Raw genomic sequence first — 247090 nt, forward strand, 5'->3', positions numbered from 1 at the left:
TTTAAATTATGTATGTTGCTTAAATAAAGCTGTTTGACATTTTTTTAAAAAAAAGGACAGAGTGGTAAAGATTTCTCTCCCAAACAAAATAGAGTCCTCAGAGTGAGGACAAGAACACTTCAGATCATTTAGGTGTTTAATTTGCCAGACAGGAGAGCAGAGAGAGAAAGATCTAGTGATCTGAGATTATGCTTGTGAATGTGTTTTGTAAATTTCAGAATGCTCTACAAGTGCAAGAAGTCGTATCAGTCCTTGCATAGCCGGGCTGCAGCAGGAAGACCCAGGATGGGGGGGGGGGGGGCCCGAGTGGGGGCACTCAGACCTGCCTCTGCCCCCATTACAGGGTCTTTGGCTTCATGACTGTAAGATTATAATGATCACCCCTCCATGGACACTTCTGGTTCCCAGTATCCACCCTTCTGTCAGACAACGCGCCATGATCTATGGATGTGAAAATGTGGTCCTTCCATGGCATGCCCAGCAAGTGCCCTTCCGTGAGCAGGTCTGTTTGAGCAGCTGCTGTAGGTGTGAAACCTGGAGTGTGCCTGTTTGCCATGAGGCATAAAGGTACCCCCATCGGCTGCTCCTGTCCTCCCACCCCAGCCTCAGGTGATGGGAGAAATGTTGGGCCCGGGACCTGGCCCCAGGTGCGGTCCTTGGAGCAAAGGCAAAGTCCAGCCTTCCACGGATGGCCAGGGCAGTGAGAGATAAGGGTCATACTTTGGACTCCACGCCAGAAAGCCCCACGAGGGCCCCAGGATCCCTGAGCCCCTACATCCCTTGTGCTGGCTGTGCCGCTCCCCTGCCTGGTTAAAAAAGGAAGACGAGGCAGGGGGAGGAAGGGATAGCCGGTCACTCACTGCACCAGAAAGCGAGGTGGCACCTGCCGCGGATCACTCGCCGCCTCCTCCACGCGCTCAGCCCCGCACTTAATAAGCCTCATCACTTGCGAGCCTCCGAGCCTCCGGGGGTCCGGGGGTTCGGGGTCCGGGGGTCCGGCCGAGAGGGGAGCGAGCGCCTGAAGGTGGCGCGCGGCTCCAGCCCTTCCGCTCCCGCCGGGTGGGTGGTGAGCTCGGGTGCAAAGGAAAGAGGGAAATGGGAACCCTGCGAAGCGAGCTCTTCTTCCCGGGAGGGTGGTGGCTGCGTCCCGGGCAGGGGCTCCTCGGTCCCCAAGGCCCCCTGGGCGTCCTCACTGCGCCGTCGGTCCGGCGCCCACGGGGAGAGGGCGGTGCCTGCCCGCGTCCCCGCCCCTGTCCTGCCACCTTCCCTCCTCCCGGCCCTGCGCTGCGCTGCCCGGGTCCTGCGGGCCGCTCGGTCCCAGACCCAGGCCCGGCTGCGGGGCTGGCATCGCTGGGGGAGCTGTCCGCTAGCGGGAGCCCCGCGGGCGGGGGCCGGCAGCGCGACCCGCTGGCGCGGGGACACCTGCAAGCACAGGTGAGCGAATGGGGGCGGCGCGGGCCAGGGGCGCGGGGCGAGAGGCGCAGGGAAGCCGGGTAGGAAGACAGCCAGAGGGAGACAGAGCCCTTGGAGGGAGAACTGCTGGGAGGGGCCTGGGAGACAGTGACCGCTTTTCTTCCCGACTCATAAATCAGGGGAAAGGTAAGGAGAGGGGGCCCAGGCCCACCCGGAGAGGGGCCAGCAGCTGCTAAAGAGGCCTCTTCTATGCAAGTTCTGCCTACTCAGAGGGTGGGTCCTCTACCCAGGTGGGGGGGGGGGGGGGGGCGGATGAAGCCCCACACCTGGCCCCCTGCTCCATAGAGGTGTCCATAGAAACTGGGGAAGACCCAATGTATCCCGAGACCAGAGAGACCTTGCTTCTGCTCTGCTCATCTCTAAGGCCAAGGGCTTGATAGCCGCCCCTCCCTCACTCCGTGTCTGTAGCCAGGAGCGTCCAGGTAAGGGGTGGGCAAACTCGTCAGCAAAGGGCCAGATGGTAAATATTTTAGATTTCGAAGTCTACTAGTATACGATCTCTATCGAAACTAGCTGGAAAGCAGTCAGGGATCATCCGTAAACGAGTAAATGTGGCTGTGTCCCAATAAAACTTTCATTGTGGACACTGAAATGTGAATTTTATATACGTTTTCTCTGTAATGAAATCGTATTTTTAATTTTTTTCCCACCTATTTAAACATGTAAAAAGCATTCTTCGCTGGCAGGTTGTACAAAAACAGGTGACAGGTCCAGGCAGTCTCCTGTCCCCTCTCACATGACCTCCCTGCAGGCTGCGTATGGGGAAAGGGAAGCTGTGACTGGGTGCCAGGGGAATCCCCCCACCTGGGGGCATCCAGGAAACTGGGGACTTGTCTGTCGCCCTTGCGCCCAACTCCTCTCAGAACTACAGCCTCATCTGAGGCCAGGGTGGGACCTTAGACGCCAAACGTGCGCACATGCGGAGGAAGTATGGTTCCCAGGGGCTTTCTAACCAGCAAGTGGGGCATCCCCCACCCCCACCAAGTCAGAGGTGAGGCAGCCATGCTCTCCCAACAAGTGACCAAGCCCTTGGCCCTCCATCCTCCTCCCCTCCCCACCTCCATCACCTTGGTCTCAGGTCTAGTGCCACCCACTGATCAAGGCTGGCCCTTCCGTTCACTTTCTCTTTGCAGACGCAGGGGACCCCTTTCTCCTGGACCTTGGAACGATGAACCTTTGGCGGTGACCTGGGAGAGAAGGGATGCAATCTTTTGGTCCCCCAGATGAGCGTCCCCTCCGAGGACTTGTGGAGTCCCGCATTGAGACGTATGGGGGCCAGCATCGGGCTTCTGCCCAGAGTACTGGCAGCAACCTCTATGCCCGAAGAGGCCTCATGCTGGTGAGGCCAGGTCGTGCCCCAAAGGTGACCTGGGTGGGGCAGATGGGAGGATGCCCAGGCTTTCAGGCCTCTGCCTTTTACCGGTTCGTGGGCTGCTCTCTTCCTATCCCTCACCCTACCTTCTCTCCTGGGTTGGGAAAGATTGAGGGAGGCAGCGCTGGGCCAGGCTCCCAGGACTCTACGCCCATCCCAGACAGATGGGGCACTCGAGGCAGAGAGCCAGGGGTGCCAGGCCCTCAGAGGAGGTGCTGTTAGACAGGTCCCAGTCAGGGAGCTGGGGAACTTCGCCAAGCCCTGGGGATGGCACCTCCCAGACTCCCACTTCTCCTGGGAGGAGCCTGTGGGCTGAGTCAGGGCTGGAGGAAGAGCAAAGGTTCAGAGTGCCCCTACTCTGAAGGTGGGGAGGGGTGTGGGGGCTCCCTAGCTCCACCCCGGCTCCACCCTCCTGGCCTGCCTCCAGTGCTGACCAAGGAAAGGGGTGTGGAGGCCAGCGGTCTTTCCCTCCGCCTCCACGGTTCCCTCCACCTTGAGAGCAGTTCTGCTTCCCGTTGGGGGTATCCCCAGCCTTACTGGAGGAAGATGTGTCCCTAGGAGACAGGGAGGACAGCTGGGAGTTCTCCCAGGCTGAGGGCGGAAAGGCAGAATAGGAAGTCTGTGGAGTAAATCCAACCACAGGCCAATCAAGGAATGTGACCAGGCCTGTCCAGGAGGAGATTTGTGGCCACGGCCTCAGCCTCTCACACGGAAGGGCAGCTGCCCCCACGGGATGGGACCCAAGCTGCATGCCCCTGGGGAGGAGCCACACATGTGTGTGCCCTCATCCCCACGTGTCAGGGAGGCTGTTCCCAAACCAGAGAAGCTGAGAGGGACCCAGATGTAGTGTGCACCGTGCATTGTGCATGCAAGCCTAAGGTGCGGGGAGCGCACACGTGAGTGGGCAGACATGGGGAGGACACACACCAGGGCCCAGGCGTGTGCGCACCTGTGTGCTGCTCTGCAGGAGGCCCTGCTTCTGCCCTGGGCTCACTCAAGGAGCCAGCTTGGCATGTCCCTGCCCAACCCACTTGGCCTCCCTGGCAGCAGCCACTGTGACTCAGGGCAGGAGCGGCTCACACCAAACTGGTTTGAGGGGAGAAGTGAGTCAGTTCAGCTTGCACAGGTGAGGGCCTGGCCCCCACTCCCTCCCTAGGACTTCTGGGGGAAGGGAGACACCCCCTGACCTTTCCTTGCTCTTCCCCCAGGATCCCAATCGCCTACGCCTCCAGGACTATGTTCCCTTTGCCAAGGGCTCTGGCCAGACCCGAATCCTGTCTCCCATGAGGTTTCGAGAACCAGAGTCTGAGAAAAGGCTTGGAAGCCCCTTTGGGGCTGGCCCACCTCACTCCCCCAAACTCAAGGTAAGGGGTCCCTCTCTCCCCATCGCCACGCTCACAACCCGAGCTGTGATGTCCTCCAGAGATATTAGAGCCGAGAGCTCAGGGAGCCCCTCCAATAAGCCACTGGCCCTGTATGGAGTCCTTCCCAGGGATACAGCTCTAAGCTATGCTGCCTCATAAAAATGTCCACATTATGGGCAAACGTCAAAATGCTGCCTGAGACCTCTGGTTTCCTAAGTCCTGTTCTGGTCCCCCCCTGAAGGTCCCGCTAAAGGGTTCTGTCTCAAGAGACCCCTGGAAGGCACCTTTCTGGTCAGGGAGCCCAGGTCAGACCCCTCTGTCCAGGGACCTTTCTGCAATCCAAAGTGCCTCTCCATCCATGTGCCAGTGCACCCTTGCCCCTGTAAGCCTAGCAGGGGTTGATCCCTGTCCCTTAGGCTTCCATACACACACACACACACACACACACACACACACACACACACACACAGCCCTCCCTGGGCTGTTGGGCTGTGGCCACAACTAATCCCTTTTTCAAATCCACCAGGAAGTCAACAAAGCCCATGAGCTGGAGAGGAGGCTGTATACCTTCAGCATGTTTGGGATGCCTCGCCTGCCCCCTGAGGACCGGCAGCACTGGGAGATAGGAAAGGGCAGCGACAGTGACCTGACCATTGAGAAGTCCTGGAAGGAGCTGGTGCCTGGGCACAAGGTGGGCCTGTAACATAACGTCTGTCCCCATGGGGTTACAGACACAAGGACACACATCTCACCTCTGTCTCTTCCCAAGGGAAAGGCCTCGGGTCATGTGGGGAAAGTGTTTGGAGAGATCTTACTCTAGGTCAGCGGTTCCCAATGTGGGACACACGCCCCACAGGGGGACAATTTTATTTTTAAGGGGGGCAATTTGAGAATGAGTTATTAACAGTGAATTTTTTGCATTTCTTGTGGTTCTAGGGGCTTCGTCTACAGTATATAAGTATATAGTGAGCCCAACTGGCATGGCTCAGTGGTTGAGCATCAACCTATGAACCAGGAGGTCATGGTTCGATTCCCAGTCAGGGCACATGCCCAGGTTGTGGGCTCGATCCCAGTGTGGGGCGTGCAGGAGGCAGCCAATCAATGATTCTCTCTCATCATTGATGTTTCTATCTCTCTTTCCCTCTCCCTTCCTCTCTGAAATAAGTAAAAATATATTTTTTAAAAATTAAAAAATAACTATATAGTGACATATTTATGCATTTCAGTTCTCTATTATATATTTTGAAACTTTATTTGCTATTTTTCCATAACACTACATATTATTTTTTAAAACTATTTCTTAGTGATTTCTTCCTCCATATTTCAACTGTCCTTTTGTTCTTTTATTTTTCTCTTTCGTGGATGCCATGTTCTTTGGAAGCTTGTTTAGACCAAGATAATGGCCTTTTAGGTTTCCTCCACGTAAATAGAAATTCACTTTTTGAATAATAGGAATTATATGTCATGGGGGGTGTTGGAATCAGGATTTTAGAGATGGTTAGGTGGGGCATGGCCAAAAAAAGGTTGGGAATCACTGCTCTAGGTTCAAATCCAAACTCTGTCACTTACTTGTGAGACCGTGGTCATGACAGCAAACCGCACTGAGCCTTAGTCGCCTCATCTGTAAAATGGGGATGACACCTATACACTGGAGGTTTGGTTTAAAGATTAAAAGGTCATCTATAAGCCCTGACTGGTGGAATCAGTGGTTAGAGCATAGACCCATGCACTGAAGGGTCTTGGGTTCAATTCCCAGTCAAGGGCATGTACCTGGGTTGCAGCTTCAATTCCTGGCTCCAGTCAGGCTGTGTGCAGGAGGCAACCAATATCTCTCACATTGATGTTTCTCTCTCTCTTTCTCTCTCCCCTTCCTCCTTCCTTCCCTTCCACTCTCTCTAAAATTCAGTGGGGAAAAATATACTCAGGTGAGGATTAACAACAACAAAAAATGTCATCTGTGAAGTAGATCCAGTAGCATAACAAATAGTAGCTGCTGTTCTGTTCTTTTCACTGTTCCCCAACTGAACCAGCCCCACTCCCATCCCAGGAGATGAGCCGGGAGCTTTGCCACCAACAGGAAGCACTCTGGGAGCTACTGACCACAGAACTGATCTACATACGAAAGCTCAAGATCATGACCGATGTGAGCCTCCCTCAGTCCCATCCCTGGCCCCATCCTCAGCCATATACCCATCTCCCTTACATTTTCTCTGATCCTCCCAAGACCAGAGGAGCAGGGTTGCTGGGGGGAGGAGGGGCAGGATACCAAGAGATCCCCCTGATTTGAGACCTTCCCAGGACCCTGGGAGAGAGGTTGGCAGTACTGAAGTTGGGGGGTGGGGATGCATTAAAGGGCTAGGCTGGGGTCCGGAGAGGAAGAAGCCAGGTGCTGAGACCCTCATCTCTCCCTTCATCTAGCTCCTAGCCGCTGGTTTGCTGAACTTGCAGCGAGTAGGACTGCTGACAGAAGTAAGTGGGAGCTCAGGAGGGGAGTCTGGTACATCCAAAGCTCTGAGCCCGAGGAGTGGGGAGTAGGGTTGGAGGGGTCACAGAGAGCCCTCTAGACTGCCCAGTCTGAATTTCTACTTTCTAGGACACCACCTGCCCTCCCTACTCCCCTTCTTGGTCTAGACCCCAAGCAGGCCACAGGTCCCATCCCACTCCCCACCATCCAAGCTTAGCAGTTCTTGCTTGTCCATGGCCAATGTTGCCTGTCGGTGACCTGCCAAGGCATGCTGCTAAATCCTGCTCCCTCTTCCAGGTGTCAGCTGAGGCCCTATTCGGAAATGTCCCCAGCCTGATTCGAGCCCACCGGAACTTTTGGGAAGAGGTGCTGGGGCCTACCCTGGGGAAGACTCGAGCCTCTGGCCAGCCTCTGGACCCTGTCAGCCTGCAGGACGGCTTCCTGGCGGTGAGGCATGGTGAAGGGTTGGATGAAGCGGGACTGGGGGAGCCCAGGGGTCCTGTCTGCAGGGCATGTCTACACAACTGGAATCCTTCCATGACTTGAGGGTGTCCTAGGGCACAGCCCCTTCCCCAAAAATATCACTTCACCCCCTCCCCTTCACTTGACAAGTATGACCTCTGTCCCAGAGGTTCTTTGGGCTTCTGGAGACCCTTAAGTATGACGTGAAAATGCAACTGTCTCAGGAAAGAGTTACACCTAAGCTCTTATCAACTATAACATCTTACTTCTTAGACAGAGATCCACTGACAAACAGCTGGGAGCAAGAATGGGGCCTGGGTGAGGGGTGTAAAAGGCCACCAGGGTACCTGGAGCATGAAGAAGTATGACATGAGAAAGAAAGAGGCCCAGGATTAGACTTTCCCAGTTTTCTCCAACCAGGAAGATGTGGGCCTTGCAGAGTTGGAAGGAATGGGGTAGTGAGTTGGGGAGACAATCTCCTGGGAGCCATAGGTGGCCCCCTTCCACAGGACAAGGCTTCTAGGCCAGCCTCAGATCACCACCCCCCTGCCGGGTGAAATGGGATCTGCATGTCCTGAAAACGTTCCGGATGAATTATTGATGCAGGAGTGAATTCAGAGCAGCAGGGCAGGCAGGGGCTGTGGACAGGAGCTCAGAGAGCAGCAGTAGGTCAGCCTCTCAGGTCCTCAACTCCTCCTTGGAATCCAGAGAGAAGGGCTGGCAGTCATGGGAGGTAGGGATTGGCAGGAGCTGGACTACGGGTCTATGAGAGGCTTTCTCCACCCCCCACGCTCCCCTGTACGCCCTGATCCCCATGCTCTGCAGCCAAAGCCTGTATCTCATGACCTTCTTTCCCTGCCTGCTCACTCCCCTCCCCCGTCCCTCTAGATCAGCCAGAGGTTCCAGCCCTATGTCCAGTACTGCCTGAGAGTGAAGCAGACCATGGCTTACGCCCGGGAGCAGCAAGACAATAACCCTCTCTTCCGTACCTTCGTGCAGGTGGGAGAGGGGGGTGGCAGGAAGGGAGATGGGCGGACCCTAGACAACTGGATTCCCCTCTACCCACCACCCCCGATCTCCAGCTGGGCCCAAGGCTGAGTCCATCAACTAGGATGGGGCAGACTGCTGACCCCCTGCCCACCTTCCCTGGCAGTGGTGTGAGAAGCACAAGCGCTCAGGGAGGCAGATGCTGGGTGACTTACTCATCAAGCCCCACCAGCGCATCACCAAGTACCCACTGCTGCTACAGGCCGTGCTCAAGAGGACCCCTGAGGCACAAGCCCGCCAGGCTTTGAAGGACATGGTAGGTGGCCTGGCAGGGTCAGTACCCCGGGAGTTGGAGGCTGGTGTGGGGGAGCTGCCTTCCAGGAATTCTTGAGGGTCTCTTTTCTTTTTCTTTTTTTTTTTTTAATATATTTTTATTGATTTCAGAGGGGAAGGGAGAAGGAGAGAGAGATAGAAACATCAATAATGAGAGAGACTCATTGATCAGCTGCCTTCTGCACATCCCCTACTGGGGATCGAGCCCACAACCCAGGCATGTGCCCTTGACTGGAATCAAACCTGGGACCCTTCAGTCCACAGGCTGACGCTCTATCCACTGAGCCAAACCAGCTAGGGCAAGGGTCTCTTTTCTTGAATGTACGTGACAGTGTGGCACTGACCGGCCAGACTGTAAGGGCTGTGGTTGCCATTGTTGGGTGGGATGTACAGGGTCTGGAGCTGAGCTGCTCCTCTTGCCACACCCCTCCCTCACCTAGATAACAGCTGTGGAATCGTTCCTGCGACACATCAATAAGCAGGTCCGCCAGGGCGAAGATCAGGAGAGCTTGGTGGCGGCAGCCCAGCGCATTGGGCCCTACGAGGTGCTGGAGCCATCCAGTGAGGAGATGGAGAAGGTGAGAGAGGGAAGGAGGCTCAGAGAAAGCAAGGTCCCCAGGAAAGTGGATGCAGTGAAGGCCTGGGAGGGGAAGGAGTGGAGGTGCCACAGAGGGGTGTGCCCATGATTCCTTCCTGGTGGTGAGGGTCCCAGGGGCAGAGATCAAAAGAGTAGAAAAAAGGCCCTGAAATACTTTCCTCTCCCTCCAAGCGGAGGATGGAGGACAGATGGAAAGAGCCAGTGCTGGTGACAGAACAAAGACCCATCTTGGCCAGGAGGTACACAGGAGTCCTATCTAGTCCCCTGACCCTCTCCTCTCTGTGTCCCTCAGAACCTGCGTCCTTTCTCCAACCTGGACCTGATGTCCCCCATGCTGGGGGTTGCTCCTGAGCACACCAGGCAGCTGCTGCTGGAGGGGCCTGCGAGAGTGAAGGAGGGGCGAGAAGGGAAGGTGAGGGAGCATGGGTGGGAGCAGAGAAGATGAGAGATGGATTGAAGAGAAAGGAGAGATGATGGGAGGTAGGATAAGAGTCATATAAGATGGAAATGGGAGAGGGATGTGGGTGTGTGTGCGTGTGTGTGTGCGTGCGTGTATGTGTGTGTGTGTGTGTGTGTGTATGTGTGTGTCTATGTGTGTGTGACTGGGTCACTTCTGTGTGTGTATGGGTAAGAGGACATGTTTCTGGCTACAGCTCTGATTGTTTGTATGACCCCGAATCAGCCACTTTCCCTGGCTGTAAAGTGAGAGAAGGGGCCAAGCTGACACCCCCTCCAGCCCTAGCATTCCACAATGTACACTTGTCCTTGTGTATGTGCGCACCCACATGTGCACACTCATGCATGAGCACCCACAGGTGCACATTCATGCATGAGTCCAGTCCCTGTCCCGCCCTTTCCCCTGCTCCAGCTGACCTGGCCTCTTTCTCCTACACACGCCCCCAGTTGGATGTGTACCTGTTCCTCTTCTCTGATGTGCTCCTGGTGACCAAGCCTCAACGCAGGGCAGACAAAGCCAAGGTTATCCGCCCCCCCTTCATGCTGGAGAAGCTTGTGTGCCAACCACTCCGGGACCCTAGTATGTCTCCCCTTCGGGGACTTTGTCCCTCCCCTTTCCTCTTGGCTGGGGGAAAGAGGAGTCAGGATGGGGTTCCAAAACAGTCCAGCCCTTGAAGCAGGCCTTCTCCCCCACCCAGACAGCTTCCTGGTGATCCACCTCACTGACTTCCAGTGCGTCTCCAATGCCCTCATCGTGCACTGTCCCAGCGCTGCAGACCGTGCCCAGTGGCTGGAGAAGACCCAACAGGCCCAGGTATGTGAGAGCCAGGATGGGGCCCCTGGAGCTCAGAAACTGGAGCACAGAGGGGAGGAGGAAGAGAGAGAGAGGCTGGAGTTGATGGAGACTCAGACTGTCCTCAGGAGGGAGACACAGCCTTGACTATCCTTGACCATCATGAGAGAAGGGAAGAGCCCCTTGAGCCACCTGCTATGCCAGTCCCCCGGAGAGCCAAAGATGGCATCCCCTAGAAGTTTCTACACCTTGAAACAATTTACTTCTGAACTTCAGCCTCCAATCAACAGACATGAATTGGGCCCTTGCTGGCTGCAGGCACCAGCAACGTGCTGGGCAATCAGAAAGCAGTAAAACACTGTTTCTGCCCTCAAGGAGTGTGCATGGCAGCCTAGCTAGACAAGTTAGTGTATGACTATGGAAACATGCATACGTAATGGAACTCAGCCCAGAAGGGAATAATTCGTTCTGCCTGGTGGGTTGGCTAGGAAGGGGACAGATGAGGGGGAGGGTGCGCTGAGAAGCCTTCACAGAGGAACCCTTATCTGAGCTCTGTTTGGGAAAATATCTAGGAATATCTAGGAGTGTTCAGGGAAACAGGGTGGGAAGGAAAGGTATTTCAAATGGAGACACGGAATGTGCAAAGGTCGGAGATATGAAACAGCTGTGTGTGTGTTGAGAGACGCACCAGCCTGGGAGTTCGTATCACCAGGACATAAAGCACAGGCAGGCACAGCGGCAGAGAGGCTGGGAGGCAGGCCCCGCCAGCTTGCCCATCTCCCATGCCACGTAAGGAACTTGAACTTTGTCCTTCAGATGACAGGGAACCAGTGAAGGTGCTGAAAGTGACGTGGGCAGATGTAGGTGATTAAAGCTAGAAGGGTTCAGAAGGCAGAGCCAAATGGAGCTGTACTGGCATCACAAACGGGGCAGCTTAAGATGGCAGAAACGTGTTCTTTCCCAGTTCTGGAGGCCAGAAGTTGGAAACCAAGGGGCCACACTTTCTCTCCAAGGTTCTAGGGGACAACCCTTCCTTGCTCCTTCCAGCTTCCAGCTGTTCCTTGGCTTCTCTATTCTCTGCCTCTGTCCAAATTTCCCTCTCATGTCTCTCATGAAGACACCAGCCATTACATTTAGAGCCCACCCTAAATCCAGGATGGTCCTTAACTTAGGATCTTTGCACACTCTTTGCAAATAAGGTCACATTCGCAGGACCTAGACAAATCTAGGCTGCCGTTCAACCCACTGCAGGAGCAGAATGACCAATGTAGTGTGAGGAGTGGAGCCAGACTTAAAGGACAGGGAAGATCGTGAGCAGAAGAATCAAGGGAGCACTTGGGTGGGATTTGTTTGGGGGCATTGACTTGTGTGTCTGAGTCTGGAGCAAAGGGTTTATGTGAGCTGGTGATTGAGAGGCCACGCTCTATAGGACCCCCAAGAGCTACAGAAGAGGGTGGACTGGACGAGATTGAACTGAATTGGGTTGATGAGAGAGAACCACCATAGATTCTTGAGCCAGGAATGCCATGGTGAAATCAGTGTGTTTTGTCTTTGTCTTGAATTGTAAGGTGCCAGTGACAGGTGGGCTGGTGGAGGGGAAGATTGGCGGCAGGAGATTTACTTTGCTAGTTTGGGTGTGAAATATTGAGGTTTATTTAATGCCATGGTCTTTGGGACACGTTGCCAAAAAAAAAAAAAAAAAAAAAAAGATGGGAAGAGAGGAAGAAAGGAGCTAAAGAAGAAACAGGTGAGCCTTAGGGAAACTGGTTAAAAGCCTACACTGAATGCATGAACATCTAGGCTCAAACACCAGTTCTACCTCTCACCAACTGGGTCATCTTGGGTGAGCTTCCATTTCTTTGACTGCAAATGGATATACTGTTATTACTTATGGCAGTTCTTGCTTCACAGAGAAGATTCCAAGGTCATTCCGATTAAGCAAATGCATGGTCACAGCTCTGTAACCCTTCCACAGAGACCAAGGATGGTTGCTCCCCGAGGTTCCTGTATGGAAGACTACTTTGGCTATGGTGCCCTGACAGAAATGAATCCTTAGAAAGGGAAACCGGTTTGTTTAGTTGTTGTTTCCTGGGAGTTGTTTCCTAGGGTAGCAATATTCAGTTTTAAACAGAAGCACTTTGGAAATACATCAGTGGGAGACAGCCAAGGGAAGGCATCTTGGAGGCTTGTGGAAACATGGAAACACAGACCTGAGTTCAGGTGAGACATGAGGGTGAACTATGAAAGTTGCTAAGAGAGTAAATCTTAAAAGTTCTTATCACAAGAAATTTTTTCTAACCATGTATGGTGATGGATGTTAACTGGACTTAGTGTGGTGATCATTTCATTATATACGAGTGGCCCGGTGCACGAAATTTGTGCACGGGAGGGGTGTCCCTCAGCCCGGCCTGCACCCTCTCCAATCTGGGACCCCTCAAGGAATGTCCAACTGCCAGATCGGGCCTAAACCGGCAGTCAGACATCCCTCTCGCAATCCAGGACTGCTGGCTCCTAACCGCTCACCTGCCTGCCTGCCTGATTTCCCCTAACCACTCTGCCTGCTGGCCTGCTCGCCCCCAACTCCCCCCCTCCAGCATGATCACCCCCAACTGCCCCCCCCTGCAGGCCTGCTCGCCCCCACCTGCCCTGCCCACTGGCCTGATCACCCCCAACTGACCCCCACTGACAGCCTGCTTGCCCCCAACTGCCTGCCCCTGCTGGCCTGCTCACCCCCAACTACCCCCCCCCACCAGCCTAATCACCCACAACTGCCCTCCCCTCTTGGCCCCTAACCGCCTCTACCTCGGCCCCGCCACCATGGCTTTGTCCAGAAGAATGTCTGGAAGGTCTCCTGGAAGGTCTCCCACTCTAATTAGCATATTACCCTTTTATTAGTATAGACTAGAGGCCCGGTGCACGAAATTCGTGCACGGAGGGGGGTTGTCTCTCAGCCCAGCCTGTACCCTCTCCAATCTGGGACCCCTCGAGGGATGTCCGACTGTCCGTTTAGGCCCGATCCGGCCTAAACGGGCAGTCGGACATCCCTCTCACAATCCAGGACTGCTGGCTCCCAACTGCTTGCCTGCCTGCCTTCCTGATTGCCCCTAACTGCTTCTGCCTGCCAGCCTGATCACCCCCTAACCACTCTGCTGTCAGCCTGTTTGCCCCCAACTTCCCTCCTCTGCCAGCCTGGTCACCCCTAACTGCCCTCTCCTGCAGGGTTGATCACCTCCAACTGCCCTCCCTTGCAGGCCGGCTGCCTCCCAACTGCCCTCTCCTGCTGGCCATCTTGTGGTGGCCATCTTGTGTCCACATGGGGGCAGGATCTTTGACCACATGTGGGCAGCTATATTGTGTGTTGCAGTGATGATCAATCTGCATATTACTCTTTTATTAGACAGGATAGAGGCCTGGTACAGGGGTGGGGGCCAGCTGGTTTGCCCTGAAGGGCGTCCCGGATCAGGTGGGGGTTCCCTTGGGGTGTGGGGCGGCCTGAGCGAGGGGCCTATGGTGGTTTGCAGGCCGGCCACACCCCCTGGCAACCCAAGCTGAGGCCCTGGTATCTGGAATTTATTTTCCTTCTACAATTGAAACTTTGTAACCTGGAGCGGAGCCAAGCCTGGGGCTCCCTCTGAGGCCGGCAGCCATTTGTGTTGGGGTTATAATTGAAACTTTGTTGCCTTAAGCGGGTGGGCCTTGCCAGCGTGTGCAGAAAGCTTTGCTTCCCCTGTTGCCAGCGGCAACCCTGGCCTGCTCTCTCAAGCTCCATTCTGCCGCCATTTGTTTGAATTTGTTTACCTTCTATAATTGAAACTTTGTAGCTTGAGTGGAGGCTTAGGCCTGGCAAGGGCAGGCGGAAAGCTTGGCTTCCTCTGTTACCTAGAAAACCTTGCTCTCTGTGGCTGTAGCCATCTTGGTTTGGGTTAATTTGCATACTCGCTCTGATTGGATGGTGGGCGTGGCTTGTGCATGTGTTGGGGGTATGGTCAATTTGCATATTTGTCTATTATTAGATAGGATAGAGGCCTGGTACATGGAAGGGGGCCGGCTGGTTTACCCTGAAGGGTGTCGCAGATCAGGGTGGGGGTTCCCTTGGGGGGCAGGGCAGCCTGGGCAAGTGGCCTGTGGTGGTTTGCAGGCCAGCCACGCCCCCATTGGGGTGGGGGACCCCACTGGGAATGGTGCTGGCCTGGGCAAGGGGCTGGGGCAGTTTGCAGGCCAGCCATGCCCCCTTCAGGGTGGGGGTCCCCACTGGGGTGCCTGGCCAGTCTTGGTGAGGGGCTGATGGCTGTTTGCAGGCTGGCCACGCCCCCCAGCGGGGACCCTCACCCCATGGGGGTGTGGCCAGCCTGGGTAAGGGGCTGAGGGCCATTTACAGGTTCCTCACTCAACAGTCAGCCCGGGCGACAGCAACCCAAGCCTCCCACGTGCCCAGGCTGGCTCCATGTCCACTACCCACAGGCCGCTCCTTCGGCGGCCAGCCTGGGCGGGCAGGAAGTTTGGTTTCCTTCGTTGCCAGGAGCAACCCAAGCCTCCCACTCGCTCTGGCTGGTCTGTGGCCGACATCATCTTTGTCCTGCTAATTTGCATACTCACTCCTGATTGGCTGATGGGTGTTGCGAAGTGATGGTCAATTTGCATGTTTCTCTTTCATTAGTGTAGATCCTATATAAAAGCCTAATATGCTAAGTGTCCGGTCGTCCAGTCAGCTGTTCAAACAATCAAAGCATAATATGCTAAGGCCGCTCAACCGCTCCCTATGATGTGCACTGACCACTGGGGGCAGATGCTCTGATGGGTAGGTTAGCTCGCTGCTGGGGTCCAGCTGATTGGGACTGAGCGTGATGGGCCAGACATGCCCTGGAGCCTTCCCACAGTCCCTCCCTTGCTGGCCAACCTCTTGCGTCCCACCCTGGCCCCGATCCTGCTCCAGTAGGGTCCCTCGGCTGGGCCTGTGCCCTCTCGCAATCTGGGCTGAGGGAACCCCCCCCACTCCAGTGCACAAATTTCATGTACCAGGCCTCTAGTTTATATATAAATACATATTTATATATATTAAGTCATTACCTTGTACACCTGACATTAATATCATGTTATATGTCAATTATACTTCAATTTTAAAAACAGAAGAGTCATTTTGAACAAGGAAAGAAATCTTATTGTAGATTATTTCTAAAGAATGCAACTTCATTATTTTTAAGGTGTTTAAGTCAAATTAGTGTTCCTCATAGAGCTTGCTGTAATGAATAGATAACAATGATTTGTCATTAGCACATCAGGCAGTTAGGGCTTCTGAAACTTCTGAGAAAATGTGAAGAGTCTGTTCTTTAAATAATTTTAAGCATTCTTTCTGCAATCTTATCTATGATATCGTATCATAATATGGAGAGATTATTTGAGGAAAGAAAAACCAGAGCTTAGTCTCTGTTTAAGTACCGTATTAAATATTCTGAATTGGGAGAGTAAAAAATAAATATGGGTTTTTTTTGCCATTAAAAAAAGAAGAAGAAGAATGAATTAAGGGTGAAAGGAGGAACCTCAAGACATTGTGTCCTCCAGCCCTGTGGGCTGCCACTTCCTTAAATACCTAACAAGATCGTGACAGTCCCCAGGAAGGCAGAGGTAGGGGACAGAGTTGGGTGTGGGGTGGGGGGTGGGTGTGGGGTGGGACAGAGTTGGGTGTGGGGTGGGGGACAGTTGGGTGTGGGGTTTTAGTGGTGACTGGTCTCCGGCTGCCCTGATTCAGGCCCCCTCATACTTCCCTCTCTCTGTGTGACAGGGTCCTTCTCTCTATCCCACTCTCCCCAGCACAAACACAGTGTCCACATGGCTGGACTGGCCGACACGGCACCACTCCAGTAGAGTTGTACTGAAGGCTGGATAGGAGTGGAGCTGAGGACAAAACTGGAGACAAGCCCAGCCTGTCAGGACCGCAGGTGGGGCCCTTACCTGCAGGCAGCCTCCCTTCTTTACCAGCCCCACCAGCAGGATCTTCCCCTTTTCCTTTGGTTCCTAGTCCCAGGACAATACTACCACCCCTTCTCCTTTTAGAACCCCCAAGGGACCACCAAAAAGTGCTGACATTTTATTATCAAAATAATTTAGCCCCCTGGTAGTCTCACTAATGACTAATAGAGGAAAGGAGGTCACTTCTGATGCCTAAAACTCCGGCCTCCCTTTGCAAAACAAAGACCGGAAGCTTTGAAATTAATTTGTCCTGCTGTTATCTCACAGCAGATTCTCAGAGAACCCCCCTCCCCCCGCTCTCTATCCCCATCAGTCACTGTAAACTGCAGAGGGCAGTAGAGTATCTACAGCCGTGGTCGGCAAACTGCAGCTCGCGAGCCACGTGCGGCTCTTTGGCCCCTTGAGTGTGGCTCTTCCACAAAATACCACGGCCTGGGCAAGTCTATTTTGAAGAAGTGGCGTTAGAAGAAGTTTAAGTTTAAAAAATTTGGCTCCCAAAAGAAATTTCAGTCGTTGTTCTGTTGATATTTGGCTCTGTTGACTAATGAGTTTGCCGACCGCTGATCTACAGCAACCCCCAGGGGTCAGATTTTTTTCTCCCCCTCACAGAAATGCAGATGGAGATTTATTCCTGGGGAGTCTACCCACAGTGGCTTAAGCTTTTAGAGAAAAGGAGCTTCTCAAGGGAAGACAGACTGAATCTTGGGAAATGCCCATATTTAGGGGATGAGAAGAGGAAAAGACACCAGTGACAGGAACAGAAAGAGATGAAGGCCAAGAAATGAGAGGAGGGGCGGAGCCCAGCTCGGGTTATCTGTGTTCTCACAGGAGTCGTTTCGTTTCTCTGGGGAACTGCCGTGACAATGGGAACTGCCATGCAGGAGAGACAGAGAATTATGTTTGTAAACTGGCCCGAATCCCAGCCCGAAATGGGCGCTCCATTAATGCTTGTTATTGTCATCATGAGATGAGTGGTCAGTGGTGCTGGGGACTCATGCTGGCTGGGGAGCTGCCTCAACATCTGGGGCCTTTGGAAGGAGCGTGGGTGGATCTGAGAGCCGCCCTGGAGCAGCGGGACAGGAGGCATTTCCTCTCAAGGCGTCAGGTCCCCACCCAGGCGAGGGAAGAAGAGTGTGCTGAGCGAGCCCCCCCATCCTGTTCCCGGCTGCTGGGGTGTCACAGTCTGGCTCAAGCACCAATTTCCTCTTCCTTTCCCACCCTGCCCCCAGCATGTCTTTCCTGTTATCCCTGATAAGAAAACCTCTGGGTTACGGGAGAGGCTTTGGGGTGGCTGGGGGCCCTTCAAACAGCCCCAGCCCCTGCCCCTGGTGTCTGAGGTCCCTGCCTCCCTGCTTCTTCCTGGGGCAGGGCCAGGGGCAAGGTTAGTGGAGATGCTGGTATTGGATGTTCCTTACAGACACCCCCACCCCCATTTCCAGTTCTTTTCTTCCACACACTATCCCTATCCTGAACGTCCCAAACACAACATTGAACTTGGGTCTTGTAGTGTAAAAGGGCTTGGCATCTAAGCAGGACAAGCCGGCTGTCCCAGCCGCTCCCAGGCCCCAGAATGGCCCCTCCCACACTCCACACAGCTAGGGACAGGGAGAGGTCCCAGGCCCTGGCCTGGTGTGCTGGGTTCCTGCTCCCAGGCACCATCATCCCTTGCTCTGGCCAACAGACCAAGTCTTATGAGACCGCTTAGAATCCTCGCAATGCTTTCTCCCTCTGGAGACTGTGACTGGAGAGCCAGGGCAAGGAGAATTGGAAATAGAAGCTCATGTCGCTGCTGTCATTTTCCTATTCCTGTTCACCATTCTCCAATATGCCTCTTGTACTGATCTCCCTAACCACTGTGTTCCTGAGAAGCTTTAGGGAGGTCCAGGCACCCAATAGTTGCTGGTTCATATACCTGATATACCTGAAGTGGGGAGGTATTCAAATGCTTAGATCAACCAGAATGGCATGGGCACCAACCAATCAGAGTGGAGCATTGGGAAGAGGGCGGGTCTTAGAGGTCCTCTGCAGTGCGGGATGCTAACTGTCCCCTGCAGTTGCTGGATTTTGGGGGGCAGGGTAGTCCTAGGGAAGGGAGACTGAAGGCTCAGACAGCACCCCTTGGCTCACCAGCATGGAAGTACTTGAGTATTTTTACAACGATGGGCCATCCGGTGAGTACTGACATCAGCGCTGCCCCCAGCACCCGCCAGTCCCTTTCACCAAGCCTCCTCCTTCCGCCTTTCCTCGGTTCTTCGGCCTTCCCTCCTCCTCCCCCAGCAGATGTTATCCTTTCACAACTCTGAACCCTTTCTGCTGCCCGTGATTACTGACTGCCCTAGGACTTAGGGAAAGGCCCAGTCCCAGTGCTGTTTCTCTCTACTGTGCGACCTTGAGCAATCCCTTCATCTCTCGAAGTCTTGTTTTCTCATCTGTAAAATGGGCTAATATCCATGCTTTTCCACCCTGAAGGGTGATGGTGTGTCTCACAGGACTGTGTGCATGTGGAGGTGCTCTGTAAACCACTTCTCAGATGTCACTATTTTATTCTGATGACGACTCTATAAAAACGTTGAGGCAGGAAGACAGAAAACATAATGTATCCTCTTTCCAAACCTCTGAGACAGTCTTGTTTTCATCTCTGAAGAACAGTAGAGTCCTCAGCCCAGGACAAAGCCTGCCCCTACCCATCCTGGTGGCAGGAGGAACAGTAACATGAGGACCTAGGACTTATACCACCATCACCACCATTCAGGGAGGGCTTCCTGAAGGAGGAGGCAGATCAGAGAGAGAGAGAGCTTGCCAAGGGGCATGAGAAACAGGAAGAATTGTATATGGAAGAAAGGGGGGTCTTCTGCTCGAGAGTCCAAATCCTAGTTCTATCCCACTTCCTTACTTCCTGATCTTGGCAGTCACTAACCTCAGTCTCTATTTCTCAGTAGCAAAGTAGGAGTAAAAAAGTAATACCTGCCTCATCCAGTTGTTGTGAACACTAAATGAGAAGAATGTATGTAAAGCACTTATCCCAGTGCCTGGCATACAGCAAATGCTCAATAATCGAGGATTTTTTTTTTTTAGAATTTTAAATATATTTTTTAAATTTATTAGAGAGAGAGACATCGATTTGTTGTTCCACTAATTTATACACTCATTGGTTGATTCTTGTGTGTGCCCTGATGGAGGATCGAACCTGCAAGCTTGGCATATCGGGACAACACTCTAACCAACAATAATCAGGGATCTTAATGGAAGTATTCCCATCCCAGGTCACCCTGCAAAAGCTGAAGGCAGAGGAATATGTCCAACAGAAGAGGGAACTCCTGGCCCTCTACAGGGACCGGGACCAGGAGTCTCTGAGCACCAGGCCCTCCACGCCTTCCCCAGAGGGCTCTCAGAGCAGCGTGGAGGGGAGGTAAGACCCACAGGGACCATAAGCTCTCCCACAGCAAGGAGGCTGCAGGTAAAGAGGGAGAGACAAGGAAAGGCTGAAAAATGATATGACAGCGCTCGGGGGAATTAGGAATAGACTGGGGAACCCAGGCTACAGGTTGGAGAACAGGTTGGCATCAGCCATGTGAAGAGTCTCCTGGGGCAGCCTAGGAGGATAGCCAGCCTAGGGTTGGCGCAGACTGAAAGAAATAAACACAAGGAGCGCAAACTGCCTGAGAGGAGCAGGCTCCCCAGGCTGGGGGTGGAGAGTGAAGGCCGGTAGGGATTTGCAGAAAGTCGAAGCTGTAGGGACCAGCTTAGTCCAAATTCCCAGAGTGTGAAAGGTTCATCCTTAAAAACAGCTGTTCAGCAGCATGGTTGGAGAAAAAAGAGCCATCACGGGGGTAACCTCAGATCTCAGGAACCCCCTCCCCCCCCCAGAAAATACCTGAGCACCTACTTGACACAAGGACCTGGACCAAGTGTTGTGAGCTTACAGTCCAACTAGAGATGATAAAACAGTGCAAAGGCGATACCAAATTAAATTTGGAGGAGGCACCATTTCTGAATGGAGTGGTCAAGGGATACTTCCTGGATTTGAACCTGACCCCTTAGCATCTGACTCCGACCGTTCATTAATTTGCAGGAATTCTGAGTTCTGCACCATCATCCCCCACCTGGTGGTGACGGACGACACGGATGAAGACATTCCCTCGGTACCAGATGACACCTCAGACTCTGGCTACAGCACTCTGATCCCAGTCTCCCCCAAGGAGTCCCACTCCCCACTGAGCCGGCTGCGCCCGTGGGCCCTTCGGCGGCACCCTGGCTTCACCCTCTCCGCCCTGGACCTCCGGGATGTTACCTTGCGCCCTCAGCCTCCTGACCCCCAAGCTCCCCAGCGCCGAAGCACCCCTGAACTGCCAGGGGAAGTTATCCGAAGAGGAAACAGTCTTCCCAGGGGAGAAACGCCCACCTGGTCCGAGGAAGACGATGGGACCTCGGTGGGAGGGAACGTGGTAGTGGAGACCTTGCATAGGGCCCAGCTTCGGGGGCAGCTCCCACACTCCCCGACCCACGCTGACTCTGCTGGGGAAAGCCCCTGGGCGTCCTCTGAGGACGAGGAAGAAGAGGGGCCCCTCTTCCGAAGACCTCGCTGTACCCCTTCCCCTGGCCCCCTCAGTGCTGAGGACATGCTCAGAGAGATCCGGGAGGAGCTGGCCAGCCAAAGGATCGAGGGCGTCCCGGAGCCTGGGGACAGCGGGCCTCGGAAGCTGACTCGGGTCCAATTGCAGAGGATGCGTGGGCCCCACATCATACGGCTGGACACCCCCCTGTCCACATCGTAAGTGCTGAAGGGAAGGTGGCCTGGGAGGGAGCAGAGGGGAAGGAAGGCCAGGATGGAGTTGCGGGGGGGGGGGGGGGGGTGTCAGGGTAGGAGGTCGGTGGGGAGGGGTCGGTATAGAAGGGCAGACCCAGAGCAGGGGCCATGGCAGGGCCGGGCCCTGAGCCTCACTCTTCATCCCCTGTCTTTTCAGAGAGGTGTGAGGAACACGCGGGACCTTTGGTTTGGCATTGCTCCCCGAGGAAATCTCTCCCCAAGAGTGCTGGTCACCCCCCCCCACCCCCCCCCACCCCCAGGACTGCACGTCAAGGTCCACACTCCCCATGGAGAAGCCTGGCCCGGGACACCGGGGCTTCCTGCTCTAAGAACTCTGGGGACCGCGCTGTACATTGTGTACCATAGACACCGGAGCCCCACATAAAGTTGTGCATAAAATTGCCTGCCGGGTCAGCGCTGAGGGAGGGAAGAACCCGAGGGGGCAGCGGTGCACACAGGCTGCTCCTCTGGGGGCGGGCATGGCGGCGGCGGGGTACCTGGCCCGCGGGGACTGGTCACCATCCCACCCAGCAGGACCCATGTCCTGCCCCGGGCTCCCACCACCACTCAGAGAGAGCACCCCCTCCAGGAGCAGAGCTTTAATTCTCCAGTTTTAGTGTATTTACAAAAGTCCACAGCTCCAGCGGGAGGCTCCACGGTGTGTGCTTGTCCCTGCCCGGGACAGCTCAGCTTACTCGGTGCTTGTCCGGGCAGGGGACCGAGGGGTGCCAGGTTTCCATTAGCATGACATCATCGATACGGATTGCTTATGTATGTGGAAAAGGCCCGGGACCAACCAGGCCTGCTAAAGGGCCTTGATGGGTCCTCCAGACCGGAAACAGGGACGAGGCCCTGGCGCCTGCGGTCCCCACAACCACCCGCTTGGGCTCGGAGCACACTCAGACTCTCACAACCGCACACAACACATCGACCCATCTACATTCTCTCCTTCCCTCTCTCTCTCACACACACACACACACACACACACACACATACACGCACGTGCACACGCACAGCTGACCCTCCGGCAGTGCTCAGACAGCTGAGAGAGCTCTGAACACTGAGGGAGTAGCACCAAGTGAGTGGCTGCCAGCTCGTGCCTGCCCCTCCAAGACCTTCCCTCTGCAGAAAAAAGGAGGTCCCGAGGGTCTCTTGCGATGTCCTCCCGAGGTCCTGGGGCAGGAAACGGCCGCGCTCCGGGCAGGCCCCTCCCCAGGGGCGTGGCCTCATCGGGGTAGGTGGGGCTGCAGGGAGAGGGAGGCGGGGCTGCGCAGAGCCGCCTCGATGTCCTCCAGGCAGCCCAGCAGGTCCATGTCGCGGAGCACGAGGCCCAGCAGCTCCAGCGTGGCCTCGCGCCGGGGCGTGCGCTGCCGCCAGGCCGCCAGCATGCTGTAGTGCGCCTCGCGCAGGCAGCGGCCGTTCTGCAGCTCCAGCCGCTCGATCTCGTGCTCACTCAGCCCCAGGCGCCGCATGAACTCCTTCCAGCGCGACGGGGGCACGCCGTCCACCACCGCGTACAGCGTCGCAGGGTCCGCTGCAGGGAAGCGGGGGTGAGCCTGGAGGCTGCGGCTCCCAGGCCCGCCCGGGGCCGGCTCCCGGCTCGTGCACGTGCTCTCTTGGAGCCCCGCCCGCCTGCACCCCCAACCGGATTCCTGGCCGGGTGCTCACCATCGGGGCGCTGCGCGTAGGTGCTGCCCTCCCACTTCTGAAGAAGGGTGGCGCTGGGGGTGGAGGCTGGAGCCGCGGTGAGGAGAGGGCCGGCCCCCTGGTGGGATGGGGCCATCTCTCTGGGCGGTGGTGCAGCTCTGAAGTCGGACCAGTCACCAGGGGTAAAGGTGGGACTTGGCATGGAGTTGGGGATGGGGCTGAAGCCTGTGGTGGGGCTGAAGCCTGGGGCGGAGGCCAGGAGCTCCGGCACCCCCTGAAAGAGACGAGGTACGGCATTCGTGGGGGAGAGTAAAAACAGCCCGGCCCTCTCTATTCTGGATGGGGTTGGGACTAGAGGGAGTTAGGGGATCCTGAGGGGCAGGGGCGACAAAACCTGATTTGGTTCTTACAAGAGTACAATGGAGAGTCAGGGAAGTTGGGGGGAGAGGGGGTCCCTGGTTTCATCTTACCTCCTTTACAGGTGTCGATTTCCTACAAACTGAGGAAAAAAAGAAACAATATGTCACAAATTTCACTTCCTCGCTCAGCCCTGGCGCCCGCACTGGGGCTGGCCCCGGGGACTTGTGGTGGCATGCTTCAGGGCCCATGTGGTCCCAGGGATGAGAGCTACTGATGCAGTGTGACCTCTTACCACCATCCAGGGCCGCCTCCCACCAAGGGAGCCGTCCGCAGCGAACTGGGGGGATGCTCACTCCCCTCCCCGCCTGTGCGTCTTACCACCCGGCCTCCTCTCAGTCCCCACTGGCACCCTCCCCCCCCCCCCCCGCAGCGGCCCCACTCACCGATGGACTGGAGCTTGGGCTTCCACCGTTGGACGTGGCATGTTAAGCCCATCAAGAGGAGGCAGAGAAGGCAGAAACCAAAGAAGACCACCAGGAACAACAGCACTGGAGACAAAGCAGATTGTGATCAGGGCGGGCTGCAGGAGGAAGCAGGGCTGATGGGTGGGTGCGGGGGCGAGGTTAGGACGGGGCAGGTGAGCATGGGCACCGGGTCATTTCTCCTCACCTGTGTCCGGAGGGCTCCCAATAACTTCACCTGTGAATGGGCACAACTTCGTGCACTCCGTGTTTTTCTCACAACTAAAAGAAGAAATTGCACAGGTGAGTAGGGACCCTACCATAAAAATACAGGTTAAAAAAAAAGAAAAGAAAAGAAAAAAACGCATCTGCTTTACAAGTATTTTAACTATCTCTTTTAAAAAATGAAAATTAAAACTAGCTTGGGAACTGATGCAAAGGAATGAAACAAATGAACACAAAATCATCTAATTTAGCCCAAGCTGGTTTGGCTCAGTGGATAGAGCGTCAGCCTGCAGACTGAAGGGTCCTGGGTTCGATTACGGTCAAGGGCACATGTCTGGGTTGTGCGCTCAGTTGTGCAGGAGGCAGCCAATCCGTGATTCTCTCTCATCATTGATGTTCTACTCTCTCTCCCTCTCTGAAATCAATCAAAAATATTTTGTAAGTAACTTAGTTTAAATCAATCAAAAATATTTTGTAAGTAACTTAGTTGATCTTGAAGAGGCCGTGTAGGAAAACAGTTAAAAGCAGTCAGGGTTGGGGTTTAAATTCCAGCCCAATCATTGGCTAGCAGTGTGACTCCAAGGAAGTCAGGTAACCCGTAAGTCTCTGTTTCCTCACCAGGAAAACAGGGATCCTACCCACCTAACAGGATTGAGGACTGAGTGAGAAAATCCTGCCTGCCATATAGTAAGTGTTCAACAAATGGTAGCTGTCATTGGATTGTTACTTTATCATTGTTCTGCTGAAGAGACTCCTGTGGCAAAGAGAGGTTAAAGAGCTTTTTCTCAAGATGGCACTGCTATAGACAATACCTGACTTTGAGGGAGGGGTCAAACATGCATGTGAAAATTTTAAAAATACACATAGCTGGCCGGCACCGGAGAGCACTCTAGGACAAGCACATCTTCCCATGTTGGGAGCGGTCACTGGGCAGCGTGGAGTGATGAGAACTACATGGGAGGCCTAGAAGGATCTTGAGAAGGTGAGTTCTCACCAGAAATCTGAAAGCAGGAAGATTCAGATTCACAAGCTCATGATGAGAACCATATGGGATGGGTGTAAAGCTCTTTCAAGCAGAGACAAAACTTAGCGCAGTGATGGGCAACCTTTTGAGCTCGGTGTTTCAAACTTCGCCAAAAAACTGAGCATAACTCGGGTAGTGTGTCCCTTTGAGGAAAAAACATTATTTCGCGATATTTATAGTTTAAATAACATAAATGTTTCATCCTCGGCATGCGGCCGCCTCAGCGGCCGCGTGTCATCAGAAATGGCACTGACACGCGTGTCAGAGGTTCACCATCACTGATTAGCGGGAAAAAAGAAAAGAGTTTCTTATCAGACATTTCGTAGCCATAGATCGTGGTTCTTACAACTTCGCCAAGTGGATGTCATGACCCATGACCCTTACTTTATTTTTTGTAACATATTTTATTGATTTTTAGAGAGAGGAGGGTAGAGGGAGAGGGAGAGGGAGAGAGAGAGAGAGAGAGAGAGAGAAACATCAATGATGAGAGAGAATCATTAATCAGCTGCCTCTGCACACCCCCTACTGGGGATGGAGCCTGCAAGCCGGCATGTGCCCTGACCAGGAATGGAATCGTGACCTCCTGGTTCATGGGCCAATGCTCAGTCACTGAGCCACACCTGCCAGGCATTACCCATACTTTAAAGGTAAAAAAAACCCAACAACTAAGACTCAGAGATGTTACATCCCTTGCCCAAAGGTGCACAGCCAATAAATGGCTAGGTTGAGATTTAAACCCAGGTCAGTTCAACTTTAGAGCCCTCAGAGTTTCTTCTTTGCAAGCAAGTATGCAAGAACAGCCTCTGTAGAGCCAGGAGTGCGGAGGCCTGGTCAAAGGGACTGGGGAGGAAATACCATATTGCATGAAACCTACAATACCATCAACACTAGGAGGCACCATTATTTGCATAAAACACTCATACAGAGCTACCAATTAAACCATGCTACATCATCCATTGTTGTAAGATGCAGTGTGATTTCCGAGATGTGAATTAATTATAGACCCTGTCACCCAAGAATTTCAATGTCAGAAAAAGAAGAATCTGAAAGCCTGAGTTAGAAGAACTACAAGTCCCTGGTGTCTGAGCCTCTGTCCCCAAAGACGTCTTAAGATTTGACCAATAAGTTGGGGGAAAGGAGAAGGTCTACCTGCTGTCTTGACATGAAGTGTCTCCCATTTAACCAACCAATGGGAGCCAGAGCACCCTGGGGTGTCTCCCTTGTCCTGCTGGTGGCTCTCACCACAGCCACCCAGTGCCCAGCAGCTGGGAGATACTCACTTATCACAGGGGATGCACTTGTTGTCTTTTAGGAAGAACCCTGCGTGGCAGTTGCACACGGTGTTCTGCTTCTCACTGCCTGTGGGGAGAGGGCAACACAGTTAGAGAAGGGCTGGCCTGTAGCCTGAGGAGCAGAGGGGGAGCTGGGAGGGGCCCGGCTAGATGGCCCGAGTGGAGGTGTCCCCACAGACTGCAGGAGTGGGAAGGATGGAAAAGTGCTGCTTCTTGGGGAAGGGGTGCAGAAAGGGGGAGACCCTCCCCCTAAGACAGGGCCCACCCCTGCAATGAGGATGGGGCTGGGGTCAGAAGGGCCATGCTCACAGGAGATTTGCACCGTGCCATTGAGGCAGGGGCTGCAGTTCCGGCACCGGAAAAGATTTCTACCCAAAGACTCCTGGTACTGGTTCTTCCCGCAGCCACACACTGTGTTCTGGTCCACCATGCAAGGAGAAATCTCCACCTGGTCCATTTCTGGTGAGGGGAAGAGTTGGGGTAAGAGCCTTTCTCTGTGGCACACACTCTCACCCACCCACACACTCTATCACACAGGCACACGCACTTCTGCCCACACCCAGCAGCACAGACTTGCACACCCTCACAGGTGGATAGGCACGCACACCCCTCTCAATGCCCACCTGGCCCATCCTACTTAGAGCCCTTGCCCTCTCCGGAGACTCACCTTTCCGGCATTTGGAGCAGCTGAGGCATTGTCTGAGGAAGTTCTCAAAAGCAGTATAGGTGCCGTTTTCACACTCCCTGCAGTCTGTGTCCCGCCCTGGAGCTGGGCAGTCATTGTACAGGTAGGTCCCTGTGATTGGGAGGGTCTGGGTTAGGCTGTAGCCGAGGCCACTCTCCAGAGAGGAAAGGAGGGAGAAAAATCTCAGCCAAAGAGAAGCAGCTAAGTTAGGAGACTGGGGGACAAAAGGAAAGAAAGTAGCAGGGCCCACAACGAGGAGATTCACGCTTACCACTCCCTCCTACCTTTATGGCACTTCGTACAGCAAATGGAGCTATTTTGAGGGTGGTTGTATTTTCCCTGGGGACACTGGCTGTCTCTCTTCTCCCGGTTCCTGGAGCGAGGGACCAGTCCAATGACCCCTGAGGGGAATATTTCCACCAACAGTGCCAGGAGCACCTGGGGAAGAATCAGCAGAGGAGATCCCATCAGGATCTGAGCTTGAACAGTTGGCCCCGTGCAATCTAGTGCGTAATTGCCCTCTAGTTGTCCTGTGTAGTAATGTCCTGTGTCCCTTCAACTCAAGCCTGGGAGACCCCAGGCCCAGCTGTATCTTATCCTATTTCCGCATAGCCGCTAACAGGGTTGGGCACAGGGCAGATGTTCAAGAATGTGTTGTTGTTGTTGTTTTTAATTGGTAACTGACAGGTTACCTCAATTCTGTCCCTTCCTTCCCAAGAAGCAGTCCCAACGATTGAGGTTGTTTCTCTGAGTGCTGTGTTACCACAAAGGGAACGTTCGCAGAGGTGGCCAATGGGATCACTGTTCCTATATCATGTTATACCAGCAACACGGTTCTTAGTCAGATCCCAGTGGAATGGAGGTAAGTGCTGTCCCTGTGGGCACCCTTCCTGGGCAGGAGCATGAGTTTCTTGATAAATTTGTATCAAAAACCCACTCAGAATCCCACCCTCAGACTCCAGGCCACACCCCTCCCACCACCTAATCTGCACAAATACTCCAGGTCAGCCAGGGCCAGTGGGAGGGGAGTCAAAGGGAAAGTTCATGGTCAAGGATGGGTCAGGGGGGGTGACAAAATTCCCATGGAGACAGGAGTAGGCAAAGGCATGTAGTGGCCAGAGGCTGGGGATCCAGCTCAAGTTTCAGTCAAGTCAGGAGCGAAGCGGGGGCCAGGGAGTCCCGAAGCTCTTTGCACACCCAGCCCATGGCAGCCGACTCACTGGCCCATTTCTGGCTTAGGTGCCTGGACGGCAAAGCCAGGGTCAGTGCTGAGCTCCATCCAACCCAGACTTTGCTCCTCGCTCAGCCTCTTGCTGGCTTTTCCTAGTTCTCGGTTTTTGTTTCTCTGCTGTAAGAGCTGTTTATGTCAAGAAAAGAGGATGTCCTCAAAGTACATTAAATAATGGGGAGCCACCACTCATCAGATCACGGAAACCTCGGCCCGGACAGGAGGGCCTAGCAGCCCGCAGCCCCAGTGGCCCGGCATATCAACAGGCAGGTAGGCAGCTCACGCACCTCAGTCGCCCCCTGGGAGACACTGCAGCAACCCCAACGCCCGGGCCTCGGGCACCCACAGAGGAAGCCACACTCAGAAACACAGCAGCAAACCCGAGCAGCTCCCAAAGACGCATGCCCCCCTCCTCAGAGGGCAGCGGCCCTTCCTGGCCCACTCCGGGGTTTTGGGAGGGGGGGGGGTGGCGGCGGGCGCCTGCACCATTTCCCTTGAGCAGGACTGGGGCTTCCAGGGCAACAGGAAGAGTGTGAGAAGTTAATGAGAAGAACTTCCCGATCCCGAAAGAAGAGCTTTTCCCGAAGGAGAGCTCACAGCACCTAAGGTCGTGGGCACTTGGCATTCCATCCAGGAAGGCTGGGAGCTAAGCCATCCGGCAAAGGCAGAGCCAGGATGAACTGGGGGGGTGGGGGGGAGGAGACGCGGGGGGGGGGGACGTGAGGGCTTCCAGTTCCAGGACAGCTTTGGGGGGAGCTTTTCAGGGACCTCTAGCCTGTGAGGAATAAACTTCCCAGGAAGGCGGGAGGGAGGGAAGCTTTCTCGGCCAATTGTCCCCTCCTTCGGCAGCACTTTGGGGGTTAAGTCAAATCCGGGAAAGGGAAATCTTTTCCCAGAAGCACCGCCCAGTGACTCAGGCCAGAGGGAGGGAGAGGACCTGGGGGAGGGGAGAGGGAACCAGCAGTTCCCCAGCTCCTCAGGGTTCATGAGTCAGCAGAAAGACTAAGGGGCCAGCCAGCAGATGGTAGCACCGGATCTCTTCCTCCTGTGCGCCCCCTTTCCGCCCCCCCCCCCCACCTCCTTCTCAAAAGAGTCAGGCAACGGACCCCTGTCCCACTGGGGCCCCATATTTCGGGAAGGGGCTCCCTCTCCCATTCCATCCCAAAGGGAAGTCTCCCTCGACCCCTGGCTTCCTCCCATCAAGTCACTACCCACCCCTCCCTGAGAGCCACTCAATCCCTTCCCCAATTCCTTCCCACCCCTCAGCATCCTTCCTTTAGACGAGGCCCCATCCTGGCTCCTCCTCCCAGTTCAACCAGTCCCTACAGATAAGCCCCATCCCCGGGTTCTCTCCCAGGCCCCAGTTCCAGAAGGAAGCCAACTAAGGCTGCCCCCCTCCCACCAGATTTGCTGCATTCCCACAGCCTAGCTGGTTCTGGCCAGTTAGGTTGTGTCTGGGGACTTCTCTGGGGTCCCAGACAATCCTTAGGAAATAAGGCCAGTTCTGCCCCCTCAGCCCCTCCCCAAACACACTGGCAGCACAGGAAAAGCTCTGGAGCCCTGGATACCCACTTCCAGGAGAGAGCAAACAAGAAGGGGCGCCAGACAGTCAGTACCATCGCCCAGGTCTCTTGTGGCCCCCAGCAGCAGCGCCCTTTGTTAGCACTGGCTGGCTCCAGTGAGCACCATCCTTAGCAGCTGCATCTTGCAGCAAAACAGCAGAAGCAGGTGAGCTCAGAGCACCCAGACCCCAGCTTGTGTAACTGTTACTTGGAGCAGGGGAAGGGCAGGAAGCCGGGGGTGCCTGTGGAGAGACAGCTGAGGGGGTGGCCCAGCACCCCTCCAACTCCCCCACAACTTCCGTCTGGGCAGGCTTTAAAGTGTGACTTCCTGTGCTGGGGCTGCAGCAGCGGGTGGAAAGCGACCCTGTGGTCTACTCTGACCCAGCTACCTCACCAGACTGCTCAGCGGTTCCCTTCCCCCGTAAGAATTTTTAAAAGACTTTCATTGGTTTTTAGAAAAAGAAGAAAAGAGAGAAATATCAGAGGAAAACATGGATCAGCTGCCTCCTGCACATCCCCTACCAGGGATCGAGCCCGCAATCCAGGCATGTGCCCGGACCAGGAACTGAACCAGCAACCGTTCGGTGCACAGGATGATGCCCAACCAGCTGAGCCACATGGGCTAGAGTTTGTCCGTCACAGTGTGTTTGTTCACTTAATGTCAGAACCTTTGAGGAGCTCATGAAGCTTCTCTAAAGCCCCGTTGCAATCCCACCTCCCTGCCCTGAAGCTCTCCGTTAATGAGGCTTCCCTTACCCAAGCTCATTAGATGCTCAGCCCCCTGTGAACTTTAATAACACGAATTAACTTTATGTATTCTTGGCGCTTATCGTAATAGAATTATCTTGGGTGAGTAGATATGATCTTCCCACTAGACCATAAACTCTCTAAGAGACCAGAGAGAGTATCTTGGTCAGAGATAGTGACCTATCTTCTTGGGTATCTTCTCAGCACCCAGAACTGGGGGGCCAGGGGCGGGGGCAAAAAAACACACAAGGTTGACCTAATGGCTGATCTGTCCTCCACTCGAGGTGAAGCCAATGATTTCCAAAGAGAGGAGTAGGGAGTCAGTGTCCCCCTCCCCTTAGGAATATATTTATCTCCAGGGGAGAGTTCTTAAAGTGCCCGCCTCCATCCCACACATGCACACCCTCACTGGAGATTGTGATAAGTGTTCCCTCCCTCTCCCTTTGAGAGTCACTGGTGAGTAAAAGCAGCACCTACGAGTGATACAAAGGTGGATAAGAGTTTGAGAACCTCCGCTCTGGCTTGTTAAGACACGTACTTCACTTGGCTATTCCCCGGACCCTTAGCATGCCCCAAATTAAATCCATCATCTCCCGCCCTAGAGAAATGTCGCACCACCAACTTCTCGGCACCAATGCTGAGACCTCTGCCACCTTTCTCTCCTCAGGGCCCTCCCCACCCCTGCTGCCATCCAGTCTGTCACTCCTCTTGCCAGTCCCTCCTCTGTGATCTCGGGGCCCTCTCCATGTCCATGGTTGCCTCACACCTGGATTCCTGCAACTGTCATCCAGCAGACTGCCCAGCCCCTTTCCTGCTCCAACCCATCCCACAGACTTCCTTATCTGCACTCATGCTTTAACTTGCACCCACATGTGTGGGAATCTTCCTCTCCAGAGCCTGACCTCGACATCGTTTCCACAGGTCACTGCTATCCTGAGAATAGCAGAGGTGTCTCACTACTATTCTGAACACGTTCCTGGACAGTGGGCCCTCAGAGCACCCTTTCTGAATGAATGAGTGAATGAATGAATGAATGAATGAATTCGTTCATTCATTCTTGTAGCTGGGACCACGGTTCAAGATTCTCTTTTCATCCCCTCTCATACTCCCTCCAATTTTCTTATTTATTTCTTTATTTTTCTTTTTTTTTAATCCTCACCTGAGGCTATTTTTCCATTGATTTTTAGAGAGAGTGGAAGAGAGAGGGAAAGACAGAGAGAAATATCAAGGTGAGAGAAACACATTGATCGGTTGACTCCCGCTTGAGCACTGACCAGGGACCCGGCCGGGGGAGGAGCCTGCTACCAAGGTACGTGCTCTTGACTGGAATCAAACCCGGGACCCTTCGCTCTGTAGGCCAATGCTCTATCCACTGAGCCAAACCCACTAGGACTCATTTCTTTCTTTCTTTTTAATTTTTAATGTTTTTTTTATTTTATTATTGATTTTAGAGAGGAAGGAAGGGAGAAAGAGAGAGAGAAACATCATTGAGAAAACCATTGATTGGGGGATTGAGCCTGCAATCCAGGCATGTGCCCTGGCTGGGAATCTAATTGGTGACCTCTCGGTGCATGGGACAACACTCAACCAACTGAGCCATATCAGCCAAGATTTATTCTCATTTATTGTTCCTCAACATCAGTGGTTCTCAACCTTTCTAATGCCACGACCCTTTAATACAGTTCCTCATGTTGTGGTGACCCCCAACCATAAAATTATTTTCGTTGCTATTGTTAATGAATCATAATGTAAATATCTGTGTTTTCCGATGGTCTGATGCGACCCTGCTAGCCATTCAGGTTGAGAACTGCTGCTGTAGAGCCTAAGACCATCAGAAAACACAGATATTTACATTACAATTCATAACAGTAGCAAAATTACAGTTATGAAGTAACAACGAAAATAATTTTATGGTTGGGGGTCACCACAACATGAGGAACTGTATTAAAGGGTCGTGGCATTAGGAAGGTTGAGAACCACTGCTCAACATGGTCTTCCACTCCAGCCAAGGTGTTCAGCTTCCTGCCACCACCACCCAACACAAAAACCCCTCTCTCCCTTTCTCTAATTTTCCTCAACCAGTCTCCCTTCTTTCTAGCCACCCTGCCAGTCAGTGACTTCGAATCTCAGCTCTAAATCCACTTTTCCTTTCTCTTTTTTCTCCTCACCCCAGGATATATGTTCATTGATTTTTAGAGAGAGAGGAAGGATGAGAAAGAGAGAAACATGGATCTCCCATATGCACCCCACACCCCGACGGCACCCCATGCCCTGACCAGGATGGAACTGCAACCTTAGGGATGTGCCCTGACCGAGAATCAAACCTGAAACCTTTTGGTGTATGGGATGACACTCCAACCAACTCAGCCATCCAGCCAGGGCAAATCCACTTTTCTACAAGTTTCTCCCTACCTCATCCCATCTAACCAATCTTTTGTTCCTTTATTCATTCAACAAATAGTTAAGGAGCAATCAATCTATGCACCAGGGCCCTGGCCGGTGTGGCTCAGATGGTTGAGCATCGACCTGTCCCAGGCACCAAAAGGTCCCCAGTTCGATTCCTGGTCAGGGCACATACCCAGGGTGTGGGCTCGATCCCTGGTCAGAGGCAACTGATCAGTGTTTCTTTCTCGCCCCCTCTCCCTTCCTCTCTCTCTAAAAAAAAATCAATAAAAACATATATTTTTTCAAAATCTATGCGCTAGGGAGGCAGAGATGAAACAACACCGCTCATGCTCTCGTGCATTCTCCATGGGTTGCAGACAGCCACTGGAGGCTCTGCGGTCTGTGCAAGGTGTGCTCCAGGAGCACGGACACTAGAGCTGAGATCTGCGACCCAAGAAAAGGCAGGTGGACAACGCTCGATTGGTGTCCCAGGGCACCGCGTCACGATGCTTTTGTGAAGATGGCCCTCCAGACTGTTCCGAAATCGTATTTTTGCTGAAAGCTGTCTTGGCTCCTAGACTGTAAGCTCTTTGAGAGTAGCAACATCCTGTTTGCTGACCACACTCTCTCCTGTATTCTTTCCCACTCCCTCCCCAACACACACACACACACACACACACACACACACACACACACACACGCACTGTGTGCTCCGAATTGCCCATTGAGTGGTGAGCAGCTGGAAAGTTCATGGACAGCCTTATCCAGACCTTGCATACCCCCCCGTTTCTCCTCCAACTCCAGGCTGAGCTGGTGTCAGACGCTCACCTGGGCTGGATCAGATCAGCCCCAGCCCCAGCCCCCAGACACTTTCCTTTATCTGTTTGGGCTACTGTCACCTGTTTTCCAAATGCAGTAGCCATCAAGGAATAACTACTGTACTTTACTATGTATTCCTAACACTAACAACTGAGCACTTTCTATTTGCTCCACCCTATCCCTCTTCTAGAATGTAGACTCTATGAGGGCAGTGATTTTGTGTATTCTGTAGTCCCAACACCTAAAACAGTGTCTCTAGCACAGAGCAGACACTTAATAAATTGAATATTTAAAATATACCAATCTATTTAATCTTCCAAAGAACATTATGAGGTAGTAACTATTAGGTTCATGTTAGAGATAAGGAAACCATGGCATGGAGGGGTTACATAACCTGCTCAAGTTTAGGCAACTAGCATGTGAGGGAGTCAGAACTGAATCTACTGCCAAAAAAGCGAAGAGAAGATAGCAGAGCAGCTGGATGGGGTGACCTGGGAGGTCCACCGTGAAAGAAGGGAAGAGATGGGGCTGGGAGACAGGAGGTGGGAGAACCCAAAGATTAGGGTAGAGAGAGGTTGTGTGGGACACTGAGGTCTAGAAATATGGAAAAGAGAGGGAGAGGGAGGGAACTCAGGAGAAAGCGTTTCCAAAAGGAGACTCTGAGAAGTCTGAGGAGATTTCTGGAAGAGAAAGTTAACACCCTGAGGAAGGAGAGGAAGGAGCCATGGGTGGGAGGGACTCAGAAGAAACTGGGCATCACAGGTGGGAAATGCACCCAGCCAGGTGGGGGGTGAGGGGTGGGGGGGGACTCGGGGCATCTGCACAGGGTGACTCCAGACACGGAGAGCGATAAGGGATACCTTCACATAAGACCAAGGCAAGAGAAAGGGACATTTTCCAGTGACGAAAACAACTTTCTTCCAACTTCCTCAATCTGATTATAGAAGAAACCAAGGGATTGTTGTCCAGGGCTGTGGGGAGGGGCTGGCGGGCGGGCAGAGGGACAGTGTCCAGGTGGATCTGGTACTAGTACCTAGAGAGGGGCAGTCCAGCGGAGGACACCTGCCTGGAAACTGAGGTGGAGGCAGAGGTTGAAGAATGCCCCCATTGTTACCAGATTTACCATTGTACGTGTGGCACCTCAAAACAAACAAACAAACAAACCAACAAGAATGTCCCCAGTGGGAGGCCTCGGCCTGGGGGGAGCACGGGACATGCTCTCCACGGGCGGCCCATGCCGGTTCCCACTCCATTCCCACATAGCTCCCACCATATGGCACCCCAAACTTACCACACCCACCTGCCCCCTCTCCCCGACTCTGTTTCCCCACTTCACTATCGCCCAACTCCTGCCCTCGAGCAGGGTTTGCTCTCCCACTGGCAGCCGCACCTTCACACCCCAACACACTCCTGGGCCGGCCAGCTGGCCCTCTCACACCCCAACACACTCCTGGGCCGGCCAGCTGACCAGAGGGCCGGGCCAGAGTTCTGAATCATCTGGAATCTGAGAGACTGACTTCTTCCCCCACTCCTTTCCTTTCCCTACCAAATCTGCCCCACCCTCGGCCATTACCTGTCCCTACATTTTCAAACACCCCTTAACCCCAGTGAAATCCTTGGCTGTCAGGGGCCAGAGCTCTCTTTCATTCCCCACCTTTCAAACTTCTCCCCTGCCCCTGATTCAGGGAAACCTGGGCTTCTGGCTGAGGTCAGGCCACGGGCCCTCTCCCTGGCGAGGGCTCCTTCCAGCCCACCAGCGACACCCTGCGCCCACCAGCCCACCCACCAGCCCACTCCGCCCTGGTCCCTGGTCTCACCAGTGGCAGCAGCAGGCCAGGCACGGTGGGGAGGCCCATGTCCGGCCAGCTGTGGGCTCTCACTCCCCCATCAGGGCTCAGGCAGCGGAGGCAGCAGTGGTGGCGGCAGGCAAAGTGGCAGCGACAGAGTCCCGGAGTCCCGGGATGAGCGGGTCAGGACATCCCAAGTGGAGCCCTGGCCTTAGGTAGGGGAGGTGGGGGGTTGAGCTTGGGATGAAGATCAGGCTCCAGTCCCAGGGGCCTCAAACCCCGAAGGCCAGAACCCAAGCCTGAGTCCGAACTACGAGAACATTAAAGCAAAGAGGAGGTGGGAGGGGACGGGAGAGAGGCTGATGGGTGTTGCAACAGCAAGACAGGAAGGACTTGGGGGAGGAGGCTGGAGGAGGCGGGAAGAGGCGGGAGGAGGGGGCAAAGGTTTTTTAACTCTTTGTAGCACAGTGAGAGGCTCCACAGTCCTGGATCCACCAATCTGATCCTCCAACCAAACACCCACGGGCAGTAAGCCCCCTCCCTCCTCAACCCCCATCCCCTGGCTTCTCCCAATAGAATAGCAATAGAAAGACCCAGGGCTTTGGGTTCAAATTCCCTGGGGTACAGTTCAGAGTCCTCTGCTTTTTAGCTGGGTGGTCTTGGACAAACTATCTAAACTTCCTGAGCCTGCTTTCCAACGTGCCAAATGGTGAGACCCCATTTCATGTGGTTGCTGTAAGGACTGATTGAAACGGCAGATCTGTGTCTGATACATGACAAGGGTTTGGTGTTCCCCAGTAACTCTTCCCTTTCTCCCAGAGTTCTCCAAGGACACCCTCATCTCCCACTTTCTTGGGAATTTACCCCTCCAATCTAAACCTCCGAGTAAATCCTAACCCCAGTTTTCTGCCCTGGCTTGGGGCCTTCACACCCTCCCCCGCAATCTGGTTCTCATCCAGCCTGTGCTTGGCTGTGTCTCACAGCCGCTGAGCCTGGCTCTGTCACTAAACATTGGTGGGACCTCACACAGCACCTCCACTGGGTCTTGGCTCCTCGTTACTAAGTGAGAGGAACAATGCCTATCCCACCAACACAGGAAAGCGGGGTCATGAACATTAATGAGATCATACCTGTGAAAACGCTTTGGGAATTCCAGATATCTCAATCAGATATTACTAGTACGTTCCCAGCGCCCTTTTCCCAAATATTATTCTGTATTTCAGTCCAAAGTGACCTCAGAGATAATCTACTGCACCTTCTTGTTTTATAGATGAGAAAACTGAGGGCCGGAGACACACAGAGCATGTTCCCTAAGACCCTGAAACCCAAGGGCCCATTTTGCTACATTAGACACATGGCCACTTTTCTGTCTGTCCCTATGATTCAGACCCCACTCCCTGACTCTGGGTATTTTATGTCACCCCACTTCGTGCAGGACATCTCCAAAAGGAATCACACAAGGGTACAATGTTCACTCAAATGTCCTCTGAGCAAAATGACCTTCCCTCTACCCAGCCCAGGCCCGTGGTCCCCTGGCGTCTGAGTTTGCTAGAAATGCAGGAAGACCAGAGGAGTGAGGTCCAAGGGCTTTGTGACTTGGAATCAGAGCTCCTGGTTCCTTCTCCCCTTGATCCAGCAGCTCAGCCCCCTACCCCAGAGTCCACCCTGCCTGGCTTTTCCTGGCCTCCCCTCTCTGATCCTAAGGGCAGAGCATCCATAGGTGAGAATGGAGCTTGGATGTCCCCCACCTTGGGCTGACTTCACTCCACCCCACCCCCCAGCCTCTGAAGAACTGGAGAGTTGAAGCTGGACTCAGAGGAGCTCACCTCTACCAACACACAGGGAGCCTCCAAGGACAGTACAGTGGACCGGAAGCAGGGCTCTCAAAGCAGAGTCATTGGAATCAAGTGCAAGAGTCCGAAGGCCCAGTTTCCACTGTGAAGAAGCAAGGAGGGCCACAGGCTCCTCATCTACAAAACGGGGAACACCCAGTACCCCCACGTCATAGGCACTAATGAGTAAATGCATGTAAAGTGTTTGCTGGGGACCAAGGATTCAATAAGAGGTAGCAATATTAACCGTTTGTGTTAATAATTAATAATGACTTCAATGTCCTAGTTTTAATGTTACAAGGAATTTTAATAGTATGTGCCAACTGTTTACGCCATTACACATAGCCTAGTAGAAAAAGAGAATCTCTATCATTGTTCAGAATAAATGCTAATTTATTCAATAAGTTTAAAGTTTTGAGAAATGTGGTATTAAATTGTTCAATTAAATTGTTTTTATTTTATAATTTTATTATATATATATTTTTTAATCCTCGCTCTAGAGCAGTGGTTCTCAACCTTTCTAATGCTGCGACCCTTTAATACAGTTCCGCATGTTGTGGTGACCCCCAACCATAAAATTATTTTCGTTGCTACTTCATAACTGTAATTTTGCTACTGTTGATGAATTGTAATATAAATATCTGTGTTTTCCGATGGTCTTAGTGAAAGAGAGGGAGGGATGCCCTAACCGGTTTGGCTCAGTGGAGAGAGTGTCGGCCTGCGGACTGAAGGGTCCTGGGTTCGATTCCCGTCAAGGGCATGTACCTTGGTTGTGGGCACATCCCCAGTGGGGCGTGTGCAGGAGGCAGCTGATGGACGTTTCTCTCTCATGGATGTTTCTGGCTCTCTATCCCTCTCCCTTCCTGTCTGTAAAAAATCAATAAAATTTATTTTTTTTTAAAAGAGAGAGGGAGGGAGGGAGGGAGGGAGGGAGGGAGGGAGGGAGGGAGGAAGGGAGGGAGAGAAACATCAATGTGAGAGAGACACATTAATTGGTTGCTTCCTGCATCCGCCCCAACCAGGGCTGGGGATCAACCTGCAACCCAGGTATGTGCCCTTGACCCAGAATTTAACCGATGACCCTTTGGTCTGAGGGCTGATGCTCTAACCACCAAGCAAAACCGGCCAGGGCTCAATAAAATTGTTTTTAAAAAGATGGTGAGAAGTAGATAGACCTAGGAATATGAAAAGCTAACTTGTTTCATGGAGAAATTTCTTCCAGGGAAAGAAGGAATAATGGTGAGAGAGAGAATGGGATAGATGGGGAAACAGAAGAGGAGCAAATTAGGGGATGACAGAATTGGTTGTTAGGGACTATGGAGCAAAGGATAGAGAAGAGAGCTTCAGATGGCAGAGTCCTCCCGCCCCCATCACCTCTCTCTCTCTCTCTCTCTCTCTCTCTCTCTCTCTCTCTCTCTTTCACACACACACACACACACACACACACACACACACACACACACACACATGCACACACTCCACAGCAGTACAGAGTGATCCAAAGGGCACTGGACTCCAGGTGAGGATGACGTGGGTTGCAGCCGAAGCCCTGCCATTCTGACTCTGTGGGTCATAGAAGGAGACCCAGGTTCCAGGCTGGTTCTGTAAGAATCATGAACTTGAGTAAGTCATGTCACCTGCTAAGGAAAAGAAGGCAACTTAACTGGATTTTCCCTAACACTCAGATTCTAACCCCTAACCCTAAGGTCCAGGGGCAGCATATAGATATGGGACAGAGAGAAGGAAACCCCACAGAGTGGAAACTCCGCAGGCCAAGACAACTCCAGGTGGGGAGGAGCTGATTACCATTATCTGTAGCAGGTCAGCTGTCCAACAGGCCTGCCCACCTCAGCCAGAGGACAGGCCGCTGGGGACAGGGCGGGCAAGGCTGGGCTGTGGCAGAGAGCACACAAGGGCGGGCTGAACCTGAGGGCTCTGACGGAAGAGACTGTTGTAACACCACCATTTCCCTCTCATCAGCTTGAGTCTAGGAAAGGGAAGTCGGAAAGCACCGCATCAGTTCCTGGTCACAACCTTATCCATCTCTCCACTCCCTTCACCATCTCTTCCTTTTTCCCCAAGATTCACTTGGCTCCTCAGGACAGGGAGACTGTAATTGAGGGGTATAAGACCAGGGCAGTAAGGAAAACGTACGCAAAGTGACAAGGAAGGGTAACTTCTAGGTTCCAAGTGTCATGCTGCAGTGGGGGGAGGAACCAGAGGTTCGAAAACCGGGGCTCCACTCAGACATCCCTTTCTCTCCTCTATTAAAACCTGGGAGGGCCTGGCTGGTGTGATTCAGTGGTTGATCATTGACCCATGAACTAGGAGGTCCCGGTTTGATTCCCAGTCAGGGCACATGCCCAGGTTGTGGGCTTGATCCCCATTTGGGGGCATGCAGGAGGCAGTTGATCAATGATTCTCTCTCATCATTGATGTTTCTATCTCCCTCTCCCTTCCTCTCTCTGAAATCAATTAAAAAAAAACATAGTTTTAAGAAATAACCTGGGAGGATTCCCACTGCTCTCACTCTAGGATGATGCAAGAATGAGAATACACAGGCTTTGAGGGTCCAGAAGAATGTGGCCTGAGTCTCATCCTCCTCCAACACAACTGTGCAGTTGATGGGGAGGGAGCAGATGAGGACGTTATGTTGGATGGTGAGCGGTGGGTCTCAGCAAATGGAGTGAAAGATTATTGATGATGGTTGATAGATCCTCCCTTCCCCCAACTGATGGACGGAGTATGACGTAAACTCCACCTGCAGCCGGACATTCCTGAACACCTTATATGGACTGTACATTGAACCACCAATCAGCACCTGCCATATACCCTAAGCCCCCAATTCCTAAATCCCTAGGCCCCTAACCATGTACCTTACATGAAACCACCAATCAGCGTGGGCTGAGTGCCCTAAGCCCCGTCCCCTTCTTTCCTCCCCTTAAAAGGCACTCTCACCCCAGCAAGCTCTCTCAATCTCCCTCTCTCTCTCTCTCTCTCTCTCTCTCTCTCTCTCTCTCTCTCTCTCTCCCCTTTCCCCCTCTGGAAGGCGGCTGGCAGGGTGATCTCCAATAAAGCCTGTGTACTGGTATCCCATGGTCTCCGGCCCTCTGTTTCCTCTTTCAATGGTAACTAAAGTTGGGAGGAAAAGGACGTTCAGACAATGGACGGGTGAAGGAGAATGGGGGTGGGGGAGGTGGGGGAGGTGGGAGAGTAAGGGAGGTGGGAGAGGTGGGGTAGTATGGAGGTGGGGGAAGTGGAGGAGGTGGGGGAGTATGGAGGTGGGGAAGGTGGGGGAGTATGGGGGTGGGGAAGGTGGGGGAGTATGGGGGAAGGGGTGTTGGGGGAGGTGGGGGAGTATGGGAGTGAGGAAGGTGGGGGAGGTAGGGGAGTTATCCCAAGCACTGCCTAGTAGGTCTGAGGGGAATGCTCACGTCTTCGCCCTCCCACCCTGACATGGTGATGGGCACATAACAGATGCACATGTTCATGGAGGAACTAACAGGATAGTTTGTCTCTCCCGAGGTCCCCAAAGAATGGTCATTTCCATAGTGAAGCTGAGGGGTAGGAGTCTTATCTCCCTCACCCCCACCCCAGGACCTCCTAGGAGCTTGAGCAGAGACCCAGGGACTCAGATCCACTCCCTACCCCCTCAGGGCACCCCATTCAACTCTCCAGACATTTTTTTGCAACAAATATTTATTGAGTGCCTGCCTACTTGCTCCAAGTCGGACACTGGGCTAGACCCTGAGGTTACATAAATGAACAACAGTCCCTGACCACAAGGAGCTCACAGTCTAGTTGGGGAGGCAGACACAAATGAACAGGAAAGTAAAATGCAAAATCAGCATTGCAAACCAACGTTCTGGTGCACAACGGGAGTCCAGGGAAGAGGGGAGTGATCAATTCTGGGGAAGACAAGATGGGGCAGAAGCCTTCACATAAGTAGTTGTGTCTGCGTAGGGTTCTAAGGGATGCATAGGAGTTCTCCAGCCAATGGTGGGGAAAGCTTCCAGGTTTAGGGAATAGTTTGAGACGACTTGCAGACGTGTGAAGGATACAGGCAGAGTGCTAGGATGGGGTGTTGGAGCAGGGAGGGGAGGGGCGTAGATGAGGCTGGAAGAGTCCTGGGTCCAACTGGAAATGCCAAGCCTTTACTACACTGGTCTGCTCCAGCCCCTACTCTGGGGAGTCATGGAGGGGGCTTGCCCAAGAACTAACTAAGGGGGCTTTGGGGTGGGGTTCCCCACTCAACTTCAAGAAGAGGAGCAAACGTCCGTGTCACTGGAAAGCAGTGTGGCCGGGCCAGTCCAGAGCTGGCTTCAATCACCCTTGGGTAGGAAACCTGGGCACGCCTTTGTGTGCCCTTGTTTGTTTTGTTCTGGTCATTTGTTTCCTAGGAACGTTCCTTGTCAAAGCTCCAAGTCTGACTTGGTTGATCCAAGGGAAAAGGAGATTTCTCTCCACTTGCATGAGGAAGCCAGAGTGTTCTAGAGGCAGGACCAGGGGGTACTGGGCAGGAGCCAGGGGCAATTCTGGGCAGCTTCTGTGGCCCCTGTTTTCCAAGCAATTTCTGTAGCCCCTTATTCATGCTGCTTTCCTCCTCCACACCAAAGGCAGTTGGGGCAGCTGAGAACAAGCCCAAAACATTCTTTAATCCTGCCAAGGTCTGTCCCCACCCACCAAGGGAAGCTGCTTGCCTTGGGGGCTGACACTCTCCTTTCTTCTCAGGTTTCTTCTCAGGGCTCCTCCAGAGTGAAGACAGAGGAGCTGGCCCCTGCCAAGCTGGATGGCGCTGGGCAGGGGCCCAGGGTGGCATAGGCTGGTGGAGGGGCAGTCAAGGTTGGAGAAGTATCAGGGCTTGCCAGGGATGAGGCCGAGGAGGGGAGCTGGGGGCAAACACTGGAAGGGAGGGAGGAAGCTGGAGTGGAGGCCACCTCCTGGGCACCTCTGCCCCCTCGGCCTGGAGACCAGTATCGGCTTCTGAACCTCCGGAGCAGCATGAGGAATGTAATGACCATGAGGTCAAAGATGAGCTCCGCCATCTCCACCACAGACAGCACCGAGGAGCCGAACCACAGGCTCCACTGGCTGCCCAGGTTGGACAGGAGGGTGACCATCTGTGAGAGCGAAAGGCACACTGACCACCGGGGCAGAGGGCCCAGGGTGGGCTCCAGCAGAGGAGCCCCATCCCTCCTTACCTGAGGTCCTCAGCCACCCCTCTCAGCCTCTCGGTGGCCCCTGACCCCCTTCTGTTCAAGTCAAACTCACCTGGCACATCCTTCCCTCCCACTACCCCAAGAGGCTTCATTCCCCAGCCAAGTTCCCCTTCTTCCAACCCTCTCAACCTCACCCTCACCCTCACCACTCACTCCTCTCCTTGGTCCCCTACCTTCAAGGCCCAGACACTCTGGCCCAACAAAGGCAACCCCTTGTTTTCCCTGACTCCCCAGAAAATCACAGGCTCAGGGAAGCAGGACATACCGTGACGGAGGGAGACTCAGAATTGGTTTTGTAGTTCAGCTCCTTGAAGAAGACATTGAGTTTGGCAACTCCGTTTCTTTGGAGTAGGGGAGAGGATGGGAAGAAATGGCAGAGGATTAACTTCTCAGAACCTCACAAACACCCTCCTCCAATCAACTGTATCAATCCTTCTTTCCAGATTTGATTTCCCTCCCAAGGATTCCTTTCTTGGGGCTGGGACCAGGGGAGGACTGACCTTTTGTTTTTGATGGTGTAATTATTCTGTAGGGATAACATCCGGAAGACCCAGTCCTGGGAAAGAATTGGAGTGTCAAGGGGGCCACCTGTACTCTTCAGGCTTCAGAGTTGGGGTGGGGCCAAACACACCCACATACATATACCCAGAGAAGACCACAGTGTCATACACACGTCCCCTGTCTTTCCCCTTCCCCACTTTACCTGGGATGTCACTGAGGGCCATCGCGAGTAACCTGCAGAGAGCTTGTAACTGGTCACACTGGGAATGGAGAGAGGCACTCAGTAATGGGAGTGGGGCTCTCCCAATCAAAGGCTTAGCTGAATACCTGTATTCCACCCAGCCAAGCAGCCCGCTGCCCAACCTGTGCCCAGGCGAAGGGGACACTCACCTGCATGGCTTCAGGCACTTGGTGAAACAGCCCAGGCGATCTGAGGCGAAGGCACCCTGGAGCTTATAGTAGCAGTAGCCTGTGGGTGCAAAGCGGACACCTCAACCTTCTCTGCCCCACACCCAAGAGGCCTCTAAAGATCCCGGGGCACCCCCTTCACAAGAGTATCAGATTACAATGATGTCTCCTGAGTGGCTGCACCAAAAACAGTTTAAGAAATTAAGCTAACTTGTGTTTGGGGGGGGGGGGAGGGGTGCGCTACACGTATGTAAAGATGTGTAGGATTTGAACAAAAATTAGAAAGTCAGAAAGAAGAATGGGAACAATTGTGTAAGATAATGAGATTAAACCACAATGAGATATCACTTCATACCCACTAGAATGGCTATAATTAAACAAAAGACCAATGTCACCCCAATAAATTCAATTAACAAAAGACAACAGCGAGTGTTGCTGTAGAGAAACTGGAACCTCCTACATTGCTGTTGAGCATGTAAAATGGTGTGGCCACTTTGGAAAACAGTCTGGCAGTTCCTGAGAATTTTAAACATACAGTTAGGATCTGACTCAGAAATTCCACTCCTAGGTATATACCCAAGAGATACAAAACGTATGTTCACACAAAAACTTGTACACAGATGTTCACCATCACAATAGTAAAAAAAAAAAAAAAAAGTATAAAAAACCCAAATGTCCATAAACTGATGAATGAATAAATAAATGTGGTCTGTCCATACAATGGAACATTATTCAGCCGTAAAGAGGAACGAAGTTCTTGCACATGCTACAAGGTGGATGAATCTTGAAAATATCCCAGTCACAAAGGACCATATGTTATATGATCCTACATATATGAAATGTACAGAAGAGGCACGTCTAGAGACAGAAAGCGGACTAGTGCTTGCCAAGGGTGGGGGCGGGGAGGGAGAAGGGCACAGGGAATGGGGAACTGGAAGAGAGCTAATGGGTACAAAGTTTCTTTCTGGCGTGATAAAAATGGCTGTGGCCATTGTTGCACAACTCTATGACTATACTAAAACCTAAAACTATCTTAAAATTGAATTGTACACTTTAAATGGGTTGAATTATCTCAAAAAGCTGTTACCAAAGAAAGAAAGAAAGAAAGAGAGAGAGAGAGAGAGAGAGAGAGAGAGAGAGAGGGAGAGAGAGAGAGAAAGAAAGAAAGAAAGAAAGAAAGAAAGAAAGAAAGAAAGAAAGAAAGAAAGAAAGAAAGAAAGAACAGTAAGTCTATAGATTCCCCTTCTCCCCCATTTGCCGAAGTCTAAGTAAGGTTATGTTGTCCTTCTTGCTACTTTTAGTCCCCCAGTCTGGAAGTCCTCCTTCCTTTCTGACCCAAATTTCTCAGTCTGCCAGGACTGGGGATCTTTAATTAGAACGACTGGGAAACAGCAGGGCCCTTTTCTCTGGGGAGTGAGCAGTCCTTAGGAAACGCAACAGACTGAATTTTTAACCTAGTGCCTTTCCCTCATCCTCACAGCTTCTCAGCAATCGGTATTGTTATTTTTCTCCCACAGATCTTCTTCAAACTCACAAACACTTAGAATTCACTGTTTGGGGGCCGAGGGGAGCAGTGGGCAGGGAGCCATGTCTCCCCTCGGGGTCTCAGCTTGCTTATCTGAGAAAGAAGAAGGTGAGGCCAGGAGGATACACCCCCCGCTCGGATGCACTATGATTTTCTAAGGTCAGAGACACGGGAAGTGAGGCCACCACTACAAAGTCCAGCAGGGGAGAGAGCTGGGTGGAGCAGACCCAGGGAAGGAAAGAGCCCAAAGATCACCCAGACAGAGCCGAGACAGGCAGACACGGAACTCCAGGGTCTGCAGGGCCCCTGCCTGGTCCTGAGAGGTGTGAAGGTGTGTGTCCTCCAACAATGGCCAGCCACCCACCTACAGGGGGAGAGCTGGTCCCAGGGGAACTGGGGAGAAGGAGACCCTGGAGGACCAGTCAGCTGGGACAGATAAGAGCATGTGCACCAGGAAAGCCAACCCTCTGTTTCCATGGTTTCCTGTTTGGGGTTTTCTCTCTCTCAGCTTCCCAGTACACGGCTTCCCTGCTGAGTAGCCCAGCTGTGTGAAAAGAAAAGGGGATCTGTCTACTCCCAGACCAGGATAAGGAGGAGACACCAGGGCTCTCCAAACTTCTTTGATTGTGCCCTCCTGTAGGTAAAAACTTCTTAAATAAGCAACTCCAGTATATGCATTTGGCTTATAAAGCACATACCTGGTACTATTGAACTGATACATTATGTACATTATAAAACATACATAAAATGGAATGTGTAAGAAAATGATAGAGATACATTTAACTTCTGGTATTTACTCCCGGCACCCAGTGAGTTATCCCAGTGCCTGGCCCGGAGCCTTGAGTGAGACGAGGAAGCTATAGGCAGAGCGTGCACGGAAACCTCAGCAGGCCCCGGAGGGAACGGGGAGATTTTCTCACACGCTCTTCCTACCTTACGCTGCAAGTTATTTTTAAATAGAGCCATCCTATGTAATAAAGAGCTAACATGCTAATTAGACCAGGCAGCGGAACAACCTTCCGGGACGACCTTCAGGAACGACCTTCCAGAATGACCAGTGGGAGGGGGGTGGGGCTGCGAGGCAGCCAGGGCTGCTGCGAGGGCCAAGCCCCTTGCACGAATTTCGTGCATTGGGCCTCTAGTTCCTTTATAAACACACAGAAGCCCAAACAGAAGGGGAGAAACTGTGAGGGAGGGCCAGAGATAGTGCGTAGAAGACTGAGAGAGGCCAGCCTAAGGACTGGAAAACAAGAGAGAGGGAGAATTCATCAGGGACGGTGAGAGGCAGAAGCAGCCCCGCAGACAGAGGGTGCTGAGAGGAGAGGGCTCCCAGGAAAGGCCTGGTCAGTGGGCAGCAGGGGCTCCCTCCTGGACTCTCACCCCAGGAATCATGCTTCCTGTAGTCACAGTACTCCACATGCTCGGGCCGTGGATAGAAGATGTAGGCACAGCCACACTCCTTGACCATGCTCTCCTGGAAGCAAGAGTGAATACACACCTACAGGGAGGAGAGTGAGGGGGGAGGAGGTCAGGCCTGCTCTCACCCACAAACAGCCCAGAAGAGACAGAGAAGGGAAGGACAAACCATCCTCTGTGCTGCACATCCATCCCTCTTTCCACTGTTCACACACACACACACACACACACACACACACACCCCTTTCCATTTTGACTGACCAACAGGGCAGGCCTGGGAGATGGTTGCCATAGGAACAGACTGGCCTCACCTGCTGTGTGTACTTGGAATGGTAAAGGTTCTTGACAGGGACGTCACTGCCATTATAGGTACAGTCTCCATAGTTGCCCCCAAGTCTGTCCAGGGCTTCCTGTGAGTACACACACACCAAGATGTCAGAGATCACAGAGCAGAGCAAGTGGCCCAGGCCTCCTCCTGAACCCTCTGTCTTCCCTCAGTCTCAGGTTGCATCTCCTATCCCGCCAGCCTCTCCTGTCTGCCTCCCCATTTCAAAACATGCTCCCAGTGGCCCCAACGTCCACCTCAGTGCCACTTTCAAGGACACCAGGCCCACAGCATCCCCTGGAATCCTAAGCATGTTCTGAATCTCTTCTCAGCACTCTCATCCAAGGCCCACTCCTCTGGTTCCTTCTTCCTGGTGTCCACTCTTCCAGCCTCTCGGCCCTGGTTTCTGCTCCTGTAGACCTCCACGTGCTCAAGGCCCAGCCTGCATGATCCCCCTCCTCAGCCTCTGGCTCTCAAGTCCACCTCCAATGCCCTCTCCCTTGCCCCTCGCCCATCTAGGGTTCTCCTCCCAGGCTTCCCAGACAGCATCCTTGCCTTCCTCATGCTGATGGAGGTCTCCACACCAGGCCGCAAGTTAAAGCCACCATCATCCATAAAGGCAGGCTCATCCTGCCCATGCACCGTTACCCTGGCCCCGGTCACTGTGGACAGCAGCGGGATGAAGTCATTCTGCTCTGTGCGCAGTGTCAGGGATAGACCTGGGGTGTGTAGAGGGAGCAGAGTTGGGGGAAAGTCTTGGAAAAGCATTAGGGGTGGAAAACACCCTCCCACCCTGCCCAGTTCCTAATGCTCCAAGGAGAGCAAAGCAGGAAGACCTACAAATGGATGTGGCAACCCCTGAGCTGGATTCTGGGGGCGGGCTGGAAGTACTGGGACAGGGTTATCACACCTGGAATGGACAACATGGTACCAATAGTGGAGAAAGAACAGTGAGGACTCCTTCCAGGACTGAGATAGGCACATTATGGCGATGCCCAGAGGCTCACGGCATCTCTAGGATGGAGCTCAAGGTGGGTAAACATGGGTGGGCAGGGCAGCAGCAAGGGCTGAGGCAGAGGTCAGGGACTGAGAGTATGGGGTATTGCTCACCATTGTTGACCCCAGGCATAGAAGACATCCAGAGGTTGGAGTTGTTCTCGCCATTGAAAGTGTAGCAGTTTCCATATATCGGGTGGTGGAAGTGAGAGTAATTCCTATTCAGGAGGGACAAAGAGAAGGGTCACAGAGAAAAGGGACCAGGGAGGGAGGACTTTCAGCACCTTTTGTTCCCTGGTCATCTACTATGTGCCAACAGCCTGCGACGGCATCATCTCCACAGCACAAAAGAGGAAGATGGGGCACAAACAGTGATGACAAACTTGGGACTCAAACCAGGTCATTTACCTTCTAGCCCGGGTTTCTCCCAGCAGGCCACCTGACCTGCCTGGCCTTGTGACCTCTCTTGTGGTCACTGTGTTGCATTTGGAGACTCTTGCAGTATCCCTAGCTTCTCGCATGTCTAAATCATAGTTCACCATTTGGATTCTGATCTCCTTAAGGACTGGAGCCAGATCCCAATCATTTCTGTATCATCTCTGGGTTAATTGCATAGTTCTTGGCATATAGGAGATCGTTAGTAAATAATAAATGAATGAATGAAATGGAAGGGAACAGCAGAGAGTAAGGCCAGTGGTGAGCATGGAGCTGAGAAGAGGAAGATCAGATCCCAAGGCAAAAATGAGTAGGGTTCTGGTTGCATGGCTCTGAGCAGGTCATTTTTTCTAATCTTATTCTTCTCATCTATAATAATAAAAGTGTAATATGCTAATTAGACCGGACAGCCGAACGACCTTCTGGACGTCATTCTGGACGAATCCATGGCGGCGGGGGCCAAGGCAGAGGAGGTTAGGGGCGATCAGGCAGGCAGGCAAAGGTGGTTAGGGGCGATCAGGCAGGCAGGCAGAGTGGTTAGGGGTGATCAGGCAGGCAGGCAGGCAGTTAGGAGCCAGTGGTCCCAGATTGTGAGAGGGATGTCCCCCAAGGGGTCCCAGATTACAAGAGGGTGCAGGCTGGGCTGAGGGACACCTTCCCCCCCCCCACCCCTGTTCAAGAATTTCATGCACCAGGCCTCTAGTCTATAATAATAAAAGCATAATATGCTAATTAGACCAGACGTCCTTCCTGATGAAGCTGGGGCTACGAGGGATGCCCAGGTCCCGGGTGCCAGAGTGAAGCCGGTGCCGGCAGCCAGGGGAAGGAAGGCCTACTCTTGCACGAATTTCATGCATCGGGCCTCTAGTTGTAAAATAAGGAGATTGGAACAAGGTGATCTGGAATATCCCATTGGCCTTGAAGAACGAAATATTGGTGCACATTCTGGGAAGCACTAGAAAGTCAACATTTCCAGAGCAAAGAGTGGATTCAGGGAGGGACGGAAGAGGAAACTATGAAAGAGAGCAGAGGCCAGGGCTGAAGGGCCTGTGAGCCCTGCTCAGTGGTAGATGGGGACAGGTGCCATGTGGTGGATGCACACTAGGGACTCTATGCAGCAGGTAACAAAGCAGATGGAGCAACATGGATGGATCTTAAAATGAGAGCTTAGTAAAAAAAGAAAAATAGTAAGAGGTGAAATGAGATAACAACACACCATTTATATTACATACACATTGTGCAAAAACAGATACAAAGAGATACACACTAAGTACATTGTAAGAATATATGAGAAGCAGTATAACATGAAGAGCACAGACTCCAGAACTAAATGACTTATATTTGAATCATAGCTCTAACAAGTATTAGCTGTGGGACCAACAAAATCACTTTATCTCTCTGTTTCTTATCTGTAAAATGGGATACTACTTACCTCATAGGGGTGTTATGAGGATTAAATTACTCTCAGAACAGTGCTTAGCACTTAGGAAGAGCTATATAAGTTTACTATTAACATTATAGGGATTTATTAAGATGGCGAAAGTCAGCTCTGGCCAGGTAACTCAGTTGGTTAGATTATCATTTGATCCCCAGTCAGGGCATATACAAGAATCAACAAGTGCCTTCATAATAAGTGGAACAACAAATACCTCTCTCTCCCTCTCCCTCTCCCCCTTTCCCTTCCTCTCTTTCAAATCAAATTTTTTTAAAAAGATGGCTAAAGTAAAAATGACAGACAATAACAAATGGAGGATGTGAAGAATTTAGAACTCTCATATATTGCTGGTGGGAATGTAAAATGGCACCACCACTTGGACAACAGTCTGGCAGTTCCTCAAAATGTTAAACATAGAATTACCATATGACTCAGCAATCCCACTCCTAGGTATATACCTAAAAGAAATAAAAACATATCCATACAAAAACTTATACAGGAATGTTCATAGCAGCATTATTTATAATAGCCACAAAGTGGGGGTGAAAAACAAAAAGTCCATCAGTTAAGGAATAGATAAACAAAATGTGGTATATCCATACAATGGAATATTATTCAGCCACAGAAAGGAATGAAGTACTGATACATGCTGCAACATGGATGAACCTTGAAGACTTTGGGCTAAGTGAAAGAAGCCAGATACAAAAGAACACATGTATGATACATTTATATGACAGATCTACAGTAGGAAAATCTATAGACACAGAAAGTAGATTAATGGTTTCCAGGGCTTAGAGGAGAGGAGGGAATAGGGAATGACTGCTAATAAGTACAGGGTTTCTTTTTGGGGTGAAGATGTTCTAAAATTAGTGGTAATGGCCCTGGCCGGTTTGGCTCAGTGGATAGAGCGTCAGCCTGCGGAGTGAAGGGTCTCAGGGTTTGATTCCGATCAAGGACACATGCCTGGGTTGCGGGCTCAATCCCCAGTGTGGGGTGTGCAGGAGGCAGCTCATCGATGTTTCTCTCTTATTGATGTTTCTAACTCTCTATCCCTCTCCCTTCCTCTCTGTAAAAAAATCAATAAAATGTATTTAAATAAATAAATTAAATTAAATTAAATTAGTGGTAATGGTTGCAAAAGTCTTTGAACATACCAAAAAAACAACATCAACAACACTGAATGGTATATGTTAAAAGGTTGGTTTTAATGGTATGTGAATTATATCTCAATAAATTTGTTTTTAAAGAAAAAAAAAATGTTGAGCCTTAGCTGGTTTGGTTCCGTGGATAGAGCGTCGGCCTGCAGACTGAAGGGTCCCAGGTTTGAGTCCAGTCAAGGGCACATGCCTGGGTTTCAGGCTCGATCCTCAGTAGGGGGTGTGCAGGAGACAGCGATCGATGTTTCTCTCTCATCATTGATGTTTCTATCTCTCTCTCCGTCTCCCTTCCTCTCTGAAATCAATAAAAAATATATATAAAGAAAAAAATATTGAGAGAAGGGGAAAGGGTGCCTGACATCGGGGAAAAGAGTTGGGTGAGAATGACATGATAAAGAGCTTCAATTGATTCTGAAGGCCATGAGAGATGTTGAAGGATATCAAACAGCACTAACTGGTACATTTAAGTACAGTGAATTGAAGTAAGAACAGTGATGTATAAAGCTTCCGGTTATTACAGAATGAAGAGAGGATATAGAGGCAGAAAGACAAATTGGGAGGGGGTGGTGATGGTGGTAATAATAACCTAGGTGAGAAGTAATGAGGCTCTGAGCTAAGGAAGTGACCTAAGCATCAAGACTGAGATGAACTTTGGTCTTTCCATTGATAGGGAGGTAGGAGCATAGGACAGGCAGAGTGAAAGGATCAGTGGGAAGGTGACAGACAGAGAGACTGGGTGGCAGTTGTGAGCTGACCCAGGCTCAGGTGCTGCTTCTGTCTCACTTCCCAGCTGGTAGCTCCTGTCCTCAAACAAACACAAGACTAGAGGCAGGAACAAAATCGTGTGCTGGGCAGAGTGTGTGTGCCAGGTGAGGGGTGGAGGCAGAAGCAGGTGACACCTGGCCCTGCTGCCATTCAGCAGCGACATGGGAGAGAAGGGCTCCCTGTAGAGTGGAGAGGCTGCCTCAACACCCTTCCTCAGCCAGGCAGAGGCAAGGAGATGGCACCTGAAAATTAAGGATCCGAATCAGGGAGGGAAAGGTGGGGGTAGGAGGAGACAGAGACTACAGAAGGAAACTTCCCTTACTCCTAGCCTCTCCCAGCCCTCAGAGAGCTAGCAGCTGCCATGACCTCTTTACAAGGTCATTATGACAGGAATCTTAACAGAAAGAATCCCTGGGCTGGCCTGGTGGCCTAGGGCAAGTCACTTCTCCTGCTTGAGTACAGAGTAATAAGACCCAACATTCATTGTAGTTTACTAAGTGCCCTAGAATTTGACATCTCATGCACTTGGAGATGTATGTTATCACCATCTTCATCACTGGAGTAAACATGCCAAAAGGGCAAGGATTATATATATTTTCTTCTTTGATGCATCCCAAATGCCTAGACCACTGACTGACACATAGCCTAGACAGTCAAAACTATTTGTTGCATGAACATTGAATAAATCTAATTTTCAGCCCATTTTACAAACAAAGAAACAAGTTCTGAAGAGTGATTTGAAATGCCCAGAGTCACCTGGTTAGGAAGTAACACAGCCAAAGCAGGAACTAAGGTTTAACCCCTCACTCAATCCATGCTATGTCCACCACACTACTGCCCATCTCATCTGAGAAAGTGGGGGATGGAACCAGACACCCTTCTGGGCACTTTTGAGTTTGATGCTAGTGAGAAAGAGGCCTTAGATAGACAGGGAACCATGCTTCCAGCCCTTGGTTTCTCAAAGCTGGATCTCAACCCAACCTTCCCAGGGCAGCTATCTGAGGCTACCTCACTCAGACCCAGCCCTGCAGGGAGCAGCAGAAGTCCTACAGAATGATCTGGGGACAGAGGTTTGGACCTGAAATCAATGCATCCCCTCCTCTTTACAGGCATTTATTTAGTCAACAAGCATTTCCTGGTGCCACTCATGCTGGGCCTCAGACTGGCTCTGGGAGGGAGACACCGTGGGTGGGGAGCACAGAGGCAGGCAAGACAGACTCACGCCTGGCTGCAGGAGGCCTGGTTGAAGCGACAGCTGAAGATGAAGTTGCCCAGCTTGTCCTCCTCCAGGGCTGTAAAGGAGTCTGGCAGTCTCGACAGAATGTTGATGTAGTGGAAGCGGTACCACTCCCTCACCGCATCCACCCCTGATGAGTATGTCTGGTAGAAGCAGTCGGATTTGTTCTGGTTACACTGGAAACAGAGACCAGAGCGTCAGAGGGCCAGCAGCAGGAGTCAGGCAGCAGAGTAGGGCCAAGATCAAGGACTGAATGGTCTGGGATCCTGAGGACTGACAGACAGGAGTGGGGAACCAGGAGTAGACCAGAACAGAAGGCAGAGAGGAGCAGAAACCGGGAGAAGAGTGGACCAGAGGGCAGGGGATTAAGAGAGTGGGAGGCTGAGGAGACCAGGAGCGATCATTTATACAGTCTCTGCCAGAGAGTGGAGCAAGGATTCTTCTCCCCATTTCACTGATGGGAAGGCTGAGGGATCAACAGGTTTGTCCCAGCAACAGAGCTAGGACTAGCTAGCTATGATTAAAGGAAGCTTCTCTTTCTTCTTCCCCCTGCTGCTCTCCCACTTCCTCTTCCTTTTTTTTTCTCTCTCTCTCTTCTTTTCTTTTCTTTTTTAGAGAAAGAGATGGGGCGCATTCAGGGTGATATGGCCTTTCTCTATTTTTAAAAAATTTTTATTAAAACAAATCTTAAGTCTGCGTTTTCACAGTCTTCTTATTCTCTGCCTGAGACCTGCAAAACCCCGGTTCCCTATCACACTGGAGGTACCCAAGTAAGTCCCACCAGTGGGACCTGTATTTCAGAAAGGGGCATTTTCCATAGCAGATTTGACTTCCGGCCACCTAAACGCTCCCACAGAAGCCCCCGGAGAGGAGAGACCCCACAAGCTGGCGCTCAGAGAGATGTTATTTCGTTTTATTTTTCAAATGTGTTCATTTTGACAGCAAGCTGACGAATCGCTACCTCATCACTAGCCAACAGAGGCGGGGTTGGGAAAGGGCCCGGGGTCCAGGGCGTGGACGGAACCGGAAGGGCCTGGGCTGCGCACGTCGGGCCGTGGGGCGGGGCCTGAGGGGCGGGGCCTGAGGGGGCGGGGCCTGAGGGGCGGGGCCTGAGGGGCGGGGCCTGAGGGGCGGGGCCTGAGGGGCGGTGGGCGGGGCCTGCGGTGGCCGGGGGCGGGGCCTTACCAGTTTGAAGCCGATCTTCCAGTCCTTCCAGTTCACCTGGGGGTTGTTATCCCGCAAGCTGGAGGCCGCGCTGCGGGCTCTGCGGGCCACGGGGGGCGAGGCCGGGTCCCACAGGAGCTGCAGGGGGTGCGGCAGGGTCTCCCGGAGGCCGCGGCGGCCGCGGGGATGGCCCCCGAGGGTGTTAAAGGAGTTGTATTTGTACAAGTCGAAGAGCGTCTTCTCTGTGATGCGGTCCAGCTCTTCCAGCTCCCCTTTAATTTGCGTGTACCTGCAGGGGCGATGGGGAAAGGGTCGGACTAGGGGGCAGCCTCGCGCGAATGCCTGGCCTTTGGGCCTCAGTTTCCTCGTCTGAAACTGGCGAGGCGGGGGAGGGGGGATGGAGAGGTGTGTCCGCCAGGGTTAGCGGAGGCGACTGTGAGCCCCAGCGGTGACGGCATTTATTGTGGCCAGTGTCCTGTTTATTGAAAGGGAGAGGCAGGCGGCGCCTGCCGATGAGGCGCTGTCCTCCCACTCACCGCGGCCTAGAAGGGAACCCGGAACTGTGTACCCTTTCCCAAGACAGAAGAGAGGGTGGCCTTGACCTGGGCCCATCACTCATCCCACCCGGATCCCCTTCAGGGGAGGGTGGCCTTTGGGCCTGTCTGCCACCCCGCACCTTCTAAACCAGGGGCTCTCAATTGCACTTCTACCGAGGAACTTCAAAAAATACCAACGCTGCACACTAACTGCCCCTCCCCACCAGGATTAGATTTTAATGAGTTTTGGGTGGGGCCCAAACTCCCTAAGTTAAACACTGTGCAGTATAAATAATCACATTCCTTCCTAATACTGGTCCTCTTTCCATCTCTATCATGAAAGTACAGAGTAGCACGGTTTTAGGGATAGAACCTTCCAAAACAAAACACACACACATGCACACGCACACGCACACGCACACACAACTAGAACTAATAGATTAATTAAACAAGGTTGCAGGATCAACATCGATACACAAAAATTGATCCTATTTCTACATACTAGCAACAAAAAACTGGGAAATGAAATCATAAAAGCACCATATTAAATAGCATAAATAACATTAAATACTAAAAATAAATTTAATGAAAGATGTGCAAGACCAACCTCTACACTACAAATCCTGCTGAGAGCAAAGACCAAAAAATGGAGTTATATATGTTTATGGATCAGAAACTCAATGGAGTTAAGATGTCTCCCAAATATATCTTTAGATTCAACACAATCCCTATAAAAACATCAGCAAATATTTTTTAAATAAATTGACAGGCTGGTCCTAAGACTTACATGAAAATGGAAAGAATTCAGAAAGCCAAAACAATTTTAGAAAAGAAGAGCAGAGTAGGAGTACTTACTCTTCCTGACTCTAAGACTTACTATAAAACCACAATAATCAAAATGGTGTAGTGCTTATGTAAGGACAGACAGTAGATCAATAGAACAGAATAAAGTCCAGAAATTAATTCACACATATATGGTCAACTGATTTTTCCCTAAAGCACTGTATAGGGGAAATGATGAACATTTCAAACAATTAGACTGGACTAGACACAGATGCTCACAGTCCAATTCAATGGGGAAAATGTGTGTGCGTGTGTGTGTGTGTGTGTGTGTGTGTGTTTATTGATTTTAGAGAGAGAGGAAGGGAGACGGAGAGGGAGAGAGCGAAACATCAATGCAATAGATAAGTTGCCTCCTGCACGCACACCGACCTGGGATGGAACCCAAAACCTAGGTATGTGCCCTGCCCGGGAATTGAACCAGTGACCTTTTGGTGAATGGGATGATGCTCAACCAACTGAGCCACACCAGATGAGGCAGTAAAATAAATTTTTTTAAACATTTGGTGCTGGAACAATTTGTATACTGTACTGGGGGGGGGGGGGGGGAATGAACTTCAACCTCTACCTCAGTTCATACACAAAAATTAAGGCATAGACCTAAGCATAAAATTCAGAACCATAAAGACTCTAGAAGAGAGAGAGGAAATATATATATAAAAAATCTTCATGACCTTGGGATAGGCAGACAGACATTTGGGGAATAAATATCTAAGGAAGAACTCTTCCTGAAATATAAAGACCTCTGGCAGCTCCAGCTGCAGCCACATCCCCTAATAGGAGAAAATGAAGCTCAGGTTAAAGGTGTGTGTTTGATATTCTGAGAGATTTTTTGTTACTGGTAATTAAAAGAATAGCTGTAATAGCTAGTACTTATTGAGCTAGGCACTGTGGTATTCGAATGTACATCATTTAATGTAATCTTCAGAGTAATTCAGCATACTATTAACCACTGTTAGCTAATACTATTGCCATTCCCTTTTACAGATGAAAAACCTGAGGCAGGGGACTTGTTCAAGGTCACACAATGCGGAAGTGGGTCAGAAAGCTCTCTAACCATCACACTGCCCTTCACTGTGTCCCTACTAGCTCTGGCTATTTTAGGAAGGTGTAAAGGTGCCCCAGAAAGAAGACCAGAGTTAGTCAGCTGGATGTGGGTCCTGGTGTCCCAGTCGCACTTTCTAACTGTGTGATGTTGGTAAGGACACTTTGTGAATCCAACCTATTTCCTCATCTGTAAAATGGGCCTAACACTAAATCTGCCTACATATGAAGCTTTCAGAGGTTAAATGAGAAAATAGTGACACAAAGTGAAGAGGCCATCAAATATCAGCAAGACCCAGACCGGACCCAGAAGCCCAAATGTCTTCCTTGTAGTCACATTGCAAGAATCCAGGTGCCCCAACTTAGCTGGAGTTATTTCCACAACATGAGCCGTCACATCCCTGCCTGGGCCCCCATCCCAACTTGTCTCAAGTCCCTCTGTGCCCCTCTTCTGCTTCCTGCACCTCCCCATTCTCATCACCACCAAGCTGTCTATCACTTCTCCAGCCACATCTCTCTTCTCCATTGAGCCCATGCTCGGCCTATGCCAGGCTCACCCTTCAGTGGTCCTCCTCATATTCATCTCCCTCCTGCCTCTTCCAAAGAGGCCTTTGTTGACCAGCCCCTCGACTCCCACCTGTGACAAGGCCCCCAGTCTCAGTACAGAATGCCATCACTCCCCAACGTCTACTTCTCTCTCCTTATTTAGCTTGAGGCAGCAAGAAGTATTCAAATATCACCCTTCAATAAAGAAACGCTCCCTCCCTTTCAGTTAACACCTAGCACTAAAAATCTGCCCACTGAGCAAAAACCACTGATTACATCAGATCATGTCCTGCAAGAAGAAGGACCCAGGAGAGAAGTAACCAGGGCTGAGGGGGGTAGAATGCAGACAAGAGGGCTTCAGCAAGGCAGCCCAGCCCTTCTAACCTTGACCTCCTACCCAGGTCATGGTCACCACCCTCATTCTCATCTGCTCTAGCAGCCCTACACTGGGGAGGGGAGTGTAAACCATTGCACAATTCGATCAGGCAGGCATTACTATCTCCATTTTACACTTGAGGGGCCTGAGGCCCATCAACCAGGCAACTTCCCCCAAGGTCACTCAGCTAGGACGTACAGGGAGTAATATAAGAACCCAGCCTTTTTGGAATCCATGGCCCCAGCTGTTTTTACTACTCGGCCTTGGGGCTTGGAAGCACTTCAGACTGGGCAGCAAAATCTTTCCTGGCAGCTGGCCATCTCCCCTCCAGCCCTTCTTCTCCACCCAGGACAGACTGGCAGGGTCAGGGACACTGGGAGACTTGGAGTCGATACCCTGTTCTCTTCCTATCTGTGTCTCCTCTTCCCTCCCTTTTTCCCCTGGGTGATCTCCTCTCACATGATCCTCATGCTCAACAGACAACCTGGGGATTAGCCCAAACACTCATCCCACACACCCACCCACCAGGCAGCCCCTAGTTGAACACTCTCAGTCAGCATTCTGGAAGTACGAGACAGGACTGGGCACCGGAAACTCACCAGCTTCCTCCCCTGCCATGTGCATCTGGGGACCTAGCCCACTCCCTCCTTCCTCCAGGGATCACCTGGAAGTCTTCACTTCCCTTTCTTTGGCCCCTTCCCCAGCTCCATTCTCCTCCACATCTCAGCACCTCCAACCTGTCTCCCAGGTTGGGAGACACGCTCCCTCCACCATGGCCCCTACATGAACCTGGCCTGCACCACTACATTCACAGTATCTCCTCACCTGTGAGCCCCCTGGGGACAGTCCGCCCCTCCAGAGTTGGTTCTGAGCTCTCAGATCACATGTGGAAGCAGCCCTGGCTGTGACATTTTAAGAGTAATAGATGCTCACAAACCAATGATTATTCAGAGGATAGACGACTAGGGTAGTGAGAGCTCTAGAAACCATTCCATCCAGGAAAAAGACACAGGAACCACAGTGGCTGACCCTTTACGTTCTAACCAGGCTCATAGCCTTGCCATGTTAGACAGTTAGCCTTGGAGAAGTTACTTATCCTCTGTGCCTCTGTTTCACCATCTATACAATGGGAGTATTGATAGGACCTGCTGCATGGAGTTGCCATGAGGATGAAATGAGCTAACTCATGAAGAGTACAGCTCAAAACACCTGGCCGAGTAGGTACGGTACAACTACTGCTGTTGTTTTTATTATCATTACTGTTACTATTGCTGTGATTGAGAAGAAAACGCTAAGGAAGCACAGGAGCACTGCCTGCCAGTCATGTGACTCTGGTCTTAACAAAAGTGGAGCCTAAGACCAGATTCCAATTCTGACCCCTCCACTTAACAGTTAGGTGATCTCAGAGCCTCCATTTTCTCATCTGACTTGAGGGTGATATTTCCCTCCTCAACTAACAAGCTGGTTACGAGGATCAGAAAGCAATAGTGGACTTTGCAAGCTGCAACACAGTTTCTGCTCTCCTAGGGGCACTGGAGCTGATGACCGCTGGGAAAAGAAGGAGGCGATGTCTTTAGGGTTGCTTCAAAGAGACAGAACCGAGACCAGAGGGTAGATACTATCATGAGGTCAGCTGCAGCTTTAACTGAGGAAGAACTTTCTTACAGCAGCTTCCCAGAGGTAGTGAGGTTCCTGCGCCCATCACTGAGGGGACAGTGGGAGGAGTCGGCTTTAAGGGTCTGGGTTTCTGTCCCTGCTAGGCCTGCCACCCCAGACCCTGGTTTCTGGATCCTGCAGAAAGTGCAGGTCTCCCCACCAGGTAGGGACAGGAAGACCTAGCTCAGATCCCTGCCCGCCCTCCCTGCAGCTTCACCCTTTGGGGAACTGTCCCCCTCCTCACCCTATTCCTGCTGCCCTGCCTCCTGCTCTGCCATCTCCGGAGATTCCATGACCTCCTTCGTTGTTAAGAACCTCAAGTCCTTCCATAGCTCAAGCCTAAATCCTTCTAAGAATTGGATGAAAAATGATGTTCTCTGTTTTCCATTGATTGGAAGACTGGACCTCTCTCTTGGGTGAACAAAACCCTCTCCTGTGTTGGCCGGAAAGAACGGAACCACAGTGGCTGACCCTTTCCCTTGGACGCTTAGAACATCCTTGCTTAGAGTGGTAAGTCTTTAGCCTTTATCCCCTTTCCTGGAAGTTACGAAGCAGCACAGAATCCTGCACCTCCTCCTCCTTCCTCCCTCTCTGCTGGCCCTGCCCAGCTGCCAAGTGGGCATCCCTGGTCTGATTTTGCCTCATTCAGTTACCTTGTCTACTGATTTCCACCTCCTCCCTTCTTCCCCTGTAGGAGCCATTCATCTCACCTCTGCCTCCTGCACCTGCCACCAGCATGATTCACACTTGGGTCACTACCTACCAGGCTGCATTAACTTATCCACCCACCCCTGCCTCTCTCCTTGAACAGAAGCCAACAGCCCTAGACCCCTCCCTCCTGTACTCCTGACTTGTACCCCTCCTCTTACTGCTGCTGTTCCCCAGGGACCCTCACCAGCCGCCCATCCTCCTTCACACACACCCCTCCCCAACACTGGATGCCCCTACCTGGCCCCTCCTTAAAGTGCAATGGAAGAAAGAGCTTTGAAATCAAACTGGTTTGTTACTCAGCTGCTAACCTGGGAGGCACTCGCTTCTGGGGATGGGGCGGGGGGATTGTTTTTTAATCCCAGGTTTACTGCCTGCTTCCTGTGTTAACTTGGGCGAGTTAAATAACTTGGGCGAGTTAAATAACCTCAGTTTCCTCTTCTATAAAATGAGAGTAATACTAGTACCTACTTCAGAGGTCTGTGGTGAGGATTAAATAATGAATGTAGAATTTAATTTGTCTGGCACATATTAAGTCTATATAAGTTTTAGCTCTTGTTGTTGCTTTATTTGCTGTGTGACCTTGCTCAATTGTTTCGCCTCCGTTTCCTCATTTGCAAAGTGGAAATAATAATAATGCCTGCCTCCATGGGCTTGTCAGGATTAACTGAGACAGTGCTTGTAAAGCCTCCAGTATCAGGTCGAGCACATGGTAGGTATTCAATAACCTTCCCCTGCACTGAGGAGCTTCCCCTGACTCTCCTCCCTTCCTGGGTGCTCTCTCCACTAGGCCCTGCAGCAGCCCAGACCACCATGCACGAAGGATTCTTTCTTTTTTTATTTTCTTTCTTTTTTTAAAATTGATTTCAGAGAGGAAGGGTGAGGGAGAGAGAGATAGAAACATCAATGATGAAAGAGAATCACTGATGGGCTGCCTTTAGTATGACCCCTACTGGGGATCAAGCCTGCATCCTGGGCATGTGCCCTAACCGGGAATTGAACTGTGACCTCTTGGTTCATAGGTCAGTGCTCAACCACTGAGCCACACCGGCTGGGCACAAGGGATTCATTCTGTGTGGGTGCCTGTCTCCCAGCCTTCAGGCACATGGCGGCAGAGGATCTGGTTTTCATTCTCTGAGGCTTTTTCCTGGACTGTCCAGGGCCTGCACCCAACAGAACCTTAGAAAATATGCAGGCCTCAACAGATTCACCCCTGCCCTCTCCATTTCTCACCTACATCTTTCAACCACAATATCTGTTGAGCACCTACTACTCTGCCTGTTGTCCCTCCTGCTTGCTAGCCCTTTCCTCCCTGCTGGCTCAGAGCAGTCCAGTATCCCTCCTCTCCACCAAGGCCAGAGGCGATGAGGGGTGGGGAAAATGGGGGAAGGGTTAGGACAGGAGAGCGACAGAGGGCCAAGAAGAAGAGGAGCACAGCCAGTGGCTACCCAGGGACGAGAAACAAGGCTGGGGGAGGAATAATAAAGACCTGGGAAATGACATGTAAACATCTCAGGAAACTTCATTTATTCTACATCCCGAGTCTTGGGTCTTGAGAAGAGGTAGGGGTTTGTGATTAGGCAAACAGAGGGTCAGTCCCAGCTCAGTTACTATCTCTGTGGCCCTGTGAGTTGTCTCCTTTTGCCTCTGTTTCCTCAAGTGTACAGTGGGGTATTAATTGTACCTGTCTTGGAGGATTGTTGGGAGAATTAAAGGAAGGGCCTGCGGAGGACTCAGTAGTAAAAGCAGCTTCGTAGTAAATGGCCCCTTACCCTGGACACTCTACAAAACAGCCCAGCAGTTTTTTCCCTGCAGGACAGAACGTCCCAACCTTTATTAGCCCAAGACACACCTTTGGATACAACAGAATATATGGGGACCTTCACCGCCAACATGTGACCAAACCCAATCCTCCATTGCACGCATACCCAACGTGTTTGCTCACCCACATACACACACTCACACAATTGCAAACACACGCACCCATAAATCTTCCACTCCTTGAAGGTAGAGACTAGACTTCACACAATTTTTACTATAATTAGCACAGTGCGCTGCCGGCATTTGTCTATATGCCTAGCGCTGCCATTTTCTCTTTCCCAGTACCCAGCAAATTACCTGGCCTTCCATGGAAATTGTACGAGTTATTGAGAAGCCCGTTTGCCAGGTGCCTAGCACTGTGTCTGGCTGGCTGCAGGAGTTCCCACCGTGCTGCATGACTGAGTGACCACAAACACAAGGTGTAGACAAACACCCAGCCTCACCCTCCTTTCTTCTCCACACTTTACCACCCCCTCTGGCTTCCAGACCAAACGTTGGCAAAAAGCACTGGTGAAACCCAAAACTTGAGGACACACCCAGGTTCCTGGGCAGGGGTCACCTCCCCGTTTTCGCCTGGGTCTTTGGGCGACCAGCTGGACAAGGGAACAGGGGAACAGCTATCCTATCCCATTCTCCTACTGGCTCCCTAACTCCCCACCCCCAATCTCAAGGCTCACCGTTGCTTTGCCGCCATCCCTCACTTTGCTTTCTCCAACACCAACTCCCCGTCTGACCCAAGACAGATGTAGCAGGGTCTAGCCCCTGCCCGCTCCCACCACCCACGCCATAGCACCTGAGACAGGTTCTTCTCTGGAGGAGGAGGCCCTGGTCTTTGCTCTCCTCTCCCTCCCAGGAAAGAATGGGGATGACCTTCACCCTGCCCTTTGGGAAGTTACCAGCATCTTGACCTCACCCGCACCCCGTACTGCTTGCGGGAGGAAGGGAGAAGGAAGGCACTGGTGGTCCAACAACCACACTTTGAATACGCCGTGGGCACTAGGAAAGCTCCACCGGAATGAACCGCCAGCCCAGCAAGTGGGGAGCTCCCAATCTTGCCCCAAGGGAGGCCTGCCTGGGGACAGTTTTGGCTTCTACCCCTGGGCCTGAGGGTCTGCCTGCCCAGTGGGCACCTCGGTACCCTCTGCACTACCCTGGCAGGCACCAGGAAGTGCTGGGGGGGACCAACTGACCTGTAGGGATTGAGGGTGCAGACGGTAACAGCCGGGAAGACAAGCTTGTCGGAGTTGAGGTTGATGTTGAGGCTGACAGGGTAGCTAAAGTACTCTTCGAACAGCAGGGCGAACTGCCAGTACATCATGCCAAAGGTGCAGAGCCAGAGCACGGCCCAGAAGGCCGTCTTCATGCGGTTGTGCTGGGAGCACACCAGGCGGATGGCGCCGTGGATGGTGGTGTTGTTGCAGAAGAACTGGAACAGGTCTCGGTAGGAGCGGTGGAACTCGATCAGGGCCTCCTCCTCCTCCGTGGGCTGCAGGGGGGCCGCGGACTTGGGGTCCGGCCCCGGCTCCTCACACTTGTCTCCCTTCATGAGCCCTTGGGTGAGTTGTGGAGGGTCAGGGTCAGGGTCAGGGTCAGGGCAGAGTTCTGGGCTCCAAGTGCCCTTCCCATCATCAGCCTGACCCCAGAGAGAGGCTGCTCCAGGCCATGCCCGCATCCCACTCCTCCCTCCCCCCACCTGCCCAGGAGCCAGCTGACCTGCTGGAGCCAGGGTCAGAGCTGGATCTGGGCTTCGCTGGAGTGGCCTCTCCTCTGCTTCCCTGATAAGGTCGCCTTTTGGTTTCAGTCCCAGAACCTCCCTTTTCGTCTCCTCAGCCATCAGCCTCTGCTTAGTAGTCAGTCCCGTTCTTGGTCTCTCTCTCTCTCTCCCCCCCCCCCCCCCCCTTCTCTTGGGTTTCTTTTCCTACTCTCTCCTTCCTCGCCCGGCTCCTCTGTGTGCCAGGCTCTCTGATCCTGCCTCTCTTCCTCTTCCTCCCCCTCTCCCCTCTCAGTCCAGTCTCTCTCCTCCAGTCTCCCGTCCTGCTCCTGGGCTGTGTCCTGACTCGCTGTGTCCTGACTCCCTCTGTCCCAGGTCCCAAGGATGGCAGGACTCCAGGAGTCCTGGCTGCCACCTGCTCCCCACTCCCAAGTGTGACTGGACTGGGACTGGTTCCTTTCTAGCTGAATCTGGCAGCCGAGAGCCTCTCCTCCCCCTCACCTGACAGGTGCAGAGACCGGCCTGGGAGCCCGCCTGCCGGCCGGGGTGGAAGCAACAGAAGCCTCATTAGCATCTCAATTAAAGGTGAGCAGGGCAGGGTGGTGGGGGGGGGGGCGGTCAGAGGAGGAGTCTGACCTGCGAGAACCAGAAGGAGGAGGACTCCCGAGGGCTGACCTGGGAGTAGGGACAGAGAAGCAGAGTCAGCCTGGGGAGTGATAGGAAGCTGACAGGCAAGAAACAGAACGGCAAGGGAGAGTCAGAAATCTTGACCGGGGAGAAGGATCCAGAACACAAAGCTAGGAGGGCAGAAAAGAGGAAAAAGGACAAGCCAGGACAGTGAGACTAAGGGAGAGAGACCAGGAGAGCAGGGAAGGCAGAAAAAGGGAGACAGACGCAGGACAGAATGAAGGAATGGGAGGGGGCATGGAGGAGAGGAAGGTGAAGAGGAGGGAGCCAGCCCCAAAGGGACTTTCCCCTCCCCTGCAGGAGAGCAATGGAGGGAGCCCCAAGTGGGCTTTCAGGAGCTAGTCCCCTCCCTGGGGAGTCCCTCCCAGGGCACCCACAGGTTAGCCTCACCCCCCAGGGGGTGGAGAGGGTTCTAGTGGGAGTACCTCCTGGCACTCAGCACGAAGCTCCCCTCTGCCTCTCCCTCCTGGTTTATCCTCTTCCCTCCTGACTCCCCACCATCACCCCCTACCTTGTCCAGGCCAGGGAGGGGCCCAGGTGAAGCTGGGGGCTAGGCGGGGCCCTGGGACATTCTGTTCTTTTTTACACCATTGGCTGCCAGACCAGGAATGTGTAATGTCCCCTGTCGTGGTCACGGGGTTGCAGGAATGTGGGCACTGAGAGGCAGGTAGGGGACAGGCAGGGGCACTTAGGCACAGACCCGGAGCCCAGGGACAGCAGGCACTGAGGGGGCAGGGAGGGATGTGGGGAGCATTGGGCGTCTGGGAGGAAGAGGGCAGGCATGGCCAAGTCTACAGCAGCCCTGGAAGGAAGGAAGTGCTCATTGTAGGGGCTTTTCCTCCCAAGTCTCTTCCCAAACTTAATCCAGCAAGAGCATAAACAGTAAAATACCAAGCAGAGAGGGAAGGGTCAGAGAATCAGGCCCAATAAGAGGGTCCAGACAGGCACAGGACGCCCATCCGCACAGCCCAGGCCCCTTGTGACAGCGAGAGGTTGACCCCTTGTGGACCCTCAGCAGGCAGCCCCGAGTGGGCTCCCTGGCTTCTCCTTCCTCCTTGCTTCCTCAGAGGAGCAGGCATGGGCATCCCTCCGATGTGCCCAGCACAGGCACTGATACAGGTGGGAGAAGACAGGCCTGCAATATAGTAAGACGAGGATTCTAGTGGCAGAGATAAAAGCCCTGGGCTTAGTGAGCCTGGGGAGGGAGGGAGAGACTCTAGCCTGGAGAGAGTCAGGAAGACTTCCTGGAGAAGGTGGCATCTCAGCTGGATGTCGTAAGGAACAACAGGGAGCAGGCAAAGAAGAGGGAAGCAGGGAACTCTAGGCTCAGGGTACAACCGGGGTGCTTTCGGTCTGGGCAGTCTCTGTGGCCTCTTAAAGCGAGAGCTACTGTCAACCAGGATTCCAAACCCAGTCCCATTTTTCCCTTTGATGCCTGCTCGGGACACCCAGCTGAGAAGGGAAAGGCTGGCTTTTTCTTCATTTTCCAGATGAATAAACTGACACTTCACAGAGATAAGCCAGTTGTGTGAGGACACAAAACAATATAGCAACTGGGGGAAAACAGAATCAGAATTCTCCTCCTCCGGGGTTGTCTACTTAGGGCTTTTGCCATTTACTTCCCGAAACGGACCAGCCACAGACTCCGGGGGAATGGGGCTACCCTGGCCCTGGTTTTGAAAGCCAGGAAGGTTCCCACACTCACACAGAGTCCATGGATTCATCAGCAGTCTGGTCCTAGATCACCTGCCTGGCCCTGTATAAAGCTCTCTAGCTTGTCCCCACCTTCCCATGACACCCCTAGAACCTCCATTGTCCCTTGATCCAGGTCCTTAACTTAGGGACAATCCCGTCTACCAATGGGATGGCTGTGCCCTGCCTGTTTGATCTCAAAGGTTCTGAGAGACACCCCCTGCCTTTTCCATTTGCTGCCTGAAACCCCGCCGCTGGCTTACAAAGCACAAGCAAATAGTTTTCATCTCAAGGGCTCTGGGAGGAGAACTGCAAGGGCCGGGTCTGGGCTGAGCGGGAGTGCGGTGTCCCTGCAGCTGCCTGCCAGGGACAGGGTGGCAGCTCAGAGACCGCAGCAGCCTGGATCTGGAACTGGCCAGAGCAAGCTTGTTGTTAGGAGGAAAACAGAAATCTGAAACCTGAACTTTTGTCATAGCTCCACTTTAATTATTATCTTTCAAAGTGCAGAAATACCCAGATACATTTTTTGTGGCAATACAATTTTCCAATAATACATAAGTGGACAGAACAATGAAAGCTTTTCTTTGGCCCATTCCTTTCCCACCCCTCAGCCAAGAGGAGCCAATGTAATTGATGTATCCATCTCTATCTTTTTGTGCCTGTATAGACTTACATGTATTTTTTAAAACTTATCTTTATTGTTGAAAGTATTACAGATGCCCCACTTTTCCCCCCATTGGCCCCCTCTACCATGCACTCATATATTCTGAGTTCCATTTTTTGCCTTTAAACTCTGTGTGTGGTCCCAGCTGGTTTGGCTCAGCAGATAGAGTGTTGGCCATGTGGACTGAAGGGTCCCGGGTTCGATTCCCAGTCAGGGCACATGCCTGGGTTGTGGGCTCAATCCCCAGTAGAGGCTGTGCAGGAGGCAGCTGATCCATGATTCTCTCATCATTGATGTTTCTCTCTTTCTCCCTCTGCCTTCCTCTCTGAAATCAATATTGTGTGTGTGTGTGTGTTTGTGTGTGCACGTGTACTTTGTATGTGACTTTGAAAATGACACTTGACCTCTCTGAAAAATAAAATGGCAGGAGCGGATGGATAAGGCAGCCCAGACGGTTGCAAAGGCCCTTCCCAGCTGACTCTGCAACTAGCTGCTTGCTTCACACATGAGGGAACTGAAAAGCCCAGAGAAGCAAAGCAACTTGCCCACAGTCACCCAGGGGTTTCAGTGGGGCCAGATTGAGAGCTGAGCCTCCCCTCTCCAAGCTCAGTGCCGCTCCCCTAACTTCCAGAGAAGCCGAGTCCTGTTCTGTGGGGACCTGGGGCCTTGCAGACTTTGTCTTGGAAGCTACCCCAGCCTCTCTCGAGCTCCAGCCCTTCCCTTCCTGCAGGGCTGCCTCCCCCCACCCAACACCAGCCATACTCTAACCCTGTGGTGTGGCCATAAAATGTGCACAGGCTACAGGGAGAGAAGTGAAACAAGAGGGTCTATAGTGGGATGAGGGTTATGAGTTCAAAGGGTCTTCCTGCCTCTTGCTCTCTGGGGAACAGGAGACTATAGAGGTAACCACTTTCTCCACCACACTTCCAGACAGAGCCTTCTTTAAAACACGATCACAGCACTTACATCCGCATACTGTTATCATCCTGGTGTGTGCGTTTGTGCATCTACATTTGCGTGGGTCCTATGATGAGTTCTCTGGAGTCAGGCACCAGGCGTATTCATCTTGGTGGCCCTACTTGCTGACCCATTGTGCAAAAGACACCAGAATTAGCATCTGGGGTAAGGCCCCAGGTTCATTTTTAACCGAGAGTGACATATATGACAAAGCATCCCCACGACATCTTAATTTCCTTTGGTAACCCATTCATTTGTGGTCTATTAATTTATCTACACTTTATTCACTTTTTCCATTTCAGCCTGTATCCTTTCTAGGGTAAAAGTGTGTCATTCGTTGAAATGCAACTCTTTAGTTTTAAAACTTAGAGGTAATTAGCCTCTACAACAGTGGCCACCCCAGTGTGGGGAAAAGTGGTCCTTTTATCTGCACTTATATAGCGTGAATTTCTCTTTAATCTAAAATGATGCCCCAGAAGATCCCTTCCAGCCACTCCTAGTCCAGTTGCCTGGAAGGATGCGTAGAAGTTCACCATTACAAGTTTATTCCTTTGGGTGAAGGCAGGAATTTTCAACCTTGGCTCTATTGACATTTAGACAATTCATTATCGTGGGAAGTACTGTCCTGTGCACTATAGGATGCTTAGCAGCATCCCTGGCCTCTACCTACTAGATGCCATAGTACCCCCTGGATTGTGACAATCAACCCCTCCAGATGTTGCCAGATGTCTTCTGGGGGGCAAAGTCACCCTAGTTGAGTCGACTGGGCTAAGGGATTGTCCCCAGTGTAAATGGAAATGCTCTAGAGAAGGACAACGCTCATCAATTACACATTTCTCAGTGTTTATCAGACCCTTTCCAGGGGTCTGAATTAATTCTCGCCAGCCCCATTTTGGATTCTTCATGGGCCTGTGGGAAGAAGATTCACTCAGCAATCTCCTCCAAAGAAGGCTTGGGAGAAGTGCCCCACCCACCCACCCACATTCTGAGGGTCTATGGGGCACTTAGTCTGAGGCTGGTGTTGCCCAGTGGAAACCAGTCACACTTCAAGGAAACTGGTGAAGAGCATGAAAGAGAAGAAGCAGAGACAATGCCCTGGTCACAACGAATCCATGGATTCCTCGCTCCTGTGAGTCTCCCTTCATCCTCTTGAAGAAGGTTCGGTAGGCATAAAAACCATGTATTGATAAGATTTGTCAATCATGGTCTAGCCGGGGAAACAGGAAACATTCTAATCTTTCAAACAAAGGAAATTTAACACAGGGAACTGGTACATGGCTGATGGAGGAGCCAACAGGAGACAGTGAGGCAACCTAGAAAACAGCAAAGCAGGAAGCAGCTATCATCTCTAGGGCTGGAAAGACAACAGGGTAATGTCACATTATAGACCCAGAAGACTCCAGAGCTATTTGCCAGGAACTAAATAGTAGGGGCTGCCTGGTAGGACATGGGATTATGGAAGAAGAGAAGGAAGAAACACAGCCAACTGCAGGCGATGTTAGAAAGCATATGTGGGGTGAGGTGGTGGAGAAACAGCCTGGCTTCTTCTCTCTTCCCACCCACCTGTCCTCCACCTACCTGTTTTCCTATTGGCTGACCCTATCCCCAGCCAGGGGGAAAAGGAGTCTGGGAAATGTAGTTCCAAGTAGTGATACAGCTCAGAACAGGGCAAGGGTGGAGAACAGATTTGCAAGGAAACCAGCCATTGACTAGCACAAATAAAAGAGCCTCAGAGAGGTGAAGTGAAGAGGCCAGGATTAAAGCTCATCTCTTAGGGCTCTTTCTTTAGGATGCAGAGAGTTATTGCAGGCTGAAGTGAGAGCATGAGATTGGCAGCAGAAAGAAGGATGAAGTTCAGCCAGCTGGGCTTGAAAAGCATCTAAGATAGTGCCTCCTGTGAAGCAGGGAGCTTTGACTAGAAAGGGCATGCAGGAAACATTCTGGGGAGATATGTTAGCGCGGCCGGCTAAGGGGATATAGAAAAGTGTAGGTCTTTGATCTGCATACATAAGAAAAAGAATTGCTGTCTTTTAGAGTAAAATCCTGAAGTAATTTCAAACAAAATGACACCTATGTCTGGGATTTGCATCAAAATAATTAAGGGGAGATTAGATGAGTGGGGGAGAATTATATGGAAGAATAAGACTGGCCCTGAGTTGAAGCTGGGAGTTCACAATGCTATTTTTCTCTCCTTTTGTATATGTATATTTATGTGTGAATTCCCACAATAAAAAGTAAAATGAAAAAAAGAATCTAAGGCCACTACACACATACACTTTTGCACACTTAAGAGCACAGTGATAAGCCTGGTCCAGGCCCTCAATTCCCTTGACCTGGAAATAACTGCACCCTAAGCAGTGCATGCTGTTCTGGCATTTCTTCCCTCTCCAGGAGGCCTTGCACTATTGTACAAATGCAGCAGAGTGCGGGCCCTAGGCCTGCGCCAGGAGAGGAGAGTGAAGTGTCTAAGTTCAGGCAAACCCTTCATCCTGTGAGTCCTCCTCCCCCGGCCCCCTCACCCTGTGTGAACCCTCCTCCCCAGGCGCACTCCTGCACCAGGACTTCTCAGGTCCATCCCCTAGAGCAGTGGTTCTCAACCTTTCTAATGCCGCGACCCTTTAATACCGTTCCTCGTGTTGTGGTGACTCCCAACCATAAAATTATTTTCGTTGCTACTTCATAACTGTAATTTTGCTACTGTTATGAATCGTAATGTAAATATCTGTGTTTTCCGATGGTCTTAGGCGACCCTGCTAGCGGTTCTCAACCTGTGGGTCACGACGAAAATAATTTTATGGTTGGGGGTCACCACAACATGAGGAACTGTATTAAAGGGTCGCGGCATTAGAAAGGTTGAGAACCACTGCCCTAGAGCCTATCCAGCCAGTCAGACCAACCAGGGTAAGGATGAGCCCTGAACTGGGCTCTCCAGGGTGGAGGGCGGGGACAGTGCCCAGGTGACCTATCTCAAGAAGGAAGTCAGCCCCTCACAGGAAGGGCGGCAGTCTGCGTCACAAGGAGGCGGTGTGGTTGCTAGAATGAGCTGGGACCCAGAAATCGGTAGTCCTGGACTCTAGGACTGGCTATGTGACATGGGCAAGGCATCATTCCCTTACCGTAAATATGTACTGGACCCGTGGGATGTCAGACTAAACACTGGGAACCCAGATGTAAAGATCCCGTCCAGGCCATTGCAGGGCTCGCAGTAAGCCCGTAAGCGGTAAGCCAGGTCACAGCGAGCAGCCTGCGTGGAGCTGTGCAGCTTGGAGTGGGCATGCTGCCCAGAGCCCGGGGAACCTCAAGGATAGGTGGGACTTAGCCAGGAGCACAGAAGCTCGGAGACCAGAAAGCCTGACATAGGGGGAGGGGGACAGGCTACTGCAAGTCACTCCAGGGGCACTGTTCATGGTGAGAAAGAAAAGGGACAGCACCGGACTAAGCCCTGCCGGAGTCCTGGTCTCTTCCACATGAGCCTCAGTCTCTTCATCCTTTAGGTGAGGGGGCTGGGCTGGGGGCGCCCTCAGCTCCTTCCCGTTCAAAGGGATTCAGAGGCTCCTGCGCTGCCCTGCTCCTGAGGATCTGTCTCCTGTCCTCTCCCTCCTCTGAGGACAGGGGAGATGGGGCTGCACCCCCTGCAGTGTCTTGTAGGTGACCTGTGCCCATCAATGTGGGGACTGGCTGGATCAGGGGAGGGGAGGACTGGCTAGTTTGTTATTCCTTTGTCATTTATCTTAAAAAGCCACACAACAGGGCAGGAACCCAGGAGTCCAGACAGTCTGCATCCAGGACTTCTGGTTCCCAGATGCTGCGTGTCTGGCTGGCTGTGCAGCGGGCGGTCCCGGGGGCCCTGCACCCTCCGTGTCTGCCAGTCCCAGGCACTCCATTTTTCAGATCTGGCACCCGGAACTCCATCTCTTCTGGTCAGCTCTGCCCCAGCCAGCCTCTTGAGGCCCATCTGAGGACTGTCCGCTGGCTCTGCTGCCCCGCTCCCTCCAGCTGGGCCTGCCCCTGCAGCCAGTCTCCCAGCCGGGCTTCCGAAGAAGGGAGGAGGTCGGTTCCGGCCCCGGCTGCCCTCACGTGCTTTCCCGGCTGCCCCCTCCCGCCCTGCAGCAGGGCAGCCAAGCCTGTTCCTCTTCCCGATTGCGACAGAGGCCTCAGCTCCCAGCGCTCCCTGTCCCCGCCCCGTGGCCGGCTAGCTCCACTCCCACTTCCTGAGCCTGGCGCTGGAGCCCTGGAGGCCAGGCCAGCCCGGCCGCTCTGGCCCCCCGGGGCAGTTCGGCCTGAGTCCTGTCCCAGCCCCGGGCTCCGGAGGCTGCTGTCACCACTGCCCCGAGGGCCAGGCCTCTCACCTTACCCCCAGGCCTCCACCCGGCTGGACTGGCGGCCATGCGCCCGCTCTGGGCCTCCCCCTGCGGCCTGGCCTGGGGGCCACTCGTACTAGGCCTCTGCGGTCTCCTGACAGCATCCCAGCCCCGACTGGTGAGGGAGGGGCCATGCAGGTGGGTGGGTGCTGGCGTGGATACCGGCAGCTCCTTCTCTGGTCTCTCTGCCCTCCCCAGCTGACCCCTGAGTAATTCTTCCCCCATATCCATCTCCCCTTGAAGTTGTCCCCATACCACACGGAGAACCAAACCTGCCGGGACCAGGAAAAGGAATACTACGAACCCAAGCATCAGGCCTGCTGCTCCCGCTGCCCCCCAGGTGAGAGGCACCGGCCAGAGGAAGCCTGGGACAGGGAGGCGGGTTCCAGGGGACTCCTGTCCACCTCGCTGCCTCCGAAGGCAGGGAGACACCATCTCCCAGGAAAACGAGCTGGAGCTGGCAGAGACAGTGAGAGACACTGGCCATCCCTCACAGGCGGGCACCGAGAGGGACAGGCCCAGGGTCACACAGCGGGCGGCAGAAGTAAGGGTGGAACCCTGGTCCCCTGACACTCCTACTGCCCCACTCACATTCCAGGCACTCACGTCTCCGCTGAATGTAGCCGGGACCAGGACACAGTTTGTGCCACGTGCCCTGAAAACTCCTACAACGAGCACTGGAACCATCTGTCCATCTGCCAGCTGTGCCGCCCCTGTGACCAGAGTGAGTGAGGTGTGCCTGGGGGAGGGCCGGGGTCCCCTGGAGAGCAGCCCCTCCACCGAGCTGTCTTGTCTCCCCACAAGTCCTGGGCTTCCAGGAGACTGCACCTTGCACTAGCAAACAGAAAACCCAGTGCCACTGCCAGCCAGGAATGTTCTGCGTCCGTTGGGACCATGAGTGTATACACTGCGAGCCACTCTCCGACTGCCCACCGGGCACTGAAGCTGAGCGCAAAGGTCAGAGGTCACTAAGGGCAGAAGGCAGGGAGGAGGCTGGGTGCTGGTGATCTTGAATGGGGGCAGGAAGCACGGTACCGTGTGCATGGTGAGCCTCCAGGTAGTTCTCTTTGGCATAAAAAGCCTCTGCCTGCAGAGAAATGGAACTGGGACAGGCGCAGGGATCGGGGGCGGGGGTGGGGGGGGGCGTCCCCTCAGCACTGGGGAAACTCGGCAAGGGTGAGATCAGGAAAGGTACCAGCTACAGAATGGGGTGGGTGGGCAGGGAGGGGCCATCCAGTGGGCGTGAAGGAAGTTTGCAGCTCTTGCCCACTCATCCTAGCTGGCCTTGCCTCTCTCTTGCCAGGTGAGGCTGGGGAGGCTAATCACCACTGTGTGCCCTGTAAGGCAGGGCACTTCCAGAACACCTCCTCCCCGGATGCCCGCTGCCTGCCCCACACCAGGTGAGTGTGCCCCTGTTCCTCCCACCCTCCCAGAAGCCCCAGCTGCTGACAACCCCACCGCCGTGCTCAACTCTGTAGGACCCTCCTTGCCACTTGCAGCCGCGTGCCCTCTTGAATCGGGCCTTTCTTTCCTCCACAGGTGTGAGGACCAGGGCCTGGTAGAAGCAGCGCCAGGCACTGCCCAGTCTGACACCAGCTGCAGAAATCCACCAGAAACCCCCGAGATGCCAGGTGAGGGGCCAGGGGTGGGGATATCTGGGAAAATACCTTAATTCCTCCCATCTGAAAAAAAAACAGGGAAAAGGTGAACCCTTCTCTCTCTGGATGGGGTCAAGACAAAAAGCTCCTTAAAGAGAAATTGGAGTGTCCCCAAGCCAGCTTACTTACACACACGCTCATACACACGCACGCGCACGCACACACACTTTTTAAGTTACATATTATACATATAATATTAGGCTAAGGCGATGTCACTGTAACTGACATCGCTGTCACCATTTTGTACTTGCCACCATCATATAATCCATTTACGAGATGGAGTGCCTCTTTATTAGATTGCACACTTTCACTGTTAGAGAGGTAATTCCACATTTGACTCTTTTGGGGTTTTTTTTGGTGGAGTTATTGGTGTCCTAGCCTCATAGACAATTACAGGATGTTTCTAATGGCTGGAATCATTATTCATTGGGAAAGAGTTTATTTTATTAGCTTTTTAAAATTAGCAAATATTTATAATCTTAGCTTCCGTTTGCTCAGAGCAAGGGTGTCAGGCACTCTTCAAAGACTTAACATTCACTAATCATTTTAATCCTCTCATTGATCCTATCAAGTAGTTCTATTATCCTCCTCTCTGACAGGAGGCTCAGATGTTGTGTGACTTGCCCAAGATCACCCATGTGGTAACTGGTGTTATGAAGATCTGTACTCGGGTCATTACTTTTTGATGCATGCACACTATAAAAAATTATAAAATTCAGACACATAGAAATTAATCATCACCTACAGAACCATCACCTAGAATATCCACTGTTTAACATTTTTTATATGTCTTCCCAAACAATTTTCTATGTATGTCTACACTTACAATTTTTTTCCTAAAAGTGGAGTCACTTGAATATTTTGTAACCTGGCTTTTCATTCAACTATATCATAAATATTTTCCATGTCCTCTTATTAACTTTTAACTGTGTCTCAAATATGATTGGCATTTTAGAGAGTCTAATCCCCTTATTTTATACTAGAGGCCTGGTGCATGAAAATTCATGCACTGGAGCGGGGGTCCCTCATCCCGGCCTGCCCCCTCTCACAGTCCAGGAGCCCTCAGGGGCGGGAGGTGACCCAACGATCAGGGGAAGGCAACACCCCATCACACCTCTGCTGCTGCCACTGCTGGCAGCACAGGCCTCTGCCGGCCCTGGTTACCTGAGCCTCAGGTGGCCCTGGGTGGCTGGGGGGCTGAGGAGACTGGGGGACTCCAGAGGCAGGCGCATGGCAGGGCTGAGGGGACTGGGCGACCACCATCTTGTGGCTGTGTGCACCACCATCTTTGAGGGCATGACAGTCAGTTAGCATATTCCCTCCTTATTGGCTGTGAGTGCCGTCATCTTTTGTGATGGCATGAGGGTCAATTAGCATATTCCCTCTTTATTAGATAGGATGTGAAAAAAATTGATGCTCAGAGAGGTGAACTGACTTAAAAAGTCACACAGCTGGGAAGCCCAATATTCAAGACTCCAGGTCCCGTTTCTTCCCATGCCTCCCTCCTGTACTCCCTTCAGCCACAGATCCAGGTGGACTGGAGAGAGCCACCGCCCAGGTGCAAATGTCCAAGTCTTCCTGACCCTCCCCAGGTGTAGTTGATGGGCACCACAGACTCCAGGCTGTGGATGGCAGCACTGAGGCCCATAGAAAGACAGAAGCTATCCACTGCCCACATCGGGTCCTGGGGAACTGAACACCCAGCCTCCTGTTCCCATTCCCTCCTGGAACCTGCAAGCGGGTGGAGACCTTGCAACCCCTAGGCTCCCAGGCAACCACAGGCAGAATTCAGAAGTGAGGCTCCCTGACTCTCCCACCTCTGTGAACACCCCACAGGTACAGAGGGGACTCTCAGTTCCTGCGGTGGCCTCTCTGTAAGACGGTCAAGTCCACAGAAACGTGTCTCAGCCCTGTGGCCTGAGTCTGCTTATAGCCCTAAGCCCTGCCCTCCCTGTACTGCCTCTCACCACCACTTCCAGCCCTTGAAAATCAACTGCCTCAGGCCGCTGGGACTGCACCACCCCAAACATCTCCATCTCCGACACTTTCTCCTGGCTATCAGGAGGTCCTCCCAAGTCCAACTGAGTTCCCTTTCTCTGCCGCCCAGGGAAGTGTCTGACTCTAATTCGGCCTTTAGGAACTTATTTTTGGTCTGGGTTGCCCAGAGAATTGAAAAGCTATTCATGAACTTCCTTCCCCTCTGCCCTTCTCCCCGCATCACGCTGCCTGCTGTCTGCTGTCCTGGCAGGAACTGTGCTGATGCTGGCCATCCTGCTGCCCCTGGTCTCCCTGCTGTTCCTCTCCACCATCCTCGCCTGCACCTGGAAGAGCCACCCGTCTCTCTGCAGAAAGCTGGGTAGGAAGGGCTGGGTGCAGGCTGCGATGTGGTTGTCAGTCCCCACCTGGATGCAGGAGGGGGTGGGAGGGGATTTCCATCTTCCCCAGTACAACCCTTCCACAGGCTCAAGACTCCCCATGCCTGCTCCCAACATAAGTAGACATCATCTCCCTCTAGCCCCTCCCCCGCCCCATTCTGGGCCGAGAGAGAAGGGTCATGATAGCCTGCTCCTTCAGGGACCCCAGGGTGGGCAGTAACCCATCGTGGTGGGGTGTGGAGGGTGAAAGCCTGGGAGTCTGAGGTCTGCCAGAGGCCCTACATCCATTTCATTTTCATTGCAGGATCCCTGCTCAAGAGCCGTCCAGAGGTAATGAGGGAAGCTGAGAAGGCAGCAAGGAGGGGCAGGAAGTGAGAGGGAACAATGTGGGGGTAGGCAGGAAAAGAGTGTGCAGGCCTCAACATTCATTCATTCAACGAATAACTTTTGAGCATGCCATGTGCCCAGCACTGTTCTAGGCACGTGGATATCGCAGTGAGTGAACAAAGTAACTCTCCTCCTGGAGTAACATACCAGTGGAGCAAGAATCAATAAGTATCAGGTCCTGATAACTAACAAATGAAGCAGGATAGGGGAACAGTGAATGACAGTGGTAGAGGATGGGGGTGTATTACCTTAGACAGTAGACAGAGAGCCTCGCTGATGAGCCAATCTTTGAGCAGCGATCTGAAGAAATGAAGGCATCAGGATGCCTGGGGAAATGCTCCAGAAGCAAGAATGTCAAGTGCAAAGGCCTGTGGCAGGGAGCTTGAGGAGGAGCAGAGAAGGGCCCTGGGCTGCCTAAGCTGGGGTGGGATGTGGGAATTAAAGAAAGATGGGGTCTGAAGCCCACATCATTGGTTGATTCTCTGCTTCTCTCCTGCAGGGAGAAGAATCCAATATTGCTGATGGAAACTGGCAGCCTCCAAGCATCAACCCACATATCCCTGACCTGGTAAAGCCACTTCTGCCCATCCCTGGAGACTTGCCCCTGGCCTCAGCCTGGCCCCCACCACCCCCAGTTGTGGAGCAAGAGGTGCTACAACAGCAGAGTCCTCTGAGCCAGGCCCGGGAGCTGGAAGCTGAGCTCCCAGAGCAAGGCCAGGTGGCCCACGGTGAGCAGGCTGCAGGGAGGGGAGTGTGGGAGTGGGGAAGTGCGGTGGGAAGAATGGTGGGCAGGGAGAGAAAGTGCGAGGCAAGACCGAGACTGAGAGCCAGCCAGAATGTCCCAACTAGAGAGAAAGGAAGAGACTGAAAAACCCAGAAACAGAAATGAATGCAGAGCTCAAGAAACCAATGGCAAATGGGAGTGGGACCAGAGAGGAAATGGAGAAGGCAGAAGAGTGAGGGCATTCAGGATGTAGGGGCACCAATGCAGGGGGTACACAGGCCTTCCTTCCCCCACAGTGCCCCTCAGCCCCTCTCACTCTGCTTCCCTTCCCACAGGTACCAATGGCTTTCATGTCACCGGCGGGTCTGTGACTGTCACTGGCAATATCTACATCTACAATGGACCAGTACTGGGGGGAGCACGAGGCCCTGGAGACCCCCCTGCGCCCCCGGAGCCTCCATACCCCATTCCTGAAGAGGGTGCCCCTGGTCCTCCCGGGCTCTCTACACCCTACCAGGAAGATGGCAAAGCTTGGCACCTGGCCGAGACAGAGACACTGGGATGCCAAGACCTCTGACAGGACCAAGGACCCAATCTGTCACCCATGCCTCATGGTGTCTGGAAGAAGCCAGGAGAAGGGAGGCACAAGAGCACCTTCTCCCCGAGGCTGCCCTGCCCACACAGGATTGACAGGGGGCCTGGGTAGGGCCCCTGAGAGGCGAGCCCGAAGGGGCCAGGCCTCAGACACCTCCGAGAGCAGGGCCGGACACTGGCTGGGTACGGTGCCCGCCACAGGACTCTCACTACTGCCTGAACAGGCCTGAGACTTCATTGCAGATCCCCTGGCCACTGGAGCTGCACCAGCTCAGCTTCAGGCAGACAGAGCACATGATGCCTGCTGCTGCCCACCATGGCACTCTGCACCCAAAGCATGGCACAGAAGGAAGCCAGCTCCTGTCACTTGCAAGGACATCACTGGGACCTCTGACAGATCCGTGGCACTCATCCCAAGCTCCAGAGGCCCCTTGAGGACCTGCACTTCACATGGACTGAGGTAGACCCTATATGAAGATGGGGTTACATGGAGCACCACCCCTCTCCTCTGGAGAAGAAAGGGAGTCATTAAAAACTGGGGGGTTGGGTAGGGTTGCTAGGTAAAAGGAGAGTTTCGGAGGGGAAGTAAAATGGCAAGTGTATTTATAAATTGTAACCACATGCAAATAAAGTGGAGATTGAGACCTAGATCATTTATTTTCTGGGGAGTCATATAGAAACACTATTCCCCTGGGCAATGTCAAAGGCAAAGGTCATTAAGACATAATTAAAATATAATCCCACAGAGGTATGTCTATAAGGGACTGGTATATGTAATTCTGTTAATAACAGTATTAGCCAGTGACCACTGACAATGTGCCAGGCAGTGTGGAAATGCTTTGCAGTAATAATTTATGTAATCCTCACAACATCCCCATGAGTTGGATACTACTACTATTCCCACTTACTGCCTGAGGACACCGAGGCACAGAGGGGTTAAGTCACTTGCCCAATTCAACTGCAAATGGCAAAGCTGGGATTTGCACCCAGTTAGCCTGGTTCTAGGGGCCTGGAGTAAAAACTCCACGTACCACACCCTTCCAGAATTGCTTTGCAGGGGTAAAATGGGCTGGTTTTCTCAGGGAACCAGACCTCCTGCATGTTCCACGGGCATGAAGCCTCACCGCCACAATGCAGAGTGAAAACATGGTCTGCAGGGTTGACTGAAGGGGGAAATAGGACTTGAGACATAAAATGTGAGAGGCCAGGTTCACATTCTGTTGGTGTCGAGATCTAGGCTGACCTCCTGTCAGTCAGAAGGAGCACTCGTGATTTTTATTTTGTTTGTTTCTTTTCGTCTTATTTTATTTTTTTTGCCCGAAAGAAGTCGAAATCTTCTCAAGCCCTCTTAGTAAATGTTTGGGCCCCCAGAATTTATTTACCGTGCTGCCCGGTAGAGACATCTTAGCTTGAAGGATTGTAAAGGGAACGGTTGCCAGCTGACTGCTCCTTCCATAAAAGGCCACCATCTGGGTCTCATGTTAAGAACTCTGTGGCTGGGGTTCATCAAGATTGGGTGGCTCTAAAACACATACTCCAGGAGCCGTCTGATCCAAGTGAGGGGATGGGTTATTTAAGGTTGACCTCATGAAAGTATTCCATCCATCTTCCTTGGTTGAGAAGTCAACAACGGTGAGCTGTATGGTTAGATAGTTAAATCCTCCTGCTTTACAGTACGCTATAGCCAGACAACATGAATCCTTAATCATTGTTCCCATGTGTTCAGATAAAAAACAAATCTTATACATTGTCAACAATATAAAAGGAAAAACATTTTTAGAAAGTGGTGCGAAGACAGAGTCCTATGTGACACCATTCAAATTTAAGATTATGCCTTCCTATCTTGATCTGCTAGGATTGCTATGACAAAGTGCCACAGATTGGGAGGCTTAAACAACAGAAAATGATTTTCTCACAGTTCTGGAGGCCAGAAGTCCAAGATCAAGGTGTCGGCAGAGTTGGTTTCTTCTGAGGCTTCTCTGCTTGGCTGGCTGATGGCCGTCTTCTCCGTGTGTCTTCACAAGGTCTTCCCTCTGTGTGTGCCTGTGTCCTAATCTCCTCCTCTTATAAGGAAACCAGTCATACTGGATTAGGGCCCACACTAATGACCTCACTTAAATTTAATTCTCTCTTTAAAAACCCTATCTCCAAATACAGTCACAGTCTGAGGCCCTGAAGGTTAGGCCTTTCACGTGCGAATTGTGGGAGACACGACTCAGCCCATCACGCTGCCCATGCTTGCCTTGCCAGTGTCGAGTCCACACAGACCCCAGGAGCACGCTTTAGACTGAGGAGCTCCTGTCTAGAATGAAAGCTGAAGACCGCCTCTTGACAGATGCCTTAGAAAGATGGGACCCGATACAACAGTAGTTAATAATGGGATAATTAAGCCTGAATCTAGGTAGCCTCTCATATATTAATTTTGAGAACCCCACTCCGATATCACAGGGAGGAAAAGGCCAATACTGAATCCAAGCAATGTGAACATGGGTACGGGGAGACCAGTGAGGAGGCCAAGCCAGCAGTCCAGGAGAGAGATGGATGTAATTGTGTCAAGTGGCAGCAGTGGGGCAGACAGGCCTGGGGTAACTAAGAATTTCTTCTTCAGAAGATGGAGTGGTTCACATTGGCAGCTGTAATGGACATTGGCAGCTGTAATGGAGTCTTTCTGCAACCTACCCAGCAGACTTTCACACCTTCCCTAGCAACAGAACCCCTTTTCTGTACCAATACAGACATTCCATGATGTCAGGAGGGGATGCCCTTCCCCTCGTCCCAGGAGCCAGTAAAAAAGCATTCCCCTTTGCCAGGAATTGGTTAAGGATGGGGCCTAGGATCCATTTCGGGCCAATGACAGGACAGAAAAGTCTCATTCTTAGGACAAAAAGCATCACTAGGGAAAAGTTTTTGGTTTTCCTTGTCCTTTCTTTCTTGTTTGGGGGAAACAGCCATGGAGATAAAAAGCCAATCCTCTGAGGATGGCGGTCCTGGAAGAAAAGAAAGAACGAGGCATCTTTGAGCAGCTGAACAAGTCAGTTTGGGCTTCTTTTTATGAGAGAAAAGCAAACCCTCATTTGTGTAAATCACAGTCAGTCAACTTCCCCTCACCCTTTTTAGGTTTAATCTTATCTGTTTCCCTTTTTTTAAAATATATATATTTTATTGATTTCAGAGAGGAAAGGAGAGGGGGAGATAGAAACATCAATGATGAGAGAGAATCATTGATCAGCTGCCTCCTGCACGCCCCCTAATGCGGATCGAGCCCATAACCCAGGCATGTGCCCTTGACCTGACCAGAATCAAACCCAGGACCCTTCAGTCTGCAGGCCGCCACTCTATCCACTGAGCCAAACCAGCTAGGGCTGTTTTCTTTTTTTGGCCAAGTAATTTATTGACATGGTTCAAAATCCAAAAAGCATCCAAGAGTAAACAGTGGAATGTCTCTTCAATCTTGTCCCTCAACTACCATAATCCTCTCCTTTGAAGCAACCAATGTGACTGTTTCTGATGCTTTTCTGGAGGTAACTTATGCACATTCCAGAATATATATACATATATATTTCGTTCCTCTCCACCCGTCCCTCCCCACCACAAATGGTAGCACGTTCTCTGTATTTTCTTCCCCTTGACTTTTTCATTTATCAAAATAGCTTGGCCAGCCCTAGCTGGTTTTTGGCTCAGTGGATAGAGCCTCAGCCTGTGGACTAAAGGGTCCCAGGTTTGATTCTGGTCAAGGACACATGCCAAGGTTGTGGGCTCGATCCCCAGTGGTGGGCGTGCAGAAGGCAGCCAATCAATGAATCATTGATGTTTCTATCTCTTCCTCTCCCTTCCTCTATGAAATCAATAAAAATATATTTTTTCAAAAATAGCTTGGCCATAATTCCATATCACTATCACAAAACTTCTAAATTTTTATGTCAGCATAGTATCTCATTTATCATTTAATTAGATCCCTTTGAGGATTTTAAATTCATTTCCAAACTATTACATTCTATACTAATAAACTATGTAGTTTTGCACATGTAGGAGTATTGCTATCAAAATTTTGCTAGAGCCCTAACCGGTTTGGCTCAGTGGATAGAGCGTCGGCCTGCGGACTGAAGGGTCCCAGGTTCGATTCAGGTCAAGGGCATGTACCTTGGTTGCGGGCACATCCCAGTAGTGGGTGTGCAGGATGCAGCTGATCAATGTTTTTTTCTCATTGATGTTTCTAACTCTCTATCCCTCCCCTTTCCTCTCTGTAAAAAAAAATCAATAAAATATTTTAAAAATCTATAAAAATTTTTGCTAGAAATGAAATTGTGGGTCCAGGGGACATATATTTTATTTTGATAAATATTACCAAATTGTCCTCCATATAAACACCAACATTTCTGTGTTATCTAACATTTTGATCTTTGTCAATCTGTAAGGTGAAAAATATTCTCTCAGTGTAATCTTTATTTGCATTTCTTATTTTGAGGGAAGTATTTTATTTCCCTGTGAGTGAACATTTTCATGTTAAAGAGTCATTTGTAATTTATTTTCCACTAACTACTCATACCTCTTACTATTTTTTACTGGACAATTTCCTAATGTAATCTTATCCCAAATCATTTATTAAACAATATTTTTTTTCACTCATTTGAAATGCTACCATTATAAATCAAACTTGTGTATGAATTTGAATTTACTTCTGGATTTTCCATTCTCTTCCCTCTGTTTTTTTAATTTGTTAGCACCACAGTTTGGCTTTATATTTTAATATCTATTTGAGCTCCTTTTAATCTTCTTTTTCAAAATTTTCCTAACTATATTTTCTTATTTCTTATTCCACGTGAACTTTAAGATCAGCTTAACTAGTACCCCCACTTCCAAAGAACTCCTATTGGCATTTGTATTGAGATTGCATTACACTTCTAGATTACTTAGAAAGAATTGACATCTTCCTAGTGTAGTCTTCCTTTTAAGAACATAGTTTTCTTTTCTATTTGTTGATTCCTTTTGTGTCCCTCAATAGTATTTTAATTTTTAAAAATATGGATCTTGAGTATTTCTTGTTAAGTTCATTCATTCATAGGTGCTGTATCTCTGTGTTATAGAATGGGATCTTTTCTATCTTTTAATTTTTTCTACTTAGCCATCTACTAAATTCTCTTATTAAGTACTAGAGGCCTGGTGCACGAAATTCACAGTCAGGGACCCTCTCACAGTCTGTGAACCTCTTGCAGTCTGGGACCCCTCGCGGGATGTCCAACTACCCAGGGGGATTGGGCCTAAGCCAGCAGCCAAACATCCCTCTCGCAGTCCAGGGCTTTCATAGTCCAGAACCCCTCACTCCTTACAGCCCACCTGCAGCGGAGGCAGGAGAGGCTCCTGCCACTGCCACTGCCACTGTGCTTGCCAGCTGTGAGACCAGCTTCTGGCTGAGTGGCGCTCCCCCTGTGGGAGCGCACTGACCACCAGGGGGCAGCTCCTGCATTGAGTATCTGCCACCTGGTGGTCAGTGCACATCATAGTGACCAGTCATTCTGCCATTCAGTCGATTTGCATATTTGGGTTTTATTATATAGGATAATAGTTTTGTAATGATTATCTTAGAGTATCACCTATAAATAATGTGAAACTTATCTCTAACTTTTATATTTGTAATTTTTTTATTGTCTAAAGTTTTACATATGTCTCCTTTCTAATATTTTTTAAAAGCATTTTTTTAAATAAACTTTTAAAAATATATATTTTTTTTATTTCAGAGAGGAGGGGAGAGATAGAAATGTCAATGATGAGTGAGAATCATTGATCAGCTGCCTCCTGCATGCCCCACACTGGGGACCGAGCCCACAACCCAGGCACGTGCCCTGACTGGGATTGGAACCGTGACCTCCTGGTTCATAGGTTGATGCTCAACCACTGAGCCATGCTGGCCAGGCTATGATTGCTTTTTTAATATTGGCCTTGTATCTTACAACTTTACTAAACTCACTTATCAGTTCTAAGAAACTTTTTGTAGATTCCTTGGTGTTTTTACATAGACAATCATGTTATCTTTAAACAAAGACAGTTTTATTTCTTCCTTTCCATTGTGTATGCTTTTTATTTATTCTCATCCCTCATTACGATACTGGCTAGGACTTCCAACATGATACTGAATAGGAATTCTGGTTATAAACTCCTTACAGCCAAATGATCATTTCTGTAAGAGCATTTACACTTAGTGTAGCATTTATAGACTAGCTATAGCAATTGTATAAACACTAATATGCTTAACATTTGGAGAAGCCAGTGTGGAGTAGGAATAGACAAAAAGAAACAACTAATATGTTCTATAAATCCATTCCATACATTTTTATATTCTTGTACTAATTTGATTACTCTTTTCCCACCTTGAGCTACTGCTATTTGTACCTTATAATAAACCTGTGCAGAAATATTTAGTACAGAAATCAGCTGATGGTTAGATAGATCCAGTTCTTGCACAGGTCAGTCATTTTCCATAGATATTACATCCTGAGGAGACTTTAATTCAACTCCCAATACATTTGATCATCAATATCAGTATTATCATAAGACAGTTTCATGAGGTAGTCAAATCTTACCAACAACACCAGTATTACACCTTATTGCAGTATGATATCCTATGTAACAGATGTAGTCTGAAAATTAGGAGTTAAAAGATACTGGCATAGCTCCAGTCAGCCAGCGTGGCTCAGTGGTTGAGTGACGACCTATGAACCAGGAGGTCACAGTTGGATTCCTGGTCAGGGCACATGCCCAGGTTAAGGGCTGGATCTCCAGTGTGGGGCATGCAGGAGGCAGCCAATCAATGATTCTTTCTTATCATTGATGTTTCTCTCTCCCTCTCTCTTCCTCTCTGAAATCAATAAAAAAAATTTTTTAAAGATAGTAAAAATGATGTGGGAAAAGGAGCTGAAGATGGATTTTCAGGGAACAGCTCTTACAGATAAGCCCTGTTAATGTGGGAATAAAGAAAGTCAGATTGGGGGTGAGGGTGGGGGAGAGATACTGGCATATTACTGGAGTTCCACTTAGTCATTTTCAGGTGGTGTAATTCACCATCATATCTTATGAGCAGGATGTCTCCTAGAGCAATGTCCACTCAGGCTGTTATGGGAGCCTTTTCAGGTTACAAAAGCAGGGGTTGTCTCAGCAAACATAGCTTTACCCTTTCTAGGCATCTGGTATAATTATCTAAGAGATAAAATTATTCTCTTGCTCTGAGTATTTCTAATACTATATGTTGGATTTCCCTCATTGCATAACCCACTTATTCCTTTTCCCTCAGCTATTATTTCTCTTTTTCACCATTTATTCCCCGCCCCCCCTCCTGCCCCAACATTTCCACCTTTGGAAAGTACATTAGTTCAGCCACTGTGCTGGTCCAGATTGCTGGCAGCAGTACTAGTTTAGCAAGTCCCTCCCTGACGGTCAACTCCCAATCATAAAGGGATGGAAACTAGTAGGCTGACCCAACCACTAACCAACACAGCAGAATTCACTGTTAACCCTGACTTTGACAGATCACAGTCCACCCTATCAGGTCCTCAGGAATTCTGGCATGAAGGTTTAAAGGTATGATTACAGTTGCTTGCTTAGGAAGCCTCCCTGCTTCCAGCACCTACAGTTGCACCCTTGATCCTGGGACCACTGCATCAGGTAGGAAAAACGAAAAGTTGAAATGATGTGGGGAAGGCCTGTATAGTTACACCAGCATTCTCCCTAACCCCCTCTTTCCCATATCCTCCAGAAAATTGGAGGAATCTATCCAGGAGGAACCCACTTAGCCACCCCCCCTCGTGTTGAGTGGGAGCACACACTCGGAAAAGCATAAAAGCTAGTCTCTCTTGCTTTTATCTTCCCCATTTTAATTTTTTATTGATTTATGAGAGAGAGAGAGAGAGAGAGAGAGAGAGAGAGAGAGAGATTTGTAGTTCCACTTATTTATGCATTCATTGGTTGATTCTTATATATGCCCTGACCAGAGATCAAACCCATAACCGCAGCGTATTGGGACAATACTTTAACCAACTGAAATACCAGGCCAGGACTATCTCTCCCCATTTTAGACAGCAATTGTTTCAAGTGCCCATTCCAATTCTCTGTTAGACCATTGCTCTGAGGATGATATGCAACATGATTTGTCCATTTGATATATCTCTTTGCCTACTGTTGGGCACTATGGGTTATAAATAGTATGCATCCCTTGATCTAAAGAAACATTAACTCAGAGGCCCAATTTGGTACAGTATCTTCTACTAATATACCAATCCTTTTGTATTATTTTGAGCATTTGTGTTGTTAAAAAACAAAAATTCAACCAAGTAAATTTAAGATCTAATTGGCTTTATATAATGATTCATGAAGCAGGCAGCATCCCATCTAGTAAACTGAAAGGTGTTCTCAGGAGCTGCACAGAGTGGAAAGTTTCTATAGGCTGAAACAGGGTAGGACAAGGAAGTTAAAACAGTGGATGGTTTCAAGCAAAGTCATCTTCCCTTAGGAGAAGGCAAGGGGTCTTATCAGACAGGTTACCTCACTAGTGCTGATCAGAAAATTCTAGACTGACTGGTTTAAAATTCCACTCCTGGGAGAGGCTGAAACTGCAATTAAGTTAGGCTTACCACAGTGACTCCATTTTGGGTATGTTGTTTATTTTTAACTGTGTCTATCACCAGGTATGGAAAGTCCAGAATGTCTATCCCTGTCAGGAACCTGGGGCTACCGGCATCGGTCCAATGTAATCCACTTGCCAGCTAGCAGGGCCTCCTCCACCCCCGCACCCAGTGGAATCTTCCCAAGAGCCAGTCTCTGTCTCTCTTATTGAAAGAACAGTTCTTGTTGGCATTTTTGAGCTTCACAGGGTGCAAGAGGAGCATATCTATATTCAGCCCATTTCTGCATTACTGCAGCACCCACATATCCACTCATTTCATGGGTCCAAGTGGCCATCTCAAGGGAGTGCACCATAAGGTCCACTTGACAATTTCAATCACCTTCTGAATCTGGAAGAAGGTTCTTCTGATGAGCATCAACATGTCCTACTTTAACAGACCCCTTAAATTCCCAGAGTGAATTCTACAGGGCCATGCCCCATACAGGCATCCCCTTAATAGTCCAGTTTTCCATCACCCATATACCTTAACCATATGGCTAGGCCATTGGCTATTGCCCACGCGTCTGTAAAAACCCAAACATAGGATTTTGAGGTGGTTTGTTGTTATTGTTGTTTTACCATTGTTTAATTCTTTCATCACTGCTAAAAAACAGCATGCAATTCAGCCCATTGAGAGATGGCCTGTTTCAATCAGTCTTCCATCTAACAGTCTTACTGCAGCAGCTTTCCATACAGGATGCTGTCCATTCGTCTTGGAACTACCATCAATTTTCATCCAAACTTTCACCTTAATTCCATCAACCATTGCATCTGCATATTCTCCTAATCGAATGTAACCCCACCCCCATTAAGAGTTCACCAGCAGGTTTGGGAATCACCATGCATTGGGCTCTTGTGTCAAGGAGTCCCAGAAAAGTCTCTCCCCACCCACACCCCCAGCCATTTTATCCACACATGTGCATATGGTCGTGGATCCCCAGCTGGAGTTCAGGCCAAGAGGATCCTAACCTCTCAAATCTGTGTTTGGTCAAGCATTAAGGTCTGACCCAGCACTCTCTTTGATTCCTATATTGGATATGTAAGTAAATGAAAAATGAAAGGAAGCAGGCTAAACATACAGATGCTTGGTTGTTGTTGTTATCGGTAATATGAAAGTAAAAGAGAGTCCCAAAATGAAAATAAAAGAGAGTTATGGGGGGGAGGGGGAACATCTGTAATAATCTGATTAATAAAGATTTATTTAAAATAATTAATTAATAAGGGGGGAAGAAAACAATAGAGAGAACTTATAGTTTCCAGTAATAACAGACTAGGTTTTTTTCAGTCCAAACCTCTGGCTGAAAGTAACTAAAAATAATGGATACTTTTTAAAAATCATGCAAAAGGCACCAGAGATGACAAGATACTAAGGAATTACCCAGAAAACAAAATCTGAGAGACAGTGAGTATCCAGACATACAGGTGGCAAAAGCTAAACTCTCACTTTGCCAAAAAGGAAATCCAAATGGCCAATAAACACATAAAAAGTGCTCACCCTCAACAGACATCAGAGAAATACAAATAAAACCACATCCACCAGATTGGCAACCGATCAAAACTCTGAGAGTACACAATACTAAATGTTGATATATGTGTGGAGCAACCAGGAGTCTCACATAATGCCCAGGAAGTGTAAATTGGTTCAATTGCCTTGGAAACCAGTTTCCACTATCTGACAATACTCTATGGTCCAGCCAGTCTACCCCTAGGTACATACTTAGAAAAATGCATGCATACAATTACCAGGACACATGTAAAATAGGGTCAATAAAAGGGGTGCTCATAATATTGGTTCCCAAAACTGGAAATAAATCGAATATTCATCATCATGAATAATGGTATAGTCACATCATCCTATATAATAAAAGCCTAATATGCAAATCGTCTCCTCCACTGGGAGTTCAACCAGGAGCTTGACCAGGGGATGGGGACGGAGGTGGCGGTAGCAGGCAGCTGGCAGAAGGGAGGCCCCCCAGCCAGCAGTGACAGTAGGCAGCCAGGGGAAGGGAGACGCCCCGGCCGGCAGCCGGCAGCCACTAGGGACCCTACCCGTGCATGAATTTCATGCACTGGGCCTCTAGTTGCTATATAATAGTGAAAGTGGGTGAACTATAGTGAGACTTGGCAATAAGCATGAATCTCAAAATCATTTTGTTGAGAAAGAGACAGAAAATAAAACATACAGTGTGCCCTGGCCAGGTAGCTCAGTTGATTAGAGCATTGTCCTGATACACCAAGGTTGCAGGTTCGCTCTCTGGTCAGGACACATACAAGCCTCAACCAATGAATGCATGAGTAAGTGGAACAACAAATCAATGTTTCTCTCTCTCTCTCTCTCTCTCTCTCTCTCTCTCTCTCACCCCTTCATCTCTCTAAACTTTTTCAAAAGAAAACAGTGTGATTCATAAAGTTTAAAAAACTAAACTACACTGTTTAGAGATGCATACATAAGAGTTGAAACTAATATAACAAAAAGCAAAGAAATGATTATCACCAAAGAACATGTACTCATTGCTCTAGGAAGGAGGAATTTTATTATGATCAGAGAAGGGCACATGAATAACTTCTGAGCATCCAATAATGCTCCATCTCTTGATGTAAGTGGTAATTACATAGTAATTTCACTTTATAATTATTCATTAAATATACACACACTTATGCAATTTTCTGCTAGAATGTATATTTCACACATAAAGTAAAATAAAAGGGAACAGATTTGGTTTAAGTGTGGCAAAGGATCTTAAGGATTCAGTTTTGAGCATTTTGAGCATGAGGTACCTGTGAGACAATCAAATGTTGATGCCAAATAGATTGGAGACAAATTTGGGAGTCCTAGATACATAGATGATAAGTTAAGCATAAGAATAGATAAGATTGATCACCTAATAAGCGTGTGTGAGGGTGATATGAGAAGAGGGCCTAAGACAAGACCCGTGGAACTCCACGTTTAATGGTCAGGTAGAGGAAGAAGAGCTGGTAAAGGAGACTGAAAAGCAATAGTCAAAGAAATAGGAAAAAAACAAGGAAATATGGTGTCGGGGGGGGGGGAAAAACATGTTAAGAAGGGAGTGCTTGCCATAGCAGGTTTGGCTCAGTGGAGTGAGTGTCGGCCTGTGGACTGAAGGGTCCCAGGTTCGATTTTAGTCAAGGACATGTACCTCGGTTGCAGGCTCCTCCCCAGCTCGAGGCCTGGTCGGGGCGCGTGCAGGAGGCAACCAATCAATGTGTTTCTCTCATCAATATTTCTCTCTGTCTTTCCCCTCTCTTCCACTCTCTCTAAAAATCAATGGAAAAATATCCTCAGGTGAGGATTTTTTTAAAAAGAGAGAAAGAGAACAAAGTTGGAGGGATCTCAATACCAGATATCAAGCTATACTACAAAGCCATTGTTCTCAAAACTGCTTGTACTGGCACAAGGACAGACATATAGACCAATGGAACAAAACAAAGAACCCAAAAATTGACCCAAGCCATTATGCTTAATTAATATTTGACAAGGGATGTAAGAGCATACCATGGAATTAAGACAGTCTCTTCAATAAATGGTGTTGGGAAAATTGGACAGATACATGCAAAAAAAATGAAACTAGACCACCAACTTACACCATATACAAAAATAAACTCAAATGGATAAAGGACTTAAACGTAAGATGGGAAACCATAAAAATCTTAGAAGAATCCATAGGCAGCAAAATATTATACATATGTCACAGCAATATCTTTACTGATACAGCACCTAGGACAATGGAAACTAAGGAGAAAATAAACAAATGGGACTACATCAAAATAAAAAGCTTCTGCACAGCAAAAGAAACCATCAACAAAACAACAAGAGAGCCCACTGCATGGGAGAACATATTTGCCAATGTTATCTCCATTAAGAGTTTAATCTTCAGCCGAAACCGGTTTGGCTCAGTGGATAGAGCATCGGCCTGCGGACTGAAGGGTCCCAGGTTCGATTCCGGTCAAGGGCATGTACATTGGTTGCGGGCACATCCCCAGTGGGGGATGTGCAGGAGGCAGCTGGTCGATGTTTCTCTCTCATCGACGGTTCTAACTCTCTATCCCTCTCCCTTCCTCTCTGTAAAAAATCAATAAAATATATTTTTTAAAAAAAGAGTTTAATCTTCAAAATTTATAGGGAACTCACATAACTTAACAAAAGGGAGATAAACAATCCAAACAAAAAATGGACAAAGGACCTAAATAGACACTTTTCGAAAGAGGACATGCAGAAGGCCAAGAGACATATGAAAACATGCTCAAAGTCACTAATCATCTGAGAGATGCAAATCAAAACAACAAGGTACCATCTCACACCTGTCAGAATGGCTATCATTAACAAATCAACAAACAACAAGTGCTGGCGAGGATGCGGAGAAAAAGGAACCCTCCTTCACTGCTGGTGGGAATGCAGACTGGTGCAGCCACTGTGGAGAACAGTATGGAATTTCCTCAAAAAATTAAAAATGGAACTCCCATTTGACCCAGTAATCCCACTTTTAGGAATATATCCCAAGAAATCAGAAACACCAATCAGAAAGGACATATGCACCCCTATGTTCATAGCAGCACAATTTACAACAGCTAAGATTTGGAAACAGCCTAAATGCCCATCAGCAGATGAGTGGATTAAAAAACTGTGGTACAGGTACACAATGGAATACTACTCTGCTATAAAAAAGAAGGAACTCTTACTATTTACAGTGCTAAGCGAAATAAGCCAGTCGGAGAAAGATAAATATCACATGATCTCACTCATTTGTGGAATATAATGAACAACATAAACTGATGAACAAAAATAGATCCAAAGACATAGAAGCATCTAACAGATGGTCAAACCTCAGAGGAGGGACAGGAGAGGGGGGGTAAGAGATCAACCAAAGGACTTGTATGAGTGCATATAAGCATAACCCATGGACATAGACAGTAGAGGGTGAGGGCATGTGCTGGGGGGTGGGAACGGCAGGAGAAAGGTCAACGGGGGAAAAGGAGACATATGTAATACTTTAAACAATAAAGAATTTTTTTATATAAAAGTAAAAAAAGGGGGGGGAGAGAAAGAAAGAAAGAAAAATATCCTCGGATGAAGATTTAAAAAAGAAAGAAGGAAGTGGTCAACTATGTTAAATGCTGCTGAGAGGTCAAATAAGATGAAGACTGAAAATTGTCCATTGGATTTATTAAAATGGAGTCATTGACCTTAGCAAGAGTAGGTCCAATGAAGAGATGGGGACTGAGGGAGATGAAGGTTCCATTGGAGATCAGCAGGGCTACCACATGGCACAACTCCAGAAGGCGCCCTTCCGAGGATGCCCCAGGAGGCACCATTTTCACAGATGACAGGATAGTATGCCCAGAGAGCTATGTAATGTTGAGACTCCAGTGAGAAAATGGAGCTCTTGGGTAGAGTGACTTAAGAGCTCTGCCTCCAGTCCAGCAGCCTGTCCCCAAGCACTGCTGCCACGGCTTACTAACAATGTGACGTTGGCCAAGGTACTCAAACTTTGCACATTTTAGGGTCCAAATCTATTTTAATAAATAATATCAATGCAATAGGACTGTTGTAAGGAGTAAAGACAACAATTTGCATGAAGTGTTTAGCACATAGTAAGCATTCAATACATGTAAACTATTATTTTCAGTATTACTTAGACAACCCAAGAAGGAAGCTTGGCACCATGACAGGAGGAGAGGAATGAAAATAGCTAGAAGGGGACATGGAATTGAGGAAACGTGATCTTGTTTTGTTTTGCTTTAATTAATAGACTTTATTTCTCAGAGCTTAGGTTTACAGAAAATTACACAGAAAGTACAGAAAGTTTCCATATACTTTTTTTTTAAATAAATAACAGTCCCCCACTACCACAAATTATGCAGTCAAGTTTCCCACCTTTGGGGAAATCGCAGGGGTCAGCACATCCGGAGTGCAATGGATAAGCCTCGCCCTGGGAAAACCACCTTCGTGATCATGGTATCTCCCCTGCCAGGTAAGTATTCCATATACTTTTTATCCCACTCCACACACACAGTTTTCCTTACAATTAATGAACCAATATTGATACATTATTACTAAATTAAAGCCCAGAGTTTATATTATTCATTCTCTGTGTTGTCCAGTTCTATAGGTTTTGACTAACGTATAATGCCATATATCCACCATTATGGTATCATACGGAGTAGTTTCAACTGCCCTAAAAATCCCCTGTGTTTTACTTATTCATCCCTCTCTCTCCCTAAGCTCCTGGCAACCAGTGATCTTTTTACTGTCTCTATGGTTTTGCTTTTCCCAGAATGTCATATAGTTCAAATCATATGATATGTAGCCTTTTCATACTAGCTTTTTTAACTTAACAATATGCATTTAAGGTTCCTTCATGTTATTTTGTAGCTTGATAGCTTACTTGTTTTTATTGCAGAATAATGTTTCACTGTATGGATATACCACAGTTTATTCATTCACCTATAGAAGGATATCTTGGCTAGTTCCAATTTGGGGGCAATTGTGAATAAAGTTGCTAAACCTTAAGTATGCAGGTTTTTGTGGGGACATCAGTTTTCAACTCATTTGAAAGGTATGCAATTGCTGGATCAGATGGTAGGACTATGTTTAGCCTTGTAAAAAAATTGCCAAGCTATCTTCCAAAGTGGTTATACCATTTTGCATTTTCACTAGCAATGAATGACAGTTCCTGTTGCAACTAACCTTTGATGGTAAAAATTGGAACAATGGTTGTATTTGGTGATGTGGGGCAGATAGATTGCAAAGGGGCATAAGGGGACTTCATGGGGTGAAGGAAATATTCCATAACTTGATTGGAATAGTGGTTATATGGGTAAATACAATTGTCAAAATTAATCCAACTGTACATGTAAGACCTGTGTGTTTTACTGTTATGTAAAGTACACTTCAAAACAAATATCAGTTTCTTTAAAAAAAATAATAAAGCTCTTTGCAGGTCCTTCAGCATCCTGCCACATTGCAATTACTGGAAAATGTTATCAGAAATGAAGAATGCACCATCATTTATCTTTGGGGTATTGAGATTTAGGGATCCTGCTTTAATATATCTATTAAACAGCCCAAAGTGGCTTAATTTAGCTAGTTTGGGCTAAGATGTTGTGGAGCCATTCAATAGCTCATACGGGAGATAATTTTGGAAGAGCAAGATAACAGAGATCAGAGAGCATCACTACTGATTACAGACTTGAGAAGTGATGGTAAGACTGAAGAAGGCCTGGCTTTGGAAGGAGAAACCCCAGCTGGGTAAGATCTTGGAGTGGTACAAAGGGTCAGAGTGATCTTTTTTGGTGGGCAAGATTGTCACTGGAATAGACTCGAGAGAGGAGCAGGATTCTCAGTTGGTATGTGCTCAGATTTGAAATATGGACAAAGGGAAGAGTGACTGAGCCTTCCTGGGAAGAGTAGACTTTGTGAGGCTCTCTGAGGGGGTCCCAGCCTCTGCAGCCCTTTTCCCACTCCCAGGCCTTCAGACCAAGGCTGCCCTGACCCGAAGCAAAGTCACTTTCAGAACTCCAACCCAGCACCAAGGCCAGGACCTGGACTGATAACTGACTCTCTACTTCATTTTCTAATCTCTAACTCTGCCTCCCATTCAAATGTTGCTGCTGAAGCAAAGCCTTTTCCATTGGAAACCAGAATTATAGCCCCAGCCTGTCCCTTTCCTGGTTTCAAGCTTTGGCCCTGAACCACAGCCAGTAATAGTAACGTGGTGAAAGTCATGGTGTGGGAGTAGAGCTGTTGTTGCAATAGGACTAGTAATTAGAGTAGTGGCAGTTGTTATTAAAGTAGCATCAGTAGCTTATATTTAATGACACTTAACTATTTTCAGGCCCTGAACTGAATGTTTAAATGCTTTATTATTTTTTTATATTGATTTCAGAGAGGAAGGGAGGAGAGAGAGAAACATCAATGATGAGAATCATTGATCGGCTGCCTCCTGCACGCCTCCTACTGGGGATCGAGCATGCAACCTGGGCATGTGCCCTGACCAGGAATCGAACCATGACCTCCTGATTCACAGGTTGACGCTCAACCACTCAGCCACCCCGGCCAGGCTACCTTATATTATTTAATTCTAAGTTCCCCCATCTTACAGAGGAGGAAATAGAAACTCTTTGTAAATACTCTGTTATGACTTTGTTGTTGCAAAAGTAAGACCTATTCATTATAGGAAAAAATTGGAAGATTCAGGTTAGCAAAAAATATAAAAGTTATCCATCATTACATCTCTTTAAGTTAACTACTACTATGCCCTACCAGGTATAAATTCTTCAATACATTTATAAAAACAGAACTATGCAGTATGTGGTTTAATTTGCTTATTTCATCCAATAAGATGTCTAACTTTTTTCCATTAATAAATATACTTAAAAATCATTTTAATAGCTATTTTATATTCCATCTTTTATAATACAATACACCTATCCAATCTCTTTTGTTGGACATTTAGATTGTTTCCTTTTTTAAAAAAAAGTGCTGTTGTAAAAAATTTTTCATAGACCATCTTTATAGCTAAGTATTTGCATATATCTTCATTTATTTCTCTAGGATAGATTCCTAGAAGTAGACTTGTTTAATTAGAGAGTGTAGGCATTTTTAGGGCTTTTGAAGTCAGATCCCCTGACCTTGAATCCTGGCTTAGAGCATGTGGCCTGAGGCAAATCACATCTGCAATGTCCAAAACCACCTTCCAAGGTGGCTATACCACTTTGGGTGCTCGGTTCGTGCTCTGTGCTCCTTCTTCTCCCTGTTTGCTACTTATCACATTTTCCTATTATTACTCTTTGTCCGTAGGTGGCGCACTCTTCCTTGATTGTAAACTCAGGGCACTGCCTGTGCATATTCTTTGTGTCCCCACCAGGACCCAGCACACAGCTCAGTATCTAGTTAGAGGCAATTTGGTGCTGAAGAACGAGTAACAGTCTGGAAGGAAGACACCAAGGTTCCATTCCCAACATCACCACTACTAACATTATGGTCATAGACAGAGCCCTTCAGGACCTGGCCTCACTGTCCCTTCTCATCACCTCACTCTGTGCTTTTACACTGGGAATTCTGAGATAATGGTTGTCAGAACAAATAGTTTTCAGAACACACTTTGCTCTTGGACATTCCTATGCCTTTGCCCACATTCAGGATGGTAGCCTATACTGTGCCTTCAGACAAATTAGGAAAAGATGGCCCTGGTCAGGTAGCTCAGTTGGTGAGAGCGTTTGATCCAAGGTTGCTGGTTTGATCTCCATGAGGGTACATACAAGTATCAACCAATGAATGCATAAATAAGTGGAACAACAAATCAATCTTTCTCTCTCTCCCTTCTTCTCTCTCTCTCTCTCTCTCTCTCTCTCTCTCTCAAATGAGTAAATAAAAAAATTAATAATTTTAAAAAGATGCCTCTTCCACCCTGTGGAGTGCAGCTAAATTTCTAGCCCCACTCATCCCTTGGCCTAACACCATATTGCATTGACCAGCCTGCATACCATTTCCAAAACCTGGAACAAATTCAGCTAGCCCACCTAACAAAACCCCTTGTCATGCATCATGTCACAACTCAAATGCTACCTCCTCTGTTAAATCATCTTGCTCTAGCTGATGTATTTGGCTACCCTGCTAAGCTTCCCCTATTTTTTGAATAGCCTCCATTAAAGCAATTATCTTTATTGAATTACGGTTGTTTGCCGACATACCTCTCTACCCTATTAGGTTATTTTCATCAATGTTTTTCTTCTTTTATTTCTCATACAAAGCCCAGTTCCTGACACATGGGAAGTGACTGATAAGCTTGAATGAATGGATGAATGAATGAGTGACATTTTACCTCTCTGGTCCTCGTGTTGCCTGTCTGAGAATAAAGGAATCAAATTAAGAGATGCCTGAAATTCCTGCCAACTCTAAAATTCTCTTTCCCAATATACATTTAGTAAACATTTCATGAACAAACAAAGCGCACCCAACCAAAAGAAAGATCCCTTTAAAGATGTGTCTTAAAGGGACATGAGTCCATTTGTTTAAGTTTTCTCCTAGAAGCAAGGCAGTATGCGTTTTTTTTATTCTCCTATATTTTGCCTTGCCTCTGGAAACTTCTGACACAGAGTTTAAGAAGAGTTGCTTTAGGAAAGCCTTCCAGAGAATGGCTCACCTTTCACCTCATTATGTGGATGACCTGGTTCTGTCATTTGTCTTTCTTAGCTATTTTCCCAAAAGAGATGACTGTTTTCAACACAAGGAAGCTTTTTAGGTTCGAAGAGGCTAAAGTTACTTCTCTTGTGAGAAGAAATTTTACCCTGTGTTCTTCCTCCCCCTCCAGAGATCTTGTACCTAAGAGGACATTGTCGGTGTCCTCTGAAGGGCAGCAAATGTACTCAAGGGCAACAAGTGTCTGAGACCAATGGAAGTAGTGACCTAGAGCGGGGGCTTTTACAAACTATATGGGGTCCCTGGATCCCCAAAGAGTTCGTTATTTCCCTGGAATTCCATACACAATATTGTGTGCATGTGTATTTTCTAAAGGAAGATCAACAACTTTCTTCAGCGTCTCAAAGGAGCCCCTTGACTCCAAAAAAGCTAAGAAAGAACCAGTGGTGTAGAGTCTGGGCTAAAATAGCCTGAAAATTACAGGGGCTTTTACTAATAAGATCAGATAATGCTCTGCTGTATTATTTGGGTTATACTAAAGAAGGGTTCCTCAACAGCCACAGAAGGCACAGAAGGGAGTCCTTGGGACTGAGTCCCTTTGCCCATACAATGGTCCTCCCTGAGGACTTCCCCAAATCCCTTGGACTTGCTGAAATCCAGCCTGCTCTGCAGATATAGGAAAATTTTTTGGGGGGGAGCGGGGTGTCGGAGGTGTGACATCTCTACCCTTATGTTTCAATAGTAGTAATGGCCTTGGAGAGACTGAAGATTGGGTTCCTGAGAGGGCACAGACCCTCTGAAAACAAGAATCACGTCTGCCACAAGGGGGCACCCAAAGCCCAGACAGATGGGACACCAAGCATCCTGCCTCCACTCAAATCAAGCCTGTGACTGGAGACCAGAGAAGTTCCTCCGCAGGGACCCAACGCTAGAAGCTCCTGGTATTACAGTCGGCCCCAAAGCCCTCTAGCCACACCCAGTGTCCTCTAAGGGTCCTCAACGTTCCTTTTAGTGCAAAGTTTGAGTATGGTTCTTGCTGGCTTCAGTACTCTCCCTAGGGGTGACCCGAACCCCACATTTCTCCCTAGAGTCTGCTGCCCTGGGTATGTAATTTGAATGGCCAAGATCCTGATTCTGGGTGAATGTAGCGCACACACTTCTGGTCTCCACTCCTGGAGTTACCCCTGGGCCCTCAGGGTCCACACCCAGTGTGCAGAGCCATTAGCATGATTTCAGGGTTGAGAGCAGAGCCCTGCAGAGGTATGCAGGGGATGTCATAAAGTATCTCCAGAGTTGTGATCCACTCAGACAAGAAGAATAAGGAAAGGATCCAGTGTTCACTTAGACCGAGTTACTAAGAGTAGCTGTATCTTGGTTAGGGATCCAGACTGCACTGTACTCTAGTGAGGGTGCAACTTAGATCCAGAAGTCAGTATGCAAATCTATAAACCCATCAGAAGGATATGGACTTAGACAAAATCAAAAACAGCAAATGCTTAGAGTTCAAAACATTTATGGGAACTTTAGTGTACTCAATCAAGAAGACTTACCTACATGTGTGTGGACCCCAGGTCTGGCATTCCCATCATCAAATCTCTGGCAAATAGACAACTTCAATATTCTTAAGGTGATAATTACAGATCATGGTCATACACTGTGCAGTGGAGTTAGTAAAACTGTTCCCTTAGTGGACAGGTATACTTTTAACTCCAGGAAAGTTTGGAATTAACAGGGTGACTTTTTACTATGTCATCTTAGCTAAGATGAAACTACATTTCTTGGAATTCCCTCCCAGTATGGTTCCAGGGTAGGGTTGGCCACAAGAGAAATGTGTATGAGATTTGAAAGGTAAAAAGCCAGAACTGAAGCAGCAGCAAGGCCTGTGTGCATCTCCATCACAAAAGGAAGATGTGGAGAAAGTCAAGAATACAATGTGTGAACAAAATGGAAATATCAGTAAAGAAATAGAAAACCTAGCCCTAGCCGGTTTGGCTCAGTGGATAGAGCGTCGGCCTGCGGACTGAAAGGTCCCAGGTTCGATTCCAGTCAAGGGCATGTACCTTGGTTGCGGGCACATCCCCTGTGGGAGGTGTGCAGGAGACAGCTGATCAATGTTTCTCTCTCATCGATGTTTCTAACTCTCTATCCCTCTCCCTTTCTCTCTGTAAAAAATCAATAAAATATATATTTTTAAAAAAGAAATACCTAAAAAGAAACAACAACAAAATTCTAGAGCTGAAAATCACAATAACTGAAATGAAAATTTCACTAGAGAAATTCAGAGGCACTTTTGAGCATCCAGAAGAAAGAATCAGCGAACTTGAAATAGGACAAATATGATCCCAACAATATGAATATTTAATACCACTGAACTGAATATAATGTTTAAGATGGTTAGGTTTATGTGTACTTCACCATAATAAAAAATGTCACCCAAAAAGTAAAGATTATTTTATTTGTTTTACTGTAAGTAGTCAAACAAAATCTATAGGTTGAAATTAAAAAAAAAAAAGTAATATTTTCACATTTTTATTAGATTCAAAATAGAATGACAATTTATAATTTGAACTTAAAAACATAAGGAAAACTAGATTTTGACATTGATTATTTTAATAATCTATTATCTAAAATTTAAATACCGTAGCTATGCATAGACTTTTTTTCTGTGCCCTCAAATATCAAAACACATAAACTTGCAATAGCCTGCTTGCAATAGCTGTTCCATTCCTTTGGCGTGAAAATGTTATGGGGTCCCCTCAGCTCCAGAGCCACCACACTGCCCATCTGAATTGCTAACTCTGAGCTCTAGTAAAGGTGATATTTGTCCCATATGTCTCCCATATACCTCCTCCTGGTGGATTTTCCCACTCTTTCCATTCCATTATGAACTCTATGCCATTTCAGCAATCCTGAACTCTCAACACTGCCCAAACCCCAAGAAGGAAAGGAGCTTAATGATCAACTCATACTCCCAGGAACATTAACTGGCACCTTCTGGGTCAAGCCCTGTACAGGGTGTTCCCCTGTACATGTTACTGCTCACATCTACCCTGTGAGCTAAGTTCCCTCATCCCCATGTTACGGTGGAAAATCGCAGCTTGAGCAACTGGCCCTGCTAACAAGGGATCAAGCAGAGAGATGGCCTCGGACATGGTCCAGGCAGTACATATTTACCTTGAATGGTCCTCCACTTCTCTGATTTTTACCATATGGTTGATCCTTATACTCCATCCCGACTCCTCTAACTCCACCAGCCTCCAGGACCCTGCCTGAACCTGTCACTCTCAATATTCCTCTGTGGCAGTGGTTTTCAACTTTTTCATCTCGTGGCACATAAACTAATTAGTAAAATTCTGTGGCACACCAAGAAATATATTTTTTGCCTACCTGACAAAAAAAAAAAAATAGGTATATCCCTGGACGGGTAGTTCAGTTGGTTAGAGCATCATCCTGATACAGCAAGGTTGTGGATTCAATCCCCAGTCATGGCACACACTTGCATAAATAAGAACAACAACAAATCAATGTTTCTCTCTCTCTCTCTCTCTCTCTCTCTCTCTCTCTCTCTCTCTCTCTCTCTCTCTCCGCCCCCAACCTTCCTCTCGCTCTAAAATCAATAAAATAAAAATGTTCAAAAATATAGGTATAATTTTGATTCATTCACACAGACTGCTATTGTTATGTTGGCTGTTGTCAATTTTTTATTTGACAATCTAAGGGAAAACAGGTCAATTCTCCTAACCAAATAGTCAGGTATCACATGTTTAAAAATTCTTGTGGCACACCAGTGTGCCATTGCACACCGTTTGAAAATTGCTCTCTGTGGGCATGACGTCCATCAAAAGAGGGAGGGTTCTGGCCCAACTTGCAAGTAAGGGAAGATTGCCACAGCCCTGCCTTCAGGAATGCCTTTAGAGGTGCCCCCAGAACCCTGAAGAATGGAGGGATCGAGGGATGCAGCTGTGAGAGGAGGCCCCTGACACCAACCCACTCTCTTCCTCCCCCAGTGAGGGAGCCATCAGAAGTAAAGTGAGCGTGGGAAAGATGAGTCAGACATGTTTCCCTTTGTGCCATAGAATCAAACTCTACATCTGTGACTTCAGATAAGCCACAGGTAAGCTTAAGCAATGGCCCACAGGATGTAATAGCAACACACCTACACCCCAAGGCATCACCTTCCAACTCTGTGGAGTAAACAACTGCCTCCTTCAAAAACCAACGTGTTAGATGAACAATGAACACTTCGGAAGTGAAACTAAGAAAACAATTCCATTTACAACACCATCAAAAAGAATAAAATGCAGCCTGGCCCACATGGCTCAGTGGTTGAGCATCGACCTATGAACCAGGAGGTCACGCTTCAATTCCTAGTCAGGGCACATTCCCAGGTTGCAGGCTCAATCCCCAGTGTGGGGCGTGCAGGAGGCAGCTGATCAATGATTCTCTCTCATCATTGATGTTTCTCTCTCCCCCTCTCCCTTCCTCTCTCTAAAATCAACAAAAACATTTTTTTTTAAAATAGTGTAGTATGTCCTGGCCAGTGTGGCTCAGTTGGTTGAGCATAGTCTCATGCACCAAAGGGTCACAGGTTTTGATTCCCCAGTCCGGGTTCTGGTCAGGGAGTGTGCAGGAGGCAACCAATTGATATTTCTCTCTCATATCGATGTTCCTCTCTCTCCCTCTCCCTTCATCTTTCTCTAAAAATCAATAAAATGTATACTTTAAAAAAATACTGTGGTACTGGTATAATGATATTAGACCCCGACTCAAATTATATAAAAAAGTAACTCAAAATAAATCTAAGAGCTAACACTATAAAATTGTTAGAAAAGAACAGGTGTAAATCTGTGTAACCTTGGATTAAGCAACAATTTCTTATTATGACATCAAAATCACAAGCAACAAAAAATATTTAAAAATTAGATTTTATTAAAATTTAAAACTTTTGTATATCGAAGGACATTATCAAGAAAATGAAAAGGCTGCCCTAGCCGGTTTGGCTCGGTGGATAGTGTCGACCTGCGGACTGAAGGGTCCCTGGTTCGATTCCCATCAAGGTCACATGCCCAAGTTGCGGATCGATCCCTAGTAGGGGGTGTGCAGGAGGCAGCTGATCAATGATTCTCTCTTATCATTGATGTCTCTATCCCTCTTCCCTCTTCCTTCCTCTCTGAAAATCAATAAAAAATTAAAATAAAATAAAAACTAGCCCTAGCCGGTTTAACTCAGTGAATAGAGTGTCGGCCTGCGGACTGAAGGGAGCTGGGTTCGATTCCGGTCAAGGACACAAATCTCAGTTGTAGGTTTCTGGCCCTGGCTGGGGTGTGTGCAGGAGGCAACCAATCGATGTGTCTCTCTTACATGAATGTTTCTCTCTGTCTGTCCCTCCCCCTTCCATTCTCTAAAAATCAATGGAAAAATATCCTTAGCTGAGGATTAACCAAAAGATAAAAAAATAAAATGAAAAAACAGCCCATAGAATAGGGAAATGTTTGCAAGTCATGTTTTTGATAAGAATTTATTATCCAGAATATATAAAGAACTCTTACAATTGAAAAAAAGGGGGGGGGGCAAATAATCCCATTTAAATATGGGCAAGTGATTTGAACAGACATTTCTCAAAGAAGATATATAAATGGCCACTACATACTTGGAAAGATAGATGCTCAGATCCTGGGCAGGTGGTAGCTTAGTTGGTTGGAGCATCGTCCCAATATGTCAGGGTGTGGGTTCGATCACCAGTCAGGGCACATACAAGAATCTACCAATGAATGCATAAATAAGTGGAACAAATCGATGTTTCTTTCTTTCTCTCAAATATCAATTTTAAATAAAGATAGATGCTCAGCACCATTCGTCTTTGGGAAATGCAAATCAAAACCACAAGGAAATACCACTTCATACCAACTTGGCTGGCTATAATTTTTTATAAAAATTAATGTGTGTTGGTTAAGCACACAGACAAACTAGAACCTTCATGTACCTTTGATGGCAAAATGATTCAGTTGTGGAAAACAGTTTGTCAGTTCCTCAAGAAGTTAAACACATAGTTTTCATATGACCCAGCAATTCCACTGGTTGGCACATACTGAAGAGAATTCTAAACATATGTTCACACAAAACTTGTACATGAATGTTAATAGCAGCATTATTCATAATAGCCGAAAAGTGGAAACAACCCAAACATCTATCAGTTGATAAACAGATAACCAAATGTGGTATATCCATACAATGGAATATTATTCAGCCACAAAAAGGATTGAAATACTGATAATACATGCTACAATATTGATAAACCTTAAAAATACTATGCTGAATTGAAAGAAGCCAGACGAAAATAATCACACATTATATGACTCCATTTATATGAAATGCCAAGAATAGGCCAATTTATAGAGACAGAAAATAGATTAGTGGGGTTGGGGGATAACTTTTAGGTATGAGGTTTCTTTTAGGGAAGATCATAATGTTCTGGAATTAGATGGTGGCTGATATTTGCACAATTTTGTGAAAATACGAAAAGCCACTGAATTGTACATTATAAAGTGGCTAAAATGTTGAATCTTATCTCAATTTAAAAAGTCCACAGGCACCACGGAGCCCTTCAGTCTGGGCTGGAGGCCAGTGTAGTCCTGAGGCATTCAGTGCTGAAGCAGAGGAGTCTAGGGGTCACTCAAGTCCCAAATGCCACCTCACAATGAGGTGAGGGACAGGTCTGAGGTCTTCTGAGTCTGCAAAAAGGCGACAGGAATACCTCCCCTGCCACAGGAGGCTTTCCCCAGTCCCTGGAGCCGATGGCCACAGGCTGGGACCCACAGGCTGGGCAGAGGCCCTGCAGGCTGGGTCACAAGACAGAGGATTTTCGTAGAGAAGAGCCAAGAGTGGACTTTAGATCACTGGTGGTGACACAAGGGTAAAAAGACATTTGTCACAAAGGAGAAAATACAAACCACCAGTGATCATGGCAAGAAGCTCGGCCTCACTGGTCATCAGAGGAATGTACCTTGAAACACTGAGGTAGCATTTTTCTTCATTTAGCTTGTCAAAAATGGTTAGCTAATATGAGTGGTTGGCAGGATGTAAGAAAATACGTGCTCTTGTTCCACTGCTCTGTCAAGTGTAGAGCCACTTTGGAGGGCAACTTGCCAGCATCTAATAAAACAAAAAATGTGCATACTCTATGACTCAGCGATCCCAATGCCTAGTATTTACTCTAAAGCGACACTCCCACATGCACAGGGAAATGTAAGTTATGTATGTGACACTGTTTGTAATAATGAAACGTTGGGGAAAACCTAATTATTCATGAATTCATGAATAGGAGAATGGCTAAAAAGCCTATGTTCATTCATTCTCTATTTAACAAAATGAGTAGTTCTATCTGTATAACATAAAATAATCTCCAAAGATATATTATTGGATTTAAAAAGCAAATTCTAGAAGGATATACTAATATACTATATATACGTATATCATTTATGAAAAAAAAGCCAAAATACAAATGTGCTGGGGCCCGTGGAGAATTCTGCCTGCCAGATTGAGATGCTAGGCCAATAGAAAAGATGGATTTTAAAAAGCAGTGAAAGAAAATCATGCAGCAGAGCCCTGGCCAGATAGCTCAGTTGGTTAGAACATTGTCCAGGTATACTAAGATTGCAGGTTTGATCCCAGGTTAGGGCACATACAAGAATCAACTAATGAATGCATAAATAAGTGGAATAACAAATCTCTCTTGGTCAAATCAAGAAAAAAAATTAAATTAAAGGGGAAAAAACATGGAATTGCCATTTGCAAAAGATAATTTTTTTTTCATCCTCACCCAAGGATATTTTTCCATTAATTTTTAAAGAGAATGGAAGAGAGAGGGAAAGACAGAGAGAAATATCGGTATGAGAGAAACACATAGATTGGTTTCCTCCTGCACGTGCCCCAATCAGGGCCGGGTCAGGAAGGAGCCTGCAACTGAGGTACATGCCCTTGACCTGAATCGACCCAGGACCCTTCGGTCCATAGGCCGACACTACATGCACTGAGTCAAACCGGCTAGGGCCAAAAGCTAATTTTTTAACAAGCAGAGAGAGCCAATGCATGATTTGTTCCCTAGGCTTTACTTCTTGCTTTGTGTTAGACCACTGCAGACCTGTGTAATATTTCCTTTGGAGAACATAAGCAACCTACCATGGCCCAAATAAGAAAGGGAAAGTTAAGTTAAATATCCTTGCTGTCAATCATCTTAGGTATAAAAGAGGTGGGTAAGCCCAACGGGTGTGGCTCAGTGGTTGAGTGTCCACCTATGAAGCAGGAGGTCATGATTCCATTCCCCGTCAGGGCATATGCCCAGGTTGCAGGCTCCATCTCCAGTGTGGGGCGTGCAGGAGGCAGCCAATCAATGATTCTCTCTCATCATTGATGTTTCTCTCTCCTCCCTTCCTCTCTGAAATCAATAAATTTTTTTAAAAAAGTAAGAGAGTTAGAGTTCAAATGACACCCTCGGAGGCCAGAAGGGGAAATAAAGGCAAGTTACTCATAGGAGTCACAGTGCTTTAGACTCAGTGTAAGTTTGGTGAAATCACAGAGTTGCCTCCCCCCTGCAGGGAATGTCCCTGTATACAGTCTTTACTAATTTGGGTGGGCAAAAGGAATCACTCAGGAAAAGAGCAAGTAGGAAATGCTAGGGCCCAGGAGTCCACTGTAAGAGAAAACATCCCGTACCCCTTGCAAAAATCACTTTTCTGCATTTTGAAGAATGCTCTGACTATGGATAGCACATGAAGCAGACATAGTGCACATGCACAGCTTGCTCCGTCTAGCAAGTTGTTCTGTCTCTTTCATGCTCTTTGGCTTATTTTCCAGGTGAATAGACTGTGTGTTCCTTCAACCCCATTTCTTGGAACTTGCAGCCTCAAACACCAAGAAAGGAAAGGCAGAAATGAACATTTATTGATTATCCAAATGAGGCAAGCCATTTTATTTACCTTGTTACCCATAATTCTCCCAACATGCTGCATAGTACGTGACACTATCCCCAAGTAGACACAGACTCAGTTCAGAGAGGTTTTAGGACTCGTCCGAGAAGGTCTGGGTAATAACTGGAGGAGATGCCTGTGGACCACCAATCTGCGTGATTCTGAAAGCCATGCTCTGTCCACCTACCCCAGGCTCCTCGTGTCTCAGTGGGTTTGGGACCCAGGACCCTCATTGTTTCTCCCCTTGCCCTGGTGTCTTGGAGAATTTCCCTTTCCTGGTTTTGTCCTTCACGGGCTACATGACTGACAGAAAACCTCAGCAGTCAAACCATCCATGGGTCTATTTATATAATATCTGACTTCAGAAATTAGCTTTACCTTAAACCAGAATTACTTCTTGAAACCACCTACCACATAAAATCAGGATTCTCGACAAGCTCTAAATAAGAAAGAGTGCTTAGGAAGAAGGTCACAGAGCACCCTATGAAATGGGACTTCTAACCTCTGCCACGAAGGTCTTGAAATGCTACATAACATTCTTTTACGTGAAGAGTTAAACTCTCTGGAAGGACCTGGAGAGCATTATGCTAAGTGAAATAAGCCAATCAGAGAAAGACAAGTATCACATGATCTCACTCATATGTGGATTCTAATGAACAAAATAAACTGATGAACAAAATAGATCCAGAGACATAGAAGCATGGAACAGAATGCGGAATTTCAGAGGGAAGGTGGGGGAGGGTGGGTGGGTGGGAAGTGATCAACCAAAGAACTTGTATGCATATAGATGCATAACCCATGGACACAGACAATAGGGTGATGAAGGCCTAGAAGGGGTCAATGGGGGACAAAAGAGGACATATATAATATTTTAAGCAATAAAGATATTTTTTAAAAGAGAGAGAGAGAGGCTCTCAACAAAGAAAGGGAAATCCCAGGTGCCAGAGAAGAATGCAGAACTGGGCATTACTGGGATAAGTGCATAAACAGCCACTGAGGGGCTTTGGTCACCTAGGGGCTGAGGGTTTTTTTTTGTTTGTTTGTTTTTTTAATATTTTATTGATTTTTTACAGAGAGGAAGGGAGAGGGATAGAGAGCTAGAAACATCGATGAGAGAGAAACATCGACCAGCTGCCTCCTGCACACCCCCTACCGGGTCTGTGCCCGCAACCCATGTACATGCCCTTGACCGGAATCGAACCTGGGACCTTTCAGTCCACAGACCGACGCTCTATCCACTGAGCCAAACCGGTTTCGGCGGGGCTGAGGTTTTAACTCCACATCGGTCCAAAGAGGAAAACCTGGGGCCCCATCAGCCAGGAAATTAGAAAGGACACCCTCCCACGTAAGCTGGAAACATGTAAGAGAAATTTAAAAATAAATAAATAAATAAATAAAACATTTTGATGCCCTGGCCAGGTAGCTCAGTTGATTAGAGCATTGTCCTAATATGCCAAGGTTGTGGATTTGATCCCCGGTCAGGGCACATACAAGAATCAACCAATGAATAAATGCATAAATGATGGCACAACAAATCAATGTTCTTCTCTCTCTCCCACCACCCCACCCCTCACCCCCCGCCGCCCTCCTTTCCACTCTCTCTTAAAAAATTAATGGAAAAAAATATCCTTGGGTGAGGATTAACAAAGAAACCAAAAAAAAAAAAAAGAGTATTTGCCCTGGCCGGTGTGGCTCAATTGGTTGAGCATTGTCCCATGTAACCAGAGGTCTCCGGTTTGATTCCTGGTCATGCGTACATGCCTGGGTTGCAGACTCAATCCCCAGGAGGGGGTATGCAGGAGATAGTTGATTGATGTTTCTCTTTCTCTCTCCCTCTCCCTTCCTCTCTCTTTCAAATGAATAAAAACATTTTTTTCATTTTTTATTAAGGTATTATAATTGTACATATCTTACCATTGCCCCCCCCACCCCACTCCCATACATGCCCTCACCCCCTAGTGTTTTGCGTCCATTGGTTATGCTTATATGCATGCAAAAAAGTCCTTCGGTTGATCGCTTATCTCCCCCACCTCTCCCTAACCTTCCCGCTCTAATTTGACAGTCTGTTTGATGCTTTACTGCCTCTGTATCTATCTTTTTGTTCATCAGTTTATAATGTTCTTTATTATCCATAAATGAGTGAGATCATGTGGTATTTTTCTTCAATTGACTGGCTTATTTCACTTAGCATAATGTTCTCCAATTCCATCCAGGTTGCTGCAAATGGTAAGAATTCCTTCTTTTTTATGGCAGCATAGTATTCCTAGGAATATATCCTAAAAAACTAGAAACACCAATCAGAAAGGATATATGCACCCCTATGTTCATAGCAGCACAATTTATAATAGCTAGGATTTGGAAACAGCCTAGGTGCCCGTCAGCAGATGACTGAATCAGAAAACTGTGGTACATCTACACAATGGAATACTATGCTGCCATAAAAAAGAAGGAATTCTTACCATTTGCAGCAACCTGGATGGAACTGGAGAACATTATGCTAAGTGAAATAAGCCAGTCAATGAAAGAAAAATACCATATGATCTCACTCATTTGTGGATAATAAAGAACAGTATAAAATGATGCACAAAAAGATAGATACAGAGGCAGTAAAGCATCAAACAGACTGTCAAATTACAGCAGGAAGGTTAGGGAGAGGTGGGGGAGATAAAAGATCAACCGAAGGACTTGTATGCATGCATATAAGCATAACCAATAGACGCAAAACACTGGGGGGGTGAGTGCATATATGGGAGTGGGGGGGGCAATGGTAAGATATGTACACATATAATACCTTAACCTTTTGCACTCAGATGTCGAGTGTGACTCGACACGGTTAGCATCGGTAGCAGCTTGTATGTCGAGCCACACTCGACACATAGTTTCACCGTGGCGGGGGGGAAGGGGGATTTTTGTCTATTTTTCCAGTATCTTTCCTGTTTTCATTAGCATGAAAGGACAAGTAAAATGTAAATGCCGTCTCAACTGATGCCACCACCTAAGCTTATCGTTTGCATAGGCAGCAATCTTGAATAGGAGGGTCCAAGGCATGAGTCCTTGCATCATGCCTTTTTGAGCTTGCATCATCTTCCCTTGGTAAAGAACCTTCCTTATCTTTTCGTCTCCTAGGTTTGTTTAGGTTTCTATTATCATATCACAGATGTTGTCATGACACAGGGTTTAGTTGGATGATTGGTTTGCCCCCTAGCAGTCGCACGTTCTGAGTGAATTTCCCCTCCTCAGGATGGATAAGTTTTCCAAAGACATAGAAAGCAGCGATGATGAATTTTACTTCGAAAACGAGGGAAAAAGTGAAAAATGTAATAGTGACGAAAGTGAGTTCTCCGAGGATGCGAGTGGCGATGATGAACAAATCGCTGGTCCTAGTGGAACTACAGAAAGGAAAAAGTCCCTTGCTTTGCCCAAAGATCTGGCTGAAAGTACTGACAGTGACAGTGACATTGAATTCATAAAGGCAAAACGGAGACGCACAATTGTTTATTCGAATGAGAGTGATGGAGATATAGGTGATATCATTGAGAAATCGGGTATAAGACCCAGTGAAAGTTACGTTTCTAGGGGAAAACAGGAAAAAGAAAAGTGGACATCTACATCTGTGAATGACAAAGAGCCGAGCAGAATCCCTTTCTCCACTGGTCAGTTACATGTTGGACCTCAAGTTCCTTCTGGATGTGCCACACCAATAGACTTTTTTCAGTTGTTTTTTACTGAGACGTTGATAAAAAATATAACGGGTGAGACAAATGAGTATGCTAGGCATAAAATTAGCCAGAAAGAACTATCCCAGCAATCCACTTGGAATAATTGGAAAGATGTGACGATAGAGGAAATGAAGGCTTTTCTTGGTGTAATACTAAATATGGGTGTATTGAATCACCCCAACTTGCAGAGTTATTGGTCCATGGATTTTGAGTCTCATATACCATTTTTTCTATCTGTTTTCAAAAGAGAAAGGTTCTTGCAAATATTTTGGATGTTACACTTGAAAAACGACCAAAAGTCAAGTAAAGATTTGAGAACAAGAACCGAGAAGGTAAACTGCTTCTTGTCATACCTTGAAATGAAATTTAGGGAGAGATTCTGTCCTGGAAGAGAGATTGCTGTTGATGAGGCTGTTGTTGGTTTCAAGGGAAAGATACACTTCATCACATATAATCCTAAAAAGCCAACAAAATGGGGTATTCGTTTATATGTCCTCTCAGATTCAAAATGTGGTTACGTACATTCATTTGTCCCTTATTATGGAGGAACTAGAAGCCCAGTGCACGAAATTTGTGCACGGCGGGGGGTTGTCCCTCAGCCCAGCCTGTACCCTCTCCAATCTGGGACTCCTGGAGGGATGTCCGACTGCCCGTTTAGGCCCGATCCTGGTGGAATCGGGCCTAAATGGGCAGTCAGACATCCCTCTCACAATCCAGGACTGCTGGCTCCCAACTGCTCACCTGCCTGCCTTCCTGATTGCCCCTAACTGCTTTTGCCTGCCAGCCTGATCACCCCCTAACCACTCCGCTGCCAGCCTGGTTGATGCTTAACTGCTCCCCTGCCAGCCTGTTTGCCCCCAACTTCCCTCCTCTGCCAGCCTGGTCACCCCTAACTGCCCTCTCCTGCAGGGTTGATCACCTCCAAGTGCCCTCCCTTGCAGGCCTGGTCCCTCCCAACTGCCCTCCCTTGCAGGCCGGGTGCCTCCCAACTGCCCTCTCCTGCTGGCCATCTTGTAGTGGCCATCTTGTGTCCACATGGGGGCAGGATCTTTGACCACATGGGGGGAAGCTATATTGTGTGTTGCAGTGATGATCAATCTGCTTATTACTCTTTTATTAGATAGGATAGAGGCCTGGTGCATGGGTGGGGGCCAGCTGGTTTGCCCTGAAGGGTGTCCCGGATCAGGGTGGGGTTCCCTTGGGGCGTGGGGTGGCCTGAGCGAGGGGCCTGTGGTGGTTTGCAGGCCGGCCATGCCCCCTGGCAACCTAAGCGGAGGCCCTGGTATCTGGAATTTATTTTCCTTCTACAATTGAAACTTTGTAGCCTGGATCGGAGCCAAGCCTGCTGCTCCCTCCGGGCGGCAGCCATTTCTGTGGCAGTTAATTCACCTTCTACAATTGAAACTTTGTAGCCTTAAGCAGGTGAGCCTGGCCAGGGTGTGCGGAAAGCTTTGCTTCCCCTGTTGCCAGCGGCAACCCTGGCCTGCTCTCTCAAGCTCCATTCTGCCGCCATTTGTTTGAATTTGTTTACCTTCTATAATTGAAACTTTGTAGCTTGAGTGGAGGCTTAGGCCTGCAACGGCTATGGAAAGCTTGGCTTGCTCTGTTACCTGGGAAACCTTGCTCTCTGTGGCTGTAGCCATCTTGGATAGGGTTAATTTGCATACTCACCCTGATTGGCTGGTGGGCGTGGCTTGGCTGGTGGGCGTGGCTTATGTAGCGGAGTGATGGTTAATTTGCATATTACCATTTTATTAGAGAGGATAACATCTGAAACGTTGGTGAGACCTGATCTCCCTTTTACTAGCAGAATAGTTTTAGAGCTTCATGAAAGATTGAAGAACTCAGTACCTGGTTCTCAAGGTTATCATTTCTTCACTGACAGGTATTACACTAGTGTCACTCTTGCAAAGGAATTGTTCAAGGAAAAAACACACTTGACAGGGACAATAATGCCCAATAGGAAAGATAATCCACCTGTTATCAAACATCCAAAGCTAATGAAAGGAGAGATAGTGGCTTTCAGGGATGAAAATGTAATGTTTCTTGCATGGAAAGACAAGAGGATAGTCACAATGTTCAGTACATGGGACACTTCAGAGACTGAGTCTGTGGAAAGGAGAGTGCGTGGTGGTGGGAAGGAAATAGTTCTCAAACCCAAGGTCGTGACCAACTATACAAAGTTTATGGGGGGTGTTGATATAGCTGATCACTACACAGGCACATACTGTTTTATGAGGAAGACTCTAAAATGGTGGCGTAAACTGTTTTTCTGGGGGCTTGAGGTCAGTGTTGTAAATTCCTATATATTATACAAAGAATGCCAAAAATGAAAAACCGATAACGCATGTGAAATTTATTAGGAAACTAGTACATGTTCTTGTTGGAGAATTCAGAGATGGTACACTAACTTCCAGGGATAGATTATTACCCACTAACTTAGAGCAATGTTTAGATCAGTGATGGGCAACCTTTTGAGCTTGGTATGTCACACTTCGCCAAAAAACTGAGCATAACACGGGTAGTGTGTCACTTTGAGGAAAAAACATTATTTCGCGATATTTATCGTTTAAATAACATAAATGTATAATTGTTATATATAATTGTATTTAATAAACCAGCGGCCGCGTGTCATCAGAAATGGCTACTGACACGCGTGTCATAGGTTCGCCATCACTGGTTTAGATGGAAAGCTCCATATAATCACACCTCACCCTAACAAAAAACACAAAGATTGTGTTGTTTGTTCTAACAGAAAAATCAAAGGAGGAAGAAGAGAGACGATTTATATTTGCGAAACATGTGAATGTAAACCAGGTCTTCATGTGGGTGAATGTTTCAAAAAATATCACACCATGAAAAATTATAGAGATTAAAATTACTCTTTGAATGTATCAATAATTTGAAATATAAAAAAATCCAAATAAATAAGTTTGTATGAAAAGAAACTCCAGTTTTTTATTCTACTGCCGTGCTTTGTAAAATCTGGGGTATTTAAAAAATTAAATCCCAAGTAGAATAAAGGAATCGAGAAAAAAGCAGGCGAGTGCAAAGGGTTAATAAAAATAAATAAATAAAAAATAAACCCGAAGCCCCGGGTCCAGGGGGGGCCGTGGGCCCCTGGATCCGGGTGAGCCTGGGTCCCGGGTCCGGGTGAGGCCGTGGGCCCCTGGATCCGGGTGAGCCTGGGTCCCGGGTTCGGGTGAGGCCGTGGGCCCCTGGATCCGGGTGAGCCTGGGTCCCGGGTCCGGGTGAGGCCGTGGGCCCCTGGATCCGGGTGAGCCTGGGTCCCGGGTCCGGGTGAGGCCGTGGGCCCCTGGATCCGGGTGAGCCTGTCCCCGGGTCTGGGTGAGACCGTGGGCCCCTGGATCCGGGTGAGCCTGGGTCCCGGGTCAGGGTGAGGCCGCGGGCCCCTGGATCCGGGTGAGCCTGGGTCCCGGGTCAGGGTGAGGCCGCGGGCCCCTGGATCCGGGTGGGCCTGGCCCCGGGTCCGGGTGGGGCCGCGGGCCCCTGGATCCGGGTGGGCCTGGCCCCGGGTCCGGGTGAGGCCGCGGGCCCCTGGATCCGGGTGGGCCTGGCCCCGGGTCCGGGTGAGGCCGCGGGCCCCTGGATCCGGGTGAGCCTGGCCCCGGGTCCGGGGGGGGCCGCGGGCCCCTGGATCCGGGTGGGCCTGGCCCCGGGTCCAGGGGGGGCCGTGGGCCCCTGGATCCGGGTGAGCCTGGCCCCGGGTCCGGGTGAGGCCGTGGGCCCCTGGATCCGGGTGAGCCTGGCCCCGGGTCCGGGTGAGGCCGTGGGCCCCTGGATCCGGGTGAGCCTGGCCCCGGGTCCGGGTGAGGCCGTGGGCCCCTGGATCCGGGTGAGCCTGGCCCCGGGTCCGGGTGAGGCCGTGGGCCCCTGGATCCGGGTAAATCAGTGCCCCTGGGTCCGGCCGAGACCAAACCAGAGGGAGTCGGACCTGCATTACCACCATTTGTCCACCATCCAGAGCTGAGGGGTCAGTGCCGACATGTGCTCATAGGGAACTGGTGGACATTGATATTGGGTCTCAAAAGAACTGTTGGTCCAGAAAGAAACTCACTACAGACTGATTCATTTGCCTGTCAGCATAACTATTATTGCTCGTCGCACATTCAATTCTTATAAGTATATCTCTAGTGACACATGATTTCGCTCATCTAGGGGAAATGATGAACAACATAGACTGATGAACAAGAACAGAACCAGAAACAAGGAGGCATCGATCGGACTATCGGGCCTCAGAGGGAGGATAGGGGAGGGTGGGGGAAGGGTGAAGAGATCAACCAAAGGTCTTGTGTGCATGCATATGAGCCTAACCAATGCTTAAGTTCAACAGAGGGTTGGGGCATCCAAGGGGAGGGGTGTGGGATGGGAATGGGGGGATGAGGACAAATATGTGACACCTTAATCAATAAAGAAATTTAAAAAAAAAATAAAAAAAAAAAAAATAAAAAAAAAATAAACCCGAAGAGGCCCACACCAAGACACAACATAATTAAAATGCCAAAAGTTAAAGACAAAGAGAGAATCTTAAAAGCAGCAAGAGAAAAGCAGTTAGTTATCCCATAAGACTGTCAGCTGATTTCTCAACAGAAACTTTGCAGACCAGAAGGGACTGGGAAGACATATTCAAAATGATGAAAATCAAGGAACCAAGATTACTTTAGCCAGCAAAGCTATCATTTGGAATTGAAGGGCAGATAAAGAGCTTCCCAGACAAGAAAAAGCTAAAGGAATTCATCACCATGAAATGTTAAAGGGTAAGAAGGAGGAGGAGGAGGAGAGAAATATGAACAAAATGGCAATAAATACATATCTATTAACAATTGAATCTAAAAAATAAAATGAACAAGCAGAACAGAAACGGACTCATAGATACAAAAAACATTTTGTGGTTGCCAGATGGGAAAGGGTTGGGGGGTTGGATGAAAAAGGTGAAGGGATTAAGAAGTACAAATTGATTGTCACAGAAGAGTCATTGGGATGTAAAGTATAGCATAGGGAATATAGTCAATAATAGTCTAATAACTATGTATGGTGCCAGATGAGTGCGAGATTTATTGGGATGATCATTTAGTAAGTTATGTAATGTCTAATCACTGGGGTGTACACCTGAAACTAATATAATAATGTATGTCAACTGTAATTTTTTAAAAATCTAAAAAAAAAAGAACAGTAATATGCAAAATACTATTTTAAGTGGTATCCTTATGATATATAAAACTTCTGTAAAAATTTTGCCACACCTAACAACCTTCTGTTTACAGCTGGTTTGTAGGAAAATTCCAGAAAGGACTGTGTCCCAAATTTGGGGCCTGTGGTAGGGCAAAGGTTAAGGAAACAGCGGACTGAGGGTTTGGTCAGGACCTCTCAAAAGTAATGAAAGTCATCAAAAGAGAGGCTTCGGTGGGTCTGTCTCTGAAGATGTAAGAAAAGGAGGAGTTGTTGAAAAACACCACATATCTGTGCCAGACAACTGTGGGGAGCTGAACCCCAAAGAAGAAGAGGTGATGGAAGATTTTGAGGGAGAGGTCAGCAGGTTGTACTGTCAGAGCCTGTAGACAAGAGGAAGGGACTGTCCAGGAAGCCAGCCTAGGACAGGCCAATGTTCACCAAAAGTTGATGCAACTTTTGCTTCACGGAAGGCAGGAGAATAGTAAGGTCTAGAAAAGTGGCTCTCCTCCTGACCAGGGGTCCTCCAGGAGAGCCAGGCAGACCCTTCTCTTGCCCTCTCCCCCATGGAGACGTGATGAGTAGAAGAGGAGACATAGGCCTTCGCACAGAGAACACAGGCTTCACATGGGTGAGCAGCTCAGGGTCTAGTCAAGGTTGTTAGTCTTCTATGTCCTCCAATTCCCCCTTCACCAAGTTTCTCCTTAAAAGTCCCCAACTCATCATTCCTCTAGGGTCACGTCCATCCCCACAGGATCCCACCTCTCCATGGCCTCCTTGATGTTTAAGAGTAACAGTGGAGATATTGACCATTATCTGAGAATGGGGCAGGACTGCTGGTGACAGCAAAATCCTCAGATCCCAATGCTAACATTCTGAGATGGGAATTCAGGCACCCTGCCCAACAGTGAAAACTATTTGCATAAGTAGCTATTCAAATCACACCCATATATGGCTTCCTAGCAGACAGGACCCACCTGAAGACTAAAGGGGGTCGGGGAAGGGCGCGAGGATGGAAAAAATGAAGAGAAAGGAAATGAAAGAGTAAGACAGAGAACCGATATGGCAAGTGAGATCACAGGGGTGTGACATTTTATGAGCCCTGTGGAAACAAGTGCAAAGCCCCTGAATGAAAAATAGCCTAAAGAAATTAGCCACCACACCTCATTCCTCAGGGAAAAAGGAGGGGACAGCCGTCTGACCCATATGTTCCTAGAACTCAGAGGGGAAAGTCCAGCTATTTCCAATATTCCCCCAAACCACAGAAGTAGGGAAGAGATGGCACACAGGCATCGACCTTTAACCCCAGTGCCCAAGGCTTATGGGGGAGAGGCCCTGGGGGCTCCAGGACATCAGTGACTGACACAGCCAGAGGCGGGAAGGGGAAGATGAAGGTGCTAGTGGGGTGAGGAGGGAAGGACAGATGGGCAGTGGGTGACACCCAGTATCACAGACTGGCAGGAAGACTAACTGGGGGTCATGTGTGGTCTCCTAGCACAGACTGTGTCAGAGGTTTGAGTCCCTTGGATGCCATTTTAACGCTTCCATCCCAAACTGTTTTGGCCATAAAACCAAGGCTGGTTATAGTCATTATTCACCCCACTTAGCATAAACATTCAACCGTTTTGCTGCAGAAATGCTGCCCTTGATTGCGATTGCTACCCCGGCCCCGTGAAGGTGTCTCGTGGTGCTAGTTCCTTCCCAAAATCTGAAAACTTCTGAATTCTAAAATTCACCTGACCCCGTTTCAGATCCTCAGTTCCTGTTCCCCTTCCTTCTCTAATTTGCTTATCTCTGTGAAGAAAAAAAAATAAACTTATCCTCTGCGGAGAGGGGAGAAGGGACGTGCCAGTTAGCTTGTACGCTGTGGACAGGGCCGTAATGGGGGCACCTTTGAGTACACGTATGTGGATGAGAGGTGGGTGACTGCACGTTCAACGCTTTAGAAAAGAGGCAGGCATACGTGGGTTACATTCTTCATGAGCACCAACCAGAGACGGAAACGGAGAAGCTGCAAGTTGGTGGTGGGGGTTGGGGGGATGAGGGGGATGACTTTAAAGAGCAGCAGATCTTCTGACAGAGTTTGCCCTTTAACCACTCTCCCCAGCACTCAGCTCGCAAAAAGGGTGGAGGGATAAGAGGCTGCTGCTGTAAAAAAAAAACACACACACACACAACAGTCACAGTAGAGCTTCAACTGCCATCAAAGGTTAGCTCGCCACCTGAAGCAGGACTACGCAGAGACCTGCAGCCGCTGCCCAGGAGGTGCAAAGAGGAGGAAGCGGCGGCGCAGCCAGTGCAGAGGCCAGCTGTTAGCTTCCCCGGCAGGAGCCATGGCCTGGCCACCTTCCTGCTGGCTGTGGGTTCTGGGGACTCTGGCAGGGCTCTCGGCTACCCCAGCCCCCAAGAGCTGCCCAGAGAAGCACTACTGGGCTCAGGAGAAGCTGTGCTGCCAGATGTGTGAGCCAGGTAAGAGGACGCCTAGCCAGGGGCAGGCTGAGTGCGGGAGAGGACTGGGATTGGGGGGAGGGAGGGAAGCAGAACGTGAGTCTGCGCTCCAGCAGGGAGAGGAATCCTGCAGCGCCCGAGGCACCCCCTTGCAGAGGGCAGAGAAGCAGCCTTGACCCTGGACCTCTGCTCACAGGAACGTTCCTCAAGAAGCACTGCGACGGGCAGAGAAAGGCCGCTCAGTGTGAACCGTGTGTCCCAGGGATCTCCTTCTCACCAGACCACAACACCCGGCCCCACTGCGAGAACTGCCGGCACTGTCACTCTGGTGAGATGGGCAAGCATCCAGGGAGCAAGGGGGCACAGCTGGGTGTGGAGGAGCAAAGAAGGGGTAGAGTCGGAGCTTTGGTTGCTTCAAGGCTAAGGCAAGGGAGCCAATGCTGCGAAATGGGGCACCCGGGGGGTGGGGAGCGGGAATGCTGATGTGATGAGAACACTAGTGTTTAGGGAAAGAGTAAGCGAAATCAGAGGGACTGCTGAGAACGGGTCTATGGTTGGCATCAAGACACTAAAAAGGAGGAAGTGGCTCTAGGACCCCCGATTTCAGCCACACACACAAATGAAAATTTGTAATTTCATTTTCTTTTTAAAGTAAGAAGTGTAATATCTGTGGCTGTTAGGAATCCTTTTGTTATTCCTCCATGGTAGCTAGGATTTCAGGAATGAGGTGCCAGGGCACATGGAGTGGCAGGTTTTAACGTGGACCCTTTGAACAAATGCCCTGCGGCACGACACTTGTGAGGACGGACTGCTTAGCTGCGCTATTCCACGACTTGCCTGAAAAATATGTTTGGTCTCACTGGGCTTTTAACACTGTGTTCTTTAAAAAAAATTAACTAAATAAAAAGGGTTTTGCCATTGCAAATCAAACAGCAACATCTTGCATACACAAGAAGCATTTATTCCTCAGTCCACGTAACTTAAAAATGTGACTGTTAACACGTTTTTCTCTTCTTGACAGCAACCCCAGCAGGGCCGGACTTTTAAAATTCAAAACCTGCCCGTCCCTCTGCAGGCCCCACCAGAAAGCCTTCTCCCAGCCCTGAGCCAGCCTGTGCTCCCTTCGCTATGTCCCAGCCCAGCCCAGCCCAATCCATGATCCTTCTCTCTGAGACACAGCCCAAAGGTTCCTCAAAGCACTCAGGCAGCACCTGGCTGCTGGACGGAGGCGCGGGGGGGGGGGGGGGGGGGGGGGGGGCTGAACGAGTTTGGTCCTCTTCGACCTCAGTATTCCCATCTGTAAGACAGAGAAGTACCAGATAGTCTAGAATTTTGTGCACATGTTACACATGGTGAAAACAACCTCCAGATGTATGGATACTCATCACTGAAAACAATGGCATTTCATCCATTTTTACCCAATCCCAGCCCCTTCTTTTCTTTTTTTAATATACATTTTTATTGATTTCAGAGAGGAAAGGAGAGAGAGAGAAACATCAATGATGAGAATCATTGATTGGCCGCCTCCTGCACACCCTCTACTGGGGATCGAGCCCACAACCCGGGTATGTGCCCTCTCAGGGAATTGAACTGTGATCTCCTGGTTCATAGGTGGATGTTCAGCTGCTTAGCCTTAGCCGGGCCAGCAGGCCCAGTCCCTTCTTTAGCCCTTCCCTTCTTTTTGGCAAACACCTTCATGATCACCCCCTACTGGTCATCTTCTGTTTAACCTGCTGCTGGTTATACCTGTGAGTCCAACTGGTACCAAACTTCTCAAGCTTTACACTTGCGATGTGTATACTTCTCTATATTATAATTCAATTGTAAAAATCTCAGACTGTTCCTACTTTTCATAGTGTCTCTTTCTGAACTATGAATTTTCTAGAAGTTCCAGGTTTTTTCCTTAATAACAATAATACTAGTGGCAAAGGGACTGGGTGGTGGTGAGAGAGAAGCCGGCCTCTGTGTGGGTGGGGTGGGGCTGGGAGAGAGGATTAAGCAAGTGGGGCTTGCAGGTCTCTGAGGCCTGAGTGTCTTGTATTCCTCCCGCCTCCTCTGTCCCCAGGTCATCTCATCCGAAACTGCACCCCCACCGCCAATGCCGTGTGTACCTGCCCCACGGGCTGGGAGTGCACGGACAAGGAGTGTACCGAGTGCTATCGTGCTAGAAACCCCACGCTGACCCCTCATCGATCATCGGCCCCAGGCCCACAACCCACCCACTTACCTTACACCCAAAGTAAGTTCCAGGGAACTCTTTGTCCAGTTTGGGGTAAGGGTCACTCTCAAGTAGCACCCCTTCTGAGCCCCCCCCCCCCAACATGAGTTGCCTGGTTGGCTTGTCTCTGCCTTTCCATCTCATCCAACTCTTCCCAGGCCTCTAGGCCTTCAGCCTGGGCTTTCCCTGTAGGCTCCCTGCTGTTGCTCACCCTACGTCTGTTTTTCCAGAGTTGCTGGAGGCCAGGACAGCCAGGCACATGCAGACTCCGGCTGACCTCAGGCTGCCTGCCCCAGCTCTCTCGACTCAACGGCCAGGTGAGTTTTCTCCACACTCTCCACTCCAAGAGAGAATATATATGGGAGAGTCCAAGAGACAAGCCAGCTCCTAGGAGTGTGAAGAAGAAGAGGAGGAAGAGCAAAGTCTAGGGATGAGGAAAGGACTTGGTCCAATGATGGGGGAGGAGAGGAAAGCTGGGAGGAGAGCGGCAAAGATGAGGGGAGGGCTGGGGTGAGAGGAGTCTATGGCTGGGCCCTCCCCCCAAACCCTTGTGTGGCCCCTGCCTGTCACAGCCCAGAGGTTCCTGTGCAGCTCAGAATGCATCAGAATCTTCGTGATCCTGTCTGGAATGTTTCTTGTTTTCACCGTGGTCGGAGCCCTGTTCCTCCATCAACAAAGAAAAAATGGACTAAGTAAGAGACAAAATACAGGTCTCCAGTCCTGTTTCTGACCCCACCCCCACCTTCTCAGCCCTGCCACCCCTGCCTGGGACCTGGTGGAAGCCTCCCTCGCTCCATCTGGATCAACCCTGGCTCCTGCCTGGTCTTCCTGTCCTCTTAGCTGAGGTCCTCCTGACAGCCCTCCCTCCAGCTGACCTCCTTTGCCTGTCTCCTCTTCCTTTGCCTCCTCCCCTGACCCCTGGCCAAGATGCATCTGTTTCTGCTTCTGCAGACAAAGGAGAAAGTCCCGCGGCGCCTGCCGAGCCTTGTCCCTACAGCTGTCCCAGGGAGGAGGAAGGCGAAGCCATCCCCGTCCAGGAGGATTACCGAAAGCCTGAGCCTGCTTCCTACCTCTGAGCCGGCACCCCAGAGGGGGTCATCACTGCAGACAAGGCCTGGCCTCCACCTCGGCCCACTGCCCAGCCAGGGGCAATGAAACCCAGCAAGCGCAAATTAGTACCAGGCCCTCGGCAGGCCCTCTCCGGTGTGCAGACTTGAGAAAGTACCTTTTGAGACTGGCGTGACAAGGACACGTGGGAGGTGGAGGGTGGGAAGCGGGCTGTGTCCTGGCCCAGCCAGCTTCACCTCGGTGCTGGAGGAGGGCCGGGGTTCCAGCTGTAAAATAACACCTAAGCCTAGGAAAGCCCCACGTGCTGTATTTAGAAACAGCAAAATAAAGTGACAGGTTGCCACATGCCGCCTCTCTGAAATTCCACTCACAACGCAGGCCACTCCCAGCCTCCTCTCTATCAGGGATCTGAGGGAGGAGCCTTCTCCCCTGCGGTCTGGTGTTGGAGCCTGGCCAGCAGGGGAGGGCGGAGGTGTGGTACCAACAGAAAATGAGAAAAGGTTCCCAGACCCAGGGGGTTCCAGCGTCTAGCTTCGGCCTCTCCCTTCCTCCTCCCACCTCCCTTTCCCTACATCTCCACTTTCTTGGGGCTGGTGGGGAGCAGAAGGGGGCACGCAGTGAAGTCAGGTCTTGAAATCGCCAGGGGGTGCGTGGGGATGGGCAGCGGGGTTGGAAAGGAGAACAGAGAACAGGACTCTGGCACCAGCAAGAAATGGCTTCACCCAGAGGCGAAGGCAGCCGCAGTGGCACCTCCTCAAAGTGAAAGTGAAAGAGAAGTAGGCGGAGGACGGGAGAGAAACTCTCAAGCCGTTGGCCGCCAAGGAGTGTTGAAAGGAGAATTCAGAGAGACCCCTCTTCTCCAGCTGGGACCGTGCAGGCCGGGAGCCGGCGGAGGAGGGCGGCGGCGGCGGGCCTGAGAGCAGCCCCCATGGGCACAGAGGGGTGGTGCCTGCTGCTCTGCTTGGCTCTGTCCGGAGCTGCGGACACTGGTGAGTGGGAGCAGGCTGGAGGGAAGAGAGGCTAGGGGAGCTCCGGATAGCCACGCTCACCCCACCCCCCGGGTTACACGAGGGGAAAGGAGCCAATCGCTTCTAAGCCCAAGGGGAGAACGGCTCAGTGGCTGACAATGGAACCCGTTGTGTTGGGGAGAGAAGCTGAGACCCAGGGGGAAAAGCCAAATGAGAAAGAGGGGCCTTCACGGTGAATGTGGTGGGAGCGCTGTCCTTGGGAGAGGGGACACCTTCGGGAGAGAAAGGTTCCCCAGCTAGGAAACCACCAGGAAGGTGCTCGGGAGGCGGGAGAGGGGAAGGCCACATGTTGCGGCAGAAAAAAGCAGAGCAGACCTGTTGCTGGCTGGGAAACGGAGAAGATGGCTGCCAACACCCTGCACTGCACCACGGCCTGTCGTCTCTCCCAGTGGCAAATCTGCTTTTATTCGCCTTTGCTGAGAACTCCTTTGCCTGAAAATAGCTTTCATTCGATGGTTGGAAATAAAAGCAAAAGCATAAACCCGTCGGAGCAAGGCAAATCCAGGACTTTGAATCACTGGCATCAAGAAGTTCCCGGGAAGGCAGGTGCTTCCCGGAAAGCCAGCCTGGGGATGAGGAGACAGGGACAGAGATAGCTGGGCCCCTGGAACACAGCGTTCAGCCCTAATGACTGCACAGTTGGGGCAGGGAGCGGGCACAGCAATAACTGTCTGGGCGGGAGGGTGCGGCTGCAGCCCAGTCTGTTCCCCGCAGCAGAGAGGCAGTGGCGGGCAGTGGACGTGGTCTTGGACTGCTTCTTGGTGGAGGAAGGCAAGCACCGTGGAGGCTTTGCCAGCGATAAGAACATGGTGAAGGCCCTGCTGGTGCTGAGGCAGGTGCCAGTGCTGGATGATGGCTCCCTGGAAGGCTTCACCGACTTCCAAGTGAGCTCACTGGTCAAAGACAACCCACCTGTTACCTTTGATGCCTCAGGTAAGAGCGCCCGCCCCGTGTCCCAGTCCTGTGGGGCTCCCTCCACTGGGACCGCCCAGTTCCCAGTGCGCCCACCTGCATCTGCTCCCCCTGTCCTCAATCCAGTCCACCCTGTGCCGCCCGCCCTTCTCCCCCAGTGAGTCCGGTGCAGATTCCCCACGCAGAGGCCTTGCTCCATGCTGACTGCAGCGAGAAGGAGGTGACCTGTGAGATCTCCCGCTATTTTCTCCAGGCCAGACAAGAGGCTGCTGTTGAGACAGCAGCTTGGTTCATCACCAACTTGCAGGTCTCTGGAGGGGGACCCAGTGTCTCCATACTGATGAAGACTCTCGGGGATGCTGAGAACAGGGCTCTCATGCACCCCACGATGAACCTACCCCTAGGCCCCCAGGGGACTGTGCTGACTACAGGTAAGAAAATGAAAAGTAGCAGAAAGTTTCCTTTTAATATATTTTTATTGAGTTCAGAGAGGGAGATAGAAACATCAATGATGAGAATCATTGATCAGCTGCCTCCTGCAGGCCCCACACTGGGGATCAAGCCCGCAACCCAGGCATGTGCCCCGACTGGGAATCAAACTGTGACCTCCCCGTTCATAGGTCAACACTCAACCACTGAGCCATACTGGCTGGGCAAGAAATAGAAGGAAGGGAACAAGTCCACCTCCATCCACATCAGTCATCTCAAGGTGTCCCCTCGACCTTGTCCTTTCTTTCGAAAGGCCCAAAATGGGGCTAATTTTCTCCTCACTGTTCTGCCTGAGGAAATGACATGCTCTATTCATGTATGCTGTTCACAATAGGCTCCCTGGGCCAAGCACCAGTTTTCTCCCAGTGAAAAGCCATCCTGGTCTGGTGTTTGATGAGAGCAAAGCACAGTGGTTCAGAATTTGTTCGTTACCCCTTATTAATTTTATTAGTAAAACCCAGTTCTTGCCTTCTCCAGCACATTCCAGAGGGCACAGGGAGTTGAGAACATGAGGATATGTTTCTCCAGAGGTCATTAAATCTATTACCTCCAAAAAGAGACAACCAAGTCCAAAGATTAGGGAGCTACCCACCTATTCTTAGAAAGTCCCAGAACATTCGACCTTCCTGTGGTCTAACCTAAGTGTATCCTGCTACAGCAGAAAAGAGGAGTCCTCATAGTCCTGGTATAGCTAGATATTCCCTTTTTATTTTGGGATATTTTAAGCCTACAAAAGGTGAAAGAATAATGTAATGAACACCTGTATGTTATACACCTAGGTCCCACCAATTGTTAGCATTCTCTTAATAGATATTCCTGAACAAATTGAAAGCTTCAGTAATCCCAATACTTCACTCCAAATTACTGCCATGTATAGCATGTGGTTTATAGCATTTGGTTTATAACCAAAGACAGGGATATTCTCCATCATCACAGAACCATCACCTCAGCAAACCAAGGTGGGGTGGTCTACCGTGGTGCAGACAGTAAGGGGGTACAGTGTGTCAAGAATTTAAGAACACATTTGCCAGGGCAGTCCCACTTGCTACACCACTGAGCATCATGCTTAAGGTCAATATTTAAAAACTGATACAATAATACTGTCAAGTATGAAGTCCAAATTCAAACTTCTCCAATTACCCCACTAATGTTCTTTGTAGCTCTCCGGTTCTTGTAGAGTCCAGGATTCGAGCAAGGACCACACACGCATTTAGCCGTCTTGTGCCTTTAGGCTCCTGTACTCCAGAACGGTCTTTCATAGCCCTGACATCTTTGAAGAGCCTAGGCCCTTGTCTGGTAGCATATCCCACTGCCTGACTGTTTTCCTCATTAGATTTAGGTTTAGCATGTCTGAGTGCTTTTTATTTTATTTTTTAATCCTCATGCTTAGAGAAGGGAGCAAGAGAGAAACAGCGATGTGAGAGAGGAACATCGATCGGTTACCTTCCGTACATGCCCCGACCAGGGATTGAACCCACAACCCAGATATGTGCCCCCACCAGGAATCGAACCGGCAACCATGTACAGGACGATTCCCAACCAACTGAGCCACAGCGGCTGGGCGTACAGTGTGCTTTTTAAACTCTTACTCCTACTTAGACTTCACAGCAGCCTTGCCTTTTTGGCAGGCAGGTGAGCTTGGCAACACTAAGTGACTTGTCCAAGGTCACAGAGCGACCACATGGAAGAACCAGGGTTCCAAAATGTTCTATGCTACTCCAGTGGTTCTTACCCAAGAGTCAACAGTAACCCACAATTCTGCATGTGCATCTTCCTGGTGAGAGGTCAACAGCTTTCATCAGATTATCCAGGGGTGACTCCAAAACAGTGAAGATCACCTTGTGTATCACACTGCCTTTCCAGAGCCCCATTTCTTTGTTTGCTGTTGTTTGTTTTGTTTTTTAATTAAATTTTACTGGAGTGACATCAGTCAACATGAACATATAGGTTTCATGTGTGGGATACTAAATTACAAAATCTGTATCTAGCACCATGTGCCCACCATCCAAAGTCAAATCTTCTCCTGTCACCTCATATTAGGACCCCTTTTTCTCCCCCACCCCCTTCCCTCTGGCAACCACCACACTGCTGTTTGTGCTCCTAAGTTTCAGTTTTATATTCCACGTGAGTGAAATCATATGGTTCAAGAGCCCCATTTCTTTGTGGTTCCACCTGTTTGAGAAATGAGCCCAACTGCCCTCCCTGTCCAAGAAAGGAGGCAGGGGCAGATGTATAACCCACATGCCCACAGCGCAGGTCAGGTGGTCTCAAGAGGAAGCTGAACACATCACCCTCTTTCTCTCACCACAGTGGAGTTCCAGGTGACGACACATACCCCATCCCTGAGTTTGCAGCGGGGGTCCTCAGCCTCCCTGCACTGCGGCTTCTCCGTGGCACCAGGCTTGGACCTCGCCAGAGTGGAGTGGCGGCTGCAGCATAAAGGCAGTGGCCAGCTGGTGTACAGCTGGACCCCAGGGCAGGGCCAAGCCAAGCGAGAGGGCGCTACCCTGGAGCCTGAGCAGCTCCTCATGGCCGGGGACGCCTCCCTCAAGCTACCCAGCCTCACTCTGAAGGACGAGGGGGCCTACATTTGCCAGATCACCACCTCTCTGTACCAAGCTCAACAAATCATCCAGCTCCATGTCCAAGGTGAGGCCAGAACTCGCTTCTCTCGGGGAGAGGGAAAGGGATATGCTTATTGGGAGTGTTTTCCATAGTGGAGTCCAAATACAAGGGCATTTCCTGAGAGGCAGACTGCATTCCCACAATCTAAATGCCATCTCCACCCTAGAGGTGCAGATGGCATCAGATTGTCTTCTGTCACACTTCGGGTAAGTCCATCGAGAAACTTCCCAGACCAGGATCCGGTTGCCCTGCCCTGGCTTGCTGCCTCCAATCACATATCCTAAAGGAGCAACAGCAAACCTAGGAGGCGCAGTGGTCCTGATCGAGAAGAGGGTTTCATCACTGATACCCTTTGAAGTCACTGCTCATAGTGATGAGAAGAAGCAAGCCCGTCGTTAGTTGGTTTTACTACTGTCTTTCAATTACCTGTGGAAGATGTACCCCTTTATGGCCTGCATCCAGGGTGGACTCCTCACCGCCCCTTGGCACTCCACTGAGGATGAAGCTTCAGCCTCCACATCCTAGCTCAATCTCAGCAGGAAGAGAAGGCTTTAGGCTTCTCTGTTGTCCCATTGACCCATCTGGAATCTTATTCTTTCTTCCAGCTTCTCCCAAAGTACGACTGGGCTTGGCAAATGAAGCTCTGCCACCCACTCTCATCTGCAACATCGCTGGCTATTACCCTGTGGACGTGACTGTGACGTGGACCCGAGAGGAACTGGGTGGAGCCCCAGTCCCAGTCTCTGACGCCTCCTTCTCCAGCCTCCGGCAAAGCCCAGAGGGCACCTACAGCATCTCCTCCTCCCTGACGGCAGAACCTGGCTCTGCTGGTGCCACTTACACCTGTCAGGTCGCCCACATCTCCCTGGATGAGCCCATTGTGACCAGCGCCTGGGCTGCCCCACCAGGTACTGGGGTGCCCTCCTCTCCCACCTCTACCCTGGGCTTGTGGCTCTCCTGCCTCCAGCTCATCTTTGGTCTTGTTCTGCTTCCCACCACGCTATGTTCATTCACAGTCTCAGCTTCTTTCCAGGGCAGCAGCCTCCATAGCTGCCAGCACACATCCTGAGACCAGTACGCCAGGTGCCAGGGCACCAGGCGGTGTGCTGGAGATGAAGGCTGGATCACTCCTGATCCTGCCCTTAAGGAGCTTAGTCCACTTGGAGGGACCGACTAGGCAGGCAGGGAAGGTGACCTGGGAAGGGGGAGGGCATGAAAACCAAGTTAGCTAGCTCGAGGGGCAAGGAAACACCAAGACAGAAAGAATGGCATGTAAAAAGGCCAAGTATGAAGCCGCCTAAAGAGGACTCGGGAACTGCACAGCTAGAGCCAAGAGAGGGTGGGGAAACCGGGAAGTGGCTTAAAGCTTGAGAAGTAATTGTATTTACTGAGCATTTACATGAATTGAGCACTATACTAAGCACTTAGATGTATGATCACATGTCTTAGCATGACTCCCATTGTATTAATGAGTGAACTGGCACTCACAGATGTTAAGTAATTTGCCCGAGGTCACCTACCTAGTAAATGGTAAAGGGTGAGATGCGGAAAAACAGGCAGCCTGATTACGCCAGAACCTCAAACCCTCCACTACTATTAGTGGGCTGACACTTTTCTGTTTTCCTCACCTGAGGAGTGAAGATACTTTTTCCATTGACTTGTAGAGAGTGGAAAGGAGGGGTGAGAGCAAGGAGGAGAGAAGAGAGATTGGATTTGCCTCCCACCCCCAACTGGAGCTGGGGAACAACCCTGCAACCCAGGTATGTGCCCTTGACAGGGAATCGAACCCCTGACCCTCCGGTGTGCAGGCCAATGCTCTAACCACTGAGCGCGCTAACCAGGGCTAGTGGGCTGATACTGATGGGCCTTCAAGATGGAACTTCATCCTGAAGCTGCAGAATATTATTTAAAATTTTTAAACAGGAAAGAATCAGTACCTAGAATGCAAACATCCAGGAGCATTGGGCATTATTATTTGAGACTGGGGTTTTGTCTCAGCTCACATCATTCTCCAGCTATTTATAAAATCCTAGTTTAACTGCCAACAGCTATTAACTTAAATTTCTCTTGCAAAGCAAAAAAAAAAAAAAAAAAAAGATGTCCTGAGGTGGGAAACGGTGGGAATTCTGTGTGGAGAAACACACAAACATCCAACAACCTTGAGCAAGTACAAATGCTACTGTGTGCCCAGTTCCTGGGGGAGAGCAGAACTCTTGGCGTGAGCTCTCCACACAGGGACTCACACACTCCTTTGTCCTGCTGGCGCGGGCTGAGCTGGTTCCTGCCCACTGATTCCTGCCTGCACTCTTCTCACCTACAGAGCAGAGAATTGTGGCCTTTGGAGTCCTTTTTGCCAGCAGCCTCTTCCTCCTTGCACTGCTGTACCTGGGACTTCAGAGATGGCAAGGTAAGAGTCCGCTGCCCTCAGCTTTGCCCGACCCACCTCACTTGCAACCAGCCTCTGCTAACCACCTCCTCACACCATCTCCCCACCCAAGACCAGAGATGAAGCCCAAGCATCCCAGGTTCCAGCCAGCACCCCTCCCCCCATCCACAGCCCACAGCTTTGGGGGTACCACAGCTGAAACCAACCTCACTCCCTCTTGTTCTCTCCTAGCTACCTCATCCAAGGTCTGCCAAGACTCCGAGGCCCTCTGGGTAGACACTCTCCTGCCTCCGAATAAAAAGAAAGAGTAGTCACGTTCTCCCAGAAGGACTCTAAGCCAAGCCCCAAAGCTCAAAAATACCCCAAGAAAAGCATGAAGAAAGCACAGATCACAGGGGCACTGGCTCTGAACATGTGCAGGACTCTGCCTTCCTTCTGCGCCAGGGAGGAGATGCTGTAGGTACCTTCTGGGCTTTGCCTGGGGTAAACAGAACAGAGGCCATCAGGAAGGTCTGGGTGGAAGTTAAAACAAGAACCCGATTTGAGGTACAGTGGTAGGAACAGAAAATGGGAAGAAATTAAGAAAGGAGCAAGTGAGGGGCAGTGGGACAAAGGGGTAGAGGTTGGGCCACCACACGCAAATATTGAACTCTGTCCAAATAAAAGCGTCTTGGTCCTTGGAGGCAAAGCTTTCCCACTTTCCTACCTTTCCCTATGTTGGACCCAACTGAGCTGTGTCCCAGGCCTTGCTGCAAAGTGTTCAAGTTGTGAAATAAAGGCCCTCGAAGGCAGCCCCGGGGCCCATCTCGGGTGCTCTGTGTAACCTCGAGCTGTAATTAGGTTCTGCTCCTTAGATAGTTGCTGGGTACTCCAGGATACCTACAACTCCTCATCCCTACTACTCCTCACACGACTCAGCTGCCAGGGAGAGATTTCTTTTATTTATTTCTAAAATCTGCTAGTCAATACAGTGGAACTCGGCACAAAGGAAGGAGGTAGATAGGTGATGTCTGAGAAAACCTGCCGTTGTTTGTCAGCGTGAGATCCTCACTCAACTTCCTGTTGTCACTTCCTCTCACTGGCACCAGAAGAGTTGGGCTGCTTCAGGCATGAATGCTGAGAGCAGAGACCACTTCCTTTGCCAACACAGAGCTTTAATCTCCGAAGACCATCTGACACACATTAGCCAGCCTTTCCGGCCTAAAGCAACATCAGACTACTAGAAAGAAGCAACACTCCCCTCCCCCCCTCTCTCCTACTCCAACCCAAACAACAACCAAGTCAGTGTAGTTAGGAATTTATATTTTTTGCGCCTTTGTTTAGAATACATGAAATTGGTAAACAAGCCACATGCCTTTGGTGAAGTACAGTTATTATTCTATACAAGTATGAGACTGAGGTTAGGAAAAAAGACAAAGAGGTGATGACAGACACACAGTGGAAACCCCACATCGTCTCATGGCAAACTGAAGGGGATGTGGGAAGCTCGGCTTCATTTGACTGCAAAGTCCCAGGGTTTAGTTGCATATTTGCTCATGCACATGGGTGGTAGGAGGGAAAGGGGACAGCAAAGACGCAAAAGAGGGTACACAGTGGGATGAGAAAGAAAGTAGAAGGGCTGAAATCTCCAAAAGAACAAAGCCAACTATATCTGGTGAGCCTCGGAGGGACAGAAACCCAGGAAATAATTCCTGTGACACGGGTGGGTGGGCTAAGAGGGCGAATTTGCTCCAGGCTTGGGACACATCGAGGACAGTGGTGGTTCTTCTCCAGCGGTGACCCCCTGCATTAGGCAAGGAGGAGCCCAGAGGAGAGTGGAGACCTTCGGGGGGAACCGTTGGGAGGGTACACTGACTGCTTTCTTCCAGCTCTTCAGTCCCACCCTGGGGCAGGACAAAGGGAATGTGGGGAACAGGGGCAAAGGGGGAGGAAGGGTGGTTTTGTGCAATGAAATGCTGCTGCATGGAAAGTGAGCATCCAGACCCAGCCCAGCCTCTTCCTGCTTGTGGACCAGAGGACAGAAGGAACACAAGAGCATGGGCGTTTCCCCTGTTCCCAGCCTGCCGGCCTCCCCTCACAACTGGGTCTACCCCACCCAATACCCTATCCTGAAGCCCAGCAGTGGCCCCCGCACAGGCTGAGTAGCTCCCATCCTTAGATTCCACTGTCTGTACCCACAAGCCATGCAAAGAGAAAAGGAAAGGAGGCAAAGTGGAATTCAGATGGGTACACGTGGTTTAGAAGGGGAGTACAATGCAGGAAGAACAGACAGGTGGCTCTAGGTGAAAGGGCCCCATGATAGCACAAACTGTCTACATTGTCCGCCTCCTACCCCAAGACTGAGTCGGTGGGTATACTGGGCTTCTCTAAATATTCAGAATCGGCCAGGCCTTCGGAAGGCCATCTTGCCTCATCCCTGTCTTTGGCAAGTACACAGGAGTGGTGTAGAGGAAGTCCCTGAAAGTCCAAGGACCCCTCACACTCCTTAATCAACAGGAAGGGAGGAACAGGACCCTCCTTAACGAGAGGGCAAGAAGTGGCTTCCTCTGAGCTTGTTATTTTCAAATTAGGCCCTTTATTCACTGTTTCTCTCTAACTAATACGCACTCTCTCTATGCCAACAATGAAAACTAATCAAGAGTCCCAAACTTGCCGAAACCGGTTTGGCTCAGTGGATAGAGCATCGGCCTGCGGACTGAAAGGTCCCAGGTTCGGTTCCGGTCAAGGGCATGTACCTTGGTTGCGGGCACATCCCCAGTAGGGGGTGTGCAGGAGGCAGCTGATCGATGTTTCTCTCTCATCGATGTTTCTAACTCTCTATCTATCTCTCTTCCTCTCTGTAAAAAATCAATAAAATATATTTTTAAAAAAAGAGTTCCAAACTTTGGCTATATGACATTACTTGGTACTCTCATGAACAGTACAGAATGCTGCAGAAAATGTGGACAAGGGTCAGCCCCTTCCAGTTACGAGCTTGTGGGACTGCTTCTAGGATGGCAATGAGAATTCTGGTATTTTCACAATTAATATGCGTTCTCCAGGTCGCTGGAGAACAAAGTAAAAGGCTGTAAGATCCCTGAAGACATAGAAAATCTTGGACTAACAGATTAGAAATAACTGCAAAAAACAGGTTTCGCTATCTAAGAGGGTATTGCACCAGGACCGAGTTGGACTTTGTGCCCACCCAGGATCCTCTTCAGGCCTGGCATAGGAGAAGAGCTCCAAGGGACCAGGGCAGCCCTGAGTGAGCCACCATTTTCGCAGGTGTTCCCGGCCTCCTCCTGCCAGCGGCCTGGCTTTCCTGGAGGCACCATGGGCACGGATACCCTTCTCCTCCCCGAATCCTGACACTTTGGTGGGCATGTCCCTACAGCTTCGCCCGTCCCCTTCCCTTGGCCTCCAGCTCTTTTTGGCTTTGGAGGAATTTGCGATTTTATAAGAAGCAGGTAGGGAGGAGGTGCCGGCTGTTGCTCTTCAGATAGTTGCTTCAAATTGCGCCAGGAGCAGCATTTCGAGTGTTGAGGGACATAGTGCAAGTGAAAGCAACAGAAAAGGAGGAATGAGCGATGGAGAAACCTGGGCTGGGGTGGAGGAAGGTAGATGGGGAAGCTGGTTGGGAGAGCAAACAAGGAGAGGAACATGAGTTTGGATGGCAATGGAGAACAGGGAAGGGGTGGCACATTCTCAAGTAAAAAAGTAGACTGGACACAGGAATCGGGAAGTCCAAGATGGAAAAGAGAGAGAGAGACAGGAGAAAACAAGAGGACAAATTACATCAGGTTACTAGGCATTCGGGTCTTGCAGTTGTAGGTGTCCCATCCCCATGTCTCCCTCTGACCCAAGACAGTGACAAACAGCAGAGGGAAGCCTTGTCCAGCAAGGGAGTCCTCTGTCTTTGCCCTTCCTCCCTCCTGAGCCAGGTGACGATTCCACAACAGTGATCTCCATACCTCAGTCGGAGCAGCCCCACTCCTCAGGCAGGGAGGCAGGCAGGCAGGGCTGGGAGAAGACTCCAGGACCTTCCCACCTCTTCACCCCACCAGCAACCTCCTCAGGAATACTTACTTGCAATAACTACCACGATGATGGCACAGATAACCCCCAGCATGATCATCATCTGAGGAGAAATTGACACACACACAAAAATCGGTCCTTGGACTTGGGAAAGGAAGAAAGGAGCCAGGAAGAGAACTTTTTCTGTCTTTGGGACAATGCAAGAAACACACAGCACCCAGGAGATCTGCAGGCCTCGGGGCGAGGGCCCAACCCCCATGCTCTCCATCAGAAACATCAGAGCTTTTGTAGCTTGCTTCTTTTTCCTGTTGTGTTGAAAAGAACTGCAATGGATCTGTAGTCAAGTGGTTCCTTTTTCATTGTGAAGTGTTCAGCTCCTTCCTAAAAGCTGCACGTATTTAAATACATTTATCTACTCCAGTCATTGTGTCGATGTTGGGTGTTTAAGGAAGGGCCAGGCGAAACATTTTCCAGGGGTCCTTTTGGCAAAAGCAGCTTGACTAACCATTTGCAAACACCTCAGGGTAGCCCCCGTTAGTGGGTCTGAATACTCTAGCCTACCCTGGCGGCCAATTCTGGGTAATGCAGCTCAAGGAGGCTTTTAAGACTTCCTCCCAAGAAGAGTTCTGCAGGGCAAAGATCCTGCACCACTAAAGGGAAGGAATGTAGAACCTGAGGGTTTTCTGGCCTTCTGTGAGTTGTGGCCCAGGAAAAAGAAGGGAAAAGGACAAGAAAATTCACCTTGCAGTTTTTCCACCAATACTTCCTCTTTAGCTTGGCAGCACTGCTCTCAAATTGTGACGCTCCCATCTGCAAGGCGTCAGCTCGGTCATCTAGCTCTGACAGTATCTCGTCCCTCTTCAGGACCTTGTCCACATTTACACGCATGATGTCCACCACCTGAGGGGGGCCCAGAAACAAAGCTGCTAAGCTCTCCACCAGAGACACGGGAAAGAACAACCACCACGGGATCGGCGTAACTCTAACAGATGCCTTGCCTCCCAAAGCCTTTAGCTATCTCTCTATAAGAAAGAAAAATTCTAAACTCCTATGATTTGGAAACCCTCAGGGAAAAACGCTCCACCTACCTCCTCTACTTGTGCCTGGGTTTGCTGTAGTCGTCTGTTGCTGGTCGTATTAGGAGGAGGGCCAGGGGGACCCCCACCTGGGGCAGTCCCTTCTGCCCCTTCAGTGGGCGGCTGAGCTGGATCGGACCTGTAGAGAAAAGTGGACGACTTGTAGGCATATATGTATAACCCATGGATGGACACAGACAATGGGGTGCTGAGGGCCTGGGGGGTGGGGGGGGGTTAGTGGGGGGAAGGGGAGGATGGGAGCGGGCTGGAAGAGGTTAATGGGGGAAAAGGAGGGCCTGAATAATACTTTCAACAATAAAGTTTTTTCTGGATCCGGGTGAGGCTGGGTCCCGGGTCTGGGTGAGGCCACGCGCCCCTGAGTCCGGGTGAAGCCGTGCCCCTGGGTCCGGGCGAGACCAAACCAGAGGGAGTCGGACCTGCATTACCACCATTTGTCCACCATCCAGAGCTGAAAAGTCAGTGCCGACATGTACACATAAGGAACTAGTGGACATTGAAATTGGGTCTCAAAAGAACTGTTGGTCCAGAAAGAAACTCACTACAGACTGATTCATTTGCCTGTCAGCATAACTATTATTGCTCGTCTCACATTCAGTTCTTATAAGTGTATTTCTAGTAACACATGATCTCACTCATCTAGGGGAAATGATGAACAACATAGACTGATGAACAAGAACAGACCCAGAAACAAGGAGGCATCGATTGGACTGTCGGGCCTCAGAGGGAGGGTAGGGGAGGGTGGGGGTAGGGGGGAGAGATCAACCAAAGGACTTGTGTGCATGCATACAAGCCTAACCAATGGTTAAGGACAACAGGGGGGTGGGGGCATCCGTGGGGAGGGGTGGGGGATGGGAATGGGGGGATGAGGACAAATATGTGACACCTTAATCAATAAAGAAATTAAAAAAAAAAAAAAGACCAGAAGGAAAAAGACTAAAAAAATAAAATAAAATAAAAATAAAGTTTTTTTTAAAGAAAAAATAATAAAAAGAAAGAAAAGTGGACAGAGTACACAAAGTACCCAAAACAAGAAAGAAATCATGTGCATTCTCACCCCACACCATCAAATTCATGGCAATTAGGTTACTATATGTAATTAGAAGGGGTTCTAGCTCCTTGGCCATACCAAGGAGGGAGATACAGCACAGTAACAAGAAGCAAAAGATAAAAGATCCTGTAACAACATTTAGAGGGGGTCGGGGACATCCAGGGTAGTATCAAGAGATCTTATTTAGGCCATCTTCTGACCCAAACTCACACACATCCTCTGACACAATGGTTACAGGGACTAATGTGCTACCTTTGGCCTCAATGGCATTGCCCTGGCTGTCAGAGCCTTTCACATAAAGTCAAACTGGAAATTTCCAATCCAGGTTAGAAGAAATTTGTACAAAAGACTAAACCCCAAGGATAAGCCTATGGACTAAACAGCTCTTTTTCCCAAAGCCTAAATCTAAAAAGAGCAAGCTGACAGATTCTGCTTAAGGGGATCCACTTACTGGTTATGTTTCATTCAACAATTAGTATACTGGGGCTGTCGTAAGGGCAACTTGGAGAATCACCAAAGGCATAGCCTCTGTAGGTGGAGTGAGTCAGAACAGTTTGCTTGCTTTGTTTTTGGCAGAGGAGATGGTAATTTCATTTAGATAGAGCTGGGGCCTAAAACAATTACATTACTTATGAAACTGTTCCAAGCGCATAGACAGGAGGCAAAATTAAGAGAAATGGGCCTCAATCTTTGACATTCTGTCCATTCTTTTTCTAGATTTGGCAACAAATCTCAGGAAACTACCCTATGTCCCAAAGAGACATATCTTCCTTATGCCCCAAAGAGAAATTTTGGTTTACACTACTACGCACAGTGATTGTCCTCATTCCCTTAGCCTTAGAAGGGATTGACCTAGTATGAAATGTTCAAGTAAACTCTTTTTCATGACGTATAACCTACGGCATGAGATTTTCTCTCCCAAGGAAGAACCTACCAGCAGGAGGGAGGTCTCTCAAATTTGATGGAGAATAGAAATTACAATAAGAACTCCTCAAACAGAAGCTGAATCTCACAAAACATACCTCCTAGGAGCAGTCTAAGAATAAATGATATAGGGACTAAACCATAACAAAGTCACCACACAGGAAATGCCTTGACTACTCGCAATAGAACTAATACCCAGAAGTCCCTCCTCCCTAAATGAATTTCTTTCAAGTCTAAAAAGATAGAGAATAACACCTCAGAAAGGAGATGCTAGCAGATTACATCTGACTTATCCCCATTTACTTATCACTTTCTCACTTCTAAGATGTAAAGGTGGCAAAGGGAAGATCCAAAGCCAGGGAAGCTACGAGACTCTTGTGCTACCACTGAACTAAGCAGCAATCTAGTTCTCTGAAGATGGAAAATCCAGTGAGTGGGTAGAAGCCACTGTTTGGTCTTGGAAGCAGTCCAGGGTGGCGGCAGCAATGACAAGATTAAGGTCTGAGACCTTGTGATGCCCTGCTAGTCACCACACTTTCTCTACCTCCTTCGGTGCATCCCACATGGGTGCTACTGGGAACCAGTCAGCCGAGAAGGATCCTCCTTCCCCACATGAAAACAAATGGGATCCTAGGCCTTGGCCAAAACGCATAGAATGTCACAGAGTAAAAGCTGCAGAAATCAAACTGAGAAAATGTGACATGGTTATAAAGCATTTGAAGGGACCACTCCACTGACTATTTGTTGGGAGTTGGGAACACTCAGCAATAAAATATCCAGAACAGTTATAACCTTTATGTAGGATAAGTAAATCTTTTCCCGTTTTGTTTTTGTTTTTGTTTTTGTTTTTTGTCACTAAGAGAAGCAACACAAATATGTCTAGGACCAGGCCAGGACTCCAGGCAATGACAAGAAAGAAAAATCTCTACCAAGCAGACAGTGGTCTTGACAGGGGAGTGCTTCACTCCTCTAGCCATGGTTTTCCCTCGGGATCTTAGGATGGGGGTGATGTTGAAGATGGTCAGAGACTAAATGTAATGCGTCGGGGAAGACGGGGATCCTCAGCTCTATTTCTCTTCCAAACACTTGGCTGAGACTCAATGAAGGGAAACACCTCAGGGTGGCCTTGGGAGGAATGGCTGTTTGGAATCATATGGCACTGCCCCCTGAGTTCTCCTGAGCGGCTCGCTCGGCGCCAGAGAACTGGCAGACAAGTTTCTGGAGCTTTGCTCATTGCGAAGGTGGGAGGCAACACGTAACAGTTGGGGTGAGGGACATACACAAATGACTAACTAGCAGATGCACCTCTGACTGTCTTTCCAGAGGAACCAAGTACAGACTCGTTCAGACCCCTACCCGATAACTCCATGCCCCACCTTCGCCCTCTCCCCGGCTCCGCTAGACCGAGACCTGCATGAGGCGCTCCTTCGGCGAGAATGGGTGCAATGAATGTGGGACCCCTGCGCCCCTGCCCCGCCCGTGAGGTGCCGGCTGTGGCTGGTGCAAGAGTGGGGTACTGCCCTCCTCCCTGGGGGTGGTCAGGTCTGGGGGCTGCGCGCGGTGGTAGTTCCCCGCGTCGCTGCAGCTGCTGCAATGCGCCATTTTCCATCCCGCAGAGTCTGACGCTGGCGATGAGAGTTGGCAAGGAGGGTCGAGCCCCCCGACACACCAGAGTCAACTCACATTTCTCTGAGAAGTGAGGATCAGTCTCCTCTCTGGAGGCTGCGGCGAGACACCCGGCGAGGGGAACGCTGCGGCTGAAGTCCACGGAACTGCCGAGCTGCACGTCTAGTTCACCATCCGGAGCTCTAGCTGCGGTGGAACTTACTGCAGCTGCTGGTCGGGTCCGGTCTTTATTAGTGCCGGCCACGCCTCCCCCAATAAGATTGACAATCCCGCGGCCCAATCCACGCCCGAGCCAGGCGCTGTCCACATGGGAAGCCCGAGCAAATTGGCCAATCAAAGCTCTCCTCTCACGGAAAGGAGTGGTTTTCTCATTCACTGACAAATATAACTATAGTTGGCTAATCTGTAACTAAGCGACAGGGGCGTTGTGGAAACGCCTCTGCATGGGGCAACTCCAACATTTTGAGTTAAGTCTTTTTTTTTTTTTTTGGTCCCTCCCAGCCAATCGCTGAACAGCTTCTGAAGCCTGGCCCCGCCCAAGGCCCGCCGGCAGCTCCAGCCAATCGCGCCTCTTTCGCCGACAGCGGCCCGAGAGTCCCGGCCACTAGTGTCCCGGCTCTCAGTGGCCGGGACTCTGGAGTCCCGGGAAGTCGGTGGTTTGTCAGCCGACGCACAGCCCTGACGCCCAGATCTGCCCGGCGTTCCACCCACCTGCCCGCCTCTGACCAGCAACTCCGAGGAGGCAGTCTATCGAGACAGAACGGCAGGCTCTCGGGCCCAAGTACCGGGCGCGGGGTTCCGTCCCACCAAAGCAGATACGGAGGCTTCGTTCATCCGTTTCCTTCCACCCTGCCGACAAGCTCCTCACGCAGTGTATCCTCCATTGAACTTCCCGCCAAACCCGCTCCTCCCATGCCTTCCAGGTACCTTATCCGCTAGGCGGCCCCAAACGGAAACCATCCTGGAAGTCCTCCCCGGTCATCTTTACCCCTCCTCTAATAATTCAACAAGTTGAGTCGATTTCTCCTTGTTAGTATTTCAAGAATTCTCTCCCCTTGTCTCACTGTTCTTATCTGTTGTAAAACGCAACATTATTTTTGCTCCCGCTAGGAAAAAAAAAAGGTAGCCAATAAACTGACACGATGCTTTCTAATCAGTCAGAACTAATTTTATATTTATTGAAAGTATAGGTTTATGTAGAGATTTTTATCATATTTCACTCTGGTGCATATGTACTAGTAAAAAACTAAAATACAAATTGATAACAGTATTCCTAAAACGTCATATTCAGAGGCTCTTATGATTCATTTTTTTGACTCAGTCTTAGATGTTCATAATTTTCCACACAATGTAGTCAGTCATCAAGAACTTTGGTGAGACAGCATTTCTTCAAAGTGTTCCTCTTCTGTCTCTGAATTTTCTTCCAAGCCTCAGACACTCATTAGGCTAACAGTTATACTGAAACATCCTAATTTAGATGTTAAAATGAAAAAAAAAAAAGTGTACTTTAGAATCAATGAAATACAATTATCTTTCTGTTTCTGGTCTTGCCCTCCCTCATATCCATCCTTAAAGGAACCACCAGAATGCTCTAACCCAGTGGTCAGCAAACTCATTAGTCAACAGAGCAAAATATCAACAGTATAACGATTGAAATTTCTTTTGAGAGCCAAATTTTTTAACTTAAACTTCTAATGCCACTTCTTCAAAATAGACTCGCCCACTATTTTGTGGAAGAGGCACACTCAAGGGGCCAAAGAGCCGCATGTGGCTCACGAGCCGCAGTTTGCCAACCACTGATCTATGCAAATGTCACAACCCTGCTTAAAACTATTAAACAATTGCTCTTAGAAACATAATGTATTGATCATGTGTTTATCCCATCTACCTCCTATAACCACACCAAAATGACAACTTGTAGGAACTGAAAACAAATTATAAACCCTCAAAGACAAAATTAAGGGGAGGAATTATTTTTGGCAGCATGAACACCTAAGTATCCCCACCAACTTTCCCCTGATAAAAACTAAGTCACTGAATTATTTTTTAATTGAAAAAGTTTTAAACTTAAGAAAATAATACAGGCCGAAACCGGTTTGGCTCAGTGGATAGAGCGTTAGCCTGTGGACTGAAGGGTCCTGGGTTCGATTCCGGTCAAGGGCATGTACCTTGGTTGCGGGCACATCCCCAGTGGCGGGTGTGCAGGAGGCAGCTGGTCGATGTTTCTCTCTCATCGATGTTTCTAACTTTCTATCCCTCTTCCTTCCTCTCTGTAAAAAATCAATAAAATATATATATAAAAAGAAAATAATACAGGGAGGTTCCCCTATAGCCCTTCATCTATAATATTACAACCAGGAAATTGACATTGGTACAATCAACAGAGCTTATTCAGATTTTGCCATTTTTATACGCATTCCTGTGTATGTGTGTGTGCGCCTGCATGTATATATAGTTTTATGCAATATGTGTAGACTCCTTTTACCACCACCACAATCAGAGTACAGAACTATTACACTAGCACAAAACTCCCTGGAGCTCTCTCTTTATAGCCACACCCACCCCATCCCTAACCCTTAGCAACCGCTAAATTTTTGTAACACTGACTGGGACCTTTAGTACTAAGTTATAATGCAGCAGTAATAGTGGGCATCCTTGTCTTGTTCCTGATTTTTAAAGAGAATACATGTCCATAAATCTATGTTGTTGATCTCCAGCATATAGTCTTTATCAAATTAATGAAATTTCCCCTGTTACTAGTCTAACAGGTTTTATTTTAATCATAAAAAGGAGCCCAGCCAGCGTGGCTCAACGGTTGAGTATCGACCTATGAAACAGGAGGTCACAGTTTAATTCCTGGTCAGAGCACATAGTTAGGTTGCAGGTTTGATCCCTGGTTGGGATGTCTATGGGAGGCAACCAATCGATGTTTCTCTTCCTCTAAAATCAATATTTTTTTAAAAAGCCCATATACAAAGATATCTAATATGCCAGATATTCAACTACTGCAGCAATCAAATATGTACAAGACAGTGCCTACCTTCAGAGGGAATGAGACTTAACTAATGAGGAAGACGGACACAGACACATTAAACCAAGCAAAATCAAAAAGCAAAAATACTATGAGTTCAAAGACTCAACCAAATCAAAGTAAAGGAACCCTAAAAAGCATTCCCTTGCCTTCTTCCATTTTCCAAAGCAGTGGTACTCAACCCTAATTTAGAACCTCTTGGGAGCTTTTAAAAATATGAATGCTTGGAACCCAGTCTCAGATTGATTTCATTGGTTAGGATGGGTCTGAGTCTTCTTTTTTGTTGTTGTTTGTTTTTTGTTAAAGCCACTGAGAAGTTTCTAACATGTAACCAGGATAGAACAGCTCTGGTCTACAGGGTTAAAAAAAAACTAAGGCCATCATCCTGGCTAGACTCCTGGTCATTTGGCGCTATTTTTCCTATCTAAAACTTATTTCCTGTTATTAGAAAAATATTACTGATATGTTAATGATGATTAACTTAATCCTATGGACCTGTGTCAGTAGTTCCCACCTATGCTCACATGTCTATGTTCCCATGCCAAGGCTAGCCCCATTCCCTTACCCACCTGAATTATTTCTTACTCATCAAAGCTCCTGCCCATAGATGTTACTGTTCATATTTAACATTGATTTCCCATGTCCTTAAGATGAAATTTTCCAAGACTTAGCTCAAATGTCATCTTTTCTTTTCTTTCTTTTTTTTTTTTTTTTTTTTGCTTTCTGTATCATTCATTACTTTCTGCTTTGTCTTTTTCTTTTATTATTAAGGTATTATATGTGTACATATCTTACCATTGGCCCCCTCCACCCCACTCCCATACATGCCCTCACCCCCCAGTGTTTTGCGTCCATTGGTTATGCTTATATGCATGCATACAAGTCCTTCGGTTGATCTCTTATCTCCCCCAAATGTCATCTTTTCAACAAATACTTTTTCTGACTACCCTCCCTCCTGCCCCAGCCAAGGAAAAACTCTTAGAAGTCTCTAATTTTCCTATACAATTACCATATTTAAATTCATATTGTTTACATATATATCTCTTAAGTAGAATGAAAGCTACTGAGAGTTAGGAATCAATCCTGACAGTGATTTATGTCCCTACAAATAACCTTGTACATATGGTTCAGTGTTTATTGAATGAAAATGTTACATACTATTTCAGTTTCACACCTAAAACAAGATTGTTCTGTCCTTGAAAACAAGACCTTTTGTATTTTCACAGCAGGAAACATCTTATAAATGCTCACTGAACTGAACTATCAATTTCCTCTTCACTAATAATCACATGTTCTACTAAAATATCCTAATAAAAGGCTAATATGCAAATCGACCGAACGGAAGAACCAGTCACTATGACGTGCACTGACCAACAGGGGGCAGATGCTCAATGCAGGAGCTGCCCCCAGGTGGTCAGTGCACTTCCACAGGTGCGGTACCACTCAGCCAGAAGCCAGGCTCACAGCTGGTGAGTGCAGCAGTGGTGGCAGGAGCCTCTCTGGCTTCCGCAGCAGCACTAAGGATGTCCGACTGCCGGCTTAGGCCCACTCCCCATCTGAAAAGTTTAGGGTTTCAGAGAAATGGATATGGGTATGTGTGAATATAAATTACAATCCTGGGTCTTATGGAAATGTATATATTATGTGTCGGGGCTCATAATATGGGAGTTTTCAAAGTGATGGCTGAAGAAGAGCTGGATATAAGAATGGAGAGGTGGGTATGAAATATGAGTGGCTCAAACCTTACATGATTTGGTGGGACTTGGAAACAATCGAATATTTGAGACTGCTAAGTGCAAGCTGTTCAGAATAAATATACACTAGAGGCTGGTGCACGAAATCCGTGCACTCCGGTGGAGGTCCTCAGCCCCGCCTGCACCCTCTCTCAGTCCAGGAGCCCTCGAAGATGTCCTACCAAGGCTTAGGCCCACTCCCCTAAGCCACAGTAGGACATCCTTAGCTCCTGCATTGAGCATCTGCCCCCTGGTGGTCAGTGCATGTCATTCCGCCGTTCAGCCGATTTGTATATTACCCTTTTATTATATAGATTATATAGGATAGGATAAACTATCTCTAACTAGAAAAGCATATGCAGAGAGTGGGTGAAGGATATATTACACATTTTTGTTTCTCCTACAATTCTCTGCTCAGAAAAGGTAACCAATAGTTTTTATAAGAATAGTACAGAAATATAATTCCACTTTTCCATTGCATTTCACTCTGGTGTGGATTTTTTTTTTAATATATTTTTATTTATTTCAGAGAGGAAGGGAGAGGGAGAGAGAGAGAAAAATCAATGATGAGAATCATTGATTGATTGCCTTCTTCCCACCCCCAACTGTGGACCAAGCCCGAAACCTGGGCTCCTGGTTTATAGGTTGATGCTCAACCACTGAGCCACACCAGCCAGGTCCACTGTGGATTTTTTAAAATATATTTAACATTTAACATTAAGGGGCAATTAAAAATTACCACTTTCAATACATGAAACCTAAATGTCAAAAAGTGCCAACAATAATTTTTCTTTTTTAAAGGCAATAGACATGGCTAAACTGCAAAAGGCAAGTGGTAAAGTCCAAATCTAAGACACTAAGACTTAGGAATGAGTCAGACTTCATAGTCTATGTAAGTAAAAGTAGCATCTAGAGGAAAATAAAGTGTATGGATAACAGATTCTAAAGAAGCCTCATTTTATTATGGAGAGCATACAAATTCCTTTCCCCATAGAGAAAAAAGTCCTATTTCCCTTCACCTGGATGTTAGATATGCCTTTTCCACAGTCCCCAGCTTACTCTTCTACCGGTACTTTCCACGTCGGTTAAAATGTTTGTAAAGATAGCTGATGCGTTTGTTAAGGTTGTGTAGGTCATCACTGAACATCCGATTTCCAACCATTCTCTTCTTTCGGATACAACGCTGCAATTCATTCCCCTTCCAGCCTCGAAGCCATTTGGGGCCCTTGATTAGTTCTTTGGGGTGCTTTTCAAAATTTCCTGTATAATGTGAGAGAACATGTTAGTTCCAAGACAACACAGCCTCGACCAGCTGCTAAGCCTTCAGCACACAAGTTGCACCGTTCAGAGCAGCACCTACAGACAAGACACATTATACTACAGTATCAAGAGCACAGACTTTGGAGCCAGACTGTTTGGGGTTCAAATACTGGCACTGCCATTTGCTAGTTTTGAAAAAATTACTTAGCCTCTTTATGCCTCAGTTTCCTCACCTGTAAAGTGAAAACGTTCTTATGCGGATTAAATGAGTTAATACATGTAGGACACTCAGAACAATGCCCAATATAACGTAAATAACCACATAAGTGTTTGCTCTTTGCTATTGAGCACGGTACCATTCCTACACAGGTGGGGGGGAAAGGCCGTTGTTACATCATTGCCATTCTTAAATTCTGTACAAGGGAGTCGAATCTTACCCAGGATCCCGATGTTATCATACACCCCAAACATGGCCCTCTTCTCGTTCCAACGATCAACCACTTTGGGGGGCGGGACGGTGTGCCTAACAAAATACAAGTCAGGAACACCTAGGGATGGAGAAGAAAGAGACTGAATCCTGGCCGCTTACTGAAAAGCAGTTCTCCGAGCGTCTCTCTACATCCGCCACTTACCCAGAGAGAAACTTCTGCAGGCCTGGGGCACCCAGCTCCACAGGCGCCTTCCTGCATCCGCAGCGAGGCACCCTGCCATTGTTCTCGTCTCTCCCCTACAACAGCATACAGCTATAGCAGAGTGCTAGCCAGGCGTGACCTTCAAGGAGATGACAGGAACCGCTCGTGCTGCCCTCACACGGGTATTAGGTGAAAGCAGCCATCTTGGGCCTTACCCAGGTAGCTCTGGGCGCAGGGAGCTCCTAAGCTCCTCCTTCCCCAGCCACAAGCCCCGCCTTCCGGGTTCGGGCGCGTAGAGGCCCGGGGTGTCACTCAGACCCTGCCCCGCCTAGGCGCTTCCGTTCTGCGAGCCGGAAGTCTTGGAGCGGTGGAAGAGGTGAGGGATTCTCTTCCTCGAGTGTACCAAAACTGGATTTCAAGAAAATGCATTCTTTTGTTTCCTTGGCCGTCCCTCAACTGCGAGGGAGATGGTCCAGACCCTGGAACCCAGAGCTTCCTTTTTCTATGCCTCACAGCAGTTTTGCGCTGTCGCTTTTTCTTTTTTTTTTTTTTTACTATCCCTATTGTACAGGGGAGGAAATCGGGCTCCTGAGTGAAGTGACTTGCTGGACGTCACGTAGCAGAGGAAATGGCGGAACCCGGACTAGATCCTAAACCTTCTAAATCCCGGCCTGGACTTGCCTCCAGTCCTGGATCTGACTGAGTGGGTCACCACTCCAGGGGCTCTATCACTGCCCAGCGAGGCACGCGGCATCTCTGGCAGACACTGCCGGGGCCTCCTCCCCACCGACTGAGGGCGAAGGACCGAGTAAGGAAGGCAGCCGCCGCAAGACTAGGGGGCTGGAGTCCAGATTCTGCAACTAGGCCCCGCCCCTTTCTAGGCGCGGCCCGGCTTTCCGGATCCTGCGCTGTGATTGGTCGGTCTCTGCAGCGAGCGTCGCGGTTGGTCCCCTGGCGGCCGTTGGGATTTGAACTCCATATTTCTGGCTTTGCCCGCGCGTCGCCTGGCTCAGAGGCAGGTTTTTGCCTCCGCCTGCTGGGGATTGGCCGGGTTCTCTGCCCGCTTGAGTGCTGCCTCGCTGATTGGTGCGTGTTATGCACGCCCGGTTTTCTCCATTTTCAGCTCCACTGCCCGAGTCCCAGGAACGACCGGTGAGGTTCTCGGGGAAGATGTGGTGTTAATGGAGGGCGGATAATGGAAAGACTGGGAAAATAGGGTACGGGGGGTACGGGTGTTAGAACGCGGTGTTAGGCGGCATACGAGAGGCAGGGAGGTCCAGTGGGCATATCCTTGGGGTACGATGTGGTAGAAACAGTCTGATAGGTCTGCGGCAGAATTTTGCGTCTCTTGCCTTAAGCTTTCTTAGCCTCATTTTCATCATCTGTAAATTGGGCTGTGTTATGTATTCCATGAGAGCGGGATCTGAAGAATTAAATCAGGTATCCATTCAAATAGCCTAATAGGACCTGGCATACAGTAAACATGTGATAAATATTAATGCTCTCCCATTCTGGAGCCAGGAAACCATTGTTCTGATCTCAGGGGAGACATTCTACTTAATAAGCTTTGTCCATAAAAACAATAATGCAAACACAAGGCATTGACATGCCGATTTACAGTTCTTTACACACTTTAATACCGCTTGACTCATTAGGTCCTCAGAGCACCTATTAAAGTAATCAGAAACTAGGAACCCCGTTTTACAGATGAGGTTCGTGACATGACCAAGTGGCAGAGTCATGAGTGAAATGAGATTTTATTCCTGGGTTGATCTCATATCCTCTAAGATAATGTTATCTGCATGATGTAAGACTAAAAATCATTATATATTGGGAGGGAGAGGAGAACTAGAAGAAAAGACGGGGCTTAGATATTTTCTGTTTGGTTTCCAGCCCTGTGAGCCAGTGGAAGAAGGATGTCTCCCCAACTGTGTGAGTTCCATCTGCCCTTAACCCCAGAGGAATTGTTGAAAAGTGGAGGGGTGAATCAGTATGTTGTGCAAGAGGTACTGTCCATCAGAAATCTTCCATCACAGCTTAAAGGTAAGACTCCATAGCTGGCACTGTGCCTAGGACTTCAAAACAACCGTCCCACGTGTAATCAAATTGTCTGTCTGTTCCACTACACCACTAAGCTCCATAAGGGCAAGGGAACTCTTTCGTATTCCCTAATATTTTCTCCTTAGCATTGCTTGGGATGCATTACAGGAAGAATGCACTCATTGACCACCCCTTATCTCAGTTATTCAATAAACATTCTTAGTGTAATGGGGGGGAGGGAATTATTTCAGGTCTTTTCCTCTTTCCATATGCCGAAATAAAGTCCTAGTGAATTTAAGGGTTACAGGAGAAGATAGCTTTCTCAGAGTGTCTGGGACTTTACCTGACCTGTTTCAAGTAAAACTTTTTTAGAGTCTAGAACTCCTGTTTCCAAGAGTGTGCAATAATGGGGGGGAAAAACATAATATGTATGTACAGCTGCAACACTGTACAATATATGTGCAATGCAATTACCCATGGAAACCTATAGATGACCGAGAACAATTTATGTATTATCAAGCAAGACCCATCGTGTGTCACTGTGCTTACTGGAAGTGGTCGTGCACCAGTTAGATTGCTTTGGAGAGGTTCACAAAGTGGAGATTAAGACTCTGGAGCCAAGTTGCCTGAATTTGAATCCTGGCTCTACCACTCTGACCTTGGACAAGTTACTTGGTCTCTCCGTGCATCAGTTTTTTCCATGTGAAAAGATAAAAATAATAACCTACTTCACTTTCTTCTTCAACAGGAGGGTCAGTTAATGCAGCGTCTTGCTAATCTGATAAACTCCAGCTTATCTCCTCTTAGCCATCCCATCATAGTTGCCAGATGGCAGCTCCTTCTTCTGACCAGAAATAGAAAAGGGAATTTTCCATCTTGTGCTTTTTCTTTCTCTTTAAAAATTTTTACCAGAAACTTCCCAACAGATTTAGCCATAATTGGATCATGTGCTAATTTCCATAACTAGTTACTAGTAAGAGAAATGGAATTACTAAAATTGTTTAAACTAATCAAGATTATTACCTAGGAGTCTCCCTAAACTTGAACATATCACCATTTGGTAAACAAGGAGTAAGTCCGAGTATGGAGGTTGACTGACTGATTGGTGGCCAATCAATAGTGTCATTGCGTGGATATATGTATCACCAATTGCACATGTTGCACACTATAGCAAACTGTTCTTCAGTTATTATAATGCATTATTTTTTTAAGTGGATGGTCACTCTCTTTAAGAGTCTTTAAATAACACTTGCATTGCTTATGGTGTTTAGAATCCTGAATATCCTATCTAATAACGAGGGAATATGCTAATTGACTGCCCCACCCTCAGAGATGGCTGAGCCCTGTCCCCTCAGCCCTACCAGGGCTGCAGCCGTGCAGCTCAGCCAGGCCAACCCCCAGGCGGGTCCGGCCACTCCGTGCGCCTGACTCCAGAGTTCCCCAGTCCCCTCAGCCCCCCAGCAGCCCAGGGCCTGCCCAAGGCACAGGCAAGCCTTGGATGGCGGCTTCCCAGCCTCCCAGGGCCACCCAAGGCTTGTGCTGCTGGCAATGGCAGCAGCAAAGGTGTGATAGGGGCATCGCCTTCCCCTGATCGCTGGGTCGCCCATGAGAGCTTCCATACTGTGAGAAGGGGGCAGGCCAGGCTGAGGGACCCCCCCTCCAGTGCATGAATTTTCATACACTGGGCCTCTAGTAAGTTCTATAAAATCCAAAATCAGATCATTTGATTTGTTCAACAGGTATATACTAAGGACATGCTATGTGCCAGGCACTGTTCGAGGCAACACAATAGTAGATAAGATGACAGTTTTCTCAAGGCTCTCAACAAGTAATAAGTAAATATGGAGTATGTCAGGTGGTTGTAAATGCCAACAAGAAAAATAAAGCAAATTAAAGATAGGTTGTGCATTGGCAGGGACTGGCATTTTGATCGGAGAAAGCTTGCTGATAGGTGCCATTTGAGCAGAGAGGGAGTGATCTATGCAGATCTCAAGGCAGGGCCTTCCAAGTAGACAGAAAGCCAATGGATAACATACCAGCCTGAGGACTGAAGAGTCACGGATTCCATTTCCAGTCAAGGGCACTTAGCTCAGTTGCACCTGCTCTGGTTAGTGAGCTTGTGGGAGGCAACCAATTGTGTCTCTCTCACATTGATGTTTCTCTCTGTCTCTCTTCCCTTCCATTCTCTATAAAAATCAATGGGAAAATATCCTTGGGTGAGAATTAAAACAAAAATTTAAAGGACTACTCTGTTGAACAGAGACTCTAAAGGGCAAGGGAAGAAGCAGGGAAAGTAGTAGGCTATTACAGTAATATCAGGTAGCTTGCCTGGGGTGATAGCAGTGGAGGGGATCATAAAGGGTTAGATTCTGAATATTTTTTGTGTGTGTTTTTTTAATTGATTTTAGAAATAGAGAGGAAGGGAGAGAAACACTGATTTGTTGTTCCGCTCATTTATGCATTCATTGGTTGGTTCTTACAATGTGCCCTGACAGGATCGAACCCAAAACTTTAGCATAAGAGGATGACACTAACCAACTGAGCTACCTGATCAGGGCATGTGTATATTTTGAAAGTAGGGTCAATAGGATTATTGTTGGATCAGATTGGATTTTGGGGGCTAGAAAAAAAGAATCAAGGGATTGAAAGGCTTTTGACTTGAGCAACTAGAAGAATGGAGTTGTCATTTATTGAGACCAGGACGTGAGAGGAGCAGATTTAGACTGGAATTCAGGGGAGAGGTCCAAACTAAAGATATTTGAGATTTGATTTTCAGCATATAGAGAGCATTTAAAGTCATGAGATTGGAGTGAAAGTAGATGGAGAAGAAAAACAATTTGAAGTCATAAGACCAAAGACAAGTCCAACATTTAAAGGCTGCAGAACCTGGCCATCATGGCTCAGTAATTGAGCATTGACCTATGAACCAGAGGATCACAGTTCAATTCCCTGTGAGGGCACATACATGGGTTGCAGGCTTGATCCCCAATAGGGAGCGTGCAGGAGGCAGCCGATCAATGAATGATTCTGTATCATCATTGATGTTTTTATCCCCCTCTCCTTTCCTCTCTGAAATCAATAAAAACATATTTAAAGGCTAGAGAGATGAGAAAGGACCTATAGAAGAAACTAAGGACCAATTATTGAAGCAGAAAGTGAATGAAGGCGCTAAATGGGAGCTACATTAAGAGAATATTTCAAAAAGGAAAGAAGAGATCAACTGCAAATTGAGATTACTGGATTTAGCAATTTGGCAATTGCTGACAACCATGATAAAAGCTGTTTCAGAGAAGTAGTGGTACAGGCTTATGAGAAATGGGAGGAGAGAGATTAGAGATGGTGGTAAGTTTAGATAACTTTGTTTTGCTTTAAGGGGTATCAGAGAAATGGGGTGGTAGCTAGAAGGGGAGGTAGAGTCAATGGGGGATATTTTTGGTAAGATGGGTAGCATTACATGTGTCTGTGTTGAATGGGAATGATCAGAGGGAAAAGCTAATGATGCAAAAGGGATAGGAAACAATTATTAGAACAATATCTTTAGTAGGTAAGAGTATGTGATCTGGTACATGGTGGGGGGGGGGGGATGGTTTTATTAGAGCATGGACAATTTATGTGCAGTAGCAAAAGAGAAGGCAATCTATGAGCACAGTTGCAGGTAGTGCAGGTAAATACAGAGCTTGGGGCATCTAGAAGTTCTCTTCTGTCCCGATTCTGTTTTCTCCGTAACATAGGAAGTGATGCCTTTATTATTATTATTAATATATGTTTTTATTGATTTCAGAGAGGAAGGAAGAGGGAGAGAGAATAGAAACATCCATGATGAGAGAAGAATGTTAATTTCTTGGCTTAGATTTTTATACTATGTGACCATTATCTGGGAGGAAAGTACAGGAACTCTGTGCTGGTTTTGCCGCTTTTATAATTTCTAAATTAAAATTAGTTCACTACTGCCCTAGCTGGTTTGGCTCAGTGGATAGAGCGTCGGCCTGCAGACTGAAGGGTCCCAGGTTCGATTCCGGTCAAGGGCATATACCTTGGTTGTGGGCACATCTCCAATAGGGGGTGTGCAGGAGGCAGCTGATCGATGTTTCTCTCTCATTGATGTTTCTAACTCTCTATCCCTCTCCCTTCCTCTCTGTAAAAAAAAAAAAATCAATAAAATATAAAATTAGTTCACTACTAACTACTGTAAGCTGGACAGGTCACATAACTCCTTTTTGACCATTTCTTTTTCCATAAAATAGACATAATACTGTCTGCTTTGTCTAGCTCAGAAATATGATGAAACTCAAGTAAGGCTTTACTTGTAAAACAGGACAAAATGTAAGATCTACACTAATAAAAGAGAATATGTAAATTGACCATATCTTCGTGACGCCCAGCAGCCAATCAGTAGGGGATATGCAAATTAGCAGGACAAAGATGGAGGCAGCTGATCCAGGCGCTGAGCGGCTGGGTGGGACAGAACCCCTGCTATGAGGAGGAGGGCAGGGGGCGGAGGGAGCTATAGGAGCGGCACTCCAGCTGGAGCGAAGGGCAGGGCGGTGGCCAGAGTGAAGGTCTGGGTCCCGGGTGCCTGAGGGAAACCAGTGCTGGCAGCCAGGTGAAGGAAGGCCTATTGCACGAATCTTCGTGCAATGGGCCTCTAGTATTATTATAATAGGTTACATTGAAATGAACTATTTTGTGATTTTGCCAATAAAAGCAATTAACTCAATTTTCTGCCATGAATAGAATTTACCAAAATCGCCTCTCCCCTCTACTGATCAGATTCTTTCATCTTTATAGCTTTTCAGGCTGCCTTTCGAACTCAAGGGCCCCTGGCCATGCTGGAGCACTTTGATACTGTGTACAGCATTCTACAGTAAGTAAAGTACTCACTGGTGTTTTTAAAAGAACTGGTGGCTGTTTGAACTAACTTTGCATGTTAGTCCTGAAATTCTAAATTATGTTCATTGATAAATTGTTCTGGGTGCATCCTAGCTGGTTTGGCTCAGTGGATAGAGCATCCACCTGTGGATGGAAAGGTCTCAGGTTCGACTCGGTCAAGGGCACATGCCTGGGTTGAGGGCTCGATCCCCATTGTGGGGTGTGCAGGAGGCAGCCGATCAATGATTCTCTCTCATCATTGATGTTTCTATCTCCCTTCCTCTCTGAAATGAATAAAAATATATTTTTTTAAAAAATTGTTCTGGGTGCTGATATCTCTACTGATGAGCATTTATACCAACTTGCCACCATATTTTTTCAGTTGAGCAATTTCACATGTATTTTTAGCCACTGGGTTCTTCAAGTTAGATCTAATCTGTTAGAATGGGCTCTGCAGGTTCCTGTCTCAACCCTTGCACTTTTTTTCCTTCATAGTCACTTTCGAAGTATAGATCCTGGCCTCAAGGAAGATGCCCTGGAATTCCTGATAAAAGGTGTGTATGGGGGCAGGGGGCAAGTATGGGATAGAAGGTGTTGTTTACTACATTTTACCAGCCACATGATGATATCAAGGCTATGGTGATTCAGTTGGTTTGGCTAAGCCCAGGGACCTTTGACCTATTAGGTCTGTAATCTTGGTGGGCAATACAGAGTTATGTGTGTTCACTGTAAGGGCAGACCAACAAGAAATTCTTCCTGCTTTTGAACTATCTCTCATGGAGATAATTTCTTCCCAGTTGCCAGGAAGAAATTGTGGTAACTGGAGTGAGTAGGGAGGGACAAGGCATGTTCATGGTATCAAGGTCAAGGGTCCCAAAGGACTTAGCTTGTGTTGTGGCCACTGAGAAATGAAACACAGATCTTTGGTAATCTGATGGCTGCGAGTGCAGGGTGTTTAGAAGTTGGGGTACTATGAGGAAAGGGAATGAAACTGTCTCCGATTCTGACCCTCACAGTGGTATCCCGCCACGCGCAGGAACTTCCAGCTATCCTTGATGATGCAACTTTGAGTGTATCAGATAGAAGTGCCCACCTAAATGCCCTCAAAATGAACTGCTATGCTCTAGTACGCCTCTTGGAATCCTTTGAGACTATGACCACCCAGACAAATCTCGTGGACCTGGACCTTGGTGGGAAGGTAACTTGGAGTTCCTGGCTCATTTAATAGGAAGGATGGTGAATTGATAGAAAAGAAGGGAATCCAATGATTCTGAAACTCCTTCCTGTTCTTACTTAGGGTTTATGCTCAAAAGTATCACAACATACCTCTTCTGTATTGCCTTCTATCTTGTCTCAATACTGGTTAGCTTAGGCACTCAGACTAGCAGATCTTGACTTTTTTCCTTACTTTTTTTCTAAATGTATACGTGATCTTTTTTTAGGGCAAGAAAGCCAGGGCCAAGTCAGCCCATGGCTTTGACTGGGAAGAGGAGAGGCAACCAATTCTTCAGCTTTTAACACAGCTGCTCCAGTTGGACATTCGTCACCTATGGAACCACTCAATAATTGAAGAGGAATTTGTCAGGTAGGCAGTTAAAATGACTACAGATAATACTGAGCTATGTGGAATGAGGGCTCTTTTGCTGGACCTACCTTTTAAATACTTTACTTCATGCCTCAATTGTATCTGTAATATAGAAATATACTCAAAACTCAGTTATTAGGAAGTAGATAATGAATGTTAGAAACTGCTGTGAATTTCTCATCTTGTTTTTTTAATTTCTCATCTTTAATACCCATGTATTCGTTCATGCAACATCATTTACTGAGAATCTCCTAGGTGCATAGTTGGTATCATTATAGGCACCAGAAACAAAAGTCTGCCCTCAGTTTGTTTTATAGAGTAGAAGCCAATTTTTAAAATAAGAAGAATATATATTATGTTTTATTACTATGGAGAAAAATGGAGGAGAGGGGGCATTTAATGGAAGAAGGTTGTGATTTTAATTCAGTCGTTCTGGCAAGATCTCTTTGACTCAGTGACATTTGAGCAAAGACCTGGAGGAGGTCATCAGAGCCATGAGACTATCTGGAGGAAGAGTAAGGGCAAAGACCCTGAGGAGGGAGGTGTCCATATGTACAAGGACTAGCAATGAGGCCAGAGAGAGGGTTAGGTTAATAGGTTATAGGTCTGTGGCGGGCGGGGGGGGGGGGGGGGGGGGCGGGCAGTGGGAGCCAAACTGTGCAGATGCTTGTAGGCCATCATGGTAATGGGCATTTTCTCAGAGTGAGATGGGATCCCTCAAGGGTTCTGAGCAGGACAACAGGTGTTCTTACTTGGTCTTTAGCAGGGCTGTGTTGAAACAGAATATGGAGGGAAAGGAGAAAAGTGGATGACCAGTTAGGAGTCTATTGCAATAACTTGGGCAAGAGATAATGATAATTTAGACCAGAGAGTGTTAATGGAGATGAAGAGAAGTGGTTGTAGTTATACTTTTTTCTTAAAAGGTAGAGCTTACAAGATGAGGTGACAGATGTGTGTGAGGTTTGAGGGAGGATGACGAAATCGAAGCATTTGGAAGAATGGAATTGTCTGTAACTGAAATATGGGGAAGTCTATGGGGGTGTGTTTTAGGGAAGACCATTAGAAGTTATGTTTTAGACATACAATATTTTAGGTGCTTATTACATATCCAGATGTCAGATTCAGATGTAGAATGTACAAATCTGGTGTACAGGAGAGATGTGTGGCCTAGAGGTACACATTTGGGAATATATATTTTTATACCCATAAGACTGAATGAGATTACTAAATCAGTAAGTAGTCACAATAGAGCAGAAATCCAAAGACTATATCCTGGGACACTTCAGCATTAAGAAGGTGAGGTGATGAGAAGAGACCAGACAAAGAAACTGAGAGGAGTGTCTGGCATTCAGGAAGTCATATGAAGCATGTTTCTTTTGGAGAAGGGAGCTGAGAGGTCAGTTAAGCTGAGGACTGAATTGACTTATATTTAACAATGAGAAGTCACTGGTGAGTTTGTCCTATCTTTTATCATATATAGGGGTGGGCAAAATAGGTGTATAGTTGTTTGTATGGTAAATAGTGCAATAATCCTATAAAATGAAGATGTAATATGCAAATTGACCATCACTCCAACACACAAAATGGCTGCCCCCATGTGGACAAAGATGGCTATCCCCATGTGCACACAAGAAGGCCGCCATAAGATGGCCAGCAGGGGAGGGCAGTTGGGGGGACCAGGCTGGCAGGGGAGGGCAGTTGCAGGGGACCAGGCCGGCAGGGGAGGGCAGTTGCAGGGGACCAGGCCGGCAGGGGAGGGCAGTTAGGGGCAATCAGGCCGGCAGGGGAGCACTTAGGCATCGATCAGGCTGGCAGGCAAATGAGCGGTTGGGAGTCAGCAGTCCTGGATTGTGAGAGGGATGTCCAAATGCCCGTTTAGGGCCTAAATGGGCAGTCGGACATCCCTCGAGGGGTTCCAGATTGGACAGGGTGCAGGTTGGGCTAAGGGACACCCCCATCCCCACTCCCACCCCAGCACAAATTTTGTTCACCAGGCCTCTAGTTAATAAATAATACACGAATAAACTCTTTCACATACAACTGTAAACCGGACTTTTTTTCTTTTTTAATTTAATAAATCTTTATTGTTCAAATTATTACAATTGTTTCTTCTTTTTCCCCCCATAGCTCCCCTCCACTCGGTTCCCTTCCCACCCTCTGCCCTTACCTCCCCCACACTGTCCTCATCCATAGGTATATGATTTTTGTCCAGTCTCTTCCCACACCCCCCATACCCCTTTCCCCCTGAGAATTATCAGTCCATTCCCTTTCTATGCCCCTGATTCTATTATATTCACCAGTTTATTCTGTTCCTCGGATTTTTAATTCACTTGATTTTTAGGTTCACTTGTTAATAAATATGTATTTGTTGTTCATAATTTTTATCTTTACTTTTTTCTTCTTCCTCTTCTTAAAGAATACCTTTCAGCATTTCATATAATCCTGGTTTGGTGGTGATGAACTCCTTTAGCTTTTTCTTATCTGTGAAGCTCTTTATCTGACCTTCAATTCTGAATGATAACTTTGCTGGGTAGAGTAATTTGATTGTAGGTTCTTGCTGTTCATCACTTTGAATATTTCTTGCTACTCCCGTCTGGCCTGCATAGTTTCTGTTGAGAAATCAGCTGACAATTGTATGGGTGCTCCCTTGTAGGTAATTAACTGTTTTTCTCTTGCTGCTTTTAATATTCTCTCTTTGTCTTTTGCTGTTGGCATTTTAATTATGATGTGTCTTGGTGTGGTCCTCTTTGGATTCCTTTTGTTTGGGGTTCTGTGCGCTTCCTGGACTTGTAAGTCTATTTCTTTCACCAGGTGGGGAAGTTTTCGGTCATTATTTCTTCAAATAGGTTTTCAGTGTCTTGCTCTCTCTTCTTCTGGCACCCCCATTAATCTGATGTTGGTACGCTTAAAGTTGTTCCAGAGGCTTCTTACACTATCTTCAAATTTTTGGATTCTATTTTCTTTTTGCTTTTCCGGTTGAGTGGTTTTTGCTTCTTTGTATTTCAAATCTTTGACTTGATTCTTGCGTTCCTCTAGTCTGCTGTTGGGTCTCTGTATATTTTTTATTTCAGTCAGTGTATGCTTAAGTTCTAGTTGGTCCTTTTTCATATCCTCGAGGGTCTTGCTAAATTTATCGGCCTTTTCTAGGAAATACTTGAAAAACCTTATAACTGGTTTTGAACTCTATATCCAGTCGTTTGCTTTCCTCCATTTCTTTTGTTTGTGATCTGTTTCTTTGTCTCCACATTTTCGCTGCTTCCCTGAGTTAGTAGGGTAGCTTTGTGTGGTAGGTGTCCTATATGGCCCAGTGGGTCGGCCTCCCCAGTTACCTAAGGTGGACACTCTTGGTGCACCCCTTTGTGGACTGTGTGTACAGCCTTGTTGTTGTTAAGTCTTGATTGTTGTTGGTATCACTAGGAGGAATTGACCTCCAGACCAATTGGCTGTATCAGCTGTGTCTATGCCACGAGAACTTCTGTGCTGGAGACAGCCTTATGGGACCAGACTTGCAAAATTACAAAAGCCTCTGTGCTCAGCTTGGATGGGGAAGAGTCTCAGGGCTGAGCAGACAGTCTTGGCTTCCCATCAGCCCTGCCCTATGAGGTCCCTGGGTCTCAGTGTCCCTTGGTAATCACTGCAAGCACCTCTGAGAGAAAGCCGCCCTTGAGTTTCGCCCTCTGCCAGACAGACCAGTTTCTCCCCCAATGAATCTGGATTCCCAGATTCTCGCCCAGAACTGGAGTTCAGAGCAGTCGGGAGCTTCCGTTTCCCTCCAGCTAGAGAAAGCCTGCGGCACACTCAGCAGGCAGTCCTTTCTGCGCGTGCGTGCCTCCAGACCTCTGCCTTTCACGGCTCCCCTAAGTTTCCTCCTGACAGTCCAGATTCCCCCCGTAAGAGCGTGGGTCCCCAGGGGCTCACCTGGAACTGGGGTTCAGTGCAGTCAGGAGCTTCCGACTCCTTCCCGCTAGGGAAAGCCTGCGGCAACCTCAGCAGTCAGTCTTCTCTGTGCACACTCACATGTGCATGCGCTTCCAGACCCCTGCCCCCACGGCTCCCCCGAGTCTCTGAGTCTCTGTGTGCCTTTCTCTCTACCTGACAGTCCAGACTCCCCCCATATGAGCCTGGGTCCACACAGGGTTTCACCCGGAACTGGGGTTCAGTGCAGTTGGGAGCTTCCTTCTCCCTCCCACCAGAGAAAGCCAGCCAGGCACTCAGCTGCCCTTCCTCTATGCGCACCTGTCTCTGTACCTCAGCCCTTTGCACCTCCTCTGATTCTCCGTGAGCTTTTCTCTTTCCTTCTAGATGTAGAATTTCCACTCAGCCAGCTTTCCTGTGGTTCTGGATGATGTCCATTCTGTCTTTTAGTTGTAGTTTTGAAATTGTTGTGCCAGGCAGCAGTTTAGGTGCTTACCTATGCCGCCATCTTGGTTTCTCTGTAAACCAGACTTGCGCACCCGTGTATTCAGGTTCTGTACGGGCATCCTAACTGGTAGAAGGTTGGTAATCTCAAAGGACCAAGTACCTATCTGAGGTAATCAATGCAACTTGGTATGGAAGGTGGTAGATAAATGAAGAAAACTAGAAAGAAGACCCTGACTTCAGTGGCAATAGAAATCGAATGAATGAGGCAGACCCCCAATATAATTGAGTCCAGACGACTGATTTCATCATCTCACTTTGTTTCTTTCTCAGTTTGGTTACTGGTTGCTGTTACCGCCTTCTGGAGAACCCCACCATTGGTCACCAGAAGAACCGCTCTACCCGGGAAGCCATAACACACCTGCTTGGTGTAGCCTTGACACATTACAACCATATGCTCAGTAAGTTAGCCCTTCACCTTGCCCCTACCCTTTTCACTTTGCCCATAATTCCTCATATTTAGTACTTCCACAGGTGCCACAGTGAAAATCATCCAGATGCTGCAGCACTTTGAACACCTGGCACCTGTACTGGTGGCGGCTGTGAGTCTTTGGGCAACTGATTATGGAATGAAGAGCATAGTGGGAGAGATTGTAAGGTAACTCTTCGCTCCTAAGTTTCTAATTCTCGTTTCTCTCTGGGAGAAGATAAAGAAAGATTAGAAATACAGTATATTCTCTGTATAATACTAGATTCCTTCAGCTATTAGATACCAGTCTTACCTCCTCTTACTGGGAATTGAATTATCTTACTGTGTCTGTGTTTTCTTCCCTGCGTAGAGAGATTGGACAGAAGTGTCCCCAGGAGCTGAGTCGGGACCCCACAGGGGCAAAGGGCTTTGCAGCCTTCTTGACAGAACTAGCAGAACGTATCCCAGCCATCCTGATGTCCAGCATGTGTATTTTGCTAGATCATCTGGATGGAGAGGTAGGTGGTATCCTGGGGGTCTCAGGTTTTCTGGGGATTTATGTATGTTTTTTTACCAAGGAGGTAGCTTTCACATGAAGTCGAGTTGTCTGGTCTTATCACTGTGGCACATCCTTCCTGTAGAGAAGCAGATAAAGTTTATTGAATAAAGAGCCTATTTCAATGTCACATTGGTGTTCTCCAGGTCTGGTAGGGGAAGTGACAGTTCCACAGCTTAAGTTCAGAGAGAGTGACAGCTGTGATTCTGAATCCCATCCGTTTTTTCAGGATGAAGCCTCTTCCTACCATCTGGCTTGCCTTTCTTCCTCAATACAGTAAACTTTCTCAAATCAACCCATGTCATCTCTCTCAATTCTCTCTTTTTAGAAATACATATATAATATGTTTGTTTGTTTTTAATTTATTTCAGAGGGGGCGGGGGATAAAAAACATCAATGGTAAGAGAGAATTGTTGATTGGCTGCCTCCTGTACTAGGGGGTCGAGCCCAAAACCAGGAATCAAATCGTGACCTTCTGGTTCATAGGTCGACATTCAACCACTGAGCCATACTTGCCTGGCTCAATTCTTTTTTGTCCCTGAATGCCAACCTGGCCATTTCCCAAACTAATGCAGGACACTCAGGTGAACATCAAGGACAAAGACGGTCCACTTGTTCATCTAATTTATTTTAACTTCTTGTGCAAGACCCCTTCTCTGGCTCTTGGCCTAGAAAATAACCCTAAACCCTCTTTACTAGATTCTGTAATAGACTTGCTGGCACTGTAGGACTGATTTCTATTTCTCTGTGTTTCCTTTTCTGTCAGTAAAATAGGGGAGTGGGAGGGAAGGGCATATTCATTGGTAAGGATCAAAGGTGGTGAGAACTTAGGTGATAGGTAGTCATTAATACTTTTCAAATGTACCAGTATATTGGTGGATAGATTCAATTTCATATTTGGCTACCACCATGATTACCTGAATGAACCTTAGGGGGGGAATGGTTTTTGGCTCTTGTTTATTTTGTCTCTTGAGCAAATAAAACCCCTCTGGGATTCAGCTTTTTCCAGGGAAAGTTATAACTAAGACAAGCAAGGTTAACCTTGACTAAAGGCCTTGCCCCTTCTTAGTGCCTGGACAGGCATAAGAATTAGGAAAGGGAAAGTGAATAGTGGAGTGCAGAAGCTTATACCAACTTCATTTCTCTCTCAGAATTACATGATGCGCAATGCTGTGCTCGCAGCCATGGCAGAGATGATACTGCAGGTTCTGAATGGTGATCAGCTGGAGGAAGCAGCCCGAGACACCAGAGACCAGTTCTTGGACACCCTGCAAGCCCATGGCCATGATGTCAATTCCTTTGTACGAAGCCGTGTTTTGCAACTCTTCACCCGAATCGTCCAGCAGAAGGTGAACAGCCTTCTACCTAATAAAGATATATGGTACCACTCTGTGTGTAGGCCAGAGAAAAGAGGAATCCGTATCAAAAAAAAAAAAAAAATCTGTCCCAAACAAGAGTCTAGAATTCAGGTGGTTACTACCAGTAATAAAGGTCTTCGTCTACCAAAGGGCAAGGATGTCTGGCTCCATTCAAAGACTGTACTGTGTCTTAACTGCAAAGAGTGCTCCTTAATTATTTTATATCGCACAGAAAAGTTTCTTTGGAATGAATAGGTAGCTCATCTAGAGCAGAAAGGATGATGTGGGATGTGAGCTGATCCTTTTTGTATCCCACATAGGCTCTCCCCCTGACACGCTTCCAGGCAGTGGTGGCCTTGGCAGTGGGCCGTCTGGCAGACAAGTCGGTGCTGGTATGTAAAAACGCTATCCAGCTGCTGGCCAGTTTTCTCACCAATAATCCCTTTTCCTGCAAGGTAAGTAGACTTGGGCCATCCAAAAGTGAAGGGATTAAAGGAAACAAGGGATGAAATTCTGTGACTTGGTGACCCTGATGCTCATTTTACCTTGATAGCTTAGTGATACTGACCTTGCTGGACCGCTGCAGAAGGAAACCCAGAAATTACAAGAGATGAGGGCCCAGAGACAAACTGCAATTGCTTGTGAGTAGTTAATGCATAGGAATCCCACCCCAGACAGTCCTCCCTGCAGCAGAAACACCAGTGAAAGAGTCTAAGTGATACTTTCTCATTCAGCCACAGTACTGGACCCAGAGGAGGAGTGGGAAGCCATGCTGCCAGAGTTGAAGTCTACCTTACAACAGCTGCTCACACTTCCCCAGGAAGAAGAGGAGATTCCTGAAAAAATTGCTACTACAGAGACCACAGAAGAGGTGAAAGGACGCATCCATCAGTTACTTGCCAAAGCTAGTTACAAGTATGTGAAAGAATGAGATATTCTCTAATAGCCTGTTTAGGTTTAGTGTTTAACCCTCGAGAAACAATGTTTCTTTAAAATGAACTGTATTTAGAGTATGCTGCCACCTGGTGATGTTACGTGTTTTCACTGTAGTAGTGCTCTGAACATCAGATTTATGCCAAAGGCATAGTTCACAATTAAGCATGCTTTTTGACTTTTTTTTTTTTTTTAATCCTCACCGAGGATATTTTCCACTGATTTTTAGGGAGAGTGGAAGAGAGGGAAAGACAGACAGAAATATCAATGTGAGAGAAAGACATCCATTGGTTGCCTCCTGCACAGGCCCTCCAAGGCCTGGGCCAGGGAGGAGCCTGCAACTGAGCTATGTGCCCTTGACCTGAATCGAACCAGGACCCTTGGGTCCGCAGGCTGATGCTCTATGCAGTGAGCCAAACTGACTAGGGCTGCTGTTCGACTTTTGCAAATGCTTAAGAGAAACTACTAAAATAACTGAATATAAATAGCATTATATTAAGATAACAAAAGTCCCTCTTTGAAGAGAAAACCTGTAAATATAAGTATGTGCCCTGACCAAGAGGGAAACATCCATCTGCTGCTTCCAGCAGAGACCACAACCTGGGCATGTGCCCTGAGCATCGACCCAGTTACCCTTTGGTGCATGGGACAGTGCTCAAACCAGCTGAGCCACACTGGCCAAGGCAATCCTACCTTAATCTTTAAATCAACCTAGTGTGAATCCTCATCTTAAAGAAAAGGTTTCACCCAGAGTTTTTGTGTTTCAAGAACTTGGAGCAGCTTGGCAAAAATAGACCTTAGAGATGTCATCAGGTATTCTTAAACCTTGGTCACGGTTATTTATTTATTTATTTCTTACCTAATTAGGCTGTTCAGAAAGGGCTAAATATGAATAGAATGTGGCTATATATAATCCCATTATATTGAAAGTTTATTTTTTCCAAATTTTCTCTTGGCAAAATTTTTAAGCAGATGTTTGGTATAGAGTTGTGATTTTTTTAAAAATTTAAGGGACTTACTTGAGTGTTTTGAAGACTAGTTAAGCCTTATCACTTCAGAAATAAGTGTTTGAGCTCCACCCCTTCTTAGGTGCTTAAGTGTGAGAAATGTTCCTTTTCCTTGGGACAGTAGGTCTAGGTGCTTGATGGGATTATCAGGTAGGCTTCCTTAGTCTACAGTGACACTCTTGTATGTCAATTATACTTTTTTTTTTCTCCAAAAGGCTGCAGTGATGCCTTTATGGGTGCTGAGTTGGTGACAGGTTGATGTTCTTTTAGGCAGGCCATCATTCTCACTCGGGAAGCCCTGGGCCACTTCCCGGAGTCTGAACCCTTCAGTCATATGGACCCAGAAGACTCAGAGGAGACCAGATTTCTTAATCTCTTAGGAACTATTTTTAAAGGTAATTCCCTTTCTTCCATTAAACAAACAGAACATTTCAACTAGTATTCATGAACCATTTACTTTTTTTTTTAATAAATCTTTATTGTTCAGATTATTATAGATGTTCCTCTTTTTTCCCCCATAGCTCCCCTCCATCTGATTCCGCCCCCCCAACCCTTACCACCTGCCACTGTCCTCATCCATAGGTGTAAGATTTTTGTCCAATCACTTCCCGCACCCCTCACGCCCCCTCCCCCCCGAGAATTGTCAGTCCACTCCCTTTCTATGCCCCTGATTCTATTATATTCACCAGTTTATTCTGTTCATCAGATTTTTTATTAACTTGATTTTTAGATTCACTTGTTGATAGATATGTATTTGTTTTCATAATTTTTATCTTTACCTTTTTCTTCTTCCTCTTCTTAAAGAATACCCTTCAGCATTTCATATAATCCTGGTTTGGTGGTGATGAACTCCTTTAGCTTTTTCTTATCTGTGAAGCTCTTTATCTGACCTTCAATTCTGAATGATAACTTTGCTGGGTAGAGTAATTTGATTGTAGGTTCTTGCTGTTCATCACTTTGAATATTTCTTGCCACTCCTTCTGGCCTGCATAGTTTCTGTTGAGAAATCAGCTGACAGTCGTATGGGTACTCCCTTGTAGGTAACTAACTGTTTTTCTCTTGCTGCTTTTAATATTCTCTCTTTGTCTTTTGCTGTTGGCATTTTAATTATGATGTGTCTTGGTGTGGTCCTCTTTGGATTCCTTTTGTTTGGGGTTCTGTGCGCTTCCTGGACTTGTAAGTCTATTTCTTTCACCAGGTAGGGAAAGTTTTCTGTCGTTATTTCTTCTAATAGGTTTTCAATATTTTGTGCTCTCTCTTCTTCTGGCACCCCCATAATTCGGATGTTGGTACGCTTGAAGTTGTTCCAGAGACTCCTTACACTATCTTCATATTTTTGGATTCTTTTTTCTTTTTGTTTTTCTGATTGGGTATTTTTTGCTTCCTCATATTTCAAATCTTTGGTTTGATTCTTGGGGTCCTCTAGTCTACTGTTGGATTTCTGTATATTATTCTTTATTTCATACAGTGCTTAATTTCTGACTGGTCCTTTTCTATTTTTTTTGGCATTCTCATTAAGATACCTGAAGGTCTCACTAAGTTCCTTGGAGGTCTCACTAAGTTTCTCAGCGGTTTCTAGAAGATTCTTGAGTAATCTTATAACTGTGGTTTTGAACTCTATATTCTGTAGTTTGCTTTCCTCCATTTCTTTCATTCGTGACATGTTTTTTTGTCTCCGCACTTTGGCTGCTTCCCTGTGTTGATGGAGTGGCTTTGTGTGGTAGATGACCTATAGGGCCCAGTGGCTCAGCCTCCCCAATCACCTGAGGTGGACACTCTTGGTGCACCCCTTTGAGGGATGGGTGCACAGTCTTGTTATAGTTAAGCCTTGATTGCTGTTGGTACACTGGGAGGAATTGACCTCTAGGCCAATTGGCTGTGAGGATCAGCTGTGTCTATAATGGAAGAACTGCTGTGCTGGAGACACCCTTATGGGGCAGGATTTGCTTCAGTGGGGCTTTGGTGCTCACTGAGTCTGCCTCTTGAGTGTGTCACTTATGTATGTGAGGAGTTGAAATCTGGTGTCGTCTCACAATGACCACTAGGTACACTGGCTCCTGGATCTCCAAGGAGGTGCAAGTCAGCTACTGTCTGAGGCCACCCAGCAGGAGCTACAGCGAGGTGTGCAGATTTCTCCTCTGTGTTTGGGGTTTGGAAGTTTTGGAGCTCTCTGACCTAACTGCAATTTGTTAGGTTAAGCTGCGAAAGGGCAGGCCATTTATATGCAAAAGCCACTGCGCACAACTTGGGTGGGTTTGTAAATTGGGCAGGGCGGGGTCTCAGGGAATCATTGGGGCATACCAGTCAGCTGTCTCTGTGTCTCCACGTTTCCCCGTCTCATTTCTGTGTCCCGCGTCCCTCGCCCCAGTGCAGTAAACAATGATTCCTGCAAGCACCTCTGTGAGAAAGCCACCCTCACTTTCTGACCTGATGCCAGACAGTCTCATAGGACTTTGGGTCCCCAGAGTCTCGCCAGAAACTGGAGTTCAGAGCAGTCGGAGGTTTGTATCTCCCTTCCAATTGGAAAAAACAGCGCACCCAGCTGCCAGACCCATTCGCGTGCCTCCATATCTCTGCTTTTCCGCGCCTCTGAACCTCCTACCCGGTCTCAATGTGCTTTTTTCTTTCTTTCTAGTTGTAGAACTTCTACTCAGCCAGCTTTCCCGTGGTTCTGGGTGATAGTCATTTTGTCTTTTAGTTGTAGTTTTGGTGTGGTTGTGAGAGGCAGCACGTACAGGTGTTTACCTTATGCCACCATCTTAGTTTCTCCCTCCATGGACCATTTACTTTATGCCAGACATGGGCCTACCTAACAGAACCTGATGCTAAGAGAGGCCCACGGGGAGTTGGCACTGCTTCTGCTCTGGAATGGAAGCAGCCCAAGGGCCAAGATTGGTAGTCACAGGCTGTGAAAGGGTATTTCCAAACCACTGAGAACTCCAGGAATCTTTTGAGAAATGAACTGTTATTTTAGAATAGGTTCTAAACTTGTACCTTTTTTGTGAAAAGAAATATCCAGGATGTTATAGATGTTGGATTTCCTCATCTTGAACATTCTCTAACTCCTAGGTGCATCAGCTTCCACACAGGAGAAGAGTCCCCCGGCGTCTGCAGAGAACATGGGCCCAGGACAGACTGACTATAAAGACAATCCCAGTGTGTCAGAGCCTGAGAAATCCAAGGGAAAGGATGAACTGGTGAAGCAAGAGATGCTAGTGCAGTATCTGCAGGATGCCTATAACTTCTCTCTGAAGATTACAGAGGCCATTGGCATCATCAGCAAGATGATGTATGAAAACACAACCACAGGTGTGGTATGCCAAGTTCCTTTCTGTAAGACAGGTCTTGAGTTTGGAAAAATCAGTCTTGTCCATATATTATTGTTACCTAGCAGCTCCTTTAAAAGAAAGGAATCCTTGCCTGGCCTGTGTGGCTCAGTGATTGAGCGTTGACCTATGAACCAGGAGGTCACAGTTCATTCCGGTTGGGGCACATTGCCAGAGTTGTGGGCTCAATCCCCTTTTGCAGGGTTTGCAGGAGGCAGCTGATTGATAATTATCTCTCATCATTTATGTTTTTATCCCTCCATTCCCTTCCCCTCTCTCTGAAATCAATAAAAACATATTTAAAATAAACAAATAAAAGGAAGGAAGGAATTCTTGCCCTGGCCAGTGTGGTTTAGTTGGTTGGGCATCATCCTATACACCAAAAGGTTGCCGGTTGGATTCCGGGTGGGCATATGCCCAGGTTTCAGGCTCAATCCCAGGTAGGGCATGTGCAGGATGCAGCTGATCAGTGCTTCACCCTTACATCGATGTTTCTTTATCTCCCTCTTTCTTCCTCTCTCTCAAAATCAATTTTTTTAAAAAAACAAATTCATTTTTTTTATATTTGTTTGCTATATATTTTTTTGTTTGCTTTGTATAGCCCCATGGAGTTTACCTTTTTTAATGCATATAGTATTTCATCATAAGGCATTCTAGGAGACCAGTCTCAGGGAACATGAGGAAGGCCTCCTTGTGTGTTGCTACATCAAGAAAGTTATGTCTTGATTTTGGAGGACAGTTTTGCCAAGCACATGGGTGACATTTGTGTGTTCTCTCAGTGGTACAGGAGGTGATTGAATTCTTTGTGATGGCATTCCAATTTGGGGTACCTCAGGCCCTGTTTGGGGTACGCCGCATGCTGCCTCTCATCTGGTCTAAGGAGCCTGGTATCCGGGAAGCTGTGCTTAATGCCTACCGCCAACTTTACCTCAACCCCAAAGGGGACTCTGCCAGGTATATGGGGTACTTTTGCCTTTGCTGACTTTTCTAAGATCAGCTTCTCATTATTTCTAGTCTCCTAAGAATTGGGTGGCATCCTTCTAGAGGAGTTCTGAATGTGTAAACAGTAGGTCTATAAGGCAGCCCAGGGTGGGGCTGACCTTTCAGTGACACCCATCCTAAGCAGTATTGGCCCGGGGAAGGGGGGTAATAACCCTCATCACCTGTTTACGGGGTTCAGTGTATCAATCTTCTAATGACCCCTAATCTTTGTTCTTCCCACAGAGCCAAGGCCCATGTTTTGATTCAGAATCTCTCTTTGCTGCTAGTGGATGCCTCAGTTGGGACAATTCAATGTCTTGAGGAAATTGTAAGTCTCCTCACTTCCTCTTTCTTTATTCATTCAACGAATATTAGTGATTACTGTGTGTTCAGCAATTTATTCAGCCCCACAAAGGATGAGACTATTTGCTTCCAAGTTTCCAACTTAAAAGGAACCAACAAACAACAGTCTAGTTGGTAGCCAAAATACATAAACCTACTTGTCGAACAATGCAGCCGAGGCAATGGTTATAGTAGCAATTCTATATAATAAAAGGCCAGGACCATAAGCGGAATGATCAGAACGACCACTCGACCAGTTGCCACGAGGCGCATTGACCACCTCTCTGTCCCTCCCCACCACCCCCGTCCCACAGGCTCTGATCACAGCATGGCAGATGGGGAACCACAGCGAATGGGGGTTGGGAGTTGGCGACGGAGCAGGGCTGGGGACTTTTGAGCAGCAGTGATTATCGTGGGGCAACTGTGGAGAGCGCCACAGAGCTTCACGGGACTGCAGCGGGGAGTGTCACAGGGCAGCGGAAGCGAGCATTGCAGGGTGTGGACATGGCCCTGATCACAAGCTAGGCCTAGGGACCCTACTTGCACACGATTTCTTGTGCTGGGCCTCTAGTCTTACATAATAAAAAGGTAATATTTAAATTACCATCACTCTGCTACGCCCATGATTGGGCCAGCGGGTGACACAGGGTGGTGATTGGGCCGGCAGGACGCTGAGCTCGCGTTGCCAGCGGCAACGCGAGCTCAGCGTCTGCGCCATGGCTGTGCTGCGGCACAGACAGGCCTCTGGGGCAGCGAGCCAAGCCGGCGTTTTGGAGGTTTGGAGGCGGCGGGCAGTGGGGGGGCGGGCAGTGGGCGGGCGGCACGGCTCCCCGGGGAGGAGTCTGGCGGCAGTTGGGCCGCAGGAGCACGTGGCGGCGGCCCCAGCCTTCCTGGGCGGGAGGCAAAGGCAAGACCCCAGCCTGGGCTCCGGCCGCAGGAGGACCACGCCCCCGCCCCACCTCGCCCTAGGGGCCCAGGGACTTCGGAGCTGCCGACCAGCAGACAGACAGCTTACACGTGCATGATTAAATCATGCACTGGGCTTCTAGTAGTAATATAATAAGACTGTATATTCTCAGCACTATTAGCACTTTACTCATATTAACATGTTTTATCCTCACAGCAATCCTGTGTGGTAATTCTGTTATCTATATTTTACAATGAGAAATCTGAGGCACAAAGAAATTAAAGAACTTGGCTATATGTAGCTGATTAGTGGCAAAGTTTGAGACTTGAACTCAGGCAGAAGAGCTCCAGAAAACACACTTGTAACCTATATGTTACACTGATGAATGCAGAGTGGGACAGAGCAGTGTGAGGTGGAATGGGCAAGGAAAGCTTCCTGAAGGTGGTAGGACTCAAGTTGGGTCTTGATAAGTAGGATTTAGAGAAAGGAGGGAAGCATTCCAGACAGAAAGCCAAGAAAGGGCACAGTCTATGTTATAAAATGAGGAAGATTATTTTCCAGCTCAAAATGGTTATCTGGAAAGACGATAAAGCTGGGAATGTGAGTTGGAACAAAACTGTCCCTGGATCCATCCAAACTAAAGTCCCTGGATGCCTTTCCAGAGTCCAGGACTTCAATCTTGTTAGCCAGGCACCCCCAGCATTTTAGACAAATCTGCCTGAAGCATTTGGGTTATGGACCACCAGCTTCCACTGGCAGGAGCACTGCTGCCAGCCACGTTTGTCTCCCTGCAGGACGAGGAAAAGAGCCTGTGGTGGCGACTGGCCCGAGAGCCCATGTTCTAGCTTGGTCCGAGCCCCTGAAGTAGGCAAAGGAGAGAGGTTTCTAATTGACAGCCATGGTGTGGCATTAGGAAGTGAGTGTCTGGGAGACTGGTCCAACAGTAGCATACAAGTTGGTTGGAGCAGAGACTAGGAACAGGAAGGTCCCTGGAGGCTGCTTTGGTGTACAGTGACAGGGTAGGGCTAGGCCCTGGGAATGGGAGGGAAAACTATAGAATTGAACTTTGGAAGACAAATGTTAAAGCAAAAATAGGTAGGACTAAGTGACTGATTAATAAAAAATTAGGTAACTGCCCTGGCTGGTTTTGGCTCAGTGGATAGAGCATCAGCCTGCGGACTGAAGGGTCCCAGGTTCGATTCCCAGTCAAGGGCACATGCCTGGGTTGTGGGCTCAGTCCGCAGTGAGGGGCGTGCAGGAGGCAGCCGATCAATGATTCTCATCATTGATGTTTCTATCTCTCTCCCTCTCCCTTCCCCTCTGAAATCAATAAAAAATAAATTTTAAAAAATGAGGTAACTGAAATTTTAAGCATATGGGACTAAGAGAGTATTGGTACCAATCACTGGCAAAATTAAAAGGCTTCCATTTTAGACATGTTGGGTTTGTAGTAACAGCTAGAAAGTAGTCAGAAATATAGAGCCACATGGAGCTCAACAAGGTCAGCTTCAGTATATCATCTTAATGAGCGTAGTTTTGATGACATGAGAGTGGAAAAGTAGCAACTGGAAGTACCTCCCCAAACTCCTACTTTACATTTTGAGCCTCCTTCCTTTTCCATTCCTGAGTATTGCTTTTACCCACTTCAGGTTCTCCATATTCTCTGCAGAGAAGTGGACCAAGGACCAGGGCAATTGTTATCTTTTAGCCTCAGCCCTTTTCTTTTTTCTTCAGCTCTGTGAGTTTGTGCAGAAGGATGAATTGAAACCAGCAGTGACCCAGCTGCTGTGGGAGCGGGCAACTGAGAAGGTCCCCTGCTCCCCTCTGGAGCGCTGTTCCTCAGTCATGCTTCTTGGAATGATGGCACGGTAAGGCTCAGATCCAGACGGGCAGTCGGGTGAGAGAGGGAAGGGAGGTTCTGAGAAGGCGCCCTATCCTTCAGTAATTGTAGTCAAGCCCCGCCTGAGCCCTGTTTGAGCTGGCTACCTACATGGGAAATAAGATAGTGAAAGTCCCAGCACCCCCTGCCTGGAGAAATAGTGGCATCGGTAGAGAAAGAGGGGTTCTGAGGGGCGGCCTGGGTCAGAGCCTCTGCAGTGTTGCAAGGCTCCGGAAGCCCTGTGTGGGGCATAGGTACCTACCTACACCGGCTTTGTCCCACACAGAGTCCTGTGCATGACTAGCTGTAACTCTATGGTTTCCTTCCCCTAGAGGAAAACCAGAAATTGTGGGTAGCAACTTAGACACACTGGTGAGCATAGGGCTGGAAGAGAAGTTTCCACAGGACTACAGGCTGGCCCAACAAGTGTGCCTTGCCATTGCCAACATCTCTGACAGGAGAAAGGTATGTAGGGTGGCTACATCCAAACTAAGGAGGTGGGGGGGTCCTTTTATCCACCTCCACACACCCACATGCTGTCTTTCTGTTCCCAACAGCCTTCCCTGGGCAAACGTCAGCCTCCCTTCCGGCTGCCGCAGGAACATAGGTTATTTGAGCGACTACAGGAGTTGGTCACAAAAGGTGAGCTATCATGAAGGGCCTTGGGCAGAAGTGAGTCCTTTGTCTGTGGTGAGCAACTTCTCTCTTCTCCTGTGCAGGCTTTGTCCACCCAGACCCACTCTGGATCCCCTTCAAAGAGGTGGCTGTGACTCTCATTTACCAGCTGGCAGAGGGCCCCGAGGTGCTCTGTGCCCAGGTATTGCAGAGATGTGCAAAGCAGGCCCTGGAGAAGCTCGTGGAGAAGAGCACCCCCCAGGATGACCCGAGTAAGTGGGCAAGAGGGTCGATGGGCCCAGCGGCCAGAAGCCACTGCCCCCACCACTTCCTACAACTCCTGACCCCTCAGCCCACACTCGCTTTTTTGTCACTCACGTTGGACCAGTCCTCACCACTATTCCCCGCCTCATCTCTTGCTTCACTAGTTTGTGTAGTGAATGAGCAAGAAAAAGATGGGTGAAAACAGGAGGCAGAGGCCTGTGAGACTTGATTATGTCTTTTTCTCCTGCCTTTCCTCCCCCCCAGAGGAGACCCCCATGCTCTCCACTTTCCTGCTGATGAACCTGCTGTCCCTGGCTGGGGATGTGGCTCTGCAGCAGCTGGTACATTTGGAACAGGCCGTCAGTGGAGAGCTTTGTCGTCGCCGAGTTCTTCGGGAAGAACGGGAAAATAAAACTAAAGAGCCGAAGGAGAAGGTGAGGGAACGCCTGGGCATTTGGGTTCATGTCCCAAGCATTTCCCAGACTTGTTTCATGACCTCAGGTCATTCACATTTCCTTCTGGGAACTCTGCTTCTTCCCTACTAATAAATGAAATGAAGACAACACTGCCTCCTTGCTGCTGCTACTCTGAGATTAGTGAGAACAAAGGTGGAACAATCTGTCCATGATCACCCAAGAAAGTTCTGTGTAAATACAGAGCACTTAGTTAGATGCTCAGCATAAAGTGGAGGCTCTGTTTGTTAGAACATGCACACACCCAGCAGCGTTCGTGACTGGGCCTGCCCCCTGACGGGGACCTTGTATTCTCTCCACTAGAGGCAGTGATGTCTTCCAGACATACAAACCACAACCTTGCAGCAGTGGAGTAAGGTCTGACCTTCTCTATGACCTTGAACCATTGTCTGGCGTGATCCATCTATTTACCATTTACAGGAAATCAGTTACCTCTATAAGGATGAGTTAAGAGATGTAGGAATATGCTTTGGCAATTTAAAAACATATATAGGGGACCTAGTTCTTCTCTTTAATTCGGGCGTCCTTCCTCTAAGACAATTCTATGAATGGTTTTACAGAATTCGCCTTTCCCCAGATTTATTTATGCAAAATGAAGGTTAGGCTGGAATAAAAACTGTTGTCTCTGATCACCCATGATCTCTGGCTTCTTTCCCATTAGAATACAAGCACTGAGACCACCATGGAGGAGGAGATGGGACTGGTTGGGGCCACTGCTGATGACACAGAGGCAGAACTAATCCGCAATATCTGTGAGATGGAACTGTTAGGCGGTAAGAAGAATTGCTGAGTGACCTTCTCCCCAACTGAGATAACCTATCCCAAACCTAGAATTCTTCTCCCAATAGGCGAACAGATGTTGGCTGCCTTTGTTCCACTTCTGCTTAAAGTCTGCAACAACCCTGGCCTCTATAGCAATCCAGAGCTCTGTGCAGCTGCGGCGCTTACCCTTGGCAAGTTCTGCATGATCAGGTAGACCCTGGTGTTGGTACCGCCTTCTCAAGGATGGAGATGGTAATGAGCTCCCTGATGATCCTCTCCTTGCCCCTAGTGCCACTTTCTGTGACTCCCAGCTTCGTCTTCTGTTCACCATGCTAGAAAAGTCCTCGCTCCCCATTCTCCGGTCTAACATCATGATTGCTACTGGGGATCTGGCCATCCGCTTCCCCAACCTGGTGGACCCCTGGACACCTCATCTGTATGCTCGGTAAGAGATCCCTCACAATGTGTGAGCAGTCCTGCCAGCTCGGGGAGGGTCTAGTTAAGTCAGTGTGAGAATCAGTGAAGCTGTATTTCCCTAGTCTTTAGGATTCCCGGAACATCTGCTTAGTACTTGACCTGTACAGGCCCTGGCTATGTATGACCTCAAAGGGACTGACAAACTGTCTAAAGCCTTGGCTAAAGCTTGACCTCTTTCCTCAATTCCACCTTTCAACTCTAGACAGCTTTCTAACTTCTTCTAGAATCATTAAGAAAGAGTACTATTTCCTGCTGAGGGCTTTCCTACTAGTGTCAGGGTGTAGCCCATGGTATTGGTCCCAGTGACGAGGTTTTATTCCTAGCCTCCGGGACCCAGCTCAGCAAGTGCGGAAAACAGCAGGGCTGGTGATGACCCACCTGATCCTCAAGGACATGGTGAAGGTGAAAGGACAGGTTAGCGAGATGGCTGTGCTGCTCATTGACCCTGTGCCTCAGATCGCTGCCCTGGCCAAGAACTTCTTCAATGAGCTTTCCCACAAGGTGAGAGGCAGGGAGGAGGCTTGGGGTTTGCTGCCGAGGAAACATGTAGGTCACCTTTTGTCTTTAACGTGATTCTCTCTTACAGGGCAATGCAATCTATAACCTGCTTCCAGATATCATCAGCCGCCTGTCAGACCCTGAGGGAGGGGTGAAGGAAGAGCCTTTTCACACCATCATGAAGTATGGTTCCCTGGGCCTTGGGGCACATTTTTCCACCTAGCACAGGCCTAGCAATCAAACAGACCTGCACGGTCATGTGTCACCTAACAGGAATTCTGGCAGAGAAATGCATTGTTAGGCAGTTTCGTCATTGTGTGAAATGAACATCAGAGTCACTTACAGAAACCTAGATGGTATAGTCTCTGCACACCTAGGCTACCAGCATATGAGATAGCCCATTGCTCCTAGGCTACATGCCTGTACAGCATGTTCCTGTGCAAAACCACGTGAGGGTAAATCAAGCACAAGAGAGAATGGTGCAACCAAGTACATGGTAAACACAAGAGGTATGAGGCTGCTGCCAGGGAACAGCCTTCTGTTTTACAGCAAACTTTTTTTGACAAATAGAGTATACGTTAAAATAATGATTAGCCCTAGCTGGTTTGGCTCAGTGGATAGAGTGTCAGCCTGTGGACTGAAGGGTCCCGGGTTCGATTCCGGTCAAGGGTGCATGCCCAGGTTAGGTTGTTGGCTTGATCCCCAGTGGGGAGCGTGCAGGAGGCAACCGATCGATGATTCTCATCATTGATGTTTCTATCTCTCCCTTTCTCTCTGACATCAACTAAATATATTTAGTAAATAAATAATGATTAAAAGTATAATACACTAAATACATAAGCCAATGACAGATCATTATCACGCATATGTACTGTACATAATTGTACAGTACAGTACATATGGTATACACCTGGCAGAGTAGTGAGTTTGTTTACACCAGCATCACCACAGGCACACGAGTGATGTGTTGTGCTTCGACGTTACGACAGCTGTGATAGGTGGTAGGGACTTTTCAGCTCCGTTAAAATCTTATGGAACCACCACCATACATGCGGTGGTTCTCGAGAAGATTCGGTAAGATAAGTTTCTGGCATGGTAGTAGGCATGTAGTATTAACTAGATGGCAGTGAAAATTCCTTAGGAGAGTGGGATGGACTTCTGGGGTCTGGGAGAAGGCAGGAGGAATAGTGAGGTAGGTGTGGGCCACAGCAGAGAAGATTCCACTAAGGCAAGAGATTGACAGGGGCCAGTGCTAGGGGAGGGGCGGGCTGGTGGTGGTGGTGGGTGTAGAGCTGCCCCTGCGATAGCACATCGGCATCCCACCTCCCTGCAGGCAGCTGCTCTCCTACATCACCAAGGACAAGCAGACGGAGAGCCTGGTGGAGAAGCTGTGTCAGCGGTTCCGCACGGCCCGGTATGCCGCCCTCCTGAGGCTTCTTGGTGCTGAGGAGGGGCCCTGCAGTGGAAAGCATCCTGGGGCTGAGGGAGGGGGCGGGTGCGCCTTTCCTTCCTCTGTCTCGATGCTCCTCACAAGGCCTTTCCCGTCTGCAGAACCGAGCGGCAGTACCGGGACCTGGCCTACTGTGTGTCACAGCTGCCCCTCACAGAGCGAGGCCTCCGCAAGATGCTGGACAACTTTGAATGCTTTGGAGATAAACTGTCAGATGAGTCCGTCTTCAGTGCTTTTTTGTCAGTTGTGGGCAAGCTGCGGCGAGGAGCCAAGCCCGAGGGCAAGGTGAGCCGCTCCGCTGCGTTCAGCACTAGTTCGTGCAGCCTGGCGTTCTGAGGCTCTTCCCCCACAGTGCTGCCTTCCTCAGCCCCGGCCTGATTGCAGCCCAGCAACCAGGGTGACCTGAGACCAGATCTTTCTGCCTCCAATTCCTGTTTGTTTCTTTTTCTTTAGTGTGGTTTTAAGTTCATAGCAAACTTGAGTAGAAAGTATAGAGTTCTCCCATATGCCCTCTGCCCCCACACATGCACACAGCCTCCCCCTTTATCAACATCCCCACCAGAGTGACACATTTGTTACAATTGATGAACTTCCATGGACACATCACTGTCCTCCAAAGTCCATAGTTTACATCAGGTTCACTATTGCTGCTTGTACATCTATAGTTTGGGACAAATGTATAATGGCCTGTGTCTGCCATTACAGTATCATCCAGAATAGTTTCACTGCCCTAAAAACCCTCTGTGCTCCCCATGCACCCCTTTCCTCTCTCCAACCCCCAGCAGCAACCACTGATCTTCTTATGTTTCCAGTTTTAAGCTTTCACTATGTCTTCGTGGCCTTGTTTCTTTTTAATCATAGAAATAACTATTTCCAAGCCTGATCTCAATCTCTCTTCCCCTCCAGGCTATAATAGATGAATTTGAGCAGAAGCTTCGGGCCTGTCACACACGAGGGTTGGATGCGATAGAGGAACTTGAAATTGGCCAAGGGGATAGCCAGAAAACCCCAGCAGCCAAGAAACAGTCCTCCGGTATGTGAGACAGCTGCATGGGTGGAGAAACCAGCCCAGCCCTCCTCTCAGAGGTTCTTCTTTTTTTTTCTTTTACGCTCATGCTTCTGCCTTTTCTAGTCTCCAGGCACCAGCATCTAGCTTCTGCAGCCTCAGACAATGACTTTGTCACACCTGAGCCCCGCCGCACTGCCCGTCGGCAGCCAAACACCCAGCAGCGAGTTAGGAAGAAGAAACCCAAAATTGTCTTCTCGAGTGATGAGTCCAGCGAGGAAGGTATGGCGGGCCTAGGTGGGGCACAGCCTGGGGGATGGGGGCCGGTTTCCATGGGGCCCTGCTGTGTAGATTCTCCACCCACTACCCCCACCCCCAGCCGTCTTCCTCCCTGTACAGTTTGGGCTTTTTTCTGTAATGTGGCTGGGCCTGTCCCATTTGTTCTCTGAGATCTATTGCTCACCATCTTTGTGACTCAGCTTTTTCTCGTTCCTCCAATTATTGGAATAGAGCTTTCAGCAGAGATGACGGAAGATGAGACACCGAAGAAAACTACCCCCATCCACCGAGCATCTACTCGCAGGCACAGGTCCTAGAGATCGGCTTGCCTGTTCCCATCCCTGCTGTGTAGGGTCTCTTGTGGGGTGACCTTGAATTCCGTTCCTCTTGTAAAATACTTGTTTGTCTGTCTCTGGACTTTTAATACATAAATCATTTTTATAATGGAAGGCATTTCTCTTAAGCCAGCCTAACTGAAGTGAGTTGAGCTGCTTTCACTAGAATATGTTCGTCAGTCTCCTTGTTTTGTAATGAATAAATGTTTTTATACTTTTAGACATTTTTCCTAAGCGTGTCTTTGTTTCATCTTTCACATTAGCCCAGATGCAGGCAGCAGGTAGTGTTACTGATCCAGAAAGAGAGATGAGCCCAGGGGTACTGGGGCCCATCTCATGCTCCTCAGTGCCTCATCTTTCCCTTCTCAACCTCCCTACCCTGCACAAGTGACAGCATTGCTCCACCGTGGAGAAGGCGCAGGGTCCAGTCTCCAGCTCTGTGCTTCTTAACCTGAGGGTGATTTTTTGCCCTCTAGCAGGCATCTGGCAATGTGTGGAGACCTTTCTTGTTATCACCACCTAGAGGGGAGTGGTGCTATCAGCATCTAGTGGGCAGAGGCCAGGGGTGATGCTAAATACCCTACAATGTACGTCACAACAAAGAAGTGTTCGCTCCCAAATGTCAATCAATAGTGCTGAGCTTGAAAATCCCTACTCGAGGCCAAAGGTGGCTTCCTCTGTGTCCTGGCCCCACCCCCACTTGTGCTCCCTAGTCCTGTCTAGAGACAGGTGCCTGGCCTGGCTGATGGAAGGTCAGGTCACGATCCCCTCCAGCTGTAGACAATCTCTGGAAACAGTGTCTGTGGACCTGGGACTCCTCCCCAGGTTACGGGGTCGGCAGGAAGTAGGCCCCTAAGGTGCAGGTGCAGCTAGTGTAGCCACCTGAAGCCTGTCATCCCTTCCACCTCCCCAGTTCCCCGCTGAGTCACCTGGAAATGGAGGCTGAGCTAGCTGTCATGAGGACACTGGTGTCTTTGCTGTCATGACAACAGATTGCGCCCGTGGGCACTGAGGCACTGAGCTCCCTTGGTGTGTTTTTTAACAGGGGACAGTACTAGAAAATGGAGGCAGAGGAAGCCAGTACCTCGGACACAGGCTTTGGGTAGTGCAGGAGCTTGGAGGGCCTCAAGTCCCTGTCGGGACGGGTTGATGGTCGCGGCAGAGCAGTAGCAGCTGCGTCTCCACAGCCCCAGCCCACTCTGCAGTGTGGGGCTTCCCACCTCCTCTCAACATTAGGTGCCCTCTGGCCCTGATCTGTTCACGAAAAGCCTGGGCCCCACCCATGCTGATGGCTGCCTGGACACAGCCTTGGCTTGCCTGGGGGGCAGGCAATCCCAGAAAGGGAAGGGACTGGGGCTGGAGTCGGGGTGCAGGACAGCGTGCTCTGCCTTTTAAGCAAAGGTTATCACCAGCTAAACTTAGCTCCAGGCTTTTAGTTAGAAAAGGGGGCTGGTGTCAGGTTATGCTGGGCCAGCAAAGAGGCTCCAGATCCGTCCCCCCCACACCTGTTGATGGGCAATGTCCATTTTACCCCACCCCCTTCTAAACCCTCCTTCCTCTCAAGTGCTCAGAACCAGCCCTCCGTCTTCAGCCCAAACCTGGCACAGCTGGGCTACTGACCCACTGGGCTCCCTTCCCCTACCTATTCCCACCAGGTGCCCAGGACCTCGCAATCTTCCCCTCTTCCAGACTCCTCACCCTGCCCCCAACATCTCCCGGGCACAGCCAGTGAAGGAGAGCCCCTGGCTCCGGGCTGGTCAGCACGTCCCAGGATGGGGAGAGACTTCCGCCCTCACGTCCTGCTCTCTGCCCTGGGCTGGAGTGGGTGAAAGGGGCATTGTCTCCGGGGCGGCACAGCCCATGAGTTTCCCAGGAGCGACTTTGTGGGTGGCCCCTAGCAGTGATCCATCCGCCCTCGGCCCGGCCCGGGCCGGGCCAGGGGGGAGAGCCGCTGGTGCATCCAGGGCCGGGTGTGTCTGCCCCAATGATCAGGTCTCCGGCTGCCCGAGCTGCAGGACAGCGTGACCTTCAGCGCAGATGCCTCCCCCTCAACCTCCTTCCCTTCCGGCCCCGCAGCTCAGTGCCCAGCCCAGGCCCCCGGCCCAGAGAGGCCCGGAGCCAGGGGACGGGGAGGAGGAGGGGGGCTGGAAGAGGGCCCGCAGCGGGCGCAGGGGCCCCTCCCGGCCTTTTCCTCGGCTGTTCCTGTGTCACTACCGAAGAGCCTCGAGAAGCTCCTCAGCCTTCCCGCCCTCGCCTTTGAAAGAAAGGGGTCGGGGTGGCCGCGTGCAGCCAGCTGCCGCCCCGGGCCCCAACTCCAGGTCCCCATCCCACCTGCTCCCAGTCCTGCCGTTCCATCCGCCCTGCAGCAAGAACGCCCTAGCTCCTGAGTGGACTCGGGTCTCACCAGGGCCCCCGCCCCCGAGGCCACCGTCTCGGCATGCCCACAGGCACGTCCTCGGTGCCATCACCATCGCCTCCGCCCTGGGGCCACTCTCAGTCCCCTCCCCCTCCGTCCCCAGCCCACACGCGCCAGGCGGGCACATGCGAAGAACCAGGCGGGTCCCAAAGAAAAAGAGGGGCCCGGCTACTCGAGATTTTACGGGCGCACGTAGCTCAGGCCTCAGCGCCCTTGGGCTGAGACTGGGCGAGCGGCCGGGAGGGGGAGGCGGCTCGCGTCACCCCCGCCCCCGCCACGCCTGGTTTCTATAAATTGCGGCTGCAGCCTCCCCCAAGCGCTCTCTGCTCCTCCTGTTCGTCAGACAGCCTCTCCTCCCGCGCTGTGCCAGGTAAAGAGCAGGCGGGCGCCGCCAGGAGCTGGGGACATTCCAAAGGGGCCGCGCGCGGGCCGGGGTGCAGCGGCGGGGTGCGGGCGGCTCGGGGTGCGCGCCACAGTGCGATGGCGGAGGGGGACGTGCGGAGGCGCAGGGAGAGGATGGTGGCTCGGGGAGGGGGAGGGGGAGACGGGAGGAGGGAACCGCTCTCGCCCGCGCCCTGATGCTCACCCTCCTTCCAGCAGCCACAACCCTGAGACACGATGGTGAAGGTCGGAGTGAACGGGTGAGTTAGGGGTCAGCAGGTCTTGCCCTGCCTGAGCCTCTGCAAGCGCTGGGGGCCGTGGGGGATGGTCGGGCCCCCCCACCCCCAAGGAGAACTCAAGGTCAGGGCTCGGACCTCAGAGGGCCTCTGTCCCCCACTTCCATGGGTTGCACCTCCGCCCCTGCGGGGACAAACCGCCCGGAGCCTTCGCCCCAGATGAGCAGGAGAGCCCTCAGTTCTAGGCTTTGGACCATTCCCCGTAGCGGGGGTTTCTTTCTCTTCTTTCGCGCCCTGTGGGGTCACGTGCTGGGAGGAAGCCCCCTCCCCCCTCCTTGGCCCCACCTGGCCGCACGGCGGGGATGCAGGAGGCACTCGCAGCTGGGCGGGCTCCTCTGCGGTAACCTCGCCGCCATGTTGCAACCGGGAAGGAAATGAATGAATCGCCGTTAGGAAACCTCCCTTACCTCCAGTCTTCCTCCTTCCCTGACTATGACTAACCCTCCTGCCTCAGTGGGGTGGAGCCGCCTTTATCCGGTAAACCTGATGAGGCCAGGCTTTCCCGTGCTGCTCTCCAAAGAGCTGGACCTCGGAACTCGGACCACATTCACCCTTAACCTGCCCGCAGAAGTCCCCTGGGAGAGGATGCTTTGCCTGGCTCATTCTCTGACGAGTCAGAAACGTGGTTTGGGGGCCTTTTGTGTCCCTTTTCCTCATTTTCGGGGGAGGTGTGGTAGCTGTGGCCTAGAGCCATGCTAGGGCAGCTGAGTCATGGTAGTTAGAAATTTTCCACCATAAAATGGCTCCTTGTGAGCAGCAGCCCCTCTCCACACCAGCTCCCCTCCAAACTCCCTTCACCCGTGCCTGGAGCGCACACAACCCTCAAGACCAGGCTGTAAAGGTCACTGGGAGGATTGGGTGTCTTGAGAGCCTTGGGAACCCTGCCCTTCTCCCCATTCCATCTTCCGGAAACCAGATCCTGACTACCCCAATCTGGGGTTAAATATAGCACCTGACCTTTCTGCAGCTGGGGGCCTGGCTGCTGCTGTCCCACCTCCTTCCCCGCATGTACACATCTGTTGCCCCTACTGCCTGATTTCGGCAAGAGCTAGGAAGGATAGGTAGTTTAGCAACTAGAACCTGGTTCTTAGGAATTGGAAACAGCTCATCCCTTTTGTAGGAGGAGCTTAGAGAAGAGGTGGGCCTCCCCCCATCCAGTTAACTTCCGACCTTTACTCTTGCCCTTTGAGCTTGGTGATGCTGAGTGTACAGGTCTTTGCTCCGTAGGGGTGTGGCCTGAAGCTGGACAAGATAGGAGCGAGCATTGCCAGGGCAGAGAGTGGGGGTGATGAATGCCACGTGCCAGACTGCGGGTGGCAGTAGGAGTGCCCTGCACTGTTGCTTGCAACATTTCATTGCCGGGGGAGGGGGGGTCAATGGGGGAGGACATTTGTAATACTTTAAACAATAAAGAGAAAGAGAAATTAAAGATACTCTGAACATTCTAAAAAATTTATTTCAGAGGACTAGGGGTTGGGCTAGTTCTGTGGCCTAATCACCTCTTGGACAAGATAGAAGCCTTTACTTTGTGGCCATGCTGCTGAGTCAGGGTGGCTGGAGGAAGATAAATTGGACCTATTGGGGCTTTCTGGTGGCAGGAAAGGACTCACTATCTTGCTTTTGAAATAGCGTAGGTGGGCCACGGGCTACTACTTACACACAGGAGAATTCTCAACTCCCTCCTTGCCTTCTCACCTCTTCTATCCCTCAGATTTGGCCGCATTGGGCGCCTGGTCACCAGGGCTGCTTTTAACTCTGGCAAAGTGGATATTGTCGCCATCAATGACCCCTTCATTGACCTCAACTACATGGTGAGTGTTGTCTGTACACGGCTGGTGTGGGAAGCAGAGGCTGATGGCTGTGCAGCCCCTTGAAGCCTTGGCTTGCCCCTCCAGGTCTACATGTTCCAGTATGATTCTACTCATGGCAAGTTCAAGGGCACCGTCAAGGCTGAGAACGGGAAGCTTGTCATCAACGGAAAGTCCATCTCCATCTTCCAGGAGTAAGTGTGGAAGAACAGGAATAAATTTGCTTTGGGGGAGGTGCTAGGATGGGGTGACCACCTTGGGTACCTGGTACGCATGTCCCTGAACTTTGTCCTGTCTGCCCTTGTAGGCGAGATCCCGCCAACATCAAATGGGGTGATGCTGGTGCTGAGTACGTTGTGGAGTCCACCGGTGTCTTCACCACCATGGAGAAGGCTGGGGTGAGTGGCAGGGAGGCTACAGGTGGAGTTGATATACTAAGAAGATGGGGGTTGGGGGGAAGCTGCCTTAGACTGAGAAAGGTAAAGCGTGGGGTCTGTAACGCCGCCTCTGCTGCAGGCTCACTTGAAGGGCGGAGCCAAGCGGGTCATCATCTCTGCCCCTTCTGCGGATGCCCCCATGTTTGTGATGGGGGTGAACCATGACAAGTATGACAACTCCCTCAAGATTGTCAGCAATGCCTCCTGCACCACCAACTGCTTGGCCCCCCTGGCCAAGGTCATCCATGACAACTTTGGCATCGTGGAGGGACTCATGGTAAGATGGGGGAAGGGACTTCGGCACATTCATTTCTCACCCAGGATTGGTTCCTTCTTCCTCCTACAACGTAGCCTGGGCTGCTGGGAGGGGAGGGGCGGGGCTGAGGAGAATTGGGGTGCCTGAGCGTTAGCTGGGGTGGCTGTATCCCTTTATTTCTCCTAAAGTTGAGGAGGGAGGCTGGAGGGTGGGTGGGGAGCACCATGCAGGGCCCTCACGCTGTCCTCCATGTTTGCAGACCACAGTCCATGCCATCACCGCCACCCAGAAGACCGTGGACGGCCCCTCTGGGAAGCTGTGGCGTGACGGCCGCGGGGCTGCCCAGAACATCATCCCTGCTTCTACCGGCGCTGCCAAGGCTGTGGGCAAGGTCATCCCTGAGCTGAATGGGTGAGGCTTTTTGCTGCTTTTCTGGACTTGGAGTCTGGGGGAACCAGGAGCCGGTACTGACCCCACTTCCCTGTGTCTACAGGAAGCTCACTGGCATGGCCTTCCGTGTGCCCACCCCCAACGTGTCGGTTGTGGACCTGACCTGCCGCCTGGAGAAAGCTGTGAGTGGGGGTGGGGCAGCGTTGGGCTGGTTTCAGTTAGAATGGTGGCAGTGCTGGAACCTGAATAACTACCGTTTTTTACCTTGTTTAGGCCAAATACGACGATATCAAGAAGGTGGTGAAGCAGGCGGCAGAGGGCCCCCTCAAGGGCATCCTGGGCTACACTGAGGACCAGGTACTGAGAGGGCAGGGAGCTTGGTGTCCGCAGCCCTGCTGACCAAGACCGGGTTCCCATACTTGCCCTTCTTTCCTCAGGTTGTCTCCTGCGACTTTAACAGCGACACCCACTCCTCCACGTTTGATGCTGGGGCTGGCATTGCCCTCAATGACCACTTTGTCAAGCTCGTTTCCTGGTATGTGGCTGGGGTTGGGAGGATTATGGGTCTGGCGCCCTCTAGTGGCTGGCTCAGAAAAATAACACCTCACCCTCATCCCTTCCAGGTATGACAATGAATTTGGCTACAGCAACAGGGTGGTGGACCTCATGGTCCACATGGCCTCCAAGGAGTAAGAGCCCCCTGGACCAGCAGCCCCAGCAAGAGGAAGAGAGGCCCTCCGCTGCTGGGGAGTCCTTGCCCCAGATCAGTCCCCCGACACACTGAGAATCTCCTGACCACCGTTTCCATCCCAGACCCCCTGAAGAAGGGGAGGGGCGTAGGGAGCCCTACTTTGTCGTGCACCATCAATAAAGTTCACTGTACCCAGCCAACTCTTGCACATTTATCTTATTTCAGGGTCTGGGGTAAAGGGGAAGGAAACTGGGCTGGTACCAAGGTGAAACAGCTCTTGTTGAGAGTAACAAAGGGCCTTGCTCACCCCAACCAGGCATAGCCTCTGTGTAGATTGAGAGCCGGCATGACCGGAAGCATCCCTTACCGTGTGTGCCCAGGTGACACTGGGAAAGGCATCTGTTCTCTGGCTGTTTCCCCTCCAAGGCTCCAGCACCGCCACTGCAGAGGACCAGACTTTTCCTCGCCACACTCTAGCCCCATCAGGGCTGTATAAGTTAGAACCTCACCTGATACACAGTAAGGACCCTTGACTAAATCTAGGAAGTGAGGGGGAGTATGGGTGAGGCACAGTGCCTGCACCTGGGTGGAGACCCTGGTTTTGCCACGTGAGGCTTACTTAGGGCAAGTTACTTAGAACTTAATAGCCATCAGGTGCCTCTCTGCACCTGTTGAGGAAATGGAGATGAAACAAGCACAGTGGTCGGCAAACCGCGGCTCACGAGCCACATGCGGCTCTTTGGCCCCTTGAGTGTGGCTCTTCCACAAAATATCACTTGCGGGCGTGGACATACAGTGCGACTGAAACTTCGTGGCCCATGCGCAGAAGTCGGTTTTCAGCTCTCAAAAGAAATTTCAATCGTCGTACTGTTGATATTTGGCTCTGTTGACTGAGTTTGCCGACCACTGAACCAGCACATCACATACCTCGCAGGATTGTGCAGCTACCGCCGAAAAGGGATTCAATCAGTGACACAAGGCATCCAATAAATACTCTCCAGTTTCATTCTTAAAGATTCCATTCACATGTCAGCTCACACAGCTCCCCGGCAGTTATGCTAAGGTCTCAATCCCGTATCCCAATTTCTCCAAGGTTTTCCAAGTTCAGACGTCTCCCTCGGCCTGCTGGTCTCTGTGTGACAGACACGGAGGAGGCACATCTTGCGCTGATCCTTGACACCGAGACCCTGAGCACATGCACACACCTGTGCGCACACACGTATAGCTTCGCCTTTTTGTCACTCAGTGACGGAGACAAGAGCTTCCAATCTCCGCGATACCGCGCCCAGTCAGACCCAGAAGGGGCACAGAGACCCCTTCAATATGGCATTGCCATGAGGGAGGGGTCATGCCACATCCCTACTGTCCACAGGCAGGGGACCGGAGCACTTGGACAACAGCCCCACTTCCTCACCTGCCACACGGAGAGACCCCTCTCCCACTGCCAGTGTTGCACATGCCGGGGCGTCCAGCCTGACCCACTCGTACCGGTGCCTGGGCCAGTGAGCACCAGGACAGAATCAGACGTGAGCTGGCGCTGGGCCGCGGGGTAGGGGGATCTATCACATTCCTTATTCAGTGGAGAAGTTGCGGGGCCACAGTCGCACTGGCAGCATTTTAAAGATGGGGAGGAGCAGACACCTACGCATGAGGTCAGGAGGGCGCCCGCTGTGGCAGGAGTCGCCTGGGAAGGGCAGGCCAAGCCTTGCTCCAGACACCCTAGAACCTGGAGAGGCCGCGGACCAAGGGAGGAAGCCCGAGGGAGGGGCGGCCCTGTCCGGGGCCAGGCTTGGTGCAGCGGGACAAATGCAGTTCCCCTCTGCGAACCCCGACTCTGCGAGGAGGTGCGAGGTGCCTTCCCATCAGGGTGGGACCAGAGGCAGGTCCCTATCTCAGGGAGCTATCAGATGAGACCTCTCGATCGGAGTCCTCAGTCTCGCTAGGCGGTGGCGGCGGGTCGCTAGGCGGGACCGCAGTGAAAGCAGGAGACTTTCTAGAAAAAAAACACCAGTTGTCACCTTGGGGCAGGCAGGACCCTCCCCCCACCCCCACCCCGGCCTCTTTCTAGGGCCAGGGCAGGAGGACCACGGAGAGAGGGAGAAAGGGTGGGGGCCGGGCAAGGGAGTGGGGAGACCGATGGGGGAGCCGCCCCTTCTTTATCTTGAGGACTTGGGGAGGCTCGGGGTTCAGGAATGTTTGAAGTAAGAGATGCCGCCTGGGCCGAGTACACTGACTGGGTGGCCTCTGCTTCCTGTTTGTAGAACTTTTGTGACTTTTTTTTTCTTTTTTGTTGCGATGTTACTTACATGGCCAAAGCACAAATGATGGCCTTGACTCTTGGTCAACATCTACCTCACACCCCTTCTGTTCCTGGTCAGTTTTTAGCTGCCTCTCACCAGGGAACCATCAGAGTGGGTGGCACTGGGAGGCCTCAGCTGCCCGGCCACGAATGGACATCCCACTGTGACCTCCGCTGAGAGCCCACAGCCGGAGGTGACCGTCACTGCGGAGGGGCTTCAGGGCTTGCCTGCCAAGTGGCTCTGGTCCACCGCGTCCTCCCTGCATGCGCCCTTGGAGGAAGCGTGAAGGAAGGTGGGCAGCGCCCTCCGCTCCGGGGGAGGCCCTTACCGGTCCCCAGACTGGGTGATGAGCCGGCGGCAGGTCTCCATCTGCACGTCCAGGCCCCGCTTCATGCTGCACATCTCCATGTACTCGTGCAGGTGCCGGTTCATGTCGTTCTTGGCCGTGGCGAGCTCCAGCTGTGGCAGGGGCAGGGCAGGGCCGTCAGGTCAGCAGTGACCCTGCTCCCAACCCCCAGGAGGCAAATGCGCCAAGAGCACCAGGGGGCAGGGGGTCCAGGATAAATCAGCCCTGGCCGGTTTGGCTCAGTGGATAAAGCGTAGGCCTGCAAACTGAAAGGTCCCAGGTTCGATTCCGGTCAAGGGCACATGCCCGGGTTTGTGGGCTCGATCCCCAGTAGGGGACTTGAGGGAGACAGCAGATCAATGATTCTCTCTCATCACTGATGATTCTATCTCTCTCTCCCTCTTCCTTCCTCTCTGAAATCAATAAAAATATTTTTAAAAATAAAATAAATCAGGCCCAGCCAGCATGGCTCAGTGGTTGAGCACTGACCTATGAACCAGGAGGTCACGGTTCCATTCCCGGTCAGGGCACATGCCCGGGTTGCGGGCTCAATCCCTGGTGGGGGGCGTGCAAGAGGCAGCCGATCAATGATTCTTCCTCATCACTGATGATTCTCTCTCTCTCTCTCTCTCTCTCTCTCTCTCTCTCTCTCTCTCTCCCCCCCGTCTCTGAAATCAATATATTTTTTAAAAATAAAATGAAAATAAATTTGAACAAGGCGGAAGGCACTCAATATGCTGTCATTCCTTCTAGTTTTCCAGGCAGTCTTTGCCTACAGAGGAATGCAAAGGCATCTGCCCAGGCCTGCAGTCTTTCCAGACTGGCGGGAGCCATGAGGAAAGGAATGTTCACCCAGCAGGAGGGAGAGGAGGGGAGTTGGGGGGGGGGGGGGGGACTCTCTGTGGATGGCCTTACTCTCTGCCTGGGGCTCCTGCATGGCCTGGCTCATCCTCACTCCCCACAACCTGTGTGTGCCCCTCACTAAATCGGGAACTCCTGTAAGGGCCGGCCACAGGCCTTACTCAGCTCCACAGGTGCACGGCCGGGACCTGGATGGGAAATGAATTAACTGTGACGTAGCTACAAGACTCATGCATAGAGGAGGACACCTGTGCGCACTGGTGAAAAGGGTTCAATTCTCTTACCATCCATTTTCTCATTATTTTCTATTTATTTTTATCCTCACCTGATATTTTTATTTTATTTTACTTATTGATCTGAGAGAGAGAGAGAGAGAGAGAGATCCAGTTGTTTTCTTATTTATGCATTCATTGGTTGATTCCTGTATGTGCCCTGACCAGGGATCAAACCTGCAACCTTGGGGTATTGGGACATGGCTCTAACCAACTGAGCCACCAGCCAGGGCCATTTTTACACTATTTTCTCACTTGTAAGCCATTTCAGAGACTAACAGCAAGACCTGCTGCCAATACTGAATGTCCTACTGGTATAAAATGTATCCCAATGTCAGAAATGTTACATGTGGAAAAAACATGGGGCCCCCAGTCCAGGAAATACGGCCTCCCTCCCAGAGCCCGATTCTGCGCCAGGAGAGGTGGTGCAGAGGCGTGAGAGATCTGGGCCAGGGACAATCAGCTGCCTCTCTTTGTTTGGGGTACGAAGGGCAGGGCCAGAAGCAAGGCAGAAAGAAACTGCCTGGAGGTCACTTGCTTGACTGCCTGAGAGCAAAGGGAAAGGGAAGGAAAGCAGCCTGAATGATCTGAACTGGGCAGAGGAAACCACCCCTAACTAATCTGAGCGGCACGGAGGACGGGAACTCGAGGAAGAAGTAAGCGGGTCACAGGGCAGACGCAACAGATGGTCAGGACAGGGACCTGGATGAGAGGGTGGCCTGGGTGGGTGTGGCTGGTTCCAGAGCTGGGGTTCCGGCTGGGGTCCCGCAACAGCGAGCCAGAGGAGCAGGCCGTGCTGACTGCGCCAGCCAGGGAGGGATCTGGTCCACCCGCTCCTTTCAGGGTGCGGGCGAAAGCAGGTTTACAGACGTTCGTACGGAAGGAACACAGTAAGTAAATAACCACACAAGACTAAACTGTTTCTCGTGCTCACAACTGTAGACCTACTTTGGCCCACCTGTATATTCTATCACCAACATAGATTCTATCACAATACAAGGCCAGGACTGCCACCTGTTGTCTCTACATGTTTGTCTGCTCCCCCCCCCCCCCCCCGCCCTGGATTCACACAATTCAAGCAGAGATGCGCACAGTTTAGGAGGAATCCACAACAGCCCACGCTGAGACTCCTGGGTAAGCGGAGGGGTGGGCTAAGGCTGAGAGCACATGGAGAGAAGAAAGGAGGTGAGGGAGCAAGAATTCTTTCCCACCCTCCACCCTGGGCCTCGGCTTGACCATCCAATAATGGGACATGCCTCCATCTCACTGGCCCTGAGAGATCAAAGGTCACAAAGATAAAGGGACCCGGGGTGGCCCAGAGGGATCACCAGGAGCCACACTGCAAACAAAGCCACCGAGTGGGCTCTGCTGACATCCCTGAGGGCACCCCACTGGGAGAGCGGAGGAATCGAGGAATCGGTGACTCGAGAACATCTTCAAAAGCATGTTTCCACTTAGGATTTTCTTTTCTTTCTTTTCACATCAGGCTGTAAACTAAGCCCCTCCGGTCCAGGGGGAGGAGCAGGCAGGATGCAGCCCGGACCACTGCTCCGAGGCCCCTGCTGGTGCAGGTGCAGTGAGAGGGAGGAAGGAGCAGGGGAGGGAGTCGGGCCGAGGAGGAGGAGGAGGCAGTGAGCGGTGTGAATGGGAACGTGAAGGGCAGTCCTCCCCCTCCTCCCTCAGCTGGCAGCATGAACCCAGCTGTGCCTGTGGCACGGAGCACTGCCCGGCGGGCTCAGGTGGCTGTAGTGCCGTTCTGTGCACCCGGGGCCGCGGGTCTAATCCCAGTCAGAGCACAGACCCAGGGTGTGAATTAGAACGCTGGTCAGGATGCATACGAGGGGCAACCGATCGATGTCTCTCTCTCACATCCATGTGGGTCTCTCTCCCCCCTTCTCTCTCTCAAGTCATCACGTGAGGCTTAAAAAGAAACCACGAACACTTAGCACTTGTCTGCCTGGGCAAAAAACAAAAGAGGTTTCGCTTAGAGGAGCAGGACCACTGGCGTGAGGTCATAAGAGCATAAACATGCCACACGGGCTCGAGGAGGCGGAGAATTACGGAGTCTGCGGCCTCCTCCCCAAGTCAGAGTCCTCAGGAAAGGACCCCTCGGCCAGGGCAGGAGGGCTCACCGGCATCACCTCAGCCTCCACTCCCCGCCACCCCCTCCATCCGGGAGCCCCAAATTCTTCCTGGGGCCCCTCCACCTGCCACCTCTAGAAGGTTCCTCAAGGCCGGGGAGGACGAACAGAGCTCCCTCCATTAGCTCACAGGCTGAGCTGAAGATGCGGCCAAGTCAAGGCCACCTGAGTGGGTTCCACTGACTGATCCTAACTCCACAGGCATGCTTACTAGCTGACAGACACTGCCCTCACTCCACAGCATTCCATCTTCAAGCAACCCTCTGAGGGGGTATTATTAAGATTCCTATTTTACAAATAAAGAAACAGGCTTAGAGAGACTAAGGAGCCTGTTGCAAGTTAGAGTAGTAGCAAGTGAGAGAGCTGAGACTTGAACCCATCTGTCTGCCTCCCTCCTGAGGTCTTAACCCACCAGAGGTACAACAGCTGGGCGCTCACACCTCTCCCCAAAGGAAAGGGAGGCCTGGCGTCTGGGGTTCGCAGGATGGGACCACACGACCTGCAGCCCCGCCCACACCCACGAGGACCCTCCACTCGCATCCTCACCTCTATCTGGTCAATGGTTTCCTGATACTCTTTCTCCCGGGTCTTGAACAGGGACTCGGTATCTTTAATCACCTTCTCCAAACTGTCTTCCTGTTGCTGGAGTAGAAAGGGAAGCAAGGGTGGGGGAGGGGCCAAGGGAAGGGATGGGAGGGGGGGTGGTTCATTTCACAGGGCCAAGGAGGGGGAGAGAGAAAAGCAGGTTAAAGGAAACCGACCGTCGTCAAAAAAGAAGGGTGAAGAAGAAGGGGAGAAGCAGGTGAAGGATGATGGCCACAGAGGGAAAGCAGAGCGAGGGGAGGAGGAAGGCAGGGCGGGAGGGGAGATGGCAGTGAGCTGGAGGGGCGGAAGTGGGGGCCCCAGGGCCGGGAGGGGCGTTACCTCTCCCTGGGCCTCTGCCGCTGCCATGGCATAGCCTGAGAAATCCTCCCAGAGCAGCAGGGTCTCCTCAGTCTCCTCCCAAGTCAGGCTGTCACAGTCGTCCTCAAAATCATACTCCCTCCTAGAGACAGGGAGCCCGTGTCAGGGGGGGCCCCGGCCTCGGGCCGCGGGGCGGGGGGCCTGCGGGACTCACAGCTGGTTGAGCATGCGCTGCATCTCCTCGTTGATGCTGAGGGCTGTGCTCTCCTCCTCATCCCCATCGGGCTGGCGGGGACCGTCACTCTCCGACAGGGAGGGGTCCTCCTCGGTGGCAGCCTTGCGCTCCCGCTTCCGCCCCCCCATGGATGGGACCTTAATGGGAGACAAGTGCAGAGACTACAGAGCCGAGGCCGGGTGCGTGAGGAGAAAGGGCGGCGGGAGGAGAAGCGGGAACCAGCGGGGGGGGGGGGGGGGGGACAGAGAGAGAAGACACAGTTACAATGACAGGAACACAACACCAGTCACCAAGGGACAGGCACACAGACAGACGGACACAGGGCTGCAGACCGAGGGAGAAACAGAAGAAACAGGGAAACAGCGGTGAGGTGAGGGAGACATGGCTTGTTGTGACCACGTTAGGATGTGCACAATGGCTAATGAGGATTTTTTTTCCTAAAAAAAAAAAAAGGTCTTTCTAATGAAATGGCTGAACAAAAAAAGCAAGTTTCAGGTTGCAAGGAGGAGGATACAGTGTTCACAAAGGAGGACCTAAGCCGCATATCCAGATCTGGAAGCCGGAAGAAGGGAGAGAGAGAAAGGAAGCGGAGAGGAAGAGAGAAAAGGGGGAGAGAGCAAGGAAACTGGACGGGGGAGGAGTCTGCGCTGAAGAGCCCAGCAGGTCAGGACCGATGGCCAAGGCCTGGGTGGTTTAGAAACAGGGACTGGGACATTAATAAGCTGCGTGAGAGCAAAACTAACCAGTTTCTTCTGTGGAGAGAGCCAGAGAAGATGAGAGGAAGAGAGAGGAGAGGAAGCAGACAGAGGAGAGAGGGGGAGAGATGGGTTAGAGACAGCGTCCAAACCTCCCTTCAGAGGCTGCTCCTGGCCGCCCAGCTAGTCCCCGGGGGCCCCTGGGTGCCAGGGTGCGGCCCCCCAGAAGGAGGATGGGCAGCCAGGAGGGAAGGCTCTTCGCCTGCCCAACCCTCCCCGAGGCCCTCAGGTGGGCACGGAGGGGTGGGCGGGGCCCTCACCTGGAACATCTGGATCATGTCCTCGCAGTTGCGCTGCTGAGCCACGTCGCAGAGCTTGGCGGTGATGTCGATGCGGCGGCAGATGTCCATGTCCACCTTCATGGCCTTCTCCTGGATCTTCGTGTCCAGCTCCGTCAGGTTCTGTGCGGGGGACACGGGGAACAGTGAGGAGGCAACCCGCCCGCCACACAAGGGCCAAAGGGCCCTGGCAAGATCCTCCTCGTCCTTCTGGTCACACGTCACCACCGCCTCCCCCACGAAGCCGTCGCCAACACCTCCAGCAGCTCGCGTCCCTCTGGGTGCCCTCCGCACAGCACTCGGCCCAGGCGCTGACTTCTCGAGCGACTGGCTCCCTGCCAGATGGGGAGCCCCTGGAGGGCGTGGCCCAGAGCCTGGGACACGTGGGGGGTCCCCCTTGGCACTTACGTTCCGAGAGAAGGGGAGACTACTGGGCGCTAGGAGAGTGGAGAGCCAGTGCAATAAGGCTAACAACCGCTAACACTCATTTAGCGCCAAGTATGTGCTAGCCCAGTGGTCGGCAAACTCCTTAGCCAACAGAGCCAAATCTCAACAGTACAACGATTGAAATTGCTTTTGAGAGCCAAGTTTTTTAAACTTAAACTTCCTCTAACGCCACTTCTTCAAAATAGACTCGCCCAGGCCGCGGTATTTTGTGGAAGAGCCACACTCAAGGGGCCAAAGAGCCGCATGTGGCTCCCGAGCCGCAGTTTGCTGACCACGGTGCTAGCCCCTTCCTCAGCGTTATGATCCTCATCCTCATCCGGCCAAGTACCCGCCTTTGTCTCCCCTCCCCGTGAGGAGGGAGGCAGGGCGGCCACACCGCTGGCGAGGGGCAGGGCTGGGGCCGTGCCCTTAACTTCCTGCTGAACGAGCTCTGGTGATGGAGGCGTGCTGCCTCCCCAACACGGGGGCTGTGTTCCTTCTTTTCCCCCCGCAGCACTGGGTGGCAAAGGAAAAAACGGAAGCAGAGCAAATTGGGGGAGAGGGGGGTGCGGGGGGGGGGGGTGTGGACCGGAAATCAACAGGCCACACCTAGCAGGGCTGCTGGCCTGGTTGGACAGCCTGGTGATAAGCCCATCGGGGAAGAGTGTGAGGGGGGCGCTGGCTGCACTCACGTTGCTCATAAGCCCTTTGAAGACCACTAGCTCAGCCTTCAACTGCTGCACCTTCATCGCCAGCTCCTCCTGGCAGGCGTCAGCCTCCTGGGCTTCCTGAGCCAAGAGAAAACCCTGGCGTCAGTGGCGCTGCCAGTGTGGGAGGAAGGTCAAGACAAGGAAGGAGGGAAAGGAGCCGGCTCCAGGACCGAGGGGCACGGGGAGGACTGAGGGAAGCCCAGGCGGTGGGGCGCCCTCACCTCCTGGAGCTCGTGCACTCGCTCTTGCAGCTGGATCCGCACCGTGTACTCCTCTTCCCACCTGGCAGACAGGGAAGAAGGCAGGAGCATAGGGGCGGCGTCCCTCCCGGTCCCTAGCTCCCTGCTCCCCACGTGTCTGGCTCAGGCCCCGGCCCCTGGGTCTGGTTCCCTAGATGAGGAGGAGCCGTGGGCAGGAATGCCTGGCAGGCCGGGCGGTGGCCAGCTGCAGCTGCCGGGCGGCTCCACGCTTCCTGGCCAGTGCCGAGCGCACCAGCTGCCTTCCCGGCACCTCCAGGCCACACACCAGGGAGGACATCTAAGAGCAACTGCAGTTGCTCTGGTCCTTCACATGCCCGTCCCATTCAGGCCCCGGCCCAACCAGCTGTCCGCTGGCCTCATCCCCCACGTCCTGCCCACACCAGACCACAGGCCCACCCGGCCCAGTCTCCCACCTTCAGCGGCACAGATCCGGTCTCCCGCCTCCTGCCTGCACCAGAACAGAGCTCCTCTAGCCTGCTGCCCTGCCTCGCACGGGGCCATTTAACCCTGTAAAAGCAGCTGCAGGACACACACCGCGTCAACAGAGATGCTCAAGAGCTGGGAGGAGACACTCAGTCCACCCCCGCATGCCCGAGAAACTGCCCACCGATCCCCGCTAAGTGAGCTGGAGGGAGGTGACAGTGGCAAGCAGGAGGCGGGGCTACTAAGCACCCAAACCCAGAGGGAAGGGAACCTGGGGTATGAAAAAGTGTCTGGTGAATTAGTGGGTGAGAGCCAGAGGTGGCATCTCCTGGGACGCAGGATTCGGAGACTAAGACCACCAGCAGGCGAGCAAACACTCTCGCCACAGGCAGGGTCCCGCCCAGGACCAGGCTTCTCACACAGGGTGGTCCCAGGTAAGCCAGCGCCTGGTCCGTTACATCACTGAGATGGAAGGCTAGCGGTGGGGCAACACCGCACCCCACAAGGCTGGCTGGGATAGCGGGACTTCTCCGGCCCCACTCATATAGCCTGTCCCTTCTCGCCACATTCTTTAATATAGCTTTATTGGGTTCAAAGAGGAAGGGAGAGGGAGAGAGAGAGAGAAGCATCAATGATGAGAGGGAAACATGCACTTGCTCTTGCAGCTGTATCCGCACCAATGATCGGCTGCCTCCTGCACGCCCCCCACTGGGGATGGAGCCCACAACCCAGGCCTCTGCCCTGGACCGGAATTGAACCCGGGACCCTTCAGTCCTCAGGCCGATACTCTGTCCACTGAGCCAAACCGGCCAGGGCCTTGCCACATTCTGGGAAGATCCTTCCAGCCTGAGAAAGGAGGGGAACTGCACCGAGAGAAACTTCAGAGTCAGAAACGTGGTTAGGGAGTAGCCAAGAGGACAGTGAGAAAATGGAAACCCGAGCTGCTGACTGTGCCGCTGAGTCGCCCTGGAGGGAAGGAGACAAAAGCGCCAGACTGCGGTGAGCCCCAATTCTGACTACACGGAAACCCAGTTCTGGGCGAGAATCTGGGAATCCAGATTCATTGGGGGAGAGACTAGACTGTTTGGCAGCACGCGAAACTCCAGGGCGCTTTTCTCTCAGAGGTGTTTGCTGGGAGTACGGAGGGACACTGAGACACAGGAACCTCATAGGGCGGGGCTGACGGGAAGCCAAGGCGGTAGGCTCCGCCCTGTAACTCCGCCCCATCCAAGCTGAACACAGAGGCTTTTACAATTTTGCAAGTCTAGTTGAATGGGGCTGTCTCCCGGCATAGACACAGCTGATCCTCACAGCCAATTGGACTGGAGGTCACATCCTCCCAGTGTACCAACAGCAATCAAGGCTTAACAACACCAAGACTTTGCACTCAGCCCACAAAGGGGGGTATCAAGAGCGACCACCTAGGGAGATTGGGGAAGCTGAGCGATAGGGAGGCAGCCAAAAGGGGAAGACACCGAAACAGGTCACGAATATAAGTGATGCTGTAATTCATGCTGAGGGGCCACAGGCAGTAGCTGACCTACACTCCATTGGAGACCCAGAAACGAAGGCATCTAGTGGTCGGTGTGAGATGACACCAGATTTCAACCACTACCATAAGGGACACATTCAAGAGGCAGACGCAGTGAGCGCCAAAGCCTTGCTGCACCAAGACCCGGCAAATAAACGTGTCTCCCGCACAGCAACTCTTCCTTTATAGACACAGAGGGTCCGCACGACCAATTGGCCTGGAGGACAATTCCTCCCAGTGACACCAACAACAATCAAGACTTAACTATACAAAGGAGGACCAAGAAGGAGGCATAGGGCAGAAGCCTGATTGCTGCCTACCACAACAATTTTGAGACTACGACGGGAGAGCAGAGCGGACACCATCCAGAACCACCGGAGGGCTGACTGAGCAGATGCTCTACAACTAGAATGAAAGAGAGGGGTACGCGGGATGAAGCTGATGCCGGTGACCCAAAGACCACACTTTAAAAACTACGGCTCAGGCGACACAATGGCGGCCTGGATCGTGCTCGGCGCAGTTCCCCCAGCGGTCTCCGGCTGAGGGGAAGGCTTCACTCGCTGCCGAGCACGGACAGACGAGCCCCTGGGAGACATGGGGTGGGAGACTACGCGCTTGCTGACCTCCGAGTCCTTCAAGAATCTCAACGCCTCGGAAGTGGCCAGGTGCGCACGCTCGGCGACCGGCCACCGCTGCAGACCCAAGGGCCGACGCAGCCACCCCGGACCAGCCCGCCGCCGCGCACCGGGCACACCGTAGCTTCGCCGAGCCCGCCGCCCAACGAGTTCTGCGGTGGCTGCCCTGGAACTCTGAGAAAATGGCCGAAGGAATTGCTGAGAGGGAATTGACCAACAGGAATTGGGATCAAGAAGATGAAACCCCGCTGGGTCCCGGAACCGGGTGAAGCCGCGCGCCTCTGGGTCCGGGTGAGGCTGGAAACTGGGTCAGGGTGAGGCTGGGCCCCGGGTCCGGGTGAGGCCATGTGCCCCTGGGTCAGGACAAGGCCATGCGCCCCTGGGTCCGGGTGAGGCTGAATCCTGGGTCTGGGCGAGGCCGTGCGCCCCTGGGTCCGGGTGAGGCTGAATCCTGGGTCTGGGCGAGGCCGTGCGCCCCTGGATCCGGGTGAGCCTGGGTCCCGGGTCCGGGCGAGGCCCTGGGCCCCTGGATCCGGGTGAGCCTGGGTCCCGGGTCCGGGCGAGGCCCTGGGCCCCTGGATCCGGGTGAGCCTGGGTCCCGGGTCCGGGCGAGGCCCTGGGCCCCTGGATCCGGGTGAGCCTGGGTCCCGGGTCCGGGCGAGGCCCTGGGCCCCTGGATCCGGGTGAGCCTGGGTCCCGGGTCCGGGCGAGGCCCTGGGCCCCTGGATCCGGGTGAGCCTGGGCCCCGGGTCCGGGCGAGGCCCTGGGCCCCTGGATCCGGGTGAGCCTGGGCCCCGGGTCCGGGCGAGGCCCTGGGCCCCTGGATCCGGGTGAGCCTGGGCCCCGGGTCCGGGGGAGGCCCTGGGCCCCTGGATCCGGGTGAGCCTGGGTCCCGGGTCCGGGCGAGGCCCTGGGCCCCTGGATCCGGGTGAGCCTGGGTCCCGGGTCCGGGCGAGGCCCTGGGCCCCTGGATCCGGGTGAGCCCGGGTCCCGGGTCCGGGCGAGGCCCTGGGCCCCTGGATCCGGGTGAGCCCGGACCCCGGGTCCGGGCGAGGCCCTGGCCCCTGGATCCGGGTGAGCCCGGACCCCGGGTCCGGGCGAGGCCCTGGCCCCTGGGCCCCTGGATCCGGGTGAGGCCACGCGACCCTGGGTCTGGGAGAGGCCACGCGCCCCTGGGTCCAGGTGAGGCCATGCGCCCCTGGGTCCGGATGAAGCTGAATCCTGGGTCTGGGCGAGGCTGTGTGCCCCTAGATCCGAGTGAGACTGGATCCCGGGTCCGGGTGAGGCCGTGGGCCCCTGGATCCGGGTGAAGCCGTGCCCCTGGATCCGGCCGAGACCAAACCAGAGGGAGTCGGACCTGCATTACCACCATTTGTCCACCATCCAGAGCTGAGGGGTCAGTGCCGACATGTACTCATAAGGAACTGGTGGACATTGATATTGGGTCTCAAAAGAACTGTTGGACCAGAAAGAAACTCACTACAGACTGATTCATTTGCCTGTCAGCATAACTATTATTGCTCGTCGCACATTCAATTCTTATAAGTATATCTCTAGTGACACATGATTTCGCTCATCTAGGGGAAATGATGAACAACATAGACTGATGAACAAGAACAGAACCAGAAACAAGGAGGCATCGATCGGACTATCGGGCCTCAGAGGGAGGATAGGGGAGGGTGGGGGGAGGGGGGAGAGATCAACCAAGGGTCTTGTGTGCATGCATATGAGCCTAACCAATGCTTAAGTTCAACAGAGGGTTGGGGCATCCATGGGGAGGGGGGTGGGATGGGAATGGGGGGATGAGGACAAATATATGACACCTTAATCAATAAAGAAATTAAAAAAAAAAAAAAAAAAAAAGAAAATGGAAACCCGAGAGAACGGATTCTGTAGACACGGGATTCAATCCTTTCTTCCCCGCCCTCCACCTTTTTCCCATCTCGCCCTCGCACCGTTCCCTGCCCCTCCCTCCAGGCGCGCCTGGCTCTCCTGTCCCTCACTCACAGCCGCACTGCAGTATTCCTAAGAATAACTTCTGCATCACCCAGGCTGCCCCTCCCAGTTGGGCAGGGAGAAGGCAGCCAGCCCGGCCCCCACCCTGCCGGCTCAGCGTGCAGCCCAGACAGAGCGTAGCCTTCTTGGTTCCCTGCCACCCCTCCCCGCTGCCCACGTCCTCCCCCTTATGTATTTTCTTATACAAGATCCTCATCTTTCCTGGCCCTGTGTTCTTCATCTATAACATACAGGCTGGGGACGTGGTACCCTCGTGCCCCTGGAGTCCACGAGTCCCTGGAGGAAGAAGGCAAGACTGACAACGGGACATTAACCCTGGACAGGATGCATCAGGAAGCGGGGAAGCATTGTTTGACAGTGAATTCAACAAATTCAGGCAGAAACTTACATAAGGAAGTTATGTAAGGATTAAGGTTAATAAAATCTTACGGGGTAAAAAAAGAAAAAAAAAGAAATCGTGGAAGCTCACTAGAATTCTATTTACACTCCAGTCAGACTGTTCCGAAAACAGGTTCATTTTGACCTCCGTTCAAATCTGTCCTCACTAAGGAGGTTCCCTTAATACGTAGGATTTGAGCCATTTCTGTGTATTCTGTGTTTACCAGCCACCTCTCTTCCAGATGAACGGTATCCTTGAGTAAAGTGAGGAAGCAGGGGCCATTCCTGTCCAGGAAAACTGAGGCCAGGAAAGAGCCCCCCCCCCCCCCCCCCCCCCCGCCAAGGTCACACAAGGAAGGGGAACGGGAAGTAGAACCCAGGAGGCTTCAGCTCCCTCCCAGTTTAGTGTTCAAGCTATGGCCAGGCCTCGCAGGCTACACACAGGAGCTGCAGTGTTGCTATAAAGAGAAGAGAATGAGGGCAGGGGATCTGGGGGGAAGGATGAGTAACTGCCAGTGTCACGTACCAGACAGCTCTAGTGCGGGGCCCTCTGCACAGGAGCCTGCTGCAGAGTGATGAGCTCATCAGTCCCCAAGGAATAACTCTTTGCTGCCTGGACAGCTGGACCAAGGACAGACTCTTTCAGTTTAAAAAAAAAAATGGCCCTAAGAGCAGCAGTTGTTCCTGTGGTTGTAGAGGTATTCCAGAATTGTCCATGTTGCACTGCTCACTGTGTTAATGAACTCTGGCTGGGGCTGGGGCTGCAGCAAGGGCAGGCTGGGGCTGGGTGACATCCGAATGATGACTTTAGGATAACCAGGATTCCCAGAGACACTCATAACATGGCCTACAACTAAGGAAGCCAGTATGAGGACAAAACTCAGCCTCAGAAAGCATGCTGATCTGTGATCGGCGAGACTCTGCCTGAAGGTTGTCTCAGGACCCCCGTAACTTCCCAGAACATTCAGCCAATCCCCACCAGACAAATCTCCGCGACTCAGCTGCAAGGATAATTCCCGGGCCTGCCCACTAGGGGTCAGAGTAGCTACTTAGGAGGTTCCAGCTGAAGGCCCCCAAACCAAAGTCGGTCATCCTCCTTGAGCCTGGCATCAGGCAGAGTCTACCGAGGGCTGTCCCAACAGCGTGCTTATCAACCCTCTAAGGCAGCCACTTGGCACACAGCCAGCGCTCTCGCATGGCATCCCTTCACCTGGCCTTTTGTGCTACCCTGCCAGGTTCCCCGCAAAAAAGCCAAATCTTCATCCTCAGAAGGTGCCGAGCCTGCCCCCAGCTGCGGCACATTCACAGGGAGTGTCCACATTCCCAACTTCCTCCTCCCCGCTCCTCTGCTGACTGTTCTCGGTGCCTCCGCCCTGGCTCTGCACTTCCAGACTCCCCACCTCCCAGGAGCCCCACAACTACCAGTCCCTCCCCTTCCCCTAGGGAATTCCCTTGACTCTTTCTTGCCCCATGTTTCTGACCTACTCCAAGCAATGCCCTGCTGTCCCTGAGCCTTAAACCAGCGCAGGGACCCAGCCTCCATTCCCAGCCCTGCTTGGGAAGCTCTGGGCAGTGGCAGGATCACCCACTGCACCGGGCAGCCCTCCCTCGCCACTCCCTTCTAATGTCACATTAGACTCCCAAGTTGAAGCTGTTGCCTCTGACTCTCCATCAGTATGTGGAGCTTAGATCACAAAACCACCCGAGGGCTGAGACTGATGGGGATAAGCAGTACCCCAGACGTGGCTTCTCAGACCCCTGTCCCTTTCACAAAACCCCAGTTACACCCTCCTCCAAACACTGCAGCCTAGAGGAGCCAGAAAGAGGAGTCAGAAGAAATCTATGAATTCCCCACAGTATTCCGCTCCCAGTCTCCTTCTTGTCACGGGTCTGACTTCTGCATTCTCTGCGGATCCGGTCTTCCGGGAGCCAATGCCACCTGGCCACTTCGGAGCTCCTCCTTACCCAGCGGGAACTTACTCCCGTGTTAGTCCTCCCTGATTCGGGGGCGCCAGCTGCCCTCCTCCCCGCACCTCGCCCTGGCCCGAGTGTGGCGGGACCCTAAGCCGGCCCCCGCCGGCCGGTCCCCATCCCTACCTCCGCTTGTACTCGTCCCGCTCGCGCTTCACCTTGGCCAGCACGTTGTAGAGGGCGCGGATCTCGGGGGTGATGGTGTCAATCTGGACGCCCACCCCGTCGGGGTGCACCCACGACAGGCCAGGCCCCTGCACCAGCATGGGCTCCAGTCCCGGGCCGAGCCGGCGGGCGTGAGAGAAGGACCAGATGGTGCCGGGCATGAAGCGGGCCGACGAGGAGAAGGCGGCGGAGGTGGAGGTGGAGGGCGAGGAGTGGCAGGCGGCGGCGGGCGCGAGGGGTCCGGCGGGCGAGCGCGCGGGCGAGCCCAGCACCCGCGCCGATGGGGTGCAGACGGCGGCCGGCCGGGCGCCCAGGGGCAGCCCCAGGGGCCGGATGGGGCTGACGAAGCCGGTCTGCACGGCCTGGTCGCGGCGAGCCGGGCCCCGCCGGCCCGGCTTGCCGTCCTCCAGCGCCTGCTGCAGCTGCTTCTCCAGCAGCCGGTTGCGGCGCTCCAGCTCGTGCACCTTGGCCAGGAAGCAGCGGAAGCGGAGGTTCAGGGTCTTGAGCACGTTGATGTTGGAGCCCAGGTCGTTGCGGAGGGCCATGGCGGCGGGGGGCGCGGGGCCCGGCCCGGGCGGCGAGTAGGCAGCCGGGCCCGGAGGGGCGCGCGGCGACGGGGACGCGTCCCCACCCCCCGCGAAGCGGTCGGCTCCCAGAGGGTCCCCCGGCGGCCCGGCCAGGCCCTGCTGCTCCTGCTGTAGGAGGAAGAGGTTGGGCCCGAATAACGGATTCATGGCTGCGCCTTCTGCTGGGAGATGGAGCCCGGTGCAGGGGCAGGGATGCGGGGCGAGGGAGAAGGGCCAATGAGGCGCCCGGGGGACGCAGGACAGCCAATCAAACGGCTCGGCAGAAAGGGCAGAGGTCAGGGGGGCGGGGGAGGGCGCAGAGGAAGCCAATGAAAGGCTCGGTCTGAGGTTGGCACCTGAACTTTTCCGGGTCTGAGGCCGAGCCCAGAGCTGAGCAGAGCACAAGCCGGCGATTCTCTAGAGCACCAGACCCCAGCCTGTGCCCAGATCCCAGCCAGGGTGGCCGGAAAACCCAACCCTCCAGTCCGCCATGGGTCCTAGTGGCAGGAAGCCCATCTCCCTCCCCACACCCCTATTTCCCTCCTCTCCCCAAACACCCTACCTCCAACTCCTGGCCTCTCCTTTCCGGGGTCCCTGGAGTCCCTGGAGTCCCAGGGGTCCCAAGAGCCTAAAACTGACCTGATTTCTCTGTATACCACTGTCCCCTCTCTTAAGAGGATCCCTGTCCCACCCTCCCACCTCTACCCTTACAGCAGCAATGCCAGTACTCGGCCCCCTCAAAAAACACAGCGACCAGAGATTGTAAAATGTATATTAAATTTTATATGCACAGTGGGAAAGCCATCCTCACAGAGGTACGAGTTCCAACCCAGTGACAACAGCAAGGAGCACCCCAGTCTAGTGTCACCCACCTATCTAAGACAGCAGTGGCTGGCTGCTGCCTCTGGGCTGAGATTTTCTCCTCTTTGCTGGTGGGGGTCGGCTGGCACTAAGGGGGGACATGGTAGGAGTCTGGGGTCCCTCGGGGGTGCCATTCTGTTTCTGGAAGGCAGCTTTCTTGGAAGGCTTCTGTGGTACCTGCTGCTTTACCTTCTCAGCCCCTTGGGGCTGAACACCGTTCTCAGGCTTCCAAGTGGCCAGAGTCTTGGAGAGGGACAGCCCAGAGGGCAGCTCTGTATCCGTGCCCTTGAGAGGGGCCTTCTGCCTCCGGAAGGCAACTTTCCTGGAAGACTGCAGTTTAGGTGCCTGTGGCTTTAGTTTCCCAGTCCCCTTTGGTTTTCTGATCACTCCGGCCTTTTCAGCTGGCTGCCTGTTACCCTGGAGCTTGGAGGAGGCTTGGACCTTTGGGACAGAAGGTCCAGTGGACAATTCAGGGTCTGCCCCTTTGGAGATGCCATTCTGCTTCTGGAAGGAGGTCTTCTTGGGATGCTGCCGTTTCTGCAAGTGCCGCTCTGCTTTCACAGCCCCTGTGGCCTTCTTGGCAGGCTTGCTGCTGCTCTCAGGCTTGGGGGTCACCTGACCTTTCAGGTCAGGCACATCTGGGTTTGTAGGGGTGGATGTTGCAGAATTTCCTGGGGCTAAAATTAAACAGATTATGTGAGAAAAAGGACCTCATCACTGGGTCTTGATCATTAGTGGTGGAGGCAAATAGAGGCATTAAAATAAGGAAACTGCCTGGGTACTGTTTCTTGGCCAAGTGTTCGACATCACTGAAAGAGTGCCTTAGAGTAGACTACCTGGCTTCCCTCAAGTCCTATTTGAACTCTGCATTACAGAGAAGGGTTCACTACACATCCTTGGGTCAAAAAGTTTTAGAGGAAGGAAGCTGTGCCCGCCCTGAGGACAGCAGATAGCAAGACATTCTAACACACAACAACTAGAAACAAGCTATTAAGACATAAATGAGTACTGACATATTAAATACGTACTTTTAAAGTTACAACGAATTTTAACTATTTCTTAAGGTTTTTGTTAACATTCAGATGTGACTTTTGTAAGGGGCATTACTGATAAAGAAAAAACCCAACTCAATAAACCATGCAGTTTGTATCCAGAGACGCTCACTTCTCCCTCTTCCAACTAAACCCAGGTTATATCCCAGCATGCAGAGCTCAGCAAACCCCACACTTCCCCTTGAGATCCAGGACAGACTCCTCAAGATGGCCGAGAAAACAATCTGTAATTAGTGTGATGGCTCAGAGAACGGACAGTTCTGAGGAGTTTTATTGCCAACCCAGTGCTGACAATGCGGGACCAGCAGAGGTCCATTACCAGTAAGGTGACCCTGGGTCAAGAAGGAAGAGAAACCACAACCCGCATTGGGAATATATTTAGTGATGAGCAAGTGCAGCCACTTGGTAGATAAAGCAGCAGGCCGGCATCCATAGGAGCACTCTAACACACGCCAATGGGGTCCCAGCTCAGGACCAAGCCTAGCTGGATCAAAGGGGTCTCTTATCCAAGCAGGCTAAGGCTATGCTAAGGATGGCAGGAATCCTCCCTTCCCCACAGTCACACTATGAGTCTTGAAAGGCAGAAAGAGCAAAGGCAGTGATGATGGGTAGAGAGATCACTTACCTGTTTGGGACTGGGGAATAGAATTGGAGAATTTCTTGAACTTGGCAATAAAGAAACCATCCATATTGTGGGTGTGGGGGTAGAAGCGGCGGGTGGAACGCAGAGTGGGGTGGAAGCGCCTTTCTCGAAAGCGGGTAAAGCCCTCCTGGCCGAAGTCTAGACCTGTGGGCACCAGCCGCACATTCCTCTTTTTCAGGGCATAGTCTACCACCCACTCGTTCTCTTCCACCTGGATATGTGGGGGAGACAAAGATGGAAGGAAGAGCAGAGCTGAGCTGAAGGGAGCTAAGGGGCAAGTCTTCCAGCCCTGCCCTCCTGCTCTGCCGTGCAGAGGCCTCACCATGATGGAACAGGTGCAGTAGACGAGGTAGCCTCCTGTCTTGGAGGTGGCATTGACAGAGTCAATAGCACTCAGGAGCAACTCCTTCTGAAGGTGAGCACAGCGCAGGATGTCCTTCTCATCCTGCCCCAGGGCGAAGACCCAAGAGTGTCAGAATTTCAAAGGCAATCTCAGGAAGAGAGGTGAGCTGCTGGGTGCCCCTCCACCTCCCATTCCTGCTCTGCAAGGCCCAGCCTAGACCTCTCAGCTATTCCCACCCCCACCCCAGCTCCTCACCTTGTTAGTCTTCACAGCTGGGTCCTTGGAGATGACCCCAGTGCCACTGCAGGGAGCGTCCAGCAGTACTCGGTCAAAGCCCCCCACCACCTGGAGAAAAAGGGTAGGTTAATCACCGTTTTTAGTCACCTATCCTGCACCATTTATTTCCGAGAGGCAAATCTAAATATTCTGATGTCAGGAAGGGGGCAGGTGAACTGGAAGACACCCCAGGAGAGATGCACAGAAGGGAGTCCCACCTTGGGGAATTGACGCCCATCATAGTGGCTGATAATGGTGTTGGTGACGCCCAACCGGTGCAGGTTACCCACAACACTCTTGAGCCGCTCAGCATTGGCATCATTGGCAAGGATCACACCTGTGTTCTTCATCAGCTGGGCTGGGGGGAGGGAGGGTCAGTGCTCAGCAGCCAGCTCCTCTGCCCCCACACTTGCTAGCACCCTCCAGCCCAGGAATCCACAGGTGAAGTCTCAGCAGCTCAAGGAAAACTTCACCCCATCAGCCCTGCTCCCCACTGCCTACTGCATGGGTCTCCCCAGTCTGCACTGACCCCTGGTCATGAGCACACTAATCAACATGGGTTTTTCCATCGTTACTGAACATCTCTCTGGTCCCACAGACTAAGTTACTTCTTTTAAGTGTTAACAGCTTAATAAAAAAATGGTTACAACTAATTACTATGCCAAGTATCTCTATATGTATATCTCAACCCTTATCACCCAAGCATAATATAATAGCCAACCCAAGCACAATTACCACCCCATTTCACAGGTGACAAAAGAAAATCAAAGGCTTGCCCGAGGCCCTAAGTGCCCCCCACAGGGCTGGAACGCAGGCCGAAGCCAGAGCCTGTACTCCTCACCACTCTGCTAGCTGTCTGTGCAGTTTCCTAAGAACTAGCGAGACACCAACCCCATCTGCTTTCAAAAGCAGAGAACCAGATAAATCCTGCTCCTGCCTGCATTGCTCGTACCTATGTAGCTGGTCTTTCCTCCAGGGGCACAACACATGTCCAGGATCCGCTCATGCTCCTGGGGGGCCAAGGCCATGACGGGTAACATGCTGGAGGCTCCCTGAAGCATATAGTGCCCAGCCAGGTACTCGGGAGTAGCACCTGCAGAGGAGGACCCGTTTGTGACACGCTGGGAGAAGGGCAGAGGCAGAAGGGCTACTGGTCAGGGAGCACTCACCAATGGGCACTGAGGAATCATATACCACTAGTCCGGTCTTTGACCACTTGCCCAGGGGATCCAGGTTAACCCCACGATTGATTAGCGCCTGAAGGTAAAAAGAATGAAGATTTTAAAAGCCTTATAGGTTACCATGTCAAGAAAACAGATGGAGATATGAAAACCTGCTCCTATCAGGAAGTCTGTGGTACAACTCCTAGATCTCTTAGAAAACAAAGACCACAGGCTCGCTGAAAGCAATTTCCCCTCACATCCCATCCCACCCCATCCCATCCTCTGGTGTCCTTTTCCTTAGCCTTAGGCTCTAATTCAAGGTCTGAACTCCATCCCGCTGGCGCAGACTGGCAGCTCCTGCTATTTCCTGGAAGGGGACTCCAATTTTCCAAGAGGCTTAGCCCTCTGACACACCAAAACTTAATCCTACTGGTCAGAGCACATCACAGATAACTATCAGGTTATCTTCGCACAGGAAACATGAAACACATGGTGAACGGAGCTTTAGAAACTGGGCTCTTGAACCTGGGGTCCTTGATTCCTTGGAAACAATGAGCTTGAAACATTGTTTGTGCCCATTTTCTTGGGGCAGGAATCAGTTTCACCAGCTTCTCAATGATCTAAAAGGCAGACAAGTCCCTCCCATTTCTGAGGTAGTGCTTTTATCCTTATGCAGATGTCTCAACTGTCACAGGGAGCAGAGGCTAAAGGGACGAGTTTTCCACTTCACAGAGGTCCTAGGCCCCGAGCCAGTCAGACAGACCCAGCATGACACCAGGCCTATATAGGTTTGCCTCCTGGAATCATGTTTATACCAACAACCAATACCAGTCATGGTGGTGAACAGAACTCAGTACCTCCCAGAGACAAGCAAACCTCAAAACCCACCCCTCACCTGAGCAAGGTCTCGGCGCCGGGTTTTCAAGGTGTTGGTCCTGAGGGTGATGGGCCGAGGCACCTCATTAGCTTCTAAGAACTCCACCAGCTGGTAAAGCAAGATGGCAAGGAGCAAGTCAGGGAGATAAATACACAGGGAGCTGACCGCCGTTCTTCCTCAGGGTAAGAGAGGTGATAACAGGAAAGCAGGAGCATCAGATTGGCAGTTCAGTACCTCAGACAGAGGGAAGAGGTCCATGAGCTTGCCAAGCAGAAAGTCTCCATAGGAGTAATAAGTGGCCAGATCCCGCTGAAGCCGGTGCAGATATTCAGCTCGAGACCGACCTTCCTCCCGCTGAGTCCCAAAATCACGCAGCACTCCCACTATGTCTTGGATGCGCTTATGAATTCGTTGCAAGTCTGGAGCCTGGGCACGTAGGCCTGTTAAGAAACTGTTTCATAACGGCCCAGGGCCTGGAAAAGCCCGCCAGCAAGCACCTTCCCCCACCCCTCACCCTTCACTGAAAGGATATCCTGCTCCATCTCCCCAGCAGGGGGCAGCACAAAAGGCTCCTCTTCATCCAGGTTGATCTGCAGGCCCCCATCTGTCTCGTATTCCTTTTGGGGGCCCAACTCAGGGGACACTCCCTCCTCTTCTTCCTCTTCATCAGTTTCCTCCTCACTCCACTGGCCCCTAGAAACAGGTCCAGGAACAAAGCAATTCACAGATCAAAACAGACACCTCTTCCTTCATCCCAGCCGTTAACTATTCTCCATTCTAAAGTTTCCAAAACTCACCCAGCAACAGCTTCCTGGGCCTTCTGCTTCCGAGCAGCCCTTTCAATGGGCAGCAACTAAAAAAGACGAGAGGCTGGTGATGTAGAGCTTGCCCTCCCACCAACCCACTGGCACTTTGTATCTCTGTGTTTTATTTTTTCCTAAATACAAATGTAACACTTGCTCTCAGAAGGAAACATATACCCTAAAGAAGTGAATTTAAATTGGCACAATACTGACAACTGTTGAAACTAAATGATGGATTCAAAGGGTTCCTTATACTGTTCTATCTACTTCTGCATTTCCCTTTCCATTAAGAAGTTTAAAACATGAACACACACCCATATGTGTACAGGGAGGACAAAAACTGTCCTTAGGCATCTTTTCTTCCAGACTTATTCTTACTTTTTTTTAAAGAGAAGTTTCATAAGTTTATTTGAGCCAAAATTGACAATTGCTGGGAAGCAAGATCTCAAATACTCCCTATTCTACTTTTCCTACAGTTAAAATCATGATACGTTTCCAAATTTGTTTCTTGCCTTTTCTCATTCACAGATAACAGGCATATTCAGACATAATGGCCAAATGTTAATTTAGCATATGTCTATTGGGTACTTGGAAATTTTCCAGTTTTTCGCATTAGAGTCCATGTAGTACCTCAAACTCTCCTAATAGGAGCTCTATAGAGAGATGGGGGTTTGTGGGTGAGGGATGCAAATTGGAACTTGCTTTTTCTTTTTCAATTGATTTTCAGGGCCTTTTTAAGAATTCTATGTAACTCTTTATATTAAAATCCTCTAGTAACACACCCATATACTAATTGTGGAATACATAAATAACTTCTTACACCTCAGTAAATAAATCTGTCCACATTTTGGATCATTTCCTAAATGGAATTACTAGGTAAAGGAAGTTTCTAGTCCTGGCTGGTGTAGCTCAGTTGGTTGGGTATTGTCCCTTGCACGGAAAGGTTGCCAGTTCGATTCCTGGTCAGAGCATGTGTCCAGGGTTGTGAGTTCGATCTCAGGCATGGGGGTGCATGAAGCAGGCAACTGATGTTTCACTCTCACATTTCTCTCTCTCTCTCTCAAAACCAATAAAAAATATTTTAAAGAAGAAGAAAAAGTTTCTAAGGTTCTCAGCAAATGCTTTATTAAAAACGTGTGTGCGCCCTAGCTGGTTTGACTCAGTGGATAGAGTGTCAGCCTGTGGACCGAAGAGTTCGCTTCCAGTCAAGGGCACATGTCCGGGTTGCGGGCTCAATCCCCAATAGGGTGTGCAAGAGGCAACCGATCAATGATTCTCATCACTGATGTTTCTATCTCTCTCTCCCTCTCCTTTCCTCTCTGAAATCAATATATTAAAATGAACTTATATTTTTTTAAAAAGTGTGTGCATTTCTATTCCATCAGTGGGGTACCAAGTGTCCACCTTACCATATCCTCATCAGCACTGAGCATTCTCATATTTTAAAATGCTCCATCAAATAGCTCATTTAAACAAGCATGTGCCCTGGAATGATGTAAGGTCATAGGAAAACAGTGTTAGAAACCTAAAATCCCTTTTTTCTTCTCAGGGTTATCCTTGTCTCAAGGACCTGGAAAGACTAAAATGCAAGGATTGCTTCCTGAACATCTAGAGAAATAAACTCACCTCCTCTTCATCTTCGTCCTCTGTGTTGGAGTCTGTTCCATAGTCATCTATCATATCAGCATCACTGTCCTCAGAGCCCCAGAGGTCCCCCTGGTTTACCACACCATCCTCTTCGGAGTCTTCCTCCTCCTCCTCCTCCTCACTGCTATGGGCTGGTGCTGGGCGCTTCTTGCCTTGAGCAGTGTTAAATAAGGACTGGGCTCCCTTCTTACCAGGTGTCTGGAGAGCTCCTACAGAGATCCCTAAGGGTTTGAAGAAACCTAAACTAATGGTAGCCACACACTGATGGAGCCTGTACTTTCTACCCCCAAGAATATCCTCTGACTGCTCCTTTCACTCCAGAAATGATCAGCAAGCCCCTCTCTTCCCAGGCCCATAGGACTCTTCATGTAGCACCCAGTTCCTATTTTCACTGACCTTTTGGTAGCTTTCCAGGCAATGGTTTGACCCCAGAACACTTATTCATCAAAGGGGTTTCAGCAGAGCCCAGCCTCCTCTTGGCTGCCCTGAAAATACATAAGGACTGAGGAAATGGACTACACCTCCAGGTTCTGACATTTCCCATCACAAGGAAGTGTGACAGTCCCCAAACAACCCTTTTCATCAGCATGATCACAAGGAATCATGTGGCTGAAGATGAACAGTATCAATTTAATCTACGTAAGTCTGGACATCCACACTCACCTCTTTCGAGCACGACTAGACAGCCTTTTGGAATTTTCATCACCAGCTGTAGAAGAGAGAGAGAGAGAAAGAACAGGAAGTTACAGGGAAAATAAAAAACAGGAAGGACAGAGGAAAGAAGTGGGGAAAGAGTTAATGAAAGAGAGACAATTCTAATTCACTGGATAAGAAATAGAAAGGAGATGATCTCCATCTCATTGTTCAGCAACCAAATCCAAACTGAGCCTCCCTCCAGACTTCTGATTTCAATAAAGAGCATCATCACCATTCTGATAACATAGATTTAAAAGCTAGAGTTTCTTCTGCTCTTTCCCTTACTCTCAATTTAACTGGTTATCAACCACTGTAGATTTTACCTTTACAACTGCTGTTATTCATACATTCTCCAAGAAATAAAAGGTTTAAATCTCAACCCTTCATTTAGTAACTGTATGCAGGTAATTAACCTCTCAGCATCCACTTCCTTAACAGTGCCTTTCTCACAGGGCACTAAGAGAAGGAAGCAATGTGTCCAAAGGGCTCAGTACAATGCTCAGCTCAATAAACTGCAGCTTGTCTCCAATGCAAACTACCTGTCTCCTCTACCAGTCTTCCAAGCAGCGGACTACTCACATGTGGGAACCAGATTTGTGTGTTCCCACCTCCATCCCCTCCACAATGCAGTTCACAGGAACTGGCCTGTCCCCTTCCCAACTCCACTTGCTACAATGTCACCCAGCCCGGCCAGTGGCTCAGTGGTTGAGTGTTGACCCATAAACCAGGAGGAGGCAGCTAATCAACGATTCTCTCATCACTGATGTTTCTCTCTCCCTCTCCCTTCCTCTCTGAAATCAATAAAAAATATATTTTAAAAATAAATAAATAGGCATCCATTCTTCAAAACCCAGGTTCTTAAAATCTAAGTTCTCTCACTGCGTGGGGACACCGCCTTCATTTGGACTCCTTCAGAGATAAACCTCTCCTTGCTATGAGTACTTGTGTCCCTGTCGCTTCTTCCCTAAGCTCTAAACGCTGATGAGGGTGTTTCATTCACACTTATTCCTAGTAACTCATACAGAAAAGATTCCACTTCAACAGGAAGTGGAGAGACTAAATAAAATGAAGGTTATGAATGTATATGGAAAAAGCGGCGCACAAGCTGGAGAATCAGAAGGCATGCTTGACCCTCACCTGCAGGCAAGAATCTGGCGAGCTCGGTCTCGGCGCCCTTCTGTTTTCGGGCCTTTCGGCCGGGCCCGCGCTTCTCCTTCTTGGTAGGGTCCAACTTGCGCCCCATGATACTGGGGAAAAGAAAAATGGGAGTCGCCCATGTTGGAAAGGGAAAGGCAGACCGCAGACTTGGCGTATTAGAGTGGGAAAGGGCATCATCTCCACCAGAACCTCGATTCAGCACCCCCTCGAGGCCTGACCAAACTCCTTCCACGACGAGACCCGGACTCCACGCCATTTGTACAGCGTCCCCGTCCTCATGCCCCAGCCCAGGTCAGCGCTCCCTTCCCCGACTTCCTGCAGAATCCTCCGAAGCCTCGGCTCACCTGAAAGCGGGCCCAGGCCCGAGACGCGCCTTCGGTAACAGGGACAGCAATCCACGTGCAGTCTGAGGCTACAGTTCTGACGCCACTCTCCTAGGAACTGTTTTACGCCGACGCACGGAGCGCGCACGCCTGGTGGCCCCGCCTCTTCCGGTCGGCCGCAGAACCCGGAACGTACGGGCGCCCTGGGAACGCGCGCCAGGCGGTACGCGCTGCGGCCGGGGAAAATTCGGGAGCGGACCACTCTACTGACTCCCAGAGGGAAGGCAACGGGGGCGGAGCCATTCTCAGCTTCCGCGCCCTTCCCTCCTGGCCTTAGCGTTTTGCTTCAGTGCTGATTTCAGTTGGGAAAACTGGTACCTGAAGGCCTCCCCTTCACCCCAAACCAATGCGAAGTAGCCGGACCCTCCTCCTGGCACCTCCACCCTACCTCGCCGAAGATCATAGAATCCCTGGCCCCTGGCCTACTCCCAACCCTTTGATTATGAACCTTCTTCCTTGATCCCACAGACCCCTGTTCAGCCCATTAGGTAGTTACTTTGCTTAGGTTCACATCTGGGGATTGGTGGACATACTGCATCTTGACTTCATACAAGTGAGCAAGGAAAAACTATTTCAGCCTTCCTTCTTATACTACTAGAGGCCCAGTGCACAAGATTCGTGCACTGGGGGTGGGGGTGGGGGTGTCCCTCAGCCCGGCCTGAGCCCTTTCATAGTCAGGGAGACCTCAGAGGATGTCCGACTGCCATGGAAGCAGGAGAGGCTCCAGCCACTGCCACTGCACTCCCCAGCCGTGAGCCTGGCTTCTGGGCTTTTGGCAGAGCAGCGCTCCCCCTGTGGGAGCACACTGACTACCAGGGGGCAGCTCCTGCATTGAGCATCTGCCCCCTGGTGGTCAGTGCACATCATAGCCACCAGTCATTTTGCCATTTGGTCAATTTGCATATTAACCTTTTATTATATAGGAAGATAGTGCTCGGCAGCTGTTAAACACTGTCCCAAGCACTGTTACTGGATTTACCTTCCCAACTTTCTGAAGACTATTTTATACATGGGAAACCTAAGCCCAGAAAAGTTACCTTGGTCACACGGCCATGAAATGGCAGGCAGGACAGGGTATGCGCCCAGGTAGTTGGGAGCCTCTCCTTTTCCAGGGGAGAATGAGCCGTCTCCCTTGGTCTGGAGCACAGGGCACAAGCACACAGACAGGAGAGCGCTTTTGTCAACTATCAGAACCCATGGAAACCTTTAGTTTCCAACTCCACATTCCCCAGGGCTCCGGTCATACACATGCATCCACCTGCTCCTACAACCCACACTGAACCAGAGCACTAAAATACAAGGAAACTTTTATTTTCAATTTTCATCAAGAAATTTTGCTGTGGTTTTTATGCTTTTGGTTCTTTTCCTTTTTTTTTTTTTTTTCCAAACTTTATTTCATTCTAGCCGTGGCTGGAGCCGCTGGGTTCCTGGTATTAAAAAGATGCCAACAGAGGTAGCTGTGTCTCACCCAGGGGCCCAGCCCACTCCAAATACCCCAAAAAAGGAGAAAAGAAAACACAAAATAAATCAACAAGATAAAACCAAAAGAACGAAGAAATTCAGATCGTTTTCTTCAAGCCTGGCAGGAACCCACAACAGTTTGTGTGTAACAGACGTTACAGTGGGGAAAGCCAGGGCCCAGAAGAAGGCCAGCCAGCCCGCCAGCTTCCTGCAGATGGCGCCGGCGCTACTGCTGCATTCTCTCCAGCAGGAAGGGCACCACTGCCCTCACTCCCTCCCCTCCCCAGTAGACTGGGGCTGTTCCTTTACAACATGGAAGATGGGCAGAAGGAAGGAGAGGGTCTCTCAGGCCCCCAAGGAAGAAGCTGGGCAAGGGAAAGTGAGGAAGGTCATTGCTCAGCGGTGAAGGTGGTCATCGTCAGTCTGGATCTTCACTGCTGCTGGGCTACCTATAGCAAAAGAGAGACATGGAAGTCAGAATTCCAAACCAAGGTATTCACCAGATCCCAAGAGAACTCCCTGGTAGGAAGGCCCCACCTGCCCAGTTAGGGACAGAGAGTGAAAGTTACAAGTTCCAGAATGGCTCTGCTGGGACAGGGACCATGAGAAAATGGTCCCTGGCTGGTTTGGTTTAGTGGATAAAGTGTCGGCCTGTGGACTGAAGGGTCCCAGGTTCGATTCCAGTCAAGGGCACATGCACGGCTTGCGAGTTCGGTCCCCAGTGTGGGGCATGCAGGAGGCAGCCGATCAATGATTCTCATCATTGATGTTTCTATCTCTCTCCCCTCTCCTTTCCTCTCTGAAATCAGTAAAAATATATTTTTTTAAAAAGAAAATGGTCCAACCTGCTGCGGAGTAGGTTCAGGCGCTCGGTTTGCCAGGCGGCTGAGAATGTTACGCTCTGACATCTGTAGCCTCACAGCAACTGGGGGAATTCGGGCAATAGTAGCTGGGAGTCGAGTCACATCAGCTTTCATGTCACTCAGCAGTTCTTCTAGCTGTTTCAGAACTGCATAGGGAGAAAAAATGGTGGTGAGCTGTGGTGAAGACCACAGTGGACCTGTGCCCTGCCCATGACTTCTCAATGACCAAATGATTGATGTGGAGTATTGTCCTTTATCAGAGTCTCCCGACCTGGCCTTTACCACGCTCAAATTCCTACCCCTCATATTCCAGTTCCAACTGTCCATGATTTTATGCTTTTAATTTTTATTTTTAATTAAAGTTGACATTCAATATGATTTTATGTTATTTTCAGGTGTACAGCATAGTGGCTTGATGATCATGTACTTTCAAAAGTGATACCCCTGATAACAGTCTAGTGCCATCTGACACCATACACTGTCATTACAGTATTGACAATATTCCCTATGCTGTGCTTCACATCCGCGGTTATTTGGTATCTATGCCTTTTAAAGTCACCTAACCCTCACTGTCCTTTGCTCCCTCTTGTCTCTACTTCCTGAGAAGCTTATTCCTGTTGTTTCCTTTTCTCACTATCTTTCCTCTCCACCTTTTGGAGTTGTCTCCTTCTCCTTTATTTATGCCTTCTTTTCCTCATTTCACCCTCCACCTCCCTCACAATGTTTTAACTTTAATTAGAAAGGGGTCTAGATTTGTCGGGATCTTAAATCACCTTAAGTTACCCCTAAAGTATCCCAGATGACACTATATTATTCCACTTTGCTTCCCACCTCCAAGAACTTGAATATATTAAAAGAGGCAAAAAACTACTATCCTTAATTGTCTCTAAGATAATAGCTTCCCAAGGAGGAAGGCACAGATCCCCAGTACATCTTAAGCACCCAGACAAAAGGACCCTGAAAAAGGTTTTGGAAACAAGCAATGTGTATTGGGGAGGGGTGGAGGAGGAAGGACTGAGTCAGCAGGAGGCAGGGGAGCCACTGGCTACCTTTGTGCAGGACCGCATTGGCAGGCTTGTTTCCTGCCATTGACTCCTTGGACAGGTGTTGATGACTCTCTGCCAAACACTCCACCTCAGCAAAGCGGGTATTTAGAGCCATAGAAGGGTGAGAAGGGTCCTCCGACATGTTCAGGTAAGCTGCCCGCCGAAGCTGTTCCTCAATGACCAGGGCTTGTTCTAGAAGCTGGACAAGGGATAAAGAGGAGAAGGGATTTGGAGTGATACTCACTTTGCTTATTTCTTTTGTTCTGGTCAATTCTCACCCGAGATTATTTTTTCCATCGATTTTTTTTTAAAATATATTTTATTGATTTTTTTTACAGAGAGGAAGGGAGAGGGAGAGAGAGTTAGCAACATCGATGAGAGAGAAACATCGATCAGCTGCCTCCTGCACACCCCCTACTGGGGATGTGCCCGCAACGAAGGTACATGCCCTTGACCGGAATCGAACCTGGGACCCTTCAATCCGCAAGCCGACGCTCTATCCACTGAGCCAAACTGGCCAGGGCTTTTTCCATTGATTTTGAGAGAGTAGAAGGAAGGGGAGAGACAGAGAGAAGGAAACATCAATGTGAGAGAGACACATCAATTGGATGCCTCCTGCACGCACTCTGACCGAGGCCAGGAATCGAGCCTGCAACAAAGGTACGTGCCTTTGACCAGAATCAAACCCATAACCCTTCAGTCCATGGGCCAACGCTCTAACCACTGATCCAAACTGGCTAGGGCTACTGCTTATTTCTGATGGGTCTCAGAATGTATAAAAAATTAGAATCACAAATAATCTTACCTCCTAGAGATACTGTTAGCATTCTGAGATTTTTCTTTCCATAGGTATTTTTTACGTAATTGAAACTATATATACATATCTGTTATGTTTCACTAAAAGTTACATAGTAAGCATCTTCCTTTGTTCTTAGCTGCACTTCATAAAAGATGATTCTTAATGGTTTGCATGGTAGTCCATCCCATGGATATATCTACATCGTATCATTTCAGGTGCTTTACTCTAAAATTATTTTTGGCCCTGGCCAGTGTAGCTCAGTTTGGGCGTTGTCCTGTGCACCAAAAGGTTGCGGGTTCGAATCCCAGTCAGGGCACATGTCCAGGTTGCAGGCTTGATCCCCCACAGGGGGCATGCAGGAGGCAGCTAATCAATGTCTTGCTCTCACATCAATGTTTCTCTCTCCCTCTCCCTTCCTCTTATCTTTTTTTTTTTTTAATATATTTTATTGATTTTTTACAGAGAGGAAGAGAGAGTTAGAAACATTGATGATAGAGAAACATCGCAGCTGCCTCTTGCACAACCCCTACTGGGGATGTGCCCACAACCAAGGTACATGCCCTTGACCGGAATCGAACCTGGGACCTTTCAGTCCGCAGGCCGATTTGGCTCTATCCACTGAGCCAAACCGGTTTCGGCTCTCCCTTCCTCTTAAAATAAATTCTCAAACATTTTTTGTTGCTTCCTGTCTCATATCTCACTTCCATTCCTTCCCTTCACCAATAGGTAACCCTTCCAATATACTTACTGTGTGTCTTTTGGTGAGTGTTCTTGAAGTTTGTGCACATTTCTAATTTACAGAACGTTCTACATATATAAAATGCTTTTCTTCCTTTCCCCACTACATATCTTCTTTTATGTTGTTATGCATTTTGTTGCTTCTAGCTGTTGCTTAGTGCTCCATGATGTGAATCCATATTTTATCTATCCACACTCCCAATTTCAAACAGCTAGGTTGCTTCCAGGCCCCAACACCAAAAATCATACTGCAACACACTCTTGTAGCTGTCATCTGATGGAGCTGTGTAAAAGGGTCTTTGAAATATATTCCAAGAGACAGAACATTGATTCAGAAGTTATGAGACTTAATTTGCTCACGCATCCACTGGTAGAGAGAATGCATTAGGGGTCAGGAAAAAGGACAGTATGAGGATAATGGGCTGTTGTTTCTTCCACAAGATTTGGCTCCAGCAGGGCCTACTAATTTACCTCCAAACAGACCAAGCATCCACTTTCAATCCATATACCCTGTCTCCTTCACCAACTCCCTCTTCCCGCCCCAAACTAGCTTTTTCTAGGATCAGCCCTTGACTTGCTGCTGTTCTTTTAAAGTATTCTCCCAAGAGATCTCTTCCTGTCGTAGGTCAGCCAGAACCTATATGCAAATGATTTGATGCTTTTCAAACCTGCAGGTCAAGCACTGATTGTTCTGATTCCACTCATGTATGATGATCACTCTTTGATCCCACTTGTTTATGGTGGCACAGGTAATGGGAGGGTTATTTGCTGGTGAGAAACACCAATTGACTTGCCTAAAACTGAACTTCCTCTTTTCTACAAACTGTTCCCTCTCCTCCTCACTTCCCTGATCTGCCAATGATAATTTAATTTTCTCAGTGACTCAGGCTCAAAGCTTCAGTTATTTTTGAAGGCTTATTCCTTTGTATCTCAAATCCAGTAAATGACAGGTCAGCAAACTATGGCCTGGGGGCCAAATTGGGTCTGTTGCCTATTTTTGTATGGCCCAAGAGCTAAGAATTTTTATTTTACAGTTTTTAAATAGCTGAAAAGTGAAAATAGTTTGTAACATTTCATAAAAATTATATGAAGTTCAAGTTTGAGTGTTGACAAATAAAGTTTTATTGGAACACATTCATACTTATTCGTTTATCACCCATCGCTGCTTTCATGCTACCACAGAGTATTTGCAACAAAGATCGTATATCCACAAAAGCCCAAAATAGTTACTTTCTGGCCTTTTAATAGAAAAGGTTTACTGACCCCCTACAATAAATCAGTAAACTCCATAAATTCTTTTATTTCCTTTACCATATCCTTTTCATTTTCCACAGCCAGCATCATAGCTCAGCCCTTCTACCTCACAATATGATCCTATATAATAAAGAGCTAATATGCTAATTAGCCCAGATGGCTGACCTATCTTCCAGAACGAGTGGGCGGGGCCAAGAGGCAGCCGGGGCTTTGAGAGTTGAGCCCCTTGCCCTTGCACAAATTCTGTGTATCAGGCCTCTAGTAGTTCTATAATTTCGTGAATATTGTTTCCATTTCCCTTGGTCATATTAAAACTCTTCACAAACCTTTAATGGCTACCCATTAACTATAGGGTAAAGTCCATACTCTTATCCAGTGCCAAAAACCTACCTACTGACCTCTAGCCCTTACCTCTCTCTACAACCTCCCGCAAGTGTTTTCTATAACCCAACTGGGCCAACTTGCTTCCAAACACCCTAAGCTCTGCTGCCTCTATGTCTTTGCTCGGCTTAATCCATTTTAGTTTAGCCTTCTGTTTCTATCCATTCCAATCTCCATATTACATTCATCAAAACTTAATTCCCCATGCAGCCATTTGTGAACTCACTCCTCACTCCCCAAATTCCATCTGGAGAACTTTCTTTTCTTTTTTTAAAATATATTTCATTGATTTTTTACAGAGAGGAAGGAAGAGGAATAGAGTTAGAAACATCGATGAGAGAGAAACACAGATCACCTGCCTCCTGCACACTCCCTACTGGGGATGTGCCCGCAACCAAGGTACATGCCCTTGACAGGAATCGAACCTGGGACCCTTCAGTCCACAGGCCGATGCTCTACCCACTGAGCCAAACCGGTTAGGGCTGGATAACTTTCTTATGGATTCAGCAGTCTCCCTCCCAATACCCAGAATGGCATTCACTTAATCCCATATTTGCCTCTACTTTAAACTGAAAGCACCTTGAGAACAGGCACTATGCCTTATTTGTCTTTGTATCCTTGTGCCACTCATTGCTTGGTACATAATGTTTGAAGTTTTATTAGTATACATTTCTTTTTACATATATATATATATATATATATATATATATATATATATATATATATATATATATATATTTTTTTTTTTTTTTGTAGAGGAAGGGAGAGGAAAAGAGAACATCAATGATGAGAGAGAATCATTCATCAGCTGCCTTCTGCACGCCCCCTACGGGGGATTGAGCCCGCAACCCGAACATGTGCCCTTGACTGGATTCTGACCCGGGACCGTGCAGTCCGCAGGCTGATGCTCTATCCACCGAGCCAAATCAGCTAGCGCTATTAGTGTACATTTCTTACTCCCCAAATTGTACTTGGGTTTAGAGCCACATGTCTTGTCTTCATGATATCCCATTTTGATGGTCTGCACACAGGTGTTCTCAATACATGTTTGCTAATTTCCACGTAAGACTTCCTCCAGTCCTGGGCTTCTTAGCCCTAGTGATTCTGAAAATAGAGCTCTCTACTTTGCATCTTCTTTTAGTATCCACTCCTCCCCTCATCCACACAGGTACTCTCAGACCCAGAATAAAGTACCACCAGCCCACTGACAGCCCTGCCTCCTCGGAGAGCCAACTCAATCCACCTCTGTATCTTTCCTGAACACTCCAACCTACAGTGTTCCCCAACACACCCACTACACTAGAGTCTGCGCCATTCATTAGACAATCATCTTCAGCTCTTGAACAACTGGTTAATTTTCAAGTCTGTATGTCTTGATCTTTAACACTGAAGATACTTAGAAACAAAACCTTTCACAGAATGCAAAAGTTCAGCACACAGAACACAATAAACAGTATGGTTGAATGAACAGTCTCCCTCCTTTGCAGTCCCTTCTGTACTTGAAGGGCTGCCACTTCAACATGGTATTCCTCCCCATCCTGCTCACCTTAAACCTTCGTGCTAGAAACTTATTCTTGATCTCTAAGAAATTGCCACGGTTCATTTCACCCTTGAAAGGCTCATTGAGGATGGCATAGCGTGGGTCATTCTGGATGTCCTGCCACCGGGCATAGCCATGGCTATTGGAAAATTGCTCAGGAAAAACAAAACAAGCAAAGTAAGAACCTCAGTCTGTGGAACCTTCAGAAACCTTCACTAAGAATCACAACCCAGACTCAGGAAAAGGATACTTTATGATGCCAGCCAGCAACCAGTAGTCATGCCGTCGATGCCAGATCTCGTAAGTCTTCTTGGTGACTGTGGCTGCACGCTCTTCATTCTGCCAAAGGGAGTGCAACTCTAAAGAGGAATTTAAGAAAAGAAAGGCACACATCTGTGAGAATTCAAAATACTATTTATCCCTGTCCCCCTGATACCATTTTAATACTATGCCTGTGTACCGGAAACCAATCACTGTTTCAACCAATAGAAGAGAGATGTTGACAGGAAGCCAGGAAGGCTGGTCAACAACATTAATTGCTCTAACCACTCACCCTTTAGTTGAGATATTGTTAGCTGAAGCAGCCTCCACCTCTGTTTGTCCCATGTAAATTTCTGTTATTTCCTGCCTAAGCACTATGGGTGTTTTCCCCATAGCCTCAATAAAAGGGATGGCAGGGCCAGAGCAAAGTAGTAGTAGTTCTCCCACTAGAGTTGGACTACCGCCTAGCCCCCCATATCGCCAAATTACGTTTCTTCAAGTCTCTTTTCATTTGTGTGCGGCCCTTCTCCAGAACTCGAACCCTGAACCAGAACCCTGAACCATGCGGGACGTGGAAAGGGGATCCCACACCTGTGGCTTTCTAACATGGAACCCATAGGATAATGCAATCAGCCTAGCTTTCTTCATCTGCTAGAGGTTAAATCACTGTACCCTGGTTTCTAATAACAACCATAATTTCACGTCAGATCCTTGTAACCTCAGTGGGTCCCTCATTTCCATACCAGTAAAACCACCATCTGCAATGTTGAACATGAAACGCTGTTTAATGTTTTTTTTTTGCTTCTCATCAGTCAGGTCCTTGGGAGTCTCTCCATTCTGAAGCATCACCTCTTTTTTCTCTTCTTCTTCTTTCTTCTCTTCTACAGGATATGCAGGAGAAAAATGTTAGCTCCAGACACTGTGGCCCTTATCCATAGCACTCTGTGCTACAAGACATCATCCACCTCCACCCTTTCTCCACATAGGTGTTTCTCAAACCCAGAAAAGGTGCCACTGGCCCAATGACAACTAAATGTGGGGACCAATGGAGCAGTCACTTGGGATAATGGATATATGGGTGTGGATAGGAAGGGTGGAGGTTGGAAGGGGGTGTCCCAGAGATAAAGTCCTTGCTTCTAGTTTTAGAGTCCTCCCAAACTACAATCAGCTTCTTCAAACACCAACCTTTGTCCTCCACCACAATGGGAGTCAGATCTATTGCTGACTTCTCCTCCACCTTCTCCACATCAGCAACACCTGGAAGGAACAGATCACATTGAGAATGTATCTAAAGAAGAATGTTCTCCGCTGTTCCACACTATATCCAACCGGAACAATCCTAAACCGAAATCTTTATGATTAAAACCTTAAAATATGTCATAAGTGGGGTACGGGATTCTTCAGTGTGTTACTTCCTCCTGACATCCTACAGCCTGGCTGGAAGTCCATGAACAACTTATTTACACAGGGATCTGTAGTGCTTGAAAATGTGGATACCTTTGGATTCTGTCTCCATGGGTTCCTCTGTCCTCTCCTTCACCTCTGCCTTTTCTACTTTCTCCTCTCCCTCAGGAGGTTCAACAAGGACCTTTTCATCCTCCAAGGCAGGGGCAGGGGGCTGTGGACACTTAAAGGAAAAAAGACAAAAGATGAAGCAGACAGGCCAGCAATGAGAAGGAGTGGGTTTATCCATCTGCCTTTGGTATGGCATCCAGTCACAACCATCTCTTACCTCAACAGCAGCCTCAGGTGCTGCAGATTTAACCTCCTTTTCTCCTTCTGCATTCTCTTCGTCTTTGAGGCTGTTTTCCTCTATTTTTATCCCATCCTCTGCAACCAATAGAAGACAACTGGTTAGGAAGAAGGTCCTAGATCAGAGAGAATGCCATATCTTCTCAGTCTGGCTTATCTTAAATTGTCCTCTCGTGCCTTTAAGAGCCAGCCCTATACCCAGGACGGCCCTCCTAAACTGAGAGGGAGGTTGCTGTGTGTCCTGCCAGACTCCCCTGTTATACTGAGCACAGGTGAGCAGAGAAAGCATAGGCCAGGACAAGAACAGAGGAACAGAAATGACAGTACAGCAGACTTACCAGCTGGTGGGGCAGGTGCAGGAGTATTGGGCTGCGTGTCCCCTGGAGTGGAGGGTGTAGGTGTCTTTGGGGAAGGTGACCCTGGCTGGGACATTTTCTTGTTTTCCTCTACTTCAGCGAGTTCAGGCATACTCCAGCGCCCATTAACATGCTCGAACTCCTGAACCTGCAGCAACAGGACAAGATGTTGAAGATCCAATTCCAGCTCTAGGTTCCTTTCCTATGGCTCTCCAGTTTCCCCTAGAAACCCTGAACAATGAACAGAAGCTCAGGGCTCACCTTCTTGCGAATCAAGGACATGACACCAATCCTAGTAAGAACATGCTGGCGAGACAGGCCTTCTCGGGGGACACCATCAGCAAAGGTCTCAGCCCCATCTGCTCCTGGCTCACATAAATGCCGCATAAAAAGAGAGACATAAGCCCTGTAATGAAGAAATAGAGAAATGAGTTAAACAGCGATTATGCCAACTCCTAGACCAGCTTTTTCCACACCACCAATTAGGTATTATCCCAGATGACTATGGCTTCATCCTGAGGTAAAGCCCATCATCACAGTGAAGGCTGGTCGCCAAACTCCATGCCATGTCCCAGATAGGAACACAACCTTATTACTAAGAGCTTCACCTGCCAACTTAATCAGAGGAAACAGCCCATTTCCCTGCACAGCTGGACTAGTGCTATAGAAGCCCTTGCACTATGTCAATCCTATGCCATCTCTCAACTTACTTGAATTCTTTCTCTGATTTGCCTCGCAGATCTCTCACAAGCCACTGAGTGGTAAAAGCATCCTGAGGTGGCATCCCATATCGCATAATTGCATTAAGAAAGGCTTTTCGCTGCCGAGCATTAAAACCAAGTACCTAGGGGGAGAAGGAACCCAGGTGAGAGGGAGCAGGTCTTATTCCACCAAAGACCCAATATCAGCACTAACCCACCCCTCCCTAGAATCTTACGGCACTTACTTCAATATTCCCACCTACACGGGCCAACAGAGGAGGCAATGGCTTATCTTTATCATTCCGCAGGCCCTTGCGACTGGGCCTGCGGGGAGCTGCAAGAAGAAAAGAAGGCATGAGTGACACTGGTAGGATATTAGACAAAGCAATATATAAACAAGAAGAGAAGCATAGCCCTCACCTTCTGAACGTTCATCAAAGTCTTCATCACCTTCCTCTGAGGCCACTGAATAATCGGACTGGTTGTCGGACTGGTCGTCCTGCCAATCTGGAGGGAGAGAGGGCAGATGAGCGGGGCCCACTGCTCTAGTGGAACGGCCCATGGGTGGGGGGCGGGGCCGGCCACACACACCTCGGTCCTCCTGCGAGCCATCATTGTAGTTGACCTGTTTACGGATTCTTTTTCCTTTGCCCAGATTTCGGGCCAAATCTTCTTGCTGCTGCTCATAATGGTGCCGCAGCAATTTCTCCCAGTAGTCAGGATCCACACTTTCTTCCTGTTTTATGATTTCCCGTTCTACCTCCTCTTCCTCCTGGGACAGAGGGAGGGCCAGGACTCAGGGGTGCTGAAGTCAGCACCACCAGCTACCCCTGGTCCTCACAGTTCCCATTCTGCTAGCTCCTTTGCATGACTGGACTCTGAAATACTTGGTGTGCCTGCTTGAACCTAAGAACTTAAAAGAAATTGAAGTGACACAACATGGCTCCTCATAATTATGTGTCGATCAGTAGTCAACATAACTAAAGAAAAACATGGAATGGAGCCATTATCACAAGAGACAGGTAAAGAGATAATGTGTTTTCTTCTACCCTTTTTATTGACACATACACAGTTGGGAGACAGCAAATGTAGAAAAGAGAGGTTAGAGCCTTAGCAAGACAGAGTGGAACCACTCCTGAAATCCTGCAAAAGATTTTCACAACAGATAAAGTAGGACAGTTATGCTCTTCTAAACTTCATAATGTTTACCAAATGTTTGCAAAAAACAGAATTACACATATAGGGTACCCCAAAAAATTGTATGCACACTTTAACAGTTGACAACTCACTTAAACTCCTTTTCAGGTTTAACTGGTTTTAAATAATGGATGAAGCCAGACTAAGCTTTGAACAAAGATGATTTATCATAAAGTGCCATTTTTTTATGGGAATATATAATCAAGTTTATGGTACAAAACTGGCACCAGTCATTAGCAGTGCCTGGGCCAGAATAGAACTGTCATCAGTTTGAAAACAGACACTGGAAAAAAAAATTACTGCCTGGTCTGTGTGGCTCAGTGGTTGAACATGGACCTATGAACAAGGTCATAATTCGATTCCTGGTCAGGGCACATGCCTGGATTGTGGGCTCAATCCCTAGTAGGGAGTTTACAGCAAGGAGCCAAGCAATGATCCTCTCATCACTGATGTTTCCATCTCTATCCCTCTCCCTTCCTCTCAGAAATCAATAAAATTTTAATTATTCATTTCTGTAGATTCTTTTAAATTCAAAAGTGAACTATATGTTAATAAACACTGACTTTGTAATCATTCAAAGTGTGTATACATTTTTGCGGGGACACCCTGCATATATCATCTTATGTCCCTATAATGTTTATGCTCCTCTGAAAGTCTTGTTGTTTTTTCAGACATTTCAGGATCACTAACTGATTCCAAATCCCTTTTGTTAGAACTAGAGGCCCAGTGCACAAATTTGTGCATGGGTGGGGTCCCTTGGCCTGGCTAGTGATCATCAGGGCTGATGGGGCCTTCTTGCCCAGTCCCGATCAGACTATCAGGGCCTGTCGGCCGGTAGGGAGGGACCACAGGAGGTTGGCGGGCCACAAGAGGTTGGCTATGTGAGCACACTGACCACCAGGGGGCAAACTCCTGCATTGAGCACCTTCCCCCTGGTGGTCAGTGTGCATTATAGCAACTGATTGTTTGTTCATTCAGTCCCTTAGGTTTTTATATATATAGATTAGCCCAGCTGGCATGGCTCAGTGGTTGAACATTGCCCTATGAACCAGGAAGTCATGGTTCAATTCCTGATCAGGGCACATGCCCAGGTTGTGGGCTCGATCCCCAGTGTGGGAAGTGCAGGAGGCAGCCAATCAATGATTCCATTCCATCATCGATGTTTCTTTCTCTCCCTCTCCCTTCATCTTTGAAATCAATAAAAATAAGATAACCATTTTAAAAAAAGAATTAAACTGCTGCTACTAGCATAATATTAAAAACAACCTAAATGTCCATCATTTATTAAATTAATAAAATAAATGTTGGGGTTTGGGGTGGATGCAGGGGTCAAAAGTTACAAACTTCCAATTACAAAATAAATAAGTAATGGGAATATAATGTACAGCATGGTGACTATAATACTATATTACATATTTGAAAGTTGCTGAGAAAGTCAGTCTTAAAAGTTCTAAGAAAAAAAAATTTGTAACTATATCGCAATAGGTATTAACCAGATTTATTGTGTTCATTTCACAATATATACACAAATTAACAAATTATTATGCTGCACACCTGAAACTAACATTATATGTCAGTTATACCTCAATTTTTAAAAATAAATTATGGTACTTTCAAACAAGGATATACTATGCAGGGGGAAAAAAGTTGGAGAGTTTTTTATGTGCTGATTTAGACTACATCTTCAAGATTAAGTAGACAAAAGCAAGGTAGAGAACATTATGTATAAGAAACTACTTTCACCATAGCCGATTTGGCTCAGTGGACAGAGCGTTGGTCTGACGAGTCCTGGGTTCAGTTCCAGTCAATGGCACGTACCTCGGTAGCAGGCTCATTCCCCAGGCCTGATCAGGGAGCGCATGCAGAGGAGGTAACCAATCAATGTGTCTCTCTCACATCAATGTTTCTCTGTCTCTCCCTGTCCATTCTACTCTCTAAATATCAGTGGGGGGGGGAAACCAACACATACATACATACATACATACATACATACATACATACATAAATAAAATTCAATGGAAAGCCAGTAGGAGTGGCTCAGTGCCCACTTATGAACCAGGAGGTCATGTTTCAATTCCTGGTCAGGATATATGCCCAGGTTGCAGGCTTGATCCTCAGTAGGGGGTGTGCAGGAGGCAGCTGACCAATGATTCTCTCTCATCATTTATATTTCTCTCTCTCTTTTCTTCTCCCTTCCTCTCTGAAATCAATAAAAATATTTAAAAAAATAAAAATCAATGGAAAAATATTCTCGGGTGATAATTAACAACAATAAAAAAACAAACAGCTACTTTTGTGTTAAAAAGAGAAAATGCGCTTGTATGTTTATGTGTGTGCATGGATAAATATATATTTAACTTCTATGTACATAAAACACTTTTAGAAAGACATATAGGAAACTGAGCTTGACCAGTGATTGAGCATCAAACTGTAAACCAGGAGGTCACGGTCTGATTCCCAGTCGGGGAATCAGAGCACATGCCTGGTTTGTGGGCTCGATCCCCAGTAGGGGGGCGTGCAGGAGGCAGCTGATTGATGATTCTCTCTCACTATTGATGTCTCTATCTCTCTCTCCCTCTCCCTCTCCCTTCCTCTCTGAAATCAATAAAAATATATTAAAAAAACAAAGAATTTTTTTTAAAAAGAAACCAGATACATAAATTATCCCTAGGGAGGGAAGGAACTAGGTAGCCAGACAGGGGTGGGAGAGATAACTTTGTATCTTTTGAATCTTGAACCATGTGAATTACTATCTAATAAAAAAATAAAATTTTAAAATATTATAAAGTAAACAGTAGCTACAGCCACTAACAAGAAGGCCATTTATATACCTGTGTAATCCTTAGCAGAGGTTATCAATGGGAGGGAGAGTACCACCCCTCCCTTCCCAATCACGTGCTGTGGAGCACCTTCAGGAGGGTTGTTTTGATTGAATCTAGTCTAGAGACCTATGTCAGGCTTTTCAACCAGTTACACATAACTAAGATTAGTAGCATCACCTTCAAGGACAAAGATAATAGATACATATCAGAAAAACATAGCAATTAATCAATAAAGAAATTAAAAAAAAAAAGAAAGAAACACACAGCAAGAGGGATAGTTCTCAGTTGAAACTTTGAGAAAAAATGGTAAAGACCACAGTAACCTATGTCAATTCAAAGAACCCTGAGCTGAGTGGTTTAAAGAGGATCATTGGAGAAGGCAAATTTTTTTTCATTTTACACCCAACATTATCATTTGGGAGAACAAATTATTACAGATGCCACACATTTTATTACTGTTTTAGTATTTTTCCGTTTTTTGTTTTCTTTTTTACTTAAAAAGAACAAGAAAAGGAAGGGAAAACAACAATTCTAATGTTTTAAAAGGCACAGAGAGACTGGCTGTCTAGGTATATATCTTATTTCCTGTCTTTTCTCCAAATAGACTTGAAAATAGCAAACAAGCCCTGGTCAGTTTTGCTCAGTGGTTAGAGCATCATCCAGCAGATGAAGGGTCCAAGGTTTGATTCCCAGTAAACAGTAAAGGGCACATACCTACACATACCTCGGTTGCAGGTTCACCCTCACCCTCACCCATGAGCAGAAGGCAACCAATCGATGTCTCTCTCTCTTTACCCCCCCTCCCTCCCTCTTTCTCTCTCCCCCTCTCTAAAAAAAAGGCAATGGAAAAAATATTCTTAGGTGAAGATTGAAAAAAAAAAAAAAAAAGCAAACAGCCCTAACCGGTTTGGCTCAGTGGATAGAGCATCAGCCTTCGGAATGAAGGGTCGCAGGTTCAATTCCGGTCAAGGGCATGTACATTGGTTGCGGGAACATCCCCAGTAGGGGGGTGTGCAGGAGGCAGCTGATCGATGTTTCTCTCTCATTGATGTTTCTAACTCTCTCTCCCTCTCCCTTCCTCTCTGTAAAAAAATCAATAAAATAGATTTTTTTTTAAAAAAGCAAACAAAGTTTATTTGTAGGATTAACAGAATACCCTAAGAGAAAATGAGATTCTGATAAAGACCTAATATAACTGTTTTGAGTGTAAAAACTGTGGGTTTCTTGACAGCCACAGCAAAGATAAAAATGTGATTAATCATGTTATAGTATTTATTTTCAAAAGAAGACATATATTCAACTCATCAATGTACTAATTTGCCTACAGGTATTTTCTTCCTGTTTCAAATACCATCCTGGTCTCAGTTGCAATTTTGGATCAACCACCAAGCAAAGCAATGCCTTGGACTCATACTCACCCCCATTTCTTCTTCCCGCACTACATACTGGGCCACTTTGAATGAGCTCAAATATTCATTCATGCCCTGCAATTCTGTATCTTCAGTCTCATCCTGGTTACGATCCAGCAGTCGTTCAATGGCCTTATCATCATAGTGGATAACACTGCTATCCTCTCCCTCTTTGTTGTCTCCTCCTATAAAGAATCAAGGATCCATATGCCCAAAGTCAGCTTCAGCAGCTGCAGTAGAAAAAGCCAGTTCCACAGGACCCTAGGTCCAAGTCCCAGGATCCTAGGTATCAAGGATACCCTTTAGAAGCCAAGCCCCAAACCAAAACAAGTTCCTGACTAGCTCACCTCCATCTGTGGCTTCATCCTTGAATAATTCCTCAGTGCCAAACTTGAGGATATCATCAAGCTCCTGTTTGGACATGGATCCAGTCTTGGAGCCCAGCCCAGGCCGAACCACTAGATGCGTCAGCATCATCTTCTTTTTTGCCACCTGCGTGATGCGCTCCTCCACTGACGCACGGGTCACAAACCGATAGATCATCACCTTCTTATTTTGCCCAATACGATGAGCTCTGCTAAAGGCCTGGAGGAGGGCACAGAATGAAGCCAGAAATTTAAAGTAACCATACTTTCCTGCTTTCACTCTCGCCGAGAGTTCTACATTATAAACAAATTCCAGCACTAGGCAGGAGCTGCAGCTTGCCTTCATACAGAACTTCCTTTTGTATCACTGCCCCCAGACACCACCCTCTATCATGTTACCCAAAATAGAACCACAGATAACCAAAAATTTCTGGCTTACAATACATTAAAAGACATAAAAAGAATCTATTGTTTTCCCCTGAAAACAACTAATTCCAGATGGTGGAGCCCTCACTTCTAATAAGTTACTGTATACCAAGGCTGCTAACCTGAATGTCATTATGGGGGTTCCAGTCAGAGTCATAGATAATGACTGTGTCAGCAGTGGCCAAATTTATTCCAAGGCCCCCGGCTCGAGTGGAAAGCAAGAAGCAGAACTGTTGAGCACCCGGTGCTAAGAAAAAAAACAAAAACATCATTAGAAGTGTCTACTGAATTCCAATTAACAAATGTAGAAGGAATTTCAGAAATATAAAAACTCATGAGCCAACACCATAGAAATAATCATTGTAAGTAAGGTCCACCGATGGATACTAAAATCAGCATGAAAAGTTTAAGGAGAAACAGGATGTCACCAGTCTCAAACATCTCTCAAGATATTTATCAACTACAATGGGGAGAAAAGTAACTTTACAATGGAGAAACTCAGCAGTCACCACCTGAACAAGTGGTCAAGGTTACCATCACCAACAATGAGACATTCACATCATGTCCTCTCCCTCAATATGACGCATTGAAAAGGACACAGCATCGCTTCTTAGTATTCTTGCCCAATATGTCTCATCTCAATCTAGTCATGAGAAAAATGACATTCCACAAATAGCTGACCAGTAATCATCAAAAGTATCAATGTCATGAAAGAAAAGAAAGATTGAAGAACTGTCACATACAGGAAAAGAATCAACAACTTAATCAATGCCGAATCTGGACTTGGATCCTGAAATACTAAAAGGACATTAGGGGGGAAACTGGTGACATTTCAATTAGAGTCTATGGTTTATTTAACAATATAATACCAGTGCTAATTTCCTGATTTTGAGAATTGTACTGTGGTTATATTACTTATTAAGAGAAGCAGGGTGAAGAGTATACATGAACTCTCTGCACTATTTTTGAAACTTTTTGTTAAGTCTAACGTTATTTTTTTTTTAAAAGAAGAGGTTGCCCAGATAGAGTGGCTCAGTTGGTTGAGCGTTGTCCCGTGCACCAAAAGGTTGCTGGTTCAAGTCCCAGTGAGGGCACATATCTTGGTTTCAGAAAGTGTATGGCATGTAGCCGATCAATGTTTGTCTCTCAGATCAATGTCTCTCTCTCTCTTTCTCTCTCCCCCTTCCCTCTAAGTATGTCCTCAGATGAGAATTTTTTAAAAAACCACAATAAAATAAAAAAAAGTGGTGGCTACTGAGACAGGTCTGCCACTAACTTGTGATAAGTACTTGGATAAATCCTGGTCCCTCCTGGGCCTCAAGATACAATGAGGACGATTACAGAAAATATTCTTTCGGGCAAAAGAATGAAGACTTCAAAGAAAAAAACTTTCTAGAAATAGTCCAATACACTCTTCCAATCAAAACATTTTTAAAAATTTATTTTTCATATGAATTGGCAAAGACCCAAAACTATACAGAAAAGCAGATACACAAGAAGACCAAGTGGCTGGTCCAAAGACACAGTGAATGAGGATGCCTAGAACTATGCACTCCTTCCCACATACCGTTGAAGCGGTCAATGGCCTCTTGACGCATGTTCCCAGTGATTCCACCATCAATACGTTCATATTTATAACCTTCATGTTCCAAAAAATCCTCTAGCAGGTCTAGCATCTTGGTCATCTGGAAAAGGAGCAAGTTTAATTATGGGAAAGTCAGATGAAAATTCTTTCCCTCATGTCACTGAGGGTGTCTACTGCTATCCCTTAAAGATCCCAGCTCAATCCATATAATACCTGGGAGAAGATGAGTACACGGTGCCCACCCTCCTTAAGGTTCTTGAGCATCTTCTGCAGCAGCAATAATTTTCCAGATGCTCTGATTAGGGCACTGCCATCATACATGCCATTAGGCATCTTAGGGGCTTCCTGAGGAGAGAAGCAAAGAAGAAAAAAACATTGAAAGAAAGCCCAACAGAGCAGTTCCAACCCAGGGAGGAACAAGAGGTGGCACAACATACCATTGCAGCGACGGGAAAGAGATATGGGTGGTTGCAGCACTTCTTAAGATCCATCACCACATTCAGCAGAGAGACCTGGTTGCCACCACCTCGAGCATTGAGTGCTTCAAAATTTCGAGTGAGGATGTACTTGTAGTATTTCCTGCATGGGCAACGGAGGAAGGCAAGTCAGACTCAAGTCTTCATATGGCTCAAAATGCAGTCCTAAGATCTGAGGTCTTCCCTCCAATATATCTCACTTTGGGTCTAAGGAAACCTAACAAGCACTACCACCACCATCATTTTAAATAAGGTAAGGTATAACTAACTACGTAAGAACCAAGAGAAAAAAACAATAAAAAGAACCAAGAACTCCAGCTGCCCGGCATTAGATGTCTTTAGGCCTTGCTTGCACCTGTCACCAGATGCCTTGAAGCAGAGTGTGGTGAGGAATAAGAAACACTTTGCAGCTCAGCCGGTGTGGCTCAGTGGTTGAGCATCAACCTATGAACCAGAAAGTCACGGTTCAATTTCCATGTCAGGGCACATGCCCAGGTTTCAGGCTTGATCCCCACTTCGGGGCGTGCAGGAGGCAGCCAATCGGTGGTTCTCTCTCATCAATGATGTTTCTACCTCTCTCTCCCTTTTCTTTTCCTCTCTGAAATCAATAAAATATATTTAAAAAGAAAAAAAAGAAACATTTTGCAGACTGGCTGATGTCTAACAGTATTTGCAAAATGGAGTCAATATTTTGTTCCTTCTGACTCACTTTTGCATAGGGCTCAGTTCCACACGCACAATCAGCTCTGTCTTAGATGGCATATTCTTGAACACATCAGCTTTGAGTCGCCGCAACATGTGAGGCCCCAGCATGTCATGCAGTTTTTTAATCTGATCCTCCTTGGCAATGTCCGCAAACTCCTCCAAGAAGCCTTCCAAATTGCTTTAGAAAGAGAAAGGAAAACATTGTTGGAGAGGGAGAAGGAAAGTGATATAAGAAATGGACAACAGGAAGAGCAGAAGCAGAATTATGAGTCGATTATACATTAACACACACTTACTGGAACCTCTCAGGGGTGAGAAAGTTGAGCAGATGAAACAGCTCTTCTAGATTGTTCTGTAATGGAGTCCCAGTCAGCAACAGCTTATGCTGGAGTGAGTAACCATTTAAGACCCGGAAGAACTGGTGAAGCAGATGGAGAGAGATGAAACTCAATGAAATGAGGGCTGTAGTACATCTCTGCAGAACTCCCAGCTTTTTCACTGCCTAATACTTCGGTTTCCCACCTCCAACTCCACCTCTCTTTTAAGGCCTGGCCACCAAGGGCTATCAGTAATGAAGAAAAGCAAAGACCGTTTTTCCCTTTCCTCTCCTCCTAGGTCTCCCCTTATGAGTAAGTGGTATTAGAAACTAACACTGGAGGCCATAATCTCCCTCCCTTCCCCCTCACCTTAGACTGGTTGTTCTTGAGCCGATGGGCTTCATCCACAATGAGGCAGGCCCAGTCAATAGAGCCCAAGATAGCCATGTCAATGGTGATCAACTCATAGGACGTCAGCAGCACATGGAACTTCACAGATGCCTCTTTCTGCACAAGACGGCAACCTGGTTACTAATGTTCAACTTTTTCAGTGTCAGCAAACCCAAGGGACTTATGGGGCTTTTCCCTCCTTCCAGCTGTCATCCTTTTTGCCTCATCCCAGGAACCCAGTCACAAGGAGGCAAACAAAGCCCATAACAATAACTCCCCCTTGAGAGTGCTCTCCCTTCCACTGAGATACCTTCATGCGAGAGGCCTTCTTGCCACCACGAATGGCGTTGTCTTCAAAAGAGAACTCATTCTCTCGGATGATGGCCCGGCTGTCTTTGTCACCCACGTAAGTCACCACATACATATCTGGAGCCCACATTTCAAACTCCCGCTCCCAGTTGATGATAGTAGAAAGAGGGGCACTCACTAGGAAGGGGCCTTTGGAATGTCCCTTTGAGAAGAAACGAAGAACAGAGTAAGGACAAAGGGTCCATTCCACTACAACCCCAGAGCCCACCTCTACCCCATGCCCCAGAAACTATCCAAGTATTGGCATATGCCTGCTATTCCTACCCTGACCTTCTCTATGTATGAAAACGCCCTGCCCACTCCTTTCCACAGGCCATACCCGCCATTATAGAGAACGTAAAACCTTACCTCTTCCATTAAGTCTTTCTATACTAATTCCACCCATAGTTCTGCTGATCTCAACACAAATCCATAGAGGCTCTATGCACCCACCACTAATCCTACCCATGGCTCCATGCCCCCAAATCTTTCTCTGTGTACATGTGTCTATCTTACTGTCATTCAAGGTTAGCAATCATTTTTTCTTCCTTCTTCTCTCTCCTCAGAGTGTAAGAGAAGACCATGAACACAAAATACCCCCACAAAGAACTAACAGCCCCAACTTTCCTACCTCCTTGTAGAGGGAATACAGGAAGACTGCTGTCTGGACAGTTTTCCCAAGGCCCATCTCATCAGCCAAGATGGTATCTGTGCCCTGAGCCCAGGAGAAGCGCAACCAATTCAAGCCCTCCATTTGATACGGGTGCAGGGTTCCACCCGTGGCATCCAGGTACTCTGGCTGTCGCTCATACTTCACTGTTGGCTGAAGGATGAAATAAAGAAGTCATAAGCTAGCAAGAGATTCCCTTCCTTTCATAACAGAGCTGCCTCCTCCTCACACATTTTCACTACATCCTCCTTGTCGGGGAGCCACAAAAAATTGTGGAGAAAAAGATCCTCATCAGTTATTGTAACTTTGTGTTTGATAACTTATCACGCAAACGGAGGTCTTGGGAATCCCACAGATCTCTGAGAAAAGACATATCATAGCCTCCCTAGCAATACATTAATTCTGCTAGTCAGGATCCACCAGATAATCCTATTTCCCCCATCCCACTGCTGCCCCCAAGATCCATTTTTTTTTAAATATATTTTATTGATTTTTTACAGAGAGGAAGGGAGAGGGATAGAGAGTTAGAAACATCGATGAGAGAGAAACATTGATCAGCTGCCTCCTGCACACCCCCCACTGGGGATGTGCCTGCAACCAGGATACATGCCCTTGACCGGAATCGAACCTGGAACCCTTCACTCCACAGGCTGGCACTCTATCCACTGAGCCAAACCAGTTTAGGGCCAAGATCCATCTTTTTAACCTTAATTGTCCTCACATCTCATACACACACACCACAGAGGAAATGAGCCATGAATTAAGGATCAGAAGACCCAGGTTCCAATGTTTCATAAAAGCTTGGTTGTATAATTGCCCCACCCCCACCCCCACAACACTTCCTCAGTCATTTAAAACACCACCTCCTGGCCCTAGCCAAATAGCTGAGTTGGTTGGAGCATTGTCCCAATACGAAAAGATTGCTGGTTCCATCTCCAGCCAGGGTACATACAAGAAATAACCAATGAATGCATCAATAAGTAGAAAAAACAATGTGTTTCTCTCTCTCTCTCTCTAAAAATCAATTAAAAAAACAAAACACCACCACCTCCTATGCTTTTATTTTTCTGACAACGAAAAGAGCAAACAGACTTCATGAAACATTCTCAGCTTTAAACTTATTACTTGCACCATCACTAGACTGGAGCACACAAGATACATTGTCCTACCCTATAACTTGTGCCCTCCCGCTTCTGCCCCAACTCACATCAACTGTTGGAGTTTCAGGAGGCCTCTCCAACTTCCTTAGCTTCACCTTCTTGAGCTTCTTGCCTGGTCGCCCTTCTTCACCCCTCATTAACTCCCTGAAAAAGACAGGTATCACACCACTGTCTAGGGTCCTCAATAAGAAGCAACTCTACTCCACACCAAAGTGACTCACCTGTGATTCCAATAGCTCTGCTTGAACAAGTCATAGTCCTGTATCTCCACATCCTCACTCTCCCAGGATGCCTGGTCATAAGGCAAGTCCCGCCACTTGATCAAATAGTGGACATGGCCCTTCTTGTCCACACTGCAACGTTAAGGAGAAATCCTCAGAGCCAGAAGGCTACCCTCCTCTCCTCTTACATCAGCCTTCCTCTCAAAAACTGCCAATAACATATGTTCCAACCAGACCTGGAGGTGGGCCAGATATGTATTCAGAAACTCTACTATACTAGTCTTTGGACCAAAAATTACCTCTAATATATAGTCTCCTATGGCTCAAATACCAGGATTCAGTCAGCTAATAACAATAGAATGTGCATCTCTTCCAAGTCTAAGTTACTGGTGATGTCCATTTTCATAAACCCTTTGGCAGCAATCTCCCAGTAGATATGCTGCCTACCCTTCCTTATGCCCAAGACAACCACAGTCTGGCCCAGCTCCACTGGTACCTGTGGTTGAGAATTCGGTGGATCATCATCCACTCAGGTTTTATCCCATAGCGATAGAAGCGTTCCTCCATCTCTGCAAATTTAGGGTCCTTGTTCTTTCGCTTTCGGCTCTTCTCTTCGTCACCACCAAAATCCCCAGAAGGTGGCTCATCCATATCATTCTTCCGCTGATAGTTTCGGAACATCACTTGACAGTGCAGCTCCAACTGCAAGCAGAAAGAAAGAGGTCACCAAGGAGCTGCAGTCACTCTTACCCACAAGACTGTTCTCGCGACCCTTTTTGTTGTAACCCCCACATCTCTGGCCTATCCAGGCTTACCTGCAGTTCAGACACCCAGGAGCAGTGCCAATAAGACATGCCTTGCCATTTCACAAAGAACTGTCGCTCTGGGCGCCCCTCCAAGGGCTTAGGGGAGGGAGTATTGGGATCAGCATCTGGAGGCCGAGGCACTGGTGTGGGAGATGGTGGCTGACCCCACTTCCAGATTAGGATCTTCTGGACTTTGCCCTTAAGAGCTGGACACTGAGAGAAGAAGAGATGATCCAAAACCAAATCATTACCATGGGGAGGAGATAGTATAGCCCACAGCCTCAAGCTTATACAAGAATTATTAAAATCTCATTGCAAATAAGATCTAATCCAAGGACGCTTCTAGAGAGAGAAGAGAATTCCCTCTCCATTTCTGGACTTTTCCCAGGACTTGTGTGAATTGATCACTACTATCTGCTTAACAAAGCTAGCTAGACTTCAACAATAACCTGGCCGGGTAGTTTAGTTGGCTAGAGCATGGTCTCAATTTGCCAAGGTTGTGGGTTTGATCCCCAGTCATGGCACATATAAAAATCAACCAAATGAATGCATAAATAAGTGAAACAACAAATCAATGTGTGGAGTGTGTTTTTTTTTTCCTCTCTCTAAAATAAAAAGGGAAAAGAAAAAAAAAGCAATAACCCAGAACAAGAAAACAGAAAACCCACAGAACCTATAGCCCAGAATTCCTCTTAAGCAATCCAAAACAATAAGTGACCCTTTTAACCATTCTAAACCACCATGACCCCAAGGCTGAGTGGCAAAACTAGGATGGACTAGACTAGAACAGTGCACCATCCCCCTCAAGACAGCTGGCAAACCATCAATTCCTCTGTTCAAAGTCAGTCAGTCACACCTTTCCCAAGACTACCTGAGGAAGGAAAACGCCTGTCTCAGAGCTAAAAGGCTTACAGTTCTCCAACGACCTCTACTGCACCTCAGCCTCACGATGCCTACACACAGAAGGTTTGTAAAACCCTCCTCACATCCCTCATCCTGGCTGGGGTCAGTCACTCACCGTGCAACGGGGACAGAGCCACTCGCCATTGGGGATCTCTGGAAGGGGGGGGTTGAGGCAATGGATATGGTAGGAAGAAGGACAGGTGTCACAGCAGAGCAGTTCCCCGCCATCCTTGCAGACCCGACAAAATTCCATATGGTGGTCATCCTCCTCTTCAGGGTCTCCCCCAACTTCTTCCAGGATCTCCTCACCCTCCGAATTATCCTCTTTAGCCTCCCACTGGATGCCTTCCTTCTCCTGCAGTAAAGAAAAAACAGAGTCAGATTATTACCACCCCCCCACCCAAGGCTGAACCACACATCATTCCATTGAATGCTTCCCAAAGCCCACACCAGCAACACCACCTTACTTCCCCCAAGGCCCAAAAAAGCTTTATCCATCCCACCCTTCCCCTCGAGGGTCCCAAAGGGCCACAGTGGCCAGGTACTCACACAGTGTGGGCAGCTCCACTTGCCCTCCGGCGCCTTCTCCATATCCGGATCCAGGCACACCATGTGGTAAGCTCGGGGACAGGTATCACACAGGATGATCTCACCGCCTTGCTGGCACACCTCGCAATAGTCCTGGTGGTCTGTCTCATAACCATCCATAGCAGTCACCTCCTCCTCGCCTGGGCAAGGAAGAGGGAAAGCCCAATTATTAGAAAAAAACTACCTCCCCCCTCCCACCATCCTCTACCCTAAAAATAACCCACCCCTATCTCCTTAGGGAGATTCTTCCCCGGTCATTCCCTCCCCATCAAATCACATATAGATTCAGAAAAGAAACACACCTTTCTTTTTCTTTTTAGTAGTTCGAAGTTTCTTGCGGCTGCGGCTACTACGGCTGGTGGAACCATCGGAAACAGAATAGCTGTTGATGCTGGCATCATCGAAGTCAGATTCTACATCTAAGTCATCATCCTCACTCTGGAAGAATAAAAGGGAATAAGGTTAGAGGTTCAAGCCAAGGGGAAAGAGAGGTAGAAAAGGAATCCCTTTCTTACTAGGGGTACTAGAATCCCAGCAAGGATTGTTGTACATGGAACCTAGTCACCTGTTCTGTGGCCAACTCCCTACATCCTATGCGCCTACTGTACAGGCTAGATCCTGACATAAGGTAACATCCTCTCTATTAGATATGGCACCCTCAACCAAAAGGATGGGCTGGGCTCTCACCGAGGATCTCTTACGCTTAGAACCAAAACCTCCCAGCTTGATTTTCAGGGGAGCCACTTTTTTGGGTTTAGGCTTCTTGGCATCAGGTATACGAGGACTGCCTTTGGGCTTCCTCCGAGCATTGGGACCTAAAATCATGAGAGAGCAAAGTAAGATGATACAATCCAAATACACATCACAGGGCAGAAGATGAGGAAAATAATAAAATTTTCTCCATCTAAGCTGGCTGCCCCATGTTCAGCTTCCCAAATTTCCCTCCTAAATCCAACATTAATTCCTCCCTCTTATCGTCTATCTTTGGGCTGACAGAACAGCATTTCCATACGTTGTCTTCGCCATCCTAGGCCCACACTAGTCGCCCACCCACAAGTCCCACTTTACCTTTGCCCTCCTTGGTCTTGGCCTTGCGGATAGGCACCTCCACCGGGGGAGGAGGTGGTACAACTTCAGTAGCGGTCACCATGCTCTCCACCACAGCCACTGCTGCTGCTGCCGCTGCTGCCACTGAAGCCCCAGAACTGCCTTTGAAGGGGTTGTTGGTGCTAAACTCCCGCCACTTCGCCCCCAAAACCATCATCATCTTGGAGACAGCAATCTTGGGGTTTTTGGCAGCAATGAGGGGTCTGGTGGACAAATGAATGAGAACAGAAAAAAAATTAAAAAGTTTAAGAGTAAGAGAGGGAAAGAGAAGTGAGAAGAGATTATAGACAACCTCTCCTTCCCTTGCCCCCAAGACCCTCCAGTTTACCGGACAAACTGGCTGAAGGCCTTATAGTTGGTGAGGGTGCGATAATCCTCCTCTGAGAACACATGGTCAATGTCTTCCATGCCCCAGTCTTCCAGAAGCTGAGCAGATGATTTAGGCTCCTGCAGAGAGAACAAGGTCAAAGACCTGACTCCTAATGCCTACACCTGCTAAGGGAATTGAGTTTGCAAGACCAGAGGAAGAGAGCTAAGAGGAAATCATTAGAAATAGGTGGGGAGAAAATGTTCTAATGGGCAGAAGAATGTCTGGGAAACAAAGGACAAACGTTAACAAACAGTACTGAGGATGGAGGTCCAGGTACCTTTGAATCATCATCATCGTCATCCTCCTCTTCTTCCTCCTTCCGCTTGGATTTGCTTTTCTTTTCTTTCTTGGGTCCAAGCTTCTTTTTCTTCTTCTTGCCAGGGGTATAGTCGCTGCCCTCACTGTCTGAGCGCAGAGCCACCTCTTCCTCCTCCTCCACAAACTCTGGCCCCTCCCCAGAGCTGTCCCCCAGCTGCCGGCATAAGAGCAAACGCTGGAGCAGGGAAGGGAGGAGAGGGAGACAGACACACGCACGCTACACACATGCTGACCTCAGGATTGCCCTAAGGCTTGTCCCCTGGACATGTGGCCTGCACTCCAGAGGAAGTAACAGACGCCCCAGCCCTTCAACCCTCTTCAGAGCTCCTCCCTTCTTCCTCTTACTCCCCCATAGCATCCAGTCACCCACTCACCTCCTTTTTTTGGCGCTTGCTCTTAGGGATTTTAGGGTCCCGAGGTTTCTTAGGTTTCTTCTTCTTCTTGAGCTTTGGAGTCTCTGCTTCTGACAAATCCTCTTCTGGGTCCTCTTCGTTTTCTACATGTATTTGGCAAAGAGAGGAAGGTATGGAGAAGATCAATAGCAAAGGTTAGTGCCTAATCCAGAGGCTTTAGACATTATTCCCCCATCTCTTGTCCCAGAATCCACTGAACAGACAGCTATACACCCCACAGAAAGAAGCTGAGACTCAGGACAAAAAAAAAGAAACATACAAAAAGAGAGCTGGATAGACCCGAAATAGGCCTGCCAGACCAGACCAGACCCACCTCGGGCAGCTGTCCAGACCCCTGCCTCCTCTCCCTATTCCTAACAGGAGTCTTCTATATGCTTATCTTCAATGCAGCTAAATCAATCTGCTTAGAGTTAACCAAATAATACAAATAGGTCTAGTCCTCCTGTAACTATCTACCAAGTACTCTATATATCAGGGAATGAGAATGAAAGATCCTACCCAGATGGCAAAAACTATTGCATATATCTCACCACATTCCCAATATCAGTTCAGGGGTCCCAGAAACCACACCTCTCAACCACCCTTTTGGGTCATCCCAGCTCAAAACAACCAGAACCTCCAAGTCCCAGGTTCTGTTGCCAGCCCAATCCCAAACGTTAATTTCCTTTTCCCATCTCCAGCTCTACTGTTCCCAGCTTCTCCTGGGTCAGTAGTCTCTTCTCCCCAGGGGCCCAAATCAGCCCAGCTGTCACCATCTCCTTCTCCACCCCCCACCCCCATCCTCCTCCCATCTGGCTCCACCTCCTCCCCTGGCTGGGAGCACACACAAAGCCTGGGGTAATAGAGAGCTCCTGGGCAGGGATAGGTGGGAAGGGGCACAGAGGGGGAGGAGAAGGCCAGGAGGCAGCTTCCTTTGTAACAGACATTCAAACCAGCACACCAGCTCCCTCTTCCCCCCTCCCTCCTTTTTCTCCTTCCCAAGCCACCCCCGCCCAAGGAGGGGGGTAGTGGAGAAGGGAGTGGAGAGAAGGAGGGAGTGCCTCACCCACTGAGGAGAGGGAAAATGGCTCCTGACCGCAGAAGCCAGCCAGGGCACCCAGCTGCCAACATAGGGCAGACAGGAAGTGGCAGGGGAGGGGGATGGGTTGAGAGAGGTAGCCGGGGAAAGACTACCCTGACAGAAGACTTCCCAAATCATTACCTGGTCAATATGCCACCTCTCCTAACACCTCCTCTGGGGTGACACAGTTCTCAAGCGGCTGCCCTAACATCCAAGTCCAGGAAACCCAAGACAAACATGAAGGTAATACATGACAGGGACTGGGCTCCTCCCTCAATCGTAACTATTTTTTCAATCATCAGAGCAAAGATTTAATAAAGGCTCAATGGAGCTGTGGTCAGAGCATACAACCTTCTCCTCAAATTTCTGATACCCAAAAGATTTTACCATGTGGCCTGGGAGCCCACAAGAAGTCTCTGAAACTCCGTTTCCTCATCACCCCCACCCGGAGTCCAGGGCAGAGATCCTAAACCACCTCTTGCCACCTATCCAATATTTGGGAGTCGTGTCCTCACCAAGAAAAAAGAACAGTCCCTAGATATGGTGGACAACAATATGCTTCCTTCAATCCTACACATGCTCTTAGCTCCTGACCCTCAGAAGGAGCCCTAAAATGCCTCTGGCTCCACCCTTCCTGAGCAAGGCAGATACTAAGGAACATGAGACCTTAGGCTGGACAAAGCACCATCAGCCTCCCCCCACTCAGCCCAGGATCAGGCCAGGCTCAAGAAAGCCCCTCCCATTCCCTTGGGAATGGAACACCAGTCAGGATCTCACCAGAAAGAATCATTTTCTTTAAGGGCTTCTTCTCAGCAATCCCTATTTCAATCAGCTACATCCCGGGTTTTCCTCTTCACTACCTCCATAAACGCTGGAAGTGGAGACAAGGACAAACCCATGCAGGCAGAGGAGACACCTTCCAATCCACGTAAGACCCCCAAACTACTCAGGCAGATAAGGTACTGACAGTGGCGTGGCCAGCAGCAAACTGGCTCAGATATAGAGGAGGATTTGGGAAAGGGGCAGGAATGGGGTGTGGCAAGTGGGAAAACTGGGTCATGCTACAGCGTGGGGCACAGTTCACCTGGGCAGCCCGCATAGCTCCCAATAAACATGAGGGCAACTCCAGACCAAGGGGCCAGCGGGAAGCCAAGATGTGCAACCAACTCTGGCTGGATGTCACTACTTCTCATGCCCCTCCCAGAAAAGGTGGAATCATGACTACCACTCCACCACCGTCCTGGGCAACAGCACAGAAACCTGCCACCCTGCCCTGCAGTGAGGAGACTCAAGCCTAAGTTTTTATCCCAACAGCTGAAGACTCAGTAACAAGACTGACGGCTCTCCTAAGTGGCCTCAGGTGCAAGTGAAGACTTCCAACTCAGAAAATACCAAATGTGGAAACAACTCTCTCCCAGACCACCTCAACTTGCCACGAGAGCTGAGGAGAGAGAAGGCAGAAGTGAAAGATGGTCCATGGGAAACAGAAACAGGACCAGCAGGCTCCAGAATGGAAAAAAAAAAAAAAATTTAAGTGGAGAGTATGAAGAAATGGCATGTAGAAAACGAAACTAGGGAAAAAAAAATCAAGGAAACAAGCAGGTGACTTAGCTGGGGGTTCTGAAGGAGAAACAGAAGAGACCTCATCCGATTAGAAGCAAGACATCAATCATCATTTGGAGATAGACAAGGGCTACTCCAATAAGGCAAGGTAGTTATAACCATACAGGTTTGGCCAGTTCAAGGAGCCACCCCAAAATACAGACAGCACAACCCCCAACACACCTACACAAACACTTCACACCATCAGCCCAAATCCCAGGCTACCTGCACAGACAGAAATCTCTAGGGGGAAAAAGCCTGGATTATGTCCATTTGCCTGAAGAAGGGGGTAGTCAGAGTGTCACCTCCCTTCTCTTACACTTCCTAGTCTACGGGTCAGGCTATTACACGCTGCCCCTAGCCCCCTTCATTCCCTCCAGCTCAAAACGTTCCAGCCATCTGCCTGGCTGAAAGAGCTCTAGATCTCAGTTAAGGAGCGCAATTCAAACTTCGCACAGTTGAAACAGCACAGAAAACTGGTAACTGATCAGAAGCTAAAAATAATCAGATAGAGAGTAACCAGCACTCCCTCTTTCCTTTCCACAGCAGCAACCACAGGATCCCAGCTAGCATAGATGCCCACCTGGACTCATCAAAAGGCAATCCTCCACCCCCTCCCCACCACCACACAGCCTCCAGGGGCCCCAGCTACCTGCGTTCCTCCAAGAGCCCACACCACCAGCCCAGAGAGCTCCCTCAACTGGGAACTGCATGGCATTCCTGAAGACAGACAGCGCAGCAAGCTGGCATCCCTGTCCTCGGAGCCCCGGAGGCACATGGCTCCCCCCACCCCCAAGAGCTCCGCAGAAGGGAACCACTCCCTTCGGGTGCCCTCTACCTCAGACGGCACGGAGAGAGAGAAACTAAGCCCGGTCTCACCGGAATCACTAGGGAGGGCCCAAATGCCTCCTTCCTGCCCCGGGCCCTGGGGGAAGACTTACCTGGGTGGGGTGGGGGCAGGCTGTTGTTCAAAAGTGCATCCATATCCTCCTCTTCGCTGCCCGCGGAGCAGGGGGACGGAGAACCCAGGCCCGACGCCATCCCCTTCCGCTCCCGGCCAGGGAATCGGCCCAGCTGCTCGTGCCTGCGGCCTGGGGCCCTCTCCACTGGCCCGAGTCACTGTGCGGGGGAGGGGGGAAGAGAGAACAGTCAGTGACGCGCCGTCCCCCTCCCCCACCCCACCCGCTCCTTCCGCCCACCAGCACCACCGCCGGCCCCCCCACCGCGGCCACCCTAGCGGGGCACCCGAACCACTCGGGCTGAACTTAGTTCCACACTCCTCGGAGGCAGCCCGGAAGCCGGCACCCCCACTGGAGCCCCCAGAGGAGAGGCAGCGACGCCCCCGAGGGCGGCAGAGTGGTGCAGGCGTGGGGAGGGGGGAAGCCGGGCTGGACCGAGCGGGGTGTGACGAGGGAGGGGGAAGGAGGGTCCGAGTGGCCGCGGCGCGGGCGCGGGGGAGGCGGCTGGCGGGGAAGCGCTCGGGGACACAAGGTCACTTGGGGGTGGGGGGCACCTCTCTGCGCCTGGGGAGGGGCCAGTCCCCAGACAGGGCAGCTCTCCGGAGGCTCTCCGGTGGGACAACTCGCGTTCTCCCGAGGAGCAGCGGGACGAGGGGGCGTGGAGGCTCGGGCGCTCCGGGGGGCTGCAGGCAGGAACCTGGGGGCCGCAGGGCTCCCCCCGGGCAGGGGGTCGGGCCACGTGTGCCGGGGGGCAAGTGAGCAGAGTGCCAGGGGGCGGACGCCGGGCATTGTGGGAGGCCAAGCCCGAGGTGGGAGTCGCGGGGAGCCAGGCTCGGGTCCGGGTTGGAGCGGGGGGTGGGGAGGTTGGCGCCCTGCAGCGGGGGGAGAGGAAGGGTCGGCTCCTCCGGGCAGGGGGCGGTGCGCGGGTCTGGGGAAGCCTGAGGAACCGGCGATGACCCTCGGGGCTGGCCGGGCTGAAAAGGGGCATCCCTGGGGGAACCTCGCGCTCTCCTCACCCCGGAGCCGCCGCAGGTCTCGCAGGGTCCGGCCTGGTGTCACTCCCGCTCCGGCTCCTCCTCACCGCGGCCGAAGGGGGGAAAATGGCTCCGGCTCCGGCGTCGCCTCTTAAAGGGCCCGAAACACCGGCCGGGAAATCCCACCGCACAGGCCCCGCCCCCCCACGGACAGCCCATAATAACCTCAACCAACTCCAACCCCCCCTCCACTACCGCCACCCTCCTCCCTAGGTCTCCCGGGCAACCCCCGCCCCCTCGTCGCTCAGGCAACCATTGGCCACGCCCCCTTCAAGCGCGCGCGCGTGTCACCGGGGCAACCACCCACCTCCTGGCCATCCCATAATACACTCGGACACCACCACCACCACCACCCCCGACACACACACATACTCCATACACGTATATACCAAGGCTGTTGACACCTTATAATATTACAGACCTTTTGCAACTAACCCTTACCCCCCAGATATCCCATAATAGGCATTCTTTGCCAACTTCTTCACAGTTGGCTCTAATGCTAGCATCCCATAATAATTCGTCCGTCACCTTTCCCTCCCCAGGGCCATCCCATAATAAGCACCCGCCCAGCACTTCAGCCTCACAACCCATAATATTCATCCCCAGCCCCCACAGACATCCCATAATAACCACTCTTCATCCACCCCAATTTGATATCCCATAATAGTCAGAAACTCACCCCCCACACTACAACGGACACTTCGGCCTCCTCCCACACTCATCCCTTAATGATCAGTCAGCCACTTTCTATACTGACATCCCATAATAACCAACCCCCTGGAGCTGCCCTCAACCCCTGCAGGCTAGGGTCTAGGTCCTCACACCACCACCCTCAACCTTTACACACTCACTCCAGCTCCACAGCCCATAATAACCACTCCTCTCCTATCAAAGAGATATCCCATAATCATTACCAGTCCTACGGTCACCCTACAGATGACATCTAACCTCCTTTCCTTTAACACTGGAAAGATAGCTCATAATTTTTACTCCCCCACCCATACCCTGACATCCCATAATAACTGCAGGGAGCTGGGTCAACCAAATATACCATAGAACTCCCAGCACAACCCATAATGTATCACATCCCATAATCCCTCATCTCCACTCCACCACCCCTATACCTTCCAACCATGCATCCCATAATATTCATATTCATACCTCCCCCATCTCCAGATGCTGAAAGTGTCTTCTAACAGAGCAGCCAGGGTGAAGTAGGCTGCCCACATTGCCTTGTCCCTGCCCCAGCTTGTACACACCTTCACCCCTCTGGCTGAGTAGTATCCTGGCACAAATTAAGCTTCTTGATGTATAGGACAGACCCTAGCTTCCCTTATCCCATCATTTCCAGACACTCGGGAACTGAGAATCAACTCCACCCAAGCCTACCAAAATTCAGGTATCTCCAGACACTTACGTACAAGACTTAAGTTTTGGGTAAGACCAACCAAATACCATACTGGCCAGATGAGCTATTTACATAAAGTTTAATTCATCCCAAAGCATCCCCAAATAAGTCCAAATTCCCATCTAAAGACTATTTCTCAACATTCCAGCAGTGCTCTCCCCACCTAACTCTACCTCCCCAGGTCACTAACACTAGGGGTTGACAGATGTTGACAGAGTACCTAGCAAGGCACAGAGCTGGGAAATGCAAGGACCATAGGTTCCTCCTTCCAAGAAGCATAAGCAACCAAATAAACTATGAGACCAGATAGAATGACTGGTGTCAAAGGAGAACAATTGAGTGCTAGTTCCCAGTATCTTGTTACAGAGAACAAAACAAATCCCAACTAGTCTCAGGGGAGGTCACATCCCAGTAGAGGTTCTTGGTGGTCCTTCTAGAGGCAAGAAGGTATTCCAAAATGGGTGGGTGGTCAAGATAATCTATCTGTTCCCTACATACTAAGGGATTTTGATTGGAAAGTGATGTTCATCCAGCCAGCATTTCTAATACTAAAATTCTATATCATCATCATATGCTTCCTTCTTGAGTGACTCGTCAACATGCCAGAACTGTTATCCTCATTCTTAAATACCAAATTCCGCTTACCCTCAACATCTCATGGTTTTTCAGCCACTTTCTCATTTTGTATCCTGAAGTCTCATATTACTTTCAACTGCCCCCCATCCTCATTTCATTGAGGCCCCATTTTCCACCCCCCAAAAAACACTTTGTTGTATAATAATCCCCATTTTCCCCTCCACGTGTACATGTCAACATTCCAGGATGCCTTCTTCATTCAATTGTGCCACAAGGTAGCCTCCCAATGTATCCACCCCCTTCCCTAACTATGCCGGAGAGCCCATTCTTAAAACCCTTTGGCCCTCAGAGAACCTGAGCCCATACACCTGTCTCTTTGCCCTTTCTTGACCCCCAGAGAACTAGGACTTGAGTGAAAACCAATGTCCCAGCACCACTGCCTTGCTGCCCCCGACCCCAAGCCAGAGGTAATGTCTTTCTCTCTGCTCTCTGGTGCCTTTTTCACACAAGTCCAAGATCTATGGCGGTGGGACAGGTTGAAGAGAAACCGGAACTTCCTCCTAGGAGGAGCCCTTCCTGACCAGAAATGAGTGGGAAGAGCTTCATACCATCTCTACATTGCCCTTCTGATCTCACTTCCCTAGAGAAAGGGCCTGGCCAGATGATACGACTCTCCTCTGGGAGCCACAGGACTGGAGAACTGGCAAGGAGAAAAGAGTCCAGAAGAGGCAAAGCTTGCTTCTGGAAATCACTATCCCTTTGCTTCTAAGCAGAGTACCAGAGACACTGATAAGTCTTCCCACCAGTTCCTGCCTGACTTAATTCCCTGGTCCACCCTTTTGCTACATCCATTGTGACATGCAGGCCATTTCCCCCGTTCCACAAGGCTACCATAGTCTTCCTCATTCAGTTCTCTTCACTTCAAGATCGGGCCCCATTCATTTGTGCAAACCCTCCCCATGCTTATTCTGAGTACTAAGAAGGAACCTTGTGCTCCTCATCTGGGGGGAAGGAGGAAGCTCTTTTAAGATACCGTAATGTGGGCATACCTCCTCTCAAGAAGTTTCTCCTTCCTATATAGAGCTGCCAGACACCTATTATGTCCTTCCCTCTCCCCATTTCTCCAGGGGATCTAGCCTGCCTCTGGGCCTCAAATTCCCTTCTGTAAATCTCCATCTGCCCTTTTCTTCTTATATGTTTACCACATTGCTATAGTGATTCCTCATATAAACCAGGAAGAGAGTTTTATAATGGTAGTCACAGCCGGTGATGACAAACGCTGGTGGTACCATTTGTGCACCACAGCCCTCTGCCCGATCCCCATAGGTTCTACCAACTTACCCTCTTGCTCCTCTTACTCCCCACCTCTCCCTCATACCACAAGGAAAAGGTTAAGGTCCCTTCCTCTCCTCTTGAGTTCCAGAGAGGGCTAGGATGTGTTTGTTTGTGTGTGGCTTTTTGTGGTCTTTATGCATCTATGCTCCCCCTCCCTATCCTGGCTCCAAGCTACCCTCCCAGATAAATTATAAATAAACCACTAGCATGATTGGCCCTCAGGGACTAAGGGTGGGATAATCTCCTGATTAATGTATCCAGGGGGACAGCCTCTCTAGTCAGTTATCTTCGAGTTCTGTTCCCATCCCATGGTACAGAAGAACCTAGAATAACACTCAGAATAGTTGTTCATGGGGTTTTCAGCACGTGCTCTGTATGTAGTTCCTCCTAGATCTCTGTTCTGTGTGAGCCCTAGAAACTCTGCTTGTAAGAGATCGAAGGGACCAGTGTTCTCTTGCTCTGTCAGAAAAAATTGATTAGGGAAGAAAAGCCACAGTGACAGTGCGTTCTGATGGCTAGACAGGATGCAGGTTATGCAGGGCTTGGGGGGTGATGGGCCAAGCATTCGTCCTTCAGGACCCAACCCAGCCTGTATTCCCTAGGTGTGACTGCAAGGTGGCAAAGCTCCCCTGGTCCATCACCCCCCTCCCCCACCTTAGCGATGGTCCCAAGGGTCGAATCCAGGAAGGCAAAGAGAGAGAGGAGGACTTGGGTCCTGTGGCCACCCAGGAGGAGCACTGCTCCCTTGGGTGTGCCACACAGCTGGGACCCAGCATTCTCTCTGTCCGGCCAGTACGTGTGCAGCCCGGACTCAGCAACCCTGCAGCTCACAAGCTGGGAGCCACCAGAACCCAGGTGTCCGGGTTTCAGAGGTGGCGAGCTCTAGCCTGCCCCAGGGTCCCCTTCAAACAGCTGTCACCGAAGAACCTCTCCAGCCAGTTACTCTTGCCAGGCCTCAGGTCTGGCTCCAGGGCTCACCCACCCTCCCAGCTCCTGCCCTCTTCCTTCCTTTCCTTTCCCCTCACCCCTCCCTAAAGCTTCACCTACCCTGTACAGCCCCACCCAGCTGTGCAGGGCACATCCCATAATAATCCTTCTCCTTGCTGCCCCCCCCCCAAAAAAAAAGGAGAGGCGGCCATCCCATAATAGCCACCCACAAGAGACATTCCGCGGTGACCGCCCCCTCCCTGCAGAGCTGCCGGGAGCAGCCATCCCATAATAGCTGGCCGCCTGTTTTACTGGTTAAGGCTGTGGAGGGAGCTGGAGAGGAAATAGAGGGGAGGGGGAGGGGAGAAGGACCCGGGGCCCCCACTTTGGGAAAGGGAGGGCGAAGGGAAAGGAGAGTGGTCCAAGGGAGTAGGGAGACGCGGGGACCCCGCGGAGATGAGAGGTGCGGTCCACTGGCCACCACAACCCTGCTTTGGGGCTTTCTCCCCATCCCCAGGGCTGCCTTTCCCCCTCAGCGCCCCGGAGGTGGCTGCTAGCTAGGGGAGATGCCTCGGATGGGTTGAGGTGCCTAAAGTGTGTGTGTGTGTGTGTAGGGGCGGGGTGCTGGGTTTCAGGTGGTCCCCTTGGGCCGTTTGGGAGAGAAGCAGACCCTAGAGAAGATGGCAAGAGAGGAAGGGATGGGGTGGGGGGTTAGAGAAGAGCTTCCCAGGCCCTCCCCATTCTGCACCACCATCCCATAATAATCCCCCCAGCCCCACTCCCCCTCCCACACACGACATCCCATAATATCATCTGGAGAAGCAGTCCCCGCAGTAGGTACAAAGAGCTATCCCATAATATGCTCCCCCACCCCCCCCTCGCCACCCCCCCCAACTTGGCCCCCCCTCAGTCACATGCAGCCGGTGCCATCCCCCGCTGCTCCCCCCTCTGGCCACCGAAGGCCTTGCCAGCCCATAATACTCTTGCCTCTGGTCGCAGGAGGCCTCCAGCCCATAATATTCCCTTCCACCACCACCCCCCCCTTCCCGCCCCGCACCCCTTCCTCCCGCCTCCAGTTGGAGCCGGGCCTCACCAGCCCATAATATTCCCCAGTCTCCTAAGGCTGCTCCAGCCCATAATACTCTCCTGTCTCCTAAGGCCTCTCCATCCCATAATACTGCCAGACGCCTGACCTGTGGGCCAAACCCCAGCCCGTTCCACACATCGAGGCTGTGTCAGCGCCGCCAGCCTCGCTCCCGTCCCTCCCCCCCCTCCGCCCTCGCGGGCGCTCAACCTCCCGGGCTCCCGCCCGCCCTCCTGCCCTGGGCCCCTCTCCTGGCCCCACCCTGTGCCTGCCTGGGCCCTGACTTCCCCTCCAGGCTCGCCCTTTCTCCTTTGCCTGGTTCTTCATCCCATGCCCCGTTCTTCTCCCACTCAGGTACTGCCACCCACGCCTCTGGCTGTAGGTGCCTGAAGTCCAGTGGGGAGAGAGTGCCCCCAGAGGGCAACCGGCCAGTCACCGCTCCCGAAAACTGTCCACTTGACCTCGCACCATGGAAACGCACCAGCCTGGCCCCGTTCGCATTGCTGGCAGAGCCCCGTCTGGGTGAGGATTCACCTGGGGCCCTCCCTGTCCTCCAGAAACCCTCCCCGTGGGCATCACAAACAGACTCTACCCATGGCATATTCTTGTGGGAAAGAGCTCCCCTTCCGGGGTGCCTCTCAGGTGCCTTCCAAAGGAGAGCTCATTGACCCTCACAGCACCCCAGTGAGTAGGTATTCCGATCCCCATTTCTCAGAGGAGAAAACAGAGGTTCAGAGGCTAAGTCACTGTGTCAGAGCTGAAATGAGTACCTAGGTTTTTCTGATTCCCAAGTCCAGAGAACCTTTGGGATTCTCCAAGACCCCTGTGAGGAACCTCAGTTCTTAGTGCGTTGTTCTTGCTCCCCTGTGAAGGACAGCACGCGGAGTTACCAGCCGCTTGTCTCCAGGGTCTCCTGAAAGAACGGAGAAGGAGAAGGAAGGTCTGGTGTGAGCTTACCTCACCTCCTCATTCCTTCCACAGGACCCCACGTAGCAACCCGTGAGGATTGCCCTCAAGATGGTTCAGGGCCCCTTTGGGTTCCCTTACTTCTCCCCTGGTTCTCCTGAATTTTTCATTTCAAGACCAATGATCACTACTCCCCTAACTAATCTCGCCATGCAGTGGGACCATCCTTTGGAGACAGACTTCGTGGAGATCCCAGAGGAGGTCTCTTTCGTTTAGTTGGTAGATAAGCAAGAATGCTGCCTTGGAGATGTTGGGCACATCCTCACTGGGGGAAGGGACCAGCGGCCAACTGCACGAAGGCTGAGCCATCCTGCTTGCGCGTGCCCCCGCCACACTGTGTTCTGCACGGGGGCTGGAGGCCAGAGCAGAGGGAAGGGACAGGTGTGCTGGAGGCTGAGTGGGTTAGAGCAAGGAGGAAGCACTGGGAAAGGAGGCTGAGGTGGTACAGTAGGTCCAAGGTGAGAATTCAGTCAAGAGAGGTGAAGGAGAGGTGACTTACATGGGGAAGGAAAGGGAAGAAAGGAAAGTAGGGAAGGGTGAATGTCATAAAGGCAGGGGTGAGATGGGATGTGCCAGGAAGGGGAGATATAGTAGGATGTTGGGAGCCAGAGATACTGCGCCACTTCCTGGTTGTGTGACCTTAAGACCTTAACTTCTCCAGGGTGTTTCATCTGTAAAATGGGGTAATAATCATCCCTAACTCAGTGAGTTGTTGTAATAAATTAGATAATGCATTTTAAGCACTAAATTGAGATCCAGGCATTCAGAGAGCATGTTAAAAACTTGTTAAAGCTCTCCTCCCTCCGTTTAGGTTTCCTCCGTTTTCCTCCTTTGGATTTTCCTAAACTTCAACTGAGGTAACTCCACAGGACATGGACTCTGGATTCCTCACATCTTGTCTCCATCATGCAGTCCACGCAGTAATTGGGGAATCCTGTGAAAATGGTCATGGCTATGGGTTTTCTTAAACTTCCCCAGCCTGTTACTTGTCAGGTTTTGGTCATTTCTCCTCTGCCTGCCACATCTCCTTAATCTATTCTTGTGATGGAAACCCTTGGGGTATACCGAATGTGGGGAAAGAGTCCACCAGAGCTTAAACACCAGAAATTTCACATTGGAGACAGCCTACTTCCATCCACCTCCGTAGGCCACGGTCACACTTTTTCTGGACTATTGTAATAGCTCCCTGACCAGTCTTCCTTTCTCCTTAGACTCTCTCCACCTGATTTCCTACGGTTTACCCCACACTATGTCAAGGTTAGCAAAATCTTCAGGGGCTTCCCATTGCCCACTAAATGAGCAGCTAACCTTACCCTGCATCTCCCCCCCCTTTTTTTTTAAATATCACCTGAGGATATTTTTCCCATTGACTTTTAGAGAGAATGGAAGAGGGGAGGGAGAGAGAGACACACACACATCGATTGGTTGCCTTCAGAACTTGCCCTAACCAGGGCTGGGAATTGAACTCGCAATCCAGTTATGTGCCTGTGACCCGGAATTGAACCTAAGGCCCTTTGATACTCCGGGCTAACACTTCAACCACTGAGCCACACTGGCCAGGGCTTACTCTGCATTCTTGCATCTTCTGTCTTGAAT

At 49.6% G+C, this 247090-nt stretch overlaps 13 protein-coding genes across 37 annotated transcripts; 6 read left to right on the forward strand and 7 right to left on the reverse strand.

Annotated features, from left to right (window-relative positions):
• Positions 1 to 1127: 1127 nt before the first annotated feature.
• PLEKHG6 (pleckstrin homology and RhoGEF domain containing G6) lies at positions 1128 to 21493 on the forward strand. Of its 2 annotated transcripts, none has more exons than XM_079773705.1 (16): positions 1128 to 1434; positions 2607 to 2836; positions 4054 to 4209; positions 4736 to 4900; positions 6257 to 6352; positions 6628 to 6678; positions 6971 to 7120; positions 8024 to 8134; positions 8289 to 8438; positions 8896 to 9033; positions 9346 to 9465; positions 9957 to 10089; positions 10208 to 10323; positions 19533 to 19678; positions 20342 to 21040; positions 21234 to 21493. In XM_079773705.1, exons 2-16 carry the CDS (start codon positions 2675 to 2677, stop codon positions 21241 to 21243), a joined length of 2403 nt encoding a protein of 800 aa, XP_079629831.1. In that variant the 5' UTR covers positions 1128 to 1434; positions 2607 to 2674; the 3' UTR covers positions 21244 to 21493. The 2 variants fall into 2 exon arrangements, with proteins under 2 accessions (XP_079629831.1, XP_079629832.1); XM_079773706.1 differs by having other exon boundaries at positions 1129 to 1434; positions 2607 to 2812.
• Positions 21494 to 21660: 167 nt separating this feature from the next.
• On the reverse strand, positions 21661 to 35665 carry TNFRSF1A (TNF receptor superfamily member 1A). The gene is made up of 10 exons (XM_079773707.1): positions 35329 to 35665; positions 27055 to 27208; positions 26753 to 26881; positions 26395 to 26544; positions 26074 to 26152; positions 23753 to 23826; positions 23527 to 23631; positions 23194 to 23222; positions 22745 to 22997; positions 21661 to 22610 (listed from the first exon to the last, which is right to left on the reverse strand). Exons 1-10 carry the CDS (start codon positions 35365 to 35367, stop codon positions 22303 to 22305), a joined length of 1320 nt encoding a protein of 439 aa, XP_079629833.1. The 5' UTR covers positions 35368 to 35665; the 3' UTR covers positions 21661 to 22302.
• Positions 35666 to 40840: 5175 nt separating this feature from the next.
• SCNN1A (sodium channel epithelial 1 subunit alpha) lies at positions 40841 to 79095 on the reverse strand. Of its 4 annotated transcripts, none has more exons than XM_079775104.1 (13): positions 78967 to 79095; positions 62431 to 62791; positions 53735 to 54002; positions 52535 to 52725; positions 47635 to 47738; positions 47080 to 47243; positions 46511 to 46609; positions 46164 to 46281; positions 43241 to 43319; positions 43053 to 43110; positions 42850 to 42905; positions 42615 to 42690; positions 40841 to 42250 (listed from the first exon to the last, which is right to left on the reverse strand). In XM_079775104.1, the coding sequence occupies exons 2-13, from the start codon at positions 62784 to 62786 to the stop codon at positions 41870 to 41872; spliced, it is 1950 nt and encodes a 649-aa protein (XP_079631230.1). In that variant the 5' UTR covers positions 62787 to 62791; positions 78967 to 79095; the 3' UTR covers positions 40841 to 41869. The 4 variants fall into 4 exon arrangements, with proteins under 4 accessions (XP_079631230.1, XP_079631231.1, XP_079631229.1 ...); XM_079775105.1 differs by lacking the exon at positions 78967 to 79095 and adding an exon at positions 64064 to 64125; XM_079775103.1 differs by lacking the exon at positions 78967 to 79095 and adding an exon at positions 63453 to 63993.
• LTBR (lymphotoxin beta receptor) lies at positions 71127 to 77845 on the forward strand. Of its 3 annotated transcripts, none has more exons than XM_079774954.1 (10): positions 71127 to 71430; positions 71556 to 71652; positions 71911 to 72036; positions 72117 to 72269; positions 72616 to 72712; positions 72852 to 72943; positions 75219 to 75326; positions 75650 to 75675; positions 76232 to 76485; positions 76535 to 76571. In XM_079774954.1, the coding sequence occupies exons 1-10, from the start codon at positions 71338 to 71340 to the stop codon at positions 76554 to 76556; spliced, it is 1068 nt and encodes a 355-aa protein (XP_079631080.1). In that variant the 5' UTR covers positions 71127 to 71337; the 3' UTR covers positions 76557 to 76571. The 3 variants fall into 3 exon arrangements, with proteins under 3 accessions (XP_079631080.1, XP_079631079.1, XP_079631078.1); XM_079774953.1 differs by lacking the exon at positions 76535 to 76571 and adding an exon at positions 76792 to 77845 and having other exon boundaries at positions 71130 to 71450; positions 76232 to 76460; XM_079774952.1 differs by lacking the exon at positions 76535 to 76571 and adding an exon at positions 76792 to 77841 and having other exon boundaries at positions 71130 to 71430; positions 76232 to 76460.
• A 36839-nt stretch (positions 79096 to 115934) lies between the features above and the next one.
• Positions 115935 to 119479, forward strand: CD27 (CD27 molecule; the record flags this gene model as incomplete). 2 transcript variants are annotated; one of them, XM_079775255.1, is made up of 6 exons in its annotated part: positions 115935 to 116206; positions 116382 to 116513; positions 118251 to 118424; positions 118634 to 118720; positions 118976 to 119095; positions 119355 to 119479. In XM_079775255.1, exons 1-6 carry the CDS (start codon positions 116071 to 116073, stop codon positions 119477 to 119479), a joined length of 774 nt encoding a protein of 257 aa, XP_079631381.1. In that variant the 5' UTR covers positions 115935 to 116070. The 2 variants fall into 2 exon arrangements, with proteins under 2 accessions (XP_079631381.1, XP_079631382.1); XM_079775256.1 differs by lacking the exon at positions 118251 to 118424.
• Positions 119480 to 119933: 454 nt separating this feature from the next.
• TAPBPL (TAP binding protein like) lies at positions 119934 to 127593 on the forward strand. Of its 2 annotated transcripts, none has more exons than XM_079774621.1 (7): positions 119934 to 120460; positions 121214 to 121432; positions 121570 to 121842; positions 124211 to 124549; positions 125131 to 125433; positions 126846 to 126932; positions 127143 to 127593. In XM_079774621.1, exons 1-7 carry the CDS (start codon positions 120400 to 120402, stop codon positions 127220 to 127222), a joined length of 1362 nt encoding a protein of 453 aa, XP_079630747.1. In that variant the 5' UTR covers positions 119934 to 120399; the 3' UTR covers positions 127223 to 127593. The 2 variants fall into 2 exon arrangements, with proteins under 2 accessions (XP_079630747.1, XP_079630748.1); XM_079774622.1 differs by having other exon boundaries at positions 121217 to 121432.
• A 150-nt stretch (positions 127594 to 127743) lies between these two features.
• On the reverse strand, positions 127744 to 135812 carry VAMP1 (vesicle associated membrane protein 1). Its single transcript, XM_079774623.1, has 5 exons — positions 135678 to 135812; positions 132014 to 132140; positions 131667 to 131825; positions 130977 to 131028; positions 127744 to 130612 (listed from the first exon to the last, which is right to left on the reverse strand). Coding segments are annotated over exons 1-5 (357 nt in total). The 5' UTR covers positions 135680 to 135812; the 3' UTR covers positions 127744 to 130595.
• Positions 135813 to 136792: 980 nt separating this feature from the next.
• Positions 136793 to 142496, reverse strand: MRPL51 (mitochondrial ribosomal protein L51). Of its 2 annotated transcripts, XM_079775391.1 has the most exons (4): positions 142277 to 142496; positions 142082 to 142192; positions 141404 to 141644; positions 136793 to 137088 (listed from the first exon to the last, which is right to left on the reverse strand). In XM_079775391.1, exons 1-3 carry the CDS (start codon positions 142353 to 142355, stop codon positions 141448 to 141450), a joined length of 387 nt encoding a protein of 128 aa, XP_079631517.1. In that variant the 5' UTR covers positions 142356 to 142496; the 3' UTR covers positions 136793 to 137088; positions 141404 to 141447. The 2 variants fall into 2 exon arrangements, with proteins under 2 accessions (XP_079631517.1, XP_079631516.1); XM_079775390.1 differs by lacking the exon at positions 136793 to 137088 and having other exon boundaries at positions 139481 to 141644.
• A 141-nt stretch (positions 142497 to 142637) lies between these two features.
• Positions 142638 to 173252, forward strand: NCAPD2 (non-SMC condensin I complex subunit D2). Its single transcript, XM_079775389.1, has 32 exons — positions 142638 to 143428; positions 144170 to 144319; positions 149105 to 149180; positions 149681 to 149739; positions 150202 to 150383; positions 150628 to 150770; positions 155463 to 155590; positions 155664 to 155787; positions 155969 to 156116; positions 157306 to 157503; positions 157833 to 157967; positions 158066 to 158153; positions 158247 to 158427; positions 159723 to 159847; positions 162522 to 162761; positions 163558 to 163732; positions 164003 to 164087; positions 166743 to 166876; positions 167220 to 167352; positions 167445 to 167529; positions 167607 to 167774; positions 168031 to 168200; positions 168901 to 169012; positions 169088 to 169211; positions 169291 to 169446; positions 169802 to 169979; positions 170065 to 170159; positions 171310 to 171390; positions 171528 to 171711; positions 172333 to 172459; positions 172559 to 172714; positions 172943 to 173252. Exons 2-32 carry the CDS (start codon positions 144193 to 144195, stop codon positions 173026 to 173028), a joined length of 4203 nt encoding a protein of 1400 aa, XP_079631515.1. The 5' UTR covers positions 142638 to 143428; positions 144170 to 144192; the 3' UTR covers positions 173029 to 173252.
• A 2498-nt stretch (positions 173253 to 175750) lies between these two features.
• GAPDH (glyceraldehyde-3-phosphate dehydrogenase) lies at positions 175751 to 179925 on the forward strand. 3 transcript variants are annotated; one of them, XM_079775567.1, is made up of 11 exons: positions 175751 to 175843; positions 176060 to 176103; positions 177851 to 177950; positions 178035 to 178141; positions 178255 to 178345; positions 178464 to 178661; positions 178900 to 179051; positions 179134 to 179212; positions 179304 to 179387; positions 179468 to 179565; positions 179654 to 179925. In XM_079775567.1, exons 2-11 carry the CDS (start codon positions 176081 to 176083, stop codon positions 179721 to 179723), a joined length of 1002 nt encoding a protein of 333 aa, XP_079631693.1. In that variant the 5' UTR covers positions 175751 to 175843; positions 176060 to 176080; the 3' UTR covers positions 179724 to 179925. The 3 variants fall into 3 exon arrangements, with proteins under 3 accessions (XP_079631693.1, XP_079631695.1, XP_079631694.1); XM_079775569.1 differs by having other exon boundaries at positions 175751 to 175832; positions 176063 to 176103; XM_079775568.1 differs by having other exon boundaries at positions 175756 to 175832.
• A 162-nt stretch (positions 179926 to 180087) lies between these two features.
• Positions 180088 to 197098, reverse strand: IFFO1 (intermediate filament family orphan 1). Of its 2 annotated transcripts, none has more exons than XM_079775566.1 (9): positions 196289 to 197098; positions 189170 to 189230; positions 188931 to 189026; positions 187795 to 187935; positions 186759 to 186916; positions 186566 to 186686; positions 186188 to 186283; positions 182350 to 182480; positions 180088 to 181714 (listed from the first exon to the last, which is right to left on the reverse strand). In XM_079775566.1, exons 1-9 carry the CDS (start codon positions 197059 to 197061, stop codon positions 181609 to 181611), a joined length of 1683 nt encoding a protein of 560 aa, XP_079631692.1. In that variant the 5' UTR covers positions 197062 to 197098; the 3' UTR covers positions 180088 to 181608. The 2 variants fall into 2 exon arrangements, with proteins under 2 accessions (XP_079631692.1, XP_079631691.1); XM_079775565.1 differs by having other exon boundaries at positions 186759 to 186940; positions 196289 to 197087.
• A 555-nt stretch (positions 197099 to 197653) lies between these two features.
• NOP2 (NOP2 nucleolar protein) lies at positions 197654 to 206916 on the reverse strand. Of its 2 annotated transcripts, none has more exons than XM_079775875.1 (16): positions 206757 to 206916; positions 206392 to 206501; positions 205222 to 205267; positions 204955 to 205043; positions 204538 to 204767; positions 202906 to 202961; positions 202641 to 202801; positions 202343 to 202542; positions 202127 to 202216; positions 201238 to 201325; positions 201021 to 201161; positions 200287 to 200426; positions 200048 to 200137; positions 199772 to 199894; positions 199432 to 199660; positions 197654 to 198431 (listed from the first exon to the last, which is right to left on the reverse strand). In XM_079775875.1, the coding sequence occupies exons 2-16, from the start codon at positions 206495 to 206497 to the stop codon at positions 197770 to 197772; spliced, it is 2451 nt and encodes an 816-aa protein (XP_079632001.1). In that variant the 5' UTR covers positions 206498 to 206501; positions 206757 to 206916; the 3' UTR covers positions 197654 to 197769. The 2 variants fall into 2 exon arrangements, with proteins under 2 accessions (XP_079632001.1, XP_079632000.1); XM_079775874.1 differs by having other exon boundaries at positions 204538 to 204779.
• Positions 206917 to 208085: 1169 nt separating this feature from the next.
• CHD4 (chromodomain helicase DNA binding protein 4) lies at positions 208086 to 239338 on the reverse strand. Of its 12 annotated transcripts, none has more exons than XM_079775862.1 (40): positions 239181 to 239338; positions 238147 to 238324; positions 234505 to 234626; positions 234090 to 234305; positions 233771 to 233889; positions 233404 to 233645; positions 233023 to 233150; positions 232638 to 232773; positions 232297 to 232436; positions 231863 to 232102; positions 230854 to 231057; positions 230535 to 230740; positions 230039 to 230170; positions 229865 to 229961; positions 228619 to 228810; positions 227950 to 228150; positions 227619 to 227756; positions 227229 to 227350; positions 226937 to 227110; positions 226189 to 226330; positions 225965 to 226096; positions 225734 to 225851; positions 224289 to 224413; positions 223723 to 223960; positions 223385 to 223560; positions 218539 to 218716; positions 218368 to 218454; positions 218193 to 218281; positions 217957 to 218090; positions 217508 to 217652; positions 217229 to 217394; positions 216871 to 216968; positions 216636 to 216765; positions 216324 to 216395; positions 215882 to 216019; positions 215128 to 215236; positions 214884 to 215016; positions 210169 to 210364; positions 209102 to 209265; positions 208086 to 208705 (listed from the first exon to the last, which is right to left on the reverse strand). In XM_079775862.1, exons 2-40 carry the CDS (start codon positions 238244 to 238246, stop codon positions 208688 to 208690), a joined length of 5697 nt encoding a protein of 1898 aa, XP_079631988.1. In that variant the 5' UTR covers positions 238247 to 238324; positions 239181 to 239338; the 3' UTR covers positions 208086 to 208687. The 12 variants fall into 12 exon arrangements, with proteins under 12 accessions (XP_079631988.1, XP_079631997.1, XP_079631994.1 ...); XM_079775871.1 differs by having other exon boundaries at positions 210166 to 210364; positions 218539 to 218719; XM_079775868.1 differs by having other exon boundaries at positions 210166 to 210364; positions 232297 to 232475.
• Positions 239339 to 247090: the final 7752 nt, after the last annotated feature.

Source organism: Cnephaeus nilssonii (assembly GCF_951640355.1).
Source record: "Cnephaeus nilssonii genome assembly, chromosome: 6".
NCBI classification, from domain to species: domain Eukaryota; kingdom Metazoa; phylum Chordata; class Mammalia; order Chiroptera; family Vespertilionidae; genus Cnephaeus; species Cnephaeus nilssonii.

What these genes read in the sequence shown, in the direction of transcription:
- NOP2 (XM_079775874.1), bottom strand. Translation starts at nt 206,497, where the DNA reads ATGGGGCGCAAGTTGGACCCTACCAAGAAGGAGAAGCGCGGGCCCGGC. An exon ending in TGCTGGGGAGATGGAGCAGG is followed by an intron (nt 202,543 to 202,640) that starts ATATCCTTTCAG and finishes TAACAGGCCTAC; the next exon opens with GTGCCCAGGCTCCAGACTTG. An exon ending in GGCGCCGAGACCTTGCTCAG is followed by an intron (nt 201,326 to 202,126) that starts GTGAGGGGTGGG and finishes TTTTACCTTCAG; the next exon opens with GCGCTAATCAATCGTGGGGT.
- GAPDH (XM_079775567.1), top strand. Translation starts at nt 176,081, where the DNA reads ATGGTGAAGGTCGGAGTGAACGG. An exon ending in GCATCGTGGAGGGACTCATG is followed by an intron (nt 178,662 to 178,899) that starts GTAAGATGGGGG and finishes CCATGTTTGCAG; the next exon opens with ACCACAGTCCATGCCATCAC. An exon ending in GTCATCCCTGAGCTGAATGG is followed by an intron (nt 179,052 to 179,133) that starts GTGAGGCTTTTT and finishes CTGTGTCTACAG; the next exon opens with GAAGCTCACTGGCATGGCCT.
- NCAPD2 (XM_079775389.1), top strand. Translation starts at nt 144,193, where the DNA reads ATGTCTCCCCAACTGTGTGAGTTCCATCTGCCCTTAACCCCAGAGGAA. An exon ending in ACTGTGTACAGCATTCTACA is followed by an intron (nt 149,181 to 149,680) that starts GTAAGTAAAGTA and finishes TTTCCTTCATAG; the next exon opens with TCACTTTCGAAGTATAGATC. An exon ending in CTTAGGAACTATTTTTAAAG is followed by an intron (nt 159,848 to 162,521) that starts GTAATTCCCTTT and finishes TCTAACTCCTAG; the next exon opens with GTGCATCAGCTTCCACACAG.
- PLEKHG6 (XM_079773705.1), top strand. Translation starts at nt 2,675, where the DNA reads ATGCAATCTTTTGGTCCCCCAGATGAGCGTCCCCTCCGAGGACTTGTG. An exon ending in GGCCAGGTCGTGCCCCAAAG is followed by an intron (nt 2,837 to 4,053) that starts GTGACCTGGGTG and finishes CTCTTCCCCCAG; the next exon opens with GATCCCAATCGCCTACGCCT. An exon ending in CCAACCACTCCGGGACCCTA is followed by an intron (nt 10,090 to 10,207) that starts GTATGTCTCCCC and finishes TCCCCCACCCAG; the next exon opens with ACAGCTTCCTGGTGATCCAC.
- CHD4 (XM_079775861.1), bottom strand. Translation starts at nt 238,246, where the DNA reads ATGGCGTCGGGCCTGGGTTCTCCGTCCCCCTGCTCCGCGGGCAGCGAA. An exon ending in ACGATGATGATGATTCAAAG is followed by an intron (nt 233,890 to 234,089) that starts GTACCTGGACCT and finishes TTCTCTCTGCAG; the next exon opens with GAGCCTAAATCATCTGCTCA. An exon ending in GTGTACTCATCTTCTCCCAG is followed by an intron (nt 225,852 to 225,964) that starts GTATTATATGGA and finishes CTCCTTTTCCAG; the next exon opens with ATGACCAAGATGCTAGACCT.
- IFFO1 (XM_079775565.1), bottom strand. Translation starts at nt 197,061, where the DNA reads ATGAATCCGTTATTCGGGCCCAACCTCTTCCTCCTACAGCAGGAGCAG. An exon ending in CAGCGCATGCTCAACCAGCT is followed by an intron (nt 186,687 to 186,758) that starts GTGAGTCCCGCA and finishes CCCTGTCTCTAG; the next exon opens with GAGGGAGTATGATTTTGAGG. An exon ending in AAACCATTGACCAGATAGAG is followed by an intron (nt 182,481 to 186,187) that starts GTGAGGATGCGA and finishes CCCCTGCCACAG; the next exon opens with CTGGAGCTCGCCACGGCCAA.
- MRPL51 (XM_079775391.1), bottom strand. Translation starts at nt 142,355, where the DNA reads ATGGCAGGGTGCCTCGCTGCGGATGCAGGAAGGCGCCTGTGGAGCTGG. An exon ending in CTGCAGAAGTTTCTCTCTGG is followed by an intron (nt 142,193 to 142,276) that starts GTAAGTGGCGGA and finishes CTCCATCCCTAG; the next exon opens with GTGTTCCTGACTTGTATTTT. An exon ending in TGATAACATCGGGATCCTGG is followed by an intron (nt 141,645 to 142,081) that starts GTAAGATTCGAC and finishes CACATTATACAG; the next exon opens with GAAATTTTGAAAAGCACCCC.
- VAMP1 (XM_079774623.1), bottom strand. An exon ending in CCCAGGCACAAGTAGAGGAG is followed by an intron (nt 131,826 to 132,013) that starts GTAGGTGGAGCG and finishes GGCCCCCCTCAG; the next exon opens with GTGGTGGACATCATGCGTGT. An exon ending in ATTGGTGGAAAAACTGCAAG is followed by an intron (nt 131,029 to 131,666) that starts GTGAATTTTCTT and finishes ATTTCTCCTCAG; the next exon opens with ATGATGATCATGCTGGGGGT.
- SCNN1A (XM_079775102.1), bottom strand. Translation starts at nt 63,074, where the DNA reads ATGGCTGAGGAGACGAAAAGGGAGGTTCTGGGACTGAAACCAAAAGGC. An exon ending in TCTGACCCTGGCTCCAGCAG is followed by an intron (nt 62,792 to 62,953) that starts GTCAGCTGGCTC and finishes AACTCACCCAAG; the next exon opens with GGCTCATGAAGGGAGACAAG. An exon ending in TGCACCCTCAATCCCTACAG is followed by an intron (nt 54,003 to 62,430) that starts GTCAGTTGGTCC and finishes TCGCCCCTGCAG; the next exon opens with GTACACGCAAATTAAAGGGG.
- LTBR (XM_079774952.1), top strand. Translation starts at nt 71,338, where the DNA reads ATGCGCCCGCTCTGGGCCTCCCCCTGCGGCCTGGCCTGGGGGCCACTC. An exon ending in CACTGAAGCTGAGCGCAAAG is followed by an intron (nt 72,270 to 72,615) that starts GTCAGAGGTCAC and finishes CTCTCTTGCCAG; the next exon opens with GTGAGGCTGGGGAGGCTAAT. An exon ending in CGCTGCCTGCCCCACACCAG is followed by an intron (nt 72,713 to 72,851) that starts GTGAGTGTGCCC and finishes TTTCCTCCACAG; the next exon opens with GTGTGAGGACCAGGGCCTGG.
- TNFRSF1A (XM_079773707.1), bottom strand. Translation starts at nt 35,367, where the DNA reads ATGGGCCTCCCCACCGTGCCTGGCCTGCTGCTGCCACTG. An exon ending in CTGGCCTGCTGCTGCCACTG is followed by an intron (nt 27,209 to 35,328) that starts GTGAGACCAGGG and finishes ATTCTTCCCCAG; the next exon opens with GTGCTCCTGGCACTGTTGGT. An exon ending in GCCCAAGCTCCAGTCCATCG is followed by an intron (nt 23,223 to 23,526) that starts GTGAGTGGGGCC and finishes TTTTTTCCTCAG; the next exon opens with TTTGTAGGAAATCGACACCT.
- TAPBPL (XM_079774621.1), top strand. Translation starts at nt 120,400, where the DNA reads ATGGGCACAGAGGGGTGGTGCCTGCTGCTCTGCTTGGCTCTGTCCGGA. An exon ending in TGTTACCTTTGATGCCTCAG is followed by an intron (nt 121,433 to 121,569) that starts GTAAGAGCGCCC and finishes CTTCTCCCCCAG; the next exon opens with TGAGTCCGGTGCAGATTCCC. An exon ending in GGGGACTGTGCTGACTACAG is followed by an intron (nt 121,843 to 124,210) that starts GTAAGAAAATGA and finishes CTCTCACCACAG; the next exon opens with TGGAGTTCCAGGTGACGACA.